We start from the raw sequence: 288,358 nt of genomic DNA on the forward strand, positions 1-288,358 counted from the left end.
GAAAACTAGCCAACCCACATTTTTAAATTGTTCAAATAATGGTTGAGATACCATTGAGATGTATAAAATTTTCATAATATTTGTAATTTTGTTGTTGTTGTTGTTGTTTCCAACATCGCTTTGCACTTTCTTCTTTAGAAAATGGATAAAATCATTCTATGATATCCGTTTAGTAAAGTATGCGCCAGGGGCTATCCCAACTAGATTATCAACTAAGTCGTTTCCGGCGATTCTGTAGTGTTCTGGGATCCTAATGAAATCAGTGGACGTGATTGTCAATGAATTTTGTAATTTCTTGCGCCAAAAAAAATGTATAAGTTTGTTTGAACGCAAGTCAATTCTAAGGCTCTCAAAATATATGAACTATTGGTAGATAACATTTTTTGGGGGGTTGATTAGTGTAAATAGTTAATGTATACATAATTGCAAGGGCTTCTACAGTGAAGTTGCGATTATGGAATGAAATAGAGCCTACCACTATTCCTCCAGGAGTCACAATTCAACTGAGCATCTGTTGTTGGACTTCCATACGATAGTCTCTAAAATTATTTTGATACAATTAAGATTTATATTGTTACAAATCTGTAATTTTGCTACTCGGCACGAACAGTGTCATCGTGGGAAAAACCGTTGTAAGATCTGTCCTGTGCGTGCTGAGCTTGGCGACAAAGATTGGCGACGATAGGAATTGGCAACTATTTAAATAGTTCGTAGCAAAATAAATAGCTCGTTCGGTGAGCACTGTCAATGGCATTACCTTTTTCTGGATGGATTTACAGTTTCCAAGCATTATATGAGGAATCAGTGTGGTGATCTTCTGCTCGCATACTCTCTAATAAAGATACTATAAGTACCTCCCCCCACCCCGCAAAACAATACTGGATCTTGTGCAAGGCCACGAATACCTTGCATTAGCGAATATCAGTTACGAAATATAATATTAGGGTGCCCCGTAAATTTCGTTCCTATTTCTAATGTGAAATGAATACATAATATTTACTGTTTAAGATTTTATTTATTTTCTTATATAAGAACCCTTTTGCTCTATTACCTTCTTCCATCTCTCAGGAAGCCTCATTATGCCTTCTCTTCAAAATTGTTGTGTTTTGGGCAAGAAATAATCCACTAATGCGCTTTTATTTCACCGATGGTTTTAAAGCGTTCATCGTGAAGAGAATTTAATTTTTTAAGGACAAGAAGAAGTAATAATCAGATGGAAAGAGATCTGGAGAGTATGGAGGATGCAGTAAAACATCCCAATCAAACTGTAAGAGCTTCTCTCTTGCGACTAATGCAATAGGTAGTCTCGAGTTGTCATAATGAAAAACAGCGCCTCGTCAGTTCATTCATTCTGACCGTTTCTTTGCTATGGTAGGTTTCAATTGATCCAGTTGATGACAGTATTTCATAGAATTATTGTTTCACCTTGAGGAAGCATCTCGTAGAAAACTACATCTTTCCAATACCATCAAATGGATAAAAGAACTTTTTTGAGGTGTAATAGAGCTCGGGTACGACTGAAACCGATGACATAGAAGGCTAAAAAATAAGCCTGCATATTTGCACAAGCAGAGCCAGATGAGGCCATTCATAGTGCGATGAGAAAGAAACTTTCGGGACGCCCTAATACAGCGATTCTCAACCTGTGGGGCGCGCCCCTCTAGAGGGGCGCGAGCACACTAGAAGGGGGGCACGAGAATATCCAAGAGAAAATATTATTTAAAAGAGAAAAAGAAAATATTATGACTGAAAGGAAAGCACACATACACATAGAAAACAAAATACATTTCGACATATTTAATAACTTATTGAAGTAAAACAACTTACTTAATCAAAACATACTAAATTAAAAACAAATTTAATAACTATTAGTGACTTCCTTGGGCCTGTCTTGCAGAGCAAAGTTTTTCGAAGGAAGGCTTAATATTAGAAATAGCCAGTCTCAGTTCTCGAATATATCGACCAAGTACCTCAATTTCATCACAAATAAACTATCGCGAAAATTCTCGGCCTCCTGTCTGTTTTATTCTTCTAGGGAATGGCGATTTCTTCTCTTAATTCATAAACACGTTTGAAAATTTCCCACGTGATGACCATCTTGCCTCGCAATAAAATAGTAACGTTGAATGTACTGAACCCATGTCTTCACAAAGTGCGGAAAAGATTCTCGATTCCAGGGGTCTCATTTTTATATAATTTACTACGGTTACAACTGTAGTTAACACAATATTCAAACCAGGACTCGTTTCTTTCGAAGCCAAAGTTTCTCTGTAGATCATGCAATGTGTGCATTGAGGCGATTTTTGTTTTAAAAGTGCTTGTATATCTTGGAATATTTCGGACATTGAACGAGCACCATCGGTGCATATTCCGACGCAATTTTTCCATTCTATGTTTGCCTCGTTCATAAAATCATTTAAAATAGCAAATAAAGCGAGTGTTGATGTTTTGAGTTCTATTGGTTTGCAGAAAAGTAGTTTTACTACTGACATATTACCACAAATTCGAACATGGCAATTAAATGAGCATCTTTATTACTATCTGTTGCTTCGTCAAGCTGTATTGAAAACAATTTGTCACGCAAATTGTTATTGCTTGTTATATGATTTTAATTTTAATTCGAAGAATTCTCTGGGTTTGTTGACGTACTCACTATAAAGCGTTTCCGAATGTCGTTTAAGTTTATTAGGTTTCATGCTGTCTGCGGCCAACAATTTTGAGCAAATGATACACAGGGGCCTTTTTTCTTCATTTACTTTAGTACTGGTAAACTCAAAATTTAAGTATTCTTGAGAGTATTTTCTTGATTTTATTTTCGGAACCACGCTCGTCTGTGTACTTGTTGATGCTTGACTATCGTCTAATGCTTGCTTACTTCCGCTTAAAAATTTATTTATGAGTCTGCATAAATCTGCTGCCGTGAATATTTTATATGGTGAATCCAACTAACACAAAAACATATATAACATACAAATTCACAATTGATTCGATAGCGATAAAAGGATCGACTCGAATGAGACTGGCTGCAATTGAAACTTGCGTATCGAATATTTTCCTTCTTCTTATGAGAAAACATTTACTCCGCGCATGCTCGAGACGGCCTCGGTCGTGTGAATTCCCTTGCACAAACATTCCTATTTTTTTTTTTTTTCACTTTCGTTTTGTCATGCTTCTGTTTTATTTCTTTTATTATTCTAAAAAATGTATTCCCCGTTTCTAAATTTAGCTCACCCCGTCTAGGTTAACTTTCATTCACGAATTTTTCTACTTTCATATTCTTTTAACGTTATCTCCCTGTTTGGCTTTCATTTCAAATATAACATTTAAATTTTCTCCGCTTTCATTCGCTTCATCTGTTCACTGTCCGCTTGTCCAAAATGCAAGACGTGGTTTCTCGCCAACGTTGGCTCGCTTTTACTCTTGTTTTGACAGTTAATTAAAAATAATTTAAAAACAGAATCCAAAATACTCAATATACATTATTGTTGTATACATTTTATTGTAAGGAGGGGGGTAGGCGATGAAAGTTATGATTGAAAATTGGGCCACGAATATTGAAAGGTTGAGAAACGCTGCTCCAATAGATATTTGGTGTGAATCTAACCTTTTTATTGAAACTCGTGTGATCTTAGACGAATAATTTCTAACCTGTGGTTACTACACAATTAAGCTCTACAACTACATTGGTCGCGCAGGAATTTTTCAGTATGCTCGCTAATAAATGAATTTGTGCATTGTTAACCTCATGCCATTATCGAACAATAGCTGCGAAAGAGCTTTACACCAAACAATTTGAGGCTACATAGAATTACAATTATGGTCATAAAGTCGCATTTCAAGTTTCATATATTTCAAGGCATTATACGTTTCTTCACTTTCCGCTTAATGCTTGTAAAAGTACAGAACGATAAACAGTCAACCCCTTGAAGAACTTGATTCCAAATTATATATTACGGTTTATAGGGCGCTTTCTTTTTCTCTCCCCATAGAAAGACTTTATCAGAAAATTTAAGAAAATTGTTAATTTTCTAAAAGAATTAACACTGAACTGTAAGAATTTGAAAATGAGAAAAAGTTTTTATTATACGGGATTTCTATTTGGTACCATAGACATTTCACCGAATTAAGACAGTTGAAAATTCTTGATTTTCAGGGGAAGGGGGTTGAAAAAAAAAACTTCTTAGTAAAAACAAAACAAGATGGAAAATGATAAACACAAAAGGAGGGCGAAAATACTTCCATCTATAACAAAAACAGTTTGGAGAGGGGGATACTTAAAGATATAATTCTTCTGTAAGAATTATTGCATTTTCAACAGAAGAAGCTTGCTTGGCAAGAAAATTTTCTGTTTCAATACTTTTGCTATTGCTCTTTTTTTTTTTTTTTTTACATTTGAATTTGCAGTCGCTTGATTTTTTTGCAGAATTAGAAATTAGTATTCTTACATAACAGCTTCTAATAAGAATTGAAAAATTTGCTTTCGTTCATTGAATGCTAATAGAATAAATAAGTTGACGTATCTCTGGTGATGTATTTGTCGGAATGATAAATGGTAAGTTTTGGGTTTTGTGATACTGACATATGAAGATGAATTTCGCGATGTATATTTCAATATTCGATATAAAAATAATAGCAATCTAAAAATTTCACCCTTTTTTCTACTTTGTACATTCAGAAACTGTAGCTTTAAGATTTCCCTTAAATTGACACATTTTATGATATTATTGTGACAATTAAATTATTTTCACTACATTTATTACAAACAGGATATATTTTCTTACGGCTTAACTAGGTAAAAGGGGGAAAAAACAGTTTAAACATTTTTTTTTTTTTTTTTTTTTTTTTTTTTGCGAATTCACCGAACTTGAGAACTTGTTTCCTAAAAGTTCATCATTGTGCATAACATGACTAATGTTTACTTCATTTCCTAACCCCAGGGGGGGGAGCACCTCGAAATGAGGATGAGATGCTTCCGTATGGGGGTTAGATCTCGTCACCTTGGTGGGTACATAAATAGATGGGGGATCTGGCTCCTCCCATCAATGACGAGACGTACTTCCTTCGGGAAGAGTTGTACCGTGGCCGGTGATGACCCTTAGGACTCAACCACAGTTACCACCAATTTTGCTGTTTCGACGGTCCAATCATTCAGTATTCTTTAAACATGTGCCTTCGGGCGGGTCAGTGATATGACTTACTTCATTTCCTAGTTTCAGAATGAAGATCCTGTTTATTCTTTCATATTCTTTGGCAATATCATCAAGAATTTTTGCTTTCTTATTTTATTAAATTTTTTGTGGAACCTACCACAAAGCCCTTTAAAATATTCAGTAATATATTTAAAGATTATACTTGCTAATTTTTTTTTAATTTTTACATTAGCACGTTTTAATCAACCTAATATGCTCTTAATTGTGATCATTTAAAATAAATAAGATACTAAACATCATATTAATGTTGGAATCAACCGTGTATTCTATACGAAAAATAAGATTACATTTGCATGTCAGTATATGGTATAAATCGAATTGACTCCATTCAAAAGTTCTTACACACAATCAGTTTAACAATGTAAAACTGGTACAATAGCACAGCTTAAATGTCTATTCAATTTAATTTTGAAAAGATTTTATTGGAGGAATCGAGAATAACAAAATAAAGTAAATTAAACACAATTATTAATTCCAGTAAACCAGACGATCGGCAAAGGTAGAAATATAGAATAAATTCCACTTTAAGATATTGCCGATAACAGATATGACAAAACAGAATAAAATATTGAAAGACGGTCATTTTTATTTCATTTTCTTTTGTTTAATAAGGTAAAACATAAGATTAGTGACCAGTTTCTCACAAAGCACGACAAAATGTGGCAACTCTTCAAAATTTCAAAATTATGCTATCTTGGATGGTTACAGGATCAAATAACAAAAGGCTTTTAAAATTGTAATAAAAAATTGCTAGGATTGCATTTCACACACACACACACACATAATCAATTTTGGCGAACGGGCCTTAATCTTAATTCGAGCCTTTAATAATTTTCTGAATTTTAAATTGAATAATCTAAATCTTAAGTTTCCATTACTTTCTTTTAATTTATTTCTGTATCATAAAACTTTTAAGAAAGTGACCAACTATTCAGTTACCAGAATATAAACTGCAATATATCCAATTAGTATTATATATTTAAAAATTAATTTCCACTTACTTATTATCTTATATGTCTTCATAAATTTTAATTTTTAAAAATTCATTTTTGAATGTTGGAAATATGATTTAAAGGAAAATTTAAATTTTCTTCAGTGTAGATTTTAGATATCCCAGGTAGCACAGCCTGTTGCACAATATTGTTCGATCTTAATCCATATTTCCCAATATTCCGAATATTGATCAAAATCATACAATATTTGTGTGCTACTAGGGATACATATTTTGAATATGAAAGTCAATTTTGCTGCTCTGGCCTATATACTTAATAAAAACAAAAATGCTACAAATAATTTCAGATATATTGTCTTGTCTTTGCCAGATTTTTTAAAAAATGAAGAGAACAATTCATCATAAACGTCAAGAGTAATTTTTATCTTTTTAAAATGGTTATCTAATTACAGTAAAAAAATCCTTTGGAAATGATATTCTAAAAAATAGCTGCAAAGAAAGATTGTATTGGAAATGAATAATAGATTCATAATACTCACTTAAAACTATTAATTCATCAGAATGGTAAATAAATAGTTTTCTGAATCTTTCTTTAATATATGTTTTAGTTATAAAGATAAATTTTATTTATCTGTTTCAAACAGTGTCAATAAATTATTTATCGGCTAAATTTGATCTTTTCATTAAATATAAAACAACCTGAACTCCAACTTAGCAATGGATATAATTTAAAATGTATAATATAAAGAAATTAACAATAAATAAAAATAATGTTCTACATCTGAACAGAATATATTATAGAAGTTCGGTCTTCCTTTCCATGAGCATAACACAATTCTTTATTTGCTTTCTTTTAAGTTTATAAGTATCAAATAAATTCTGTGATAATATGTTCTAAAATAACATGACAAAGAATAAAAAAAAACATAAAAATTATTATAAAGGCCTTTTAAGTCACTGAAATCAAATGATAAAATTCAAAATTAAAAGCTGCTGACAAATACTAATGATTTTCCCCATTCCCTCTGTTTATGCAATAGTTCTAATAAAAAGTTAACGAAAAGTCTAAAATTCATTTCATTTTTATGCAATTGTTCATAAAAAGTAAAATGATTAGGATGTTTTTTGTAACCATAGTTTGCAAAAATTTGTAAATTATTTGAAATAATATAATTGAAAGCAAAGACAAATAACAGCAAAATTGAAATAATAATACCTAACCATAGTTATCTCCTGTTATTCCCCTTTAACATTTTGAAACTAGTTCAAAATTGACAGAATGACAATAAAAATTCAATAAGGTCAAAAATTTATATTAAGGGGGGGGGGGGGGGAATGCATCTCAAAATGAATACAAAAAGAAAGAATCATAATTTTAAAATTAAAATGACAATATTTTTATATTCAACTTAATTTTCATCAATTAAATTTTCAATAAATTAAAGTTTTAAATATACAATAAATAATTTATAAATAGTGAGTAATAGTGTTTAATATATAAAGTGGTAATAATCATAATTTTTTTTAATTAATAACTTTACACAGAATAATTTTTAAAAAGACATCATTTTAATGAACAAGCAATATACAGCATTCGGAATATAATTGCCTTTACAACTTCAAAAAAGTACAACACACATCTAATTTGCTTATTTTTTTAAGTAAGACATTTTTTATTGCTTTTCCTTCAGGAATACATTGCATTGAAGTAAAGCACAGAAGATAGAATTGCATTGCATAGAATACTTTAAGTGAATTAAGACATTAAAAAGTTGTTCACTTACAATCACTGAGACACAAGGCATTAATATATCTGACTAAGAAAAACAATTATTTATAAAATTTTAAAACAGTTAAAAATTTTTTAGCTTTGACTGATGTACTTTAGCTTGACTACTTAAGCAATATAAAATTGAATTATAATTCGAAAACTAGCAATTTTTTTTTAAAATTTTATATACACTTACAATGAATCTATGTATTAAAAACAATTAATAAAACAAAAGAACCAGTCTTCGAGCCCCAAACACTGGTCTGATTGCATGAATTTTTATTTCATATGACAACTCAAGATGCCTAGATACATTGTTAATGATCATCAACTCCCACCTCACCATCGCCCAGTTTTGCAAATAAAACTTTGTTAGTCTTCAGCTTCAACAATTAGAATGATTTCCCCAATTAACCTCACCACTTCGTAAACATAACTAATCAATCGGAATATGTTTATTGTGCTAGTTTAAAATTATGTATTTTATTGCTGTGATAAAATGTAGCTCTCTCAGATTAATACTATGTACTATGGTGGGTGAACAATTAATAACCAAACCCATATTTGAATTAAAAATGCAAGATATTTCAGTTTTACTATATATATATATAATATGTCATTTAAGACAAGCAAATATGCTAATTCAAGCTGAAACTTAACATGTTTATACATGTCATAAAATTGAGTAACTCCTTTAAAAAATTTATTTTATTTAAAAAATAATTTTCTGCATATTGAAACACGTAAAAAAAATCTTTTGTGTCATAATTATGGCAAAATATATTTCAAAACTCAAACATTTTCTTTGCACTAATTTAAAAAAAAAAAATTAAAGCCACACTGTCTCTAATGAATAGGAAATATTTATAATACAAGTTCTCCCAATTTTGTTGTGCTGTTTTTCTTCTTCTTTAAAGCCTATTTATCATTTTTACTTTCCATTTCCCTTACAGGTAAGTGATCCAGAAACTTTTTGATTCATAAGATTATCTTTTCCCTTTATAGTAAATAGATAATTTGTAACAATGTAAGGAAACAAGGTCTTAAGAATAAATTTCAAGCAAAAATTCGTCAATCAATTATTGATAGCAAACAGGCTTTTAAAAAAAATTTATTTTTAAATAATTAAAATTTGATCTAAAAATGTTTACTTTTAGATTTTAAGCGTATCGAGCCAAATTTGATATTTTTTAAGAACAAATGTGGTTTTATAGAGTACAAACAAAAATGCACACCCAGACTTTTATTATCATTAGAAATAAAATTCTTAGATAGACCAAACTTTTTACAATACAAAAAAAAAAAAAAAAATGAAAACTAAGCTATTCCCCACAATGAAAATTTTCTTTAAAATAAATGTTGTTTCTTTTAGATAGACATAATGTTTTATAATACAGAAAATAAAATGAGAACTAAGCTATTCCCCACAGTGAAAATTTTCTTTAAAATAAATGTAAATATATAAATAAGAATGATAATTAAATTTTAAAAATTGCAGATAATTCCATTCTTCTTTCAAACAAATATAAACTCATAGACATAATGGTCAAAATAATGTAAGAATCATTAAAATAATACTATTCAACATATATTAATCTTGATCTAAGAAATGAGTCTCACTTTTATTTGGTGGGGAATTTTTGGTTAATATATACTTGTAGGAATACTTAAATAACTTGTAGGAATAGTTGCTCAAGATCATTTCAAATTTAATGAGATTTATTTATTTCCTCACCCTGGCTGTTTTAATTAAGAGAAATGGGGGAACAAAGGTACATACATTCAAAATCGGCATCAGAGATCAATTAAGAATAACCATTTATTTATCAATGAGGACAGATGATTCTATTAGGTAGCAAATTAAAGTGACAATGATTATTTAATAGAAAAAGGAACAATTTCTGCACCAAGCATAGCCTTTTAATTACTGAACAATGTCCAAATTTGTTTTTCAGAATCGAGACCAACATTTAGAAATATTTGCACCAATATGATAGTGGCAAGAATCTTTCAATTGTGAAAGAATGTAAATAAATAAAATCATTAACTCAACAGACTTTTGGAAAAACAGATAATATAATAAAATATTTATCTATAACCAACAAACTGTTAGAATTTATTTTTTCAATTAAAACATAGAATTGAAAAATTTTACATCTGAAAGACTCAAGCAAACACAAATTGTAACTTTTTCCCCAAATAAAATTGGAAGTTTTTGATTAAAATGCTTTTTATTAGATAAATCTTAATATTTACTATTAGGAATAATGAATTACAGCTTGCTTTAATAAGTTTTTTTACACCTAAAATGAAAACCTAGCAGAGCAGATGATTTTGGTTTAGAACAGAGGTTTGTTGCTGTAGAGAAGTTTCACTATAGAAAAATACATATTTTGTTTCATTTTCTAAAGTTAATAAAGAAAGTTTCAAGGATTAATTTAAAAAAAAGGTTAAAAGGATTAATTTTGGGAAAAGTTTATAAATTAGATCTTTCAAAAAATATAAAATTCTTATTTCCCATGCAGTCATTCCAAAATATATATATTGTTTATAAAATAAAATTCAACAAGCTGTTCATAAGTTAAATACATTTATATAAATGAAAACAGAGAAAAAAAGCATAGACTGCGAAAAAAATTTTAGCACAGATTTCTTTCTGCTAAACTTATTTCTAATTTTTCTAAAATTGTAGCAATGAACAAAATCTATATTGTATAATAAGCAAATTATAAATTTTGAATCAGAAAACATGTAAATAACATTGCATAATATTTAAACAAACTGTACTTTGTGATTATATTTTAACACTATAATTAAAATTCTTTTTCCATATAATTTAAAAGAATACAATACAGGGAAGAAAGCTTTCCTTTTTAAATAAAACTGTTATAATAAATAGAGTTGCATATACTGGCTTTAGTTATTATTAATCAGTTTTAGTTATATTAAGCAAAAAATTATATTAATAAAGAACTAACTCTAAAAATAAAGCACTAAACACCACACAATACACTAGAATTTATGAGGACTATATTATATATATATATATATATATATATATATATATATATATATATATAAGAAATAATATTACTAAGTCTTATTTTAATAACTGTAAAATAATATCTGCACAATTCTAAATATGAAAAGAAAGGAGGTTACTTTTAAACAAATTATAGAGCCATTATAATGAAATTTATTATCTGAACAGAATAAGGCAGATTCCTGACTAATTGCTTAGGTCCACTGGGCTAGCAGGAAAGAAAATGGGGGGGGGATCAATTTTGTAAAAAAATAATATAATAATATTATGTAGAAATATAGATATTACTCGATCATGAATGACAAATAAAAATGTAGGTTTTCACAAAACTTTAAAAAAAATTAGATTAATAGGTTCATTAAGATAATAATTAGATTCATTAGATTAATAATTAACCATTTTATTAAAAAAAAGAGGTCAAATAATATGCACTGCCTAGGATTGCAAAGTGCCTAAATCCACCACTGGATGCACTACATCACCAAATATTCCACAATGAGAATTAATTTTCCTTCAATCCAAAGTTTAAAATTTCATTCTGAAATGGAAGTGCATATATACAGAGAGAAATTTAAATGCATGATAAACTGAAGCATTTTTATGAATTGAATTGGAGCTAATTTTTAGTTCTTAATAATACAAAAAGTCACATTTACATCTAAATTGTCTTAATTTTTTTCTTATAGAAAATAATTCTATTTAATCAATTGCATAGTACATTTATAAAGATTTTGTTAAAAAAAATATATATATGAAATTAAAACATATTAAACATCGGTAATAAAGAACCAAAGTATAATAACATCCTTTTATTTTATAATTTTTTCCCATCAGTGATATGCATCCATTAGGATGCATCATCTAAAACATTAATATTTTGAAACTTCAAAATTCTTTAATAAATTTTGCACTGCAAAGTGAATGGCAATCATCAAAAGGAATACTATTAGAAATTCAAATGAAATTTTAACAATTGATCATTATTAAAAATCAATATTTCAACTATTGACTTTAATATTTCTCTTTAAGAAACTAAACAAACTTTAAAAGTAACACACTTGATACAAATTTATGATTATATACTATTCCCATAAAAAAAATCAGACTTCTGAGGTTAATCTATTCAAAACATAGAATGCTTCATTACTTGGAGTGAAACTGGTACTTGCATTTCATAACAGCTTTTGAGTTTACTTAACTATTTCCAGATTATTCCTAGCTCCTTTATAACTTTAGCACACAAGTACCTAAAATTGCTCATAGAGCTTTAATAAATTTTGCACGCATAAAAGAAAGTTGCAGAAAATGGAAGTATGTATTAATCAAAAATTCTTCTTGTAAGTTATTAACAACAATAAGACAAACACAGATTGAAACAAAAGCTATAGATTATTCTGAAAAAATAGGTAATTTTTTAAAAAAAAACTTCCCTTTTGGTTTAAATATTATACAGAATAATAGATAGTATGTTTTTGACAATCTGATAGACAAAACTCTCAGCTCAATGAATGAAATATATGAAGATTAAAAACAATGCAACATTGTTATATTAGCTGGAAATTCTCTTTCACTAGCCTTTATACCCAGCTAAGACTTTAAATAAAAGATTTTCTTATAAATAATAAACATTTATATCAATTTCACACAAATAAATCTAACGGAGCTCATGTATAGATTTATTTGAAATCAAAATCTTCAATTTCAATCAGTTATGAAGAATACACATATTTTACCAATCTATTTACAAATTATTGAATAAGGGGGGAAAAATGAAGAAAAAAAACTTGCATATGATTATATAAAAATCTCACAGAAAGTAACTGATATTTTTGAACAGTACAAAATTTTATTCTTAGTCCTCATCTGTATCATAAAAACTTCGCTTGCGATAATTTCTATAATTCTTCTTACCATCTTTAGTTGGACGATAATTTTTTTTTGAAATTGTAGATGAATTAGATGTTTCAGTCCCATTAATATTATTTGTAGAATTAGGTAATTCCACATTGTCTTCATTTTTGGGTAAGTTTGTTTCGGAAATTACAGAATTATTCAAAGTAGTATTCGATACTTCTTGTTTAGCAGGTAAGAATTCAGTAGAGGCTTTATTTTTATCCTCACTCTTAGATTTAACAGAGGCTTTATTTTTATCCTCACTCTTAGATTTAACAGAGGCTTTATTTTTATCCTCACTTTTAGATTTAACATTTTTTGAACATTCACCTTTAACCTCCTTGCTATTTTCATCAGAATCTGAGCCTTTTTGTTTTAGAAGAGTGTCCTTACTCAGTTTGGCACGTTTCTTTCTCAAAACCTTTCTTTTATCAGTTTTGGTTGTTAATGCCGACTTAGAGCCATGACCATTTGCTGCAGTATTATTGCTCGCATTTTCATTTCCTGATATAAGAGGATATTTTTTGCGTTTTTTTAACAGATGAAGACTCTTTTTCCTCAGTTTTTCATACTGTTTGTTCAAATGCTTCTGTAATCTTTCACTAGTTTTTTTAACTTGCTCTCTCCGTTTCTGAGCAATGAGCATTGAGATTCTATCCAAAGATGGATCACGGGCTTCTTCCCCATTATTTGAAGTATTGCCTTTTCCTTCATCAATTAAAGATCTTGCATAAAGAGCAAGAACTGTATTCTTTGCTTCTTCAACATTATTTGGTGATCTAGTCGTATTAGTGCATACTTCACAAGGATTAGTAGTGCCATGTGTATCATCATCATCAGAAGAAGAAGATAAAGAATCACTTGATGATTGGGAATCTGATGATGGCAGAATATATAATGTGTTCATTGCCTCAACACTTGAGTCTGAAGTCCAGCCTTCAATATCCCTTTGTACCAAAGAATCAAAAAATGCCATCATGCGTTGATCTTCTTGCACAGAATGATGACTATAATCATGAGTCATAAATTGGCCATTTTCAAGAACTAAATTAATGTATTCTTCATGAGAATATACTTTTCTTAAGCCGTCTTTGGCAGAAACATATTCACTAATGTCTTCTTTAAAGGTAAGAGGAAAAGAGCTCCAAAGCTTCACTATTTTCTCAACACCTGATGATGCTAGAATACCATAAGTGCTATTATACCTCACTTGATTCACAATGGATCGATGGCCTCTCAGAACTAAATGTGATTTGTTAACCCACACTCCTTTTTTGAAATTGGCAGCATCAGGTATTTTCCAAACATATAATTTGAAATCATCTGAACCAGATAAAATATATTGATCTCTTTCACCAGCAAAGCAACAGCTTTTCATAGTACATGAATTATAGTATTCATGATGATCAAATTCAGCAGCAGGTTGAGGTGAGGAGAGTTCATATAATACAGGAGGAAACCTTCTTCTGAGAGCAAGCAAATGGGTTCCTTGAGAATTAAAACGCACACTCATTGCACTTTGAGACAATAATGTAGGTCCATATTTCATCAAATGTACCTTTGGTTTCCTAATATCCCATAAACAGACGCCATCTTTCGCATTTGCAGTCGCTAAAAATCGAGGTTCCACAGGATTGTACATCACAGCATGATAAGCTGATGCACTACTTGCTAATGTGTAAGGTTCATTGGAAGGCAATCTTATATCCCAAACTAAAACGCGGCCATCATCACATGCACTTGCAAAAATATTTTCATTAACTGGATCAACAGCTAAACCGTAAACAGCTTCATCGTGAAGGAAAGCGTCAAGGATCTCTCCTGTTGATACGTCATGTGCTATAACTTGTTCGTCGTTTCCTGCCGAAAACAATTTACTATGATTAGTACTAAATCCTAAGCAAAAGATATTGCTATTGTGCTCTCCTTTCATAGATTTAGGTGGAAGCGATCCTGTCAAAGTTTGATCAATATTCCAAATAAGGATCCTTTTATCATCTCCACCGGAGACGAGCCATTCGCCATTATTGGAAAACTCGATAGCATTAACGCAACCATAATGGGCAAATAGATCTTTGCTGTAAAGACATTTACTGAAGTCTAATCTTCGATTTATCATTCGCCTATCCCCATGCTCTTTCCCAGTATATTGCAAATGCTCAAGGTAATGTATACCAGTCATATACGATGGTTTCGAACGCAGTGAATTCAAAGACATGGCTGCAAATACTTTAAGATAAAAAAAAAACGTACAAATTTACCTATAAAACGAGAATGATCTCATTACATTAATTTGATTGTTTGTTGTGTATATCTATGCATAAACATACTATAGTATACAATACAACTACACATCTTTCATTTCAGCTCAGCTCATTTCATTTTTAACCCGATCTCATATGTCAGAGATAGATTTCTCAAGAAACAAAACAAGTTCCCTAACTGTTCGACAGACCAGAGCGCCCTCTTTTTGCTTTAATCAATATTCTTTAAATAACTAAATTTTCAATCAAAAATTTCATAGCATGTAATATTATGATATTTTTGCAGTATTAATTTTAAAGGAAAGAAATTTAACATAAAAAAAGAAATGATGCTTAAAATGATGAACATGAAGCTTTACTCCAAAGATCTGATTAGTTCGTTTCTCCTAACTTTTGATTGGTTGAATTGTAGCGGTTAGTTTTCAAAAACGGAATTTAGCTGCAGTGGATTGTTTTGATTGTGTGTTTATGGTGTATTTATATGTATTTCTTCAATCTAAATTGAGATTAATAGTTGAGAAGTGTTAAAATCTAAGTTATTTACTGTCAGTATCTTTATATAACTCTAACCCAAGATGAGTAAAAAAACTGACAGTCAAAAGAATCAACGAATCCAAGTCTTCGCACGTTGCAGGTATTGTGATCGTTTCAAAAAATATTATACCAAACATATTATAACATGAAATATAACTATACAAATTTGTGCGATACTAACTATAAGATATTGTATCGTCTAATATATGTGCATTAAAACCTTAATTAGCTATTAAAAAAGGGAAATTATTAAAACTTTTCATTTCAACTAGAAAGGGGAAAAAAAGGTTTAATGTTTTTATTATATTGATAATTTTCTAAGTTAAGTCCAGTTCATTTAATAATTCACTGATTTAAAAATTTAACAGTTAAAATTTATTTAGTGGTCAAATGCTTAGGAGGTACCAGGAAATTTGTTCAAATGATAGTAAAGAGATAGGTATCTGAAGTTTCTAATGCAATCTTAAACATTTTTTCTGCTTGATTTCTGTATGTGAGATATATCAGGTGTCTTTTCTAACATTATTTTAAAGTATTATATTGATATCTGCTTTTATTTTTAATATTTTTTTTAATTATATTATAAAAAATATTATGCTTCAAAATTTAAATTATATGATTTTTGTTATGTTAAACCAGATAATAAGATTGGTTTTGAATTCATTCGTTTTAAGAACATAAAATCTAATAATTGTACATGTCTCAATTTCTGAGTTTATTTCAATATTATATTTATTATGTTGTCATATATGCATGTAAAGTAAATAAATTATTTAATATATTTGATAATTAATATCTATAAAGAGTAATTTTATTCCAAAATAATGATGCAACTTTAATGAGAAGTAATATTAAATATATACTATAATTATCAAAAACAAATAACAAAATGTCTGTTCTTAAGAAAATTGTTTTAAAAAATTCAGCTTATAAACAAAACTTTACTATTGTTAATAAATTTTGTACTACAGTATATTTTTCAAATTATATTGCAAAATTTGATGCTTATTGGCAATGTACATTTTTTTATTTTTAAAAATTGTTAATAAAAATTTTGCATTTAACTTATTTGATATGCTAAGAATTGTATATATTATTATCTCAAATCACTAAAAGTGTCATATAAACAAATTTTCATTTCCAAATCTTTGAATAAATAATATTTACCTGTCATTTTAAATTTTGTTAAATAAAAATATTTGCTAATTATAATTGCCAAAAAAAAAATACCAACAATTACATTAATTAAAATTTATATTTTCTTTTTATATATTTGCATATGTTATTTGCCTTTAAACATATGTGTTTGAAGTTACAGAAAAGAAACAGATAAAAAAGATTTTTTTTTTATATTGACTTAAAACAATATTTGTTGACAAATTTTTCTTAACTGAAATAGCTTTACCATTTTAATTAATAAATGGATAATGCTTTTGATTTTTTGGTGGAGTAGGAGAGAATAATTTTGTTTTGAAATGTTTTGTTACTTCTAGATTTTCAAATATAGAATTAACATTGTCAGAGGAAAAAATTGTAATAGTTTTTTTATTTAAATTTATGCAAAAACTGTAAGATTATAATTGTCCTTCCTTTAGACTATTAAAATAAGACTTCTCAAATAAATGAATATCATAAAGTCCTTTTCATTATATAAAAAAATCAAGCTTTCCAAAACAGATTATTAAACTGAAGAAAATTTTAATTGATGAACAAACAAAAAGTTATTGATATTTTCTTATATTGACATTTTCAAAGCCTCCCCCACCCTTTTCCAAAGAATTTTATATTTATATGTGTTTAATTTAATTTGAAGATCTAGAAAAAATTAAACACTTTTAAGTCTTAGATATTGATATTATGATATTTTTTTTCATATGCTTTTATTATTAAAATTTTATTTGAATAATTATAATTAAAATTTTATTTAAATAATTGTAAATATCTTTTGATTCAGGCCTTTAAACAATATTGAGAGGAGACAAGGTTCGCCATCTGTGGTAGAAGTTATACCAGATAAAAAAGAAATTTTGATTAAAGATAGGACTTCTAACCGAGAATTCTTTTTTGATAAAGTGTTTCCTCCAGATGCTAAACAGGTTGGTTTGCATTTCATTTCTTTAACACTATTTTAATACAAAAGATTTCATTACTTATCATTAATTACCTATTATCTTCAATTTTTTTAGATCACTGTTTACAAGGCAGTCGTTGGACCTCTCATACAAGAAGTTCTTAATGGATATAATTGCACAGTTTTTGCGTATGTGAATTTGTGTTTTCATATTTATTCTTTCCATTTATTGTTTAATATTTATTTTAAATTCATTCTCATGATGAGAAAACAGATTTATTAATTAAAATTGATAATTATAAATTTTTCACTGATTTCATTTTCAGTTCCTTGATTCCCAATAAAAAGTGTATCAGATTTGTAATATTTTCGCAACATAAGACTGGCAATATCAATTTTAAAAGAACTAGGAATGTATTTTTCTATAAATCCATCTCACATTATTAAAATTGTTTAATTTTTGCTGTATCATTCATAGTGTTTTTCACTTTCACTGAAATTAGTTCTGTTGTAAATCAAATGTTATTAAAAGTTTGTCTTTCATACAATATAATATTATGGTTATAATGAGTTGAATTTTATAAAGTGGTGTAAAAATTTAAACATTCATTTTTTTTTTTTTTTTTTTTTTTTTTGGTAAGCGTACAAATAAACATTAATTGCAAGCAGTAGCCAAATTCCTCTAATTAATTGTAAATTAAAAAGAGCCTTTTAATTTATTGTGCATTTAAAATAATATAATTTTTAACATTAATATTGATAATTCTTTGTTTCTAGACAATTTATTTCACTAGCCCTTTTGTTGTCCTTTCCCTTCCGCGAAAATTTCTGTTTTTCGCCGCATTAGAACAAACAAAAATAAAAACTCAAACAAGTAAACATGTACAAGGCTTTTTAAACATTTAAAAGTTTCAAAATGTAGAACATTTGAAGCGCATTACGGCCGCCCTGCAGAAATTTCACTTGAACATGTTATAGACGCCGAAGAGGTTCAGGCACAATTAGTATTAGGTTTGAAAGAAAGTTTTTAATGCTATTTAATGGAATTCTGTGATCTTTATTACAAATGTTGCAAAAAAAAAAAAAAAAAAAATGTTACTAATGTTGGATGAAAACATTGCAAATATTTTTAGAACAGTACTCATGTTGTACTGAAAAATAAAAGTTGTTATAGTCAAAGAAAAAACCTAACTTCTATCATTTGTAAAAAAAAAAAATCCAAATGTTGACATATTGAAAAAATTGGTTGCTTGTGATAAATTGTTCTGAACCTATTGCCAAAAATTGTCAGAATTACAAGTTCTTATTAATTAAATTAATTGATCAAATTGAAACTTGTCTAAACTTTAATATAAAAAGTATATATGTATTAAATTTAGTACCTCAAATTCCTGTATTTTGTCTCAGACTTGACAGACATAGATAAATAAGACATTATGTGCTTTCAAAATGCTGAAATTTTATAAACTGTAATCATATATATTTGCTGCAAGTTTTTATTTGCCTTCTCCATATTATCAGTTCAATTAATGTATTAATATATTGATCATGATTTTTCTACAGATATGGTCAGACAGGGACGGGAAAAACTTACACAATGGAAGGTGAACGAAGTAATTCAAGCTGTTCTTGGGAAGACGTATGTTTCAATACTTTATTTCCTGTTTCATCAAGAAATAATTTGAATTTTTTTTCTTCTCAATTGGATGTTTTAATTATATAAAAAAATTTAATCTCAAATGCTTATATAAATTAAGATGATAATTATTTCTTTTGATTACCAAATTTTGTTTTAAAAATTGATTTATTTAAGAATTTGTCTTCACAATTCTTCAAAATTATTGTAAATTCCAATAAATTTTCTTTGGCTATCTCCAAATTTGATTTAATGTATCAGAATGTTAATGGAATATGAAGACAATTAAGGAAAGTTATATAAATATTGCTTATTAGTGTTGAGTTACTTTGGATTAAGTTAATTTGAGTTTTTTTAATTAAAAATCTTTGTTTTTCAAATCTTAGATTAATTAATGCATCACTGTAAGTTTTTCTTCAGTAAAATTTTCTTTGGAAAACTTATTCTTTACAATATCTCTTGAATGTCTATGTTCTTCCATTTTATACTTATAAATTTCATTAACATGGTGTCAAATTCATAAAACTAAAGTAGCAATGCATTTCATATAACTATACATTATGTTTTTTCTCTTGCATGATGTAGAGTGAATCTGAGTTTAACGGATTGCAGAATATTCTATTTTTATCCTATAAATAAGAATTGGCTCTATTTTTCAACTTTCAGTAAAACATCTGTGGAATATTCTTTTACAATTTAACTAATTATAAATACTTTTTATTGAGTCATTTCTCCAAAAATCAAATATATTCTTCAAGAGTTCAAAGAAAATTATATTTAAATTATGTTAGTTGAAGTGATGCTCCTATGTGTATTATTGGATAATATATTTTTTTACAGGATCCAGGAGCTGGGATTATCCCTCGTTCATTGCATCAGCTATTTGAAGAGCTGAATAAAGAAGAGAATGTGGAATTCTCTGTCCGGGTTTCTTTTCTGGAACTTTACAACGAAGAACTCTTTGATCTTTTGAGTTCTACTGAACTTTCTAGACTGCGTTTATATGAAGATTCAAATAGAAAGGTTTTGGGTTTTAATTTTTTTAACCTTATTCATTATTTTTAATATTAATTTTTTTCAAGTATTATACATCATTAAGATATGATCACACAAGAGCATTATACTATGTTGTAAATATATTTTACCTTTGATATATAATTAGTCATTAAACAGTTTTTCCCTTAACAAAAATAATTCTGTTTTATATTAATATACTAATGAAGCTACTGTTTTTTAAAATACATTATGTATACAGAAACATATGTGACATCTAACAAATACTGTTAAGACTGCAAAATCTTATATATGCAATTTTTCAAATTTAAAATGTAATCTATTTAATAATCTTATGGGGGGGGGGGGAAAGTTATTGTTGGATTTGAGGTATGATTCTTTCCTGAACAGTGTCTTAAATTTTTCTTTCCAGATTGGAAAGTATTTGTCTGTGAACATAAATAAATCTTTGAAAAACACAAAAAAAAAGTTTTAATTTGAATTAAATAAACTTTTTGAAAAACTTCAATTTAAAAAAAAAACTATGGATTTAATCGCAATAATAAATAAAATTTATTCACAAAACTCTTCAATAAAGGAAAGCAAACATGAAATTGATTTTAAAAAATTTACCTAATTATATAAAATTCCAAAGACATGGGTAACGTGAGAGAACTGAATCATAGATAGCTAAGGAATAAAAGTTCCTCTTAGGATTGGGGGGGGGGGAGCATAAGAGCAAATATAAGTGGTGTAGTTTGTTGAGTCCTAATAAATGCATCAATTTTTTGTAGTTAAATATAGCTGGTGAAGTTTTTGTATTGTGTGTCTGTTTGTTTTAAAACTATGAAAATCCTCTATTTAATGGCATTTCTTTTTACATCTTTCAGATTATCATCTTAAGATTTAGAATTTAATAAATTGAAACATGAAAGGAAAGGCTTTTTAATGATATTATATAATTTATTATTAAAATATCTTTCCTTTTGCATGCTTTATCATGTATGCAAATTGCATTCTTGTTTTAAAAATTGTTTATTTTTATAAAACTAGGGTTCTGTAATCATTCAAGGGTTAGAGGAAATTCTTGTTAATAACAAAGATGAGGTTTATACTATTTTGGAGAAAGGTACATCTAGAAGACAAACTGCTGCAACAATGCTAAATGCATCATCAAGTCGCAGTCACACAGTTTTTTCTGTGACTGTTCATATTAAAGAAAATACTGTGGAAGGGGAAGAACTGCTAAAAACAGGAAAACTGAACTTGGTAAGCTGTCTTTTATATTTATAAAAAAGTATCAATCTAACAACAGAAAATAAAATTATGAAGAATTTTAAAATTCAACCAATATAGAATACAGTATTTAAATATATAACATATTTATAACATAAGGCTTAACATATTTACTGTCAAAATTTCAGCAATATTGAATCTTTATCTCTCTGCAAAAATGTTTAAAAGCTGGTATTTCTTAAATGAAACAGACATTTTTACTAAGAAAGAGCGGATCACATCACAGTCTCTGAAAGAAACCTTTTTACTGGCCAAATAAGGTTTGTCCTTATATAAAGATTGTGTCATCTTTTATTATTATTAATATATGTGTAATATTTTAGGCCGGTAAAAAAAAAAAAACCTTACATGCATATAAATTTAAATTTAGTATAGAATATTTAAAATAATTTGCTTGCATTTTTTTACTCAATTGCATTTTTGCATTGCATTTTTTTCTCAAACTTTTAATTCGAAGTTTAATTAAAAACTAAAATTTTAATGTGTTTTCATCATAACATTAAAGCATATTATTATATAAAAATTACTTTAATATCATTTTAAATGTTAAAAAGAATAGCTTTTGAATAATAAAAATTTTGTTTGGTTGAATATAATTTTCGAAAAATATTTTCTGAGAAATTAGTTTTGGACACAGTTTATAACAAAGATTTTTATTATAATGAAATTCAAAAATTCAGTTGATATTGCTTCTTTATTTTGTTGAATCACATTATTCTGCAGCTGTTAAAATTGTAGCAAACAAGAAAAAAAAATGCTTTCTTTGGTTTTATTTAAATTTTGAAAAAAATTTAAAGCATGTTCATTGAATAAAATTCTTCATTTGATAAGGTTTGTTAAATTTTGAAACAATGCAATATATTGTTTTGCACTGGCTTCGAGAAAGGCTTTTTTAAAAAATGCTTCAATTGGCATTTTTACTTTCTTTTCCTTGAATTTTGAAAGCACCTTTTCGGAAAGTGTCTATCTGCGACAAAAACACTTTGAAATAGATAGATGGTATTTGGTACAAGGTTTCACACCAAACTTGTAGAGATTTTGATCAAATTTTCAGCAACATCCATTTAGAGGAAATTGGTTTGTCTGTCTGACTGTTTGAATGTAAGTTAGCATGATAACTACTAAATGAAGAGAGCTAGATAGTTAAAATTTGGTACACAGATTTAGTATCGAGTGTTTAAACATCTGTCAAATTTTGAAAGTGGGTATCATGTACTGTTACTATGAGCTGGTTTATCATAATTCAACAGAACATATCAAGTTTTACCCATTTGTGGTTAAGTCCATCTATTAGCATTATATTTATTTGCTATAATTTAAACACCCTCCTTTTTTGTAATGTGAAATATATCATTGAATATATGGGAATTGATGCAAAATTATTTATTTGTTATAATTTAAATGCCCTCATTAATTTGTTATAAATTTAAATGCCCACATTACAAAAAATGTGAAATTGGATATATGGGAATAGATGCAAAACTGTACTATCTATTTGGAAAGATATAAATTAAATGCTTATTCACATAATATATTGATTAAATAAATATATTGCATGTGTTCTAATATTTTTATGCATAAAGTTTTTGTGATAAAGGCAATAAGGAAAATGTTTTTAATATGTTACTGAAATATTCAAATAATACATTATTGTAATTGAATTTAAAGATTTATAATTTGATCTTCAGATCTTTTTTTAGGTAAGTATTTTGTTTGTGTCTGAATTAAATTTAAAATAGCTCTAATTAAGAAAACAAAATTATGTGATTTGAAGCTAACTTTTTCCAGGGTGGAGGTAATTGTTTCTTTCAAAATGTGAGAATAGAATAGGTCAGACAAGAGGGAAAGAAATAGAATAACAGACTATATATAGTGGTGGTCAAAATTGTTAACACTTTTGTAAATCTTTGTTTTCTAACTTTGTACGCTTATAGAAAATGTTATGTTTCACAAAATACAAAATCTTACATATCAATTTAAAGAAAATTTAATGCTGATTTCAATACAAAAAGCAAAATTCAAATATTTGCAATACAAAAATGTTATGCTTACTTTTATCTGAAAAATAAACACAATGATGAAGTGGATTGTAATTTCTAACTTTTCTGATAAATCAAATTGTTCTGGGAACCAATCAAATGTTAATAACTGACAATAGAAGCTGACATCATGTTTAAAGTCGGAACAAGTCATTATTGTGCTTTGTTCTGTAAAAGGAAAACTGTTTTTTATACAATCAAATTACAAGTAAGAAATTTTGTTAAACTTTTTAATATTTAGTAGGAATTTTTGTAAATATTGTCAAAGCAATGTCATCAAATAAAATAATAGATTGGACAACTAGAAAGAGACAACTAAGATTACTGTGTAAAAGAATATGGTCTTTCCTATTAAAATTGCAAGATAGATGGGTGGTTCAGTAACTACATCTGGAGTCCAAAAGTTTTGTTTACGATATCAGGAGACAAATTCAATAAAAACCAAAGTAAGAAAGGTGCACCATATCTGTTAATGCCAGAAGAATTAAAAAAAAAAAAAAAACTATGTTTCCAAGGCAGAAGAATGTCATCAGAGGCCATTAGAAATCAATTGAATGATGCTGGTGTTTCTGTCAGCTCCAGAACAATCAGGAGAAGATTACTAGATGCTAAACTAAAAGACAACAGAATTCCTCAAAAAAAAAAAAAAGGCCTTATCTCAATTTACAGCAGTGCATAAAAAGATTGCAGTGGCAAATGAAAACATTAATTGGACAAATGATCAGTGGTCACAAGTAGTTATATAGAGTGATGAAACAAAGATATTGTTATTCAGTAGTGATGGGTGAAAATATGTGAAACGTAGAATAGGAAGTGAATAGCTACATACTGACTGCAATCAGGCAATTATGAATAACTCAGTTAGTGTCATGATTTGGTCATGCATTCAGCGGACGATATTGGTCACCTTCATGTTATCGACAGGACACTAAATGCATTGGCACTATTCTAGAACCAAAACTTACCTTCCATCAGTGATCTCTTTTCCAACAACGTGTCATTTATTTTTCAACTCCTTGTCTCACAGCAAAAATATCGAAAGAGTGGTTTACTACAAAAAGTATTGAAATGGCCAGGAAACAGTTCTGACCTCAATCCTATTGAGAACTTACTGCACCGTTTGAAAATCTTCTACGAATGAGGCATCTATCAAATAATTGAGGCTATAATTGGGTCTATGCATCATGCAAATAATTGAGTCTATAATTATAATATCTAATTGAGGCTATAATTCCTATAGTTCCTGGCATCATGTAATAACAAAGGAAGAACTTAAAACTATTGTCAGCTCAATGAAGCATTTATGTGAAGCTTTAATAAAAAATAGGCTAAATATTTATAACACACTGCAATCATCAGCATCTAATATATCTCGATAATTATTGCTACTCAACTTTTTTGTATTGCAAATGCTTGAATTTTTGTTTTTTTGTATTGAAATCAGCATTATATTCTCCTTAAAATGATATGTAAGTGTTTGCAGTTTATGAAACATAACATTTTCTATAAGCACACAAAATTAGAAAATATACAAATTTTCAAGTATCCACAATTTTGGCCACCACTGTAGATAAAAGAAATTCCTGTATGATTTTGATAATATTTTTAGATTCTATTTATGAAGTGGAATGTTCAACTAACAGATACTTAAAGATCTGGTGAAATTTAGAAATCATCATTATATCCCATCCAACTATCTGGAAAACTCTATTGCAACTTTTGTTGGTGATGATGGGGGTGGGGATGGGAAAGATAGACGCCTGAATCAACAAATTTTTAAGTTTAGTAAGGGTTATTTGGAGACAAGTATTTTAAACATTTCCTGTTGATGATTATTTTTGAGGTAAAGTAATTTCATAAACCATTTTTGAATAATTTTACTAAAAATTCAAAATTTGAAAACAAATGAAATTACTAAATTATATTAATTGTAAGCAAATCTTTAATTATTAGTGTATTTTAATGAAATCTTTTTAACATTTTTTTAAATTCTAATTTTGCCTTTAAATTTTGAAAAATCTATATCAAAAGAATCCTATGGGAATTGTTATAACCTTAAAAAAGGATCTTTATGACTTATAGTTTAAAACCTCTCATTTAAAATGTATTTGGATATTTACTTTAATTATGATCTTCAGAAAAAAATTATTTTGAATGATGTTATAACATTTAATGCTTATATCATTGAAAAGATTCAGATCATGGAATTAATCGAACACTTTTATTATTGTTTTGCAGATTTTTTAGCCTGTTTTCTACTCTGAAATCAATATTATGTTACTGTTTAAATGAGCTATATTTGTTTCTACTATAAAATGACACTCATTAATTTGAGCTAAACAATCTCAAAAGTGTTCTCCAATTTTGACAACAATAAAAAAGTGCTTCAGATTTCAAAATTGTCAGGAATACATCTTTTATTCTCACTTTAAGTTATTTGACTTTATTTTTAAACTCTAAAAATATTAAAGACTTCATTATTAACCTTATATAAATAGCCTGCTAAATTGAAAAGTTATGAAAAATAATTGAAAAACTTTATGGATAAATTTTGTTTTATACCTAGGAAATAAAAATTACAATCCTTTTCTTTGTTTTTTCTTAGTGGTGTTAAAATCATTATTTGTCAAGAATGTAAAATATTTGATAAACTGTTAATAATTTGCCAGAATTTGAAGCTTGTTATCCCATTTCAGCTCTAAGGTAATAGTATTTGTACATTGTCTGAAAATGATGAATAATTTTCTTATTTAATTAGGTGGATCTTGCAGGAAGTGAAAATGTTGGACGATCAGGTGCTATTGATAAAAGAGCTCGAGAAGCAGGTAAAATATTTTACTACCTTTTTTACACCTTGAATTGCTTTTATTTTTTAATATTTTGCAAGAAAGTTATTATTTATATATATTTCATATTTAGGTAACATTAATCAAAGTCTGCTGACATTAGGGAGAGTCATTACTGCTTTGATTGAAAAACAGCCTCACATTCCATACAGGTAACACTCTGAAATGTATACATATTAGCTATTATATAAATATGTTAATCTGAGGAAAAATTAGACATTAAACAAATTCAATGTCCTTTTTATTACTGAAAACCTATGAACTAGTCAGTTCTATGAAAGGAAATCTTATCAAATTTCAGTTTCACAATTATATAATTCTATAATGAAAATGAATCATTATATAATTTTAAATACTCAAATTTCTTTAAACGGAAACTTAAACATTTTTAGTAATTCTTTTGAATGTGTAAATACACTAATTTCAAATATAGCTAGTTTAATTTTAAAAAAAAAACTTTTATTTATTTATTTTGTATTTACTATAATAAATTATTTCTTTTCATATATAATTTCCGCTTAGTCTATATTCTGAAAATTATTTTCGTAATGACTTGAACTTAACTTCAGCTTCATAGTAACTTTAACTTCTGAATTGTGTGGCCTTTCATTTTTCCACAGAAGAAACCAGACATTGGCTAATTCCTTTCTGTAATTATGTACACTCCAAAACTGGACAGTGTATTATGCTTTACTCATCGTGGATTTAAAAAATAAATTTTGTCAAAATTGGACTGTTTCCTTAAAATCATGAATAATAATAATAAACCATTAAAGAACCTCACACCTGCGGGGGGGGGGTTCCCCCAAAGAATGTTTTACATGTGTATATATATATATATATATAATATATAATTTGTATGTGTCTTTTGAGATATACACCTAAACTTTAAATAAAATATATTAATTCTGTTTTTATAATTAATTTATTTTATTTATTTTTAGAGCCTAAGAATAACTGCAAATCAAAAATCAATTTTGGAAATTAAATACACTTTCTATACATATGATTTATTCAAATTTTTAGTATGTAAAGAATACTAAAGATACTCTACTTATTAAGAATATAAACATAATATTTGAGCATGTATTATTTTTAGTATTAAAAAAGTTCAGGACCATTTTTCTGAATTAAATGATAATATACACATATTGTTTATTTCAGAGAAAGTAAACTTACTCGCCTTCTACAAGATTCTCTTGGTGGACATACAAAAACGTCAATTATTGCTACCATATCACCTGCTCTTTGCAATTTTGATGAAACTATTAGCACGCTTGATTATGCAACTAAAGCTAAGAGTATTACTATACGTCCTGAGGTCAATCAGAAGATGACCAAGCGTGCACTTATTCGGGTTAGTTTGTTGTTGTTTTCTCTCTCCTTCAGTATATAGATTAATTTAATTATGTATTTTATGTGAAAAAGTATCTTTAATGTTGATTTTGTATGTACTGATAAGACATGCTAAATTTTAAAATTCCATTACATTTTTGTTATTTAAATAGTTGTAAGGTTGTTAGTAATTATAATACCAAATTAAGTTTTTTAAATTATAAGATGATAAAGTAAATTATTTGCTTTAAAAATTGGAAACATCTTTCAAAATGCCTTAAAATGTTATTACTTGTGAAAATTCCTTTGAAAAAATCAGAGTTTTATGTCTGAAAACAAAATTAAGAATTTAATAAATTGACATTTCTTTTTAATCTGAATCTTTTTAGATGAGAAAAAAAAATTCCCCTGAATTTAGAAATATTTTTTGCTGAAAAATATCAATATATTGTGTAAAATTCTTATGAAATTAAAAATTTTGAAAAATTTAAAGCAAGTTCTATAAAACCAAAAATAAAGATTTTAGCTTTTACTTCAGAAATTTGTACATTGTTCTTTGCTTCATCTGGTATTATAATTAAAATGTTTTAATTTGGAATTCATTACCAAATTTTCCTAAGTATTGGGTAATAAAATGCTTTGTTTTTAATGATATTCTTTAGATATCTATGCTTCTAAAAGTAATTTTTTACAGGAATATACTGAAGAAATTGAGCGTTTACGAAGAGACCTAGCTGCTCTTCGAAATAAAGATGGATTTTTTGTTGATGCAGATAATTATTCGTAAGTTGCTTTAAGTATATCCCCTTATTTGAAATTTTTACTTGGAAAAGACAATTTTTGTGTAATAATTTGCTTTTTAGTACAAATTAGATATATGTTCTGGCTAAGGTAACTTTATTTATTATTTGAAAATTAATTCAGAGTTAGTAATATCTTTTGAGGATTTTTATTTAGTTCTCATTATAAAAATCATTGATTTAGAATATAAATTTCTACTGGTAGTGGTAGCGAGTCCAGTAGCAATGATATTTTAATATTTAATATAATTACAGCACTATTTTTCCATAATAATTAATGTTTTTTGTTTCTTTTAAAGGGGTTAGTGATTCAGAAAAAGAAGTGGGGGGGGGCTAAAATTCTCTGGTTTAAAAGAAAATCTTTTAAAAATTTATTGTTATCTTTTAATTATTCTTATGACTTTATTCAGTTAATTTTGCTTGCATTTTTAATCAAAAATTGGTTTTATAAGTAGTTTAAAAAAATGAATTTTCTTGGGTGCTTTTAAGAATTTTATCTGTTCTAGATTCGTAATGATTTTTCTAAATCAGAATTTTATTTTATCATATCTGTATTTATATGGAAGAAGTATTAGAAGCTATATATCATTAATAGTATATAATTTTAATAACTAAATCATTTATATTAATTTTACATTCAAAACTCTTAATAGGTAAGTTCATTTTGCTTATTTTCATGTCACTTATTTATCTTTCCCTCTTAAATATATCACATTTATTCTTAGCCCTTCCTCTTTTAATAGAATCCTGCATAGCTTAGTATAATTTAAGTATATTGGCATCTATTTTGCAGTGCTTTATTGAATTCAATAACTGAAAAAGAAAATATAATGAAAGAACTTGAAGAAAAAATAGAAATATTGAAAGAAGAAAATAAAAAGGTATGTTATTTAAGTATCATTGGGTACAAAAATTGGATTATATGCTGAATATGTTTTAGAGCAGTTGGTAAATAAATCTGAAAAAGGAAAAATGCTCTTTTTTTCCTGGGGTTTCAATTTTTAAATGCTTTTTAGTAGTTGCTATCCTACATTCTTGGATAGATTTTATTACCAAAATAGTGCCTATACAAATTACTTAAGCAACTTTTGATAAAATCTTGACCATTCCTGTTTTACTTACCATTTATTAATAATTAATGCAATAATTTTCATTAAAATTTAGAAACTACATAGTTTTAACTATTTGGTGTGGCAATGGAGAATGTATAAAATTACATTATTTCATATGAAAAAAAAAAAATACAACCTTAGTCAAGGGAACTAAAGATTGGGAAAAATCATCTTGGATAATTTTTTTTTTTTTTTTTTTTTTTTTTCCCAGTTTAAATAATAGGCATCTACTATCATTTTTTTTTTTTTTAAATCTAAATCTGAAATGTTTGTAGGTTACATTTATACATCAATTTATATTTAATAATAATTTATAGCTTAGGAATTTATCATTAAAAAAAACTCAGTAATTTTTTTTCTTGCATTCCTCACAATCTTTTCATTAGAAGATCCTCGGTGTTGACTCACTGCATTTTTCAACAAATCTTAGGATAACCTAAATAATAACACATGTATTGTAGTTGTAGCGTTAGAAGAAAAAGTATTGATATACAATACAGTATATAATAAACTATTGCTGGTATAACAGCAAGCTCCATTTTCACATTTAAAAAAGGGTAAGGTGTTTAAATATTTTAATAGATTATTAAAAAGTTTAACACCTTTAATTTAGGTTTAGCCATAGTACATAGTATCCATGATTTCTTATGATTTGTCCATGACAACCCATTCATTCACCTTTCATGTCTTCATATCTAGTCCCCTTCCTCATGCAATATAGTACTTTCTTTTTAAATTTCAGAGAAAATATGGATAACTTGGGTTTTATTGTTTTTGAATAAGATGCTTTAGAATTAGTTCATCCATTAAAATCTTTCTGTCATTAAAAGGGAGATATAACTGAATGTGCATGTGTATTTTTCTCAGGTTTTTCTACATTAGAAGAATATTTTTTTCTTTATTTTTATTCAATGTATATGAAATCACATACACTCATATTATCATAATAAAGGCATTTTTTTGCAATTTATACCAGTTTCCACCTTCTATTTTTCCATAGTTATTTTACCAAAATAATTTCTTTTACAATTTTGGCTACCTAATACAAATGGAGATTTCTACTGTTACATATAATTGAATAAAACTATCAGATAACAGCAAATGTGAAAGAAAAGACACATTTTCTGTAAAAAGTACTTTTCCATGCATTCAACGTCATATTCTTCATGATATTTTATATTTCAAGATTTAAGATCAAAGAGAGAATATTATGTAACAAATAAATTATTCATACTGATTTATCTCAACTGTCATAACAGACAAAATGTTTATTTTGAAAAAAGTTTCTTATAAATTGGTTCCCTGCACATCAGTATTTTCTACCTAATATATTCTGTCATGTAAAAAAAATCATACAGACTGCATCCTTTGAATTTAATGTATTTCTCAGTTGTTTCTAGCATTAGTTAAATTTGTCTTTGATATTTTTCACCCTTCCTCACATTACTTTTTTTTTTTTTTTTTTTTTTTTTGAAGGGGAGGCTTGCTGTCATTGTTTCCAAATTGAATTATTTTATTCACTATCACTATCACTTTACACCATTTTTAACACTCAAATTCCAGATTTATTTTACAATTGAGAAATAAAAACATCAGTATAAAAATCCAATGCATGCTGCTTTTGGATTTTTATACTGATGTCTTTAGAATTTAAAGTTTCTTAAAATATTACTTCTCATTTTCACCTGACTGCCACAACTTATAAACAAGAAAATGAACAATTAATTAATAATAATAAAAGGTACAGACTGTATTTTTGAATTCAAAATTTTTAATAAGTTAAAAAATATGATATGTTACAATATAATATCAGATAATTTTATGTTGATTACAAGACTATTTACATTTTTTTTTTTTTTTTTTTTTTCTGAATTCAGCATATATATTCTTCTTTCTGTAAATATGTCATTTGCTATGTAATGGCCTTTATATTTCTTGTTCAAATTGAAAATTATTGTTGTGTTTAAGAATTAGATTTAAAACCCTTGTGATATTTTCTTTGCATCTTGAATTACAACTTTTATTTTAAAAACAATTGTAACATATTGACTGAATAAATTTGTGATATTTTTATTGTCAAATATTTTATTGGTTTATAACTTGCAGTGATTATCTTTTAGATTGAAGAAATGTTTGTCTTAACAAAAGAAGAATTGGAAAAAACATCTGAGCAGTTGCATGAAACAGCACAAAAGTATCAAGAAACTGCTTCAGAGCTTTCCAATACAACAAATGCTTTATGTTATACTCAACAAGTAAATGTTTATCTAATAAGATCCATCCACTTGCTTTTTTTTAAATTGAGATTTGTTTTGATTTTAACCATAATTATGAATATTTATTGATTTAAAACATTTCTTATCAATAAAATTTTTTCAGGTGTTGTCTAAGACAGCTTTAGATAGAGATGAAAAGGAATATTTAATTAATGTCCAAAAGAAAACTGAAAACAAGTTGTCTCAGCAGGCGCATATGGTATCATATACTTAATAAATTTATAATTTGTATTTCATATTCAACTTATTTCTGTCAATGTGCTTAATGTTCATTTTTTGCAGTTACTTGAAGTTGCCAAAGAAACTACAAATGACGTGAATCAGCTTCATGAAAAAATTGATCGCAAAAAGCATGTAGAAAAAATAAATGAAAGTAGTTGCCAGAACTTCAGAAAATTGCATCAATGGCAATGTGCCAAACTAGATGATATTATTACAGAAGATAAAGAGAAAGAAATGTATTTCCTTCAAAGTATGAAAGGAGATTTAGGTAAGAACTTTTTTTTTTTTTTTTTTTTTTTTTTTTTTTTTTTTTTTTCATATTAAAAGTTTTTTACATAGAATCTTTGTTTTATCAAAAATCTAGCATGTAAATGCTAGATTCCACTAAACATCTACCATGTATGAAGGACTGATGTTTGTTAAATCAAAGTTGATTTCCTTATGATATTTTAATGTAGAATATTGAACATAGGGCTGGCATCCCTGATATCTTCTTACAATTCAAAATTATTAACTTATCCAAAAGTTCCAGTGCAGTTTAAAATGACTTTGAAGAATTGTTTAAAATAAGACTTGTTTTAAAATAAATCAAGCTTTAAAAAAATTTTAATAAACATTTTTTCATTATTTTTAAGATAAAATAAAATTTACTTCAAAAGTTCTCTCTTTCATGTTTATAAGTTCTCTTTGTAAATTCCATCTACTAAAGTGATGTTGAGTGCTGATGTAATACTGCATATGTGTAAAGGGAGCATATAAAAATGGACTTAACTGTATCATTACAGAATTGTCTCTATAGCCTTTCTTTTTATTAACAGTATTTGAAAAAATAAATTTAAAAAAAAAGCAAATTTAGATTTCTGAAGGGCGGGGGGATACAAGTATTTTTATACTGATGAAGAGGTCTGAGATGGAATCAAAATTCTCTTTCTTCTCAAAATGTCCTTATTTCTTCCTACTTCAAAATGAATTGTTATAGAATGCATGATATGATTAATTTAAGCCTGATAATTAATGAAACAAATTATTTAAACTTGAATCTGACTGTCATAAAATTGTAATTATTTTACTTTCTAATCTTAAAAATATCATGTATTGCTATCCCTTGTAATTATCTATGGCTATTTTTTCCTAAAGTTTTTAGTGATCTGATAGTGTTACAGTAGCATTTTTAATATCTTTATCTTCAAACATTCCTTCATTTTCCTCCATTTTATGGTAAGAAGTTGTGGAAGAGATAAAAATTGAAATGACAACCCCAACATCTAGCTACATTTCAAAATTAAACGATCTAATCTAATGTGATTTTTGTATAGTTCAAATATGGGACATTAATATAATTAAACTAATCAAACTTTACATGCAAAAGGTTTTTTTAATAGGGGAAATTATTAAATTTTGAACAACAAATTTATTTAAAAATATCTAGTGACCTTAAGTAATATTAATACTTGTTTAATCAAAACTGAAAATATATAAATTTGAAGCTTGTAGTTTCTTAAAAAATCTCCCAATGTATATTGCATGTATAATAAATATGGTTCCTGTATGTAAAGTCCACCCTCCCTTTTAGTTAGTTAATACAACATTTTTTAAAAAATGTTTCTTTGTTGGTGTTCTCTGCTTTTAATTTATATTGATTCTTTCTCATATACTAAGAGAGAGTACTGTAATCATCAGAAAAAGTAGAAATCAAAATTTTGACAGATTTCCATATTTCAGACTCCCGACTCCAAAGCAAATTCTTTTGGAATCATATCCATCATTTGTGAACATAGTAATTCATAAATGCTCTGAAATGAATTGATGAAATTTGGTTTTTTTGTACCAAATTTGCAGAATTTATTAAATTTTGAATAACATCCATTCATACAAAGTTTAGTTGCCTGAATATAAATTTACACCCTAACTATAAAATGCTCAGAGTTCTATAAATAAAATGTGGCAGTTTTAACATTGAAAATATGGATCAATATCGAATTTTAAACATAATCTATCAATGGATTTATCAGTTTGTATGTAAATGTAGTATTCAAAACTACAGCAACTGAGATAAATGAAATTTGGTGCATAGAATCTAAATTGTATATCTTAATCAGATTTCAAACCAAATCTGCCAAAAAATTATCCATCTCTGAGCTTGAATTTTCACATGTATATAAATATGATAATTTAAAAATGTAGTAACTTCAATAAAATTTGATATGTAATGCTGTTACTTGAAACTGCAGATATGTATGAAATTTTGGTTTCAGCCAGGCAATAAAAATTCGTCCAAAAATCCATATTCAGTTTTCTTTAAATAAATAAAGTATGCTATACTACAAAGTAGTCTTGTGTGTGAGACTCTGCGAATAAAAATCTGAGGTGGTATTCACAACTGTGAATACCATGAATCTTCAGGCAATATATCCACCTTAAGGTGCACAATTTTAACACTTTTGTTAAAAATATACAAAAAAATTGGGGGATTCTGCTTTTTTATTATTATTAATAATAATAATTTTTTTAAAACAAATTCTCTCTATTTGCAGACAAGATTATGAATGGTTTTATAGAATGTCAACAGAAGTTATCCTCATGCTTGCATGATTTATCCAATCATTCTAGTTCCAGTCTACAAGATTTTTTGTTTTCTTTAAATAAAGAAACTTCTAATCAAAGAGAATGGGCTACAACAATGTCTCAATCTATAGATTCAATGAAGGTGATCAGAATTTTTAGCAATTTTTAGTTATAGTTATTTAGAATAATAAAGTATGATAAGGAATCAGTTCTTATTTTTACTTCAAATATAACTTCCATCTAACCTTTATGTAACTGCAATTTCATTTAAGAACAAGAAAATATATAATTTATAGAATATTTTAAATTTCTATATTTGTTTATTTGATCTATCAAATTATGGATGAAACAACTGCAGCTGGGTTTAATGAAAGAAAAAGTTCTTAATGATTTTTCTTTAATAGTAAAATGGTTATAAGATTTATAAAATGTAAATTGAATCTCGCTTTATTAATTTTTGTATTTATTCTCTTAAAGAAACATTAAATGTATTGATGTTTTATTTTCTAGCTGCATTTATATTATTCTTTCTAAAATGCTGAGATATATAACCACAAATTTTATGATATTAAATCGTTCTTATTTCTGATTACATTTATGGTTAACAGATAAAAAAATACATTAGATTTTTATTATTATTTAGGATTAATGCTACAGTTGTTTGTTTTTGTCTTCTAGGTTGAGCAAAATACCAAAAAAGAAACATTTTTAAATGAAAATCTGTCATCACTCTTTACTCAACTTGCTGTTGTAAATTCAGAAATGTTTAGTTTGTTCCAAGATAATCACAGCAAACTTTGTCAAAAGGTATGTCTTGTTTGGCATTTTTGCTTTCTGAATAGAATTTATATCCATGTTTTTGATTTTAGCACTTTTCTCATGTTATATATATTTTTACAGATAAATGAACATAAGAATGCTGTTGAGGCTCAGATCACAAAAGAAAAAGAAATGCTTTGTGAAATGAACAACACATTAGATTTATTTTTTGAAAAACACAATACTATTGTTGAAGACTTAATGAAACATTCTAAATCAGCTTTGCAATCCAAAAAAGAAAGAGAAGAGGTAAGCAAAAATTTTCAAACTTGTATTTTTACCTATCTTTCTAGAAATCGATTTTCGAGTTTAATAAATGTATGATAATTATAACAGTAAATTTAGTTTCAATTTCATAGTTTGGTAGCCCTGAACCATTTAATTTTTTTTAACTGACAATATCTAAAAAATGCCACTTTCTATTATTACATTTACATATACAATTTTACTTCTGAAAAATTTTTAAACTCGTATATGTTTCTTTACTTATTAGAAATCTGATTATGTGTGATGGGCTTGAAAAAAACTGTTTCTTCCTTTAAAAAAATTTTTTGGATATTAGTGCAAAATATTTATGAAGCATGCAAACTCTACTAGCTCACATGGTATGTGGATAACGCAAACAAAGAAAATGGTTATGGATTAATCAAACATATAAACATTCTTTCCTAATTGAAATGTATTGATAATTATTATTTTTATTGTTTCATCCTGCCTTATGATATGATATTATGATTTACATACTGGATTTAGCAATGAAACAGGATATCTGCTGTTTATTTCTGAAAATAAGCTATAATTTCAAACAATAAATAACCTACATTTTGCTATGACGATGGTGTAAAAAATAACAGGTGATAATATAGATGTTAATTGATGTTATTGTACATTTTTATCCTATGCATATTCATTCAATTCTTTAATTTCTTGCTTTTAAAATGTAGGTATCTAAATTTATTTAAATAACTAATATTTTAAGAATGAATGTTAAAAGTTGGTAGGGTGAGGGGAATTATGCACAATAAAGATTCTTCTAAAACTGCATATAGACATGAATTGCAATTTTGTATATTTGAGATGTAAAGAAAATATTTCATGTAAGTTTTTGGTACATCCATACAAAATTCAGATAATCAACCAAATTAATTTGTGAGTGAATTGACAATGACTAAGCTTTTATTAGAAATTTAGTATAGATTTTAAAAAAATCTTAACCTTGTCAATAATTGTTTATGATCAATAAGACCAATTTTTAACTTTGTGAAAAAATCATCAAATATAGGTCCCAATTTTGTAATAATTTAGAAACATGAAATATATGTGGTAAGAAAGGAAGAATGTAAAAGTTTATAAATTCAAGTAACTGAACATTTTACTTTGTTACACATGAGTGAGTAATTGTTGGAGCCTTATAAGAATTCACCACAAATTAAAAGTGAGTTTTCATTTTATATATATCTCATGAGGTTGTGGAAAATATTTCTTTTTATTATTTTTAAATCTCTCTCTCTCTCTCTCTCTCTCTCTCTCTCTCTCTCTTTGTATGTGTGTGCACAGCTGTATATAAAAACAATTATATCATAAAAATATTGTGATATATATACTGGAAATTTTACTTTAATATTACCAATTTTAAATTACTAGCGTTTTGAAAGGTTAATATCAAACTAAAGCCCTAATTATGTTTGAATAATTGTTCTTATTAAATGTGCACCCTGTTTTTATAGGCTACATATACTTTTTTTAAAGTTCTTTTGTTTTAATAAAGAATTAATATAAATTTTTAAGTATGACTTAGTTTTAAAAAAATTTAAAATATGCTTTTCTTTTATGCCATATCTCTGAAAGATGAAATACTCAATGCTGTATTTTGCTAAATTAAAAGTTTTTTTAATTGGTTTCTGCTTTTAGTTACAAATTCAATAACATGAATAAGCTATATTAGACATTGATATATTTTTTTATATAGTAATTCATATTTTAGATCTGCTTAAAAGATTGGTAAAATTTAACTTATTTAAATCTTAAGCAACTTTTATATAAGTTTTCTTTATTGGTGTGAAAGTATTGCATTGAAACATTTTTCTGTTTCCTCCTCTCTTCTCCCCCCCCCCCCCCACTCAGGCATTCCAAGAAAGATAATGGCAGATTTTAAACATATTTCTAGAATATTTCCAAAAAATTATTAGATTGAATTATTTGTAACTAATTGAAACTAAATTTAAAACAACATGGTAATTTTCATAATTAATACATTATCTATAAAAGTTATGAAGAGTAAAGGAATATCGACATTAAAAAATGCTATTAATAGTCATCTACAGTTCGCTTCAGTATCCTGAGACAGCCACTTTTCAGCGATTCTATCTCATATGGTAGGATGATTGCATTTCCATAATTCACCTTTGACCTTAAATTCCCCCCCTCCCCTCCCCATTAGATATTTTTTTGTCCAATTATTATTATTTTCACATATATGCAAGTATTGTGTTGTTTCTGATCGCATTTTGTTTTAACTCAAAATTGCGTGTTATATGTCTAGTTTAAGTGGAAAAAAGCTTTCCAAAGTGGCATGAAGAAAAATTTACTAATTACTTCATGTAATATATTTAAAAATAAAATATTCTTAAGTAGAAAATCATTAATAATATTTTTTTTAAATATCAAAATATATAAAATATTATGTGTTAAAAATAATATATTTAAGACATTCTATATTTACAGCAGCTCCTTAAATAAAATGTTTTAAATAGAATAAACTCATGTTTTTTTTTATTGTTGTTAATCTTAAAATATTGTAAAAAAATTCAATAAAATATAAAAAAGATCATTAGTATTTTGTGAAAAAGTGATTGCCAAATTTTAAGAACAGAGTTTTTCATTTATTCTTCATAATTTTATGTTTATGCCCCTTAAATTAAATAAAAATTGCTCTGAAATATTTTACTGTGCATTAGTACCTTTTTTTGTCAGTATCACTAATTATCTGCAATGTTTACATCTCATAAACCCACATATAATTCGAGTTTACTTTATTGTTAAATTTAAACATCTCCTGTTTTCATCTTTCCTCTCACCCCTATTTCGGTAAATTAAACCACTCCTAGCACATGCGCAAAAGTACGGAGGGTTTCAGAATCCGTTGTCAAAACATTATATTATTTGAAAATGCCTCAATAATTTATTTTTAGTATTAGCATTTTAATGAATGTTAACATTTTTAATGATTTTAAAGGTAATATTTTAGATAAGAAATTATTCGTTTAGAAGTATTCTATTTTACTCTACCCCCTCCCAATAAATTTTATATAATTGAGAAATCTACTAGTTTTTCTTCTTGTAACAAGAAAATATTCATTTAGTTAATGATAAAATAATTTGCACTGTTTTATTTACTATATTTCAATGCATTTGTCTCTTTATTTTAGAAAGTTAAAAAAGTTGCTGCAGATTTAGCTAAAAGTCTTGCTGAATTGAATAATTATGTCGAGATGGAAGCAGAAGGAGAAAAACACTTGCTTCAAGTAAGTTTATATTTATGTGTACTTATTTTATTACTGTTACCATACAAAGTGAGTGTATATCAAGATTTTGGGTTTCTGTAGAATTCAATTGTAGTATCATTTTTGGGAATTTCACAATTATTCAACTAATTATTGAAATATATTTTAATATTAATCTTGTTTTAAATTGCATCATCAAAAAACATACCTATCATTAAATGAGTGGTTTTATATGAATTTTGTAAATATTGTGCTTGAAAGCATATGAATCGATATTTTCTAAATTTGAAATATTAGATACTATTTTCAATGATAACAATCCATGTTATAGCATAGTTTTAGAAAAATGAGATAGCTTAGCATAGAAATTGAACTGCCATAGTGAATTATTTTTACCACTGACTACCAGCTATTAACAACTAATCAAAAAGATAGAAAAGAGAACTTAAACTAGCTGGAGATAAATCATTCACAACTGCTTCATTATATATATATATATATGTGTGTAAGGATAATTTTTTAAGCAGAGTCTTGACCGAAGACATGAAAACACTTTGAATTTTTAACTTTGTTTTATTACATCTCAGGAGGCATAATTTATGTACAAGCAGCACGGACAAAAGATATCTGCTCACAGTGTGGAACAAGAGCAGAAGAGAGCTATGAGATTTTGATACGAGAATATACTATGAGATTTTGATATTGATTTCTTTACACATGTTGATTTAGGTAGGGGAAGTTAAGTATCTTTTAAATTCACTTAACTAGATAATTTTTTATCCCTTAACTTGGAGTGTGGGAACCAATAACTTAAGCATTTTTACAAAGCTTCTGTTGTATTAATTAAATAGAAAAAGAGGAATGGGGTCAGAAAATAAGAGAATATTTTAGAATGTAGTTAGTATGGGCTAAATTAAGCTAAAAATTAGGTAATTTAAATTAATTTAATATATATATCAACTTGTAAATCAAAAGTAAATATAAAGCAAAACAAATTAAAATACTTAAAGTAAATTGGAACAGTGTGTGCACAATAAAAAGTATATATATATTAGAATTTAAATGTGTAAATATAATATGTTTGCACATAAATATATTTGCTCATGAATGCTGGGTTGTTGTTATTGCTATTTTTGATATTTTGGGGCAAAATCAATTCCCTTTTCCTTTGAAATTTCAGTTGATGAGGGCTCCCCCCCCCAATAGCATGTATTAGAGGACTGCAGAATTGACTTAAAGCAAATTAGCCAATTTCAACAAAATGTTTTTTCTTAGGGAAATATTTATTTGTTATTTTTAATTGTAAAAGAAGAAAATTGACTTTATTTCTTTGACAGAACTAATATCTATGTATTAAAGCTCTATTTCATACTTCTACTCTTAAATGGATACTGCTGGGGATTTGACAAGTGGGTATGTGGTGATACAAAATGAACCGACATATCACAATAATAAGTCTACTCTACTAATAATAAAGATGTATATATGTGTTGGCTCTCTAGAGACCTGACTATTCGACTTACAACTACCAAATTTGGCATATATATATGTAATGATATTTTAAAATCTATTTTATATTCTAGTTAATTCCTATTTTTATCTTAAATCAGCCCATGATAATTTATTCTAAAATTCTCTCCTATTTCCTGATTGATATCTCACTTTTCATTTAATTATTTCTAACCACTTGCTCTATAAAATTGGAGAAAAGCACTTTATGTTCTTAAGCTTCAAGTGAGGGGATCCCTCATAGCTACAAAGATAGATTTTCTTTTCTAAACTGACACATATTAAAGAAGTCTTTATCAGAATCTCATAATAAAAACTCTAAGGGAAAACTTTCAAACACTTTGCTCTTGTACTGTGATCTAAACAGATGCATCATTTATCCTTCTGTGGAAAAATAAATTCCAAATATGTCTTCTTTTTGGTCATGTTTCTATAAGGTTATGTTTTTTTATTTATTAGAAACATAATGTGCTGTAAAAATTATATATATTTCTTTTTTATAAATTAGTAGTTGAAATATTCATTTATTCGTTAGATTTTCTTAGAAATTAATAACCCAAGTTATAAGTAGAAAAGCATTGTAAACTATGCCTATGTATTTCTAAAGAATGCACTGTAGTCCTAAGATAAAAGACAATGATTTAATTTTGGTCGTTTGAAACATATATATTTTTGATGGTATTATACTTTAATTTCATGTCTGTCAAAATATTTGAAGGTTTTCCAAAAATATTTGAAATGGCTTCTTTGCTTGTTTTTCTTTGGCTTGTATTGAGTTATTTACTCATTCATAGACATAATAATACATTATATAATATAATAAAGAGTTATTTTTTAATTAGAATTATTGTTTCAGTTTGAAGAATACAAACAAAAGCTAAACGGTGCTGTTGATGACATTCGGCCTGTGAAAGAGTAAGTCTCTATAATCAGACTTTATTCATTTCTTAAAAGTATATGCATATACTATAAAATATTATACATCAAGCAAATGATTTTATAAGTAGAACTTGTTATGTACATCAGAAGCTCATGCACTTGATAACATTTACAATGTTACGGATAAAAAAAACAAGATAAACTTAAAAGTACTAAATGTAGTAACTATGTTGAAAATCAATGCATTATTTAACTTATGAATTAAATAAAGATTTACTTTGATAGAATTCTGGGTGAATAATGACCAGAACACAGAATGTGTACTTGCCAAATCTTTATTTCTCTCTCAGTGGATTTCTTTTTGTGGGAATACCTGAATTGAAAAGTCAATAAATCATGACCATCTGCAATTGACAAAGTGTCTTGGTGGTTAAAGTCTTGGCTTTGGAATTGGGGAGTCTCATAATAGAAATCCAATTTCATCAAAAGATCCAAAATACCTTGGTTTATTTAGACCTAGTGTATGTTTAAACTAATTTCAGTGAGTCAGATAAAAATTTCTCCTGCTGATGTGATAAAAAATTTTAAAGAAGAGTTATTAGTTTGGGTCATGGACATGGTTGAAAATTACAATATCTATCCTAAAATATTAATATAATTGAGCTGAAGTATAGATGGCAAGTTGAGAATAAATGTTAAAATAAGATGCTTGAGATACCCATCAATTGGTATGCTTTACAATTCCATAACAAGCATATGCTGTGTCTATAGACAGGTATTTCCCCTTTGATAAATGAAAAGATTCTACTTTTACATTATTATTAAATTGATATTCATTAGTTTTTTAATACAAATATTATTGCAAACACGAATATATTCTTGGGATATCCTGTGTACTCTTAATATTCACATTATTAACAGGGCATTCTGTATGATAATTTGCATAAGTCTCATTTGAGAATACTCATGAGAAAGATTTCTTTAATTTATTTAGTAATACACATGAAAGTTTTATTTTATTGTGAGAAAATATGAAATTTTCTAATTATAGTAGTATTGTTTATTTTCTCAATGCTAGTGATTATTAGCATAATAATTGGAATGAGAATAAGAAAAAGAATAATTGAAAAATAAAAATGTATCAAGATTGCATGCAAAACTGGGATACTTCTATTTCAAAAATCTTCTTTAAAATATACTTTTATTGTGAAAATAGCGATCTGAATAGGAGTAATTTTCCTTTAATTTTCTCCAGTATTTCAACATTAAGATGCATTTGTGGTTTAGCTTCATTATATAATGTAGAGAGTCGAGTATGCATTATGGGAAAGTACCTCTTTCTATTTACCAGTTCGCTTTCAAATATTATGCTCAAGCACAAGGATAAACAAATAATGTTTGATTTAATTTAATCAAAAATTTGATACAACTTTTGGGATTCTGTTGATAAAACCTTGTGTCAAAATATCTTGTGAATTTTGCATTAGCATGATGACATATAAATATACAGTGTAAACTTTGTGACAGAGATAATATTAAATTTCATTTATCTAACTTATTGTTATAACATTATTTACAGACCAATAGAAATATTTCTTTTGTGTGTATATGTGCACGTGCATGTACAGTCAGGATGTTTAAAAGGAAAATTCATCAAAATCCTGAAGTATTAATTTTTTAAGAATTATAATATTTTCTCTTATGTGAATATAAGAGTGTATTTTAAGTTGTTGATATACACTTTATTCATTGTCTAACTTTATTTCAGTAATTGCCATTTGAGAAAATATAATCTTTAAGTTAATTTTCTATTTCAGTAAGTATTATTTATTTAATTTATAAATTTTCATTAAAATTATTTTTATTAATTATAATTTTTATAGAACTGTAAATATATTGCAAAAAGTGAAAGAGGAAGAAGATTTGTCAGAGTTTAATGATCTAATCAATGCCACCAACATCAAAGAAGTAAGTATAAATCTTTTAACTATACTTTTTCCTTCCAAAGGTTGTGCTAGAAATAAATTTTATATTCCTATTATATGTGTATATTAAAATGTTATATTTAATCATAAATATTATACATAAAATAAAAACAATCTTAGATTTTACATTTGAATATGATTTATCCCATTTTGAGTTTATTCATAATGTACTAGCAACTTTCCTTTCTTTCATTTTGCTCTTCTGTTTCATAGATTTCACTGAAGAACGATGAAATCATGAAAAGTCAGAAATCTGTTTCATCTGAAATTGCTGCCCTTCTGGAAACATCAACAAAGGTATTTGTTTATTTGGCAATGTATTGAAACAGGCTGTTAATTGTTCAATTTTGTTGCTTCATACGTGTAATTTTTAAAAAAATCTTTTGTTTCAGAATCAAATCGATTATTTTGATGAACTAAAAAAATCAATTCAAGGCTTTGATTCTACAATACTGGAAGCTCAAAAATTCAATCAAGAAAATATTAATGTTTGTATTTAAAAAATATTTTTGAATATTTCTTTTGAAATCAGGTTTTGAAAATTCTGGTTTGATGTTATATAATTTCTGAATCTTCTACTTCACAGGTTATTATTACATCATTAGAGGGAAATGTTAATTCAACCAAGCATCATATTGAAGAGTGTCGCTCATTACTGAAAAACACCTATTCTGAAACAATGAACAAAATCTCAGAATCTGAGCAAAAGAGAAACATTACAAAATCACAGATAAAAGAAGAAATTCGAAATTTAGATTTTGCTATGGAAAAGTTTATTGCTGAAGATTTAGTTAAAGATATACCTACAGGTAAAGTCAATTTTATATTCTGTATTTCTTATTAAAGCCAGTGTTTTTGCTTTAATAACTTGGCATCTGTTGGCAAGATTATTTTTAAACTAAGAAGATTTTCAGAAAGAATATTCATTGTATATTATTTATTAATTTACTATTTCTTTTCACGCATATTGCCACTGTATTTGTTTTATTTTATCTGTAAAAAATGTGCCATTTGCAGATTTTCTTTTATTTATAATAACCCTTTTATCACAATTAATGAAATTCTTTAGAAAATGGCTTTTATTTATTTCTCTTTTGTTTTTAAGAAAAGAAATTTGTTACAGTTTGAACTTAATAACAAAAATTAAGATAAAAGATATGCTTAGCTATATCGATAAAGCTTTAAAAAAAAAAAAAGTGGAGGAGGAAAAGTTTGTTGAGGAATTACAATACAGCAAAAGGATGATTTATCCTCTCATATGACCTTTCCACTTTTTTTTCCCCTCATCGTGCTAATTATGCTCCTGTTTTGTTTCTGAGATTATTCAATATAATAAATTTTATAATTTGCATTTTCAGGTAAAACACCCCAACGTAAAACTTTCACATATCCTAAGAATCTAGTGGCTACTTCTCCTTTAGATCGTGTTTTGCAAAGATTCCGTTCACAGCGAGCAATGGATACAGATTTAGCTGTTCATTTGCCTTTGGAAAACAGTTTCAATGTAATTCAAACATTCTTTATTGTTACTTTTAAAATATTCTAATTTAAAGTACTGGGGGGGTCTGTTTTTATATGCTTAATTTTGGCTGTCTGCCTAATTGCATGTATTATGTTTCTCGTATGCATTTATCATTATTAAAGGTCTCTACAATTGTTAGATGGACTTTCAATGTTTTGCAGTTTTAATAATATTTACAAACATATTAATTATTATTTATGTAAATACTACTGGAGAACATTAAAGAAAAAATTCTCTGCATTACTGAATTTTTGCTTATGTAATATTTTTTCATATAACCCGATAATATTTTGTCTTATTCTTCCTAAATTAATACAAATACTTATTGTTATTTTTGAGAAAAAAAAATTTTTAATAATATTTTATCAATGAGAAGGGGTAACTACAGCAAAATTTTGCTGCTTTGTTTGGTAATTTTATTTCTTGTCTTTGTAATTACTTCTTTCACTTTAATTAAATTCGAAGAAATTTTTATTAATCATTAAAATCATTTACATTTTTAACAACATATTAATATCTAAAAGTTAATCCTCCAAGTGCCTAATTATTCATTAGTAAATTTTCTGAAATATAGCTTACTTTATTTCTAAGAAAATATATTTTAGTTAGAAGAATATTGGAAACATCTATAAAGAGATTTTATAGTTTTTGAAAACAAATATAAGAATTTAAAATTTTGAGTCAATATATAAATTTAAACTGAGGAATTCTTTCTGTATCATAGTACAATTATTTCTTGTAATAAAAATGAATATCAGTTTCTCATTTCTTTATGATTTGTTAAAGGGCATTCAGTTTACTTGAAAATAATTAAGAGTTTTGTATAAATAATAATTTATTTTAAAACTATTATTTTGTTTATGAAGATTTGAAAAATTTGTCCATCTTAATAACCAGAAAATGCCTTTTGATTTAAGATTTTGTAAGTTTTAAAGAAGTATTCCCATTTACTCATTTTTGAAATAATGGATTAATTGTCATTCAAGTAAATGCTTTCTACCCAACCAACAATCCATCAATTTGTTAAGCATGTTATTATTTGAGAGAAAGAATATGCCAGAAAAGCATAAGATAGCAAATTTTGAAATATAAAACCCCACATGGAGCATGATCCTAATATTAGCATAGATGAATTAAAGAACAAAAAATTCTCATTCTACCACTTGGAAGACTAAACTTTTGAATTAGATGTAAATTTTTTATATATCTTTTTCCCGTCATTCTTTGAATAAATTTCTTACTAAACTAACCCATTTTTCTAAAGGAAAGTGAAGAATCAAAAGTTACCACTCCAGAAGGTATTGGAAGTGAGGTCAATTCACACAATGCATCCCTCACAAGTGATGATTATGATTCAACTGGATGCGAAACTGATTCAAATGCATCCTCCGTGGTTTGTGTTTTAATTTTCTCTTTACAAACTCTAAAACTTTTATCACTGATATTTGCATAATTCATATAATTTTATTAACACCTTTAAAGCATTAAGTTGAATATTATTATTGATTGTCATTGCAAATATCGTTTTTTAATGGTTTTTAGAAGAATGTTGCTTTGTTATATTAAATCCCTTGTATTATGTCATGTCTTATACTGATTCAGTCTTTAAGTATGAAACAAAGTATTTAAAATTAAATTATGGAGATCTATAAACTGATTGTAAATCATAAATTGCTAAAAAGAACAAGCAAAAAAAATCATCTGTAGATAAGGGCATAAGACATGAAAAACGGTTTTTGTTTATAACTCAGCAATTATTGACTTTGGTTAATATTGCTCAGCACTAAAATAATTTACACCAAATTTCCTTTAATTAATCAATACCTTTTTTTTATTTATTTAAGTATAATAATTATCTGAATCTAAACTATTAAAGAAGCTTGAACAATACCTAAAATTATTTGCCTTTTAATAAATTTTAATAGACAGGGTTTAGTAATAAGTATAAAGTACTAAGAGGGAATAAATATAATTGTTAAATTAGGAATAAAATTATTTGACTACTTTAAAAGGTTGAAGTTGATAGACATGTTCGGCCATTTTCACAAAGGCAATTTTATACTTTACTGCATTCTATCTGCATCAAATGTAGGTAATGGAAATAAAGTTTGTTATATAATTATTTTGTGATGATGATTCACTAGATAAGAGTTGTATTGACGATAGGAATAGTTTCATTGTGCATCTTGATTGCCCTGCTCTTTAGATTCAGTGTTTACATTCAGTCTTTTTGTATTTGTCAGCATGAAAATTATCTTCAATTCTTATATTAATATCAAGAATACTTCCCTTCTTTACCTGTTTGAATCTTATATTATACTCCTGTTTACCGAAAATCAGATACAAATTTTCTGAGAAAATGCAAAAAAAAAAAAAAAAAAAGTGCATGGGAAATTGCTGTCATATGAAAGGCACATTGTTTTGTTTATTGTAGGGAAATCTGCAATTATTAATAATAATGTTGCTTTAATGATCATCTTTTATTTGAATGCTCACTTTTTTTTTTTTTTTTTTTTTTTAATGCTGGATTGTAGCAAAAATTAATAAGCCAAGCTCTGTTGATTCATAATGTTCTTTCTTCAGTTGGAAATTGTTATTAATTTGCTTTCATCGTCATTTTTATTTGGTATTTCATTTCAGTGGAAATGCAGATCTCAGCATTTTTGGCAGTGAATTTTATTATTTTTTTAGATTGATTAATTTTTTTATCTAATTATTCTACAATATCTTTAATATCTCAAGCATGTTTGTATAAATTTATTCATTTTATTGTTAATTTAACCCTACACTCAGTGCTTATATTTCGTAGAATTCATTGTTTTATGAAGTTCAGCTTTTTTTTCAAAGCAACAAATTTTTAATGTTTCAGATGTTGAAGAATTTATTTAAGTTATGCCTAGGTACCTTTTATTTATTTTTGAAGAATCTGCAGATTGGTCTGATCAATGAATAACAAAAATACAGCAGGATGAATTTTGTGCGCCAAGGAGATATATCAAACATCATAAAAGCTGCTGTAAAAACATTTGCAAAGTCTCTTTAGTACATTACTCATTCAATAATCATTATCTTTAATTTTCTGTTTAGGAGCAATCCCTTGAATGACTTATTAGATTGATTTGAATGTACTATATTGCAATGTGTAATTATCTTAGTCCTTCATTTCATCATTTTAAAGTTTTTTGTTTTGTTTTTTTTAACTTTATTATTATACCAATCTTGTTTCAATGAATGCATTTCCCCCGCCCCTTCAGTTTTAATAATCTTTGAAAAATTAGTTTTGGACATAATTTATAACAATGATTTTTATTATAGTGAAATTCAAAACAATGTCATTGATTTATTGAGTTAAAGTATTTTACTGATGTTTAAATCATGATAAAAGGGGAATTAATGCTTTCTTTTCTTTAATTTAAACTTAATTAAAATTTTCAAGCAATTCATTGAATAATTTTATTCAATTTTATATTCAAAACTTTTATTTTTAAAGGTCCAGGTTCTGTCATTCTAAAATGATTATTGCTTTGTTTTTTTCTTTTTATAACTCTTATAGAAATTTTGTTCCCAAAAAAAATCTCTCTTTACATATAAAGATTTGTCCATATTGACAGAGCAATGCACAGCATTAAATACATGAAGTTATTTTTGGGATATTAGAGGCTGACTAAATGTGCATTTTTTAAAATTTTAATTTAAAAAATAATAACATAATTTTAACGTATTTTCATCATAACATCAAAGCATATCATCACACAATAATGTTTTAACGCCATTTTAAAAATTTAAAAAATAGCTTTTGAGTAATAAAAATTTTATTTGAATGAATGCATTTTTTTCTTTTGTTTTAGTAATTAAAAAAAATTAGTTTTGGATACAATTTTAAGTAATGATTTTTATCATGAAGAAATTCAGAACAAGGCCATTGCTTCTTCAAATCGTCATGTCGTATTATTTTCCTGCAGTTAGAGCCATGATAAAGAGGGGGGAAAAAATACTTCATTTGCTTTAATGTTTTTTAAAAATTTAAAGCAGTGTATTGAATAAGATTCTTAATTTTATAACTTGTTAAATTTTGAAGCAATGCAATATATTGTTTCATGTTGACTTCAAAAAATACTATTAAAAAAAGCTTCAACTAACATTTTATTACATTTTTGGAATATAAAAGCGCTTGAAAAAGAAATCTTCAACTAAACTTCAGAAATAAGAAGTGTTGAAACAATTTTTTAATCCTGACCATTTCTGAATGCTTTTATTCTTTTCTATTAAAAAATGTTTTAAGAAATTTGTTTAAAGCAGGTCATTGTACTATCGTCAAGTTCAGGGCAGTTTTACTAATCTTATGATGGTAGCCATTCTGAAATGCTTATCTCTTAGCTTTATAAGACTGCAACTAAAATTTCTAAATACAGCAAGTTAGGATAGGAGAAAATTTACACTTTCCATCTCAGCTACATCGAACCTTATTTGTTGTTACATATATAAAAATCAAATACAAACTGTTTGATCATGCTATACTTCAACATTATTGTTCACATATTCAGAAATGATGTATCCATCTAAATAAACTAATGGTTTGTTAATTTTAAGAAATACTGAAAAAAAAAAAATCACAGATTTTTATTGTTAATCTTATAAAAGTTGATGTGTGTGTGTGTGTTTTTTTCTTGTCAAAAACCAAAAAGATATTATTTGTTTTACAAAAGAAGATGTGCAAATAATGCACAAATATAGAAATAAATATTAAAATTTGAAATTATTTTTTTAAAAAAATCAATGAAAACTATGCAGTATTATAAAACAGAAAGTATCATATGCTTAGAAAATATGCAAGTTTCCATATGTGCACCTGTAGAAAGGTAATTAATTTTTATGGCAATTTCTCACTATGACCCTGGTTGTTGCAATTTCTACCTTAACTCCTTTCCCTTTATGTGTATGATACAGAAATTACTACTTCTTTCACATGTATAGTTATTCATTGCATAATGATTTATGCTACCTTTTAAAGAGTTTTAAAACATTTTGTATACTTTTGATATGTTACTGCTAGGGCACGTAGACTCATATTTTTATGAATAAACTAATTTACCTACAGATTTTAAGTATAGTACTCTCCCTACCATATGGCTTTCATATTATCTGGCCTAGTTTTCTTTTATCGTAATTAAATGAGGAAGGCAAGGCATTGCTGAAAAAGTAATCTATTAAGAACTTTCTCAAAAACTAAAAATTTTAAATTTTGGCTCTTATCTTAGTGTTATATTTTCCTTTCTGTGTAATCATTTATTTATTAGTGAAAAATAAAATCAATTTGAGCCAATTTTTTTAAGAACTAGACCTACAATTTATTTTAACATTTTGATTGTTTCCTGCATTAGGCACTACAGAATTTATGTTAAAATGTGAATAGCTTATATTCTTTATATATTTTCTCTCTAATAAATTCTTGAAATGTGTAATGAAGTATATAAACAATAACTAACAAATAAAACTTAGTTCTCAATAAGAAGTGAGAAAATATGTATTATGTAATATGTTTCGTATAAAAACTTTGTCTTCTGGTATTGGTGAGCAAAGTGACCTTCCGCCACATTAGGCCGGATACTGGGAGTGTACTGTAGTTAATGATATTGACATTTGTGAACTTTATAGAGCATATGAATTTTTCTTTGCCCATACATGTTGCAAAATTTAAAATACTTAATAATGACTTTTTTTCTTTTTCTTTAGTCTGATATTAGTGAAAATGGAAAAAATAAGGAGAATTGCAGAGTTAAAAAGACTTCTCGTCTTCCCAAAAAGCTTCCAAAATTCAAAGGATTTGCCAAGCCAACTTTGCCTCCAAGAAAACCACTCCTTTCTACAAATTCTGATTTGGACTCTTCAGCTTTCTAAACTCGTTTCTGGCATTATATGAATCATATTTTTGATACTCATTATATTTTACATTCGAATATGCATAATGTATATATTTTAGTGGGATTTTTTACTGTAGCCATATTTATGTTTTGCGATACACTGTAAAAGTGTAAATTATTCTGAAGTGATTATCATTCTCTCTGCACATTATTTAAAACTATTGTAAAATTGCCCGAGAATTAACAATGAATATTGGAATACCTACTGTTTGTCGACGTGGTACTATTTTGTATCATTTGCGTGATCACAAGTAATTGTATTGTGTGTTTATTTAAAATAAATGATGTCCATATAACATACTATGCTATATTCTCAAACTTGTTTTGCAAAAATGTTTTCCTTGTTTTAAAAGAATTTGTTACATGCTTAGTCTATAAAAAGATTATTCTTGGCTTTTCTAGTTTTATAAAAATTTATTGTTTAAAATACTGTACATTATTTAGTTACTGTACATCTGAGATTTGTCTTTTTAAATAATTTGTAGATGACATCATCAAATTTCTTCATTTAAGAATATATTTAGAACTTACTTACAAGTTTTCTAAATATATATATATTTTTAATGTATAGGACATATTAAATTCCTTGCAATGGTATTGCTTCATGTATAAATTTATACGTATTTTATATTTAGCAAATGTAAGCAGTAAATTGAGAAATACAAAGCATATAAAAGAAATTTATGAATTCTCATTGTATTTTATGCTTTATTTTTAAAAAAAAGTGTATATTACTATTGCACAAGATAATAGTAGGGAGCTTGTGAATTTTAAAAAGAATGAAATAGGAAAAAAACAGAATTTAAAATTTTATAATTTTTTTGGAAAGCACATCTTTTATTAAAGAAAAAAGCTTATTTTCAAAGAATAAATTTCCTTTGAATTTCCCTGTATATTACAGAAGGCTTGTTGCAAATATATTTTATTTACACATTTTACAGTTTTCTTAAGAAGGAGCTATTAATTTCAGATACCTGAACCATTGTAACTATATTACAAAGTAGTAGAACTATTTCCCCCCCCTTTTGTTTGCTGTTCAAACAAAACAGAAGGTTTAAAATTACCAAAAGGTTTTATGGTAATTTATTTTGAAAGTCAATTTTCTTTGCAGAGATGTAGAGTAAAAACTCTTCCTTTGAGTGTTACCCGAGAAAAATAACAGAATATTATCTCTTGCATCTGCAATTTTACAATTCATAATTTTCTTTTAAAATTATTTCAGTGAAATTATGGGATTATGAAATTAAAATGATGTTAATTTCTATACGAAGAAAAAGGCAGTGGATAAATTACACACTTAATAAATGTTGTTTTAACACTCTTAAAAGGGGGGGGGGGAGCTTCCGAAATGCATAATCTGTTTTCTTCTCTATGCTCTGATGAATGATATGCTAGATTCTAATATTATAAAACTGAATGCTTGTGATATTTGCAGTCTTAACCAGTCCAAATTTTTTATGCAGTAGGGGAGGAGGTTAAACCCCTTTATTAAGGAGTATGCAAGAAAGTTTTGAAGGAAGAAAACTATCAATTTTTTTAAGATTTCATTATTTGAGCTTAGAGGGAAAAAAGCACATTTAATGTTTTTGTTCTATGGAAATTCAGTAAAGATTACTCTATTAAACTAATACTTGTTCTAAATAAATTTCTTACACATTGGTTTAAATGAAAATCAAATTAATGCAATAAAGATAATATATTGTTACGAAACTTCTATTCGACTAAGTCTGTAAAGTCACCGGATTCACTTGTAGTGGTGTATGGTGTGAAAACAATCAACCTGCCACAATAACAAACGATGATGACTTTTATTAAACACGAAAGCTGCGAATACAAAGACAACGAATATACAGCAGCTCACTTCAACAAGTAGTAATAACAACCACAACAGAGAAAAAGCGGACAGACAGAATTCAGGAGGAGGAGGAAATCTACGTATCTTCACTCTACAATCTCTTTAAATGTGAGCAAATCTCCAATGTCTCCTCGCTTTAACTGTATCCAACTACCGACACACTACTACAAGACCGGCTACTCCTCACAGGACTCGATGCTGCTTCCACAATAAACACCAGGACTCAGCACACATCTCAATTCAGAATCGCTTGAGCTCCACACAACGCTTGTTCTTCGCTGGACTATTCCTCCGTCACTTCGTTATCCTCTCGATACTTGACTGCGGCTTGAAACAGCCGACCTTTTATATTTTCCAGAAGTTGGCAGAAAAGGTTCTGGAACAATCAGACATATCTCAGCTCCTATTGGCTGAACCGCTAAAATTCTGGAAGTTTCCAGTATTGTCTATTTTGTCGCCAAGCTCCGGGATCACTGACTCGGCATTCAACAGAGCTGATCGTAAAACGATATTTCCAGTGATTGAGCTAACTGTGCTGGAAAGCAACATTACAGATTTGTAACAATATCTTATATAATACTAGTGTAAGAAGTTTGCTTTTTATTAAATACGGCAAATAAGTTGCTGATTAAAACAGTAGTGTAATAAAAATAAATACAGTGAAAACTCTAAACAGCCACTCCTCCGTTACGAGAAAATTTGGCCGCCTTGAATGGTTATTCAGGGGTGTTTGTGCTCCGGGGAAACCCCGGAATTCCGGGGATTTTGAACTTCGATACCCGGAAATTCCGGGGATCGTCGTTCAAAAGGAAGTAGGAATAATAATGAATTATTTATTTTGATCTGGGTAATTTTGTTTGCTTTGAAAGCAGAAAACGCAAGGTCAGTGTGTGTGGTGAAAACTTTTCCTTTCTTTCTCCAAAGGCAGTGATAATGCGTGAAAAGGGGGAAAAAACTTCTTTTTTGTTCTTTCCTTATTGCGAGTTATGACTCATTCCCCCGGTTCTCGGACATTCTCTTCTGGATTCTTTCGGCGCGGCAGAAAAAAAAGGGAGAGACTTCGTTCGACCAGATGTGCGATCACGTGACCTGGGTTCAAAGGTCTTAATTTTGCAAAAAAAGTAATTCATTGAACTTTTATAATTAGGTCATTCAATACTTCATAATCGTAATTTTTCATTCCCCCCCCCTCTTCTCGAAACTCCAAAATGTCGGTAGTAAGTCCGTAAAAGTTTCAGGGGATTTTTTGGGGTCCCACAAACACCCCTGGGTTATTACAATTGAAAATAATTGCTATAATATAAACACGTTTGAGACATATCTAATGAGAAAATAGTGCCTTATTTAATGTTTCTTTTACATTTCACTGTACAAAATATATAATTTGACTCTGTTTTAAACTTGTATGCTTCTTAGAAACAATCATTTTTTGAAATTGTCTTTTAGTTTAAAATGTAAATCTTTAACCATAAAAAACGCTTACTGTCGATAGACTCGTCAACTAAAAGGCGTTACTCCCTATTAGAACATTTATCAAAGCACTCCACTGCTGCTTCTTGCCAGAAGGATTCGGGATCGTATTCTGTTCCAGCAAGTTTCAAGAGTTCTGTTAACTGTTCTTCCCCCGTCGAATATATCTTAATTGTCTTTCGATGATTCATATGCTACTGATTCCACAACTAAGGAAACATTTAGTGGTCACTTCTTTTCAGGAGGTTTTAATCTGGACAAGCCCTTCTCCAGTAAAATTTTAATGTTCTCTTGCTATTTTGCATCCATCCATATGTGAAATTACGTGTCGCAGAGCACATAATCCGTATTCCATCTCCATTTAGTTTAATTATATTAACGTCTTGTTTTAAAGCAACATTAGGACTAATTTGGAACAGACCTCGTGATTTTGAACCACGGTCAGATAACGAGGATGGCATCTGAGCTGGCACTGCTTCCTCCAAACTTCCACACCACAGCATCTGGAGGACGTTTAGCCCAGACGGATTTAACGTGCACCAGACTCGCTTACACAACGGTTCTTCGGTTGAATCGGGTTTCGAACCTGAAACACTTTGGTTCCGAAGCCGGGACCTTGCCACCGCGACACGTGTTCCATTTTGGAACAAAAATCTTCAATGTTTGCAAATTTCTTTTAACGATACCTAAATTCCCCTTTCCTAAGGCTACACGTCAAAGAAATCCCTATCAAAATCACATTATAAAACCATCAAAGGGGAAAACTTTGGTCTCTTTTAAAATGTTACAGGCATTAAGGATTTTTTATCCCTTCACTTAAAGCGTGGGAAAATGCTGAAGGGAGCAGTTTTATTGTGTGTTCAATTAAATAAAATGAGAATTGGGTCAGGAAATAATAGACAAAATGAAGTTAATATGGGCTAAATTATGAAGAAAATAAGATTTAAATTAGATTTTAAAATATCATCATCATCATATATATAATATTTACAATTATCTTCCTTAAAGCGGAAATCTTTCCTCAAGCGGTCATTACTTTCAAATCTAAGTGAAGGAGAATGCCTGCAATATTAGATCTCATGATATTCCTGTAGTAAATCTAGCAGCTGATGATTGGGTGGAACTACAAGTAAAGCATTCCTTGTAATAATTTAAAAATTAGAATTAGATCATCAAGATGTATCCTAATCACCAGAATTATTATTAATGAATGAAATATCTTAATGTTTCTGGGTTGTTTTAACAGAAAAAAGTCTACTACTTACTTTACTTTTAAAAAATAATAATATGCAAAACTCAAATCTATAAAATTTGATATATTTCATCTACTTCCACGAAGAGAAAACTTTGCGATTTAATTGTGTGAAAATGTATTCCTGTTTGGGAAATATAATAGCTGTCTTAATAAAATAGTTTATTTGATGAAATTTTATAACCACAATACTGTAACCAATGAACTAATAAAATGTGGCAATTTATTACTGCATAATATTTATCAGAAAATATACTACTAAATTGCTGCCTTGTAATTACATAAGCTTATTGAATTGCAGAAAGCATATAAAATAATATAAGTATCATAAAAATTTGAAAAATGTTTAATAGTGGAGTTCAATACTATTTATTAAATAAAATGTAGAATTCAAATCTGCTTTATATATCAATTTACATTTAATTTGAAAGTAATATTTTATTTTTTTTTGGTTTCTAAAACATTAATATCTAAAAATTCATATTCAAAATAAAGTTTAACAGTCTATGTCAATGTACTAATTTTACTTTCTCATATACAAAATATTAAAAAAAAAAAAAAAAAAAAACTTGTAATCGTGGAAAAATTCAAACTCAAGGTTTTAAAGACTTCCCCAAGTCCAAAAAAATACATTTTGGGAAAATTTCCATCTGTGACAAAAATAATTAAAAAACACTTTGAACTGAATGAATGAAATTTGATATAAGTTCTTTACACCAAATTTGTATATTTCTACTAAATTTTGGGTAAAATCTATTCAGAGGAAGTCTATCTGGTTTTTTGAATTTAAGTTAACACAATAACTACAAAATAAATAGAACTAAATGGATAAAATTAAGTATACAGATAGGATATTGAAAACATCTGTCAAATTTTTAGATAAATTCAGCAAGGAGTTGAATGTCTGTACTTTCAGAAGCATAACCCAAAAAATCCCAAGACTTAAATATGGTATGTGATTTAGTAACTGTAACTAACAGTAATTCCGCCATTAAAATAAAGTATTGAATCCATGAAGTACATTTTCTTTTATGGCATTATATATTTAAAATTTTGTTGAGAAAGTATCCTTTCTTTAATATCTTTACCATGGTTTTAAAGTAAAAAGAATTTGAAATCAATGTTTACTTAAATTTGGATAGTATTAATAACTATAGTTTGATGAAAATAAATTTTAATATGTTCATTATGCAGCTTTACAGTAGTTTTCTATATTTTTCAATTCCTTTTGCTTTTATTTATGAAATTTCTTTTTTTAAAATCATTATCGTTTTTAAAAGAGAAAAACTATGCCAGAAATTCAGCATTGGAGGGCAGTTTAAATCGTATGACACTGTCCTAGGTCGAGCAAAAATAATAAACTAACATTAGAACTTAATAAATAATTTATAAACAGGCATAATTATAACTTTTTAAGACATTATGTATCAATTATGTGTTTTTTATCATATTCAATACGCTTGAAGTATTTCAAAAATTGAAATGCAATTATTGAGAATTGATATATCAACCCAATTTTTCTTGAGTCATTTTAGCTACTACTATATTTATTTTCTTGAAAAATAAATAAGATTAATTTTCACAACTTTTTTACCATTAAAATAATACTGGAGCGAATGAATTTATCTATTTGTAGGCTTCCAATTGTAGTTATGCTACTGAAATTTCAAATCAGATGAATAAATATTGTGGTTTTTAATGTTTTAAAAAAATATCATCTACATTTAAAAGAATTTGATGGTTCACACAGAAATTCTAAAATGCTAACAGAAATTTCAGAGTTCGACTATGCATTTTAGTAATATTAACATAATTTTGTTGAATTCTGCATTTTTGATAAACACACTAATAAGAATTATCCAGTCCCACATACTTGTTGTATTATGAAATATTAGATACTTCTAAATGACGAATCTATAATTAGAACAGACATTTAGCTATAGAGTACTCAGTAGAAAAGTTTTACTGGTTATTATACTTAAATCCATTCCTCTGATTTTTTTTTTTTTTTTTTTTTTTTTGCCAAATAGGGTGTAAAAGACTATGCTTCTTCATAAGAATAAAATGCAAAATAAATGTATGAATACATCAATTATATTGCTATAAATATTCAATATTAAACATCTCATTTTCAATTATCATTCATACCTTATTATATTCCTGCATTCGGAAATAAATTAATTCCCCTTTCTTATTGGATGATTATTGACTGTTGTATATGAAACAAGAGTTATTTATTAAGTGATAGTAAACGAATGGAATTTTGTTAAGAAAAAGTCAAATATAATTTTTTTACATAATGAATTGTTAAGTTCTGTCCATAATATTTACGTATATATATTTAAAATATGAGGATAAAACTGCTGCATTGAGAGCATCTTAATTCTAACAAAAGCATAAAAGATAAATATTAAAAGTTGCAATTATTGTAATCAGAAATACAGTAATTATTATTAAAAATATGTGGACATAATTTACGTCTGACAAGATAAAATGTATAACGACACAGATATTATGAAATGCAGCGATTGGATTTGTTTCCAAACAAATCACTATTCCTATCAATCCAATTAATTATCATTATCAGGATAAGGTATCGTATGTAATAATAATTTCATAGAATTAAGCATTCAATCATACTAATTTTTTTCCTGCAGTCGCAAAGATATAAGAAAAAAAAATTACAAAGTGAATCTAAACAATATAAATTATTTTTCACATAAAAACAATACGATATTTCCCCAAATGTTTCTGGAATTATTGATTTCAAATTTTATTAGTATAAATATACATAAGTAAATATTCTGAAGTAAATTTTGCGTTAAAACTGAAGATATTGCGAAATTTAACAATTTAACTGTTACTGTCACTATTTATTTTCAGATTGTTCAAAAATTGTTTTGGTTTCTAAATCCGCTATGTAAATAATTTAAAAAACTGTTTATATGCTATTAACTTAAAGCGAATCATAATTTATGATATATAATGGCTAGTTCAAGTTCATCATCGTTGTCTGCGTTCACTGTAGGTTTAAAATACCGACTTATACGTAAAATAGGAAGTGGTTCATTTGGTGATATTTATTTGGCAATTAACATAAGTAATGGTGAAGTATGTTTTTTTTTCTTTTTTTTTGTATTTATTAAAATATTCTGTATTCTTTTTACATAATGTAATGTAATTTCATAATGTAAAGTTATAAAATGTGATTTGATTTTACGGGGAAAATTATATATATCTTAATATTTCCTTTGATTCTTCATAATAAACAAATAAGTGAACTTTTTAAAAAAATATATATAATTCTCAAATGGTGAAAATAAAAAGTATGTACTGATGTTATCACATATGTTGACGTTTACTGAAAGTGCATTTTAAGTGACTATTTGGCTTATACGAAAATCCCTGTATAGTAATTTGCTTGAATATTAGTTCATCATTTTCATGAGATTTACTGTAATTATTTTGATACATTTAAATATTTTGCGTTGTATTGTAAATAGGTAACTAAACCAGAAATTAAAATATTTATTTCTAAAAAAATATGTGAATTGTCACTTGAAAATTATAAGTAAAAATAAATATTGAAGTACATGAAATAATTTTTATTGTAGATATATAATGATATACATGTGAATTTGAAAATTCCTTTACACAAACATATCAAAATTTATGTTCCTTTACTATTTAAATGAGGCATTTTGAAAACAATGAATTTGTCACACAGTAGCAAAAGGGTTTAAACTTTTAAAACTAAAATTTAAAAAATTTACACCAAAAGCAAATGTTGCTCAGCTCCCTTTCCTCTCCTTTTTTTTTTTTTTTTTTTTTTTTTTTTTAACTTTGACATTAAATAGGTTTTATTAATCCTATATAGATTATTAGAACCTTTAAAAGATTGTTAATATTTCTAATAAAAGGGAGAAAAGTGTTTTCTGACATAAAATTTTAAAAATGTATGATTAAAATAATATCACTATTAAATATGTAATCATACTTTATCAATTGCATTTATAGCCAATAAATGCTGCATGAAAAGAAAAATTTATAAGATGCTCTGCATTATATTTGAGGAGAGAGGAAGAATAAAAAAAAAAAAAAAAAAAAAAAAATTAAAGAAACCCTTCAAAACTGAAAATGTAGGAAGATTTTCTTCATAGGCACTGCATCCTCTCCTCTTTGAAGAAAGGAGAAGAGATTTTAAAAAAAACTGATGATGTAGAAAGATTTTCTTTATTGGTGCTGTAATTTCTTTTATCATAGTTCTTAAGCAAATGAAATATGTTCATTTTTTTTACAATGTCATAAATTTTTTTATTTTGTTTATATGGTTTTTTCTCCTTCTTTCACAAGGAGGTTGCTGTTAAATTGGAATCGATCAATGCTCGACACTCGCAACTTTCAGATGAGAGTAAATTGTATGAAATTCTACAAGGTGGAATTGGAATACCTCATACCAGGTGAGGTATATTTAACTGTCAAATTTATTTAAATTAGTTTATTGCTTAGTCTATAGAAATCATCATTAGAAGCTATTTTAAACATTACAACATCCGTGTTTTGATAATTACTGTTATGTAATTACATATTATGTTATTCAGGATTATTGATAATATCCCACTGTAACTCGATTAATAAGTAGTTTACCTAACATGGATTTTATGTAACAATTCCATTTCATTTGCATAGCTAAACCAAACACATTCCATTATGATTTTAAAGCTTTGCATTAAAAAAAAATCAGATTGATTTCTATAATTCTTAAGTAATTTTCAGTTGTATATAATACTTATTAACCAGATTTTTGAAGTCAAGATGTTATCATTTTGATTTTGCTTTATTTTCTATGTAATGGAAGGAATTCAGAAACAGTCTTGGTTTTCTGAAATTTTGCTGTACTTTAAAGGTCTTTAATAAAAGTCTTAATTTTTTTTAAATAATTTTTCTTAAATTTCTCATAAAAACTAGCAGCAAAGGAATAATTTTTAAATCAAGGGTTAATTTTACTTCATTGTTGTCTTAATTTTGGTGTATTTAAAATAATTTGGAATTGATATACTTTAATCTGTATTGTAAATTTTGATTTAATAGGTTAAGTTTATACCTATATTTTATCTTTTGAATATAAACTTATTTATGCAGAGTATACATTGACATGACATTAATGTTTTTTCAAATAATATCTGCTTATGATGAATAATATGGTTGCTAAAATCAGCTAACAACATCCAGAATTGAAGAACTAAAATAAAATAATTGAAGGATTAAATAAATTATACTACTTATCATTTGTAAATTTTAAATATTCATTCTATTCAATTTTTTTGCTTTGTCCAAATGTGAACAATTTTGTAATATTGGTTATTTTTAACCCTTGATTGCTTAACTTTGCCCACATTTGACTATAAATATCCACAAATAATTGCTATCTTTAATTAAAATGATAGAATGGAAATCTTTTCTTACATATCAGAAAATAATGTTGCATTTGACTTTTACCCCTCTGCCCCCCCCCCCCGATATTTAAAAAATATTATAATGTTTGCTTTCAAAAATTTTGTTGCATTCTAATTTTGATAAGTTGAGAAGTGCAATACTTGATGTTTAAAAAAAAAGTCTAATTTGAGTTTTAAAGAAAAATCCATTCTGTCACAATTCTTCTCTCATTCTATCTCTATTATGTCAAATAATTGAAACATGGATTTGTAAACTTAATAAAGAGTAATTCTTTATTACATTTTGAGAATTTTACTCAAATTGGTTTAAAAGTTACATTATTCATGAAACTAGATTTTGATTTTCAGTATTGTTAATACATTTTTACCATTTGTGCATAAAAATAGAATTTTATTATTTATTTACTGTTAAAAATATGTTATATTTATATGGTATATTTAGATACATAATTATTATATAAGGGAAGAATTAAAAAAATTGTTTCGAAAAACAGCAAAAAAAAAATTGTTTTTTTTATTAAATAGACTTTTTCAAAAGCATTATATTTGAAGATTTATCTATTTTTGCTTATATAATATGTCCATTAAACTTTTTTTCTTTCTTTTTTTGCTTCATAATTAATAATCTAATATCTTCATCTAATGACTTGATTTAAAGGCTGTATTGTCACGAGCTAACTATCATTTTGCTGCAATAAAAACAAATTATAATCTTAAATTATAATCTTCCCTTAATTTTTTTAAACAATGGGAAATGTGCAAAATCAACTATATCAAAAGCATTGGATCTTCTGATTAAATAACTTTTATATTCAATTTGAATTTCATTATTAAACTTTTCTGTCTTCTCCTTCACTTTTCCCATGCCTTTTTCTCATTTTTGAAAAAGAAATAAAATGTAGAACTTTTATTAGCAGAACAGTTTTCTAAAATGTGTTTTTGGAAAATGCTTATATGAAAAAGTTACAATGAATTCAAGGTTATTCACCTAGATAAAAACTTCAATATTGATACTTTCAACACATGGTACTTAATGAAAAGAAATTATTTTCACTTCATTGATTCTATTGCTGTAAATTTTTTAGTTGCCTTGATGAATAAATTAAAATAAAATTATGCACCATGTGTTTATGATAAGAAAAAAAAAAAAGTGTTTTTATGTTTAAAAAGAGCTGTTGTAAATAGTTGAAAATTTAAACAAAAATATTTATGGTGATGCATGATTATTTGCTCATTTTTGTTTAAATGTATGTTTGATTCTTCATATTAGATTTGAGGTGATGTTAATTATTTAAAAGATTAGATAATTTGTTAAAAGCAGCATTTATGAAAATGAACTGTGTCAACAAAAATTAAAAACATTTTCTCATTGATTATATATATATATATATTTACATTCATGCTTACTTTTACTGTTATGTTATTATATTTTTAGGAATTTTTTTTCTTTGGTTTGTATCTTAATTGTACTTGTAGTGAATTGACTGATTGAAAACATTAAAATCAAGTATCTACTGTTAAGAATTCAATTAACCACGTGGTCTTCCTGGGCAGAGCTAGCTGCCAGTCATGTAAATATCACATGGTCTCACTGTTGTTGTTAGTATTTTTTTTTTTCGACCAGAAGTGAACTTGACTCCTGTACTAGGGGGAATGTGATCTCGGCTCTCTCCCAAGAAATTTTATGCATAGCTTTCTAGGCCTACTACACTATGGCATAATCATGTGCCATTTGTTGTTGATATTACCAATAAAACCCAAAAAAGACAACCTATGTCTTCAAGTCATTTCAACCAGACAACAATCTTCACTATCAAATAAATTATTGTGTAATCAAGAAAAGCAACAATAATTCAATTTTTTTCATCTACCAACAAAAAATAATTAGCAGAATAATTTTTTTTAATAATATCTTCCACTATATTACTTTCTCACTCATTTAAAATGATAGGTTTTGAAGTGTAGTGGATAATATGTATAGCATTAATACATCGTCACAATTTATTTTTTAAATAATCATCCTTGTGCTTAAAAAGGGGGGGGGTATTTAACTCTTTTGCCATCGCAAATAAAAGAATGTTTCCTTTTTCCTTCCTGATAAACAATTGAATATTTTTAACTGTTATTCATACAAGTATATTTTATAAGAGAAAATTTATTTTTTTAAAAAGTATATAAGTTTAGAAGAGGATTCTAATTGCAATTTCATAAATATTTAATTGATCATTATTTATTACAATAACATTTCATTTTAATATTTGTCACAAAGAAGCTTTAAAAGAATATTGTAAAAGAGAGAGAATATCTGCTTTTACATCTATTGAAGTCTATTTTTTAGAATGCTATAGAAATTTATAGAGTTTCAGCTCTAAAGGCATTCTTAATCCGTATTCATTCAAAAATATGACAGGTATCCAAAAATAATTTTGACACAGCTTGAAAAAGAAAGATTGACCTATTTAAACTATGCTAAACTCATTAAAATAACTATTTGGTCACTTTTTTTCTTTCATATATGCTGTTAACAATATGTTTTTGTATGGCACCTGCAATATAATTGCTGAATGCCTTTTTGTTTAAAATATAATTTTTCCTTCCAACCAAGCCTAAATTTTTATTAATTAATTATTGTTATGAAAATGTCTATGAAATTTATTGTAGGTGGTATGGCGTGGAGAAGGATTATAGAATTTTAGTTATGGATTTACTTGGCCCTAGCTTAGAGGATTTATTTAATTTTTGCTCAAGACGATTCACAATGAAAACGGTGTTGATGCTTGCTGATCAGGTAGTAAAATTAATAGTAATTATACATTCTCTTGTGAGGTACTACCAGTCAGATTTATTTCTAAATTATCTCTTTTATTTGCAGATGATTGCTCGAGTGCAATATGTCCACACTAAAAATTTCATTCACAGAGATATAAAACCGGATAATTTTCTTATGGGTATAGGTCGTCACTGTAATAAAGTAAGTTATAAAAAATATCTAATTTCCTTTGATTAATTCATTGCCTGTCTTTGTAATTTTTAAACTCCCCAAATATTTGAAACAATGTTTTCCTATTTTGTTCAGAAACAAAATAATTAATTCATATGTCTCTGTTTCCTTAATTCTCCATAATAAAAAGAAAGAAAAACAGATTACAAAAACTTAATTAATATATTTTCTAATCGCATCTATCTATTTTCCAAATCTCATTTTATCATATAAGTAAATTGTGCAATGAAGGTGGGTTTTTTTCTTCCATACTAATGTGTTTTGCTAAAAATTCAATTAGTAAATAATTCTGTTGTTTAACAGTAATTATGTAAAAAAAAAAAGAGAAAGAAATGCATATTTTAAGTTATTTTAACAATTTCTTACATGAGAAAAATAAAAATATTATATTTATCAATTTATTTCCTAGTTTGTTTTTAAATATAATTTCTACAAATGATTCTCAAAAAAATATTTTGCAGTTATTTTTAATTGATTACGGATTGGCCAAAAAATACAGATATAGAACTGGTTACCACATTCGATTTAAAAGAAACAAGAATTTAATTGGAACTGCTCGATATGCTAGTGTCAATGCACACTTGGGAATTGAACAGAGGTAAATTCAGTAATCAAATATTTTATTATGTGTTCTACTTCTTTTTTCTTTGGTTAAGTAAAAGAAATGAATCATTCTTTTCTTATCTCTAAAATTATAAACACTGAAGATTATTGAAAAATCTCTTTTGTTATCAATATTAATCATTTAAAAATATTTAAATAATGGATGCAGAACTATGATTAACATTCAGAATTTGAAATGAAGTGTACTTCAGTCTCCTTGTCTATTTTTTTCTTCTCTGTCTCTCTCTCTATATATATAAGACGACTTTCACATTAACTTTTATTATAGTAAATTTATAAAAACTATAAGTAGTGTAGAAAGAATTTGATTGTTTTGTTTCAGTAATGGACGTTTCTTCTTTCTTTTGCAAATAAAATAACTTTCTTAATGCCAAACAGCACTATCCACAAAATGTTTTTCAAAATTATGCTTTTTATTTGTAAAAACTTATGGCTTAGTGATATAACATAGTTATAACAATTTTTTTAATTGTGTGACAAATAATAATTCTTAGAAATAAAAATACAATTTAATATTGTGAAATCTTTCGTTTTTTAAATAGTACATTACCTCAAAAAGATTTTTTAAAAAAATAAACTATCCTTTAAGAATTGTTTAATGTAAAAAATGAAGAAAAAAAGCAATCTAACCATATATGATTGTTCTGTCTCAAATATCTATTCATAATACGCACCTAATATAAGTGATTCATAATCCAATTATTTAAGTATTATTCAATAGATGCTTTTGAAGTTATTATCAATATAGATAAAATACTATATGAATGTAATCAGAAAAAAGAAGTCTTGAAATATGATCCAAGTTCCCTTTTAATATTAGAATTTATATTTATTTTCATATAAATGCAGATATTTAATCTTTAATGATGCTAAAGAATAATTGCTAAACTATCTTTTAATTATATATCAATTTCAACTATTTTAATTTTTATACTATTGCTATAATGTATTATTATATAGTTACTATTAAATGTTAGTTAAGACTTCTCTTTGTTTAATTTTTTTATTTTTTTTTATTTCAGTCGAAGAGATGATATGGAAGCTTTGGGTTATGTCTTAATGTACTTCAACAAAGGAAGTTTACCTTGGCAAGGTCTCAAAGCTATTACAAAAAAACAAAAGTATGAAAAGATAAGTGAAAAGAAAATTTCTACAAGTGTAGAAACACTATGTAAAGTAAGTTTATTTTTTTAATATCATTTTCTATTTTTTAATTTGCTAAAAAATAAACAATGCTTTGAAATCTTTTATCTTGCACAAGCAATTTTAATTTTTCTATTTTGAATTAGTCTAATTGATTAATTCTATAGTCATTTTATATACTTCATCTTTCGTTAGGTACGGGCATTAAGAAAATATAAAAATAATTTTTTTATTGCATATGAGTATAAGTAATAAAGAAATATCATTTTGTAAGATTGAAATCTTTCAGGTGTGTGAAAAAAGCATGCAGTTGCTCAAAGGAAAACTGTTACTGCAACTTCTAAAAATATTCCTTAAATGTCAAAAAGAAGTCAGTTTTAGTCTTCTGGTATTTGGATGTTTTATAAATTAAAAAAAAAAAAAAGATGAAGAAAATTTTAACTTTTTTAAAGTCACATCCAATCAACTGGGAATGGTTCAGCACTTCATAATCAGAGCCGCTGTTAAGAATTATGAAAATGTTATTTTTACTATGTTAAAGATTTTTATGTGGCATTTTACATGTGTATTATATGCAGTGCGCTTTACCTTTGCAATAATATTACTTTTTAAAACATATTTACTTGTTTTCAGTAAAAAATTAAGAAACTTTATAGCTGATAGGATTATCTAGAGCTAAAGTTGCATATTTAGAAGAAAGGTAGACTTCTTAGGATTCTCTTAAATTTCTCTTGAAGATAAGAATTTCAAAAATAACTATCTTTTATTTTGAGTTAATAATATACAATTGCATAATCAGAAAAAAATCTATCTTTCTTTTTGGTTATATTAGGGCATCTCAAAAGTTTCTTCCTCATCGTACTATAAATGGCCTTATCTGGCTCTGCTTGTGCAAACATGCAGGCTTATCTTTTAGCTGTCTGTGTCATTGGTTTCAGTCATACCAGACCTCTATTACACCCCAAGCCTAGACTACATCCCAAAAAAGTTTTTTTGCCCATTTGGTAGGATTGGGAAAGCATAATTTTCTACAAGCTCCTTCTCCAAAGGTGAAACAATAAATTCTATGAAATACTGTCATCAACTGGATCAATTGAAAACTGCCATAGAACAAAATCGATGAGACGTTGTTTTTCATCATGACAACCTGAGACCACATATTGCATTAGTCATAAGAGAGAAGCTCTTGCATTTTGATTGGGATGTTTTACCGCATCCTGCATACTCTTCAGATCTTGCTCCATCTGATTATTAATTCTTTCTGTCATTAAAAAAATTCTCTTCAAGATAAGCGCTTTAAATCCATCAGCGAAATAAAAGCACACTTCAAGGCTTATTTCTTGTCCAAAACACACCGTTTTTGGAAAGAAGGCATAATGAGGCTTCCTGAGAGATGGAAGAAGGTAATAAAGTTAAAGGGTTCTTATACAACAAAATAAATAATGTCTTAAACAGTAAATATTGTGTATTCTTTTCATGTTAGAAATAGGAAAGAAACTTATGGGACACCCTAATATATATTGTACTAGCTATTACTCACGACTTCGCGTGGGAATTTTGATATATATGTATGAGAACTGAACTAGGCATCTTGCGCCTCAATCAATACCTAAGCTCCGTTAATGATTAGGTCATTGTGAGTGCCATCCAGCCTATGCACGATATCTTCTGATAAAGGGTCCTGTATTTATCCCACAGCTGGTGGGAGTTTGATAGTCCTCAAGTGCGCACTAAAATTATAAACAGATCATTGTGAGCAAAACGACAACGCCGCCTATCACCGCCTAGTTGCCGAGGGTGTCCTGCAGGCTGCGTTCGCCGTTAATGCATGCTTGTGTGACATTGTGCGCTCGTCCCATACTATTAACTTGCACTGCTGCAAAAGGACTCCCCGGAAGCTGTTCTTGGTGATGTTACATGTTGGGGTATCTTTGCTTGCAAGATTAAGCGGCAATTTGAAAACGGAATGTGCCGTCCGGCCACCGTTAAGCAAAGTTGCAGCAATGCCCGAGGAAGCTACAGCCAGAGCTATATTGCGGTCCTTGCGGAGTTGGGCTAGCAGAAGATTCAAATCAAGTCCGTATTTTTTTTTTTTTTTTTAAATCATGTCTATTTTATTTATCGATTGAGATTGAGATAGCTACAACAGTATAATACAAATAATTTTTAAACTTTTAATTAAAATGAAAAAACAGTTGTCAACAGTAACAAGAAACTGCGCATGCATGAATTTTCAACGTCAATTGGAGTAACGCAAATGGGTGAATTTTTTACACCAGAATTTTCTACACCAGTTTTAATTTCTTTTATTCTGTTTTATTTTAATTTAAAAATACTTCAGAATGAATTCGAAAGATCGATTAATTAACAATGTTTAATTTTAAATGCAGCAAACACTAAGAAAATAAACAAAATCGTTTGAAATAATCGGTTGAAAACATGTTAAGCCTAACCTCGTTAGCGTGGGAGAGATAGAAGCCTTGCTTATTTGGCGGTGGGGAAATAAAAAGATTTTTGGCAGGAAATTCAGTTTTTAATTAATAAAAAAAATAACCACTCAGTTAACCGAAATAAATAATAGCCTATGTCCTATTCCAGACTATAATCTATCTCTGTGCTAAATTTCATTAAAATTCCGTTCAGCCGTTTCGGCGTGATTGACTAACAAACAGAGGTAAACAAAGAAATGTATCGCTTATGCATACGATAGCTCTTGCTATTTGCGAGTGCGCAATTTGCAGTTTTCGCACATGCGCGGATAAGTGTTTTACGCATGCACGAATCGTAGTGGGAAGTAATTAAAATCGCAATTATAAAACTCCTTTTTTTCATTTTGACATGATTTCAATATATTAAACCTTCTCCAATAAATGCCGTACAAAATGGTCCAAATATCTTCAATATCAGTTAAATTTTTTCGTGTTCAAACATACAGACGCTTTCAAGAGACTTCGTTTTATACTGTGTACACATGATTGTTGCAGCAAATTTTAAATGCTATTTTTAAAATTAGGTTGTGTTATAGTGGTTTTTCTTAATTGGTTTTTTAAATTATGCTTTTTTTTAACAGGGATTTCCAGTAGAATTTACAATGTATCTAAATTATTGTCGTAATCTGCGTTTCGAAGATGATCCTGACTATGCCTATCTAAAACAACTCTTCAGTTCTTTGTTTAGAACCCTAAACCATCAATTTGACTTTATATATGATTGGACTATGCTTAAACAGAAATCAGCAGCTTCTGCCCCTGTTCCTAGCACATCAGAGGCCTTGGCTTCAGGTTAGTTATAACATGCTATTGATCCATTTTTCATCAATTTTCTGTTATTAAAATTTATTAATGATCTTGGAAAATCACCTGGATTTTTCCTCTAGATTTTTTTTCCCCATGATCCAAAGTTTCAATGCAGAGAAAAATTTATTTGGGTTTTATTATTTGTATGAATATAATTATCTAGTGGCCTTTTATTATAAAAACTCTGTCATTAGTCAGTATCTTAAACCAATGATAGTACAAAATTTGAATATAATCCTCTTTCCCTCAAAACATTTATTTCTTACACACATTATTATTTTGGGTTAATTTATGGAATAATTGAACATTTCTCCAAATTTTTTGAAATTTGTTATATATTTTCTTTTTTCTAGCTGTTTATTGTCCGTGCCTGTTTATCTTCTTGTCTCATGTTTTAATCTAATTCTTGAATACTTAAGCAAAAGTGTAATGGTTAAGCTTATTTTTCAGCTCAATTGAGCTTTCTTTTTGACACATTTTTCATCATGATATCCTTTACATCTTCTTTCTTTTGATTGAATAGAAGTTGCTGTAATCTAGCAAAACTTCTTTTGAGCATTTTAACAATATTTTGTATCTCCACTGATTAACTAAGTGAAATGTATTAAATGCAGCTGTAAAAACATTTGACGAAGTTAAAACATTCATATAGTGTTTTGGTTACCTTTGTCTTATGTCATTTTCCAATAAGTAATTAGAATGGTATATTTAAGTTCTCAGGAAAATTCAAATGTACTTTGATTTCTTTATTATTTAATATTATTTTTTTCTTCATCATAACAATTCAACTTACCTAAAATTCAAACAAATGCATTCTATAGAAGTTAAATGCTATTCAAGTATGACTGATATCAGATGTTTATCATACTTTAATAATGTCTTTTCTTTTTGCTGATATTCTATTATGTCTGATTGTATCTAATCTAATTAGTGAAAAGATTTAAGACAAATTTAGTTATTAACACTTTTAATGGTACCGACAAGATATCTCGTCTTTCAGATACTTCCAATTACAGGTTTCTGTGGGCTGAAATTTGTCTCTTATTCCACTTTAGATAGGTTCAATTTTCTAATACATATCTATCAACGTTGAAAGTGTTAAAATTTTTGGAAATTATTTTTAATGTTTTAAGCTGCATTTTATCTATTTGAAGCTATAAAATTCTTTTTCATATATGAATTACAAATTTTTTAAAAAAATTACCTCTTATAGAAACATTATTTCTCTTCATTGGGGTTACTGTGTTGAATGAATTACAATTATTTGGCAATGTATAATTGCAGTTTTGATTAAACTAGTCAAGAGCTGAAATATTTATATCTAAAATGGGATTATATGTGTTATGAATTATTTTTAGTTAACCTAGTATTTACACATGGGTTAAATTACCTGCAATTCATACTTACTCTCTAATTAGACAACTTCTTTTCTACTACAGTTAAGGGATAGCCCAAAAAAAAAATGAATAATCTAATTAGATTGTCTGAATCTAATTAGTTGTGGCAACAAATTTGATAATATTTATATAAATGGTACAGTCATAAAGTTGTGCTTTAATACTCAAAATAAATATATCTGATATAAATAAAAGTTTTTCAATAATAATGTTTGTATTCTTTAGCTTACTATGCATTAATGTTTGAATCTTTTCTGTAATCAAAATTCATCCGATTTTTAAAATCTAAGTTTTTAATTAATTATTTATTTATTCTAAAAAAGTTGTAAATCTGCAATATGCTCTTTCAATAATTATGTACTTGAGTGTCAGAATGATTACTTATTAAAGCACAATACAACACCAAAATACTCAATTCTGTAGAAAATTAAATTTCAATTAATTGATATATTTAGTTGCTTTGCTGCTTTATCACTTTGGTATTGAAATACTGAGTAAAAACAAAAAAGCTAACCAAAGCTTTTTGTGTTTGAAAAATATGAGATGAATGGAATTAATCCGGTTATACCATAAATTTAAACAAGTATTCATATTCTTAGTTTCTATGATAGATATATATCGGTTATTTTCATTTGTAATATTACTTTTAATGTCTTTCTGTGGCTTTAGTATTAATAAATTCTAAAGTGTTTATTAATGTCATTATGTTCAGAATGTTAAGAATTTATAAAAACATTTTCTTTTGAAATAAATATAATTGCATTTTATTTTTTTCTTTTACAGGTGGTCGCTAATGGTGATTTTTCCCAACGTTTTTGCAATAAGTAGACCCTTCCAAGTTCATTGGATACCTCTAAAACGTTCTTCATTTGAACAAACTTAACAAAATGCTACAGCTTAATATTTATATAAGTAGATATAATCAACAAACAGAAAATAAGTGAAAAGACTGTATTTAAATTGCTTTGTATATATATGTGTATAGCAATTGAAAATGCAATGTGTGCTTATATGCATACAAATATATTTGTACATTGGCATTTTGAAAGTATTCTGAATAAGTTTTTATAAAAAAAATCAGTAATTAAAAAAAATTATTTATTTGAAATATTTATTTTTTTACAATGTAATTAAATATATATATATATTTTGTTATTGTTGTTTTAGTAATTTTAAAGTGTAGGTCCTTGCATCTAATATTTAAATGATTACTATTTATTATTCTTTGCATGAATTTTTTTTCCCCTCCTTTGTGTTTAAACTAATCTTGGGTAAAAAAAATATTATTTAAAAGCTGATAATGTTTTTGAATTTATGCAAATTTGCTTCAAAATTTCGAAAAATAGTCATAGATTTTTCATTGTCATTGTACAGTTATTTCATTATCGTCACATTCATTGTTGGTGTTTTCCATTTTAGTATTTTTTTTTTTTTTTTTTTTTTTTTTTTGCATACTGAAGAAAATTTTGATGTGTGTATTTATATATATACATATACTGTTTGACAACAAATGTAAAAGCCTCCGCGCTTTTGAGCATGCATTAGGAAGGGTTTAATTCGACAAAATAGTGGTGAGGAAAGATAACACGAGAAGATATTTACATTTAACAATGAAGACTCGTGGTTTTATGAGACGTAAACATTACAGATAATTAGTGATACAGAAGGAAAAAGGTACTAATGCACAGTAAAACACAGTAAAATATTTCGGAACAATTTTTATTTAATGTAAGGGGCATAAACATTAAATTATGAAGAATAAATGAAAAATTTCTGTTCTTAAAATTTGGTAATTATTTTTTTTTACAAAAGAATAACTATCTTTTTTATATTAAAATTCTTCTTTTTTATATGTTATTGAATTTTTTTCGGCAATATTTTAATTTCCCATTTTCTGCTTCTTGGTCAGAATATTTAATGACATTATCTAAAATTTTCTTTGTACCACTCCTGAAAGCTTTTTAACCACTTGAACTAGCCATATCAATCCGAAATTTTGAGTTAAAATAAAATGCAGTCAGAAATAACACAACACTATATACACGTGAAACAAAATTGAACTTAAAAGTATATAATGGGGAAATCCAAGGTCAAAGGTGAATAACGGAAATGTGCTCATCGTTCCACATCTCGCCCCTAATGAGATGGAATCGTCGAAATGTGGTCGTCTCGGAATCCGTTGACGAACAGTATAATTAACATTTTTAATGTAAACACATTACTATTTTTAATTCTTGATGCAAATTATAAAACAAAGATCTCGCATTTAAATCAACATTTTGAAGTTCATAAGATAAAAGCTTCAGTCAGTTTTGTAAAACCAAAACTATAAATATTCTTAAAATGCAAAATTTTTGTAGATTAGCAATAAAATGTATATGTTAAATAACTTAATAATATCATTTGCATTATTCATATATCATTTTCATTAGTTATATATGCATTTCTTCATATTGTAAACAATTATTCATATATCATTTTTTGTGGAATTCGGTAGTGGTGCATGTGCCTGTTAATGAAAATTAACGGCCCTTTTTTTATACATATATTTTATTATAGTTTTATATTTAGCCTTGTTGTTCTGCATGTTGTCATGTGAATTTATCAGAGCTTGGAGATCATAGTTATGTGATGATTAAAGAAAAAATAAATATAATTTGCATACTAAGTATGTGTTAAAACTGAATTTTTTTACTATAAAAAGCTGTTTTAAATATAGTTATAAATAAAGAATGTGCTATACTTTATGGTTAATTATTCTTTCACTTTATTCACTTCTTTTATTTGTAAAATAGTTTTTGTCTTTTGAAAATTATGCTGTATTGGCTTTATCACAAACATCTGGTAAAAGGCTTCACGTTCTATTGAAAAGAATTATCTATTCAGTGAGTTTTCCAGAATCTGAATTAAATCTTTAACATCAATTATCATTTTATCTTTTTTTTTTTCCAAATTTTTTGTTAGATTAACATATTAATGTGTTGATGCTTAGGAGTTTCTTCACAAACTAAAGGATTCTCAACTTTCAAGGCTTTGCAGTGAACTTGAATTGCATCAGAATAATTTTTGTAGAGACGAAAACTATTTTGAAATTATATTGCTAAAAAAACTGTTAAGAAAAATAGAGTTGTAACATTAAATACAGTTCAAATTAATAATCAAATTAAACGTATATCTTTCAATTATTATTTGATATGTTGTTTTAGAAGATTCAACCAGACATATTCAAATCCACTGAGCTGGATTTTTTTTTTACTTCAGTCAAATTATTAAGTTTTTATAATTAATCCTAAGATAAATTGCCATTTTCAAATAGCTAATATCAAAATTAATTTACTACTATTCGAGATAATTTTCTGTCTTTATTCCCCATTTAATTTCCAAAGGTATATGTTTTTACTGCTTTTGTAGTGTTTTTGATGGCATATGGTCAATGTCTTCAACATAAAGGTTTAACATCTTAATGGGGCTTTGAAAGAGCTTATTTTGTAGAATACGAATTAATCAAAATATAAATAATGATATCAGAGATAGGTAGCAACATAAATGGTTGAGGACACATAAATATTTAAACATTCATATATGTGATTGTTTATTGAACAGTAACAGTATTATCTCTATGAATATTGTAAATAAATTATTGTTGGATTGAGTTGAAAGATTTTCTTAAGTATACTATTTATATGTTGAAGGAATTTACAAGTATCTGTAGATTGAGAAAAAGAATAATTGACTATTGCAAATAATATGTAAGCACATACATATATACCCTGATAATAAAATTGAATGTGTGTGTGTATTGGCTCTCTACAAGCTAGACCGTTTGACCAACAGCTACAAAATTTGGCATGTGTATATCTAATTTCATGAATCTCCAAAATTTAGGCCTGCACGAGTTCAAAAAACACATTTTTGGCATTATGTCTGTGACAAAAAAAACAAAAAAATCTTGTGCTAGACAGACATAATTTGGTATACAGTTTTTACACCAAATTTGTGGATTTCTGATTTTGAGCAAAATTTATTCAGAAGTCTGTCTGTTCAGCTGTTTGAACATAAGTTTATATTACAAAACATAGGGAGTTAAGTAGATAAAATTCTGCATTCAGATTTAACATCTATAATGTAGACACCTATGAAATTTTGAGCTAAATGTAACAAGGCATTGATTGTATTCAGTCTGCACTTTCAAAAGCATGTAAATGCGATAACTCAAAAATACAATGAAATATTTCAAATTACATATGAAATTTTATGACTGCAAATAAAGTTTTGTGTCAAATTTTTGTTTTAATCAGTTGGGGAAAAACTTGTCTGAAACACAAATTTGATTTTTGGGTACTATTAGCCACATGCAACACAACAAATGCTAACCATTGCTATGTTAGGCCTTCTCTGCCTTACCCAAAGTCCACAATTTTTTGCTGGGTTTGGGGATAATACCTTTATTGGAGAGTATGTAAAAAGTTTGAGAGATTACTCCCAATGGTTTCAAATTTTAGCACATTTTTACTCTTTTTCTGCAATAACTTCTGAAAATATTACAACACTTTTGAATAAACTTCACTCGGTTTCAATTTTTTTTAAACTGTCTCTTTAGCACAACTGGTTATTAAACTGGTATCATTAATTTTAGATTTTTTTTTTCTAATTTCCAACAATAGATTACATTGTTATTCTTAAATTCAAACTGTTTTCATTGTTTCATTCAATATTTTCTTTCACTGTTGAAAGCTAAAGAAGAATTCTACTTAATATCTGTTAGTTTTCAAGATGAATTAAAAAAAAAACTACTATATGCGAAATTCAGAAGATTGGTGAACTGAATATCTACATTTTTAATAGCACAATGATATATGTAAGAGACTCGCTACATGCAGCTAGCCTGCATATCCTGTTACTCTTTGTTAAGAAAGAGAAAACTCCAGAGCTCTGAGACATACATGTTTAGTGCACAAGGTGTTTATAGATGTGGGCAATGTGCAAGAAAGAGTATGTAATATATACAAATGAAAGTGAATGCACACAGTTCAAGCTATCCTTTAGATAATGTGATTCGTAACACCCTGGCCCCCGATGACCAGGTCATTGAATACAATATAAATCACAATCTCAGTTTAAAAATGAAAGTAGATAAAGAAAATCTTGATTTTCAATAAAAACACTAAAATTGCAAATTCAAAAATATCAAATATATCGTAAATTGAAAAATATCAAACTAACATTTATTCACTAGTAAACTGATTTCACTAAAGGAAATTAAACTTATAAAAATTGAAATGATGAAATTTAATCAATTAACTCAAATAATGCATGCAAAAAAGGGGGAATTTAAATTCCACATGCATTTTGAAATTCAAGATTATACTTACTATAATAACAGAACAACTCATAGGCACTAATTCGTAACAATGTGGAACTGCTCTTCAGTATAAAGATTCATTTATATGATACAGAGAAGTTTAGCAAGATTATTAAAACTACAAGGCCTTAATGTCTGATAGTTTGTTACAATTATATTCATGAAATTATATCTAAACTTAAATAACACTAAGCAATAACTACGCCAAACCAGCTAATCGTGAAAAGCGACTAATATTTAATATCATTTAATTGAATTTCTGCATTTTTGCTGTCGTCTGTTCCATTATAACGCAAATGTTTGCAGCACAGATTTACCAAAGAAAATAAACTACAATTTTTTGTCATTAGTTTTTTTTTTTGTTTTTTTTTAAATATTCATAAAATATGCTAAAATTTATTCAGTTCTGCTGAAGAATTGACCCGTCAGACAACCATTTGCCCCGTTGGAGGCATGTGATCTTCCTGAGGCCTTCTATTGCGCGTAATAGTTGACCTCGTGTGAACGCTGCTTTAGAATGTATTGTACATTTGTGTATTATGACATCATCTAGTCATGGTTCAAAACTGAGATGACAGTCTATTTATATAGCTTTGAAAAGGGATTTTTTTTTTCAGATATGATATAAATAAAAAAAAAAAAAATGGAAACATTTCCACAAAACCGGGTGCATAATTTTTGTGAACACCAGCATTTTTAAGTAACTAATATAGCGGCATGCAAATATTAAGTAAAATATTTATAATATTTGAAATACACAGCATTGATATACTCAAAATCAACTCTGGGGAGACGTAACACTTCATGATTCTCAAGATCCTTAAAATTTCTTAGAATTTTATTTTACCCGGAGCCCGGAAAAGTATATGGGTTTTCGTTCGTGTCCTTGAAAAATAGGCAAAATGTATGCCCATTAATTTTTGGGAAAGAAGAGGCAACCAATTTGTGATTTGATTTTTCCTTGAGTATTCCTTCGATGAAACTATCGAGAGTGACTCGAAACTTTGTCGCATACCATCCAGTAAAGGTCATATCCCTCTTCATCAGCATAAGTTTGGGAACCTTGGATAAGGCGGCAAATACAATGCATGGCATCGGTAAACGATAGCTACAAAATATAGATCTTTGGCAAGAATTGTGGTGAATTAGTTAACCATGGCCAGTTAACAGCTCTTCTACCCTAACAATTGTTTTGGTATAATGGTTATGTTACTGGACTGCTAACCACAAGGACCCAGGTTCTATCCTAGCATATCACATATCGCTTCATTGGTGACCTCGGATGATGAACCTTCAACCTTCGTACAGCTGTTGTGGCGCCATCTACCCACAGCAAACAAAAGTCGCCAGACTCACTTGGCGCATCAGCAACCACAAAAACGCTCGCCATAACGCTTGGCTCTATTCAACTCTGTACCGGCCCATTAGATAACAGCTCAATACATTACCACTCAACAGCCATATCGTTCATCTCACTGGAGGGAGAGTCTGTGGTGAATAACACATAAGCCAGTTAACAGCTCTTCTAACCAAACAGTTGTTTTGTTATAATGGTTATGTTACTGGACTGCGAACCACAAGGTACTAGGTTTTATCCTCGCACATCACATATCACTAAAGAATCTTGCACTTTTTCTAACTCTTTCGCGAGAATATGTATTTTGAATATCTCTTTGCTAGTCGATTGTCACAAAAATTTATCCATTTATCAATCACTGTTGTAATAATAATAAAAAAAAAACATACTGAATTTTATTGATTTAAATCATTGCGTTTACGTGCATGAGAAAATATGGACCGACTGTTGATCAACCGTTTAACGGATTTGGTTCAAAATTTGATATTTTAGATGCTAAACCTGTGTATCAAATTTTATCTACCTGTCTTTTTGAGTTTTTTACTCTTCAAATTTACTAGTCTTTGAACTGCCAGACGGAGGAAACTTCCAAAGTTTTTCTGAGAATGGATTTCGTTCAAAATTGGTTAGAAATCTACGAATTTTGGGGTATTTTCACATACCAAATTTCATCAGTCTACTCAAAGCGGCTTTGAATGATCGTGTTTTCAAATAGGCAAAAATAATGTCAGAAATAGTTCTTTGTATTCAAGGAGGTCTGAAACGTGAGGATTCATCAAAATCTCAAATCAAATGGATATCGAATTTTTTGACGATTACAATACTTTCTCTATATTTCGTATACCAGAAAGTAAAAACAGTAATGATAGTCGAAACAATATTTTCTTTCTGTGTAATTTGGAAGCAGGGGGGAGGAATCAGAATTGTTGTCACAACTTACAAGAAATCTTTAACATCTATAACAGCTGAAGATAGTACTATTATGCCATTATTTCTGTCTTCACAGTGCTTGGTTGCAAAATTAAAGGGATCTTTGAAATATATTCTATTATTCTTATAACTGTTCCAAAGGAATTTCAAAATTTTGCTGTCCAGACATGCTCTTAGACAACAAAGTTGCCCAAAAGTTTGTCTATGAGCCAATAAAGTGCTATTCATAACCCTTTAAGTCACAGAACATGAAACTACTGAATTTCAAGTGGAAATTTATTAAATTAAACCAAATACACAATAAAGAAATGAAAATGACAATTTATTAATTTTTTTATACGTTTGAATACAAGTTACAGGTTGGTTTCATTTGAAGCCATATGTGGCAAATCTTAGCGACATACACGGTTGAGAAAAAAATAAAAGGCTAAGTGGACTCAAACAAAGTGGACTCAAACAAAGTGTCTCAAAGTGTTAAATTTATCTAGCATTGCTCCATACATTGGTTTTTTTATTAATTTTTTTTATTCAATGTTTTATTCAAATATTTGATTAATTTCAATGTATATAATCTAATGTTTGACTAAATATTCAACATATTTTTGCAAACATTTACATGCTTGGTTTGAAAATGAAAAAAAAAAAAAAAAAAACAAACAAAAAAAAACATAGAATGCTAAAACCAAATACATGGCTTGAAATTCGTAGGCTATTCCACAGCCAAAGATATTTTACAAGAATTTCGCTCTTTTTACAGAAGAATTGGTTTTTAATAATATTTGATCTATCTCGATTTATATTGTATCAGTAAATTTGAAGTGTTTCTGACTTATTGAATGATAAAATACATAAATAATCTCCAACACTGTTTTAATACACTTAAGTATATATATATATATATATATATATATATATATATATATATATATATATATATATATATATATATAGAGAGAGAGAGAGAGAGAGAGAGAGAGAGAGAAAGAGAGAGAGAGAGATGAGTGACAAAATAATACGAAAACCCATGAAAAAGGCATGGCCCATTTCAAAGAAGCAGAATGCGCGTGTCATTTTGCACTCAGATCTGCCACCTAGTGATTATGAAAAGTAAGATATTAATCGCCCAATATTAGTCACAGCTGTTGGATGCGTCTACTATAGTCTCTAAAGCATTCAATAATGAGTGACATGAGTTCTAAAAGGAATGATTGTTGGAACGCGATGTGCTGATTGCTCGTCAACGATCAATCAACCAATTATTTGGGGCATGCAACAAATACTGTATTACAGCCGTTACAACAGCGAACACAAAATGCGGTAATGTAGCATCTTCGAAGCACAACGGTAGGCGAAAAAAGAAGCTTACAGAGAGGAGTAAAAGAATGTTGACTCACATAGTGAAAGTGCAAGCAGTTTTTATCCCACATGACGTCTGAGAAAACAGTCATCTCCGGAAACCCATTTCAACAAAAACTGCCCAAAGGGAACTTTATGCTTCAAATGTCTATGGACGAGTTGCAATTCATAAACATTAGTAATATTATACGATGTTTTTCAGCGACTCCAATGTATAAAACACAAAAACGTATACGGTACTTGCATACAAAGCATTACATAAGCATTTGTATGCTTATTTTATAAATTATTAATATGCTATAAATTTACATTTGAAATAGCTCTTTTCCACAAAACTTAACCTGTGACCTTGAAATCTTAAACAAATTACCTTCAAAAATTCTTTGCTCGAATTTCCTTCCTTTGAGCTAATATCTTCCTAGTTTTGAGGGTTTCAAATTCCGCCAGTATATTCAATATATATTGGTTACTTGAGTTAGAAGGGGCATATGAAATTCATATATCATATTATTTTCATCTTTGTGAATTTTAATACTACAAATTTATGCGCATTTACTCAAAAAGTTTTTCAAATCATTTCTTACTTTACATTAGGTCAGAAGAAAATCTTCATTTATTTAATTCGTCCATAAATATAAGTTTACTTTTTCTGAAAATATTCAAACTATAGCCAAAGTCAAATTCATTTTGAATCAGCCCAATTTATAAGTTACAAACATAAATGTATGGATCAATATTCATTAATACTTTGAACTCGTTTTTATGTATTGAAGAGATAAATCTTCAGAAAATTGATGAAGTAATTCTATACTTTTTGAATTTTTATGACAAAAAAAAATCCATAATGATTTAGATTTTTGAAAAATCCTATATAGACAGAATGCAATTTTAATGAGAACAACTCAATGCTTTTCAAATATCAGAAACTTTTGATGTAAAGAGTATCCAACTCACAAATCGATGAATTTTTGGAGAAAGTAGACTATGATTGGGAAGCATGCAATTATTACAACATTAAAGAGCTGAACATTGTTTATCAAGAATTCAAATTTATTAAAAGGTCTTGATACTAACAGAAGCATGAAATTTTAACGACGCATGATTTAATAATGGGAAAGTGCATGAAACATTTTGAATTTCTCATATTCGAAATATAGAAAAATATTGTAAACGTCAAAAAATTCCAACTCGGGATTTCAACGAATCTCTGCTCTCTGGACATCCCGGAGTTTGAAAAAACATGTTTTTGACATTATCTCTGCCTGTGTATGAACAAGATAATTCAAAAACACTTTGAATTGGATGGACGGAATGTGATACATGAAACTTAGACGAAATTTGTAGATTCCAATCAAATTTTGGACGAATCATTGAGAAGAAATCTATTTGTCTTAGTACGTAAAGAAATAGGTAGATAAAAGTTATTGCACTAACGGTTCAATAAAATTTGGTATTATTTAAGCCGTAGATTCTTATAAGATTTTGAACTAAATCCGTCAAAAGGTTGGCTATCCAACTGTCCGCACTTCCATATGCATGTAAATGCTATTACCCTTAAACGCTATAACTTAAAACAATGAAATTCAGTATACGACCTTTTAATTACAAGTGTAGTTAAAAAACAAATTTTGGTTTCAATCAATCAGAAAATGATGTCAAATATATATTCTCAGAATAGATTCAGTAAAAATTACTTGATTCATGTCATAGATCCATATTTCGAGCTGTTGTGCGTCAATTCATGCAAGGAATTGGCGGCCTTATTCAAGGTCCACAATTTCATACTGGAGGACGTGGGAAATAAATTGTAAAGTATGTGATAAAGTTTTAGGAAGACCATTCCAGCTCATTTGTGAATCTATACATAGTATAAAGTGAAGTCTCCTGAAAGCGTCTGTATGTTTGAACTAAAAAAATTCGAGAAATACTTAACTGATATTGGAGATATTTGCACCATTTTGTAGGGTATACATTAGGGAAGGTTTTAGTACATTGAGGTCATATCAAAATAAAAAAAAAGAAGTTTTATAATTGCGATTTTAATTATTTTCCTACTACGATTCGCGCATGCGTTAAAACAGCAGTATTTGTGCGTTGCACTTATCCGCACATGCGCAAATAGCAAGAGCTGTGGTATGCATATGCGGTACATTTCTTTGCATATGTCTGATTTTAAACAGCGATTCAAAACTAATTATGAACCAAAAAATTAACTGATATTAGAGATATTTGTACCATTTTGTAGGGCATTTATTGGGGAAGATTTTAGTATTTAATGGATAAATTTATGTGGCTCTTTCAAGAATTATATCAAATCAAAACCTTTTTGTCTTTGCACCAGGAGGAAAAACATCCATTATAGTTTACAAAGAAATATTATGAAGCAAGCTTAGTTTTATTTTCATATCAGATTATACAGAGTTGATAAACAAGTGTGGAACAATGGGTACAAGGACTCATTTGTATATTTTTAAATTTTAAAATAGCTTTTCTGTTGTATATTTTTAGTGAATTTGGAACAGCTTTGATATACAGTCCTTTTAGCTAAAAAAAATAGTTTATGACCAAATTTTAGCGAAGTGGCCAAATGTGACGCGAACAGCGGCAATAGTGTAACGGTAGCAAAAGCGTCACCGAAAAATTGCCACCCTCGCAAGGCGCCAAATAACTTCATATCAAAGTTAAGCTAAAAAAAAATTTTGTAGTTATTTTTGATGATTTCTAAATATATTTTTATGTTTGTTTGATGTTCATAACATTCCCATGTCATATCGGGTGGAGGCTAAACTTAAGTTTAAAGCTAATTTTTCCCTCTTGGATGTTATGCCACGGACAACGCTGTGTGAATATTGCTAGTAATTTATAAAACGAATGAAAGTGCAATTTTTGGAATGGCACTTTATGAGTAATTAAAAGTGGATCCAATAAAATAACATTGGAACAAAATTATGGAACATGAAAGAAATGTCAAAAGTTTTCCATCAAGCCAGTAAAAAAGATGTAGAGGGAAACTGAAAAAAATACATACATCTGATTTCAAATTGAATGAAAAATTTTGATATCTGCTTTCAATTCATTAAATATATCTTATTGAAATCCTTCCTTTCAATAAAGAGTCCGATATGTTTTGGGTGTATGTCAGGATCAGATGTCGTTGTCGTTATTTGCTTAAATTGCGGCCAGTACAAAGATAAACCTTTTGTTGCTTTTAAAAGTAGTATTGTTCTAATTAGAGCAAACAACATTTCTGAGAATTTCCATAAATATTATCAGATTCCCAGGTAATATTCATTTTTTACGACACTAAAAGAGTTTTTACTGGTGCAGACTGCATATATTTCATAAACTAAGAAACATAATGATTCCATGCTAATTAGATAGCTTCTATGATCTCCTTCAAAAAATAAAAATGTGATAAGACAAACTATACAGTTATCAAGGACAGGACATTTATTTTAGGAAGTTTAGAAATGAAGAGGAGAAATGACTCAAGAATTATAAATAATTATCTGCTTGGTATTTCCAGCTTAACAAAGCAAATTACAAACAATTAAAAATAAAATATTTTTTCATTTGTACAGTTTCATTTTTTTAAAAATTGATAACCTCTTTGACTAATGCCAAACATCTATTTTGCTTTTCCCACAACACATCCTCCAATTTTTTACATTGTTTTGAATAAAATATTTCTGGGCACGGATTCTGCCCGAAAACAACTAATAAAAGGATTTTAGGTTTTAAGGAGCATTTCAGGTTTTAAGCATGCTATGTAGTAGATTGCTAAGAAATTCACAGTAACTAACAATACAGAAAAACTCTAAGACAGCACTTGTCAGGCACTCATGAAATATTCTTTAATTAGCTCTAAATATTGGGCTGATTTTAAAAATAAATATATTTAGAACTTATATATTTTAATATATCAAGAATTTATATCTTTCCTTTTATACGAGTGTAAATTTGAGTCAAAAGATTGAATAATTGCCCTTGAACAGCATTTTCAAATTAGTTTCGATTCTTATAAAGAAAAATGTTGGATCTTTATTTTTGACAATTTTTTTATCTATTAGATTTTTATGCGATTAATTTAAAAGAATATCAACTTATAATATTCTGATTCCAGCTGAAAAAATGTAATGAAATATTAACTTACATTTATGCATAACTAAAAAAAAAAGAAAGAGATGATATATCAATTGAAACAGTTTTTTCATATATATATATATAGTTAAAATTCCAAATCGTAAAAAAAAAAAATTAATTTCTACAATTTTTTAAAAAATAGTTTAAAAATATAGAAATAAAAATCAAACTTCAATTTTATTAGTATCTTCGAATGTAAAACTGAAAAGCTAATTATCTTTCTTGTTGAAAGACAAAACCGGAAACGACATTAGTATACCGGATATTTGATTCTCAAGCATGTGAACAAAAATTATTATCTTAAACACAATTCATATGCTGCTTTATTAAAAGCTTTTATAGATTCTAAAAAATATTATTTAAATAAAAAATATTTTTTCTTTACATACCGTATTAAACTGAGAACCATTTACTTTGTGCCCTTAATTTTTGTGGGCCGATTTGATTTTGTAACGAACTGTCAACCGTTTCATAGTTTTCGTTTTTATGTAATCTCTATCCTTGTTACTATCTATCTGCTCTGCAGCTTGCCCAAAATTTTCTTGACGTCACTTTGCAAAATGTTGGAGAAGTATGCGTAGGTCGCGAATGCCTACGATTTGTAACATCAAAGTTTATAAATTGTGATTTGAAAACGGTATAATTAGTCCAGTTAATTAATATTAGTACATAATGGCAAGCGCAAGTAGCTCTTCGAGATCTGAGTTTATTGTGGGTGTGAAATATCGATTAGTGCGTAAAATAGGAAGTGGGTCCTTCGGAGATATATATTTAGGAATCAACATCACAAGTGGCGAGGTAATTTTATTTGTTGCATCTACTTCTTAGTAAAAATGTAAAAAATTTTCTTTATAAAATTCGTTAGTTGCATGCTGCTTTAAGTTGCTTCTTACGGTGTACTGTATAGTAAACAAAGAAGCCCTTCACCGTAATCCGTTTCTATGTTGCTGCAGCATTTTTTTTTTTTTTTTCCTTGTTTCATTTCATCACCAGTTTTACTAATTTTTTTTATATCACCTGCAGGAGAATTTTTTTTTTTCAAAAGAAGTTTTTTGGTTATATAAATAAAAGTTCCACTTTAAAATCTTTGTAAAAATATACGAATTCTTTGTTTACTGGTACAACGAAGTATTCGTTCCATTGTGTGCTATGTGAATATCAGTTGTTACTTGGGTATTTTGACTCATCGTGAATGACTAATATGCATGCTGAATTTCAGAATATAAATATCCATTTGGCATATTATTGTTGTTTCAAAATTTATCATCTTCATTCTTTTAGTTGGAAGTTTGAATCACAATTATTTAATAATGTTTTATTTTGTTAAAGTTTTATCCGATTTCCTGGAATCAATTCAATATGATTTTTATTTAAATGACAGCATTTTGAAATTACTTGTATATTGCATGTATATGATAAAGTTAGGAATAATTACCTTCAGTGACTATACAAATTCGTATGCTTATCAGTATTTCCCCTGCTAAATTATCTAAAATCCATTTAAATTTATTGAATATATACTGCATCATGTATTCAAAATAGTTTGGATCTTACAACCCATTTAGTAAGTCAACATTCAATTTTTTCTACATAATTATGTGAAAATTTTAAAGTATATTGAATTAATATTTTTCTTTTAGTTTATAATTTCATGAAATTCTAAATACTTTTCTGAAGTGTTTATTGTTTTCACTTTCATTTCATTTTGTGGAATCATTTTTTTCTGATATTTTTTCAATAAAGCTGATATTATTTAAAATAAAATTAATAATGATTAGATATTTATCTGCTTGAATAAACATGGTAGGAAAGTTGTAACATCTAGGGATTATTTTTAAAATACAATTCTTCCAATTACAAAAGGGAGTTGCGTATTTTTATATTTAGTATTTTCTGTAATTAATATCAGTTACATGAATTAATATGATTGAATAAATATTAATTGTGAATGAAAGGCAATTTTAATATTAAATATCTTTCAAATTTCATAAATAATTTTTTTTCTGTTGAATTTGAAGGCATGAATGAAGGAATTTTCAGTTGAACAGATTTGATCATTCCTTTCTGTAATGGGGGAAAAAAAATTAAATAACTTTAAAAAAATCATGAATTATAAAATAATTTATAAGGTAAAAGAAGTTGATATGCTGCTTAGTTTTTCAATGTTTTTGAGGTTTATTTGAGAGTCCTGGGTTTTTATTTTGAAATTTTGAGTGCAAATATCAGATAGGATCCCTTCCAACAAATATATAAAGAGGATACGTAAATATTTTTGATACAAGAATGGAATACATACTACAATTATTTTAATGAAAATGAATAATGATAATAATACATAATAAAATTTAATGTATTAGACATTAATATTTATAATGTTCATTATCTGCCAATAAACAAAATTTATTGCACATATTTAACAATGATTAAACTTATAATAAATTCATTATGTTCCTATTAAAAGATGATCCATCAGCATTAACAATTGGAAGAGTTAAAAATGATATAAGGAATAATGACTTCTTTCCATGTTAAAACTATTCTGATCACTAAGCTGATTCTAAATCTATTCTGATCACATTTTTAATATTGAGGACCATGATTTTTTTTTTGTAAGAAGTTTCTATTGATTAAAAACTCTTGGAAATAAAACTTCATTTCATTATATTAGTTTCTGATTTTATTATTAGATAGTTTAATGCTGGGTATCCATTAATACCTCGTTTGTCAGACCTTGCAAAAGCTATTGTCAAAATCAGAAACTAATTTATAAGTTCACTTCATTAGTGTGCAATATTTGTTAAAAGCAATTGATTTTTATTTCTTGTAAAGGATATTGTGACTATCAGTTTCATAGGTATTAGAAATTAGTTCATCATCAGATAGCAAACTGTGCCCTTAAGTGTGTAGAAAATTATTAGGATGATGTAAACAGCCTTCTTTAAAATTTCCCAAAATTTGTAATTATATATATAGAATAACATTATTATTTTACAATAAATAATAAATCTATTATAAAATATTTTATCAACATATGATAAATAGCTGTTTTTCATTAAATTTCTTTGCAATTGAAATTACCATAATTTTATTATTTTCTAATTGTGAGATGTAAAAAAGTTATTAACCAGAGATAGATCATATATAAAGAATGAAAAATCATAGATACAAGAGAAAGTAAATGATATTTTTTGTGATTAGAGTAAAAAGGTAACTATGAAAGCAGTACTTTTATATGTAGCTAAAATTATATGTTCAAAACTTTATTATTTTTACATTTACCTAAATGTGGATTCACATGTATCTGAATTGTTCTGTATCATACAGATTTTTTTTTCTTTCATTGTATCAGTTTTTTTTTTGAAAAAAAAAAAATATTCTCTCTTTGAAAGAATCTTATTGTCAAAATCATTTTAATTTTCAATAACAGGCAATCTTCAGCTTTCAATCTGACCTCTAGGAATGCAAGTCTGTTATTTTAATGTATATGCATCTTTATTATGGTATTTACGATATAAATGGAAGATATTTTTATGTAATGGATATAAAGACAATGTTATCATTAAAATATAAATGCAACTTCAGTAGAAAAAAAGTTATATTTTAAAGTACAGTTTAATTTTTCATAATAATGCATAATTTAGAAGTTTTTTAAATTTATAAATTTAATTCTATTCTGATCGTTTTCTCTGTTACATGTTTATTTAAAATTCATTCTAAAGTAGCTCATATGAAATGTTAAAAAAAAAAAAAAAACTATGCTTATCGTAATTCTGCAGATTTTGTAATTTGCACTTCCCCTTAAATATACTATTCTTGTTAATCAGATAAAACCAGTAAATTTAAATATCATTATCTTACAAAAATGTTTCTTATATAATGGTATTTTGAGGTTTAATGTTTTCCAATCATATTGGGAATTTATAAGATTCTTATTATGATGGAAAGTATTTAGCCATTCTGAAATTTAAAATGATTAGAAAGATCAGATCATAAAAATTTACATTTGGTTATTGAATTCTTCTTGGAACATAATAATTCAAATATATAATATTTTTTTTTCTTTCCCTGTCCCTCTTATTCATAAATATTGTTTATAAACCAAGTTAAGGCCAATTTTTAATTACAGATTTATAAGGCTATATATTCTGAATATTATTAAAATATATTCTTTGCACAAATTTCATTATAATTTGTGGAAAGTTATAGCTTGTAACATTTTGAATGAGAATATTAATAATTTATACTAATACATGAATCTGTTAATACTAAGGTAAAATGATATCCTTAAAGTAAGTAATATGAGAAGTAAATTGGATATAATAAATTTCATGGTATTAATAAGTTTTTAAAAATTCTTGCCGGATAATTAAACCTATTTCAGTTTACTTAAAAAAATATGAAGTAATGAAAAAGACTTAAAGAAAAACTTTGGTAAATTTTCATTACTGTTTTTTTAATAAATTTTAATTACATTCTCATGCATATCAATTTGGGGAAACTTAAAAAAAACCCAAAAAAACAACGTAGTTTTCAATAAATTCTATAGATAGTAAATAATACATTTGTGAATTTCTGTAGGAATGGAATGAAGATGGGGTTTGTATACATTCTTCAGGGTTATATTATATATTGGATTTGTAGTTATTTAAATTATCATCTTTTCTGAAATATTAATCCCTCTCCCTTATTTATTTAATAAAAGAAAAAAATTAGAAAACAATGTATATTTAATGCATATCTGTGGTAAAGAATTAAAAATTTTGTTTTCCTGGTTAATCAGGAATATCTTGTTTTTGGTTTATAAACTTGGCTTATGTTTGTCTGAAAAATCTGAAAAAAACATTAATTTATTTCATTACTTAAAATATAAAGATTAAAACAAGGACAAGAAAACTGATTTAAAAATATTACTGATTAATAAGCAGAAATGTAGGTAATTGTAAGAGGAAATATCTTAACAATTTTCCTGTTATATAAGTTTAAATTTCGTAGTAGCTTTATTCTGGGCAAATAGTTTTTGACTAGTTCTGCAGCTCCAACAAGAACATAATTTAAAATTATGTTGCAAATTTTAAATTATTTTGTTGAGTCATTTAGCATTGTGCAATTTTTTTAATGTAATTGTTACTGTTTTTGAGATATTAGGAAAATTGATTACTTTTAGTGAAATCCATTATTATCATTATCCATTATTATGATCTAAAGGAACAAATTTTAAAATTCAAGTAATATAATCTTTTAAAAAATGAAGAAGTAATTGACAGATTATGAATATGTTGCGATATTGCTGTAAATTGCGACAGTGCATATAATAATTCTTCTTTTAATAAATTCAACCTGGAAAAAAGAATTTAAAATTTGATGATAGTTTAGATTGCTTTTAAAGTATGGATTCATTTGTATAATAAACTTTGTTTTTAAAGTGTGGATTCTTTTCTATAATAAACTTGAAAGATATAGCAATTGGAAACATTAAATATTATAGAATTGATTTTAATATTTCCATTGAGATTTCAGATAGCTAAGTGAAATAAGAATTAAAGAAAATTATTTTTTCTAATTGTTAGAAAAGACACAGACACTGCAGAATTACTGCATACAAAATACTTCTCACTGTCTAAATTAATGGTTAAATTTATTTAATGTATGTAATATTTAAATTCATCAACTGCCAGTGCAATTTTCCTGTTATAGTTTTTATTCTTCAAAGAAAATGTGAACAAAAAGTGTACCTTTTTTTTCAGACAGTCGGAACTATTTTTGAAAGGTAGTATTTTTCCTTAGTGATGATTATTCTCTGCTTTACATATTCAATGTTATGAATTTTTTTTTTCATTTCAATTTAAAGAGAATTGAATAGTAAATACTATTTAATTTTTTAATAGTAAATACTATTAAAAAATGCAGTTTGAGATATATTAAAAAGAGACTAAAAACTTCTCTGTTATGAAGTCCAAAATTTTAAATAAGAAAATAATCTATAACCTATACTGAATGAAAATTAATTTTTTGTATAGATAATTGTTAAATTAATTTCTTTAAGTCTATATTTATTTTAACCTAGCATCTTGATTTAAATCTAGTAATTACAACATCTCCTTGGTTACATTATGCAATTGTTATAATATTAGAATATTTTCAATTCCTTGTTAATTTATGGAATGCTTTGTTTACTTTATCCACCTTTCATTTCAACTGTGTAACTTGTAAACTAAAGTTGTAAAATGATATGTGTATTTTTTTCCCCCCTTCCCATTTGATTACCAGAAAAACCTAATGTAACTTGAGTGGAAGGTTGCTGTTGGTCATTGGATAATCAATTTTTCACCATTTGAATGATTTAATTTTATATAGAAAAGTATAATTTTTTTTTTCTTTTCTTTTTTTTTGCTATATCTTTTCTTGAAAACTAGTTGATTGTTATTTGAAGAATTTGGATTTCAATATGCTTTGAATTAATTTGCTTTCCCCAATGTTTAAAAATTTCTTGTAATTTGCCCTTTTAAGTCTAAAAGAAAGAAAAAGTTTTAAATTGATATTCCATATTTTCTCATTTATGTTAAACAAGCTTGTCTGTAATCTGAATAAATTTAAATTTTATAAGTAATTATAATGCGTTCTAATTTTTTTAATTGTCATTTTATAAAAGAATGCTTGCAACAGGGGTGCAGTAAAAGAATTTATCTGAATTACTTCAAAACTGCATTATAATACTAATTCTTGCTCTTAACTGTTATGTAATATTGTTATTAATATATAATAGGTTTTGAAGTTTCTTTTGGGTATTCTTCCTTGTGAAAGTTGTATTTTTTAAAAATTTGTTCTTGAATATTCTTAAGCTCCTTTTTGATTGAAATGTCATTTGATAGTTAAAGAAATAAAGATACCTTGGTTGATATTTATTTATTAGGGATTTGATTAATTTTAAAACCAATTTAAATTTTATAATTAATGAAATTTTTTATTTTTTATAATTAGTTGGATAATAAATTTGAAGGTGTCTTATATTTAGCATAAAATTAAAATACAGAAACATTTTATTATCTGTGTATAATTTTTAATTTTTTACATATATTAATTTACATGAAGTAAATTTTATTTTTAGGAGGTTGCTGTGAAATTAGAATCAACTAAAGCTCGACATCCACAACTTCTGTATGAAAGCAAATTATATAAAATTCTCCAAGGTGGTGTTGGAATACCTCATGTCAGGTATAGTCAAATTAAAAATTTCAATTTAATTTTTTTTGTTTTATCAGATTTGATAAAAGTTCGTAAAATATAATTGTAAATAACAAATACAAGGCAAAACTTTCAGTAAAGATAATTTGCTTATTTATATAGACATAGGAAATTTTATTTGAGGGAAATTTATAATAATTAATTATTAATGAAAATGTGTTTAATAAATGCATTCAACTTATATTTTTTGCATAAAATTTAAAATTTTGCTTTCATGTTTTGATTAAAAATTGAAAAGAAATAATTAGTTATAAAAGTATTTAGTTAAAAAAAAATCGAAAAGATTGATATTTTCAATATCCCAAGTTCATATGTTTTTTATTACTAATTATTTTCATTCTATAAATTATTTTTCATACCATAAACTAAAATTTAATAACTTAGATGGAAAAAAATTATGAACTACCTTAATTTTCTATATTGTTAGATATCTGTCAATATAGAATATCTTTCATAGATATTCAGTATTATCTAATGTTAAAAATTCATATGTTAGTAGATGCAATACTTTTTTTTATATAAAATAATTTAATTGAATAATACTTATATAGTAGGAAAAGGAAATATATATTTCTTAAAAAAAATTAAAGGATAGTTTTCATTTATAAAAAGAAATATTTTTAAATTTTATTTGGATATATGGTTAAAATAATGCTTTCTGAGTTAAAGCATTCCTCATGATGTAAAATAATTTCTCTTTAAATAATCCCTCACCATTGGTATAACTACAGGAATTTAAAAATCCTGTGTTGCTTAATAATTTTATTTTGGGAGTTATTTCAAGATTTGCTGTATAAACAAATACTGCTTGTTATTAAGACAGGTCATTCCAACAGGGTTACCATGCCATTGGAAGAAGGTGGAGAAACGGGAATTTAAAAATTGACCAAACTCGGAAAATGCAGGGAAATTTGGAATTTTTCTTAGAAACTGCAAAAATGCAGAGAATTTTGATTTACTTAAGTCATTTTTTTTCCTGTCTGAAAAATCGTAGTCCTTCCCCCCCCCCCCACCAAATCGCGATTGTGTAATGCGGAAACTCTCGCCTTTTTCAACTGTATCCCCCTGTTTTTTGTATAGATCTGTCCAATATCGATTTCTGAGAAAGTTTTTCTTTTTTCGATAGAATCTCGGATTGCAACAAATGAGCATGCATGAAACTTCTGCAATTGCATGAAATAATAGAAAAAAAAAAAAAAAAATTCTCTGGTGGAAATTCAGTTTGCGGGGAAACTGCGCGATGGTGTTTAGACTACCATACTTGAGTTTATTGAATGATTTGTTAATCATTTGAGAAATTGTGAGCTTATTCAGAGTCAATTAGGTAATTTTTTAAAAAAATAAAAACAATCTAAAATAAATCCGCATTTAATACAAATTAAACGGGCAAAAAAAATTGATTTTGTTGAAAGGGTTTGAGAAATCCCACAAAATCTATTTGTTGCGTACTGCTCGCTTTGTAAGAAAATAATAAGCCTATGTAATATGGGAAAATTGGCACTTATTAGTCATGCCAAAAAAAAGAGAAACAAAATTGTTTGTTAGTTAAAAGAAAAAGAAAAAAGGCATAGTTAATATTCGACTTTGTATCTAAAGGAATGATGGAGAAGGTGATATGTCGAGTCTGAAAACCTCGAATTTAATGACCGAAAATAACCATTTTTAAACTTCTTAGATCGAAAACAGTCATTTAAAGCTGAATTTACATGGGCAAATTCAGCCGAAATTGATGCCCAAGTACAAAATTGATAAAAATAAATAAATAAAAAATATAATTGATTTGAAATGTTTTCCTTTGTTAAGTAATCATTAAATGATTGGTATCATGATAATAAAAAAAAAGTTTGTTTTATTTCACCTGAGTCCTTAATTTTGTGTAACTTACAATTAAAGAGCGTAAGCGGTAATATATCCCATCCCCCTTAATATATATAAATTTTGGCTTGTTCAATTCTACATAATAAATAAAGAGAATTATTTAATGTAAATCACAAAATTCATTTTATATTAGATTATTTCAAATAATGTTAAATTTTTGTTTCATTACCTTGCATTTTCCATTCCTTAAAAATCATATTGCATTATAATTAGCACATGAGTGCTATTTTGCGTTTCCTTGTATCTTGAATATGCGAACAAGGAAAAACGGGGAATTTCTTTTTCGAGATTTGAGTGGCAACACTGTTCCAAGAAACGGTTATATTGCTTCATCTGTAAACTTGTTTGGAAAGAAAACAATAACTTGTTTAATGAAGTTCATACCTACCTAATAAAGTTCATTTCGTTTTTGATATTGGTTTATGACTTTTTTGAAACCTATGATTCTTTTTTACGAGAAAAACGATTTCAGATCTCAGAAGTGCAAGCCTTAATTATTTAATTACGTTTCTTTCTTTTTGAAGGAGTTTTAATGTTATAGTCAGTTTCCACTTCGAACTTTTTGATTAATATAACCTAATGTGATCCTAATACGTTCAGACATAATTTATATATTGAAACAAAAGTAAGTTTTAAGATATTTATATAATAAAACCCTATTGAAAACGAAAATCGTTTCACGCCTCCCCCCACTTCTATCGCTTTAAGATTCGTTAAAACACGGATAATGTCATTAAACAATTCTTTTACCACTTGCAACTTTATGCATATTACAATTTTGAATTACCATTGGCTGAACTTTAAAATTAAATACAACTTTCATTGTCCTCATGTAAGCATTTATAAATATTGTATACTTACAGGAATATCTTATCCTTCCCATCATATTTTATCGCTTCCCAACAGATTCTAAAGCCCTCCATGCTTTTGCGCATGCGTTAGGATGGGTTTAATTTGGCAATATAGAAGTAAGAGGAAAGGAAGAGATGTTTACATTTAACAATAAATTACGAAAATGACGTACATCCTTCCGTGTGTCACCCCTTAGTGAGATAGAACCGTCGAAAAGTGGTCGTCTCAGAATACTAAAATGAACAGTAAACTATTTCTCAGTTTCATTACAACGTAATGCCTTTTTTCTGATTCGGATGCCAGTTTTCATTTTGCATTTATAGTATTAAAAAACAAACTTAAGGTCGCTTTTGCTTGCTTTTTTTGGGTGAAAAGTTCTTTATTTACTGGTAATTTTTTTAATTTCCCAATAGATGATGTTGAAAGGAAAATAATATCTTCATAACTTAGTAGGAAAAAGTGTACTATAGCACATCTCTTCAACACTTCGATCACAAGCATTTAAAAAACTGTGTGGTAATAGATGGCAATGTTTTTATTACTGCTGTTTTTTATTGAAACTTAATTCATTAGTTTTAATTGAATGCTTATTTATTGATTTTTACATAGTAATAATAAATGCATTAATTATGTCAGGAATTCTTATAAAAGATTTGTTATCGATTAACCGTGGCGTTACCGTTCATTATTATAATTTGTAGTTCCTCGGACTGATTTATTTCATGAATATCAACTGTAGAATATCTCTATTTAAATCTTTAATTCTGCGTTGTAATGAATATTCTTTGGCCATTTCTTATTTTTTTGAGGTACTACGTAATTTGGTTTTTTATTTCGTAAGACATGTTTCCGAAAAAGCTGTTACTGGACTCAGTGAGAGGCTTGGTGGTGGGAAAACAGACAATGGAGGCCAACAACCTGTTCCGGATGGCTAGATTCCTGCAGCGCACATAGGGAAAATTCTTTTTCCGAGTTGGTCGCCCACCGCCAACTCTCCCAGGCGCCACTGGAAATGAAAGTGGAAGTCCCCCTCTACCATGGTGCTATTTCGCTATCTCATTAGAGCATTTCGAAATTTCGAATTTTATAAATAGATCAGGGTTAACGAAGTGCAATTAATGATTGAAGATAGGCTCTAGATTCTGTAATATAGAAGGGAATTGGGAATGTATATATCGAATAAAATATGTTTAAGGGGACGTTGGACTATTAGGAATTTTTCCGAATTATTTACTTAGAGTTATGAAATTTTTTATGCATATGTATTAAGATATAAATACGTCAAATTTCTTTTTAAAAAACTTTTATAAACGAAATATTTAAAAAAATTAAGATATATAAATTTTTATAATTTCAATATATTCCAGACCACTCATTGTTTAATTTTTTATATTATTTTTTCCTTATTACACAGTATAAATTTATTTAGAATAAAACTGTATGATTTTGTAATTCGAATTAAATGCCAATTTTTTAGAAATATTTTTATGCACATTTACTGAATTTTCTTAAGAATTTTGTTTTTCAGAACTAAAATTTACTCTTAAGTATCTAAGAAAATTCGTAATATAAAATGCATACTCTATTTTATTTTAATGTTTAACCGGAATCTTTATTTTCATTTCTATTAAGTTTTCTTAAAAAATTAAGACACCTGGAGCATTTCAAAGATATTTAAATCTAATTACTAAATCATCTTGAGGAAAGTAATTTAAATGTGCATTTTTTTCTATAGGCCTTAGAAATATTCATTTTATTTAACAATATATCTTATAATACTATTTTAGTTAAATATAAACCTATATTTTGGTGAAGAAACGATGAAAATAAAATGTAATGTTTCTATCCATTTTTGCTTATTTCAAAATCCACTGTTCTCTTAACTGCAGAATCTGAGTGAATAAATCAACACCCCATTCTTCCGTAATTAAAATTCTTTGAATGTTCCCTAATTATGATTAGTTTTTTTTAATTATAATAGATAAAAACACGTTATAGTCCCAATTCAATTATTTTATCTATAGCTCCCAAATCTTAGGCGCGCCGATCACAAATCCAAACACACACAAAAATATTGTGCAATAATTCTGAAGTTATCTTGATTTTTTTTTTGTTAAATTTCTGTTAAGTTATTTAGAAACAAATTTTTAATTTATTACAATTTGTTTGAATTCTTCAAATATTTTAGAAGGAAGTATCGATGCCATTTTTTGGGTTATAGGACGTCGCGAAGAAATCCCACTCTGCTTGCGAATACATGCCAGTGATGTTCAAACTTCAATAGGGTTCGCGAAAAGATTATATAATTCTTGGGTTGTCGTGAATCTAAAAAGTTAGAAAATCAAATACGTAGACAAGAAAATATGAGGGGAAAAAAAAGTTATACTTTTTGACCTTAACTCTTGACTTTTTTTCAATTCCTACTATTAGTTCACACTCTCCCTATATATGTTTATATATCTTGTTCCAATTTTCAATCATTAATAAAATACTTCTTATTCATCCACTCAAGTTCAAATACATTTTTTAAAACTTGTAGTGGATGACACTTGATGTTAATACAGTTTTTTCAACTATTAATTCATTAATTATTAAATTTAATTAATTTTTAATACTTTAAATAGAGTTTTAGCAGTTTGTAATGAAAATTGAAATCAACAGGCAGTAGCTCAATCGGTAAAATGCGAGGATTTCAGTATTTTTCACGTGAAGATGAAGAAGGCGAGTTCAGTTCTTACGAAAGTAGAAATTGATTTCAAATTTTTTTATATTACTTTTTTTTTTTTTTTTTTACTTTTTTACAGCTGAAAAATACATTTGCTTTATGCTCGTATGTTTTATTTCTTTCATATATTTTGTATATATAATATATTAATATAAAGTTTTAGGTAATGTTTATAAATTGACCAATAATCACTTGTTTTGGTAAGATAAAAATATAATTTTTAATTATGCCGAGTTTATTTTAAATCGCAAAAATCGTAACGAAATGACATAATGGCTCTAATCTAATATTGCATTCTTTCTGTCTTGATTTCTTAACCTGTTAACCGGGTAATTAACTTATATTCAATTCGTTCTGCATTGGAATATTTCGTCATACCCGGTTAACCATTTAATAACAAATGCCGAAGTAAATTTGATTAAATTTATAATTCGCAAGGAGATAGTTGAAATGATTGTTAATAATATTAAATCTAGAAATCATTTTGTAACAGTTCTAAATGTTTTTTTTCTTCCCGCACAGTGTATTTAAACGGGCCGTATTCTTATATGAAACGTACGATTTCATTTTGCTGCCGTCAGTACTCGAATTTCATCATTCGGAATTAAATACTGGTTTTAAAAGTCGCTTTCAGGTGTATGAATAGATACCGCTGTCCACATGCTTATTGTTTTTACCCAATGCAGCATCTACCTTCAGTTTATTCAAAGCCGGAAGTAGTTCCCGTTGACCTGTAATGTAAATGCCCGCATTTAGGAGCGAAATCGATACATGACTTTTCTCCTCCCCCCCCCCTACTACTTTGCTCAGCTTTTACAGAATAGCCTCGCTTTTTGAAAACTAACAACTCCTGCATGCGATCAAATGTTAATACTTAAAGATTTCCTTTCAGCTGCCTACACCTGTGGGAATTCAGTTGGCGGCTTGACCTCTTTTAACGGACTCTTTATTACCAAGTTGATAAAAGGAAAACTTCTGCCTTTTAGTAATGCATATCGTATGCCAAATTTAAGTAGTAGATGGTCCACAAAGGAAATCTTCCAAAATTTTAATTAGATTTTCAATCACATGATCGTCGCGCCCGTGTCATACTGGCATCGTATATAGCTGAATTAAATCATTCGTAGATGCTATAATTCGATAAAAAAAAAAAAAAAAGATTTAGCACAATCCACGAATGCTTCATGTATTCTAAAGACTCTTATTTAAAGCAGTATAACACCATTTTTTTTAAATGAAAGGTACCACTTAAATAAATAAATAAATAAAATTGCAAAGAAATTAGGAGGTTAATTTAAAAGTAAGTAATTTTTTTATCATTAATTTGGAGCATGTAAAAACACATAAAATTTTTACACCATTTTAAAATTTAAAATAAATGCTTATCAGTCAATATTTATCATTACATTCCTGTACATTTTTTTTTCTGTAACTTTAATAAATTTTTCAAAATATTTTTTAAGTATATTTCATCCCAATAATTTTTATTGTTTTAGTAATTGCGCATACATCCGTACCTAACGGCGATATTAAATACATTTTCTGTTATTAGTCACATTATTATTGCTATATATGGAAGAATAAATTTTAAATTGAAATAAAGATATATTTTTGAAGCAGAAGTCGTCATAATGTGATGTTTTGGACTTCGGTGTTCGAATCAATATTGGGTTTTTGATTTATAATATGAGCTTTCAATCGATGAGCTCATTACTTCATTGCTTTTAAGTAATTATAATTTCAAATTATTCTGAATCGGTTTTGAAAGCTTTATTAAAGCATTTAGATTAATGCAATTGTGTTTCATCCTTCGTTTCGGATTAATTCTTAACCATCGTCACTAACATTTTCAGTGACGCGTTATATATCTTCATGGGATCTGAACAAATTCTAATTTAAAGATTATAATAATTCTAATTGAGAGATTATAATAAGTATACTGCTTTTTAAAGCAGAGTTTCTGGGAATTGTTTTCAGAATTCAAAATATTATACCATGCGCTGCTCTAATTTAAACTATTTTGGCGAACTAATCGCTGAATTTGCTCTCGGAACCAGAAAGTCGTTAACTTCGAGATCCAAATAATTCGTGGCATACTGGGGCCTGTTGAATTAAAAAAATTTTTAGAATAAAAAAAATGTTTCATTCTGTGTAGTGGGTATTATCCTGTTTTACAGATTTATATGGTTAGTTTTTATTGATATAAAAGAAAGATGGATACTTTTTTTAAATGATTATTTCTCCTTAGCTTTTGTTTGAAAAAAAAAAGAGAAAATAAAGAAAATTATTAACTCTTAATTATTAATGTTTAAAAATAAATTAAGCGAGTTAATTATTGTAGAATCTACTGCTGTGATTAAATAGTGTCCAGAATGCTCCATCTAAAATAAATCTATAATAGATATGGCCTTCAAACTGTTATCAAATATTTTTACGACTTCAGTAAACATATGGCAATAATTTGGAATTTATTTCATCATCAGTCATTCCACTTTTTTTTTTTTATCGTCTGAAAATACATTTTTTCAATAAGAAACTTTTATCGTTAGTTGTATATTGGTATCGATTATATCGTCTGAAAATACATTTTTTTCAATAAGAAACTGTTATCGTTAGTTGTATATTGGTATCGATTATATCGTCTGAAAATACATTTTTTTCAATAAGAAACTTTTATCGTTAGTTGTGTATTGGTATCGATTATAATCAAATTGATATCACTGAATATTATTCTTTTGACTTTTCAAAATGGCGAATGTAATTGAATAAAGAATATGCATTAAAATTAGAGTGCCCAAAGAAATTCTTGCTACAAAAATATTTAAAATTGCTTAAAACTTCTAAAGACAACTGTTTATAAAATACAAGAACGAATTTTTAAAATTAAGCTTGGTTTACACTTGATTTGGTCAGTTATAAGACGGCCAGTAAGCAGCGCATGCATAGAAAAGGACGAATTGATATTTGCCACAATTTCATGAGTTAGGCTTTTCATACTTGCCGTTTATAAATTGCCGTTTTAGTGTTCACTGAATTTTTCTTTTTCACTGCGTATCGTAGTAAAATGATGGCTATTTACACACAAAAAAACATGGTAAAATTTAAAAAAAAGCTCAATATACCTAAATTTGGAAAGCTATAGAAAAGAAATGACAAATAAAATCACACAACATGCACACAGCCTCGCAACAAAGAGCAAAAAATGTCGGAATTGATCTATGATAAATAATCAATTTTTTCACGCCCCCCCCCCCCAAAAAAAAAGAAGAAGAAGAAAAAAACGTTAAGTTTTACAAACGCATGCGCAGTAAGGGGGAAAAAAATAGTACAGCGGCATGTTGTCTCGTCGGAAAACGAATAGCATTTTTCAGCCTTTCTACGCATGCACTGCTACTGGCCGAGTATAAACCCAGCATCAGTTATAAAATATTTCTTTTGTTTTCACGTGATTATGCTTATATTCAGCTATCCAAAAATGTTATTGTAAATGAAATCGTAATGTACATTTTGGCTTGGTGTTATTATTTTAGCTGCGTATTATCCAAAAAGTTGATGTAGTATTTATTCCATCCAAATGACTTTCAAGTTGGAAAATTTTACTTTTGTATCCATATCATAATACTTTTAACACCGTCGTCTTAATTTCCCGACCTTAACGCACGAGAGCAAGTGGGTTACTACACTTGGAAACGATTCAAACTTGTCAGTTTTAATCCACTCACAAACCTTGTCCTTGTCGTACCGGAATTCTTTTCACTGAAATTAAACGCTGCATGATGCGTAAGCAACCTTATTTGCTTAAATGATTTCTTATTTTGTTGTTTCAAATGTTATTCAAGTGGTTGGGAGTGGGGGTGGGGTAGGGAAATTGCTGGGAAGGGAGTGAGGAAGAGACCTTTAAAGTTAGTAGATCGGAAAAAATGCTAGGATTGAAAATATATGCAAATGAAATTTATCGCCTGAAAATTTTTTTTTTAGAGGTTAAAGTCGTATAGAAGCTTGATTTTTAGAAATATGACTCGAATCCCCCTCCTCTTTCTCTCATTTCGAAAATCAAAGTTTCAACGAAACGATGCAGTTATTCTTTAACAAATTGTGAGAAGTGATGGGACTTGTTTTATCCTATTGGCATTGCAAAGACACATAATATGTAGTATTTGGTTGAAACCTGCAACCATGTTCATCAACAGATTTAAATTATGAATCTAGACTAACCGTATTTCATACCTTATTTATAATAAAACCTGTGGGGGTATGAAGTTCATTATGATCCGTGCAATGGAAGCAAGCGAACCCGTGTTTTCGGGAACATTTCTTTAATGATCGAATTTCGCACAAAGCATGAAGACAAGACATTAACGTGTGCACCTTTTTCAGAACAGCATCACATCTCCTTATAATTACAATCGCAATGCACTATGGGATGCGTATCTAATCAGGCATCGCCATCTGTTATCCAAAAGAGAAGATAGAGTAATGCATCTGTTACAAACCATATTATTTTTGAAGATATAGCTTTGTGTCCAGTGATTTGCACTGTTACTGTTTTGTGCAATATATGCTTAAGATTTTCTAATCTTCCTACACAATTTGTGGGCAAGTTGAGGCCCTCCCTACCTCGAATTGCTAAACCTGTGCAAACCTATCACGACAAACATTTACTGGTAAGAGTGATTGAGCATATTCTTTTCAAGCTCTTGAGTCACTGCTTCTAACCATCATATGCTTCTTATGGCTTTGGTTTATTTAAGAGCTTTACTTATCAGGCGACTGTTTAGCAAGCATATTTCATAGTTTCACTTTTCAATTCAAATGATTTGTCATTTGCTATCTAATCCATTGTAGATTGAATACAATTTTTGAACTAAACCTTATTCCTAATAATGATAGTCCAAAGCGTATCGAATCGTATTTGCCCTGATATGATTTCTCTCGTGATTGCAATAAATATATTGCGCGTTATTTCAATTCTTTTGATTTCGCTTGGTTTCTGATTAATACGCAATTAACTGAAATCTTCATTATAATTATTAAATACTATTTCTCACACGGAAATTACCTGCAGGGCAGCCTTCCCTCCTGGGTGGCACGATGATGGCGTTTTTTTTGTTTTGTTTCAGAAGTTGAAAACGCATACTAGGAAAGCATGTTCACCAAATTTAATTGTGGTATGATGAATAATTTTTTTTCAGTGAAACTTCCATATACATCTTATCTCTAATTTTGAACATTTTTCGAAATATTTTCATGAACATTTACTCAACTGAGCATATTTCGAAGAGATGTTTTCCTCTTTTAGTTGAAATGACATTGGATTTTATTCTGTTTCAATTTTATATTTTTGACAGAGAAAGTACCTCGATTTCCTCTTTTGTGTTTAAGTACATTTTATTCGTGCTTTCTGTATCTTTCAAATCGCTTTATGTCACGACTGAGTTTCAATGTAAAAATAACAGAACCGTGTCTTGTATGTGCCATGACTTTTATATGTTTATCATTTATCAAAAGTCGTCGCATTGCAGTTTTTATCACTTTTTATAGCAATGTTCTAGTTTGTTGTCCCCGATAAATAATAACGCGGAGAGCTTTGCTCAGGCTGAAAATAATGATAGTAAAATGTTCATTATATAGAGTTTGAGTCGAAATGGTTCCATTTCCCATACTTTATTGAAAATATAAGCATGCCACAGAGGTTATTTGGGAAATGTATTTGTGGATGGAAATTGATTTTGATATTTGAATCTGTATTTTGTGTTATAACTCGCTACTTTTAACCATTTCGGTTGATTAGTTAAAATGTGAAGGAATCGTGTGTACCAACTTCACAACAAAAGAATTAAAATACAAGAAGTGTATGCGTTTCATTTTGAACTGTGCTATTATAGGACTGTTTTAGTGATTGTAGTAAGACTAAAGAGATATAGTAGTCCATTATTTGCTCTGCAATTACCATTTTCCTCTGAAAATACAACTAAAAATATTGTTTGCCAACGGATTCTAAAACCCGCCACGCTTTTGCGCATGCGTTAGGATGGATTTAATTCGGCAAAATAGGGGTGAGAGGAAAGAGAAAAGGAGATGTTTACATTTAACAATAAATTAAATTCCGGAAATGGCGCACATCCTTCCGTGTGTCACCCCTTAGTGAGATTAGAACCGCCGAAAAGTAGTCGTCTCGGAATACTGAAACGAACAGTACATGGAATAGCATATCTTTCCAGTCCATCTTGAAATTAGAATGATGGAAATGTAGGATGATACCATTTGTTAAAAATTCAAAATAAATATTTTTATCCAAATTGAGCTTTAACACTTCTGGAATTAGAGATAAGGTCATGTTTCTTATGGATATTAGATTACGAAATTCACATCAGACAAATACGGTGATTGAGGGCAATTTATCTTTCAGCTAGTTGTATCCTAGCGTTTCATTGTTTGAATACTTCTAACACATGTTATATAAGAGTAAGCGAATCTCTTTGATAAACATGGCATTTTTGAGAACGATTGATAAGAATTTCGAAAAGGGTTAGTATGTTGATGGCGTCATTCTGATGACTTTATTTGCGTTTTAGTTTGGCAATAGTAATTTTGATTTCTAATCGTATCATGATGCGCGTTCTTCAACAGAGTTAACGAAAGAAAAGGGAGTTGTATTAGCTCTCAACCAATGGAAATTAACGAGATCTCTAATCGCATGCATTTTCCCATTTATTACGATTGTGATGATGTGCAATCGCGCATTATCTATTTCCAAATAAATATTTCGATTGCGTAATTTTCATCTGATATCTGAAATCTAAATTTACACTGAATATTCTGCTTTTCTGTGCTGTATAATTGTTTAGCATAAATCATTGCAATGCTAAAGAACTCATCAATCAACGGATACTTACTTCTCTGAGTCATCAAGCTTTAATGATCTAGCCCATTGTTTAAAACTGAAATGTTTTCTGCTGTTTAAAGTAACGTGTTTTTATATCCTGATATAGCAAACAAAATAAATCGAATTTTATAAGCCTTTCATGGTTGATTATAAATTTGTGTTTGGATACTTAGAATTAATAATCTAGTATGGAATGAATATCATTAACTGGTTTAAGTTGGGAATTCCGTGATCACCATAGAAACTAAATGTTTAAGTATGTTTGGGAGTGTCGGTACCAAATTACTAGTTTCTGCGGAGTTCGTTACTCTTTTGGAATGGAACGCCTTTCAACGTTTTTCTCGCGAATTTCAAAGGATTAAAATAGAAAAAAAAGCATTAGAAGATTTTTTTTTTTTGGACAGACCATCCTGTTTTTACATTATTTAGTTTTATTTTGAAATATACAACAATTTAAGGTTTGCTGTTCTTTACAGTCTAATGAATAGTTGGATTTGAAATGAACGGTTTCAAGATTTTTATTTAATCGGGAAATAATGAAAGCAAAGAAATATATCTTTCTCGACAGATGCAAATTACAGTGCTAGTAAATATATAAATATTGGCTTATTTCGAAAAGGCAGGTTATAATGAGTAATATGATACTTTTTATTTTATTATATAAAAAAAGTAACCGAAAAAAATCTTTTTTTTTTGTTGTTGTTGTCGTTTTAATTGGATTGTTTCGACGTTATTTAAAATTATAAAGTTATATTTGGTAACATAAATTATCGAACGGATACCATTGAGAAATAACAAGTAGGAGATATCTTTAACTACAATATCAGATGTAATTCCTCAATCTTAGAATAATTATAACCAGTCTGCGTTAAAATTCTGCTATGTCGAACATTGCTTGTAGATAATAATATAGTTTTAATAATAATAATAAAAAAAAATAGTAGCAAATTATTGTAAAATTCGGTTGAACCGAATTGGCTAACACCGGCACTTCTTATTTGTATTTCAATTGTTTATGTCAGTGAAACATTTCAGAAAATCATAACGTTTAAATAAATTTGATTTATTTTGGTTTCGAAATGAGGTGAAACCTTCAAAAATGATATAGTATTTTAACTTTTCGTAAACTTGAAGCAGCGTACTATTCATTGAAATATTAAATGGTGGCTATTCTTCCATTAGACGTGTACACATGTTAATAATCTGTGTAACGTACTTGAATTATGTTATGTTGTATTTAAGGACTGGATTCTAAATATTTTGGCACTTTTCTGTAATCCAAGCGGATTACTGCTTCTGTTAGTTTAATTTTAATACATGCATTGTGCTAATATTTCACTGCTAACCTTTTGGCATTTTCAACACATCGGTCATTATAGTAAGTAATGTTTGTAAAAAATGTTGATTTCAGTCGAATTCTATATGCCAGTTTCCACTAGACATTTTCTTCTAAAATTTGGTCTAGTTTAGAGGCTAAATTTTCATTAATATATTAACGTATTTTCCCATCTTATATAAGAGCGGTAAAATTAATAAAAATTATTCGATCACTTAGTGTTTTTTTTTCTCCCATGAAGAGACATTTGGCCTTACGCTTCCTATCGTTATGTTGATGCATATTTAGTACTCAATAAAACACATGAAGCAACAAACAAAATACTCTAATGTCTGTTCTGTATTCGTGATATCCATCACTAATCACTAGCTGTGGAATATATTTAATGTACCTTTTATCACACAACCAGTGGTTGCAGTACCAAGTCGATTTCCAGTTCTGCGATGGTCTGGATGAACGCGCAGGTTGATGCATGAGTGCTTTTGACCTTGCTTCCCCCTCGAATCAACCTTCCAGACTGCTCCATACGCGTTAACCTCATCTTTGCTTGCCTCCTTTATACTTGTTTTGATAGCCCTTTTTCTTTATTTCTTTTCCCTTAACCTCACTTTCATTTCTTGCCTTCGTTTCCGCACGTTTACTGATGCCAGCTATGCTTCTCGAACTTGTTTTGGACTTATTCCCAACCCATTAGATTGTTTGATTTGAAAGAAGCATGAAAAACATTTGATATTAGTTATTAGAATTGTATTTGTTTATTTTTTTTTGTCTGTATGAATGCTAGGATTATTTTTTAGCTTTATATTACTTGCTTGAATATTTACTTTGATGACGAGTGCGTTGAAATGGCCCTTCTCTTGCTTGTCTTTAGTACAAATGTATATACTATAGACATTGAGTAATGCTACAGATATCAAATGTAAAGATTACCGAATTAAAGAAGGTGCGTTAAAATTGTATTTTAGTACTCGAACCGATTTATTGCCCACTATATAAGATTATATAGAAAACTAAATTATTTATAATTATAAATCTTAGCCGCAGCCTATTGTTTATGTTCCGTCAAGGAGTGACATTCGCATAATGTGATTTGGTTTTTCATTAATTCTACGCACTCATCCTACGGATTTTATTAGGAAAGTAAGGTGTGTGTGGGTTACAGAGAATCTATTGTATTTTTTCAGTGCTTTCATTTCAACTTTAATTGCCATTTCACTTATCCAAAAATAAATATTTCCAGCCAAGGTTTCATATTAATTTCATTATAAGAAATTTGATCTTTTCACTAAAATAAGAATTGGAATTAGATGCATAATTTTTCATGTGGATATAAGGATTCATCTTAGTATCTCAAGGCTTGAAAAATAAAAACATTATATAAGGATATTTTTGCCAAAAAATGAATAAACAATTTCTTGTAATTCTATGATTTTTTATGTCTCTCGAAATTAAGCAATCTCAAAATGATACGCTGTCTGAAAGGTCTGAGAGGCATCATGCCAGATGTAAAGAATTAAGTTGGGAATTTCTAGTAAAAGTATAATTGTAGAAATATCCGACATAAGATTGGCAATTTATCAATCAACTTTCTACTTGAGGGGGGGAAAAAAGTGTTAAATTACTAGGTGAGAATGGAATGGAACAACAACAACAACAATAATTATAAGAGGAATATTCTTTCTCACGAATAACTTAATTCAACGAACTTGGTCAAACCAGCCATCTTTATTTACTATTGGATAGCAAACGGCATCTTAGCCACTGCAATGACTGGGCGAACTTCGACCCACCTGTACCTTTATTCACCCATTATCTACCCGTTCTCTGCAGCCCGTTGGCTTAAGAAATTTCGCAAGGAAGGAAATCGGTCTGCACTTTAAACAATCGGGTTTTGAATATGTGGTGAACTCATTCGCCATGTTCCGGTTTAGTTTCTGGTTTTTCTCTCTGAGCAATTGTCGCTTCATCCCTCTGTCGGTCTGTTCGGTTTCCAATCTTTTTGTTTTTTTCCCCTCTGTCCTTCTCTATGAAAAAAAAAAAAAAAAAAAAAAAAAAAAAGGGCGCTGAACGGTATACTACAGAATTGAATATATCGAAGGGAACTAACAAGTGTTCGTTGTCACGATTTCGCGCACTGCTGATCACCGAAAATCGATAACGCCAGTCGGTATAACGGCGATCTGTAGACCCCTCCCCCTCCCATTCAAAACACGATCCACATATCTTCCCTCCAGAAGTTGTTTTTTTTTCTACTTGAGTTATATATTTAAACATTTGCATGTTTTTTAAAAATGTAATTCTCCTACCGATTATTTATATGAACAGCAGCATTTTGTTTGTATTGCGAAAAGTATATTAAAAATATAAAAATGATAAAAATTACTCCAAAGTATAAATGATTTCTTTTTTTTACCAACCGTGGTATGAGAAACCACGATTCTCTTATACATTTTGTTTTAGTTGTTCGCAGGTATATAATTATATAATATATAAATTTGAAATTTTGAACCTGATTAAAAAAATTTGCGGTGTTCATCAAATATTGTCCAATATTATTTTCGTATGTGTTTTTTGCATAATGTATGAATGATTTGTACCTCCTGTATGATAGACATGCAGTCGGAAAGTATGTGCGAAAGAGTTCCATTCTTTATGGAATTAATCGTCATAATCCATCCTAACTAATACGACTATTAAAGCGAGAAATTATTGATCTCTCGATTTCATACACATGCAAATAAATCTTCATCATTTTTTGTTTAAGATAAATCTTTTAAAGTAGTTTGCAGTTCAATCTCCCGCAATATCCATCTAACTCGATATATCTATTTTAAAACTCGTTGAAAAACAGTCGTCACTGCCGAGTGAAGTTACTGTGTACTTAGATGATGTGGACAGTTAACATTTAGCAAGTGATTGTGATGCCGCTTGAATCGATTTTGTTAAGAATCGGAGAGAGAATGATTATATTTATGACAAATTTAGGGGTTTAATCAAATGTCAGTTTTGCTTATGCAAAGCATTTAAATGGACTACTTCATTATCATTTTTATAAAATGTAGGAACAATTCAGGTTAGCTGTATTTAAGATGTGTTATCCATGACTTATGTGTGACTCTTGACTGCCCCACATAAGATGTGTTATCCATGACTTATGTGTGACTCTTGACTGCCCCACATAAGATGTGTTATCCATGACTTATGTGTGACTCTTGACTGCCCCACATAAGATGTGTTATCCATGACTTATGTGTGACACTTTGATGTTCCTGCAAAATTCTGTTTATTAATCAGATAGCGGTTTCGACCTCTTCGGAAAATACTTATCTAAATTGTCATAAACATATATATATTATATAAATATAATAATTAATTATAAATATACTAATTAAACTATTATATAAATATAATAATTGTCATTAAATAAACACATCATAACGCAAGATGTACTTTTTCCATTAATAGTATACTAGTCAAAAACAGTTAACGGGTTAAAGAATGATTAGATTCGTTAACATTGAAAGTCTCTCCATTCATTTCAGAAAGAAATGTTTAAGCAATATCATAATATTCTATAGTCATATAAAAATGAATATCATATAAAAATAAACAACATCACAGATGTTCCCTATTTAAATATTACAATCATTTAATTCCATTTTAATGTGATTAACAGATCGCTTAAGTTAGCAAATCTGCTATCAAGAATCAAAATAATTCTTTGCTTCATTGAAAATCCAAGCCGAAATGTTTCCAGTGTTTGAAAATGGTGTGCTCATTTCTGGTAAACTTTTACTGTCAGTTTTCTTCGGTCTGAATCTTCTGTATTTTCTTATTTGGTCGGCAATTGTTTGCACTTTCACGACGTCCGTGTTGTCCCACGAAAATGCAGTAGGCAAGAAAGACATGCTTTTGCCGTCCTTGGCCCAAATCACCGTTCCTTCACGATTGCCTGTCTCACTTTTCAGAAATCCTACTTTCATTTACGTTTTTGCATAAATCATTTTTTTTATTACACGTTTCACCCGCTTTTCTTTTATTTTTTTTTCACACCTGCTACACTGAGATTTTTACAGTTTCTATTTGCTTCAAGTGCTACGGCGATATTTTCAAGCAACAAAGGCTTTTTTTTCACTTCTTTTTGCATCATTCGACTTAGTTACTTACGAAAGTTGCATTGCCAGCTCTTCTGTGTAACGCTATTAATATGATACGGAGTTATTTTTATAGATTTTTAGTGATGTTTGGGAGTAACAGGTGATGCTTGATCATGATTCCTGTTGGCTGCGAGGTCATTCAGCCCTGCAGTCAAGGTTAATTATTAAGAGTTCAAAGCATAGATGGGGGAGATTTTTTCCACGTCATATGTTCTTTTGTGATATTTGAAAGTTTTCTTTTCTACCTCGTGATGTTTTCGAAGGTTTAAAGTCGAACGGCCTTCAGGGTTGAAATGCCCTGCACTCATGACGTGTCTGAGCGGTTATGAAGTATAGTAACTATTAACGCGCATGCCTACACATTTGTTTGAACGCCTAGTCGTATTATATGTTAAATATGCAAGTAATGTAAGGTAATTGGATGTGTGGGTTTTATCAAAATATAGGTTGAACATAGAAAATTGTTTTCTTTATTTTGTAAGAAAAGACGTAAAAAAAAAATGCTTGCATTTTGTCGATTTTAAAATCAATCGGCTGCCACCTCAGGTGTCGTTCTCGTCATGTAACCTCTGCTTAAAATTACATGATATGTCCTAAAATAATTGTTGCTTTAAAATAGGATGTTCATATAATAGAACTTTGATTGTGATTATTGACATAACAATTTTTATTGCCTGATATTCTATGTACTAATGCAAAAATCATCCAAAGCGTTCTGTAGGACAGACCGTTTGACTTAATACTACCAAATTTGGTAAATAGTTATTTCTTGGTTTGACTAGCAAAGAGTCTTTTCAAAATTCTAGTAGAATATTAATGAATATGATTGTTAACATTTTCTTTCAATAATTTCGAAATATATTATTACACACAAAATGCTAAATTTATAACCCTTTAAAATTAAAAAAAAACAACATATTTTTTGGTTATATCAATTTTATTTTCGAACAATTCTTCCCTCAAATTTTAATAATCAATATTTTTAAATGTATTCTATAGGAATATTTTCATTATTTAAGTTACTGTGTTTATAATCGTGCGCATTGTGACGATATTTTGTATACTTAAATACTGGTATATCATTAAAATAAATAAAATTCCGTTTGACGAATCCCGCATAAAGCACTATCACGTCATCAAACATCATGAATTAGATTAGTTATCACTAGCATTCAGCGTTTCAAAAATATGCGCTCTATGAAGAATTCTAATTTCCATTAATTAACATATTCAAATTTATGATTTCAGTTACATTAATAACAAGGTTTAATTAATTCTTAAATTGCGGAGCAAAGTAGATTCAGAATGTATTCATATGATTGAAATATAGATTGAAAATTGCCAATATTGATATTAAATATATAATTAATTCGTGGTGTTTTTACTTCGTTTCAACATATATTTAATTCCATACATAAAATTTTTAAGACATTCGCATTCCTTTTTTAAGTTTTAAAGCATTTTATCAACCAATAACCTTACTCACTCTGTCAAAACAACTAAAAATTCTAATAAAAAGTCTTTCAATTGTATCATTCTCCTTCTTGAAAACGAGAAAGAAACCACTGGCAAGTTCCATATATCTTTTATTTTTTTTTTAAACTCCACTCCAACTTTCAGCCATTCTTAATTTCTAAGAAAACTCATCGACATTTCTCAGAAAAAAAAGGGGTTATTTCCCAAAACCCTGTAATCATCGGAGCAAATTTGACGGGGGATGTGCGGCTCGCGGTTTATTGCACCGGCCTATCGTGCAAACGTTTCGTCACTAAATCTTTTTCTTTTCTTTATTTTCAAGTGAATGCCCCTAGCACCTTGCATTTACTATTCGAACCAGTTTCTGATGGCGAGTTAGTTTTGGAAAGGGGGAATCGTAATAACTTTCTTTCCCCTTGCAATTCTCCTGCCCGAAGGATGTGGTTTGGAACCTTGTTCTTTGCCGAAGTTTGGCTGGACTGTATAATAATGACACTGTGCAACGGTACGATTATCTCTTAAGTTTCTAGCAGTGTTTATTCATCCTTTCCCCCACTTCGTAGGAAACTATATCAGATGGATGAGAGGGTTGAATACGATGCTCTGTGGTTGCTGGTTTTAGCTGACTGGTCATGAACTAATCTGTTTCACTGCTTCACGATTTTTCTTTTACAGATAGTGGAAAAATAGTTGCTAGTTTTTTCTAATATAGGAAAGGAGTGTCAAAAATAGATAAATAAATAAAGCAATGCTTTGAAAAACAAAGAATTAATTTTTTATTTGTGCAATTGGTAATTATGGAAACCGTGCCATGTTGCGTCTAAAGTTTTGTTCATTAATGGAATGCCTACTGATAGTGGAAATGTAATTATTAATATGAAAAATTAAGAAGTCATTCTTTTTTATAACCACAACTGTTAGTTGTAGCTGTGATATTGTGCCTAAAGTTAAGGTTTTGTTGATGAATGGAATGCCGATAATGAAAATGACATTATTTTAATATCTTGAAAATTCAGAACTAAAAATGCAGGTCAGAATCAGATAAAATCCTATGTGGTCAAGAGCGGTGATGCCCATGTTATGTGGTTACATCTATTTTTACTTTCTCAGTTAAAAAGTATACAGTAGAAAATATTGTAATCGCCAAAAGAATTCGAACTCGAGATTTTGACGAATGTCCTCGCCTAACTTCTCTGAATCCGAAAAATGCATTTTTAGTATTATATCTGTCTGTTGCTCCATCTGTCTATCAGCAAAATCCATAACTGTTAGCTGAGTTTTGAGCTAGATAAATGAAATTTATTTATAACCTTTACACCAAATTTGTGGATTCCTCAAATTTTGATCGAAATCCATTCAGAGGAAGTCTTTCTGTCCGATTCTTCGAGTACAAGTTAACACCCTAACTACTAAAAGGAGAGCTGGAGAATAAAATTTGATACACATTCGCATCAAAAGTATAGTTAGTATCAAATTTGGAACCAAATCTATTTAGAAATTAATGCCTGTCGGTTTGTTCTTTTGCATTCATATAAACACGCTAATTCAAGAACGTAGGTAAATGAAATTTTATTGTTTTAGCATCTTAAGTAAGATCTTCATAAAATTCTGAACCACATCTATCTAAATGTTGATAGGCTGTCTTCTCTCATGCGTATAAGCGTGCTAATTCAAAAGCGCAACAGTTCTTAAATATATGAAATTTGACTTATGGCCAATTGTGACTTCGGTTGTAATTCTGGATCAAACTTTGATTTCAGTCGGTCATAAAAAAAAAAAAAAAAGGCGTCCAAAATATGTATATCCAGTTTTCAAGTATTTGTGTATGAATTGCATCTGAGCGATTAATTGTCAAAAATTTCATGTTGTTAGGCCCTTTTGTAAATATTGTTTCTCAGTACCTTGCATTAACAATACACAAATATATTTATTCGAGAATACGCAGGAAGGTTGCAGGGAGACCACTTACTTTGGTTCTAGAAGAAGTTCCTTCTTTTTATAAATTTTATCATGATACTATAAATAGTATGTTAATAAATAGCATATTAGAATACAATTCAAGCTGTGTTGAAACAATTTTCCTTTTTAAATGATTTTTGTAAACATTTCTTTTGCTTAATTTAGCATGCGGCATTGCAAACCTGTAATTCTAGTGTTTGATTGAATCTTTTAATCAAATTATAAACTATATTGATATTTTTAAATTGAATTCTGCTGAAATGCGGCATCAAATCACTGTGAACTTCGTAAATCTGGACGGACAACTCTTTAATTTAAATCGGATGATTGATTCTTTCAGTATGTTGTAACCACTTTTTCTTCGTACTGGAAATTTGTTTTTGTTTGAATATGTATTGAGACAAAATAATAATATACATCAAACGAGATAGAAAAAAAAAAAAAAAAAAGCAAAACATTTCCTTTCTTAATTTGTCTGGAAATGAACCGTATTGTATTTCTATGATTTGGAGACACGTGGCAAGGTTAACGTTTCAGAATACATTCATCTCCAGGAGATAAAAATAATCTGCAGTCTTTCCTAATCAAAATATATGATGTAAATGATACATATCCCTAGAACACTTAAAAAAAACAACAGCACTTGTAGATGACAGTTGTGTTTCTACTTTTTCTAGTGATTCATTTTCAAATCCTTCTATATGTTATAATCATTTGATTTCGTTTATTGTATGATACTCAAATACGGAATTATTGTTATTGTATTATTGTTTATAATTTTTAACCTTTCCTTTTTCAGATTAGAATAAAATTAGAAAGGAAAGAGGTTATAATTTTTTTTAAAGCGTAATGATGTAAGCAATTTTGAAATTATCATTAAAAATGTAATAGCAATAAAATCTATAAATACTTTAATGATTTAAAAATTTTTTTTATTGCAAACTATTTTTATTTTTTGCTGAATCGGAAAATAATTCTTGTATTTGTGCGTTGATATTTTTAAATAATTGCTCACTATTTGATTTTTTTAATTCTTTAATTAATTTTTTTTAAAGTCTTTTGATAAGCGTTTCATGGCATATACTCAGTTTTTTACTACTTTTCAACTTTTACAATCTTGTTTTTTTTATTTGTAATGAGTTAATTACTAATTAAATCTATCCTAGTAATGCGAGTCGTTTTTTTCACATTCTCTGCATTTTGATTAGTTAGCTTTGTTAAAAAATGAGGACGTTCCATTGCCTCTCTTTTAAATATATGTCCTTGTAGTGAAATCTGAATACTAAATAAGTTTGATAACAAAATGGATCAATCAAAGCAATTATGATCTCTCGTATACAAACAATCTTTACAGTTTAATGCTTTGCATATTCTGTTGTTTAGCTCGCATCCTGTATCAAATATATGCTGAAATGAACTCGTTCGGGGAAAGTGATAAGATTTAAAATATTCGACGTTGCACTACCACTATTAAGATTCCTTGCTATGTATCATCAAGTTCCAGTTGAATAAACAGAAGCGTGTCCTTTTTCCATTGTCGTTGTCGGAACTGTACCACTTTTAATGAGTGGAGATCTTGATTGAAAATGGGCCAAGTAAGTGGCAGAGAATCATCTGACCTGTTTCAGATGATGGAACGTTGTTTTCAGTATTGGTTTTCTCCATCTGGTTGCACGCTGTATTTACATCTTGTTACAAGGCTTCCCGTCCGTCACGCCATTTCCTTTCAGTCATTATTCCGCAAGTTAGATTTGCCTCGAAGCTCGAAAAGAATGGGCATTTTTCTGGAATTTAAATTTAGATTCGGACATCCTTCGTTAAATGCCGCGGCTGTTTCTCTTGAGTTTCGTAAAAAATCCTTTGAATGGTGTTGGAAGAATTGTGTATCAATCCATGTTTTTTCATATTCGTACTTAGAATTTTATTTCATGTACCTACCTATTCTTTGAAGGTGTGTTTACAATAAGGCAGTATCGTTAATTCGGTAAGATCAAGTTTGCACAGAAAAGCCGGATGATAGCAAGCAAGTACGTAATCCGACAGGACAAATTCATATTGTTATGCAGTTTCTGCTTAGGCGTCATCTTACTGGATTAGCAGTAGCAGTATTGGCTTAATGCAAACAGTGCTTAAGTGCCGTAGACGGGGAAAATGCATCAGTTTAACCTCAATAACGCTTATGTTTACATTAGACACAAAAGTTCAGTCGAAGTAGTTCTTGGAGGGTAGAAAAGTTGTAAAAAAGGTTGATGAAAGAAAAGTTCTTAAAAAATAAAAAGTTTGAATCAGTTTTTTTTTTTTTGTATTCCTGTGGTTAGTGTTTGGCCTTTGAATTAATATTGTATAAAGATTTTGTTGAGACAATGATTTGTTAACTATCCTTCTGAAATTAGCAGATAGAGGGACACGTCAACAATAAACTAATAATTACCTCTAGAAAATGAGCTGCTTGACCTGACAAATTCCTCACTAGGAGGCGATCCTTCTGCAAATAATTTGATTTACGTAAACATTGGTATTTTCTCCTTGTTTTAGCTTACTTTTACTTATTGGTAAAGGGTTTACTTATGCAATACAATTCTGTCTGTTAAGATGAGTGTTGGAGAACGGATTTTGCATGTTAGAGATATTTTGCCTTTTCTGATCGTTAGTAGCCCACCTTTTAATTGATATATTTCTAAAGTGGGTAATTTCGGAAAATTAAGTCTTATTCAAGGGAATGAATAATTTTCTTATTACTTGATGAACCATATTTTGTGGATGGTTCTGCATGAGTCTCTAATTTGCAAGCACAGTAGAATTTCAGTCACAAGAGCTTTAGCTCTCTGGATTGTTTTAAAGAAAAAAGGGAACCAAGAAACAAAATGTTGTCGAAAATAGCGAGATGAGGCACCCAAACAACCGATTTTGATTAATGCAAGGAGTGATATTTTAATAAAGTAGGTAAAATACAAGATGTAAATATTTTTTTATAATCAATTAATTTTTTATGAGTTAACTCATTTCCTCTCCCTCCCTCCAAGAAAAAAAATTGTTTTCATTAGTTATACTGCTATTCTGGTATTCGATTATTCGAATAGGACCTAGTATCAATTAATCTGGGTAATTGGAGTTCTGCTGTATTTCAATCCTTTCCGATTAAAGTCCTTATTTCAAAAACTACATTTACATAATCTATTAAATGATCATCTTTGTTTTTAACATACAAAAATAATAATCAAAAACACCATTTGTTAATCTTATAATTTTTAATTTTCCAGAAGGTCTTTAAGTTATCATAGAATTCGTTAGTGCGTGCCCACAGCATATATATAAATTAGAGAATGTGATGCTGTAAGTATTCCTGTTAATGTTGCATCAGGAGGGCAAAATTTAAATTGTTAAATTGAACTAGGAGGAGGAGAAACGAATGGGAAATCTAAATGCGTTTTATTTTATTTGTTTACAGGAATTGCTTAGAAAACGGAGGTTAAAATCTTGCACACAATTGTGTAACCCAAGATTTCTATTTTAACATCGTAACAGTTGAGTTAAGCTGAGTGTAAGTCTACAAACCTCAAAACAAAACAAAACAACAACAACTTGCAATTATGTAAGTTTTTTAGGAAGGTAAATGATCGAGGGACATAGTTCCCGTATTTATGTCTGAAAAAATTAAAACTTAAGCTGCTTCAAAGCATGCATCCAAAGCAGATTTTTTTCTTTCTTTCTGCGATTAACGATTCCTACTATTAGATTTACCATTCTGTTGACCAGCAAAATTTATTTTTAGAATAGTTCTTTTTTTTGTTGTTGTTGTTTCTAGAAGGATAAATAAATCCGGAAGACATAAAAGTGCTAATCTTCTTACTCAGGTAATAGCACCATTCATGGCACCGCTGCAATATGTTAAGATAAGTAGTAGTGGGAGATATTAGATTGCCTTATATTGTAAACCAACCACTTAATCAAGTTCATAAATGATTTTCTATGATTGTTTACATCTATAAATTTAGAATACTGTTAAATGTTCACCAAAATTGAAAATTGGATTTTAAATGCAATTATTTCAATATTTTGTTAGCATTCAAATTGGCGAATGCTGCTTTAATAATATTTTTTAACATAGTGATTATAAGTGGTATGCTATATGTATATTGCAAGAATTGCATGATAAAAAGTCTTGCAAAATACGCTCTACAAGAAAACGCTGGTTGAATCTAGAGCTTAAGAATTTCATTGTAATGTTTATTAAGAAGCTTTTTCAAATTTTAGTTCGATTAATTTTCAATTTAAAAAAATTAAATTTTAATATTTTTTTCGTTAAAAACTTCTTTGAATTTTATTTTTGTAAAAATCATTTTTACACCATTTTAAAATTTAAAAAGTTATTGTTCCACTCATTTCAGTATTTTTTTAAAAATTTTAATGAATTTTAAAAATTATTGTAAGGTATATTTTACAGCTTAATTTTCATTGTTTTAGCAACTGCGTTTTATATGTACGCACATTTGTGACAGTATTAAATACATTTTCTGTGTACTCGCTATCGTTTCTATGTAATTAAGAGTAAATTTTAAAAACGTAAGTAGACGAATCATTTTCAAAACATTATCAAGATGTTTCGGTCTTCTAGACCGATTTTTTTTTTATGTTGATCTAATCACTATCAGTTAAAAAAAAAAAAAAAAAATCGGAATTTCACAACAAAATGAAGGATGAAGTCATTGAACACAAAAGTGCTGCAAATCTTTTCTAGGGGGAAAAATAGTCAACTCCCCATCTAAGCAAGTTTTGGTACCATGAAATTTAAACTAAAATTGTATTTGTTAAATATAGTGAAGGACAATAATTCGCTCTCATAACATTTTTATACTGAGCAGTGGCAAAAAAGTTCTTTTTAAATTTTTTTTTTTCTATCTCTTGTTATTTTCAATATAATCGCAGAAACTTTATAGTTCTGATATTGCGTTTGCATAGTTATTCGCACCAATAGAGTTTCGCCTAAGGCAGCGTTATGTTTCTACGTTTGAACATTTAAAAATAAGTCTCTCTAATCTTTGATCTGTCACGGAAACATCTGTACGTGATCGAAGTACAGTGTTAAATTCAACTAAATTACAGGCTAAAAAATAACAACCGGATTGTTATCGAATCTCAACAAGCATTCTACCATTTAACCGTTTCAAATTATTCTTGCCTTCTCTACAACTTTCCTTTTCATCTTGACAATTTTATGCAACATTCTGAAAACTTGTCATTCTTTTTTTTGCGAGATGGTAGATAACAAGGAAGATATATTTTAAGAATCGCACCAGAATTCTCCTAGTTCCTTCTGCCAAATAGAAGGAATAAGACGAAATTCTACATTTGAAGTGCAAATCACGTTCGTTGATTACTCTTTTATTCCATTTTGCCTCAAACCGAGGATACCCCGCTTTGCCGCTTCACCGTTGGTTGGCCATTACGAAATTTGACTGTGTAGTTTTCCGTGAGCTCTTGGGAACGAATGCTCGCTTCCCTCGTTTTTCCCTTTGCCAGCGAACATTTTCTTTTTCCTTGTTGCTGCGGATGGGTAGGCAATGGAATACTGCGGGGGGGGGGGGGATAGAAGAGAACATAAACTAAAATCGACGCAGAAAGAAGGCAGGAAGTTTTTCTTCTTCCCTATCTTGCTCTGCAAGAGTTCGAAACCTGTTTGATAGTAGCAGTAATCCCAGTTCGGCTAATGAAACAAACCGCTTTGAACAATGTGCTTTTTCTTGCAAGTCGAGTTGTGGAACATTTTTTTTTGAAAACCTGTTATTTTTCTTTCATGTTATAACTATTTTTGGATTAGAATATGTAGAATTATTATATGTTTTTTTAAGCTGGTTTATTTGGGCGTGCTATCCATATTTTTATGAAAAATTTACTGAGAAACTCATCGATTTCCTCCCCCCTCCTACTGATTTTATAAAGGATATGTAGAATTATTAGAAGATATATGTAGATGGATTTGAATATGTAGAATTATTGGGAGATTTTTTTTTTAAGCTGGTTTATTTTGGCGTACTATTCATGTTTTTGTGAAAAATTTGCTGAGGAACTCGTCGATTTTTTTCCCCCTCTTATTGGTTTTATAAAATGGAGGCGATCTTTCTAGTGAAATCCTTATGATGATTTGCCACCTCTGTGTTTCACGGCGTAGAATTTCAACTGAAAATAAATTTTACTCTCCCCTCTCTTACAAGAAATCTTTTCAAACTGCTATAATCTACCAAACCCTAACCTGATTGCCTGAACTATCTCCAACTTTGCATAAGAACAACTTTCAATCAAGAAAGTTTAGTTGTTAAACATAGAATTTAGTCCTGGTGAAGAATCCCTTTCACTAAGTAATTTTTAAGTCTGCAAACTTGAAAAATCAACTAGCGTCAAGTGAATGAAAAGACAAATATTCTCTATATTGAAAGAATAGAAATGACCCCCTTCCCCCTACTTTCTCACACTCGAAATGTGTAAGGAGAAAATAATGTATTAGTCAAAAAATTCAACATCGAAATTTCGTCAAATCTCCACATGTCAGATTTCAGACCGCCAGGAGTGGAAAACAATTTTTGACATGCTTTGTCTCTGCCCCTCCCCCATTTTAGACGATATTTTGTAGTCTGGGAAGATTGCTTCCACAAAGTTGATCACTTTTGAGCAGTTTATCTGACTGTGTATGATCATTGATTAAAAAAAAAATAATCCCAGCCGATTTGTCGCTTTTTATAGATTCCCAGACCCCTCTAGAAAATTTCCTTAGTCAAGACTATATTATTGGTCATGATCCCCTCCCCCCCCAAAAAAAAACAACTTTAAGAATCTTTGAACTAGATTTTACCATATCTTGATTTATCGAGCAAAAGTGAGGATACATACTTCTTTTTCTAACCGAAAGAGTAAACTATGACATAATGACCATTGTTAGAAAACACTTTAAATTTTGAAAGTTAAAAAAAAAAGAATCCTTATTTTATAATAATATTTGTCTAATATATTAAATTGAATATGTCAGTACAAAAATCTGTCATGCATTATGTCATGAGCTACAGGCAAAAGATGCATATTTAGCCATTTATAAATATCAGTGTTTCATGTAACACTTTATTATAGCTTTAAATAGTAATGGTACAAAAGAGTTTTTTTTAATACCTATTTGCTAGTATTTCAATATTCCGAATCATTTTTACATTGTATATACAAGTTAACTTTTTGCAGAAATTATTAATCATAAAAGCAGTGTAAAGTGTTAAATGTGTTTATTACTTTGTACGATCATTTAACTATAACGAAAGTTAACCGCATTGCGGATATTTTAACGCGATTGCCCTTCATCAGTTATGTTGAAGTGACGGTTGGATTTCTTTTTTGGATCGATATATGTTATAAATCTGATTTTGAACCCTGAATACTGTTCATCAAAATAATGGCTTTCGTCACCTTTACAAAGCTCTTGAGATAAAATGTTTCATTTTTTAGTGTTATCATTTTAACGCGAATTTCGCTTAGTTTTATGTTATTTTTTTTTTATAATTAATTCTGAGTGTCCCAATAACATTAGTTGGTAAGATATATATTGAGTATAAGTCGTGTCCTTTGATAGAAGCATTTTTTTAAAAATTTAATGTATGCGTAGAATTCTATTTTTGACTGTTTATAATTGTTTACTTTTGATTTCTTTTTTTTGCTTGTCATTGTTTTTCTTCTACGCAATGTCTTTGTTGCGTGTTCTTTGTTTTCAAGTTCTCGACATAAGATTATGGTGAATCATTTAACTATATCGCGAAGCAAGAATTAAGGCGCCTGTGGTTGCATTTTGGTTTTTCGGTTTAAGTTTGCTAATATTTCATCTGAATACGTTCGTGGTTTTGCAGAGTTTTGAGAGAAATTAACAAATAAAGTGATAATAGTTCGATAAGTTTTATTTTATTAGCAATATCCATCTAGAATCTATTGTTTGTTCTATGAGCTGAAAAACAAAGTGCAACTTTTACGAGCATTAATTTTGAACTCCATTAATGTTTCTTGATTGATCATACAAAAATGCTTTCGGTAATCAAATTATATAATATTTGAACTTTTTTGAATTTCATATGGGTTTTTTTTTAAAATTCTTTTCATATTTACAAACTGCATCCTCGAAACTGATGTTTAGGTAGTATATTATTAGAATCAATATGTTTTCAAAACAAGTACTTAAAATTTATTTTTAGGTATACTTGAGAATTCTTGGCTGCTCAGCTGGTAGAAAGTTTGCTGCCCTAAAAATATAACCAAATAATTTGAAGTTTTTGGCAGAAGGCGGTATTTACTTGTAATGATAAAATTTGTTCCTCTGATTTCTGTGCATAATTATTCATTTGGAGTTTACAGATGATAGTTTATATGCCATTACACATTATTATTATTAGAGTGGATATCGGCATATATGTGAAATTGCATACCAGAAATCCTTGCCATATATGTCAGTGTTTCATCAATTTCAAGAAGTGGTAGACTGATTAATCATCTTCCCCCACAAACTGTTATTATATCTGATTATTATGGCTGGATTATATATTCTCCGATAAAATTATTTGGTTATTTAACTTCATTGAAATTATTTTTAATGTTCTGTTGTGATATTTAAACATTTTATTAGTTTAGAATTAATCTGAACTAGAAGATTAATTATTACATCAAAGTTGCTTTGCTTATAATATTTATACTGTAACATGTTATTTCCTTTTATATTCTTGGTAAATTGTTTTAAATTAAAAATATGCTACATAAAAACTAATATTGTCGAAGAGTAAATAAAATTAATAAATTAAAACTTACCCCATAAATGTGAGGGAAACACTCGTTGGATTTCAATAGTAGAAATTGTTTTTTTTTTATATTATTTTTTATTATATAATACGATTAACAATAGTACAAAAAAATCAGCTATTACTTCTGAGGGAGCGATATTTTTTTTGCTTCATTATAATAAATGATTACTAAATGTCTTAGATTAATTAAAAGAACATAAAGAGCTTAAAATAATTTAAGATTTTTTAAAAAGATAAATGCTTGCATTTTGATATTTGTGTTAATTAAAACAAAAATCAGCCATTTAGAGGAAAGTACAGCATCATGACCCCAATACTACCTTCAAGAACGATGGCGCCAACTTTGACAGCTTTCTGGTTTTGCTTGAAGGTATTTCGTCCTATTGTTCTTGGAAAACATGTTTCAAATAATCTATGTCTATTATTTGATATTTCTTAAGGCTTCCTTTTGGAGCATGGCCTACAGTTTTTCAATGGCCGCTGAGTATTTGTGGGATTGAACCAGAGTTGCTATTATTCATGTTGAAAGTCCAATTGCATTTTTATCGGTGGAATATTTCCTTGGAATTTGTGTTTCTACAATAGCCTGTTTAATTTTATTGGTTCGAAAAACAATGAAGCAATGCTTAGCAAACATGAGATTAAATTTGTGGGAAGTTCTTTTTATTGTGGATTGGCAATGTTTTAAGAAAAATAAGATTTTATTTTCAATCTTTATCGCTTAGTAAATATTTTGTTTGTTCTGATTGCTTTATTTTATGCTTTTGACCGACAAATTTCTTGAGGGGAAAATGTTTTGGCTATTTTTACTAATTATTTTTTATTTATAGGGCAGATGTAATCACAGTTAAAAGTATACCATGTGGTGCTGATAGATTGATTTAGAATTGATGCTTCTTACATAAGTTTTTTTAACCCTTTGCACACAGAAAAGTAATTCGATGGATGACTATTCACCTAATATGAAGATTAGTTTATTGCTCTGAAAAAAATAAACAAAATGGTTTTAAGTCGAACTTTTTTGAAAAATTAATCTACACTTTTTTTATCATTCTGTAGGCGTTTTTAACAATCAAATTTGGAAAATAAACAAACATCAAAATGATGTACTGTTTTGAATGGAGAGCGAGAGTCACCATTCAAGTGCAAAGCGTTATTAATGCTAGGGAATATCGCAGAAAAATAAAATAGACAAGTTTCTCGTGTGTAAGAAACGGCACTTTTTCTGTTAAGTGTTTCTGAATCTAACTAAAAAGACGTCTTTGTCTAATTATTGCATTCGTTTTCTCTTTTGGAAGCTTATATTTGATTTTGTAATTTCTCAATTTGTCAGAACTTTGTCTTGCCAAGACAGGATTCGAATTCTTTCGAGTAATGGATCGTTTGTTACTGTCTGCTGCAGGAACTTTTTTTTCTTCTTTGGATTCGTTGAAGAATCTCTAGAGTGGACTTGTTTACCGCCATGGTAACGAATTACCTCTGCCAAGGTTTACGTAGCCTTGTGGACTGTTGCCAGTAGCTTTCATCGATTGAAATACAACTATAAATTCCTTCCTTTTGAAAGAATGATTTGACGTGCATTATTTTTAGACATGAATGTTTGTCAGTATCTTCATTTGTTTTGGAAGGCATCCCTAACGCGTTGTAGTATTCTTTAGACAGCTTCCTTAATTTTAAACTGTCTATCCCCCTCTCCTCACCTCTTTCAGGGTCGTTGCCTATGTTTTGCGTTTGTATTTTATCGTGTTACATAGTAGCAATATTTGGAATTAGTGTTACTTGTTTAAAACGCATTTTGTTGACGAAATTCGGCGATCCTTCTAAAATGTTTGTAAAAAATTCTGGTGGAATGAAGAACATTATGATCCGTGCAATGGAAGAAAGAGGATGTATGTTTTCGGGAACGTTTCTTTAATGGTCACATTTCACACAAAATAAACACAAAACACGAAAGACAAGAGAAAACATTAACGCGCGTATGCCTTAGAACAGCATATTACCTCATTATAATTACAATCGCAATGCACTATGGGATGCATACCTAATCAGACATCGCCATCTATTATCTAAAAGAGAAGATAGAGTAATGCAATTGCTACAAAGTATTAATTTTGGTATCCAATCCTTTAAATTCTTGATTAAAACTTGCTTTTTTTTTTTATTTCGGAGATTTTAGGTATGTAAGCCCGTAACTCATTAACCTAACATATTTCATTTATTTATCTTGACTAAAAATAGTAGAGTGCATCTTTGTGAAATATATTCATTTGAAAGAAATAATAGGAGGGAAAAAAAACTTACTTCTTAATGATAATTATAATAAATAACAATATCCTAATGCTTTTATGCTTGTGCATCTGCCGCAAATAAAATTGCTGGGATTTTATATGAAAGCACTGGCATGAAGTAATGTTGATAAAATCATCGCGTTTTCTTTTCTTTCTTTCTTTTCTTTTTTCTTTCTTTTAGGATTTATTTCCTTTTAAGGATGTGTTTTTATAAAAGTACGTTTTTCTGTTCTCCCTTTTCTCAAAGATAGCTACGTTTGTCTAAATAGTTATTTCCTGCCCGTTCAAATACCATTAATGTTTTCAACTATACCATATCTTAATTCTTTAAAACTGTTGTAATATTTAAAGGAATGACCAATGTTTAAAGGAAAAGAAATATTGGAGTAGAAAACTCAATGCAATTAACGTTTAAAAATTAATGTTTTTCTTTATCTCTAACTTCAATTTGATTAACCAGAGCTTGGTGCTGAATATTGTTTCCTTATGTGGTTTTTTTTCCTCATCTTAGTGAGCTTTCATTTAAGATTTTGAGAACTTTAATGTAATACATAATCCATATACAAATGAAACAACCAAAACATGAGCAGCGAGTAGAAAAAGAAAACAATACGATCATAAAAAGAGAAACTTGATTGAATTACAATGTTATTTACCGTTCTTTTCCTTTTTTGCTTTCTTGAGATTTTACGGTCTGATGGTGCTTGCCCATTAAAAGATTTTTTTTTTTCCCCTTGAGTCCTTATTTGCTTTGGTTGCAACGCAAGCTAGTGGTTTAGATTATTCTTATGCTTATTGCTGTTAAAAATATGAGCTGACGGTTCGACACGCAATAATAAGTATTTTGTAGCAATGCAAGAAAATATTGTACGCGGCTTTTTCTGAATATCTAAATAATCAAACTTGATACTTTGGAAAATCGCGACAGTTTTTTTTTCTTCGTCTTTTTCCCCCTTTATTGTGAAATAGAAATGAGATTGCTGTTTTGAAATGATATTTTTTAAACGAAAATTGCCCCCCCCCATCGTTTATGTGTTTTAAGACAAATTTCTTCAGGTATACAGTTTTACCTAAGTTTTCATGTTGTTTATTTGTATAGGTATAGATTTTCGATTGGAATGATTCTAGAGCTACAAAAGTGATAAATTTCTTCCTGTCTGTTATGCACATTTTCCTTGTATTGAATGAGAAAACCTAAGATGTGATGACTTATTCAATCAAAATTGGCATAAAAAATTTTCTAACCTGTAACAACTGTTCTTTTATTTGGATATAGATTCCATTCTTTCCTGTTATGTCTGTGTCTGTTGGAATATCTAATGACCGATTTTCCCTTAAGCTTTTAGAATTTTTTGCATACGAGCTTCTCAGTAATATATTAAAAAAATAAATATAATAAATTATAAAATAAATAAGGTGTGGGTTTATATTTTCATATGCAACAATTTTTCTTTTTGCTGTATTTTCACACAAAAGCTTTTTTTTTTTTTTTTTTACCACTATTAAACTTATTGCATATAGTTTTTTCATTTCTTTATTATACGCACTGAAAATGTCTTTTAATTTCCTATACATATCCGAACTCCACTTCTTATCTCTTAAAAATTCAAATATATACTCAAGAATATCTTCTAAAACTTATTTACATTATATTTAAAAGTATTATAAAAGACCTTTCATTGAAAATGCAGTGTTTTGATATTTATGAGTTTATTTATTTTTTTTAGAAAAAACACTTTAAACGATTTATTGATTCCATACTGTATCAATATATGGATTGGATTGAAAATAATCTGAATTTTTGAATTCCTGCCTTGGACATTCTTACTATTATTATATGAAGGTCAGACAGCCGACAATAAGTCGAAAACTGGGTTTGTTTCGAACGCTTCGTTGCATTATCTGTAACATTAATTGTAAACAAACCTATAGATAAAATTTAATATCCAAAGAACATTTTGAGTTTGTACTAAAAAAGTAAAAAAAAAAAAAAATGATAAGGGGAATTCAGCAGAAGCTAATTTTTTAATAATCAGTTGTTTTTATTTTTTAACCCGTCTTTGCTTGATGATGGAAATTTCTATCATAACATTAGGAGAATAAAAATTTGTAGTCAAAATGTGAACTGTAAATTGGTTATAGCTGGCAATATTTTTACACGACTATTGCGCAATAAGGAACTTAAGAGTAAAAAAAAAAAAAAAAAAAAAAGTCACAATCATTGGTTTGAACTTGTCATTCCGCAGTTTGTTGTGCTTGAAAGAAAATGTGCGATTTCTTGAATATTTTTTATAACTATTTTTGCTAATAAAAGTGATAACGATAATGAGTGGAGAAATTTAGAAGAGAGGGACAAATAAAGATTTTGTACTGAGCTTAACATGTAAATTTGCACGACGGTGGATATTTCCATCATACTATTTTTTATTTTCTATTATATATTTATGCTAGGATTTTTTTAAAAACATTTACCCTTTAATCTAGAGCATGACTTATCCCACCCTGATTTATTTCATAAGAAAAGTAAAAAAAAGCATGCAAAAAAGGGTTAAAAATTGCTAATAATTATACATTTAAAAAAATGATTTGGAGAGAGCTAAAACTCGTGACATTCCTGGCTAATCAGAAACATTCGGTATTTAAATCTCACTAAAATGTTATCATAGACAGTTTATTTCCGTTCCACCGACATCTGGCAATTTTACATCCCGGATTCTTCCGAAACGAGCGTGTAAAACCCTTTATAGCGTGTGCACTTGAATTATATTTTCATAATGAGTGTCTAAACTGTATGAGCGTCTTATAAAGTAACAACACGGGGGAGAAATCCTGTCTTGTTTGGACTGGTTGCGGAAGTGGTGCTTTCCTCACGTTTTTATCTTCTTGAAACCTTTGATGCATAGCGAATTGCCTTTTCAGGCTTCCTATCTGGACGGCCTCTTTTATTCTCTCCAGAAGATCCTATCGACCTTTGTTATCTGGAAAGGGTTAATGTCGCAGGGAGATTTCAGCGTCGCTGTTAAGAATGGCGGCGTTAATTGTTAGAAGAGTTCTAAATCATTCCTGGTGTGGGATTTCCTCATTCTACTTTGCATGTACTGTAATATCACTGGAATGAGCTGTGGGTTTGCAAATCGGAAAAATTCCAAATGTTTAAACAACCTTCTGCTCTTCATTAAACCGTTCCGAATTGAAATACTAATAATGAAACTGTTGTCAAAATTGTGGTTTGATCTAATTTTCGATGTCAAAATTTTTTCCGTGCGTCCAGAAATTGTAAAGCAGCCTTCTTAATATTTAACTTAAATGTGTACAAATAAGAATTTGGAAGGTAAAATTAAGGATGCACATCTATTAATACATAAGAAATTATTTATAATTATTAAAGTTATAAAGTTGCATCGTTTTGACGTTTTATTTAATTTTGATTGTTAAAAATACCTGCAGAGTAATAAGAAGATGCAAATTAAATTGGAGAATTCAACTTAAAAAAAATTATATATATAGTTTGGAGCAATAAACAAATTTTTGTATTAGGTGAATAATTATGCATAGAATTACTTTTCGTGTGGAAAGGGCTAAATTAGGGATTGCAATACCGGGATACCGAATACCGGTATTTTGAGCCTTTTGTACAATTTTGTAATACCTGTATTCACAAGTTTAAATACCGTTCTTTCGGTATTTACTAGACATTTTTTAAATTGTCTCCACTATATGTTCAGGGATCGCCAACATAGCAAAATAGTATACGTTTTGGTTTTTATGTCTTCCTAAAGGGCGAAATTAATTAGACTGTGATTTTTTTGAACGATTTTTTAAACTGAGAAATCCAATCCAAAAAGCAATAATCGACATAAACCTGGAAATAAATTTTTCAGATAGTGAATTCGACTTAATATCCAAAACTGTATCAGTTCTACTTCCAATAAAACGGGCTATTGGGGCATTATATCGGAGAGATTCTAATTTATTAACAGCTAATGAAACCATAAATTTCATGTTGCAGTCACTGAAAGAACAGCACACGTCACTATCTGAAGAATTATATATTACATTGAAAAATCGCACAGAAGAAAGGTATATCGAAATAGAAAATATCTTACGGTATTTACATAATTATAATGATTTTAAAAATGGAAAAAGAAGAAAAGAGACTAACCAATATGATCAAGTTTATAGCAAATCTTCTTAAAATTTTTTACCCACAAGCCTATCCACTTTCAGAAGAATTCGGTACAGTTATCGCAGATTATGATGACACTAATGTCGCTTGTGAAAGGAATTGTCTCTTAAACAAAAATTAGAATGAGCGATAAATAAAAAAATATCAACAAACCAAAATACAATACAGAAATCAGCTATATCCAAAACCATCCGATGAGAAATCGATTTATTTGAAGATGAAGGATTTAGAGGAAAATACTTGGAAAAAGTATATTGCGCATTGCTAACAGTACCACCAACTAGAGTAGATGCCGAAAGAGCGTTTTCAACAGCTGGTAATTTTTGCACAAAATTACGTTCCAGGCTTCATGGCAGTACAATTGATGCATTATGTTTTTTAAGATCGCATTTCAAAAATTTGTAATAGTACCACAGACTGAATAGTGATATTTACACTTTTTTGTGATTTAAATAAATAAGATGTTCCTTTATTTTTTTGTCATTCTTTATATACTGTTATAATTTATAAGTTACAAATTGTTCTTTATGATATTTACACTCTCTAATAAAACAAAGAAACACCTGTGTTTTCTTTCTTTTTCTAAAATTTCTACTACAGGTATTAAAACAGGTATCCCGTTATTAAGATCTAAAAAATACTGAATACCGGTATTGAACTTTTGGTCCGATATTGCAATCCCTTGGCTAAATAATAACATCTAGTATCTCCTGTAATAACATCTAGGCATCAAATAATTTTAGAAATTACAATGAAGATTTGTTTTGGAAAATTCAATAATGGTGCATAGTAAAAATAAATGGCATAGTTACTATTAAATTTGAAAATGTTCTCTCCGGTTCTTGAATCAATATATTTTTCTTTGTGGTTGAATTAGCATCAACTATAGTATTAGTAAACGGAACATCCTGATTAATAATCTATTATTGTGTGATTATATCTACGAAAAATGTATATTGTTTTGAAGAAGATATCACTACAATACAAAAAAAGGGGAAAAATAAGCAGCAGTAAAGTTTGCAATACTTTTTAAATTTTTAAGCAATTTACATAAACTGTTAAGCCTTATCTGTTTTAAATCTTTCACCAATTTACTTCTATGTCGGCTTTGAATTATCTGTATGTTTGAATATATTATTTTTCAGCGAAAATGTTATTTTTATAAAAGTAATTTCTCTTGCCGTACATACCGTACGAAATTTCTTTTGTTACTTACAATCATTCATTAAAAATAAACGGGATTTCAGTGAAAGATATTCCATGCAATGTTTGTTGATTTATGGTGTGAACAATATCACTGGATCTCGCGAAGCGTTAGCGATAGGCCAATTTAGAACGCTTTAAACGCTTTCCAGGTCAAACATGGTCTTCAGAGTGATTTCACGATCCGGCTAGTCGAGTAAAGTGACTGGAGGGGGGGGGGAGAAAAAAACACCACCTCTAGTCATTTTTCGTTTTTTTTTTTTTTTTTTCTTTCCAGCCAGATATCTGTCGATGTATTGCGCATGATACCGACCGAGGTCACGCAAGAGTCAGAATCAACTGAGAAAAGGAGGTAGAGATCCATACGTTGTATAGCTTGACAATCGCTCACAATAACGAAACTAACCAGTACGCACTTTTCTTACGTAATGGATAAGAGTCGGCGTTATGCCGGAACCAGTTAGGAAATGCTGGATCTGGTACTCGTCCATGCGTGGAAATGAAGCTCTTTCTTACCATTTCTTTTTCCTTCTCTCGCTCCCTCGTTCTTTTTATTTTTCATGCCATTTTCTTTTTTGCAAGTTCTTGTACCTGATCGTTCTCAAGCTTAATGCTTTAGTAGGTCGCAACGCCCATACTCTTTCTCTTGCATTGTTCTTCCTGCAGTCGACATGCACGTTTCTGGCCATGTTCATGTGTGTCTCCATATTTTATTCAGATGGTGGCATCTGGAGGTTTGGGCCTTTCTTTGTCAGATGGGTAACTGGCATCTGCCACAGTTCTTCAGCCAGATGTACTTTATTCATGCTACTGTTGTCCCCTTTGTTTTGGCGCAGGGCATTAAGAAACAATGCGGGTTTCTTGTTTGGGTTTTCGTCACATCGTTACGGATATGTGGAAATGTTATGAAACAAAATTTTATGCCTTTACAAAGATTTCGCATACATTAACTTAATGAACGTCTTGCTGATATGATACGCATTTCTCTGACAACTTACGTTTGCCAAACTGTATACAAAAAAAAAAAAAAAAAAAAAAAAAAAAACTCTACGGTGGCAAGTCTCGTCGACTTATGGGCACTTACTTATGCGTTAAAATAATATATTTAAAGCAAAGAGAATGTTCAGTTGACTGGACATCTGTTGATTCCATTTATGGTAATGCTACGAATTTGTTTATCATGTTAAAAATTATAACTGCAGCAATAAGATAAATAATTCTCACGATAAGTTAATACCCTGTTGATACCTTACGGCCTTTAATGCATTGAAATAAATATAACTCTGACCCCATTAAGCGTACATCAGTAATTACAGGAGTGGAGCGGCGTCATGATTTTGCTAAACAAAACTTAAGAACCAGTTCATTTATTAAGAGGAAATCGTAGATTTTCTGCTCGGTTTTTTAAATACATTTAATGGGTCGCTAAGAAAAATAAATTTGAACTGAATCAGAAATAAATTCGAGGATAAATAAAGCTGTGGTAATAGTAGCTGTTTTCTTGGTACTTAGTAACCTAATTTAAAACCTAATTTCTGATGTATTGGTTGAGTTCTACTTAATTACGAAGAACTATTGACTTAATTTCAGATATGTTTACGTTAGCATAATTAATCTGTTTTTATTTTAAGCTGAATTAGGAAATTCATCCACTCCCTACATATGACGGGTGTATTAAATTTTCGTTAAAAACTGCATTGTATTTTTTAAATCGTAAACAGTATAATTATTGATAAATCTCCTGTAAAATTGGGAATAGAATGCACGACCCAAGAAAAGTTTAGGAAGAATTCTATTATTCGAAATTGTAGTAGAATTTTGCGATTTATTTATCTTTCATATTAGCGCTGTAAGATGTTTTTTATTAAAATCATTTTAGCTTTTCTTTTATCATGTGTAATTTAGGTGTGAGCTTTTAATTGGTTATTGTTAAATATCATTTCTAATAGTAGCTGTTAGTTAAGTAATAATTTACCGCTTACAAAATTGGAGATTTAATACTCATCCAGAGGAATTGTTCGAAACGACTAACTGAAATTAGCAATTTGAGAAAAATTCCATAAATATTTCTTACAATCCAGATAATGTTTTGTAATTTAAAAACTGATTTTTAAAAATAACGATAATGCTTGTGAAATTACTATTAAAGTTAACGATCTCTTATATTCAAATGTACAAGTGACAAAAAAAAAAAAAAAAAAAACGTTTGCTATTGGAAGAATAATTGAGAAAATTATATTTGTGAGAGAAATGATTTCCTCTTTTTTGCTGATTATCCTATTTAATAATCTATTCTTTTTAAGATTTAAAACTAAGTTTAATTTTTAAGATTTAAGAAAAATACTTCAACTTTCAGTACATGTAAAAAGTCATCGTGCTGTTTGTTGATTGAAAAGTATAAATCGTCAGATAAAACATATTAAAAAATTGTTTTCTTCGAAATAAAGTTATTGATAAGGCATAATAATGTGCATAAATTATATCATTTCGATATCTTAGCTATGTTACTATGGTTAAAATCAGTCATATGATTGACTTGGGCGTTGCTTACTATTTTTTCTGTATAAAACGTGTTTAAAATAAATATTTATAGCGATTATAAATAAATTATATGTAATTAATATATGTATGTAAGTAATATTTATGTCAATAAAAACAAGTATGTATTTTATGTATCTTTGATTAAATATCAGCAATGATTTAATATCTGTTGAGATCAAGCAACCGTTATAAATAACTTGTGTGAATTGACTATTTTATTGCATCTTTTTTAACACGTGATGATGAAATTCTCTCGTTCGCATGTAGGTAGGCGTAACTTCTCGCTTCTTCTCTGTTCAAATTGCGGAAAAGAAAGTGTATAATTATACGGCTGAAAATACCTTGGTTGCGATGCGAAACCTGTGATGGTGCCCCTAACTTTCCCTTGAACTGGCAAATGATAAGTTCAAGTGCTTTCGCAACATCCCCACAGGGGAACTGCAGTTGTTTTCACTGCAGGGATGCTGCTCGCTCATTTTCCAGTTTGGTCGGATCTGACCTTCCGCTTGCAGCTGGTCTCTTCTTTTTGCAGCGTTTTTACCCTCTTTCTGTTCGCCATTATACTATCCTTCGTATTTTTGTGCCGATTTTCTTTGTTGCAGCGCAGTAGGGCGCGGTCTGTGGATGATATTGAAATTTCAACCAGATTAACTTCTTGGAAGCTTTAGGAAGTCCCCTCTTTTTACTTTCTCTGTGATTTAAAAGTGATATTTAGTTTCAGTGATGGTTAGCGGAAAAAGATTTTGTATTTAGTCTTACCGTATTACGGAGGCAGATGACGGTGAAGAGGGAGAGGGGGAGGGGAGGGTCAGTCGATAACATCGATCGGGAGAAAGTGAGCTCAGATCTGAGAATTTTTGATATCCTTATACGGTATTTAGCATATGATTTCATCTATTATATGTCCGAAAGTAAAAAAAGAAATATGGAATAAATGCCTTTTCCTGCAATATTAGCATACCGATTTTGGCGCTGAAAAGTAATAGCTAATTAGTATGAAATATCATTTTTCTATTGACCTTTCATTTGTACTTTTACGTATATATTTTTAAACGGAAATTACACTGAACATTACTGAGAGGCTTCATTTATATAATACAATAGGCTAATTGAAACGATCTTCAATGGATCGAAACAAAGGATTAGAAGCATTTATTTTATCTGTGGTAGCTGATTTGAAAGATTGAAAATTATTTTCTATGCTATATGATGGGTATATATTATTATATATTCAAGTACTGTATATACAGTTGTATGAATGCATCCAGGTAAATTCAAAAATTGTCGAAATTTAATGAAATGAAAAATTGAATAACTCTAGATTAACTTTGAAAATGGCACTTTTCAATAAGATTTTATTATTTTGATGAGTATGTGGTATGTATTTTTACTATTATGCATAATCATCTTCTGGTTGCAAAAGGAAGTATTATTTCAAAATGCTACTTTTTTTAATGCATTTAAATTGGCATCTTATTAAGGGGGGGGGAACTTTCGCGATCTTAATCAGTTTCTTAAACAGGCACACCACTTAGTACCATAGTATAAAAGTATATATATATATATTTGAAATACATTTACTATATATATTTGAAATGTATATACTAAAATACATCATAAATGCTTTTTGAAGAGTTATTTCTGGGATGTGCTTGGAAATAGATAACAGTGACGATTTTAACATTTTGATTTCATCATGAAGCTCTATGCAGTGTTACCAAACAAAGAAGGGGAAAAAAAACAAAAAAAACAGGAATTATATTTCTCTTGCTTATCCATGATGCTACTAGCCTTCAATACTATTTATTTACCGTCGCATATCGGTCACCCTAATTAATGCAACAGTTTGATTGGAGGAATGCAGCTTCTTTGTTGGTCACGCGCTGTATCTTCCACGTGACTCGTGTCACCACCACTGTGGGAATTATGGTTTATTTGAAACTGCTCATGTTTGTGGTGTGTGATGCGTATCAGCGGATGATAAGAGCTTCTTTGCTAAGTTCTCGCAGCTAGTCGCAGTGACCTTCACTTCAACACAGTTAACTGACGCAACTTGTTACCAATTGCCATTTTAAAAGAAGCTTTCTGCGACTAAGTAAACCGAGTTGGCCAAATAAACACGGTTCTTTCTCTATAGCGCAGTTCAGCCGACTTTCATCGCGCTGTATTTGTTTTGGCGTTGATGGTTTCTGAATATTATCTTGTGTACGAATAATAATATTGTTTTTAGACATACGTTTCTACAAATGAGAAAATGATACCATTGAAGATAAAAGTATATATTTTATCATGGAAAATCATAGTAATATTAATAATGAGGAATCCCATTTTATTAAGAGCAAATATTTAAATTAAGGATTTGAATTTTAGTTAAAAAATGGAATGCAATGCGACTGATATTTTTGATGCGCTTCATTTGTGAGTTATTTCACCATAAATTTCTTAAAATAATCAGCATGTTTGGAGAAATTTTTAAACAAAAGCGCGACTATTTATACTATCAACCATTTGTTGAGTTAAAAAAAAAAGAAATTTATTTTTTATATGAAAGTAAAAATAAATATATTTTCCATATCTTATGAGTTTTTATTAGCTTTTTAAACCATTGAAAAAGGGAGATGACAAAACTGATATTTGTCAATTTTAAAAAAACTAGAAACAGTTCGAAAACAGCTTTAACCGCTTAACTGGTTTGCCCGAGTTGCCATACGTGCATCGATTTATCGAATTTCGATAGTTGTAAGTAAAAAATAAACCATTCACAACGATTATAATTCAATATTAAAATTACTTCGAATACATAGATAAGTATTAATGGATTTCCATTTGAATCAAAATAAGAAAATATTCCCAAAATAGGAGGTGTCACCGTATTAGATAGTAAAGAGGAGTGGTTAAGAGGAATTGTCTTTGTAATCGAAGCTACATTGGTGTAAAACAGTTCGAAAGTATGTAGTGGAAGTTCCGGAATTAATGTGTAATTAACGACCTGCCCCTGCATGCATCTACTTTAAACAATAAAATAAGTAAAATAGTGTATCAGTCGAGAATAATTGAAACTTTTATCATATTTTTTATAAAGTTACGTACATTTTCCAACTTTATAAATGCACCCCGGTTTTAAATTTTTATTGAATTTTCATATTAAATTACATTTTATATATATAGCCATTGTTTTTATTAATATCAAAATATTGGAATTATTTGAGAAAGATAAAAACTATCATGGATCAAAAGGGCGAATTTCAATTTGTCATATGAAAGAAATTGTGATGCTTATTTAGTACTAGCCGCCTTTGACGACCAGCCGGTTCGCCAATCTTAATGTTCGTTAAAATTTTAATAATTAAATATTTTATGCAATTTCTACTTTAATAGCTTCTTCATCAAAATATTTTAAAACTTCAAATTTTGATTATCATATAATTCATTCATAATATTATAAAGGCCTTCAGTCATAACGTAATATGTATCTCTCTCATTTTCTGTTAGCACCCGTAGAATTTATGCTTTAAATTAAAGTGGAAAGAATTTATCTTCAATTAATATAATAATATTTTTTACTGAAACAAAGCATTTTTTTATAATCTGATTACTGAAAATAGAGTCACTCAGCGTTTACACTTTATGGGCACTAAAGAATATCTTTTTTAATTTATGTAATATCTCAAGAGTTGGTCAACAAAATTTTCTTAGATTCATTATGAGCAGATCGATTAATTAACAATGTTTAAATTTAAATGCATCAAACACTAAGAAAATAAAACGAATCGTTTAAAATAAATGGTTGAAAACAGGTTTTAAAAAACGATGTACTTAAAACTATAAGCATATACAAAAAATATATAACTAACATAAATACAATTTACTTACAAAAGCATGCAACTAACCCAAAAATAATTTAAATCATCCATTGATAACGTTGTCATGGCAACAATCAGAACAGAATGCGCATGCGTGAATTTTCTTCGCCGGTTACGTAACGCAAATACGTGATTTTTTTCTACGCCAGTTGGGGTAACGCTATGCGGATTAGAAATTTTTAATTTCCTTTATTCTGTTTTATTTTAATTCAAAAGTACTTCAGAATGAATCTGAAAGATTGATTCATTAACAATGTTTAATTTTAAATGCATCAAACATTAAGAAAATAAACAGAACCGATTGAAATAATCCGCCGAAAAATTTTAACCCTAGCCTCATTACTGTTGGGAGAAAAAAAAACTAAAGCCTTTCTCGTTTGGCGCTGGGGATAATGGAAGATTTTTTTGGCGGAAAAGTTGGCAGTGGTGAAAATGGAAGATTTTTTTGGCGGGAAAGTTAGTTTTTAATTAATAATTAAAATTCTAATTAAAAATTCGAAAAAAGAAACCCCAGGTGCACATTCCCAACCTCCAAGGTATACATGTACCAAATTTGGTAGCTGTATGTCAAACGGTCTGGCCTGTAGAGCGCCAACACATACACACACACACACACACACACACACACACACACACACACACACACACACACACACATTGAGCTTTATTATAAGTATAGATTTTTATTTTATCATGGAAAAGAAAGACTCTTTGTTAATATTTTAATGGACGAAATAGTTCACAAAATCTAGCTTGACCTAAATAATTAACTGCAACTCATCAAACAATAGAAGATTCAGTTTTACATCATTTTCCCGAATGGAATTCTTTATTTCTCTTATTTGGATGTCGGAAACGAAGATTAACTTCAGCCAACTGTTGAGATGAACTGACGCCATGCCTCCCATTTTGAGATTTTCTATACTTATTGATTTCAGCCTTTCAACATCAATAGTATTGACGTCAACTGTGAAGACGTAGTAGATTAAACACACACGTACTTTTTCTTTTATCAGGAATCCTTTGAGTAGATAGCAGATCACTCTGAAAAGATGTGTAATAATGAAATAAATATTGCGGTTGAAAATGCCAGTATTGCTTCATGTTGGGATTTGACGAGAATCAGAAATATTTCGATAATAATTACTTCTAAGAGATTTTTATTTGGTCATTTATGTGTATCATCTTCATGTTTCATATGGATGAATTAAATTTTTGGATTGAAAATTTAATCGAATTATATCGTAGAACGTGACTTGTTTAAATGAAGCTGACGAGATTATAATAAGAATTCGAATTAAAAAAAATGGCGTGATGATAATATAAAACGACAAATTTTGAGCTAAAAAATAGCATTAATAATTTATTTTTTAATATTTATTGTTTTTATAAATAAAGCATAATATGTGAATAAATAGTAAATAGTTTTAGTTGAAATTAAAGAAATTATAATTAAAGAAATAGAAGTAAAGAATAAAAATAATTAAAAAAGGAAATGTAGTAATTAAAAATTTAATATTTTAAAAAATTGGAATAAATAAATAATATACATTGCTACATTAGTGTACATTACTTTATATGCTCTGATCGTAAAATGAAATATCAGAATATCTGTACATGTCATTTTAAATGCATTAATATTTTTTTAAAACGTCAATTTTTTATTGCCTTTTGACAGCTGCAAAGTCGTCAAATAAGTGTAGGACATTGAAAAAAGCAAATATATATTCATCGAGGTTGTAAAGCATAGACGTACGAGGGAAGGGAGAAAAAAAAATTAAAAAAATCCAATACTTAAAACAATTTCTTGTTGTTTTTAGTTTTGATTTTGAAATGAGTAAATTAAATTGCATTGTAGTCGATATGTTAACATTTTTTCGATTAGGAAATTTAATGAATCGAAGGGGTGGGGTAAAGTGTCACGCTCGAATTAAAAAAAAAGTTTCACAATATATTTAAAAGTTGAACTGAATGTAGTAAGATTTTTTAATAAGATTTTTAAAAATAAATTTTATTTCGAAAACTTGTTAATGATGCTATCTTTTAATATTCCCATTTTACAATAATCATCGCTTGCATGTCATATCAAAATCAAAATGCTACTTCGTGACTTATTTTACTTTAGAAGCAGATTGCTAAATGACCTTGATATGTTGAAACATAGATTCGTTATTTAAAGATAGTGCAGATGTCAAATTGTGACTTAGCCATGCCATTGCTTTGTGACCTAGCCATGACCTTGCTTTGTGACCTTTGCGTGATTTCTTTGTAACGCGACATGGATGGTTATTATACAGTGGCATCCTAAATTGTGTTAAAAATCTTTTCATTATATGACAAAAAAACATGATACCTACAAAAGTATGCTTAGATATTTTCAGAATTCATAAATGAATGGATTTAATAAATAGTTCCGCGTTGTTTTACTTTAATTGGAAATCAAAGTAGGCGTTTACGATTTGTGAACAAATGGAGTCGCATTTTATCACAAAAAAAGCATTTCTTACTTTTTGAATAATGTCTTTCATGTCGTATTGCTATGTTAAACCTTGTGATTTATTATCGTTGTATGTCTATTAAATTTATTTTTCTTTGAAGAATTGAAACATCTCGTCTTTCGTAACATCAAGCATATGCTCAATATTTAGAATAATAAAATGTGAATTTGAGCGAAATGATTGCTGCTTCGAATGCATATCTACAAGGTTTGGCAAATACATTTTAATTAAGATATTTTGAAGTAAGCCATTAATTTAATATTGCCGATTTTTTTAAAGCTCTGGCTTAAGATATTAAACTACATAAGACAACCAATACGGATGACCTATATATTTATTTCGGTTGACGCTGACTTACTGTTGCCACCTGGACCAGGCGGATCTCCAGGTGATGAAATCCCCCCCCCCCTTCTTTCATACCGAATAGCAGGGGTGGGGGGAATATCGTATTTTCCAATAACTTCTGTTGGTTGCTATGGTTGCCTACGATATTTAATTTCACATGTAGGATCGTTGTACTTTTTTCCTGATATTTTATGTGTTAAAATCTGAAACTATTCGCTATCATTTTTTAGCAACTTTTCAAAGTAAATGACGGTTATTGATTGATATTGACTAAATATAGACGAAAAAAGTAATAATGCGATTTTTTTAAACGATTTTGCTCTTCTTAACCGCTTTATTTAATGGAATATTGATTAATGGATTTGGGAACAATTCATGTTTAAAGGCATCTAATGCAGAAGTTGTTTATCTTAGGATGAAAAAAAAAATATTTTTATTATGATTCTAAGTAATTGAATGATCAGCGTATGAATTTTCTTTCACGATCGCTATATTTCAAACGAAGGAAGTAAGTAAATAATACTTTTTTTTTTATGTGGATGATCAATGACCTATTCAGTGATCCATAAAGAGGATTATTATTTCTGGCCGTAAATGATGGGAATCGTTAATTTTTTTTTTTTAAATTGGTATTTTTACCAATTTGGAATATAGAAGTACTGAAAGTACTGAAAAGCAGGATATTGAATAAAAGGAAATTGCATTGTTCTAAAAATATTTTTATTCTGCGCTATGCATCAATTGACACATTTCCAATCTTATGTTAAAGCTGGACAAGTTTATCTTGGTTCATTTTTTTTTTCACATTCTGAAACTGTAACCTGCTTTATTTGTTGTAATAAAAGCAACATTAGAATCCTATTCAAAGTAACTATTGTTCATCACATTTTCAGTGCAGTACTATTTGTAATATATTGACAAAAATGCTTATTGTTTCTGAACCTCAACTTTTTTAGCTCTTTAAATTCTAGAGATTTTTTTTAGTTTTTTAAATATAATTTTTTTTAATTAATTTTTTTAGCTATATTTTATTTTCAGTTAATTGAAAAATGAAATCGATAAAATAATGATCTTTCAAATATTTATGCAGTAATCTTAATCTCATGATTGTTTGACTATTATTTATTATGTAACACATTCTTTATCCTATGTTTTGCATAAAGGAAATATTTGACTGAATTTTTTAAATCGGCTTCTTTTGGAAAACCACTTTTTTTGTACAGGCATTCACACACTACATATATAATAATTTCCTTAACCCTGCCCTGTAAAAAGATAAAAATATATATGTATGAATTTGAGCATATTTGTTTTCATTTTTTTTTTGAGGTTACAATTTTTGTACATTTGAATTAAGACTTTTAACTGTCTATTCTTCTTCAATGGATCGTAAGAAATCATGTGGAATTGTGATTTTTTTTAATAATAAAAGCCAGACATTTTCCTAGTTTATTCACATAACGACAAACATTATTATGCTTTGATAAAAAAATAATTGTCATTATCTTTGAAAGTTTTATTAATTATGGCATTGTCTTTGGTTATGACATACTTTTCTCCCATTGTTTAAGTTTTTTCTTTTGTTCTACTTTTGAGCAATCAAATATATGCATAAATGCTAATGAATTTAAATTTTCTGAACTTAAAATTTTTCACAAAAAAAAAAAAGAAGAGAAAAGAAAATTGGATTTTTTTTTTGGTACTTTTGACCATTTGTGAAAATTAATTTTAAATATTATGCAATTCTCTTTCTCAGCTTATTAAATGAAGGATTTCCTTTTAGATGTTTTCTTTTTCTTTTCTTTTTATATTTGAGTTTTAAGCAGGTGTTTCTTCCTCCTCCCTCCTTAAGTATTAAACTTTAATTGATAGACTAATTTATTCTGTAGAGACAACAACTGACTTGTAGGATATTTTTGCAAGAGAAATTATGTATGTTGTAATTTAATGTTGCATTAAAATGCTTATTTAATTTTTTTTAATGAGTATATACTTTTATGTTAATATATTCAAGATTTTTACTTCAGAATAGCATCTGTGTTTTAAAAGCAAGACTTAATTATACAAATCAAGTCAGTTTTTATAAGAAATAGACAAAAACTGCAATTTTTGATTAGATGATTCTTTTATGGTAACAGCAGTCAAAAGAGTGAAATTAAATATATTTTAAGGATGTTGGAAATTATTTTGAATTTTAAGGATCTTAAAAAAAATTGTTTTTATGTTGAATTGTTAAATTTTGTATATTGATTTAAGATTTGTTAAAACTTGAAATTAAAGGACCCTCAAATAAATTGTATTGAGCTAGATGTTAAATGATAAAATGCATATAAAAACACGCTAGAAAAGAGAATTTTATTTATATTATTTTTGGGGAGGAGAGAATATATTGTTTGAATTCTCTACATTCTCCGAATGTTTTTGCAAAATGCGAATGTGGATGAAATCTTATTCTTTCTTCTTTTTTTCGTTGCAGGTGGTTTGGACAAGAAAGAGACTACAATGTCTTGGTTATGGATCTGTTAGGACCTAGCTTAGAGGATTTATTTAATTTTTGTTCAAGGCGATTTACTATGAAAACTGTTTTGATGCTAGCTGATCAGGTAGGTATTGTTTTCTTTTTAACACTAAAACAGTTCCTACTATGTCATGATTAATCGTGACTACTATATAGTTCATTAAAATTTTTTTTTCGCTCTATATTTATGAGTTTTATCTTTTTCCAGATGATTGGACGAATTGAGTATGTTCACAATAAAAATTTTATCCATAGAGATATAAAACCTGACAATTTTCTAATGGGTATAGGACGACATTGTAATAAGGTAAGCATTTTCTCTCCTTGTTTACTTATGCTCTTATTTTATTTTTAGAAATGTTTGTTTTATTGCTAATATTTTCATATACATGCATTTTATAATTTATAAAAAATTCATTTTTAACATGGTCTATTTCTGTTTTATTTATTTTATTTGCTTGAAATCAGAGTATGTGTAAAATAATACTTTAGATTTTCTTTCTTCTAGACTTTTAATTAAATAAATGCATTTTTACAGTAGTAATTTAGTATGCTTAATTATTTTAAATGTAAATGGTAAAAAAGTATTTTTAGAAAATAACTTATTTATTTTTCATGTAAATTTATGTATTATTAATTTTATTATTCATGTCTATTTGCTTGTATTAATATTAGAAATATTTGCTATATCTCCTTCATTTAACCATTGTTTTTGATGGCTTAAAAAATATTAAAGTCGCAATGAATTTAAATTTTCTTTTATATCTTACTTCATATATTTTGTTTTTTTAATTCATTTTTCCCTAGTCTGATAAAATTAAATTTCTTTTTCATAGCTATTCTTGATTGATTTTGGATTAGCCAAAAAATATCGAGATAATAGAACTCGCCAACACATTCCTTATCGTGAAGATAAAAATTTAACTGGAACTGCTCGTTATGCTAGTATTAATGCTCACCTGGGTATAGAGCAAAGGTAAGTTTATCATTTTAATTTTTACTAATTTTACAGCAAACTATCATAAGTACATAAACTATTGGAGAATTTTGTGTGAATAAAACAGATGCCTCAAAATGGTATGAAAAAAGCATTTGAATTTATACATTTAAAAAAATTATAATTAGTCTTGATGAAGTATTTTGCAAAATAATTGCATTCTATTGTATCTTTAATAAATAATTTTGTGGGTTTACTGAAGTAATATTGTTAGTCATTATATTCATTCATTTATATAATTCTCCTTGGATGAATAGGCATTTTTTAGTCTGTCAAACAATACTATTATATTTTTAGATAATGTACTATATTTATTTGATAAGCAAATGATTGTATGATATCAAACAGTTTGTTACTCTAATAATTAGGTTTGATTCATATTATAGAAATAGAATTAAAATTGTTTTATATTAAGAAGCCATTTCTTCTTTAGTAAATATAGAGTGTTACTTAAAAATTGAGGTGTTATAATTTAAGTTATAGTGGTTCACATTATTTATAACGAATCATTCGGAACTATTTTTCTGATGATATAATATTTCTAATGTTTTTCATTTCATAATAACGGTAAGATTTGGATATGGATCATAATATTTATGTGAGAATTTGATGTTTAATGCAAATTTATTTTGGAAATTGGGACTGAATGTTTAAAATATAAAATAATAATGTAGGCTTTCATTGAACAGCTAAACTAATAAAAGGTTTATATTTCTGAATTGTTTAAAAAGTGATTAGTTATATTTAGAATTTTCATGATATCAATATTTCAAGTTTGATAGGGCAATATAATTTTCTTTTTATTCCTATGATAGAAAAATTGCAGGAATGCTTAATCACAAAGCCGTGCCATTCATGTATTAATGTAGTACTCAATGCAGTTTACTTTACTTCTTTCTCATTTATTTCTTGTATTTATTATTGCTAAAACTACTTTGATTTGAAAATTCAGCAATTCTCATGGAATTTAGATAATGGATTTACGTATTTTGAATAGTCCATTGTTTTTATATACTAAGGGAATAGAAAATATCAATGCTTTAATGAAAATAACCATTATGGATTAAGCAGTCAGTTATTATTGAACAGTTTTTATGAAGGCTGTTAATTTAAGTCAAATATAGAAATATTTTAATTTGTTTTACGGAATTTCTTATAAATACAAATCTATTCAAAAAATACTTTTCTGGCAACAGATAAAAGATTATTATGATTATTAGATGAGTAAAAAAATGTGTGTATGAGTATAAAATTTTTAATACAAATTTCTTAAAAATTAGGAAGAATTAGAATTTAAAAATTTTGTGATACTATCTGATAGTGTCATTTTATTTATTATTAGTAGCAGCAAACTATTTCATTTAAAGTATTTGGATATTATAGAAAATCAATTGAATGATTTTTCAGTTAATATGGATTTGTAACTCCCCCTCCCCATCTTACTGACGAAAATATCAAATTGTGCTGTGTGATATTAAATTACTTTATAGTTTCATTTTAAAATGAATTATCTTTTTTTATGCATGTATTAATTTAGTCTTTTTTTATATTGATGAACTTTTAATTAATTTAGGGCTTCTTATTTTTATTCAAAATATTTTTACACAATATATATGCATTTATATGTGTAAAAACTTAAAAGGATAGTTAGAAATAAAGAGCTAATAATATGCCAAATCAGAATATACTTCACTTAATACATAGAAAAAAAAGGTGTAAATTACTTGGAGTTCGAAAAATGCAATAAATTATCTGTTTGATGTTCAATAAATTATGAATGCCTGAACTTTATCCATACCTGTAAATTATATTTATGTAATATGATTATAATTTTAAATATTTTAAATCATACTGTGTCTTTATTTAATGGTATTTTAAGAATGTGACAGAAGCTATATTAAATTCTAAATCTATCTAATATTAAATATAAAAATATTTTTGTCTCCCAAATTCTTTTATAAATTGAAGTTAAGACAATGTTTCAGAAGCCCTGAATTATTTCATAGTGTATAATATTATGTTTTTATGTTAGTATTTTATATATGAAACAACTTGTACTAATATAGTCATTCATTATGATTATCATTACCAAAACTTTGTGGAAATCACCATCTGGAAAGGTCACGATTGTCTTTCAGTTGTGGACTGAAATACTTTCTTAAGTCTTTGGTAATGTTTATTCTCAGTTTTTCTTATTATTTAGCTGTTATGTAGGTGAGTGATTACTGCATTTTTATGCTAATTTGTCCATTTTTTTTGTAAATTTTTAATTCTTTTATTTGATATAATTTTAAATTTATATTTGTACATATGTACATTGCAGGTTAAAGTGTCACTGGATTTATTATGTTGCATTTTCATGCATTTTGATGGATTCCAGCTGACCCTACAATTTTACCTGTCAATAATAACTATTCATATTGGGAGAATGCTTTTATACCATAAAATTTTCAGCCAAGAGTTAATAATGTACTAATATTTAGATTGATTTTATTCATACACTTCTTTAAATTATCTTGGGACCTTGATGAGCTCATTTGTACACACAGTTCAGATTATAGGGATCAAAATATAATGTAATAGATTTCTAAAACTAAAATTATGAAAGTTTTAAATTGCTTTAGTACTTTTTTTTAAAGAGCATTTTTCAGAAATCTTGTATTGAATATATAAGAAGAATACTATTATCTATTTGTTAAACTTTAGAAAATGCTCCTATTGTAAATTTTATAACGATATTAGTAGCAAGAGGATTAGAGCTTACATTCTTATTCAAAAGATTCCACTATTCGTTAGTGAAAAGATTTTTTAAAATCTGAAAATATCAAAACAATAGAATATACACACATTTACAAAGGAAACTAATAGTAAATCAATTCTAGTGTATAAGAGTGTTTTTGATAATATATAGTAAACTTAACAAAATCAAAAATTTTCTATTTTTCACTACTTAATAAGTTAAGAGTAAATAATTTTTCCTTTTTCTTTTGAAATACATATTAAAAACACTGAAATAGTTCTGGTATGACATGTACGTATCAAGGACAATTAACTGATGATCAATATAGTAGTAATTTTTTATGTTTTTAAAATTATTTCTTTATTCATTGAACAAAATTAATTTTTCATTGTTATTTAATTTCTTATAATTTTTTATGCAGTCGGAGAGATGATATGGAGTCCTTGGGATATGTTCTAATGTATTTCAACAAGGGAAGTCTGCCATGGCAAGGTCTCAAGGCTGCTACGAAAAAGCAAAAATATGAAAAGATCAGTGAAAAGAAAATGTCCACAAATGTAGAAGTGCTATGTAAGGTAAGGGAAGGCTTTTATTAAATTTATGCGAGAATTGGGTTTTATTTTCAATAAACCTGGATGCTTTAAGATTTGATTTTGAAGTTAAGTAGATTATAAAACCTTTTGGAGACAAGTTTGTAAAATTGCAATGTTAAATATATGAGGAGGAAAGTATTTTCTAATAATTGCAAAAGAAAATTATCACTTGCATATAAACTGTTAATAAATGCTAATTTTTTTATCCATTCGTTTCATATAATATTTTAAATTAAATATTTGCACAGTTGCCTGTACTGAGTATAGTGTTTTCACGAAAAGTTTTGTCTGTTGATTTGAATGTTGTTGTTTTATTCAATTTTTTTATTTCTTTTACAGGATTTTTTAAAAATTGTAAATTGAATTAATTGGATATAAACAGAGAAGTTTCAGACATATAATCATCTTTAGTTTTATTTTATTTCTTCTTTTTATCAATAGAATATGATTTATTGGCATACAATTATATATGTATGTTATTTGTAAACATATGTTATATGACAATATGATTTATTAACATTATAGTTGTTTTTTCTGAGAATTCCCTATGTAGGATCAGAAAGCAATTTCACTCATTTATGATATAAGGAATTTTTGTTACTTTTATAACAGAATTAATGGAGTGTTTTTATATATTTTATTTAAATCATATTATAATTTATTTTTCCCATTTTTTCCTTTCTTTAGTTACCAATTGTGAAATAATGTATTATAGCTTCACATATTGAAATATATTTTACCAATTTATTAGAGATCTTAAAAATATTTATGTTTACTATTTCATTGAGTTTAATTAGTCTAATTTTTTGACTATTGAGTATTAACATTTTGAACCCATTGGGCAAACTTTGAAACTGGATGCATGTTTTAATTCTAAATCATAAAATTTTTAACAGTTTTCTTCTCTCTGAAAGCACTATGATGAAATATTATAAAGATGTCACTTCCATTGTTGTGAAGATAAACAGTAATTGGAATGCAATAGTTTATTAAAATTAGTTGAAAAAATGTAAAAAATCATATTGCAGAGCAAGATTTTTCCCTCATTTTATTTTAGACAAATAGAACAAATAAAATAAATTGTTTTTTTTTTTGTTTTTTTTTGCTTTTGTAGGGTTACCCTGCTGAATTTGCAATGTACCTTAACTATTGCCGAGGACTCCGCTTTGAAGAAGCTCCCGACTACATGTACCTTCGCCAGCTTTTCAGAATCTTGTTCCGAACTCTAAATCATCAGTACGATTACACCTTTGATTGGACCATGCTTAAACAAAAGGCAGCAGCCTCTGCCCCTGCTGTTGGTGCTACATCACAAGTTGTCACTACTACGGGTGCGTGATCTTTTTGCTACTTTCAGTCATTCATATGCAGTGAGGTAACAGAACTGCTTTTCTCTTTTATTAAGCTGCTGTGAAACTGTAGTGAAATGTTCTATTTTGCATATTGACCTTTCTGAGTATCATTGATTAATAAATGGATTAGTTGTGTCGTCAATTGTAAATGTTAAAATTATTGTATAACTTATTAATTTAATATCACAGATAAAGTTTTATTATAAATCAGTTTTTAATTTTTTTGACATAAATTAGTATTATAAGAAATATTTACCTCAAAATAAACTTTTTAACAAGTTAATGCTGTTGAATAATTAATGTCTTTTAATTTATAAAAGTTGAACATAAATTATTTTTTTTTATAATATGTTAAATTTTATGATATATATTTTACAGAGATTGCATATTTCCTCAATTTAATAATTTGAAAATGTACTAATTTACTATTTATTCTTTTTAATATTTAAGTTTATTGTAACAGTTTTTAAGCTTATTAATACTAATGCAAAGAAAAGTATTTATTGAGTTGCTGTGATTTTTGTGTATAATTTAATTGTGGATTAATTCTCTATGTTTGTGTATGGGGTTGGTGGTGGAGTGGATTGTATGTTGTAATGAAATATGTGTATATACAACTTACAAATATTTCATCTGAATTTGATGGCTGTGTTTAACTTTATGAAGTTTCTTGATATAACATAAGTGTGCTCTCTAATATACTTTATGAATACCCTAAATACTTTTATGAATACTCTAAATACTTTATATGAGTACTATATACATATTATAGTAATATGATAAATTCTATATGGAATATTATTATACTATTATAATATGAAAATCTGTAAATATATATTTTTGTTTCACATGTTAAAATTTTGATTGCATACATACTAAACAAAAATCGGTCTCTAAGATAAAGTATTTAATTATATTAAATTGACTAAAAATATAAACTGAAAGGTATTAAAAGGTTAAACTCTAAAAAATATATTCTATGAAAATATCAATACAACATAGTTGAGAAACATTCCCCCTCCCCCTTTCATGTAGCGGAATTTGGCCATAAAAATTCTATTTTTTTAATAGGTATATTTTTTTATTTAATTCCTTTCACACTAGACATTTTTATTTTTGTTCATTGTTTATTTGATGATTAAGAAATAAGCTTATTCATTTTTGCTTATTTTTAGTAAAAAAAAAACTATAAAAAATAATTTAAACCTTAATGCTCATTATTTCTATTTTTTCATTGAGACTTTTCTTTCTTTCCAGCCGGTCGCTAACTTGGTGGCCTTCCCAGACTGTGCGCTGGGAAACAGGAACAACCTTGATAGCCACTTGATTATGGAAATAGCCTGTACCATGTCATTTAAACTGGGGAGAGGTGGAGGTGAAAAATGAAAAAAAAAAAAAAAAAAAAAGTTAAAAAAAATTATATGTATAAACATATATATAAATATATATAATGACTTCAAGAAACTGAATGCAGTTGTTAGTTTGAAGAACTCAGAATGCAGAGGACCTGCTTCATGGAGTGATTCTATCTCTGCAATCAAAGTCCTTCATTTTGTGAACTGTTGATTTTTTTTTCATCAGAAACGTTTACCTCTCCCACCTCATCTCTAAGCTACAAAGATTAATAAGAGTTGTGACCACTTTATCTCTTCAGTTTTTGTATATGACCAGTGTTGCAGTTTGCAAATTCATTCGTCCTTGAATATCCAATTATGTCTTGCCCTTTGCATCCAGCATTAAAATGGGGGGACAGTTTTTACATTTTGGCAAGATTTTTTCATTCTACATATTTTCTGCGCTTGTCGGAATACTCTGTCAAGGAGTAAGCACAGGTAATCTTGAGCGCATCTTGTCACATTTTTGAATTCTAATTTGAGTTTTTTTTTCAACGATCTCAGTTTTTGATCCTCCACTGAATGCGCAAGAGGTTATCGCCATAGTTATATGCCTGAATGACTTTGCAATGCATTGTTATGCTAATTATGATGAATGAACTATATTGGAGAAGACAGTTTCATATTATATTTAATTCTACAATTTCCATTAACAAATGAACTTTGCTTTAGATGTTCTGCATTTCTGTAAAAAAAAAGTAACAAAAAAAATTGTGCTGTGTGTATCTGGTTTATTCAATTAATTCCTTATGTATCTTTAGCAGTGGTCTTAGTCATTTATTTTATGTATGTGCTGCGTGTGCAGTACAATCTGTTTGTCTGTTGTCCAGATGTATGTCATTCATGTTACTGCCACAGAATGTTCATCTAGTTGAGGGAGCTGATAACCTGATTCTATGTATAAAGTCCATATTGCTGTTTGTATAGTTAGGCATTTTCTTTTCTTTCTTCCTTTATTTTTTTTTTTTTAATATTGCTTGTTGCCGCCCTGTTACTTACTGTATTAATGGTGTGAATTTTGTTTTCTTTTTGTATGTGTAGTGTTTGAAGATAAGAGGTACATATTGATAAAAGTAATTTAATGTAATATAACTTGTGTGGTAGCAACATATTAAAAACCACCTTTTAGGTACTTTTAAAAAAAGCTGTTTTAAGCAAATGTAAAAAAATAAAATTGCCTGAATAAAGAATTTGCTGGTTTATTTTATGTCTTTAACTTTGTATTCATTATTGCATGTCCTTGCATAAATTCATGTATCAATAAGGCCTGGATTCCTTTCGTCATAAAGACACATAATATACTGTGCAAATAAATTTATATTAAAAAAGAAAAGCCTATTTCAGTAACTATACATGTATATAAATTGATAAAACATATATTATTATGAAATATACTTCCCTCCCTTTAGAAAATTCACCTGTGTTTTGGCATTGACTTCACTAGTTTAGTGCACATATTTATTTCCTCATTCAACACTGTTTTTATAGCCCTATTTAATGTAAATTTTTTTGTGTTTTGGTTTAAATTACCTAAATATTTCTAAAATATTCCTCAAGTTTTGTTATTGAATTTATATCTGATGAATTTTTTAACCAATCAGATAAATTAATTTCACTTTTCACTGTGAGTCTTCACAGGGGTCATAAGATCAAGTTGCTTTAAAATTTTGCTGGAAGAAAATAATTCTGTGTTTAAAATTTCTTAAGTACATGGTTGAATCCATCAAGAATGGAACAGAAACTAAGTTATGAACCCATCCCTCCAAAGTATCCTTCTCGGAGAGAGCTTTACAGTATGCTGGATGTGCTCAGATCTCAATAGTTCAAGGTTGCTTCATCCAATGACATTTTTTTTTTTGTAACCCTGCTGAAATAAATTTTTTCATGATTGAAAATCACTTTTACTAGTCTACAATATATATATATATATATATATATATATATATATATATATATATATATATATATATATATATATATATATATATATATATATATAGGCCTTGTTAAACATTTCATCAGCCAAATATAATTTTTCTATGATTTTATTATTAAAATCATAGAAGCAGTAAATAGTAATAGTCATCAGTAAAACTATGGCTCACAGGTGAACCACAAATATCAAAACCACTAGCCAATAATTGTTTTTGTAAGTCTGTGCATGTTTTTTAAAACTAATTTTATTATTTCTGGTTTGGATTTTTTCGTATTATAGAGTTATTCATCAAAATTATATTTTAGAAACAAAGATTCTGATAGTGTTTTATAAGAATTCTTAATTTGTTTATATCATCTGCAGGTATGATTATGAGATATAATAACTGTCTTGTAGGATAATGAAGTGGTCTCCATTATCATAGAAGTGTAAGATTAATTACGTTTTGCATGCTTCCTTAGCTTGATATCTGTTTTTAAATAAATGAAAGCAACATGTATCTATATCAACATAAAAATCAAGAACTAATTTCCATCTTTCACCCATAAAAATTTACAACTGAAGCTGAAATGATTTTTCCAGTTTATACTAGGTAATTCACATTCTAATTGTCAAAATCTAACAGTTGTGTCACCTGAAGTCATCAAAGAATTGGCATTCAAATTATTATTGTAAGAAAAAAAAGTTTGACCCAGTTAATTTGTGCAATATAGTTTATAAAACGTATTTAATCTAATTGTGACCCAATAACCAATTTTTTAACTTTTAAAGATAAATATATGCTTCCAATCGGAAATATGCTTTAAAAAACATACAGTATTATATTTTATGTTGTTTGAAGCAGTAAATGTATGGTTGAATTTTTATACAGTTTCCTTTGACTGAATGAATGCTGTCAGTCATATTTAGGAGTCAGTCATATTATTCTTGGCATAAATTTTAATCAAGACAAGTTCCACTTTTCTGCACTCAATACTAAGTTATGAAGTTTTCTATTGCAGTATTTTAGTCAATGACTGGTATAAGTCATGTAGTAATTGACAGACTGTAATTAGTCATTGGCGATTGTTGAGATTCATTATTGAAAATTATATATATTTAAGAATTTTAAAAAATTAATTTATTATGTTGCAGTCTTGAGATTAGTAATGAAAATCTCCCTGTGTATAATAATGATCTAATGAAATAAATCATTCTAAAAATTAAAAATCACTACATGAATGTTTAAAAGGTAATCTTAAATAGCCACAATGATTTATCATCAACATCTTTTCAACAAATAGGCTGAATTCAACTAAACAGTGCATACTTATTAAGACAAGAGAAACAATATTGGCAATTTTTCAAAGTGCAAAGTTACTTATGTTTTCAGTTAGAAATTATCAAATTTGCCACTTTTCCACAATCACTTAGGAGTAAATTATCCCCAAACAAATATTTTTACATTGTCTTGAATTCAAAATTTTGTGTTTTCAACGACGCCAGTTTTTAATGATAGATACAGATAGATGTAGATGATTCTGAAATTTTTGAAGTTGCTTAGTTGCTAGTCAATGAATATACCTTTGTTTTCTGATCTTCTTAATGAGTATATCAGCTAATTAAAATGGAAAGGTCATGTTTTCTATTGGATTGTTAAAATAATTTCTTATTTTCTTGAATAAAATTATCAAAAACTCTGAATTCGAGATTTTGGCGAATCTCCAAGGTTTTAGATAACCCTTAGTTCGAAAAACACTTAAGAAATGTTTATCTCTGACAAAGAAAACGTTTTGAGTTAAAAGATGAAAATTTTGGCATTCGGTCTTAACACTAAATTTAGATTTCTATGTAATTTTGAGAAAGACCCATCCAGTATTACTGTTTGAAGATAGATGAAATTCGGTATCCATATATAACATTCACAGTGTAAACTCTTGTCAAATTTTGAGCCAAATCCAACAAACGTCTGCCTATTTGTGCTTTCAGAAATATGTAAATGTGATATATTTAAATCGGTAAGTTTTTTGAGTATGTGATTTTATGATTTGTTTTCAGTTTAGTTAAAAGAAACATGTCTTAAACACAAATTCAACTTTTGGATTCTATTAACGGTATGCAAGAGATCACATGATAGATTCAGAATAGTAACCTTTAGCGAGATTTTTGTAACTATTATTCGCCGATGTCATACAAGGCATTCTCTGGCATAATTTTACTACAGAGTATACAAGAAAGTTTTGGGGAACTACTCACACTGGTTTTTCATTTACAGAGACAGTGGGCTTTGAAAACAGCAAAAATGGACAATATGAAGTTTTATCATTTCCTCACCAAAATAAATGTTTATCTTATAAAACTATTTTTATTGAAATATATTGTTCAATAGAATGAATATTTCAAAGACCTAGAGAAAATATTTAATTGCTTCGCTCAAAATGATATTGTAATTAGATTTAAATATCTTTAAAATGTTCCAGGTATCTTAATTTTTGAAGAAATTAAATAAAATAGATAATAAAGATTTTGGTTAAACATTGAAAGAAAATAGGGTATGCATTTTATATTTCGCGTTTTTTTTAGATAGTTAAAAGTCAATTTTAGTTCCAAAAAAACCATAAAATTCTTATGAAAATTCAATAAGTGTGTATAAAAATATTTCTAAAAAATCAGCATTTAATTGGAATTATAAAATATTTTTTTCAAATATATTTAAATAAAAAAAAATTTATGTACCTTTTAATTTTTAAAAAAATAATTTGACCTATTTATATTTTAATACATATGCATAAAAAATTTAATAACTCTTAAGTGAATAATTTGCAAAAATGCCTAATGGTCCACTGTCCCCTTATTGCGTAAATGAATAAACCAGTCAAGTAACTAAATGATAATAAAAGAAACTGTATAACTAAAAAGTATTAAATTTATTACTGTTTGGCAAAATATGAGTCAGGAAACATTCATCACTTCATTTCAGATCTAAATTATTTTTAAAAATCACACTGGAAAATGTCTGCAATAAAATATTTTATAAGCTCTTAATGTACAATTCTAGATTATTTCTTTTTATTCCTTCTTGTCTGAACTTTTGAAAATTTTTTTGACCTCAATGGATTAAAAGGGCTTTGACTTTCTTCTAAAGATTGTTCCCATTCTTTCTGGAGTGTCCTTAACATTTCAGGAGTTAGTAGACCTTGGCTTAAAAGTTCTTGAGTTAATCGACCTTTACTGAAACTGTTACTGTTTTTTCCAAATTTCATGATATCGTCTGGATCGAAGTCATCTGCACTATCAAGTGAACCTGCGGAAAAAAGAAAATTGCTTCAATAAAGGTACTGAAATTGCAAACAGCATTTTTCAATTTCATACCAAACTGCATTTAACATATGAAGAAAATTTTTAATTGGTGGTTTTGGAAAATATATTTGCTAATTTTTACTGGCTACGGATTAACTTGGCTATTTTCAAATTACATCAAGGTCACCAAGCTCTATTATAAATAAGATTTAATAATTGGCCGCAATTTGTATTTTTTGTGATGATTTATCACAGGCCCCATAAAAATAAACAAATGCATATATTTTTATAGAAACTAATATTGTCGTGATGGTCAAGTGGTGCAATCATCATGTTCTAGATTTAATTAAGCTTTGCAAACATAAGGTGCCCAATAATTAATTTCCAACTCGTTTGAGATATACATATATTTTCAATTGAAAAAAATGCTCTTAAATATGTTGTTTAAGTGCAGAAGTGTTGGAACTTCATTTAAAATTTTACTAATTAAAAAATATACTGCTATATATGACTGAAAGGGCCGGAGAACTATTTAAAAATTTAGATTTCGTAATCTTTTCAGCAGTACATTTATTTATTCAAATAATATATACTTGTTTAATATCATTTATCGCATTAAATAGAAGAATAAAGTCCATCTCTAACAGTTTAGAAATAGGTTATAAGTTTAAAAGGACACTCACTATATATTATTTGAATAAATAAATGAATACATTTTTGCACCATTTCATTTGCAATAGATTTATTCTTTCAACCTTCACAAGAAGATGTTCCCTGAAGGCTTTTTAACATATTTGAAGTTTTTTGTTCTTCAGGCTTTGGTACAAATGTCATCTGTTTTATTACAGTGCATGCACCCCCTTTATTTTAATGTTGATTAATTGTTTGATAATTTTTTCTGTAATTCCACTTACAGTGATGTGGTTCCACATACAGTTTTCTGTAATTCCAGATCAGTGACCTATTAATTAATTGAAACAGAAAGAAAGGGGGTGGGAGACTCAACAAGATATTATATTATTTTTATTTATTATGAATGATAATTGCTTGAATAAAATAATAAAAATTGTTAATCTATAAAATTTATACAGACAGTAAAATTATTTCTTTTTCAAATTTTATCATGACTAATTTTTGAAATGTAATGAAAGAAAGCATGACATCATAATCAACATGAGCTCAATAAGAAAGCAAGGTGTTTTCTGAGTAAAATGAAATAATTTTCACTAAACTTGCAACACAAATGAAATTTGTTTTCTATTCTGACAGTCATAATACTGCAGATCCCTGCAATATTAAAAATAAATTTTATTTTAAAGATGTATCCCTAAAGCTTTTTAAATTAGAATCAATTCAATATAACAATGATATATCAAAATCTAGATTCTGTTTATTTTTTTTCTACTATCTGCTTAAATTTGAGGAATAAATTTCTTAAGTTGGTTATTCATGGATTAATTGAAAATGTCCTTAGATAATGATGGAGACATCATGCATATTTTTCAATATATCTTCAATAATATGTGATTTATAGAGCCTTCTTCGATACCACACTGACAAGTCAAACTTTTGTCAAAGAAAATACACTGTGTCAAGTATATATTTGGTTAAGATAAAAAATCATCTTCAATTCGTTTAATATCATCAATGATAGAACAAAAATAATGTTATTTTTTTCCTATTTGTATAGTTTTTATAGCTTGTATTTTAATCTTTAATCTGTGAAGTATTATAATAACAGAACTTCGTAATTTTTACTTATGGCACAACCCTTTTTCCAAACTTACAAAAAAACCATCCATAAGTTTATCAAATATTAGGTACTAACATCTGCTATCTAATAACAAATTTAGTTATCACTTAAGGGAAGCAAGGTTTGACAGTTGTATCATCAAACTAAGACTAACCATACTTTTTATTCCTAATTATATTTGTTTCTTGGATGAAGAAAATGTGATTTAACTCTTTTGAATACATATCAATATATACTCATTTAAATTTGGTTTAAAAATGAATATTGAAATGCTTTTTACAAAATAAAAATAAAAATTACTTTTATATCTACGATTGGAAGTTTTATATTCTACATGGTCTTCAACATCATCTGCTGCTTCTTCAGCTTTCAGGAGATGAGTAATATTAAATACACCTTGCTGGATAATTTCATCTAATTGACGCTGAATTTTGCGCACTGCCTGCACATCTGGAAACAGGTCTGGAAACCGATAGCTGAAAAAGAATTTAAATTGTTATTAAATTAAACACAAATATAATATGCATAACATTATAATAGAATTTACTATGATCAAAATACAGAGTGTCATACTAAAGGCATCCAAAAATACTGAGCTTGCCTTACATGATTATTTATGAATTTCAGTCGCATTAATAAGTACAACTATTCTTGATTCTTTTCAGATAAAATTAAATTTAATGTGAATACAAACTAATGGGTTTACAGATTTTCAAAGGGTAATCTAATTTTCTTTTATCAATCAATTCAAATCAGTTGTTGCAGACATACATGATTTCAAAGTCATTTACAGAATTATGTCTGGGAATCTGGAAGACTTAATAATGATGTCTATAAAATAAGTGAAAATAAGCTTGTCTGCTATAAAGAGCAGCTCAAAACAGCTGTAGATAATGCGCATATATGATTTTGATTTAAAAAAAAGAAAAAACAAAAACAGGATCAATTTTTTACTGAAGGTGCAAAACTTCCCATGGTTGATCTTACTATTTAAATTTATTTTTGGATAATTTTCATTTTAATTTGGAAATAGTCCATAAAATTAACAATTAAAAATAGTGTCAATATTCATTTCATCTCCTTCAAAGTAATTCTTTCAAACTGTAGTGTACTAAAAACAAATTATTTCATTCCTCAGAAAGCATTTAATGATCATTTTATTGACCCTATTTATGATTTACAGTGAATTCTCTTATATTGGATTAAAAACTGTAATCAGAAAGGAAATTGTACAGATGGAAATGAGACAAAATCACATCTATATTGTTAGGTAAATCTGCAGAATATGGTGCCATATTTTTGAAACCATATTCAGGAACAATAATAGCTCTGTGAGAAGGCACAAAGTAATAGAATTACATATATCTCAACATAGGTTGTCTTTATTTTACATAAACTATTTCAGAGAATCGATGCAAAATATTTCTATAATATTTCTTGTTAGTAATTTAATCTAAAGGTATAAATGCTCAATGCATAGTAATGAAGAATCCTTTCTGAAACGCTAACTAATTTTGTTGCCATTTATGGTCTGTGTATTTTCAATAGGCGGTTCAAGATAACATTTTCTACCTTGTTATTGGTTGTCTGACCTTGAACCGCCTATAAAAAATACACAACTATAAAGCCTTTTCACATGTAAATTTAGAATAAGAAAATATTATTGATAGGTATTAAAGTGTATTTGTAGCAGTCATATGTAATAGACAATATTTTAAATGAACAATTTAAAATACTGTTTGGTCACAGGAACATTACAGAATTAAGTAATTTGATTTCATAGAAAAACATACCTTAACCAAAGATATAAATCCAGAACGTCAAATACAGCTTCTTGGTGCACCAATTGTACAATATTTTGTGGAGGTGAAAAGGGCCAGCCAATTATTTTACACAGCTTAGTGGATGTCATAGGTTCATTTAAACTGTATTGCTTGGCAAACTGTTTGACAAGAAAATATTTTATGTATTTATTAAAATGGAATTACAACATTTAATACAAAATAAAGCAAAACTCGCATTTAAAAAGATATAATTTTGTTATAGTTAAGTTATTAAAATAAATATTACAATCATATAACTAAAATCTTTTAAACTGTTATTGTTAAAAATTATATACTCTAGAGGCACTTCATTCTGAAAAAAAAATAAGGCAATTAATGTAAATGAAAAGAAAAAAGAAAGAAAAAAGAAAGAAAGAAACATGTTTTACATAATTCAGGATTGAATAGAAAAAAACTCCACAAACTTCAATACAGTACCCTAAATATTACACAAGAGCAGACAATATGATGGATTATGACTTCCGAGGTTAAATCTTGACATCGGTTTACTTTATTAATGATGAGTTACTTTACACATTAAATTTAATCATTTTTAAAAAGGGAAAATAATTTTCAATATGGATTCACTAAAATAGGATGACAATTCTACATGTAGTAAAAATTATTCGCTAAAATTTTCATCTTCCTTTACATTTTTATTAAATCAAATAAATACAAATTTAAAAAAAATTTAATATGGATTATTTTATTGCTATTAAAAAGGAAATTGTTATAATTCTGACCAATTTACTGTTAATCAGGACTGTTGTAATGAATTGAAAATAACTGGTCACTTTAAACATATGGTCAAAGTTGGTAAGGGGTAATGATGCCCCTATACCAAAACAAACCAAAAAATTAATTGCAGCTTACTAATTTAATTTAATATATTTTCAAGTAAATTTAAGAATACAAATATTTATCTTAAAAAATAATGATTACCTAGGATTAAAAAAATAGTATTTAAATTGGATTAAAATATTTTTCATTAAATTTTCTTTAATTATTGATGTATAAAATATAATTCCTGAATTTCTTTTATTTTTAACACATTTGCAATTATAATTAAATAATGATGAAATTTTATATTTGTTGTGAGAGAAGGAAGTCTGAAGAGCAGAGGGCAATTTTATGCAATAGACAAGTGCTCTAGTGCTGTGGCATCTTGAGGTGGTTGCTTTGCAACGAAACAAACCCTGCATGTGGATTCTATCCATTTCAAAACAATATGGAAGATTAAAGAATAATTATCAATTCCAAAGCCCTGTTATAATGACACAAATTATCAGTTTCTGCATAATTTTTTAATGAAAAAGCATAACATAGAAATAAATTTTTCTTAGATGTTTCCCTCTTTCACAAATAAATAAATCTTATGAAAGGATAATATTTTAAATACAAATATCTGCAAATATTATACACACATTCCTTGCATTACTGAGTACAGTTATTATACAAATGCAATGATAACAAAAAGAAAGAAAGAAAAAAACACACACCCTAGAATGTGTTCATGAGTGAAAATTTTCATTCTAATTTAAATAAATTATTTATGTGACTTTTACATAATTTCTAGGAATTATTGGAAATATTCACGTCAATTATCAAAATTATTTAATTTTTTTTCTAAAATCCTCTATTACTAGATAAAGACACAACAAATATAGCAGGATTACAAATACAACAAGCAAAAAGTAAGAAATACTAATGTAAATAATTGTAACAATGAAATTATATAAGAAATACTGACAATGCTCTTCATGATAATATTTGATAAATTATGCTAACATTTCTAATAATAGATGTTATGATTTATCCATAAATATTTTTACGTTATATAACCGATAAAGCAGATAAATGAATAAAATCTGTAAGCTATATAATGCTGAATACAAAAGTATTCCAATTTCATTAAAATTAATAACAAATGCACAAAAAAGTAAGACATGATAATAAAAAATGAAAACCTTATAAATAACAAATGTCCAAGATTCATTTCATGAACTTTAAATGTACAGAATTTAATAAAAGTTACAAGGCTATTTTAATCTTTTTGTGCATTTTTCTTTCTTTCCTTTTTTTTTTTTTTGAAAAATCTGGCTGTGATTAATTAATAAGATTTTAGAAACAATTAGATAATATTAAATGCTGCTATTTCCATAAACTGAAAATGAAATTAAGTTTGAGAAAAATTGTTTTAAGAAATTTTATGTTGGATTTATCAATCTAAACAAACGTTTCCCAAAACAGAGTACAACTGAAATACGAGCTAAATTATTGCTATTAATATAGTCATAATATTTTTATATCAATTTCAAACAAGAATTAAAAAAAGTAAGAAATTAAATAATTGCATAAGAAAAGTTATGAAAAATATTTACCTTTGTAAACATTGAGCAAACAAAAGGCTGTCGCTTATTGATGGGGGCACAACAAAATACATAACGTGCCCTTAAAGGCAACGAAATATGCTGAATCATGTCAGCAAGGAACTTAAATCCTTCTGTATCACACATGAAATATGACGATGTATCCATTATACACAAACTTATAAAGATATCCTGCATGCAAAAGAACAATCCTCATTTAGATAAAAGGCATAATATTAATAAAAGAAACATAGTATATTTTTAAATTTACAATTTCAGAATAACAAAAGCAATTTCTTTTTATTCCATTTTACTTAACAAAATTATAAGCTCTCGACACCATTTCTATTACTAAAAAAGTAAACTGAAAAGTTTCACAATGTATTTCAATTTATTATGAAAAAATAAAAGCAGTATAGAATTAGTGTTACAATTTTAAAAAAAAAGAAACTTTTTTAAATCTAAAAAATGTTTAATAATATATCAATGGTGTATGCATATATTGTACATAAAGTACATGTTCAGAAAAAATTTGAAAAAATTGTTTAAAAGCTAAAAATCTGCAGTGCAATCTCACTTAAAGAGTTATACTAATGCCAGATTAGAAAGAATAGTTTTGTTAAAGTTAATAGGCTTAATGAAAATATTTTACAGGGTTATAATAATATATAAATAATTTATTAATTTGAAAATGAAAGTTATAAATTTACAAATTACAAATTCATAATGCAACAACAACATCAACAACAACAACAACAAAAAAAAACATTGATGTCTCTAATGTATTTGTCAACAGTTTAAAATCAAACGATGTTAGTAGTTTTCATGCTACATCAATATTTGCAATTCTACTGATTTTTAATAGAATTTAATTTTTAAGAACTATCAAAGATGTTTAACATTAATTTTTAAAATTTCTATACATTTCATTAACTTTACAATTTTTACAAGATACGAATAATAAAACTATAAGTATTCATTTCCCATAGAAAGGAATAACATTCATTGGTGATTGCAACCTTCCTCAAAAATTACCTCAGACCAAAAAAAAAAAAAAAAAAAAAATCTAAATATTTATACAGGTTTATACAAGCATATACGAATAATGATGAAATTTGTAGTGATCACATAACATGCATGTATATATATATAATTAAAAATAGATTTATGTAATTATTTGAGGATCATTGCTTTAACATAAAAAAATTATAAATGAGCTTACTTTTTTGGAAAAGAGGATTGGAAATTGTCTATATATTACTAGAAATTGAAATTGTAGGAAGATAGGTGAGAAATTCTAATATGTACAACTTTCAAGTATTATCTATAGGAAATGGAGACCAAGAAAAAAAAAGTTGCTAGCAAGGAGAGAATTGTTGAATATTTTTATTCAAAAAATTGTTTAATTGTTCAAAACATCAAAATTTCTAATAATCATTACCAGTATAATCTTAAGTTTCCAAAATTGAAAAACATCAATGTTTCAGAATAGTTTACATTCTGTTATATTGCTCATGTTAATTTATTTGATCAAGGATTATGTCCCGAATTAAATTTCAGCATAATAAACCATTCATATACTAATCCCAAAATCCAAGAGGGAGTGGTCTTCCCAAAACTTTCTCGCACATACTCTAATAAACTTGACATGCCCGAGAGCATAATACAAGCGACAATACAGAAAGTGCAATAGTTGCAAAATATTTTTTGGTGTGAATTTAGCATTTTTACTGAATCTTAGGGGAGTTATTTTGCGATCAATCTCTGACATGCATTAATAATACACTAAAGTTGAATTGTGCTTTGTACATTGTTTTCAGAAGAGATTGGAGCAAACACTTGATACAAAACTGCCAATGTAATCACAAAATCCCATATCAAATTTGATATATTTATGTCATTGCATTTTTGAATCGTGTTGAGTTTGTAATAGCATTTGCATATTTCTGAAAGTACAGATTGACAGACAATCAACTCATAGTTGGACTTGGATCAACATTTGTCAGGTAAATGATAAACCTGTGTATGTACCCAATTTTATCTATCTAGCTCTCTATGTTATGTAATTATCGTGTTAACTTATATTCGAATCGCCGGACCAAAGGATTTCCTCTGAACAGATCTTACTCAAAATTTGATAGAAATCTGAAAATTTGGTGTAATGACTGTAAACCAAATTTCAACCATTTTTGTCATAGACAATGAGACCGATGGACATTTTCTAGAAATGTGTTTTCTGAACTTGGGTAGGTCTAAAATGTGGAAATTGATCAAAATATCGAGTTCCAGTTTTTTGACAATTACTTTCTCTCTGTAGTATGCATATGAGAAAGTAATAAGGAATGGATGTTAAATTTGAAAAAGTCAGGCTACATTCTACTTTTTTTTTTTTATCTCAACCACAATCACCATTGAATATTATAGGTACGAAATAAATAACAAACTCACTATGAGATTGGAAAGAGTTGCGTGGGGTAAATGATAAGCAAACAACTCCACTTGATCTGCAGTGGGATGCAATCCAGCCTTTTCTAACGTCTCAACATCTTTAGACATGATGCTCTTCAAAATGGCGAGGTCTTCATTACGAAACGTTGTAACGAAACCTTCCGAAAACTGAGTATTGAAACGACCAGCTCGGCCTCCGATCTGGAGAGCTTGAGATGGAGATATCGTATCGATTTCTTTCTCACCCTTTTCGTTTATGACTGGCTTCATGAGAGAGTAGAAAATTATTCGACGGATGCTCCTAGAAAAAGAATAAAATACAAGAAAGTCATTAAAAAAACATCATAATCATACTTCCTTAAGGAAATTTAATGCAGTAATATTTCAGATAAACCTTTTTTTGGTGAAAATAACTCACTATAAGCCTTCCTGTTCATCTGAATAATCTATATCTATACTTATAATAAAGCTCAATGTGTGTGTGTGTGTGTTAGCGCTCTACAGGCCAGGTCATTTGACATACAGCTATCAAATTTGGTACATGTATACCTTAGAGGTCGGGAATGTGCATCTCTGGACCCTTTTTTTGAAATTTTAATTATTAATTAAAAACTAACTTTCCCGCCAAAAAAATCTTCCATTTTCCCCACCGCCAACTTTTCCGCCAAAAAAAAAAAATCTTCCATTTTCCCCACCGCCAAATGAGTAAAGCTTCAGTTTCTTTTTTCTCCCAACAGTAATGAGGCTAGGGTTAACATTTTTCGGCGGATTATTTTAAACGATTCTGTTTATTTTCTTAATGTTTTATGCATTTAAAATTAAACATTGTTAATTAATCCATTTTTCATATTCATTCTGAAGTACTTTTGAATTAAAATAACACAGAATAAAGGAAATTAAAAATGTATAATCTGCATAGCGTTACCCCAACTGGCGTAGAAAAATTCACGCATTTGCGTTACCTAACTGGCGAAGAAAATTCACGCATGCGCATTGTTCTGATTGTTGTCATGACATCCACTTTCAACGGATGATTTAAATTATTTTTAGGTTAGTTGCATGCTTTTGTAATTAAATTGTATTTATGTTAGTTATATATTTTTTTGTATATGCTTATAGTTTTAAGTACATCGTTTTTAAAGTAGTTTTTTTAAACCTGTTTTAGACCGATTATTTTAAACGATTCATTTTATTTTCTTAGTGTTTAATGCATTTAAAATGAAACATTGTTCATTAATCGATCTGTTCATGATGAATCTGAGAAAATTTTGTTGACAAATTCTTGAGATATTACATAAATTAAGAAAGATATTCTTTAGTGCCCATAAAGTTTAAACGCTCAGTGACTCTATTATCAGTAATCATATTATTAAAAAAATGCTTTGTTTCAGTACAAAATATTATTATATTAATTGCAGATTAATCATTTACACTTTAATTTAAAGTATAAATTCTACGAGGGGTAACAGAAAATTAGAGAGATACATATCACGTTATGACTGAAGGCCTTTATAATATTATGAGTGAATTATATGACTATCAAAATGTGAAGTTTTAAAATATTTTGCTGAAGAATCTATTAAAGTTGGAATTGCATAAAATATTTAATTATTAAAATTTTAACGAACATTAAGATTGGCGAACCGGCTGGTCGCCAAAGGCGGCTAGTAAATAATAAAATAAAATTTTAAAAGGGAAATACCAGAAGTAAAAACGTTTGATATTTTTTTGGGGAAAAAAACACTAAAAAAGAATTGATAAACAAAATCCAGAAACTGCTAGCTTATAAGTATGAATGTCCATCGCATATATTTCTCCAAATTCAGAAGTAAACTCTTTGCCACACATGCTAGTTTATTAATATTCTTGGTTTTTTTTTTAAATTTTTATTTATCGTTATTTGGTTTTTCAAAACTTTACTTGTATCTTATTTTATTCAAAATTTATAGTTTTGTGTAACATGTGATGGAGGCTGTGTTACTTATGTTCCATTACCATTTTCTTTTTTCTTTCTCTTTTTTTAAATTCTCTTCTCTATCTTCTTATCTATCATATCAACACATGTCTTTATATCTTTTAGGGGAAAAAATGTTTCTTTACCACTAAATTCTAAATCTGTTATCAGTGTTAAATGAGTTTATTCTGATTAATGCTGTTGTTGGCACATGCTATACAATCAATAAAATACTATTAGAGATATGCATCATATATTGAGAATTCCTATTTTACAATTAAAAATGAAATTCCCTAGCTTATCCCCTCTTTATAACATACTAACTTCAAAGCCAATAATGCAATATTTATATACTTATATAAGAAACTAAATACAAATCCATCATATATAAAGTTTTCAAAATTTTTTAGAAACTTACACACATTAAGACAAATTTTCTTAAAATATATAAAATATAGTGGTAAAAGTATGTATTCTAATGCTACTGCTTCAAATATGCAAGCAATTCTACGAAGCATTTCATATTTTAAGATTAACAACTCTTTTTTCATAGATAAACATATTAATGCAGCAAATTTAGCACAAAGATGGAATATGATAGAGATTATTTAATGAACTTACAAATTCAAGCCCATTCCAATAGCATCTGTAGCAACTAAAATTTTGCATGGATGGTTAGGATCATTAAATTTTTTTGCTTGTGCAAGTTTAGTACCTAAATGAAAATGAAAATTATGCTTATGTGGTTAAAAATATTACAAATTATTCACAATATAAAGGAAGTTATTCCAAAGCAGATCAAATAATTTGAACTGGTTATAAAAATATTTTAAATTATTATGTCATTATATATTTTAGAACAATTATATCTATTATTTGTTGATTAAAAGCATTCAATTACACAAGAAAGAATAAGTAGCATTTGTAAAATAAGAAATGTACTAAAACTTATTAAATTAGAAATGTAATAAATATCATTAGTTCAATTATACTTAAAAACCCTTCCTTAAGTAATTACTTTAAATAATTAATTTAAGGCACTTTAATTAGCAATAACTCTTTACTAGATTTTAAAATATATTTTCATGATAATTATTATTAATTTTGAGTACAAAATATTTCAAATCCAAAAATTAAATTATTTCATTAATTTAAGTATAATTTATTTCAATATTGTTATCACATTCAGAGAAAGAATCTATGTTAGATACTTTTTTTTTGTATCATTTATTCTACAGGTATTATTTTCTCTAAAATTAACATTTTTCTGTTTATAACACTGCATCATTTATAGTTACATTGCACCTTGACAATTTCATCTGTATACATTAATGATATCACAAGTGTTTTCAATCTTGAAATTTGTACTGATTTAGAAATTTTGACACTATATAATCTAAGTTACATAAACTCTGAGAATGTTAAAGAATAACTACTTTGGCTATAAATTAATAGGAAATTATCTTCAATTAACTAATAATTAATAAGCCACTTTGAAACATATTCAGTAAGTAGGCTGTTCAGATAAATTACATTGAAAATAATATGCATTTCATCAAAAAGAAGAAAAACAAATTCCTCCAAAGTTACTGAATAAAAACCAGTTATTTTAAATCAATAACTTTTAACAGAAAGATTTTGAAATGGATAAATTATTATTTTTTTACAAGGTGCGGCAAAAAAAAAAAAATAAAAAAAAAAAATCGGGCAAAATTATTATATCATAGAATAGAAGTTAATTTATTTCTTTTTTATTTTTTTTTTGTCTACCATTTCCATTATAACATATTTCATAACACATCTTTTAGTTTACATATTTTTTTTTTTTTTGGCTTTTTTACAATGCTAATGCTATTTTAGAGTTGTTTAAGCAAGGAAAACGATAGTATGAAGTCGTTCATTTGCTTACTGTGCCTTGGCAAACAGTGTCTGATGCAATCTATCGTTTCAAAGAGCTTGGCAATAATGGTCTAAGTCCAGTAAGTGTATACCGTGTGGTGAATAGGGAGTTCAATGAAATTCGAGGGTTTCCAAGAGAAAGATCGCTCGTGAACTGGGAATAAGAGACCGATCAGTGCAATGAATGGCAAAAACAGAGCTTGGACTAAAGCCTTATAAGTTCCCAAAAGTTCAGCTTCTCACTAAAGAAAACAAACTCATGCGGCTCCAAAAACTTCTGAGAAGAGTCGCAAGTCAGCGCTGGGAGAGATTTCTTTGCATTAATGAGAAGCTCTTTAACGTCCAAAAACTCATAACTGCTAGAACTACAGGATCTAATCTGTAGACGCTCTAAGCATTTCAGCAATTGTTGAACATCGCAAAAATCCAAAGTCGGTCATGGTCTAGGACGGAATTTGCGCAAGCGGTAAAACATCTCTGGTTCTTGTGTAAGGAGCGTTAAAATAAATTAAAAATTGTACCAACGGGATAATTCTAGAAGCTGTTATATTTCCGTGGGCCAAAACGCACTTTGGCAATGTAAAGTGGGAGTTTCAACAAGACTCCGCACCAGCTAAAAAGGCTAAAAAGACAAAAGAGTGGTGCAAGACGCATTTCCCTGACGTGGTATTTATCTGGAGAAGGGCACAGTACTCGCCGAATCTCAATCTCATGATTACAGTGTATGGACCATTTTGAGTCAAGGGCTTACACTAAAGACATAAAAACTTGGACTCTCTAAAGCAATGGCTTCGGCCGGAATGGAATAGATTAAAGGTAGAAGACTTGCGGCCCATTGCTGAAATTTTCAATAAGCGTTTGCGCCTCTGCACCGTTTCAAAAGGCGGCCACTTTGGAACAAATGAAATTTATTTATTAGTAAAAGTCTACTCTTATTATTATTTGTTATATTTTTTAAATTTATTTATTTTTAATCAAGTTATATTAAAAATTTTTTGTCCGGGTTTTTCTGCCGCACCCTGTATATACAAATGAATTTTTGAAATCAAGAATATTTTAATTATGGAACTTACTTTAGTGATTAGATAGATTATTATCTGAAAAAAAATTATCACAGAAATGTGATAATTTTTTCAATGAAAGTCTCTATTAATAGATTATTTAGCAGATTAAAATGATAGAAACTAATTTTTATCAATAATGAATCAAAACTTTAATAACTACAATGCATATTCATAGTTAAGTTCACACAATAATTTTACCTGGAGGTAATCCACCATAAATTACAGCACATTCAAAGCCTCTCTTTTCAAGTTCTAAACTTACAGTAAATATGTCATTTTTACTGAAGCAAACTATACAATCGCCAGGTTGAATATTACTCAAATCCACTGCAAATTAAAAAGAAAGAAAGGGAAATTTAAGTACAAATAAAAAAATACAGAACCAAATTCAATCCATAAGAAATCTATCAAAAGGATTTCTGATTAAGAAAATAAGAATATAAAATCAAAGTACAGGATACAGTGAAAAATATTTTCAAGTGTTGCTTGATGACAGTTGCAGCTCCCACTTTACTATAAAATTTTAAAATTATGCCAAATTCCGATTATGATTTCATTTGTGGGCAATTTTAGCTGGAAATATTTTCAATTTTTGGCAAATTATCATGGGATATTTAAATATCAACTAATACTTTAAAAATGTTGGTATATATGAAGAAACAAGTTAGCAGATATTCTATTTTGTGATCTAATAAATTAGAACTTTTCAAAATTCTATTTTCTTTTAACAAATTCTATTTTGTGACATAACAAACAATTTAACACTATATCAAATAGTTCAAAAAGACTTTGGGTCAGAAAGTGATTAAATATTAGTTTGTAATAAAATGTTGTTAAATTATGATATTTTAAAAAATATAAGCTGTATACAAATTTAGAAATTTTTTAAATTGATCATATTGGCATTATAACTTACTTAATGCATTGTTTTCTATGGTTAAAGAAGTCAACCTCTCATATTTTCTGACCTGTAAAGGATTTATTAATATAACAAATTATTCAGTTGAAGTTTAGAGCAGCTTTTACATTTAAGAAATATTAAAAGTAAATAGAGTAATCAGTGAAATAAAACAAAAATCAGATTTAAAAACTATTTTTTAATATAGTTTCCCAACCAGGTCTGTCACATTCTTTTGGCATCTAGCCAGCTTTTGTTTTATATCAGCATGAATAATAATTAGTTTTTTATTATGTAAGCTTTTCCTTTTATCTCCAATTGTTTAACAAGTTGCATATGGATAGTATTGGGTTATTTCCTTTTTCTATTCAGCAACTTTTCTTCTTTCTTCTTTGGCAAGCGTTTTTCTCCTTCCTCTTACCAGATCAGTACTTCTTTCAATCCAGTTTTAATGATTTGTTGGAAGTTATTGCTAACTTTCTTTCAACATTATTATTATTTTGTATTTACCATTGCATTTTTCTGGAAGTGCGGATTGCAGTGTTTTCAGAGTCAAATTTTATCAATCTTATGAACAATTATTCTACAGTATTTCTAATATCACTTGCCCTTTTTGTATTAATTTAGTCATTTGATTGTTCATGTAATCATATTTATTTCTCAGTATTTATGTTTGACAAATTTCATTATTTTATGGTTCAATTTTTTGTTTCAAACCAGTGTAATGATTGGTTTCTTCCTTTTAAACTTATTTTAATATTTAGTTTTGAGTGTTCAGGAACATTATGAATAGAAAAGATCTTACTGTAAGGAAACAAAATTATTAACGTTATTAAATATTTACACCTAAAGTATACTATAAATAACAACTTTTTTTTAAAAAAAATTCTTAAGCACTTTGACAAAGAGCATGTGATTTTCACCTACAAATTTCGTTAGTTAATCTATGACAATCATATCTAAGCCTGTCTAGACCAGCACATTTTCTAGTAATTAAATAACCATTTTAACAAAAAAAAAAAAAAAAAAAAGCTATTTTTCATCTTTTTTTTTTTTTTTTTTTTTTTAAACTTTGTTGATGAAACATGAAAATAAACTGCTAAGGAAGGAATTAAAATATAAATATAGTTAAATTTCTCCAAACACATACTTTGAATCATCAATTCTATGACTGACTTCTTTTAAAATTTGCCATTTGAATTTTATTCAACTTCTTAAGCCACAGAATCACAACAAACTGTATTTTTGACAAACTCAGAAATTTTAAAGAGAACCTTGACATAGCTGCCTTTTAATATTACTTATATAGCCTTTTCTTTTTGTAAAGGTGTTTAAACACACTCTTGTGTTGTTATACACACTCTTTAACTTACTGTACATCCACTAACATGTCTTTATTCTTGTAAATTGAAAATAGATCTCATAATAATACATTTAACTATTATAAAAATATGAAAAAAGGATCAAACCATATTGTGACAGTGAAAAAAATGAAGCATTTCTAGTTGAGAAAACAAATATTTTTAAACACAGCAGAAAGTATTTAAAATTTCCTATTTATTTTAATAACTTGTAAATTTTATTTGGAAATTCATTAATAAAAATTTTTGTATAGTAACCATATTTCTAATATTAATATTCTTTGCAATTTAATTGAACAAAGGACTGAGTTTATCTCCATTCACATTCATTAAATTCATAGCAAGTCATATTACTTGCATACTAATTTCAAGAATATCTTTACTTTTCAAAAAATTTATTATTTTTTTCTTCCATTTGTCAATTTTTTCAAAAAATAACAACAGAATTATATTTTGCAGCTGTAATACAAAGGAAAAATACTTAATGTTTAGAACAAATGTATAGATAATTAATGAAATAAAAGTTTAATTAGCAACTATTATTAAATCTCTTATTAACAGAAAAATCCAGTTCTTATATTTTTTAAGTTTATGATTTTATTATAGAAATACTGAAACATGTATTTTCTCAGAGAGATTTGTAAAATTCTTGTACAATATGAGCAAATATAAATAAATAAAGAGAATTATTTAATTCTAATAAAAAGACAAGGCATATATTTGAAACATCCTTCAAAATGTAATTGTAATTTAGGAATAGCAAAAATTTATGACATTATATTTTTACTAACCTCAAGCTCTTCCCCACAAGAGTTAGCAATTTCTCTTACAAGATCAATAGCTGCAGCTTCCCCACATATATGTATCTCATCGGCACAAAGTCCTAGAAGAGCCCTTGTCCAAGCCCAACCTCTTCCAGGATCTTTAATCATTTGGATTTCATCTATCACAGCTACTTCATCTAAAAAGGGAATTATAATAATAATAATAATAAATAGATTCTAGGTTCAATTTTTAAATGAGGAACTGTAAAAACATAAAAAATATATTCTCATTTATAGGGTTTGTTGAAACAAGAATTTTTCATAACCCTTTGAAACATAATAAGTTTTTTTTTTAAAATCAAAGTATTTGTTTCAGCATGACAGTACTAATTATTAAAAGTTAATGTAGATTTAAGCAAGCATTTAATACAATAAAACAATCATTTTCAAACAAAAGATAATTACAAGATTTGTATAAAAAAATTGTGTTTTTATTTGTTTATTAAAGGAAAAGATGTTTATATCTTAAAATAAAAAACATGAAAAAAAAAGCTATTCAACTGCAGCCAATTTTCTTTTATCAAAGAAATGGAAAATGTATCGCACTACTAAAATTAATTAAAAGGCACAAATTTCTTCCTTAATTATAATTATTTATACTTATCCATGAAATTTTGAAAATTTGTAGATATAAATTGAAATTATCTAAAAACGGATTATTATATTCATTGCATTACAAAAATTTTTGTGCATTTTGTTCATAATTTAAAACTTTTTTCAAAATTAATTCAATATAAAGAAACAATTTCTAATCAAATATAAAATAAAATAAACATAGTAATAAATAAAATATTGAATAATAAATACTTTGATGGAATTTTTCACAAAAATATTGTACCAAGATTTATGAATAAGGTTTTATTTGTGCAAAAAGTCAAATAAAATACTTAAAAGGGTTAGCATGAGACATAGTTTCTCAAATAAACTTATAAATAAGCTTAAATATTAAAAAAAAATGTTATTTAAATAAGCCTTTTAGATAGCCTGAAATGCTATTTAAAAAACATTGATGAAGATGACAGATTTAAATGTTTTCATTTAATATGATGAACAAAATATTGAATATAAATAAAGAAGTTTTATTCAAAATGTTTCAATAATAAATATAAAATGTAAATGCAATTCTAAAACAAGAAAAATTATCAAAATTTTTTTTAGTTCCTAATAGCCATTGTTCAAATCATACTGCAATTTGTTACAAAATTCTGTATTTTCAAGTATAATTTGACCCCCCCCCTTTTTTTTGTATGTTGATGAATATCAAATCATAAAACAGTTATACAACACCTTTTTTTTTTGTCAAATGCAGCTATATGCACTTAATTTCTCTTTTAAAATTTATTTGTATGAAACTATCTTTTAGCTTTTATAATTTTATTTAAAATTCTTCCAAAGTCAAACAAATGATTTATCCAAAATTTCACAATTTTATTATCCTTACATTTAGCAAACAAATTAACTTGTGCATTTTAACAATTTAAAAATGATTATCATATATTCTAAAATATTGAATTATATGTCAAACAATATTGTTTATCATATTTTAGACAAAACAGCACCAAATCTAGTTTTAACAAAAAATTGGTTCTGGAAAGAGATCTGTAACAGAAATGTTTCTACTATTTTTATATTCCATCAGACAATATTCAATCCGAATATTTTTGCTATAATGAAAAAAATATTAAAGAATTATATTTTCTATTGTCTCCTATCACAAAATGTAAAATAAGTTTTAAAATTTTTTTTGTACATAACATAAATCTACATAAAACTGCACAAAAACATTTTTAAAAAAATTAAGCAAACATACATTTGTTTTCGACTGATACCATCTCAATAGTGCAAGCTACATGATTTGCTGGGGTATTATCTGGCAAAACTATTTGTCTTTCTTCACCAGTAACTAAATCACATGGTGTACCCTAAATAGTGTCAAAGAATCATAATTAAAAAATATATATAGTTTTAAACTAACAAACAAATGATCCAAAAAAAAATATTTAAAATTTAACATAGTTATTGGAAAATAAGAATAAACACAAAAGTTTCGATTTCAAAAGAATTCTATATTGTTTTCACTATAACATATATATCTTTCTTTCTCTCTCTCTCTCTCTACATATATAGATAGATAGACAGAAAGAGAATAAGGGAAACAGAAAGATTAAATAGTAGTAAAACTTATAATAATTTAATATCAGTTTTATTTAAGTCAGCAGGCAGAAGAGTTGGAAGGGAGCATATAGCTCATATATATAATAAAATACCTTTATATTATTCTTTTTTATGACTATATATTTGTATAACTTACATCTTATTAATATCAAATAAATTTGTTTAAAGTTGAAAATAGATGCAATTTTATAAAATGAAATAAAAATATTTTAATAATAGAATATCAATATATACTAACCTTTTCATTTGTTTTATTAAAAACCTCTACTGATAAAAGTTTCAAAGGACCACAGTAAACTCCACTCTTAGAAGTCATAAATCTTTCTAAAGCTCTATATGTTTTTCCACTATTTGTAGGACCAGCATGAAATACTAATTTTCTATTGATTGTACGGGCATTTGGATACCTGGAAAGATTTATTAAGCTTATTCTACATACAAATAATATATAACATGCAAGCTACTTACTGCAATAGTATACATTCTCGAAATTAATCTAAAATCCAAATCAAAAGGTAGGAATGATGAAATTAAGCTAAATATGCTAAACAGACTGTTTTTATTTCAAAAATTAAAAATTTAATTCAATTAAAAATTTAATTTCAAAATTTAAATTTTATTTCAAAATTTAAATTTTATTTCAAAATAAATGCACATGGATATTGTCCATAATAATCAATTCAATAACTGGTGTAAAAAATAACACTTTTATTTAAAGGAAACACTAAGAAGAAGTTTTTGCAAGTAATGGAATACATATATAAATCTCGGAAAAAGAAAGAAGATACAGTTGGCTTGTGCATCGCATGATTAATTCGTTTGCACACGCACACAGCTTAAACTGCGACATCATCTTGATGAAAGATGGAATTAATTGCAGGGTGCAATTAAAGATGCATTAAAAGTACTGTAAATTAATACAATAAAAAGAAAAATATAAATAATATTGTTACCAATTAGAAGGTTGTCGTAGATCACTAATTTTCTTCAATTCTTCCATGCATTCTAAATGAGGAAAAATTTGCTTGGCATGATCGAGAAAATATGGCAGAATGTCTGTGACATGACCTAAAACATTAAAAATTAAATATTATAATAAAATCAAACTAACTTTATTATTTTATTTCAAAATTACTCATAGAAATTAAATCTTGTAAAAAATCATGAAAATAATTCAAATATATTTTTAAAAAATTCCCTAAGACTTGAATAAATTCGTCAATATATCAGTACTCTAACACTCATTATTATTTTTTTTTTTTTAAATTTTGGCTTTATTTTATTTTTCATCTCCATATATTTTTCTTTTTTAAACACAAAGTAAATTCATTTTTGGTATCTGGTTGTCTTCACAAATAATTTAATGAAAACTTTAATAAATTAAATGCATAGCCTTGAAAAAGATGGCTTTTTCTTCCGAGATGGAAGGGAGCATGAAGTGAAATAATTAGGGTATTCTTTTGATAACACAATAACAAATTTGTGAGTTTAAAAAATAAGGTAGTCTTTCATAATTTAATGATCAAGTTATAAATAGTGAATTTAGTTTTGATTGAATAATTTATAAATGAATCAAGAACAAGATTTCCCCAGCTATATTTAGTTCAAAATAATTTATCACACCTATATTTGGGATTTACCTCTCAAATTATTCTTGACAGAGTATTAACAGCTTTTATTCATCTATTTTCATTTAAAACTGGACTTTCAGAATAGGATAATGTTTTCTTATTAAAATGCAAATACATATTCAGCATTTGAATAATATAATACTGGAAATGAAAGAATAGTATAATTTGTACTCTTTTCCATTTTATTTTAATGATTCTTTCTTTGACAGTCTAATTTTGCATATATGAATATTCATATCCTTAATTAATTAATATGAAACAAAAAGTCAGATACACATAATTTAAATACAATGTCTTATCTCAAAATCAATCTCTTCAGCATTTTAGCCCATTAGTTTAGAAAATTCTGAAGGATCTGAGAGTTTTCAGTTTTTAATAACCCAAAATTCTTTTAACCAACTTTATTTAGAATTGTGATTTACAATTAAGATCAAAGAAAGCACAATTCATTTATTAGTAGTATTAATTTATCACCAAGATTTTAAAATTATGATATAGGCAATAAATTCATAAAAATTAATAACTATTTTTAATAATTTATTATGTTTGTTTTAGCTTCATGAGCTCCAAGGATTAAGATTAAAAAAGTAAGAGAAAGATGCTTTAAGTAAATGATTTTTTAAAAAATTGTAATGTTAATATATGATTACATATCAATGAATCCATGCTATTTTTTTAAATAAAAATGAAATAAAAAACTAAAGGTAGCATGGTAAAAAAATGAAACATGATTCCCTAATAATAAAAAAATAATACCTGCTCCCTGCAAAATATCACTTAAAGCTATATGCAGATCCACAGGTAAATGCTCTGACTCCATACAAAAATTCCTAAAACTAATAGCTGCTCTATGAAACAATTTAGCTGCAAATAAATGAAAACATTCATTACACATATAATGAATGAAAATATATATATTGGAAACATATAAATTTATTAAAAAAAAACTATGATGTAAATTTATAAATCATGCACAACTTACAATCTAATCCATTCTCAGCAGCTACTATAGTGACTTCAGGCTGTTTATAAAACTTATTTATAAGTTTTAAAATGTCATCTGAAATGAAGCAAGTTAAAAATGGTTTAAAAAATTAATGCATCTAATGAGCATATTTTTTTTTTATAGTAAGAGAAAATATAATTCATACAATGCATTATTAGCTGCAACTTCCATTTTAGGCTGAAACATTGCCACCTTAACTTGCACTTTAATTTTGCCTTAGTTATTTTGCTTTGAAATATAATTTGCAATATTTCTCACCAATATTCAAATATGCTTTTAATATTGCTTTTTAATAAAAAGGATATAAATAGAGGAAAATATTTTAGTTTTAATAAATACATAATTCTGTAAACAATAAAAACCCAACTTCCATTTATTTTTCAAAATTAAAAAAAAAAAAAAATCTGTATACATGGCAAAGAGTTTAAGGTAAGATTTGATACTATATAATGGTCAATAGAGAAGATTAAAGATTTGTAATATAATACAATAAAGACATTATGCACATGTTTTTAAATTAAAATATCAACATTAACAACATTTTTTAAAATTAAAATATCTCAGTTCCCAATTTAAAACTAAAACAAATACAAAATTCTATACATAATAAACAAATACATAAAAGAAAATTATCAGCAGACTTGAATCATATGTAAGAGTCATTAATTTGGCAATAGTACTGTTTAAAATTTCATGGTCTATAGTTAATTATGTCTTATTTCAAATAATCATTCCTGGAATTCAAACATAAAAGACACTAATAAAAAAAAATCAATCTACATAAGTTAATATGTGATAAATATTAGTTATATTTTATTCAAATTTGATATTTTGAAATTTTATTATTACTATTGCATGCAATGAACATACAAATTGATGTAGCAGCACAATTTTGATTTAAAAAATTATGTAGTTTATTTTCAATAAAAAAAATTGTGTTTTATTGAAAATACCTAAAAGTGAATAATAATAAAACATTTTCAAATACAGTTCAATATTTAAATTATTTGATTTCATTCCATTTCCCATTTTTATGTTTGGTATATAATGCAAGTTTTCAAATAAACTAAATTTATTAGGTACACAAAATGCCTTGATAGTGCATTACAGCAAGAATTTTTGACAAACTGAGGGCCTCAGCTAAGAGATCTATTACTTTGGGTCTTAGTAGAATGAAGACATATTTTAGCTGTCATGGATGGATCTTGACACATATAATTTCAAATTAGAGAAATTACAAATTCAAGAAAGAGGATAAAAATAAATAAAGTATGTAAAAATAAATAAAATATGTATGATTTTGAATTAGCACTTTGTGATATAAGTAAAATTTCATGAAATATTCATGTCCAAATAGAAACACTATCCAGTAACAAATATAATGCACACCAAAAGCTTGACATAAGGAAATATTACAAATGATTCTTTTGTTCAAATAATATATAATAATATAAATGAAAAATACTGGAATAAATTTAAAAATATTATTAAAGTTATTTCTTCATGAAAAAAGAGCAAATACTTTTTATTTTAACTCGTTGGATAAAAGTAGCTATATTCCTTTATTCTTATCAATAAATTATTAATCTTAAATTTATTCTAATAAAATTAATTGATTTAAACCACCTTGGATAAAGAAATTTAAAAAAAAAATAAAATACCATGCAGTTTATTAATAGAAATAATCGATGTATTCTAGTCATTATTTCTTAGGATTAGAATCACAATGCCTTTTTCTTTGATCTTGATTATATATATCACTAGTTTTCTCCCACAAATAATCAATTTTACTCAACGATATTTACTCTCTTCTTCTTCTTTTTATTTAAAACACAACCCCTGAGCATAAGTGTCCATATATTTTCAAATTAAAGGAAAACAGAATAAAAAAAATTAATGTATAACCATATTCCTTAAATAATATAACTGCTATTTTTTTTAAGGTGCTAGCAAAACAACTATAGAAATAAATAAGAGAATAATGTAATAAATAAAGCTGTTTAATTTGAAAATTTAAATAACTGGAAAATGAGCATTTATATCCAATGTCAAATTGAACAGTTTAATTGATGTCAAAAGAACTGTTTTATCAATTTAATTCAGTCTAATAAGTATACCATTGCATAAAATTATTTTATTTTGAAGACACTTCATGGAATTGAGTGATAAATTATTAAACTAAATTACTTGAATTCATGATTAGCAAAACTTTTTTGTTATCAAATGGCAAAAACAGTACATATCATTTGAAATTGTAGGCATCCTTTCTAATATGCTCCTTTTTTTCATATCTGTGTTACGAACTCATTTGTATTCAGCTAACAAAATCCCCCCATAATTTTACGCAAATACAACATGGTAAAACGAATATATAAAAGTTTATATATTTATCTGAAAAAAAGAATCCAAAAGTATATGTACCAGAAATTATTTTAATGTGCATCACAGAAAATGACAAATAAAGTAATTAATTCTTTGACATAACAAAATCACCTTTATTAATTTTTGTGGATAGTTCTTCACCGACATTTATGTCGTCGACACTATTAGCTGGTGTAAGAGGAACAGGAATTACAATAGAAGATATATCATCTTTCCCTGATTTCCAGCGTAATTGATGTGTGTTTGAAATCGGTGAGATGATACCACAGAATTTACTACTCAACAGTTTATTGGAAATATTAGTTCGAAGATTAGGTTGTTGTGTACTTAGACGTGTAATACATTTCATGTATGAACGATAGCCTGAAGTTCGCATATTGAATAATTTTAGATATCTGATTATTAATTCTCAATGTGGCTTGAACTTAACTTTTCGCATTACCCACGGCACAAAAATCGCATGCTTATTAGTAAACAAATGGACGAGTGTCTTTTGTTGCCATTCAGATGGAAGTAATTTTCTGAAATAGAAAAAAATATATATAATGAGCTTAGTGAGTAACATAAAAAAATTAAAGATAACAAATTTATATATTTATTTCAAAAAGCATTTTCACTCCAAATTTATAGTTATGAACATGAAACTTAATCTCTAAACGTCTAATTTCTATATAATTAGCTGGTTTTATTTCATGCACAATTATCAAAACTTGACGAGTGTGGATTACCTACAATCAATAGATTGGAATCTATCTGAAGACGGAAACCTAAAAAATAAATACAACTTTCAGAACATTAGAGCGTAGAAAACTATATGAAGTACTATTTGTTTCAGGATCATGAGACTATCACTTTTCAGTGACTATACTTCATTAAGGGATGGTGAAAAGAATGATGAAGAGAATTCATCCTGTTACTAAATATAAACCTCTTTTCCTTTCATTTTCCCTCTAATTCCTTTTTCGACTAAATAAATGCCGTCAAACGCATACGAAAAATCGCAGAGAGTTTTCGAATAAGAGAATGAGCAGTAATTAATTTAATTTTTTAATAAAATAAATCTACTGATTTTTCTACTAGATGTTCTGTTTTAAAATTAGGCAAAGATAACTGAGGAGGGATTGCATCATTTGAACCCTGATCAGATGCCAAAATCCCTCTCCAAATTTCAAAACCCTTGTAACGTAAGGCTTTTTATTTTTAAGGGATTTATGCAAAACCTACTTGCAAGAATTTACCTTTAAATGGGACATTAAACTAGTAATTTTTAAACTGAAAGTGCTCTCAGAATTCGAGCCAAAAATGCCATCATTGTCACATTTAGAAAGACAAACAAGATTACAGAACTAGCCGATATCAGATTCTGGTTTGTCATTGTCAAAAAAAAAAAAAAAAAAAAAAAAAAATGATGATCTTTTTGGTCAAAAGCTTATGGTTCAGAAAAAAAAATTTCACCTGTTGAAATTCAGGCGTTTAAGAAACGCTCTACTCCATATTACTATAGAAATATTTATTTTAGTTCCCAATCTTTAATAGTTTATGAATAGATTGTTTAGTATTAGCGTCTGAAATAATATTAATAAATATAAATAATATCTGAAATATAAATTAATAAAATCAATTTTCTTAAAATTTGGTTATTTTATGATTACGTATAGAAAAAAAAAACATTATATATCATTTTTTACTGATTTCTCGGATCAAGCTTATTTTGGAAAAAGTATTTTATTGCAAAATTATCTGTAATTTAATCATTGTCCTCTGGGTCTCTGAAGGATATTGTCGAATGTTTGACATTATTTCTTAAAAACATTTTTCAGAAAGAAAACTTTAAAAAAAAAATTCGTTTAAAAATGAATTGTAATATTATTCAGATATGAATTTTTAAATGATTGTTCGATTTGTTTCAATGGATTTGTATCTTTTTATTAACGTTATAAGAATTCTTTTAGTAATTGTGAGAAGTATTCGAATAATGATATTGGTAGATTTTATATAGTTCCAATGAAACAACGTTTGAATCGAGACCTTTATGCTGTTCGAAGCCTGCATTCATGGATGATTTTTTGATGGAAGCGGAGTTGAATCGCAGTCTCCCGATTTTCCAGTGATACAAAGATGCTACACAATATTATATGACATTGAACAGTATTTACAATATCATATAATACTGTACGGTATAATATTGTAAGACATAGTAGAATATTGTATAGTGTGCTATGCAGTCAAGATCATGGAATATAGACAATTCATTATACTGATCCAAACATTCGTTTAAACTACGTGGATATAAGTTTAAACAATTTCAGACCAATGTAAGCATTCACAATGAAAATAAATTGTTGAATACAGCTAATGAAAAAAATTAAGATGCAATGTTATATCAATAAAAGAAATTCATTACAAGATTTTAAACTGTTCGAAAAATAATGTCACTCGAACAGCATATTTATGATATGAATAAGCCCCAACAGCATTATAAAAATAGCAAGTAACTTTTTCATAATTTTTTATGCAATACAATTAATTATTTGAGAGATGTAGTTTAATCGGAGCAGGGATAACAAATTCTCAGGTTCAATTCATAGTTTGGATAATTCTTTAATATACTGAAAGTAGTACATCGCTCACTTGGAAAAGATTGCCATTGTATAAAAAATTGCAATTTTACAAGAGAAATGTTTGAAAGTTCATTTAGAGGCATTTCCAGACAAGAAACAAGTTTTGGATATATTGTAAAACTGCCTCGATTATTCTCTTCAGCTTTAAATAGTAAAACTGAAATTGTGAGTTAATTCTTTAAGAAATATTCATAATTTGGAATCTTGTAGCAAAAAATGCATTTTTTTTCTAAGTAAATGATTTATTTATATTGAAATGTCCTCCATCGGGGGGGGGGCATTTCAGAAATGAAGATGAGAAGTTTCCGGTTAATGGTAGGTTTCTGGTAATCCTGGTGGGTACAGAAATGAAGAAGGCCGGCTATCTCCTATCAATGACGAGTCGTGCTTCTTACTGGAATGATAGTACCGTGACCGGTTATGACCCTTAGAACTCAAACTTAGTTCCACCTAGAATGGCTGTCGCGGTGGTCTGTCAATCGGATTTAACCCAAAAATCTTAATTAGGCGGTATGGAGTAGCCAGTGTGATTATGCTGAAATGTTAATGCTATATTTTTATTGCTGTATAAACCATAATGTTTAGCTTTTCCCTCTATAAGTATTAGACGAGATTTTGTTTGTTTATAGATTAAGAGGAATTGTTAATAAGAGTAAGATAATTTTTATTGAATTTAGATGCAAGAAAATTTAAACGATAGGAAGAATATGAGCGATGCAAAAAGTTAATGAAAAGATAGAATGTGCGTTGCTTGTGTCCTTGATCATAATAGAAAAGTGATTTGCACGTAATTAGCAATCCTTGCAGGGAAGAACTAAATTGCTCAATGATTAGTGCGGTGTGTCATATAGACGAGAAGGAGTTAACTCGAATTTTTGATAAAAGTTGACAAATCTTCGTTTTTCGTTTGGGCTCTGTTTTAATTCTTTAATTACCATACTTATATATCACAAATCACAATATACTTATCACATTATATATCACAAATCACAATATACTTATCACATTATATATCACAAATCACAATATACTTATAAGATTATATATCAGAAATCACAATATACTTATCACATTATATATCACAAATATACTTATATATCACTTCTCAATATTAGATGCTATTAAAATCGTCCAAAGACTATGGCTTGTTACAAATAACATCTCCAATATAAATATCTAAAGTATTTTATGGATTCTTAACTAAAGCAGTAATACTTCATATTTTAGAAACGGAAAGTTGCATGAAATTATAAAATGCGAAACAATTAAGAGGTAGTTATTCATCATCTGTGCATTAGCCATTTCTCTTAGCCAAAATTTTTTGAAAAATATTACAACAATCATGCTTTTTAAATTCCATTATTAAAGCCACATGTTTATTTATTTATTTTTATTCTATAATGGTGCATATCCATGCATGAAAGCCATGTGTATAAGAGAAGGGATGGGTCTGCGCATGCCCAGAATCTCTAACCAAACTGAGACTTTAATTTGCACAATTTCTTTATTTAGGAATTTTTTTTAAATAATATATTGAAATCTTTGTAAATTCCGGTCAAAATTTTACTACTTGAAAAGAAAAATAATAATTTTCTCTATACTGAAAATTAAAAAAATAAATAAATAATATGAAGAAAAGTGAAAATAAAAAGTAATCCGATGGCGCGGATCGAACCTGCGTCAACTAGTTTGCAGGCCGACACTCGGACCACAAAGCAGCATACGACTTATTGAAGAACGAATTTAAAGCCACATGTTTATTTATTTATTTTTATTCCATAAGGGTGCATATCCATGCATGAAAGCCATGTGTATAAGAGAAGGGATGGGTCTGCGCATGCCCAGAATCTCTAAGCAAACTGATACATTTATTTGCACAATTACTTTATTTAGGAATTTTTTTTAAAATAATATATTGAAATCTTTGTAAATTCCGGTCAAAATTTTACTACTTGAAAAGAAAAATAATAATTTTCTCTATACTGAAAATTAAAAAAAAAAAATAATATGGAGAAAAGTGAAAATAAAAAGTATTAAGATAGCGCGGATCGAACCTGCGTTAACTAGTTTGCAGGCCGACACTCGGACCACAAGGCAGCATCGGACTTGTTAAACCGAATTTAAAGCCACATGTTTATTTATTTATTTTTATTCTATAATGGTGCATATCCATGAATGAAAGCCATGTTTATAAGAGAAGGGATAGGTCTGCGCATGCCCAGAATCACTAAGCAAACTGAGACTTTTATTTGCACAATTTCTTTATTTTGGAAGTTTTTTTTAAATAATATACTGAAATCTTTGTAAATTCCGGTCAAAATTTTACTACTTGAAAAGAAAATTAATAATTTTCTCTATACTGAAAAAAAAAATAATAATAATATGAAGAGAAGTGAAAATAAAAAGTAATCCGATAGCGCGGATCGAACCTGCGTCAACTAGTTTGCAGGCCGACACTCGGACCACAAAGCAGCATACGACATATTGAAGAACTAATTTAAAGCCACATGTTTATTTATTTATTTTTATTCCATAATGGTGCATATCCATGCATGAAAGCCATGTGTATAAGAGAAGGGATGGGTCTGCGAATGCCCAGAATCTCTAAGCAAACTGATACATTTATTTGCACAATTACTTTATTTAGGAATTTTTTTTAAATAATATATTGAAATCTTTGTAAATTCCGGTCAAAATTTTACTACTTGAAAAGAAAAATAATAATTTTCTCTATACTGAAAATTAAAAAAAAAAAAAATAATATGAAGAAAAGTGAAAATGAAAAGTATTAAGATAGCGCGGATCGAACCTGCGTCAACTAGTTTGCAGGCCGACACTCGGAGCAGAAGGCAGCATACGACTTGTTGAAGACCGAATTTAAAGCCACATGTTTATTCATTTATTTTTATTCTATAATGGTGCATATCCATGCATGAAAGCCATGTGTATAAGAGAAGGGATAGGTCTGCGCATGCCCAGAATCTCTAACCAAACTGAGACTTTTATTTGCACAATTTCTTTATTTAGGAATTTTTTTTTAAATAATATATTGAAATATTTGTAAATTCCGGTAAAAATTTTACTACTTGAAAAGAAAAATAATAATTTTCTCTATACTGAAAATTAAAAAAATAAATAAATAATATGAAGAAAAGTGAAAATAAAAAGGAATCCGATGGCGCGGATCGAACCTGCGTCAACTAGTTTGCAGGCCGACACTCGGACCACAAAGCAGCATACGACTTATTGAAGAACGAATTTAAAGCCACATGTTTATTTATTTATTTTTATTCCATAATGGTGCATATCCATGCATGAAAGCCATGTGTATAAGAGAAGGGATGGGTCTGCGCATGCCCAGAATCTCTAAGCAAACTGATACATTTATTTGCACAATTACTTTATTTAGGAATTTTTTTTAAATAATACATTGAAATCTTTGTAAATTCCGGTCAAAATTTTACTACTTGAAAAGAAAAATAATAATTTTCTCTATACTGAAAATTAAAAAAAAAAATAATATGAAGAAAAGTGAAAATAAAAAGTATAAAGATAGCGCGGATCGAACCTGCGTCAACTAGTTTGCAGGCCGACACTCGGAGCAGAAGGCAGCATACGACTTGTTGAAGACCGAATTTAAAGCCACATGTTTATTCATTTATTTTTATTCTATAATGGTGCATATCCATGCATGAAAGCCATGTGTATAAGAGAAGGGATAGGTCTGCGCATGCCCAGAATCTCGAACCAAACGGAGACTTTTATTTGCACAATTTCTTTATTTTGGAAGTTTTTTTAAATAATATACTGAAATTTTTGTAAATTCTGGTCAAAATTTTGCTACTTGAAATAAAAATTAATAATTTTATCTATGCTGAAAAAAAAAAAAATGAAGAGAAGTGAAAATAAAAACTAATCCGATCGCGCGGATCGAACCTGAGTCAACTAGTTTGCAGGCCGACACTCGGACCACAAGGCAGCATACGACTTGTTACCGAATTTAAAGCCACATGTTTATTTATTTATTTTTATTCTATAATGGTGCATATCCATGCATGAAAGCCATGTGTATAAGAGAAGGGATGGGTCTGCGCATGCCCAGAATCTCTAACCAAACTGAGACATTTATTTGCACATTTTCTTTATTTTGGAAGTTTTTTTAAATAATATACTGAAATTTTTGTAAATTCCGGTCAAAATTTTACTACTTGAAAAGAAAAATAATAATTTTCTCTATACTGAAAATTAAAAAAATAAATAAATAATATGAAGAAAAGTGAAAATAAAAAGTAATCCGATAGCGCGGATCGAACCTGCGTCAACTAGTTTGCAGGCCGACACTCGGACCACAAGGCAGCATACGACTTGTTGAAGACCGAATTTAAAGCCACATGTTTATTTATTTATTTTTATTCTATAATGGTGCATATCCATGCATGAAAGCCATGTGTATAAGAGAAGGGATAGGTCTGCGCATGCCCAGAATCTCTAACCAAACTGAGACTTTTATTTGCACAATTTCTTTATTTTGGAAGTTTTTTTAAGTAATATACTGAAATCTTTGTAAATTCTGGTCAAAATTTTACTACTTGAAAAGAAAATTAATAATATTCTCTATACTAAAAAAAAAAAAAAAAAAAAAAAAAAAAACAATATGAAGAGAAGTGAAAATAAAAAGCAATCCGATTGCGCGGATCGAACCTGCGTCAACTAGTTTGCAGGCCGACACTCGGACCACAAGGCAGCAAACGACTTGTTGAAGACCGAATTTAAAGCCACATGTTTATTTATTTATTTTTATTCTATAATGGTGCATATCCATGCATGAAAGCCATGTGTATAAGAGAAGGGATGGGTTTACACATGCCCAGAATCTCTAACCAAACTGAGACATTTATTTGCACAATTTCTTTATTTTGGAAGTTTTTTTAAATAATATACTGAAATCTTTGTAAATTCTGGTCAAAATTTTACTACTTGAAAAGAAAATTAATAATATTCTCTATACTAAAAAAAAAAAAAAATAATATGAAGAGAAGTGAAATTAAAAAGTAATCCGATTGCGCGGATCGAACCTGCGTCAACTAGTTTGCAGGCCGACACTCGGACCACAAGGCAGCATACGACTTGTTGAAGACCGAATTTAAAGCGACATGTTTATTTATTTATTTTTATTCTAAAATGGTGCATATCCATGCATGAAAGCCATGTGTATAAGAGAAGGGATAGGTCTGCGCATGCCCAGAATCTCTAACCAAACTGAGACTTTTATTTGCACAATTTCGTTATTTTGGAAGTTTTTTTAAATAATATACTGAAATCTTTGTAAATTCTGGTCAAAATTTTACTACTTGAAAAGAAAATTAATAATTTTCTCTATACTGAAAAAAAAAAAAATAATATGAAGAGAAGTGAAAATAAAAAGTAATCCGCTGGCGCGGATCGAACCTGCGTCAACTAGTTCGCAGGCCGACACTCGGACCACAAGGTGGCATACGACTTGTTAAAGACCGAATTTAAAGCCACATGTTTATTTATTTATTTTTATTCTATAATGGTGCATATCCATGCATGAAAGCCATGTGTATAAGAGAAGGGATAGGTCTGCGCATGCCCAGAATCTCTAACCAAACTGAGACTTTTATTTGCACAATTTCTTTATTTTTTAAGTTTTTTTAAATAATATACTGAAATCCTTGTAAATTCCGGTCAAAATTTTACTACTTGAAAAGAAAAATAATAATTTTCTCTATACTGAAAATTAAAAAAATAAATAAATAATATGAAGAAAAGTGAAAATAAAAAGTGATCCAATGGCGCGGATCGAACATGCGTCAACTAGTTTGCAGGCCGACACTCGGACCACAAAGCAGCATACGACTTGTTGAAGACCGAATTTAAAGCCACATGTTTATTTATTTATTTTTATTCTATAATGGTGCATATCCATGCATGAAAGCCATGTGTATAAGAGAAGGGATAGGTCTGCGCATGCCCAGAATCTCGAACCAAACTGAGGCTTTTATTTGCACAATTTCTTTATTTAGTAATTTTTTTAAAATAATATATTGAAATCTTTGTAAATTCCGGTCAAAATTTTACTACTTGAAAAGAAAAATAATAATTTTCTCTATACTGAAAATTAAAAAAAAAAAAAAAATAATATGGAGAAAAGTGAAAATAAAAAGTATTAAGATAGCGCAGATCGAACCTGCGTCAACTAGTTTGCAGGCCGACACTCGGACCACAAGGCAGCATACGACTTATTGAAGAACGAATTTAAAGCGACATGTTTATTTATTTATTTTTATTCTAAAATGGTGCATATCCATGCATGAAAGCCATGTGTATAAGAGAAGGGATGGGTTTACACATGCCCAGAATCTCTAACCAAACTGAGACATTTATTTGCACAATTTCTTTATTTTGGAAGTTTTTTTAAATAATATACTGAAATCTTTGTAAATTCTGGTCAAAATTTTACTACTTGAAAAGAAAATTAATAATATTCTCTATACTAAAAAAAAAAAAAAATAATATGAAGAGAAGTGAAATTAAAAAGTAATCCGATTGCGCGGATCGAACCTGCGTCAACTAGTTTGCAGGCCGACACTCGGACCACAAGGCAGCATACGACTTGTTGAAGACCGAATTTAAAGCGACATGTTTATTTATTTATTTTTATTCTAAAATGGTGCATATCCATGCATGAAAGCCATGTGTATAAGAGAAGGGATAGGTCTGCGCATGCCCAGAATCTCTAACCAAACTGAGACTTTTATTTGCACAATTTCGTTATTTTGGAAGTTTTTTTAAATAATATACTGAAATCTTTGTAAATTCTGGTCAACATTTTACTACTTGAAAAGAAAATTAATAATTTTCTCTATACTGAAAAAAAAAAATAATATGAAGAGAAGTGAAAATAAAAAGTAATCCGCTGGCGCGGATCGAACCTGCGTCAACTAGTTCGCAGGCCGACACTCGGACCACAAGGCAGCATACGACTTGTTAAAGACCGAATTTAAAGCCACATGTTTATTTATTTATTTTTATTCTATAATGGTGCATATCCATGCATGAAAGCTATGTGTATAAGAGAAGGGATAGGTCTGCGCATGCCCAGAATCTCTAACCAAACTGAGACTTTTATTTGCACAATTTCTTTATTTTTTAAGTTTTTTTAAATAATATACTGAAATCCTTGTAAATTCCGGTCAAAATTTTACTACTTGAAAAGAAAAATAATAATTTTCTCTATACTGAAAATTAAAAAAATAAATAAATAATATGAAGAAAAGTGAAAATAAAAAGTGATCCAATGGCGCGGATCGAACATGCGTCAACTAGTTTGCAGGCCGACACTCGGACCACAAAGCAGCATACGACTTGTTGAAGACCGAATTTAAAGCCACATGTTTATTTATTTATTTTTATTCTATAATGGTGCATATCCATGCATGAAAGCCATGTGTATAAGAGAAGGGATAGGTCTGCGCATGCCCAGAATCTCGAACCAAACTGAGGCTTTTATTTGCACAATTTCTTTATTTAGTAATTTTTTTAAAATAATATATTGAAATCTTTGTAAATTCCGGTCAAAATTTTACTACTTGAAAAGAAAAATAATAATTTTCTCTATACTGAAAATTAAAAAAAAAAAAAAAATAATATGGAGAAAAGTGAAAATAAAAAGTATTAAGATAGCGCAGATCGAACCTGCGTCAACTAGTTTGCAGGCCGACACTCGGACCACAAGGCAGCATACGACTTATTGAAGAACGAATTTAAAGCCACATGTTTATTTATTTATTTTTATTCTATAATGGTGCATATCCATGCATGAAAGCCATGTGTATAAGAGAAGGGATGGGTCTGCGCATGCCCAGAATCTCTAACCAAACTGAGACTTTAATTTGCACAATTTCTTTATTTAGGAATTTTTTTTAAATAATATATTGAAATCTTTGTAAATTCCGGTCAAAATTTTACTACTTGAAAAGAAAAATAATAATTTTCTCTATACTGAAAATTAAAAAAATAAATAAATAATATGAAGAAAAGTGAAAATAAAAAGGAATCCGATGGCGCGGATCGAACCTGCGTCAACTAGTTTGCAGGCCGACACTCGGACCACAAAGCAGCATACGACTTATTGAAGAACGAATTTAAAGCCACATGTTTATTTATTTATTTTTATTCCATAATGGTGCATATCCATGCATGAAAGCCATGTGTATAAGAGAAGGGATGGGCATGCGCATGCCCAGAATCTCTAAGCAAACTGATACATTTATTTGCACAATTACTTTATTTAGGAATTTTTTTTTAATAATATATTGAAATCTTTGTAAATTCCGGTCACAATTTTACTACTTGAAAAGAAAAATAATAATTTTCTCTATACTGAAAATTAAAAAAAAAAAAAATAATATGAAGAAAAGTGAAAATAAAAAGTATTAAGATAGCGCGGATCGAACCTGCGTCAACTAGTTTGCAGGCCGACACTCGGAGCAGAAGGCAGCATACGACTTGTTGAAGACCGAATTTAAAGCCACATGTTTATTCATTTATTTTTATTCTATAATGGTGCATATCCATGCATGAAAGCCATGTGTATAAGAGAAGGGATAGGTCTGCGCATGCCCAGAATCTCTAACCAAACTGAGACTTTTATATGCACAATTTCTTTATTTTGGAAGTTTTTTTAAATAATATACTGAAATTTTTGTAAATTCTGGTCAAAATTTTACTACTTGAAATGAAAATTAATAATTTTCTCTATGCTGAAAAAAAAAAAAAAAATAAAGAGAAGTGAAAATAAAAACTAATCCGATCGCGCGGATCGAACCTGAGTCAACTAGTTTGCAGGCCGACACTCGGACCACAAGGCAGCATACGACTTGTTGAAGACCGAATTTAAAGCCACATGTTTATTTATTTATTTTTATTCTATAATGGTGCATATCCATGCATGAAAGCCATGTGTATAAGAGAAGGGATAGGTCTGCGCATGCCCAGAATCTCTAACCAAACTGAGACTTTTATTTGCACAATTTCTTTATTTTGGAAGTTTTTTTAAGTAATATACTGAAATCTTTGTAAATTCTGGTCAAAATTTTACTACTTGAAAAGAAAATTAATAATATTCTCTATACTAAAAAAAAAAAAAAAAAAAAAAAAAAAAACAATATGAAGAGAAGTGAAAATAAAAAGCAATCTGATTGCGCGGATCAAACCTGCGTCAACTAGCTTGCAGGCCGACACTCGGACCACAAGGCAGCAAACGACTGGTTGAAAACCGAATTTAAAGCCACATGTTTATTTATTTATTTTTATTCTATAATGGTGCATATCCATGCATGAAAGCCATGTGTATAAGAGAAGGGATGGGTTTACACATGCCCAGAATCTCTAACCAAACTGAGACATTTATTTGCACAATTTCTTTATTTTGGAAGTTTTTTTAAATAATATTCTGAAATCTTTGTAAATTCTGGTCAAAATTTTACTACTTGAAAAGAAAATTAATAATATTCTCTATACTAAAAAAAAAAAAAAATAATATGAAGAGAAGTGAAATTAAAAAGTAATCCGATTGCGCGGATCGAACCTGCGTCAACTAGTTTGCAGGCCGACACTCGGACCACAAGGCAGCATACGACTTGTTGAAGGCCGAATTTAAAGCGACATGTTTATTTATTTATTTTTATTCTAAAATGGTGCATATCCATGCATGAAAGCCATGTGTATAAGAGAAGGGATAGGTCTGCGCATGCCCAGAATCTCTAACCAAACTGAGACTTTTATTTGCACAATTTCGTTATTTTGGAAGTTTTTTTAAATAATATACTGAAATCTTTGTAAATTCTGGTCAACATTTTACTACTTGAAAAGAAAATTAATAATTTTCTCTATACTGAAAAAAAAAAATAATATGAAGAGAAGTGAAAATAAAAAGTAATCCGCTGGCGCGGATCGAACCTGCGTCAACTAGTTCGCAGGCCGACACTCGGACCACAAGGCAGCATACGACTTGTTAAAGACCGAATTTAAAGCCACATGTTTATTTATTTATTTTTATTCTATAATGGTGCATATCCATGCATGAAAGCCATGTGTATAAGAGAAGGGATAGGTCTGCGCATGCCCAGAATCTCTAACCAAACTGAGACTTTTATTTGCACAATTTCTTTATTTTTTAGGTTTTTTTAAATAATATACTGAAATCCTTGTAAATTCCGGTCAAAATTTTACTACTTGAAAAGAAAAATAATAATTTTCTCTATACTGAAAATTAAAAAAATAAATAAATAATATGAAGAGAAGTGAAAATAAAAAGTGATCCAATGGCGCGGATCGAACATGCGTCAACTAGTTTGCAGGCCGACACTCGGACCACAAAGCAGCATACGACTTGTTGAAGACCGAATTTAAAGCAACATGTTTATTTATTTATTTTTATTCTATAATGGTGCATATCCATGCATGAAAGCCATGTGTATAAGAGAAGGGATAGGTCTGCGCATGCCCAGAATCTCGAACCAAACTGAGGCTTTTATTTGCACAATTTCTTTATTTAGTAATTTTTTTAAAATAATATATTGAAATCTTTGTAAATTCCGGTCAAAATTTTACTACTTGAAAAGAAAAATAATAATTTTCTCTATACTGAAAATTAAAAAAAAAAAAAATAATATGGAGAAAAGTGAAAATAAAAAGTATTAAGATAGCGCAGATCGAACCTGCGTCAACTAGTTTGCAGGCCGACACTCGGACCACAAGGCAGCATACGACTTATTGAAGAACGAATTTAAAGCCACATGTTTATTTATTTATTTTTATTCTATAATGGTGCATATCCATGCATGAAAGCCATGTGTATAAGAGAAGGGATGGGTCTGCGCATGCCCAGAATCTCTAACCAAACTGAGACTTTAATTTGCACAATTTCTTTATTTAGGAATTTTTTTTAAATAATATATTGAAATCTTTGTAAATTCCGGTCAAAATTTTACTACTTGAAAAGAAAAATAATAATTTTCTCTATACTGAAAATTAAAAAAATAAATAAATAATATGAAGAAAAGTGAAAATAAAAAGGAATCCGATGGCGCGGATCGAACCTGCGTCAACTAGTTTGCAGGCCGACACTCGGACCACAAAGCAGCATACGACTTATTGAAGAACGAATTTAAAGCCACATGTTTATTTATTTATTTTTATTCCATAATGGTGCATATCCATGCATGAAAGCCATGTGTATAAGAGAAGGGATGGGCATGCGCATGCCCAGAATCTCTAAGCAAACTGATACATTTATTTGCACAATTACTTTATTTAGGAATTTTTTTTTAATAATATATTGAAATCTTTGTAAATTCCGGTCACAATTTTACTACTTGAAAAGAAAAATAATAATTTTCTCTATACTGAAAATTAAAAAAAAAAAAATAATATGAAGAAAAGTGAAAATAAAAAGTATTAAGATAGCGCGGATCGAACCTGCGTCAACTAGTTTGCAGGCCGACACTCGGAGCAGAAGGCAGCATACGACTTGTTGAAGACCGAATTTAAAGCCACATGTTTATTCATTTATTTTTATTCTATAATGGTGCATATCCATGCATGAAAGCCATGTGTATAAGAGAAGGGATAGGTCTGCGCATGCCCAGAATCTCTAACCAAACTGAGACTTTTATTTGCACAATTTCTTTATTTTGGAAGTTTTTTTAAATAATATACTGAAATTTTTGTAAATTCTGGTCAAAATTTTACTACTTGAAATGAAAATTAATAATTTTCTCTATGCTGAAAAAAAAAAAAAAAAATGAAGAGAAGTGAAAATAAAAACTAATCCGATCGCGCGGATCGAACCTGAGTCAACTAGTTTGCAGGCCGACACTCGGACCACAAGGCAGCATACGACTTGTTGAAGACCGAATTTAAAGCCACATGTTTATTTATTTATTTTTATTCTATAATGGTGCATATCCATGCATGAAAGCCATGTGTATAAGAGAAGGGATAGGTCTGCGCATGCCCAGAATCTCTAACCAAACTGAGACTTTTATTTGCACAATTTCTTTATTTTGGAAGTTTTTTTAAGTAATATACTGAAATCTTTGTAAATTCTGGTCAAAATTTTACTACTTGAAAAGAAAATTAATAATATTCTCTATACTAAAAAAAAAAAAAAAAAAAAAAAAAAAACAATATGAAGAGAAGTGAAAATAAAAAGCAATCTGATTGCGCGGATCAAACCTGCGTCAACTAGCTTGCAGGCCGACACTCGGACCACAAGGCAGCAAACGACTGGTTGAAAACCGAATTTAAAGCCACATGTTTATTTATTTATTTTTATTCTATAATGGTGCATATCCATGCATGAAAGCCATGTGTATAAGAGAAGGGATGGGTTTACACATGCCCAGAATCTCTAACCAAACTGAGACATTTATTTGCACAATTTCTTTATTTTGGAAGTTTTTTTAAATAATATTCTGAAATCTTTGTAAATTCTGGTCAAAATTTTACTACTTGAAAAGAAAATTAATAATATTCTCTATACTAAAAAAAAAAAAAATAATATGAAGAGAAGTGAAATTAAAAAGTAATCCGATTGCGCGGATCGAACCTGCGTCAACTAGTTTGCAGGCCGACACTCGGACCACAAGGCAGCATACGACTTGTTGAAGGCCGAATTTAAAGCGACATGTTTATTTATTTATTTTTATTCTAAAATGGTGCATATCCATGCATGAAAGCCATGTGTATAAGAGAAGGGATAGGTCTGCGCATGCCCAGAATCTCTAACCAAACTGAGACTTTTATTTGCACAATTTCGTTATTTTGGAAGTTTTTTTAAATAATATACTGAAATCTTTGTAAATTCTGGTCAACATTTTACTACTTGAAAAGAAAATTAATAATTTTCTCTATACTGAAAAAAAAAAAATAATATGAAGAGAAGTGAAAATAAAAAGTAATCCGCTGGCGCGGATCGAACCTGCGTCAACTAGTTCGCAGGCCGACACTCGGACCACAAGGCAGCATACGACTTGTTAAAGACCGAATTTAAAGCCACATGTTTATTTATTTATTTTTATTCTATAATGGTGCATATCCATGCATGAAAGCCATGTGTATAAGAGAAGGGATAGGTCTGCGCATGCCCAGAATCTCTAACCAAACTGAGACTTTTATTTGCACAATTTCTTTATTTTTTAAGTTTTTTTAAATAATATACTGAAATCCTTGTAAATTCCGGTCAAAATTTTACTACTTGAAAAGAAAAATAATAATTTTCTCTATACTGAAAATTAAAAAAATAAATAAATAATATGAAGAGAAGTGAAAATAAAAAGTGATCCAATGGCGCGGATCGAACATGCGTCAACTAGTTTGCAGGCCGACACTCGGACCACAAAGCAGCATACGACTTGTTGAAGACCGAATTTAAAGCAACATGTTTATTTATTTATTTTTATTCTATAATGGTGCATATCCATGCATGAAAGCCATGTGTATAAGAGAAGGGATAGGTCTGCGCATGCCCAGAATCTCGAACCAAACTGAGGCTTTTATTTGCACAATTTCTTTATTTAGTAATTTTTTTAAAATAATATATTGAAATCTTTGTAAATTCCGGTCAAAATTTTACTACTTGAAAAGAAAAATAATAATTTTCTCTATACTGAAAATTAAAAAAAAAAAAAAAATAATATGGAGAAAAGTGAAAATAAAAAGTATTAAGATAGCGCAGATCGAACCTGCGTCAACTAGTTTGCAGGCCGACACTCGGACCACAAGGCAGCATACGACTTATTGAAGAACGAATTTAAAGCCACATGTTTATTTATTTATTTTTATTCTATAATGGTGCATATCCATGCATGAAAGCCATGTGTATAAGAGAAGGGATGGGTCTGCGCATGCCCAGAATCTCTAACCAAACTGAGACTTTAATTTGCACAATTTCTTTATTTAGGAATTTTTTTTAAATAATATATTGAAATCTTTGTAAATTCCGGTCAAAATTTTACTACTTGAAAAGAAAAATAATAATTTTCTCTATACTGAAAATTAAAAAAATAAATAAATAATATGAAGAAAAGTGAAAATAAAAAGGAATCCGATGGCGCGGATCGAACCTGCGTCAACTAGTTTGCAGGCCGACACTCGGACCACAAAGCAGCATACGACTTATTGAAGAACGAATTTAAAGCCACATGTTTATTTATTTATTTTTATTCCATAATGGTGCATATCCATGCATGAAAGCCATGTGTATAAGAGAAGGGATGGGCATGCGCATGCCCAGAATCTCTAAGCAAACTGATACATTTATTTGCACAATTACTTTATTTAGGAATTTTTTTTTAATAATATATTGAAATCTTTGTAAATTCCGGTCACAATTTTACTACTTGAAAAGAAAAATAATAATTTTCTCTATACTGAAAATTAAAAAAAAAAAAATAATATGAAGAAAAGTGAAAATAAAAAGTATTAAGATAGCGCGGATCGAACCTGCGTCAACTAGTTTGCAGGCCGACACTCGGAGCAGAAGGCAGCATACGACTTGTTGAAGACCGAATTTAAAGCCACATGTTTATTCATTTATTTTTATTCTATAATGGTGCATATCCATGCATGAAAGCCATGTGTATAAGAGAAGGGATAGGTCTGCGCATGCCCAGAATCTCTAACCAAACTGAGACTTTTATTTGCACAATTTCTTTATTTTGGAAGTTTTTTTAAATAATATACTGAAATTTTTGTAAATTCTGGTCAAAATTTTACTACTTGAAATGAAAATTAATAATTTTCTCTATGCTGAAAAAAAAAAAAAAATGAAGAGAAGTGAAAATAAAAACTAATCCGATCGCGCGGATCGAACCTGAGTCAACTAGTTTGCAGGCCGACACTCGGACCACAAGGCAGCATACGACTTGTTGAAGACCGAATTTAAAGCCACATGTTTATTTATTTATTTTTATTCTATAATGGTGCATATCCATGCATGAAAGCCATGTGTATAAGAGAAGGGATAGGTCTGCGCATGCCCAGAATCTCTAACCAAACTGAGACTTTTATTTGCACAATTTCTTTATTTTGGAAGTTTTTTTAAGTAATATACTGAAATCTTTGTAAATTCTGGTCAAAATTTTACTACTTGAAAAGAAAATTAATAATATTCTCTATACTAAAAAAAAAAAAAAAAAAAAAAAAACAATATGAAGAGAAGTGAAAATAAAAAGCAATCTGATTGCGCGGATCAAACCTGCGTCAACTAGCTTGCAGGCCGACACTCGGACCACAAGGCAGCAAACGACTGGTTGAAAACCGAATTTAAAGCCACATGTTTATTTATTTATTTTTATTCTATAATGGTGCATATCCATGCATGAAAGCCATGTGTATAAGAGAAGGGATGGGTTTACACATGCCCAGAATCTCTAACCAAACTGAGACATTTATTTGCACAATTTCTTTATTTTGGAAGTTTTTTTAAATAATATACTGAAATCTTTGTAAATTCTGGTCAAAATTTTACTACTTGAAAAGAAAATTAATAATATTCTCTATACTAAAAAAAAAAAATAATATGAAGAGAAGTGAAATTAAAAAGTAATCCGATTGCGCGGATCGAACCTGCGTCAACTAGTTTACAGGCCGAAACTCGGACCACAAGGCAGCATACGACTTGTTGAAGGCCGAATTTAAAGCGACATGTTTATTTATTTATTTTTATTCTAAAATGGTGCATATCCATGCATGAAAGCCATGTGTATAAGAGAAGGGATAGGTCTGCGCATGCCCAGAATCTCTAACCAAACTGAGACTTTTATTTGCACAATTTCGTTATTTTGGAAGTTTTTTTAAATAATATACTGAAATCTTTGTAAATTCTGGTCAAAATTTTACTACTTGAAAAGAAAATTAATAATTTTCTCTATACTGAAAAAAAAAATAATATGAAGAGAAGTGAAAATAAAAAGTAATCCGCTGGCGCGGATCGAACCTGCGTCAACTAGTTTGCAGACCGACACTCGGACCACAAGGCAGCATACGACTTGTTGAAGACCGAATTTAAAGCCACATGTTTATTTATTTATTTTTATTCTATAATGGTGCATATCCATGCATGAAAGCCATGTGTATAAGAGAAGGGATGGGTCTGCGCATGCCCAGAATCTCTAACCAAACTGAGACTTTTATTTGCACAATTTCTTTATTTAGTAATTTTTTTTAAATAATATATTGAAATCTTTGTAAATTCCGGTCAAAATTTTACTACTTGAAAAGAAAAATAATAATTTTCTCTATACTGAAAATTAAAAAAATAAATAAATAATATGAAGAAAAGTGAAAATAAAAAGTAATCCGATATCGCGGATCGAACCTGCGTCAACTAGTTTGCAGACCGACACTCGGACCACAAGGCAGCATACGACTTATGAAGACCGAATTTAAAGCCAAACGTTTATTTATTTATTTTTATTCTATAAAGGTGCATATCCATGCATGAAAGGCATGTGTATAAGAGAAGGGATAGGTCTGCGCATGCCCAGAATCTCTAACCAAACTGAGACTTTTATTTGCACAATTTCTTTATTTTGGAAGTTTTTTTAAATAATATACTGAAATCTTTGTAAATTCCGGTCAAAATTTGACAACTTGAAAAGAAAAATAATAATTTTCTCTATACTGAAAATTAAAAAAATAAATAAATAATATGAAGAAAAGTGAAAATAAAAAGTAATCCGATAGCGCGGATCGAACCTGCGTCAACTAGTTTGCAGGCCGACACTCGGACCACAAAGCAGCATACGACTTATTGAAGAACGAATTTAAAGCCATATGTTGATTTATTTATTTTTATTCTATAATGGTGCATATCCATGCATGAAAGCCATGTGTATAAGAGAAGGGATGGGTCTGCGCATGCCCAGAATCTCTAACCAAACTGAGACTTTTATTTGCACAATTTCTTTATTTAGGAATTTTTTTTAAAAAATATATTGAAATCTTTGTAAATTATGGTCAAAATTTTACTACTTGAAAAGAAAAAGTAATAATTTTCTCTATACTGAAAATTAAAAAAATAAATAAATAATATAAAGAAAAGTGAAAATAAAAAGTAATCCGATAGCGCGGATCGAACCTGCGTCAACTAGTTTGCAGGCCGACACTCTAACCACAAGGCAGCATACGACTTGTTGAAGGCCGAATTTAAAGCCACATGTTTATTTATGTATTTTTATTCTATAATGGTGCATATCCATGCATGAAAGCCATGTGTATAAGAGAAGGGATAGGTCTGCGCATGCCCGGAATCTCTAACCAAACTGAGACTTTTATTTGCACAATTTCTTTATTAAGGAATTTTTTTTAAATAATATATTGAAATCTTTGTAAATTATGGTCAAAATTTTACTACTTGAAAAGAAAAATAATAATTTTCTCTATACTGAAAATTAAAAAAAATATATAAATAATATGAAGAAAAGTGAAAATAAAAAATAATCCGATAGCGCGGATCGAACCTGCGTCAACTAGTTTGCAGGCCGACACTCGGACCACAAGGCAGCATACGACTTGTTGAAGGCCGAATTTAAAGCCACATGTTTATTTATGTATTTTTATTCTATAATGGTGCATATCCATGCATGAAAGCCATGTGTATAAGAGAAGGGATAGGTCTGCGCATGCCCAGAATCTCTAACCAAACTGAGACTTTTATTTGCACAATTTCGTTATTTTGGAAGTTTTTTTAAATAATATACTGAAATCTTTGTAAATTCTGGTCAAAATTTTACTACTTGAAAAGAAAATTAATAATTTTCTCTATACTGAAAAAAAAAAATAATATGAAGAGAAGTGAAAATAAAAAGTAATCCGCTGGCGCGGATCGAACCTGCGTCAACTAGTTCGCAGGCCGACACTCGGACCACAAGGCAGCATACGACTTGTTAAAGACCGAATTTAAAGCCACATGTTTATTTATTTATTTTTATTCTATAATGGTGCATATCCATGCATGAAAGCCATGTGTATAAGAGAAGGGATAGGTCTGCGCATGCCCAGAATCTCTAACCAAACTGAGACTTTTATTTGCACAATTTCTTTATTTTTTAAGTTTTTTTAAATAATATACTGAAATCCTTGTAAATTCCGGTCAAAATTTTACTACTTGAAAAGAAAAATAATAATTTTCTCTATACTGAAAATTAAAAAAATAAATAAATAATATGAAGAAAAGTGAAAATAAAAAGTGATCCGATGGCGCGGATCGAACATGCGTCAACTAGTTTGCAGGCCGACACTCGGACCACAAAGCAGCATACGACTTGTTGAAAACCGAATTTAAAGCCACATGTTTATTTATTTATTTTTATTCTATAATGGTGCATATCCATGCATGAAAGCCATGTGTATAAGAGAAGGGATAGGTCTGCGCATGCCCAGAATCTCGAACCAAACTGAGACTTTTATTTGCACAATTTCTTTATTTAGTAATTTTTTTTAAATAATATATTGAAATCTTTGTAAATTCCGGTCAAAATTTTACTACTTGAAAAGAAAAATAATAATTTTCTCTATACTGAAAATTAAAAAAATAAATAAATAATATGAAGAAAAGTGAAAATAAAAAGTAATCCGATATCGCGGATCGAACCTGCGTCAACTAGTTTGCAGACCGACACTCGGACCACAAGGCAGCATACGACTTGTTGAAGACCGAATTTAAAGCCACATGTTTATTTATTTATTTTTATTCTATAATGGTGCATATCCATGCATGAAAGCCATGTGTATAAGAGAAGGGATGGGTCTGCGCATGCCCAGAATCTCTAACCAAACTGAGACTTTTATTTGCACAATTTCTTTATTTAGTAATTTTTTTTAAATAATATATTGAAATCTTTGTAAATTCCGGTCAAAATTTTACTACTTGAAAAGAAAAATAATAATTTTCTCTATACTGAAAATTAAAAAAATAAATAATATGAAGAAAAGTGAAAATAAAAAGTAATCCGATATCGCGGATCGAACCTGCGTCAACTAGTTTGCAGACCGACACTCGGACCACAAGGCAGCATACGACTTATGAAGACCGAATTTAAAGCCAAACGTTTATTTATTTATTTTTATTCTATAAAGGTGCATATCCATGCATGAAAGGCATGTGTATAAGAGAAGGGATAGGTCTGCGCATGCCCAGAATCTCTAACCAAACTGAGACTTTTATTTGCACAATTTCTTTATTTTGGAAGTTTTTTTAAATAATATACTGAAATCTTTGTAAATTCCGGTCAAAATTTTACTACTTGAAAAGAAAAATAATAATTTTCTCTATACTGAAAATTAAAAAAATAAATAAATAATATGAAGAAAAGTGAAAATAAAAAGTAATCCGATAGCGCGGATCGAACCTGCGTCAACTAGTTTGCAGGCCGACACTCGGACCACAAAGCAGCATACGACTTATTGAAGAACGAATTTAAAGCCATATGTTGATTTTTTTATTTTTATTCTATATTGGTGCATATCCATGCATGAAAGCCATGTGTATAAGAGAAGGGATGGGTCTGCGCATGCCCAGAATCTCTAACCAAACTGAGACTTTTATTTGCACAATTTCTTTATTTAGGAATTTTTTTTAAAAAATATATTGAAATCTTTGTAAATTATGGTCAAAATTTTACTACTTGAAAAGAAAAATAATAATTTTCTCTATACTGAAAATTAAAAAAATAAATAAATAATATAAAGAAAAGTGAAAATAAAAAGTAATCCGATAGCGCGGATCGAACCTGCGTCAACTAGTTTGCAGGCCGACACTCGGACCACAAGGCAGCATACGACTTGTTGAAGGCCGAATTTAAAGCCACATGTTTATTTATGTATTTTTATTCTATAATGGTGCATATCCATGCATGAAAGCCATGTGTATAAGAGAAGGGATAGGTCTGCGCATGCCCGGAATCTCTAACCAAACTGAGACTTTTATTTGCACAATTTCTTTATTAAGGAATTTTTTTTAAATAATATATTGAAATCTTTGTAAATTATGGTCAAAATTTTACTACTTGAAAAGAAAAATAATAATTTTCTCTATACTGAAAATTAAAAAAAATATATAAATAATATGAAGAAAAGTGAAAATAAAAAGTAATCCGATAGCGCGGATCGAACCTGCGTCAACTAGTTTGCAGGCCGACACTCGGACCACAAGGCAGCATACGACTTGTTGAAGGCCGAATTTAAAGCCACATGTTTATTTATGTATTTTTATTCTATAATGGTGCATATCCATGCATGAAAGCCATGTGTATAAGAGAAGGGATAGGTCTGCGCATGCCCAGAATCTCTAACCAAACTGAGATTTTTATTTGCACAATTTCTTTATTTTGGAAGTTTTTTTAAATAATATACTGAAATCTTTGTAAATTCCGGTCAAAATTTTACTACTTGAAAAGAAAATTAATAATTTTCTCTATACTGAAAAAAAAAAAAAATATGAAGAGAAATGAAAATAAAAAGTGATCCGATGGCGCGGGCCGAACCTGCGTCAACTAGTTTGCAGGCCGACACTCGGACCACAAGGCAGCATACGTCTTATTGAATAACGAATTTAAGGCCACATGTTTAAATATTTATTTTTATTCTATAATGGTGCATATCCATGCATGAAAGCCAAGTGTATAAGAGAAGGGATGGGTCTGCGCATGCCCAGAATCTCTAACCAAACTGAGACTTTTATTTGCACAATTTCTTTATTTAGGAATTTTTTTTAAATAATATATTGAAATCTTTGTAAATTCCGGTCAAAATTTTACTACTTGAAAAGAAAAATAATAATTTACTCTACACTGAAAATTAAAAAAAATAAATAAATAATATGAAGAAAAGTGAAAATAAAAAGTAATCTGATAGCGCGGATCGAACCTGCGTCAACTAGTTTGCCGGCCGACACTCGGACCACAAGACAGCATACGACTTGTTGAAGACCGAATTTAAAGCCACATGTTTATTTATTTATTTTTATTCCATAATGGTGCATATCCATGCATGAAAGCCATGTGTATAAGAGAAGGGATGGGTCTGCGCATGCCCAGAATCTCTAACCAAACTCAGACATTTATTTGCACAATTACTTTATTTAGGAATTTTTTTTAAATAATATATTGAAATCTTTGTAAATTCCACTCAAAAATTTACTTTTTGAAAAGAAAAATAATAATTTTCTCTATACTGAAAATTAAAAAAATAAATAAATAATATGAAGAAAACTGAAAATAAAAAGTAATCCGATAGCGCTGATCGAACCTGCACCAACTAGTTTGCAGGCCGACACTCGGACCACATGGAATCATACGACTTGTTGAAGACCGAATTTAAAGCCACATGTTTATTTATTTATTTTTATTCTATAATGGTGCATATCCATGCATGAAAGCCATGTGTATAAGAGATGGGATAGGTCTGCGCATGCCCAGAATCTCTAACCAAACTGAGACTTTTATTTGCACAATTTCTTTATTTTGGAAGTTTTTTTAAATAATATACTGAAATCTTTGTAAATTCCGGTCAAAATTTTACTACTTGAAAAGAAAAATAATAATTTTCTCTATACTGAAAATTAAAAAAATAAATAAATAATATGAAGAAAAGTGAAAATAAAAAGTAATCCGATAGCGCGGATCGAACCTGCGTCAACTAGTTTGCAGGCCGACACTCGGACCACAAAGCAGCATACGACTTATTGAAGAACGAATTTAAAGCCATATGTTGATTTTTTTATTTTTATTCTATATTGGTGCATATCCATGCATGAAAGCCATGTGTATAAGAGAAGGGATGGGTCTGCGCATGCCCAGAATCTCTAACCAAACTGAGACTTTTATTTGCACAATTTCTTTATTTAGGAATTTTTTTTAAAAAATATATTGAAATCTTTGTAAATTATGGTCAAAATTTTACTACTTGAAAAGAAAAATAATAATTTTCTCTATACTGAAAATTAAAAAAATAAATAAATAATATAAAGAAAAGTGAAAATAAAAAGTAATCCGATAGCGCGGATCGAACCTGCGTCAACTAGTTTGCAGGCCGACACTCGGACCACAAGGCAGCATACGACTTGTTGAAGGCCGAATTTAAAGCCACATGTTTATTTATGTATTTTTATTCTATAATGGTGCATATCCATGCATGAAAGCCATGTGTATAAGAGAAGGGATAGGTCTGCGCATGCCCGGAATCTCTAACCAAACTGAGACTTTTATTTGCACAATTTCTTTATTAAGGAATTTTTTTTAAATAATATATTGAAATCTTTGTAAATTATGGTCAAAATTTTACTACTTGAAAAGAAAAATAATAATTTTCTCTATACTGAAAATTAAAAAAAATATATAAATAATATGAAGAAAAGTGAAAATAAAAAGTAATCCGATAGCGCGGATCGAACCTGCGTCAACTAGTTTGCAGGCCGACACTCGGACCACAAGGCAGCATACGACTTGTTGAAGGCCGAATTTAAAGCCACATGTTTATTTATGTATTTTTATTCTATAATGGTGCATATCCATGCATGAAAGCCATGTGTATAAGAGAAGGGATAGGTCTGCGCATGCCCAGAATCTCTAACCAAACTGAGATTTTTATTTGCACAATTTCTTTATTTTGGAAGTTTTTTTAAATAATATACTGAAATCTTTGTAAATTCCGGTCAAAATTTTACTACTTGAAAAGAAAATTAATAATTTTCTCTATACTGAAAAAAAAAAAAAATATGAAGAGAAATGAAAATAAAAAGTGATCCGATGGCGCGGGCCGAACCTGCGTCAACTAGTTTGCAGGCCGACACTCGGACCACAAGGCAGCATACGTCTTATTGAATAACGAATTTAAGGCCACATGTTTAAATATTTATTTTTATTCTATAATGGTGCATATCCATGCATGAAAGCCAAGTGTATAAGAGAAGGGATGGGTCTGCGCATGCCCAGAATCTCTAACCAAACTGAGACTTTTATTTGCACAATTTCTTTATTTAGGAATTTTTTTTAAATAATATATTGAAATCTTTGTAAATTCCGGTCAAAATTTTACTACTTGAAAAGAAAAATAATAATTTACTCTACACTGAAAATTAAAAAAAATAAATAAATAATATGAAGAAAAGTGAAAATAAAAAGTAATCTGATAGCGCGGATCGAACCTGCGTCAACTAGTTTGCCGGCCGACACTCGGACCACAAGACAGCATACGACTTGTTGAAGACCGAATTTAAAGCCACATGTTTATTTATTTATTTTTATTCCATAATGGTGCATATCCATGCATGAAAGCCATGTGTATAAGAGAAGGGATGGGTCTGCGCATGCCCAGAATCTCTAACCAAACTCAGACATTTATTTGCACAATTACTTTATTTAGGAATTTTTTTTAAATAATATATTGAAATCTTTGTAAATTCCACTCAAAAATTTACTTTTTGAAAAGAAAAATAATAATTTTCTCTATACTGAAAATTAAAAAAATAAATAAATAATATGAAGAAAACTGAAAATAAAAAGTAATCCGATAGCGCTGATCGAACCTGCACCAACTAGTTTGCAGGCCGACACTCGGACCACATGGAATCATACGACTTGTTGAAGACCGAATTTAAAGCCACATGTTTATTTATTTATTTTTATTCTATAATGGTGCATATCCATGCATGAAAGCCATGTGTATAAGAGATGGGATAGGTCTGCGCATGCCCAGAATCTCTAACCAAACTGAGACTTTTATTTGCACAATTTCTTTATTTTGGAAGTTTTTTTAAATAATATACTGAAATCTTTGTAAATTCTGGTCAAAATTTTACTACTTGAAAAGAAAATTAATAATATTCTCTATACTGAAAAAAAAAAAAAAAATATGAAGAGAAGTGAAAATAAAAAGTAATCCGATCGCGCGGATCGAACCTGAGTCAACTAGTTTGCAGGCCGACACTCGGACCACAAGGCAGCATACGACTTGTTAAAAACCGAATTTAAAGCCACATGTTTATTTATTTATTTTTATTATATAATGGTGCATATCCATTCATGAAAGCCATGTGTATAAGAGAAGGGATGGGTCTGCGCATGCCCAGAATCTCTAACCAAACTGAGACATTTATTTGCACAATTTCTTTATTTAGGAATTTTTTTTAAATAATATAGTGAAATCTTTGTAAATTATGGTCAAAATTTTACTACTTGAAAAGAAAAATAATAATTTTCTCTACACTGAAAATTAAAAAAAAAAAAATAAATAATATGAAGAAAAGTGAAAATAAAAAGTAATCTGATAGCGCGGATCGAACCTGCGTCAACTAGTTTGCCGGCCGACACTCGGACCACAAGACAGCATACGACTTGTTGAAGACCGAATTTAAAGCCACATGTTTATTTATTTATTTTTATTCCATAATGGTGCATATCCATGCATGAAAGCCATGTGTATAAGAGAAGGGATGGGTCTGCGCATGCCCAGAATCTCTAACCAAACTCAGACATTTATTTGCACAATTACTTTATTTAGGAATTTTTTTTAAATAATATATTGAAATCTTTGTAAATTCCACTCAAAATTTTACTACTTGAAAAGAAAAATAATAATTTTCTCTATACTGAAAATTAAAAAAATAAATAAATAATATGAAGAAAACTGAAAATAAAAAGTAATCCGATAGCGCTGATCGAACCTGCACCAACTAGTTTGCAGGCCGACACTCGGACCACAAGGAATCATACGACTTGTTGAAGACCGAATTTAAAGCCACATGTTTATTTATTTATTTTTATTCTATAATGGTGCATATCCATGCATGAAAGCCATGTGTATAAGAGATGGGATAGGTCTGCGCATGCCCAGAATCTCTAACCAAACTGAGACTTTTATTTGCACAATTTCTTTATTTTGGAAGTTTTTTTAAATAATATACTGAAATCTTTGTAAATTCTGGTCAAAATTTTACTACTTGAAAAGAAAATTAATAATATTCTCTATACTTAAAAAAAAAAAAAAATTTGAAGAGAAGTGAAAATAAAAAGTAATCCGATCGCGCGGATCGAACCTGAGTCAACTAGTTTGCAGGCCGACACTCGGACCACAAGGCAGCATACGACTTGTTAAAAACCGAATTTAAAGCCACATGTTTATTTATTTATTTTTATTACATAATGGTGCATATCCATTCATGAAAGCCATGTGTATAAGAGAAGGGATGGGTCTGCGCATGCCCAGAATCTCTAACCAAACTGAGACATTTATTTGCACAATTTCTTTATTTAGGAATTTTTTTTAAATAATATAGTGAAATCTTTGTAAATTATGGTCAAAATTTTACTACTTGAAAAGAAAAATAATAATTTTCTCTATACTGAAAATTAAAAAAATAAATTAATAATATGAAGAAAAGTGAAAATAAAAAGTAATCCGATAGCGCGGATCGAACCTGCGTCAACCAGTTTGCAGGCCGACACTCGGACCACAAGGCAGCATACGACTTGTTGAAGACCGAATTTAAAGCCACATGTTTATTTATTTATTTTTATTACATAATGGTGCATATCCATTCATGAAAGCCATGTGTATAAGATAAGGGATGGGTCTGCGCATGCCCAGAATCTCTAACCAAACTGAGACATTTATTTGCACAATTTCTTTATTTAGGAATTTTTTTTAAATAATATAGTGAAATCTTTGTAAATTATGGTCAAAATTTTACTACTTGAAAAGAAAAATAATAATTTTCTCTATACTGAAAATTAAAAAAATAAATTAATAATATGAAGAAAAGTGAAAATAAAAAGTAATCCGATAGCGCGGATCGAACCTGCGTCAACTAGTTTGCAGGCCGACACTCGGACCACAAGGCAGCATACGACTTGTTGAAGACCGAATTTAAAGCCACATGTTTATTTATTTATTTTTATTCTATAATGGTGCATATCCATGCATGAAAGCCATGTGTATAAGAGAAGGGATAGGTCTGGGCATGCCCAGAATCTCTAACCAAACTGAGACTTTTATTTGCACAATTTCTTTATTTTTTAAGTTTTTTTAAATAATATACTGAAATCTTTGTAAATTCCGATCAAAATTTTACTACTTGAAAAGAAAAATAATAATTTTCTCTATACTGAAAATTGAAAAAAATAAATAAATAATATGAAGAAAAGTGAAAATAAAAAGTGATCCGATGGCGCGGATCGAACCTGCGTCAACTAGTTTGCAGGCCGACACTCGGACCACAAGGCAGCATACGACTTGTTGAAGACCGAATTTAAAGCCACATGTTTATTTATTTATTTTTATTCTATAATGGTGCATATCCATGCATGAAAGCCATGTGTATAAGAGATGGTATAGGTCTGCGCACGCCCAGAATCTCTAACCAAACTGAGACTTTTATTTGCACAATTTCTTTATTTTGGAAGTTTTTTTAAATGATATACTGAAATCTTTGTAAATTCCGGTCAAACTTTTACTACTTGAAAAGAAAAATAATAATTTTCTCTATACTGGAAATTAAAAAAATAAATAAATAATATAGTAAAGTGAAAATAAAAAGTGATCCGATGGCGCGGATCGAACCTGCGTCAACTAGTTTGCAGGCCGACACTCGGACCACAAAGCAGCATACGACTTATTGAAGAACGAATTTAAGGCCACATGTTTATTTGTTTATTTTTATTCTATAATGGTGCATATCCATGCATGACAGCCATGTGTATAAGAGAAGGGATGGGTCTGCGCATGCCCAGGATCTCTAACCAAACTGAGACTTTTATTTGCACAATTTCTTTATTTTGGAAGTTTTTTTAAATAATATACTGAAATCTTTGTAAATTCCGGCCAAAATTTTACTACTTGAAAAGAAAAATAATAATTTTCTCTATACTGAAAATTAAAAAAATAAATAAATAATATGAAGAAAAGTGAAAATAAAAAGTGATCCGATGTCGCGGATCGAACCTGCGTCAACTAGTTTGCAGGCCGACACTCGGACCACAAAGCAGCAAACGACTTATTGACGAACGAATTTAAAGCCACATGTTTATTTATTTATTTTTATTCCATAATGGTGTATTTCCATGCATGAAAGCCATGTGTATAAGAGAAGGGATGGGTCTGCGCATGCCCAGAATCTCGAACCAAACTGATACATTTATTTGCACAATTACTTTATTTAGGAATTTTTTTTTAAATAATATATTGAAATCTTTGTAAATTCCGGTCAAAATTTTACTACTTGAAAAGAAAAATAATAATTTTCTCTATACTGAAAATTAAAAAAAAATAAATAATATGAAAAAAAGTGAAAATAAAAAGTGATCCGATAGCGCGGATTTAACCTGCTTAAACTAGTTTGCAGGCCGACACTCGGACCAGAAGGCATCATACGACTTGTTGAAAACCGAATTTAAAGCCACATGTTTATTTATTTATTTTTATTCTATAATGGTGCATATCCATGCATGAAAGGCATGTGTATAAGAGAAGGGATAGGTCTGCGCATGCCCAGAATCTCTAACCAAACTGAGACTTTTATTTGCACAATTTCTTTATTTTGGAAGTTTTTTTAAATAATATACTGAAATCTTTGTAAATTCTGGTCAAAATTTTACTACTTGAAAAGAAAATTAATAATTTTCTCTATAATGAAAAAAAAAAAAAAAAATATGAAGAGAAGTGAAAATAAGAAGTAATCTGATTGCGCGGATCGAACCTACGTCAACTAGTTTGCAGGCCGACACTCGGACCACAAGGCAGCATACGACTTGTTTAAGACCGAATTTAAAGCCACATGTTTATTTATTTATTTTTATTCTATAATGGTGCATATCCATGCACGAAAGCCATGTGTATAAGAGAAGGGATAGGTCTGCGCATGCCCAGAATCTCGAACCAAACTGAGACTTTTATTTGCACAATTTCTTTATTTTGGAAGTTTTTTTAAATAATATATTGAAATCTTTGTAAATTATGGTCAAAATTTTACTACTTGAAAAGAAAAATAATAATTTTCTCTATACTGGAAATTAAAAAAATAAATAAATAATATAGTAAAGTGAAAATAAAAAGTGATCCGATGGCGTGGATCGAACCTGCGTCAACTAGTTTGCAGGCCGACACTCGGACCACAAAGCAGCATACGACTTATTGAAGAACGAATTTAAGGCCACATGTTTATTTGTTTATTTTTATTCTATAATGGTGCATATCCATGCATGACAGCCATGTGTATAAGAGAAGGGATGGGTCTGCGCATGCCCAGAATCTCTAACCAAACTGAGACTTTTATTTGCACAATTTCTTTATTTAGGAATTTTTTTTAAATAATATATTGAAATCTTTGTAAATTATGGTCAAAATTTTACTACTTGAAAAGAAAAATAATAATTTTCTCTATACTGAAAATTAAAAAAATAAAAAATAATATGAAGAAAAGTGAAAATAAAAAGTAATCCGATAGCGCGGATCGAACCTGCGTCAACTAGTTTGCAGGCCCACACTCGGACCACAAGGCAGCATACGACTTGTTGAACACCGAATTTAAATCCACATGTTTATTTATTTATTTTTATTCTATAATGGTGCATATCCATGCATGAAAGCCATGTGTATAAGAGAAGTGATAGGTCTGGGCATGCCCAGAATCTCTAACCAAACTGAGACTTTTATTTGCACAATTTCTTTATTTTTTAAGTTTTTTTTAAATAATATACTGAAATCTTTGTAAATTCCGAACAAAATTTTACTACTTGAAAAGAAAAATAATAATTTTCTCTATACTGAAAATTAAAAAAATAAATAAATAATATGAAGAAAAGTGAAAATAAAAAGTGATCCGATTGCGCGGATCGAACCTGCGTCAACTAGTTTGCAGGCCGACACTCGGACCACAAGGAAGCATACGACTTGTTGAAGACCGAATTTAAAGCCACATGTTTATTTATTTATTTTTTTTCTATAATGGTGCATATCCATGCATGAAAGCCATGTGTATAAGATAAGGGATAGGTCTGCGCATGCCCAGAATCTCTAACCAAACTGAGACTTTTATTTGCTCAATTTCTTTATTTTGGAAGTTTTTTTAAATAATATATTGAAATCTTTGTAAATTCTGGTCAAACTTTTACTACTTGAAAAGAAAAGTAATAAATTTCTCTATACTGAAAATAAATAATAATTAAAAAAAATAATATGAAGAAAAGTGAAAATAAAAAGTAATCCGATGGCGCGGATCGAACCTACGTCAACTAGTTTGCAGGCCGACACTCGGACCACAAGGCAGCATACGACTTGTTGAAGACCGAATTTAAAGCCACATGTTTATTTATTTATTTTTATTCTATAATGGTGCATATCCATGCATGAAAGCCATGTGTATAAGAGAAGGGATAGGTCTGCGCAAGCCCAGAATCTCTAACCAAACTGAGACTTTTATTTGCACAATTTCTTTATTTTGGAAGTTTTTTTAAATAATATACTGAAATCTTTGTAAATTCTGGTCAAAATTTTACTACTTGAAAAGAAAATTAATAATTTTCTCTATACTGAAATTAAAAAAAAAATAATATGAAGAAAAGTGAAAATAAAGAGTAATCCGATGGCGCGGATCGAACCTGCGTCAACTAGTTTGCAGGCCGACACTCGGACCACAAGGCAGCATACGACTTGTTGAAGACCGAATTTAAAGCCACATGTTTATTTATTTATTTTTATTCTATAATGGTGCATATCCATGCATGAAAGGCATGTGTATAAGAGAAGGGATAGGTCTGCGCATGCCCAGAATCTCTAACCAAACTGAGACTTTTATTTGCACAATTTCTTTATTTTGGAAGTTTTTTTAAATAATATACTGAAATCTTTGTAAATTCTGGTCAAAATTTTACTACTTGAAAAGAAAATTAATAATTTTCTCTATAATGAAAAAAAAAAAAAATATGAAGAGAAGTGAAAATAAGAAGTAATCTGATTGCGCGGATCGAACCTACGTCAACTAGTTTGCAGGCCGACACTCGGACCACAAGGCAGCATACGAATTGTTTAAGACCGAATTTAAAGCCACATGTTTATTTATTTATTTTTATTCTATAATGGTGCATATCCATGCATGAAAGCCATGTGTATAAGAGAAGGGATAGGTCTGCGCATGCCCAGAATCTCTAACCAAACTGAGACTTTTATTTGCACAATTTCTTTATTTTGGAAGTTTTTTTAAATAATATATTGAAATCTTTGTAAATTATGGTCAAAATTTTACTACTTGAAAAGAAAAATAAAAATTTTCTCTATACTGAAAATTAAAAAAATATATAAATAATATGAAGAAAAGTGAAAATAAAAAGTAATCCGATAGCGCGGATCGAACCTGCGTCAACTAGTTTGCAGGCCGACACTCGGACCACAAGGCAGCATACGACTTGTTGAAGACCGAATTTAAAGTCACATGTTTATTTATTTATTTTTATTCTATACTGGTGCATATCCAAGCATGAAAGACATGTGTATAAGAGAAGGGATAGGTCTGCGCATGCCCAGAATCTCTAACCAAACTGAGACTTTTATTTGCACAATTTCTTTATTTTGGAAGTTTTTTTAAATAATATACTGAAATCTTTGTAAATTCTCGTCAAAATTTTACTACTTGAAAAGAAAATTAATAATTTTCTCTATACTTAAAATAAATAATAATAAAAAAAAAAATAATATGAAGAAAAGTGAAAATAAAAAGTAATCCGATAGCGCGGATCGAACCTGCGTCAACTAGTTTGCAGGCCGACACTCGGACCACAAGGCAGCATACGACTTGTTGAAGACCGAATTTAAAGCCACATCTTTATTTATTTATTTTTATTCTATAATGGTGCATATCCATGCATGAAAGCCATGTGTATAAGAGAAGGGATAGGTCTGCGCATGCCCAGAATCTCTAACCAAACTGAGACTTTTATTTGCACAATTTCTTTATTTAGTAATTTTTTTTAAATAATATATTGAAATCTTTGTAGATTCCGGTCAAAATTTTACTACTTGAAAAGAAAAATAATAATTTTCTCTATACTGAAAATTAAAAAAAAAATAAATAATATGAAGAAAAGTGAAAATAAAAAGTGATCCGATAGCGCGGATCGAACCTGCGTCAACTAGTTTGCAGGCCGACACTCGGACCAGAAGGCATCATACGACTTGTTGAAGACCGAATTTAAAGTCACATGTTTATTTATTTATTTTTATTCTATAATGGTGCATATCCATGCATGAAAAGCATGTGTATAAGAGAAGGGATGGGTCTGCGCATGCCCAGAATCTCTAACCAAACTGAGACTTTTATTTGCACAATTTCTTTATTTTGGAAGTTTTTTTAAATAATATACTGAAATCTTTGTAAATTCTGGTCAAAATTTTACTACTTGAAAAGAAAATTAATAATTTTCTCTATAATGAAAAAAAAAAAAAAAATATGAAGAGAAGTGAAAATAAGAAGTAATCTGATTGCGTGGATCGAACCTACGTCAACTAGTTTGCAGGCCGACACTCGGACCACAAGGCAGCATACGACTCGTTTAAGACCGAATTTAAAGCCACATGTTTATTTATTTATTTTTATTCTATAATGGTGCATATCCATGCATGAAAGCCATGTGTATAAGAGAAGGGATAGGTCTGCGCATGCCCAGAATCTCTAACCAAACTGAGACTTTTATTTGCACAATTTCTTTATTTTGGAAGTTTTTTTAAATAATATATTGAAATCTTTGTAAATTCTGGTCAAAATTTTACTACTTGAAAAGAAAATTAATAATTATCTCTATGCTGAAAATAAAAAAAAAATTAAAAAAAAAATATGAAGAGAAGTGAAAATAAAAAGTAATCCGATGGCGCGGATCGAACATGCGTCAACTAGTTTGCAGGCCGACATTTGGACCACAAGGCAGCATACGACTTGTTGAAAACCGAATTTAAAGCCACATGTTTATTTATTTATTTTTATTCTATAATGGTGCATATCCATGCATGAAAGCCATGTGTATAAGAGAAGGGATAGGTCTGCGCATGCCCAGAATCTCTAACCAAACTGAGACTTTTATTTGCACAATTTCTTTATTTTGGAAGTTTTTTTAAATAATATACTGAAATCTTTGTAAATTCTGGTCAAAATTTTACTACTTGAAAAGAAAATTAATAATTTTCTCTATAATGAAAAAAAAAATATGAAGAGAAGTGAAAATAAGAAGTAATTTGATTGCGCGGATCGAACCTACGTCAACTAGTTTGCAGGCCGACACTCGGACCACAAGGCAGCATACGACTTGTTTAAGACCGAATTTAAACCCACATGTTTATTTATTTATTTTTATTCTATAATGGTGCATATCCATGCATGAAAGCCATGTGTATAAGAGAAGGGATAGGTCTGCGCATGCCCAGAATCTCTAACCAAACTGAGACTTTTATTTGCACAATTTCTTTATTTTGGAAGTTTTTTTAAATAATATATTGAAATCTTTGTAAATTATGGTCAAAATTTTACTACTTGAAAAGAAAAATAATAATTTTCTCTGTACTGAAAATTAAAAAAATATATAAATAATATGAAAAAAAGTGAAAATAAAAAGTAATCCGATAGCGCGGATCGAACCTGCGTCAACTAGTTTGCAGGCCGACACTCGGACCACAAGGCAGCATACGACTTGTTGAAGACCGAATTTAAAGTCACATGTTTATTTATTTATTTTTATTCTATAATGGTGCATATCCATGCATGAAAGACATGTGTATAAGAGAAGGGATAGGTCTGCGCATGCCCAGAATCTCTAACCAAACTGAGACTTTTATTTGCACAATTTCTTTATTTTGGAAGTTTTTTTAAATAATATACTGAAATCTTTGTAAATTCTGGTCAAAATTTTACTACTTGAAAAGAAAATTAATAATTTTCTCTATAATGAAAAAAAAAAAAAAAATATGAAGAGAAGTGAAAATAAGAAGTAATCTGATTGCGTGGATCGAACCTACGTCAACTAGTTTGCAGGCCGACACTCGGACCACAAGGCAGCATACGACTCGTTTAAGACCGAATTTAAAGCCCCATGTTTATTTATTTATTTTTATTCTATAATGGTGCATATCCATGCATGAAAGCCATGTGTATAAGAGAAGGGATAGGTCTGCGCATGCCCAGAATCTCTAACCAAACTGAGACTTTTATTTGCACAATTTCTTTATTTTGGAAGTTTTTTTAAATAATATATTGAAATCTTTGTAAATTCTGGTCAAAATTTTACAACTTGAAAAGAAAAATAATAATTTTCTCTATATTGAAAATTAAAAAAAAAAAATAAATAATATGAAGAAAAGTGAAAATAAAAAGTGATCCGATAGCGCGGATCGAACCTGCGTAAACTAGTTTGCAGGCCGAAACTCGGACCAGAAGGCATCATACGACTTGTCGAAGACCGAATTTAAAGCCACATGTTTATTTATTTATTTTTATTCTATAATGGTGCATATCCATGCATGAAAGGCATGTGTATAAGAGAAGGGATAGGTCTGCGCATGCCCAGAATCTCTAACCAAACTGAGACTTTTATTTGCACAATTTCTTTATTTTGGAAGTTTTTTTAAATAATATACTGAAATCTTTGTAAATTCTGGTCAAAATTTTACTACTTGAAAAGACAATTAATAACTTTCTCTATAATGAAAAAAAAAAAAAAAATATGAAGAGAAGTGAAAATAAGAAGTAATCCGATTGCGCGGATCGAACCTACGTCAACTAGTTTGCAGGCCGACACTCGGACCACAGGGCAGCATACGACTTGTTGAAGACCGAATTTAAAGCCACATGTTTATTTATTTATTTTTATTCTATAATGGTGCATATCCATGCATGAAAGCCATGTGTATAAGAGAAGGGATAGGTCTGCGCATGCCCAGAATCTCTAACCAAACTGAGACTTTTATTTGCACAATTTCTTTATTTTGGAAGTTTTTTTAAATAATATATTGAAATCTTTGTAAATTCTGGTCAAAATTTTACTACTTGAAAAGAAAATTTATAATTTTCTCTATGCTGAAAATAAATAAAAAAAAAAAAAAATATGAAGAGAAGTGAAAATAAAAAGTAATCCGATGGCGCGGATCGAACATGCGTCAACTAGTTTGCAGGCCGACATTTGGACCACAAGGCAGCATACGACTTGTTGAAAACCGAATTTAAAGCCACATGTTTATTTATTTATTTTTATTCTATAATGAAGCATATCCATGCATGAAAGCCATGTGTATAAGAGAAGGGATAGGTCTGCGCATGGCCAGAATCTCTAACCAAACTGAGACTTTTATTTGCACAATTTCTTTATTTTGGAAGTTTTTTTAAATAATATACTGAAATCTTTGTAAATTCTGGTCAAAATTTTACTACTTGAAAAGAAAATTAATAATTTTCTCTATAATGAAAAAAAAAAAAAATATGAAGAGAAGTGAAAATAAGAAGTAATCTGATTGCGCGGATCGAACCTACGTCAACTAGTTTGCAGGCCGACACTCGGACCACAAGGCAGCATACGACTTGTTTAAGACCGAATTTAAAGCCACATGTTTATTTATTTATTTTTATTCTATAATGGTGCATATCCATGCATGAAAGCCATGTGTATAAGAGAAGGGATAGGTCTGCGCATGCCCAGAATCTCTAACCAAACTGAGACTTTTATTTGCACAATTTCTTTATTTTGGAAGTTTTTTTAAATAATATATTGAAATCTTTGTAAATTATGGTCAAAATTTTACTACTTGAAAAGAAAAATAATAATTTTCTCTATACTGAAAATTAAAAAAATATATAAATAATATGAAGAAAAGTGAAAATAAAAAGTAATCCGATAGCGCGGATCGAACCTGCGTCAACTAGTTTGCAGGCCGACACTCGGACCACAAGGCAGCATACGACTTGTTGAAGACCGAATTTAAAGTCACATGTTTATTTATTTATTTTTATTCTATAATGGTGCATATCCATGCATGAAAGACATGTGTATAAGAGAAGGGATAGGTCTGCCCATGCCCAGAATCTCTAACCAAACTGAGACTTTTATTTGCACAATTTCTTTATTTTGGAAGTTTTTTTAAATAATATACTGAAATCTTTGTAAATTCTCGTCAAAATTTTACTACTTGAAAAGAAAAATAATAATTTTCTCTATACTGAAAATAAATAATAATAAAAAAAAATAATATGAAGAAAAGTGAAAATAAAAAGTAATCCGATAGCGCGGATCGAACCTGCGTCAACTAGTTTGCAGGCCGACACTCGGACCACAAGGCAGCATACGACTTGTTGAAGACCGAATTTAAAGCCACATCTTTATTTATTTATTTTTATTCTATAATGGTGCATATCCATGCATGAAAGCCATGTGTATAAGAGAAGGGATAGGTCTGCGCATGCCCAGAATCTCTAACCAAACTGAGACTTTTATTTGCACAATTTCTTTATTTAGTAATTTTTTTTAAATAATATATTGAAATCTTTGTAAATTCCGGTCAAAATTTTACTACTTGAAAAGAAAAATAATAATTTTCTCTATACTGAAAATTAAAAAAAAAATAAATAATATGAAGAAAAGTGAAAATAAAAAGTGATCCGATAGCGCGGATCGAACCTGCGTCAACTAGTTTGCAGGCCGACACTCGGACCAGAAGGCATCATACGACTTGTTGAAGACCGAATTTAAAGTCACATTTTTATTTATTTATTTTTATTCAATAATGGTGCATATCCATGCATGAAAGGCATGTGTATAAGAGAAGGGATGGGTCTGCGCATGCCCAGAATCTCTAACCAAACTGAGACTTTTATTTGCACAATTTCTTTATTTTGGAAGTTTTTTTAAATAATATACTGAAATCTTTGTAAATTCTGGTCAAAATTTTACTACTTGAAAAGAAAAATAATAATTTTCTCTATAATGAAAAAAAAAAAAATATGAAGAGAAGTGAAAATAAGAAGTAATCTGATTGCGTGGATCGAACCTACGTCAACTAGTTTGCAGGCCGACACTCGGACCACAAGGCAGCATACGACTCGTTTAAGACCGAATTTAAAGCCACATGTTTATTTATTTATTTTTATTCTATAATGGTGCATATCCATGCATGAAAGCCATGTGTATAAGAGAAGGGATAGGTCTGCGCATGCCCAGAATCTCTAACCAAACTGAGACTTTTATTTGCACAATTTCTTTATTTTGGAAGTTTTTTTAAATAATATATTGAAATCTTTGTAAATTCTGGTCAAAATTTTACAACTTGAAAAGAAAAATAATAATTTTCTCTATATTGAAAATTAAAAAAAAATAAATAAATAATATGAAGAAAAGTGAAAATAAAAAGTGATCCGATAGCGCGGATCGAACATGCGTCAACTAGTTTGCAGGCCGACATTTGGACCACAAGGCAGCATACGACTTGTTGAAAACCGAATTTAAAGCCACATGTTTATTTATTTATTTTTATTCTATAATGGTGCATATCCATGCATGAAAGCCATGTGTATAAGAGAAGGGATAGGTCTGCGCATGCCCAGAATCTCTAACCAAACTGAGACTTTTATTTGCACAATTTCTTTATTTGTGAAGTTTTTTTAAATGATATATTGAAATCTTTGTAAATTATGGTCAAAATTTTACTACTTGAAAAGAAAAATAATAATTTTCTCTATACTGAAAATTAAAAAAATATATAAATAATATGAAGAAAAGTGAAAATAAAAAGTAATCCGATAGCGCGGATCGAACCTGCGTCAACTAGTTTGCAGGCCGACACTCGGACCACAAGGCAGCATACGACTTGTTGAAGACCGAATTTAAAGTCACATGTTTATTTATTTATTTTTATTCTATACTGGTGCATATCCATGCATGAAAGACATGTGTATAAGAGAAGGGATAGGTCTGCGCATGCACAGAATCTCTAACCAAACTGAGACTTTTATTTGCACAATTTCTTTATTTTGGAAGTTTTTTTAAATAATATACTGAAATCTCTGTAAATTCTCGTCAAAATTTTACTACTTGAAAAGAAAATTAATAATTTTCTCTATACTGAAAATAAATAATAATAAAAAAAAATAATATGAAGAAAAGTGAAAATAAAAAGTAATCCGATAGCGCGTATCGAACCTGCGTCAACTAGTTTGCAGGCCGACACTCGGACCACAAGGCAGCATACGACTTGTTGAAGACCGAATTTAAAGCCACATGTTTATTTATTTATTTTTATTCTATAATGGTGCATATCCATGCATGAAAGCCATGTGTATAAGAGAAGGGATAGGTCTGCGCATGCCCAGAATCTCTAACCAAACTGAGACTTTTATTTGCACAATTTCTTTATTTAGTAATTTTTTTTAAATAATATATTGAAATCTTTGTAAATTCCGGTCAAAATTTTACTACTTGAAAAGAGAAATAATAATTTTCTCTATACTGAAAATTAAAAAAATAAATAAATAATATGAAGAAAAGTGAAAATAAAAAGTAATCCGATATCGCGGATCAAACCTGCGTCAACTAGTTTGCAGGCCGACACTTGGACCACAAGGCAGCATACGACTTGTTGAAGACCGAATTTAAAGCCACATGTTTATTTATTTATTTTTATTCTATAATGGTGCATATCCATGCATGAAAGCCATGTGTATAAGAGAAGGGATAGGTCTGCGCATGCCCAGAATCTCGAACCAAACTGAGACTTTTATTTGCACAATTTCTTTATTTAGTAATTTTTTTTAAATAATATATTGAAATCTTTGTAAATTCCGGTCAAAATTTTACTACTTGAAAAGAAAAATAATAATTTTCTCTATACTGAAAATTAAAAAAATAAATAAATAATATAAGTAAAGTGAATATAAAAAGTAAATCGATAGCGCGGATCGAACCTGCGTCAACTAGTTTGCAGGGCGACACTCGGACCACAAGGCAGCATACGACTTGTTGAAGACCGAATTTAAAGCCACATGTTTATTTATTTATTTTTATTCTATAATGGTGCATATCCATGCATGAAAGCCATGTGTATAAGAGATGGGATAGGTCTGCGCATGCCCAGAATCTCTAACCAAACTGAGACTTTTATTTGCACAATTTCTTTATTTAGGAATTTTTTTTAAATAATATATTGAAATCTTTGTAAATTATGGTCAAAATTTTACTACTTGAAAAGAAAAATAATAATTTTCTCTATACTGAAAATTAAAAAAATAAATAAATAATATAAGTAAAGTGAATTTAAAAAGTAAATCGATAGCGCGGATCGAACCTGCGTCAACTAGTTTGCAGGCCGACACTCGGACCACAAGGCAGCATACGACTTGTTGAAGACCGATTTTAAAGCCACATGTTTATTTATTTATTTTTATTCTATAATGGTGCATATCCATGCATGAAAGCCATGTGTATAAGAGAAGGGATAGGTCTGCGCATGCCCAGAATCTCTAACCAAACTGAGACTTTTATTTACACAATTTCTTTATTTAGGAAGTTTTTTTTAAATAATATACTGAAATCTTTGTAAATTCTTGTCAAAATTTTACTACTTGAAAAGAAAATTAATTATTTTCTCTATACTGAAAATAAAAAAATAAAAAATAATATGAAAAAAAGTGAAAACAAAAAGTAATCCGATGGCGCGGATCGAACCTGCTTCAACTAGTTTGCAGGCCGACACTCGGACCACAAGGCAGCATACGACTTGTTGAAGACCGAATTTAAAGCCACATGTTTATTTATTTATTTTTATTCTATAATGGTGCATATCCATGCATGAAAGCCATGTGTATAAGAGAAGGGATAGGTCTGCGCATGCCCAGAATCTCTAACCAAACTGAGACTTTTATTTGCACAATTTCTTTATTTAGTAATTTTTTTTAAATAATATATTGAAATCTTTGTAAATTCCGGTCAAAATTTTACTACTTGAAAAGAAAAATAATAATTTTCTCTATACTGAAAATTAAAAAAATAAATAAATAATATAAGTAAAGTGAATATAAAAAGTAAATCGATAGCGCGGATCGAACCTGCGTCAACTAGTTTGCAGGGCGACACTCGGACCACAAGGCAGCATACGACTTGTTGAAGACCGAATTTAAAGCCACATGTTTATTTATTTATTTTTATTCTATAATGGTGCATATCCATGCATGAAAGCCATGTGTATAAGAGATGGGATAGGTCTGCGCATGCCCAGAATCTCTAACCAAACTGAGACTTTTATTTGCACAATTTCTTTATTTAGGAATTTTTTTTAAATAATATATTGAAATCTTTGTAAATTATGGTCAAAATTTTACTACTTGAAAAGAAAAATAATAATTTTCTCTATACTGAAAATTAAAAAAATAAATAAATAATATAAGTAAAGTGAATATAAAAAGTAAATCGATAGCGCGGATCGAACCTGCGTCAACTAGTTTGCAGGCCGACACTCGGACCACAAGGCAGCATACGACTTGTTGAAGACCGAATTTAAAGCCACATGTTTATTTATTTATTTTTATTCTATAATGGTGCATATCCATGCATGAAAGCCATGTGTATAAGAGAAGGGATTGGTCTGCGCATGCCCAGAATCTCTAACCAAACTGAGACTTTTATTTACACAATTTCTTTATTTAGGAAGTTTTTTTAAATAATATACTGAAATCTTTGTAAATTCTTGTCAAAATTTTACTACTTGAAAAGAAAATTAATTATTTTCTCTATACTGAAAATAAAAAAATAAAAAATAGTATGAAAAAAAGTGAAAACAAAAAGTAATCCGATGGCGCGGATCGAACCTGCTTCAACTAGTTTGCAGGCCGACACTCGGACCACAAGGCAGCATACGACTTGTTGAAGACCGAATTTAAAGCCACATGTTTATTTATTTATTTTTATTCTATAATGGTGCATATCCATGCATGAAAGCCATGTGTATAAGAGAAGGGATAGGTCTGCGCATGCCCAGAATCTCTAACCAAACTGAGACTTTTATTTGCACAATTTCTTTATTTAGTAATTTTTTTTAAATAATATATTGAAATCTTTGTAAATTCCGGTCAAAATTTTACTACTTGAAAAGAAAAATAATAATTTTCTCTATACTGAAAATTAAAAAAATAAATAAATAATATAAGTAAAGTGAATATAAAAAGTAAATCGATAGCGCGGATCGAACCTGCGTCAACTAGTTTGCAGGGCGACACTCGGACCACAAGGCAGCATACGACTTGTTGAGGACCGAATTTAAAGCCACATGTTTATTTATTTATTTTTATTCTATAATGGTGCATATCCATGCATGAAAGCCATGTGTATAAGAGATGGGATAGGTCTGCGCATGCCCAGAATCTCTAACCAAACTGAGACTTTTATTTGCACAATTTCTTTATTTAGGAATTTTTTTTAAATAATATATTGAAATCTTTGTAAATTATGGTCAAAATTTTACTACTTGAAAAGAAAAATAATAATTTTCTCTATACTGAAAATTAAAAAAATAAATAAATAATATAAGTAAAGTGAATATAAAAAGTAAATCGATAGCGCGGATCGAACCTGCGTCAACTAGTTTGCAGGCCGACACTCGGACCACAAGGCAGCATACGACTTGTTGAAGACCGAATTTAAAGCCACATGTTTATTTATTTATTTTTATTCTATAATGGTGCATATCCATGCATGAAAGCCATGTGTATAAGAGAAGGGATAGGTCTGCGCATGCCCAGAATCTCTAACCAAACTGAGACTTTTATTTACACAATTTCTTTATTTTGGAAGTTTTTTTAAAAAATATACTGAAATCTTTGTAAATTCTTGTCAAAATTTTACTACTTGAAAAGAAAATTAATTATTTTCTCTATACTGAAAATAAAAAAATAAAAAATAATATGAAAAAAAGTGAAAATAAAAAGTAATCCGATGGCGCGGATCGAACCTGCGTCAACTAGTTTGCAGGCCGACACTCGGACCACAAGGCAGCATACGACTTGTTGAAGACCGAATTTAAAGCCACATGTTTATTTATTTATTTTTATTCTATAATGGTGCATATCCATGCATGAAAGCCATGTGTATAAGAGAAGGGATAGGTCTGCGCAAGCCCAGAATCTCTAACCAAACTGAGACTTTTAGTTGCACAATTTCTTTATTTAGGAATTTTTTTTAAATAATATATTGAAATCTTTGTAAATTATGGTCAAAATTTTACTACTTGAAAAGAAAAATAATAATTTTCTCTATACTGAAAATTAAAAAAATAAATAAATAATATAAGTAAAGTGAATATAAAAAGTAAATCGATAGCGCGGATCGAACCTGCGTCAACTAGTTTGCAGGCCGACACTCGGACCACAAGGCAGCATACGACTTGTTGAAGACCGAATTTAAAGCCACATGTTTATTTATTTATTTTTATTCTATAATGGTGCATATCCATGCATGAAAGCCATGTGTATAAGAGAAGGGATAGGTCTGCGCATGCCCAGAATCTCTAACCAAACTGAGACTTTTATTTACACAATTTCTTTATTTTGGAAGTTTTTTTAAATAATATACTGAAATCTTTGTAAATTCTTGTCAAACTTTTACTACTTGAAAAGAAAATTAATTATTTTCTCTATACTGAAAATAAAAAAATAAAAAATAATATGAAAAAAAGTGAAAATAAAAAGTAATCCGATGGCGCGGATCGAACCTGCGTCAACTAGTTTGCAGGCCGACACTCGGACCACAAGGCAGCATACGACTTGTTGAAGACCGAATTTAAAGCCACATGTTTATTTATTTATTTTTATTCTATAATGGTGCATATCCATGCATGAAAGCCATGTGTATAAGAGAAGGGATAGGTCTGCGCATGCCCAGAATCTCTAACCAAACTGAGACTTTTATTTACACAATTTCTTTATTTTGGAAGTTTTTTTAAATAATATACTGAAATCTTTGTAAATTCTTGTCAAAATTTTACTACTTGAAAAGAAAATTAATTATTTTCTCTATACTGAAAATAAAAAAAAAAAAATAATATGAAAAAAAGTGAAAATAAAAAGTAATCCGATGGCGCGGATCGAACCTGCGTCAACTAGTTTGCAGGCCGACACTCGGACCACAAGGCAGCATACGACTTGTTGAAGAACGAATTTAAAGCCACATGTTTATTTATTTATTTTTATTCTATAATGGTGCATATCCATGCATGAAAGCCATGTGTATAAGAGAAGGGATAGGTCTGCGCATGCCCAGAATCTCTAACCAAACTGAGACTTTTATTTGCACAATTTCTTTATTTAGGAATTTTTTTTAAATAATATATTGAAATCTTTGTAAATTATGGTCAAAATTTTACTACTTGAAAAGAAAAATAATAATTTTCTCTATACTGAAAATTAAAAAAATAAATAAATAATATAAGTAAAGTGAATATAAAAAGTAAATCGATAGCGCGGATCGAACCTGCGTCAACTAGTTTGCAGGCCGACACTCGGACCACAAGGCAGCATACGACTTGTTGAAGACCGAATTTAAAGCCACATGTTTATTTATTTATTTTTATTCTATAATGGTGCATATCCATGCATGAAAGCCATGTGTATAAGAGAAGGGATAGGTCTGCGCATGCCCAGAATCTCTAACCAAACTGAGACTTTTATTTGCACAATTTCTTTATTTAGGAATTTTTTTTAAATAATATATTGAAATCTTTGTAAATTATGGTCAAAATTTTACTACTTGAAAAGAAAAATAATAATTTTCTCTATACTGAAAATTAAAAAAATAAATAAATAATATAAGTAAAGTGAATATAAAAAGTAAATCGATAGCGCGGATCGAACCTGCGTCAACTAATTTGCAGGCCGACACTCGGACCACAAGGCAGCATACGACTTGTTGAAGACCGAATTTAAAGCCACATGTTTATTTATTTATTTTTATTCTATAATGGTGCATATCCATGCATGAAAGCCATGTGTATAAGAGAAGGGATAGGTCTGCGCATGCCCAGAATCTCTAACCAAACTGAGACTTTTATTTACACAATTTCTTTATTTTGGAAGTTTTTTTAAATAATATACTGAAATCTTTGTAAATTCTTGTCAAAATTTTACTACTTGAAAAGAAAAATAATAATTTTCTCTATACTGAAAATTAAAAAAATAAATAAATAATATGAAGAAAAGTGAAAATAAAAAGTAATCCGATATCGCGGATCAAACCTGCGTCAACTAGTTTGCAGGCCGACACTCGGACCACAAGGCAGCATACGACTTGTTGAAGACCGAATTTAAAGCCACATGTTTATTTATTTATTTTTATTCTATAATGGTGCATATCCATGCATGAAAGCCATGTGTATAAGAGAAGGGATAGGTCTGCGCATGCCCAGAATCTCAAACCAAACTGAGACTTTTATTTGCACAATTTCTTTATTTTGGAAGTTTTTTTAAATAATATACTAAAATCTTTGTAAATTCTTGTCAAAATTTTACTACTTGAAAAGAAAATTAATTATTTTCTCTATACTGAAAATAAAAAAATAAAAAATAATATGAAAAAAAGTGAAAATAAAAAGTAATCCGATGGCGCGGATCGAACCTGCGTCAACTAGTTTGCAGGCCGACACTCGGACCACAAGGCAGCATACGACTTGTTGAAGACCGAATTTAAAGCCACATGTTTATTTATTTATTTTTATTCTATAATGGTGCATATCCATGCATGAAAGCCATGTGTATAAGAGAAGGGATAGGTCTGCGCATGCCCAGAATCTCTAACCAAACTGAGACTTTTATTTGCACAATTTCTTTATTTAGTAATTTTTTTTAAATAATATATTGAAATCTTTGTAAATTCCGGTCAAAATTTTACTACTTGAAAAGAAAAATAATAATTTTCTCTATACTGAAAATTAAAAAAATAAATAAATAATATGAAGAAAAGTGAAAATAAAAAGTAATCCGATATCGCGGATCAAACCTGCGTCAACTAGTTTGCAGGCCGACACTCGGACCACAAGGCAGCATACGACTTGTTGAAGACCGAATTTAAAGCCACATGTTTATTTATTTATTTTTATTCTATAATGGTGCATATCCATGCATGAAAGCCATGTGTATAAGAGAAGGGATAGGTCTGCGCATGCCCAGAATCTCTAACCAAACTGAGACTTTTATTTGCACAATTTCTTTATTCTGGAAGTTTTTTTTAATAATATACTGAAATCTTTGTAAATTCTTGTCAAAATTTTACTACTTGAAAAGAAAATTAATTATTTTCTCTATACTGAAAATAAAAAAATAAAAAATAATATGAAAAAAAGTGAAAATAAAAAGTAATCCGATGGCGCGGATCGAACCTGCGTCAACTAGTTTGCAGGCCGACACTGGGACCACAAAGCAGCATACGACTTGTTGAAGACCGAATTTAAAGCCACATGTTTATTTATTTATTTTTATTCTATAATGGTGCATATCCATGCATGAAAGCCATGTGTATAAGAGATGGGATAGGTCTGCGCATGCCCAGAATCTCTAACCAAACTGAGACTTTTATTTGCAGAATTTCTTTATTTAGGAATTTTTTTTAAATAATATATTGAAATCTTTGTAAATTATGGTCAAAATTTTACTACTTGAAAAGAAAAATAATAATTTTCTCTATACTGAAAATTAAAAAAATAAATAAATAATATAAGTAAAGTGAATATAAAAAGTAAATCGATAGCGCGGATCGAACCTGCGTCAACTAGTTTGCAGGCCGACACTCGGACCACAAGGCAGCATACGACTTGTTGAAGACCGAATTTAAAGCCACATGTTTATTTATTTATTTTTATTCTATAATGGTGCATATCCATGCATGAAAGCCATGTGTATAAGAGAAGGGATAGGTCTGCGCATGCCCAGAATCTCTAACCAAACTGAGACTTTTATTTACACAATTTCTTTATTTTGGAAGTTTTTTTAAAAAATATACTGAAATCTTTGTAAATTCTTGTCAAAATTTTACTACTTGAAAAGAAAAATAATAATTTTCTCTATACTGAAAATTAAAAAAATAAATAAATAATATAAGTAAAGTGAATATAAAAAGTAAATCGATAGCGCGGATCGAACCTGCGTCAACTAGTTTGCAGGCCGGCACTCGGACCACAAGGCAGCATACGACTTGTTGAAGACCGAATTTAAAGCCACATGTTTATTTATTTATTTTTATTCTATAATGGTGCATATCCATGCATGAAAGCCATGTGTATAAGAGAAGGGATAGGTCTGCGCATGCCCAGAATCTCTAACCAAACTGAGACTTTTATTTACACAATTTCTTTATTTTGGAAGTTTTTTTAAATAATATACTGAAATCTTTGTAAATTCTTGTCAAACTTTTACTACTTGAAAAGAAAATTAATTATTTTCTCTATACTGAAAATAAAAAAATAAAAAATAATATGAAAAAAAGTGAAAATAAAAAGTAATCCGATGGCGCGGATCGAACCTGCGTCAACTAGTTTGCAGGCCGACACTCGGACCACAAGGCAGCATACGACTTGTTGAAGACCGAATTTAAAGCCACATGTTTATTTATTTATTTTTATTCTATAATGGTGCATATCCATGCATGAAAGCCATGTGTATAAGAGAAGGGATAGGTCTGCGCATGCCCAGAATCTCTAACCAAACTGAGACTTTTATTTACACAATTTCTTTATTTTGGAAGTTTTTTTAAATAATATACTGAAATCTTTGTAAATTCTTGTCAAAATTTTACTACTTGAAAAGAAAATTAATTATTTTCTCTATACTGAAAATAAAAAAAAAAAAATAATATGAAAAAAAGTGAAAATAAAAAGTAATCCGATGGCGCGGATCGAACCTGCGTCAACTAGTTTGCAGGCCGACACTCGGACCACAAGGCAGCATACGACTTGTTGAAGAACGAATTTAAAGCCACATGTTTATTTATTTATTTTTATTCTATAATGGTGCATATCCATGCATGAAAGCCATGTGTATAAGAGAAGGGATAGGTCTGCGCATGCCCAGAATCTCTAACCAAACTGAGACTTTTATTTGCACAATTTCTTTATTTAGGAATTTTTTTTAAATAATATATTGAAATCTTTGTAAATTATGGTCAAAATTTTACTACTTGAAAAGAAAAATAATAATTTTCTCTATACTGAAAATTAAAAAAATAAATAAATAATATAAGTAAAGTGAATATAAAAAGTAAATCGATAGCGCGGATCGAACCTGCGTCAACTAGTTTGCAGGCCGACACTCGGACCACAAGGCAGCATACGACTTGTTGAAGACCGAATTTAAAGCCACATGTTTATTTATTTATTTTTATTCTATAATGGTGCATATCCATGCATGAAAGCCATGTGTATAAGAGAAGGGATAGGTCTGCGCATGCCCAGAATCTCTAACCAAACTGAGACTTTTATTTGCACAATTTCTTTATTTAGGAATTTTTTTTAAATAATATATTGAAATCTTTGTAAATTATGGTCAAAATTTTACTACTTGAAAAGAAAAATAATAATTTTCTCTATACTGAAAATTAAAAAAATAAATAAATAATATAAGTAAAGTGAATATAAAAAGTAAATCGATAGCGCGGATCGAACCTGCGTCAACTAGTTTGCAGGCCGACACTCGGACCACAAGGCAGCATACGACTTGTTGAAGACCGAATTTAAAGCCACATGTTTATTTATTTATTTTTATTCTATAATGGTGCATATCCATGCATGAAAGCCATGTGTATAAGAGAAGGGATAGGTCTGCGCATGCCCAGAATCTCTAACCAAACTGAGACTTTTATTTGCACAATTTCTTTATTTAGGAATTTTTTTTAAATAATATTTTGAAATCTTTGTAAATTATGGTCAAAATTTTACTACTTGAAAAGAAAAATAATAATTTTCTCTATACTGAAAATTAAAAAAATAAATAAATAATATAAGTAAAGTGAATATAAAAAGTAAATCGATAGCGCGGATCGAACCTGCGTCAACTAATTTGCAGGCCGACACTCGGACCACAAGGCAGCATACGACTTGTTAAACCGAATTTAAAGCCACATGTTTATTTATTTATTTTTATTCCATAATGGTGCATATCCATGCATGAAAGCCATGTGTATAAGAGAAGGGATAGGTCTGCGCATGCCCAGAATCTCTAACCAAACTGAGACTTTTATTTGCACAATTTCTTTATTTATTAATTTTTTTTAAATAATATATTGAAATCTTTGTAAATTATGGTCAAAATTTTACTACTTGAAAAGAAAAATAATAGTTTTCTCTATACTGAAAATTAAAAAAATAAATAAATAATATAAGTAAAGTGAATATAAAAAGTAATCCGATGGCGCGGATCGAACCTGCGTCAACTAGTTTGCAGGCCGACACTCGGACCACAAGGCAGCATACGACTTGTTGAAGACCGAATTTAAAGCCACATGTTTATTTATTTATTTTTATTCTATAATGGTGCATATCCATGCATGAAAGCCATGTGTATAAGAGAAGGGATAGGTCTGCGCATGCCCAGAATCTCTAACCAAACTGAGACTTTTATTTACACAATTTCTTTATTTTGGAAGTTTTTTTAAATAATATACTGAAATCTTTGTAAATTCTTGTCAAAATTTTACTACTTGAAAAGAAAATTAATTATTTTCTCTATACTGAAAATAAAAAAATAAAAAACAATATGAAAAAAAGTGAAAATAAAAAGTAATCCGATGGCGCGGATCGAACCTGCGTCAACTAGTTTGCAGGCCGACACTCGGACCACAAGGCAGCATACGACTTGTTGAAGACCGAATTTAAAGCCACATGTTTATTTATTTATTTTTATTCTATAATAGTGCATATCCATGCATGAAAGCCATGTGTATAAGAGAAGGGATAGGTCTGCGCATGCCCAGAATCTCTAACCAAACTGAGACTTTTATTTGCACAATTTCTTTATTTAGTAATTTTTTTTAAATAATATATTGAAATCTTTGTAAATTCCGGTGAAAATTTTACTACTTGAAAAGAAAAATAATAATTTTCTCTATACTGAAAATTAAAAAAATAAATAAATAATATGAAGAAAAGTGAAAATAAAAAGTAATCCGATATCGCGGATCAAACCTGCGTCAACTAGTTTGCAGGCCGACACTCGGACCACAAGGCAGCATACGACTTGTTGAAGACCGAATTTAAAGCCACATGTTTATTTATTTATTTTTATTCTATAATGGTGCATATCCATGCATGAAAGCCATGTGTATAAGAGAAGGGATAGGTCTGCGCATGCCCAGAATCTCTAACCAAACTGAGACTTTTATTTGCACAATTTCTTTATTTTGGAAGTTTTTTTAAATAATATACTGAAATCTTTGTAAATTCTTGTCAAAATTTTACTACTTGAAAAGAAAATTAATTATTTTCTCTATACTGAAAATAAAAAAATAAAAAATAATATGAAAAAAAGTGAAAATAAAAAGTAATCCGATGGCGCGGATCGAACCTGCGTCAACTAGTTTGCAGGCCGACACTCGGACCACAAGGCAGCATACGACTTGTTGAAGACCGAATTTAAAGCCACATGTTTATTTATTTATTTTTATTCTATAATGGTGCATATCCATGCATGAAAGCCATGTGTATAAGAGAAGGGATAGGTCTGCGCATGCCCAGAATCTCTAACCAAACTGAGACTTTTATTTGCACAATTTCTTTATTTAGTAATTTTTTTTAAATAATATATTGAAATCTTTGTAAATTCCGGTCAAAATTTTACTACTTGAAAAGAAAAATAATAATTTTCTCTATACTGAAAATTAAAAAAATAAATAAATAATATGAAGAAAAGTGAAAATAAAAAGTAATCCGATATCGCGGATCAAACCTGCGTCAACTAGTTTGCAGGCCGACACTCGGACCACAAGGCAGCATACGACTTGTTGAAGACCGAATTTAAAGCCACATGTTTATTTATTTATTTTTATTCTATAATGGTGCATATCCATGCATGAAAGCCATGTGTATAAGAGAAGGGATAGGTCTGCGCATGCCCAGAATCTCTAACCAAACTGAGACTTTTATTTGCACAATTTCTTTATTTTGGAAGTTTTTTTCAATAATATACTGAAATCTTTGTAAATTCTTGTCAAAATTTTACTACTTGAAAAGAAAATTAATTATTTTCTCTATACTGAAAATAAAAAAATAAAAAATAATATGAAAAAAAGTGAAAATAAAAAGTAATCCGATGGCGCGGATCGAACCTGCGTCAACTAGTTTGCAGGCCGACACTGGGACCACAAAGCAGCATACGACTTGTTGAAGACCGAATTTAAAGCCACATGTTTATTTATTTATTTTTATTCTATAATGGTGCATATCCATGCATGAAAGCCATGTGTATAAGAGATGGGATAGGTCTGCGCATGCCCAGAATCTCTAACCAAACTGAGACTTTTATTTGCAGAATTTCTTTATTTAGGAATTTTTTTTAAATAATATATTGAAATCTTTGTAAATTATGGTCAAAATTTTACTACTTGAAAAGAAAAATAATAATTTTCTCTATACTGAAAATTAAAAAAATAAATAAATAATATAAGTAAAGTGAATATAAAAAGTAAATCGATAGCGCGGATCGAACCTGCGTCAACTAGTTTGCAGGCCGACACTCGGACCACAAGGCAGCATACGACTTGTTGAAGACCGAATTTAAAGCCACATGTTTATTTATTTATTTTTATTCTATAATGGTGCATATCCATGCATGAAAGCCATGTGTATAAGAGAAGGGATAGGTCTGCGCATGCCCAGAATCTCTAACCAAACTGAGACTTTTATTTGCACAATTTCTTTATTTAGGAATTTTTTTTAAATAATATATTGAAATCTTTGTAAATTATGGTCAAAATTTTACTACTTGAAAAGAAAAATAATAATTTTCTCTATACTGAAAATTAAAAAAATAAATAAATAATATAAGTAAAGTGAATATAAAAAGTAAATCGATAGCGCGGATCGAACCTGCGTCAACTAGTTTGCAGGCCGACACTCGGACCACAAGGCAGCATACGACTTGTTGAAGACCGAATTTAAAGCCACATGTTTATTTATTTATTTTTATTCTATAATGGTGCATATCCATGCATGAAAGCCATGTGTATAAGAGATGGGATAGGTCTGCGCATGCCCAGAATCTCTAACCAAACTGAGACTTTTATTTGCAGAATTTCTTTATTTAGGAATTTTTTTTAAATAATATATTGAAATCTTTGTAAATTATGGTCAAAATTTTACTACTTGAAAAGAAAAATAATAATTTTCTCTATACTGAAAATTAAAAAAATAAATAAATAATATAAGTAAAGTGAATATAAAAAGTAAATCGATAGCGCGGATCGAACCTGCGTCAACTAGTTTGCAGGCCGACACTCGGACCACAAGGCAGCATACGACTTGTTGAAGACCGAATTTAAAGCCACATGTTTATTTATTTATTTTTATTCTATAATGGTGCATATCCATGCATGAAAGCCATGTGTATAAGAGAAGGGATAGGTCTGCGCATGCCCAGAATCTCTAACCAAACTGAGACTTTTATTTGCACAATTTCTTTATTTAGGAATTTTTTTTAAATAATATATTGAAATCTTTGTAAATTATGGTCAAAATTTTACTACTTGAAAAGAAAAATAATAATTTTCTCTATACTGAAAATTAAAAAAATAAATAAATAATATAAGTAAAGTGAATATAAAAAGTAATCCGATGGCGCGGATCGAACCTGCGTCAACTAGTTTGCAGGCCGACACTCGGACCACAAGGCAGCATACGACTTGTTGAAGACCGAATTTAAAGCCACATGTTTATTTATTTATTTTTATTCTATAATGGTGCATATCCATGCATGAAAGCCATGTGTATAAGAGAAGGGATAGGTCTGCGCATGCCCAGAATCTCTAACCAAACTGAGACTTTTATTTACACAATTTCTTTATTTTGGAAGTTTTTTTAAATAATATACTGAAATCTTTGTAAATTCTTGTCAAAATTTTAATACTTGAAAAGAAAATTAATTATTTTCTCTATACTGAAAATAAAAAAATAAAAAATAATATGAAAAAAAGTGAAAATAAAAAGTAATCCGATGGCGCGGATCGAACCTGCGTCAACTAGTTTGCAGGCCGACACTCGGACCACAAGGCAGCATACGACTTGTTGAAGACCGAATTTAAAGCCACATGTTTATTTATTTATTTTTATTCTATAATGGTGCATATCCATGCATGAAAGCCATGTGTATAAGAGAAGGGATAGGTCTGCGCATGCCCAGAATCTCTAACCAAACTGAGACTTTTATTTGCACAATTTCTTTATTTAGTAATTTTTTTTAAATAATATATTGAAATCTTTGTAAATTCCGGTCAAAATTTTACTACTTGAAAAGAAAAATAATAATTTTCTCTATACTGAAAATTAAAAAAATAAATAAATAATATGAAGAAAAGTGAAAATAAAAAGTAATCCGATATCGCGGATCAAACCTGCGTCAACTAGTTTGCAGGCCGACACTCGGACCACAAGGCAGCATACGACTTGCTGAAGACCAAATTTAAAGCCACATGTTTATTTATTTATTTTTATTCTATAATGGTGCATATCCATGCATGAAAGCCATGTGTATAAGAGAAGGGATAGGTCTGCGCATGCCCAGAATCTCTAACCAAACTGAGACTTTTATTTGCACAATTTCTTTATTTAGTAATTTTTTTTAAATAATATATTGAAATCTTTGTAAATTCCGGTCAAAATTTTACTACTTGAAAAGAAAAATAATAATTTTCTCTATACTGAAAATTAAAAAAATAAATAAATAATATGAAGAAAAGTGAAAATAAAAAGTAATCCGATATCGCGGATCAAACCTGCGTCAACTAGTTTGCAGGCCGACACTCGGACCACAAGGCAGCATACGACTTGTTGAAGACCGAATTTAAAGCCACATGTTTATTTATTTATTTTTATTCTATAATGGTGCATATCCATGCATGAAAGCCATGTGTATAAGAGAAGGGATAGGTCTGCGCATGCCCAGAATCTCTAACCAAACTGAGACTTTTATTTGCACAATTTCTTTATTTTGGAAGTTTTTTTCAATAATATACTGAAATCTTTGTAAATTCTTGTCAAAATTTTACTACTTGAAAAGAAAATTAATTATTTTCTCTATACTGAAAATAAAAAAATAAAAAATAATATGAAAAAAAGTGAAAATAAAAAGTAATCCGATGGCGCGGATCGAACCTGCGTCAACTAGTTTGCAGGCCGACACTGGGACCACAAAGCAGCATACGACTTGTTGAAGACCGAATTTAAAGCCACATGTTTATTTATTTATTTTTATTCTATAATGGTGCATATCCATGCATGAAAGCCATGTGTATAAGAGATGGGATAGGTCTGCGCATGCCCAGAATCTCTAACCAAACTGAGACTTTTATTTGCAGAATTTCTTTATTTAGGAATTTTTTTTTAAATAATATATTGAAATCTTTGTAAATTATGGTCAAAATTTTACTACTTGAAAAGAAAAATAATAATTTTCTCTATACTGAAAATTAAAAAAATAAATAAATAATATAAGTAAAGTGAATATAAAAAGTAAATCGATAGCGCGGATCGAACCTGCGTCAACTAGTTTGCAGGCCGACACTCGGACCACAAGGCAGCATACGACTTGTTGAAGACCGAATTTAAAGCCACATGTTTATTTATTTATTTTTATTCTATAATGGTGCATATCCATGCATGAAAGCCATGTGTATAAGAGAAGGGATAGGTCTGCGCATGCCCAGAATCTCTAACCAAACTGAGACTTTTATTTACACAATTTCTTTATTTTGGAAGTTTTTTTAAATAATATACTGAAATCTTTGTAAATTCTTGTCAAAATTTTACTACTTGAAAAGAAAATTAATTATTTTCTCTATACTGAAAATAAAAAAATAAAAAATATGAAAAAAAGTGAAAATAAAAAGTAATCCGATGGCGCGGATCGAACCTGCGTCAACTAGTTTGCAGGCCGACACTGGGACCACAAAGCAGCATACGACTTGTTGAAGACCGAATTTAAAGCCACATGTTTATTTATTTATTTTTATTCTATAATGGTGCATATCCATGCATGAAAGCCATGTGTATAAGAGATGGGATAGGTCTGCGCATGCCCAGAATCTCTAACCAAACTGAGACTTTTATTTGCACAATTTCTTTATTTAGGAATTTTTTTTAAATAATATATTGAAATCTTTGTAAATTATGGTCAAAATTTTACTACTTGAAAAGAAAAATAATAATTTTCTCTATACTGAAAATTAAAAAAATAAATAAATAATATAAGTAAAGTGAATATAAAAAGTAAATCGATAGCGCGGATCGAACCTGCGTCAACTAGTTTGCAGGCCGACACTCGGACCACAAGGCAGCATACGACTTGTTGAAGACCGAATTTAAAGCCACATGTTTATTTATTTATTTTTATTCTATAATGGTGCATATCCATGCATGAAAGCCATGTGTATAAGAGAAGGGATAGGTCTGCGCATGCCCAGAATCTCTAACCAAACTGAGACTTTTATTTGCACAATTTCTTTATTTTGGAAGTTTTTTTAAATAATATACTGAAATCTTTGTAAATTCTCGTCAAAATTTTACTACTTGAAAAGAAAATTAATAATTTTCTGTATACTAAAAATAAATAATAATATAAAAATATAATATAAAGAAAAGTGAAAATAAAAAGAAATCCGATGGCGCGGATCGAACCTGCGTCAACTAGTTTGCAGGCCGACACTCGGACCACAAGGCAGCATACGACTTGTTGAAGGCCGAATTTAAAGCCACATGTTTATTTATTTATTTTTATTCTATAATTTTGCATATCCATGCATGAAAGCCATGTGTATAAGAGAAGGGATAGGTCTGCGCATGCCCAGAATCTCTAACCAAACTGAGACTTTTATTTGCAGAATTTCTTTATTTTGGAAGTTTTTTTAAATAATATACTGAAATCTTTGTAAATTCCGGTCAAACTTTTACTACTTGAAAAGAAAAATAATAATTTTCTCTATACTGGAAATTAAAAAAATAAATAAATAATATAGTAAAGTGAAAATAAAAAGTGATCCGATGGCGCGGATCGAACCTGCGTCAACTAGTTTGCAGGCCGACACTCGGACCACAAGGCAGCATACGACTTATTGAAGAACGAATTTAAAGCCACATGTTTATTTGTTTATTTTTATTCTACAATGGTGCATATCCATGCATGACAGCCATGTGTATAAGAGAAGGGATGGGTCTGCGCATGCCCAGAATCTCTAACCAAACTGAGACTTTTATTTGCACAATTTCTTTATTTAGGAATTTTTTTTAAATAATATAGTGAAATCTTTGTAAATTATGGTCAAACTTTTACTACTTGAAAAGAAAAATAATAATTTTCTCTATACTGAAAATTAAAAAAATAAATTAATAATATGAAGAAAAGTGAAAATAAAAAGTAATCAGATAGCGCGGATCGAACCTGCGTCAACTAGTTTGCAGGCCGACACTCGGACCACAAGGCAGCATACGACTTGTTGAAGACCGAATTTAAAGCCACATGTTTATTTATTTATTTTTATTCTATAATGGTGCATATCCATGCATGAAAGCCATGTGTATAAGAGAAGGGATAGGTCTGTGCATGCCCAGAATCTCTAACCAAACTGAGACTTTTATTTGCACAATTTCTTTATTTTGGAAGTTTTTTTAAATAATATACTGAAATCTTTGTAAATTCCGGTCAAACTTTTACTACTTGAAAAGAAAAATAATAATTTTCTCTATACTGGAAATTAAAAAAATAAATAAATAATATAGTAAAGTGAAAATAAAAAGTGATCCGATGGCGCGGATCGAACCTGCGTCAACTAGTTTGCAGGCCGACACTCGGACCACAAAGCAGCATACGACTTATTGAAGAACGAATTTAAAGCCACATGTTTATTTGTTTATTTTTATTCTATAATGGTGCATATCCATGCATGCAGCCATGTGTAGAAGAGAAGGGATGGGTCTGCGCATGCCCAGAATCTCTAACCAAGCTGAGACTTTTATTTGCACAATTTCTTTATTTAGGAATTTTTTTTTAAATAATATATTGAAATCTTTGTAAATTATGGTCAAAATTTTACTACTTGAAAAGAAAAATAATAATTTTCTCTATACTGAAAATTAAAAAAATAAATAAATAATATGAAGAAAAGTGAAAATAAAAAGTAATCCGATAGCGCGGATCGAACCTGCGTCAACTAGTTTGCAGGCCGACACTCGGACCACAAGGCAGCATACGACTTGTTGAAGACCGAATTTAAAGCCACATGTTTATTTATTTATTTTTATTCTATAATGGTGCATATCCATGCATGAAAGCCATGTGTATAAGAGAAGGGATAGGTCTGCGCATGCCCAGAATCTCTAACCAAACTGAGACTTTTATTTACACAATTTCTTTATTTTGGAAGTTTTTTTAAATAATATACTGAAATCTTTGTAAATTCTTGTCAAAATTTTACTACTTGAAAAGAAAATTAATTATTTTCTCTATACTGAAAATAAAAAAATAAAAAATAATATGAAAAAAAGTGAAAATAAAAAGTAATCCGATGGCGCGGATCGAACCTGCGTCAACTAGTTTGCAGGCCGACACTGGGACCACAAAGCAGCATACGACTTGTTGAAGACCGAATTTAAAGCCACATGTTTATTTATTTATTTTTATTCTATAATGGTGCATATCCATGCATGAAAGCCATGTGTATAAGAGATGGGATAGGTCTGCGCATGCCCAGAATCTCTAACCAAACTGAGACTTTTATTTGCACAATTTCTTTATTTAGGAATTTTTTTTAAATAATATATTGAAATCTTTGTAAATTATGGTCAAAATTTTACTACTTGAAAAGAAAAATAATAATTTTCTCTATACTGAAAATTAAAAAAATAAATAAATAATATAAGTAAAGTGAATATAAAAAGTAAATCGATAGCGCGGATCGAACCTGCGTCAACTAGTTTGCAGGCCGACACTCGGACCACAAGGCAGCATACGACTTGTTGAAGACCGAATTTAAAGCCACATGTTTATTTATTTATTTTTATTCTATAATGGTGCATATCCATGCATGAAAGCCATGTGTATAAGAGAAGGGATAGGTCTGCGCATGCCCAGAATCTCTAACCAAACTGAGACTTTTATTTGCACAATTTCTTTATTTTGGAAGTTTTTTTAAATAATATACTGAAATCTTTGTAAATTCTCGTCAAAATTTTACTACTTGAAAAGAAAATTAATAATTTTCTGTATACTAAAAATAAATAATAATATAAAAATATAATATAAAGAAAAGTGAAAATAAAAAGAAATCCGATGGCGCGGATCGAACCTGCGTCAACTAGTTTGCAGGCCGACACTCGGACCACAAGGCAGCATACGACTTGTTGAAGGCCGAATTTAAAGCCACATGTTTATTTATTTATTTTTATTCTATAATGGTGCATATCCATGCATGAAAGCCATGTGTATAAGAGAAGGGATAGGTCTGCGCATGCCCAGAATCTCTAACCAAACTGAGACTTTTATTTGCAGAATTTCTTTATTTTGGAAGTTTTTTTAAATAATATACTGAAATCTTTGTAAATTCCGGTCAAACTTTTACTACTTGAAAAGAAAAATAATAATTTTCTCTATACTGGAAATTAAAAAAATAAATAAATAATATAGTAAAGTGAAAATAAAAAGTGATCCGATGGCGCGGATCGAACCTGCGTCAACTAGTTTGCAGGCCGACACTCGGACCACAAGGCAGCATACGACTTATTGAAGAACGAATTTAAAGCCACATGTTTATTTGTTTATTTTTATTCTACAATGGTGCATATCCATGCATGACAGCCATGTGTATAAGAGAAGGGATGGGTCTGCGCATGCCCAGAATCTCTAACCAAACTGAGACTTTTATTTGCACAATTTCTTTATTTAGGAATTTTTTTTAAATAATATAGTGAAATCTTTGTAAATTATGGTCAAACTTTTACTACTTGAAAAGAAAAATAATAATTTTCTCTATACTGAAAATTAAAAAAATAAATTAATAATATGAAGAAAAGTGAAAATAAAAAGTAATCAGATAGCGCGGATCGAACCTGCGTCAACTAGTTTGCAGGCCGACACTCGGACCACAAGGCAGCATACGACTTGTTGAAGACCGAATTTAAAGCCACATGTTTATTTATTTATTTTTATTCTATAATGGTGCATATCCATGCATGAAAGCCATGTGTATAAGAGAAGGGATAGGTCTGTGCATGCCCAGAATCTCTAACCAAACTGAGACTTTTATTTGCACAATTTCTTTATTTTGGAAGTTTTTTTAAATAATATACTGAAATCTTTGTAAATTCCGGTCAAACTTTTACTACTTGAAAAGAAAAATAATAATTTTCTCTATACTGGAAATTAAAAAAATAAATAAATAATATAGTAAAGTGAAAATAAAAAGTGATCCGATGGCGCGGATCGAACCTGCGTCAACTAGTTTGCAGGCCGACACTCGGACCACAAAGCAGCATACGACTTATTGAAGAACGAATTTAAAGCCACATGTTTATTTGTTTATTTTTATTCTATAATGGTGCATATCCATGCATGCAGCCATGTGTAGAAGAGAAGGGATGGGTCTGCGCATGCCCAGAATCTCTAACCAAGCTGAGACTTTTATTTGCACAATTTCTTTATTTAGGAATTTTTTTTTAAATAATATATTGAAATCTTTGTAAATTATGGTCAAAATTTTACTACTTGAAAAGAAAAATAATAATTTTCTCTATACTGAAAATTAAAAAAATAAATAAATAATATGAAGAAAAGTGAAAATAAAAAGTAATCCGATAGCGCGGATCGAACCTGCGTCAACTAGTTTGCAGGCCGACACTCGGACCACAAGGCAGCATACGACTTGTTGAAGACCGAATTTAAAGCCACATGTTTATTTATTTATTTTTATTCTATAATGGTGCATATCCATGCATGAAAGCCATGTGTATAAGAGAAGGGATAGGTCTGGGCATGCCCAGAATCTCTAACCAAACTGAGACTTTTATTTGCACAATTTCTTTATTTTTTAAGTTTTTTTAAATAATATACTGAAATCTTTGTAAATTCCGGTCAAAATTTTACTACTTAAAAAAAAAAATAATAATTTTCTCTATACTGAAAATTAAAAAAATAAATAAATAATATGAAGAAAAGTGAAAATAAAAAGTGATCCGATGGCGCGGATCGAACCTGCGTCAACTAGTTTGCAGGCCGACACTCGGACCACAAAGCAGCATACGACATATGGAAGAACGAATTTAAAGCCACATGTTTATTTATTTATTTTTATTCTATAATGGTGCATATCCATGCATGAAAGCCATGTGTATAAGAGAAGGGATGGGTCTGCGCATGCCCAGAATCTCTAACCAAACTGAGACTTTTATTTGCACAATTTCTTTATTTTGGAAATTTTTTTAAATAATATACTGAAATCTTTGTAAATTCTGGTCAAAATTTTACTACTTGAAAAGAAAATTAATAATTTTCTCTATACTGAAAATAAAAAAAAAAAGAAAAATATGAAGAGAAGTGAAAATAAAAAGTAATCCGATTGCGCGGATCGAACCTGCGTCAACTAGTTTGCAGGCCGACACTCGGACCACAAGGCAGCATACGACTTGTTGAAGACCGAATTTAAAGCCACATGTTTATTTATTTATTTTTATTCTATAATGGTGCATATCCATGCATGAAAGCCATGTGTATAAGAGAAGGGATAGGTCTGCGCATGCCCAGAATCTCTAACCAAACTGAGACTTTTATTTGCACAATTTCTTTATTTTTTAAGTTTTTTTAAATAATATACTGAAATCTTTGTAAATTCCGGTCAAAATTTTACTACTTGAAAAGAAAAATAATAATTTTCTCTATACTGAAAATTAAAAAAATAAATAAATAATATGAAGAAAAGTGAAAATAAAAACTGATCCGATGGCGCGGATCGAACCTGCGTCAACTAGTTTGCAGGCCGACACTCGGACCACAAGGCAGCATACGACTTGTTGAAAACCGAATTTAAAGCCACATGTTTATTTATTTATTTTTATTCTATAATGGTGCATATCCATGCATGAAAGCCATGTGTATAAGATAAGGGATAGGTCTGCGCATGCCCAGAATCTCGAACCAAACTGAGACTTTTATTTGCACAATTTCTTTATTTTGGAAGTTTTTTTAAATAATATACTGAAATCTTTGTAAATTCTGGTCAAACTTTTACTACTTGAAAAGAAAATTAATAAATTTCTCTATACTGAAAATAAATAATAATTAAAAAAAATAATATGAAGAAAAGTGAAAATAAAAAGTAATCCGATGGCGCGGATCGAACCTACGTCAACTAGTTTGCAGGCCGACACTCGGACCACAAGGCAGCATACGACTTGTTGAAGACCGAATTTAAAGCCACATGTTTTTTTATTTATTTTTATTCTATAATGGTGCATATCCATGCATGAAAGCCATGTGTATAAGAGAAGGGATAGGTCTGCGCATGCCCAGAATCTCTAACCAAACTGAGACTTTTATTTGCACAATTTCTTTATTTTGGAAATTTTTTTAAATAATATACTGAAATCTTTGTAAATTCTGGTCAAAATTTTACTACTTGAAAAGAAAATTAATAATTTTCTCTATACTGAAATTAAAAAAAAAAAATAATATGAAGAAAAGTGAAATTAAAAAGTAATCCGATGGCGCGGATCGAACCTGCGTCAACTAGTTTGCAGGCCGACACTCGGACCACAAGGCAGCATACGACTTGTTGAAGACCGAATTTAAAGCCACATGTTTATTTATTTATTTTTATTCTATAATGGTGCATATCCATGCATGAAAGCCATGTGTATAAGAGATGGGATAGGTCTGCGCATGCCCAGAATCTCTAACCAAACTGAGACTTTTATTTGCACAATTTCTTTATTTTTTAAGTTTTTTTAAATAATATACTGAAATCTTTGTAAATTCCGGTCAAAATTTTACTACTTGAAAAGAAAAATAATAATTTTCTCTATACTGAAAATTAAAAAAATAAATAAATAATATGAAGAAAAGTGAAAATAAAAAGTGATCCGATGGCGGGGATCGAACCTGCGTCAACTAGTTTGCAGGCCGACACTCGGACCACAAAGCAGCATACGACATATTGAAGAACGAATTTAAAGCCACATGTTTATTTATTTATTTTTATTCTATAATGGTGCATATCCATGCATGAAAGCCATGTGTATAAGAGAAGGGATAGGTCTGCGCGTGCCCAGAATCTCTAACCAAACTGAGACTTTTATTTGCACAATTTCTTTATTTTGGAAGTTTTTTTAAATAATATACTGAAATCTTTGTAAATTCCGGTCAAAATTTTACAACTTGAAAAGAAAAATAATAATTTTCTCTATACTGAAAATTAAAAAAATAAATAAATAATATGAAGAAAAGTGAAAATAAAAAGTGATCCGATGGCGCGGATCGAACCTGCGTCAACTAGTTTGCAGGCCGACACTCGGACCACAAAGCAGCATACGACATATTGAAGAACGAATTTAAAGCCACATGTTTATTTATTTATTTTTATTCTATAATGGTGCATATCCATGCATGAAAGCCATGTGTATAAGAGAAGGGATGGGTCTGCGCATGCCCAGAATCTCTAACCAAACTGAGACTTTTATTTGCACAATTTCTTTATTTTGGAAGTTTTTTTAAATAATATACTGAAATCTTTGTAAATTCTCGTCAAAATTTTACTACTTGAAAAGAAAATTAATAATTTTCTCCATACTGAAAATAAATAATAATAAAAAAAAAATATGAAGAAAAGTGAAAATAAAAAGTAATCCGATGGCGCGGATCGAACCTGCGTCAACTAGTTTGCAGGCCGACACTCGGACCACAAGGCAGCATACGACTTGTTGAAGACCGAATTTAAAGCCACATGTTTATTTATTTATTTTTATTCTATAATGGTGCATATCCATGCATGAAAGCCATGTGTATAAGATAAGGGATAGGTCTGCGCATGCCCAGAATCTCGAACCAAACTGAGACTTTTATTTGCACAATTTCTTTATTTTGGAAGTTTTTTTAAATAATATACTGAAATCATTGTAAATTCTGGTCAAACTTTTACTACTTGAAAAGAAAATTAATAAATTTCTCTATACTGAAAATAAATAATAATTAAAAAAAATAATATGAAGAAAAGTGAAAATAAAAAGTAATCCGATGGCGCGGATCGAACCTACGTCAACTAGTTTGCAGGCCGACACTCGGACCACAAGGCAGCATACGACTTGTTGAAGACCGAATTTAAAGCCACATGTTTTTTTATTTATTTTTATTCTATAATGGTGCATATCCATGCATGAAAGCCATGTGTATAAGAGAAGGGATAGGTCTGCGCATGCCCAGAATCTCTAACCAAACTGAGACTTTTATTTGCACAATTTCTTTATTTTGGAAGTTTTTTTAAATAATATATTGAAATCTTTGTAAATTCTGGTCAAAATTTTACTACTTGAAAAGAAAATTAATAATTTTCTCTATACTGAAATTAAAAAAAAAATATTATGAAGAAAAGTGAAATTAAAAAGTAATCCGATGGCGCGGATCGCACCTGCGTCAACTAGTTTGCAGGCCGACACTTGGACCACAAGGCAGCATACGACTTGTTGAAGACCGAATTTAAAGCCACATGTTTATTTATTTATTTTTATTCTATAATGGTGCATATCCATGCATGAAAGCCATGTGTATAAGAGATGGGATAGGTCTGCGCATGCCCAGAATCTCTAACCAAACTGAGACTTTTATTTGCACAATTTCTTTATTTTTTAAGTTTTTTTAAATAATATACTGAAATCTTTGTAAATTCCGGTCAAAATTTTACTACTTGAAAAGAAAAATAATAATTTTCTCTATACTGAAAATTAAAAAAATAAATAAATAATATGAAGAAAAGTGAAAATAAAAACTGATCCGATGGCGCGGATCGAACCTGCGTCAACTAGTTTGCAGGCCGACACTCGGACCACAAGGCAGCATACGACTTGTTGAAAACCGAATTTAAAGCCACATGTTTATTTATTTATTTTTATTCTATAATGGTGCATATCCATGCATGAAAGCCATGTGTATAAGATAAGGGATAGGTCTGCGCATGCCCAGAATCTCGAACCAAACTGAGACTTTTATTTGCACAATTTCTTTATTTTGGAAGTTTTTTTAAATAATATACTGAAATCTTTGTAAATTCTGGTCAAACTTTTACTACTTGAAAAGAAAATTAATAAATTTCTCTATACTGAAAATAAATAATAATTAAAAAAAATAATATGAAGAAAAGTGAAAATAAAAAGTAATCCGATGGCGCGGATCGAACCTACGTCAACTAGTTTGCAGGCCGACACTCGGACCACAAGGCAGCATACGACTTGTTGAAGACCGAATTTAAAGCCACATGTTTTTTTATTTATTTTTATTCTATAATGGTGCATATCCATGCATGAAAGCCATGTGTATAAGAGAAGGGATAGGTCTGCGCATGCCCAGAATCTCTAACCAAACTGAGACTTTTATTTGCACAATTTCTTTATTTTGGAAATTTTTTTAAATAATATACTGAAATCTTTGTAAATTCTGGTCAAAATTTTACTACTTGAAAAGAAAATTAATAATTTTCTCTATACTGAAATTAAAAAAAAAAAATAATATGAAGAAAAGTGAAATTAAAAAGTAATCCGATGGCGCGGATCGAACCTGCGTCAACTAGTTTGCAGGCCGACACTCGGACCACAAGGCAGCATACGACTTGTTGAAGACCGAATTTAAAGCCACATGTTTATTTATTTATTTTTATTCTATAATGGTGCATATCCATGCATGAAAGCCATGTGTATAAGAGATGGGATAGGTCTGCGCATGCCCAGAATCTCTAACCAAACTGAGACTTTTATTTGCACAATTTCTTTATTTTTTAAGTTTTTTTAAATAATATACTGAAATCTTTGTAAATTCCGGTCAAAATTTTACTACTTGAAAAGAAAAATAATAATTTTCTCTATACTGAAAATTAAAAAAATAAATAAATAATATGAAGAAAAGTGAAAAAAAAAGTAATAAGATGGCGCGGATCGAACCTGCGTCAACTAGTTTGCAGGCCGACACTCGGACCACAAGGCAGCATACGACTTGTTGAAGACCGAATTTAAAGCCACATGTTTATTTATTTATTTTTATTCTATAATGGTGCATATCCATGCATGAAAGCCATGTGTATAAGAGAAGGGATGGGTCTGCGCATGCCCAGAATCTCTAACCAAACTGAGACTTTTATTTGCACAATTTCTTTATTTTGGAAGTTTTTTTAAATAATATACTGAAATCCTTGTAAATTCCGGTCAAAATTTTACTACTTGAAAAGAAAATTAATAATTTTCTCTATACTGAAAATAAATAATAAAAAAAAAATTAATATGAAGAAAAGTGAAAATAAAAAGTAATCCGATGGCGCGGATCGAACCTGTGTCAACTAGTTTGCAGGCCGACACTCGGACCACAAGGCAGCATACGACTTGTTGAAGACCGAATTTAAAGCCACATGTTTATTTATTTATTTTTATTCTATAATGGTGCATATCCATGCATGAAAGCCATGTGTATAAGAGATGGGATAGGTCTGCGCATGCCCAGAATCTCTAACCAAACTGAGACTTTTATTTGCACAATTTCTTTATTTTGGAAGTTTTTTTAAATATTATACTGAAATCTTTGTAAATTCTCGTCAAAATTTTACTACTTGTAAAGAAAATTAATAATTTTCTCTATACTGAAAATAAATAATAAAAAAAAATAATATGAAGAAAAGTGAAAATAAAAAGTAATCCGATGGCGCGGATCGAACCTACGTCAACTAGTTTGCAGGCCGACACTCGGACCACAGGGCAGCATACGACTTGTTGAAGACCGAATTTAAAGCCACATGTTTATTTATTTATTTTTATTCTATAATGGTGCATATCCATGCATGAAAGCCATGTGTATAAGAGAAGGGATAGGTCTGCGCATGCCCAGAATCTCTAACCAAACTGAGACTTTTATTTGCACAATTTCTTTATTTTGGAAGTTTTTTTAAATATTATACTGAAATCTTTGTAAATTCTCGTCAAAATTTTACTACTTGTAAAGAAAATTAATAATTTTCTCTATACTGAAAATAAATAATAAAAAAAAAATAATATGAAGAAAAGTGAAAATAAAAAGTAATCCGATGGCGCGGATCGAACCTGCGTCAACTAGTTTGCAGGCCGACACTCGGACCACAAGGCAGCATACGACTTGTTGAAGACCGAATTTAAAGCCACATGTTTATTTATTTATTTTTATTCTATAATGGTGCATATCCATGCATGAAAGCCATGTGTATAAGAGATGGGATAGGTCTGCGCATGCCCAGAATCTCTAACCAAACTGAGACTTTTATTTGCACAATTTCTTTATTTTTTAAGTTTTTTTAAATAATATACTGAAATCCTTGTAAATTCCGGTCAAAATTTTACTACTTGAAAAGAAAATTAATAATTTTCTCTATACTGAAAATAAATAATAAAAAATAAATAATATGAAGAAAAGTGAAAATAAAAAGTAATCCGGTGGCGCGGATCGAACCTGCGCCAACTAGTTTGCAGGCCGACATTCGGACCACAAGGCAGCATACGACTTGTTGAAGACCGAATTTAAAGCCACATGTTTATTTATTTATTTTTATTCTATAATGGTGCATATCCATGCATGAAAGCCATGTGTATAAGAGATGGGATAGGTCTGCGCATGCCCAGAATCTCTAACCAAACTGAGACTTTTATTTGCACAATTTCTTTATTTTGGAAGTTTTTTTAAATAATATACTGAAATCTTTGTAAATTCCGGTCAAACTTTTACTACTTGAAAAGAAAAATAATAATTTTCTCTTTACTGGAAATTAAAAAAATAAATAAATAATATAGTAAAGTGAAAATAAAAAGTGATCCGATGGCGCGGATCGAACCTGCGTCAACTAGTTTGCAGGCCTACACTCGGACCACAAAGCAGCATACGACTTATTGAAGAACGAATTTAAAGCCAGATGTTTATTTGTTTATTTTTATTCTATAATGGTGCATATCCATGCATGACAGCCATGTGTATAAGAGAAGGGATGGGTCTGCGCATGCCCAGAATCTCTAACCAAACTGAGACTTTTATTTGCACAATTTCTTTATTTTTTAAGTTTTTTTAAATAATATACTGAAATCTTTGTAAATTCCGGTCAAAATTTTACAACTTGAAAAGAAAAATAATAATTTTCTCTATACTGAAAATTAAAAAAATAAATAAATAATATGAAGAAAAGTGAAAATAAAAAGTGATCCGATGGCGCGGATCGAACCTGCGTCAACTAGTTTGCAGGCCGACACTCGGACCACAAGGCAGCATACGACATATTGAAGAACGAATTTAAAGCCACATGTTTATTTATTTATTTTTATTCTATAATGGTGCATATCCATGCATGAAAGCCATGTGTATAAGAGAAGGGATGGGTCTGCGCATGCCCAGAATCTCTAACCAAACTGAGACTTTTATTTGCACAATTTCTTTATTTTGGAAGTTTTTTTAAATAATATACTGAAATCTTTGTAAATTCTGGTCAAAATTTTACTACTTGAAAAGAAAATTAATAATTTTCTCTATGCTGAAAATAAAAAATAAAAAAATAATTTGAAGAGAAGTGAAAATAAAAAGTAATCCGATGGCGCGCATCGAACCTGCGTCAACTAGTTTGCAGGCCGACACTCGGACCACAAAGCAGCATACGACTTATTGAAGAATGAATTTAAAGCCACATGTTTATTTATTTATTTTTATTCTATAATGGTGCATATCCATGCATGAAAGGCATGTGTATAAGAGAAGGGATAGGTCTGCGCATGCCCAGAATCTCTAACCAAACTGAGACTTTTATTTGCACAATTTCTTTATTTTGGAAGTTTTTTTAAATAATATACTGAAATCCTTGTAAATTCCGGTCAAAATTTTACTACTTGAAAAGAAAATTAATAATTTTCTCTATACTGAAAATAAATAATAAAAAATAAATAATATGAAGAAAAGTGAAAATAAAAAGTAATCCGATGGCGCGGATCGAACCTGCGCCAACTAGTTTGCAGGCCGACATTCGGACCACAAGGCAGCATACGACTTGTTGAAGACCGAATTTAAAGCCACATGTTTATTTATTTATTTTTATTCTATAATGGTGCATATCCATGCATGAAAGCCATGTGTATAAGAGATGGGATAGGTCTGCGCATGCCCAGAATCTCTAACCAAACTGAGACTTTTATTTGCACAATTTCTTTATTTTGGAAGTTTTTTTAAATAATATACTGAAATCTTTGTAAATTCCGGTCAAACTTTTACTACTTGAAAAGAAAAATAATAATTTTCTCTATACTGGAAATTAAAAAAATAAATAAATAATATAGTAAAGTGAAAATAAAAAGTGATCCGATGGCGCGGATCGAACCTGCGTCAACTAGTTTGCAGGCCTACACTCGGACCACAAAGCAGCATACGACTTATTGAAGAACGAATTTAAAGCCAGATGTTTATTTGTTTATTTTTATTCTATAATGGTGCATATCCATGCATGACAGCCATGTGTATAAGAGAAGGGATGGGTCTGCGCATGCCCAGAATCTCTAACCAAACTGAGACTTTTATTTGCACAATTTCTTTATTTTTTAAGTTTTTTTAAATAATATACTGAAATCTTTGTAAATTCCGGTCAAAATTTTACTACTTGAAAAGAAAAATAATAATTTTCTCTATACTGAAAATTAAAAAAATAAATAAATAATATGAAGAAAAGTGAAAATAAAAAGTGATCCGATGGCGCGGATCGAACCTGCGTCAACTAGTTTGCAGGCCGACACTCGGACCACAAGGCAGCATACGACATATTGAAGAACGAATTTAAAGCCACATGTTTATTTATTTATTTTTATTCTATAATGGTGCATATCCATGCATGAAAGCCATGTGTATAAGAGAAGGGATGGGTCTGCGCATGCCCAGAATCTCTAACCAAACTGAGACTTTTATTTGCACAATTTCTTTATTTTGGAAGTTTTTTTAAATAATATACTGAAATCTTTGTAAATTCTGGTCAAAATTTTACTACTTGAAAAGAAAATTAATAATTTTCTCTATGCTGAAAATAAAAAATAAAAAAATAATTTGAAGAGAAGTGAAAATAAAAAGTAATCCGATGGCGCGGATCGAACCTGCGTCAACTAGTTTGCAGGCCGACACTCGGACCACAAAGCAGCATACGACTTATTGAAGAACGAATTTAAAGCCACATGTTTATTTATTTATTTTTATTCTATAATGGTGCATATCCATGCATGAAAGGCATGTGTATAAGAGAAGGGATAGGTCTGCGCATGCCCAGAATCTCGAACCAAACTGAGACTTTTATTTGCACAATTTCTTTATTTTGGAAGTTTTTTTAAATAATATTCTGAAATCCTTGTAAATTCCGGTCAAAATTTTACTACTTGAAAAGAAAATTAATAATTTTCTCTATACTGAAAATAAATAATAAAAAAAAATAATATGAAGAAAAGTGAAAATAAAAAGTAATCCGATGGCGCGGATCGAACCTGCGTCAACTAGTTTGCAGGCCTACACTCGGACCACAAAGCAGCATACGACTTATTGAAGAACGAATTTAAAGCCAGATGTTTATTTGTTTATTTTTATTCTATAATGGTGCATATCCATGCATGACAGCCATGTGTATAAGAGAAGGGATGGGTCTGCGCATGCCCAGAATCTCTAACCTAACTGAGACTTTTATTTGCACAATTTCTTTATTTAGGAATTTTTTTTAAATAATATATTGAAATCTTTGTAAATTATGGTCAAAATTTTACTACTTGAAAAGAAAAATAATAATTTTCTCTATACTGAAAATTAAAAAAATAAATAAATAATATGGAGAAAAGTGAAAATAAAAAGTAATCCGATAGCGCGGATCGAACCTGCGTCAATGAGTTTGCAGGACGACACTCGGACCACAAGGCAGCATACGACTTGTTGAAGACCGAATTTAAAGCCACATGTTTATTTATTTATTTTTATTCTATAATGGTGCATATCCATGCATGAAAGCCATGTGTATAAGAGAAGGGATAGGTCTGGGCATGCCCAGAATCTCTAACCAAACTGAGACTTTTATTTGCACAATTTCTTTATTTTTTAAGTTTTTTTAAATAATATACTGAAATCTTTGTAAATCCCGGTCAAAATTTTACTACTTGAAAAGAAAAATAATAATTTTCTCTATACTGAAATTTAAATAAATAAATAAATAATATGAAGAAAAGTGAAAATAAAAAGTGATCCGATGGCGCGGATCGAACCTGCGTCAACTAGTTTGCAGGCCGACACTCGGACCACAAAGCAGCATACGACATATTGAAGAACGAATTTAAAGCCACATGTTTATTTATTTATTTTTATTCTATAATGGTGCATATCCATGCATGAAAGCCATGTGTATAAGAGAAGGGATAGGTCTGCGCATGCCCAGAATCTCGAACCAAACTGAGACTTTTATTTGCACAATTTCTTTATTTTGGAAGTTTTTTTAAATATTATACTGAAATCTTTGTAAATTCTCGTCAAAATTTTACTACTTGAAAAGAAAATTAATAATTTTCTCTATACTGAAAATAAATAATAAAAAAAAAATAATATGAAGAAAAGTGAAAATAAAAAGTAATCCGATGGCGCGGTTCGAACCTGCGTCAACTAGTTTGCAGGCCGACACTCGGACCACAAGGCAGCATACGACTCGTTGAAGACCGAATTTAAAGCCACATGTTTATTTATTTATTTTTATTCTATAATGGTGCATATCCATGCATGAAAGCCATGTGTATAAGATAAGGGATAGGTCTGCGCATGCCCAGAATCTCTAACCAAACTGAGACTTTTATTTGCACAATTTCTTTATTTTGGAAGTTTTTTTAAATAATATACTGAAATCTTTGTAAATTCTGGTGAAAATTTTACTACTTGAAAAGAAAATTAATAATTTTCTCTATACTGAAAATAAAAAAAAATAAAAAAAATATGAAGAAAAGTGAAAATAAAAAGTGATCCGATAGCGCGGATCGAACCTACGTCAACTAGTTTGCAGGCCGATACTCGGACCACAAGGCAGCATACGACTTGTTTAAGACCGAATTTAAAGCCACATGTTTATTTATTTATTTTTATTCTATAATGGTGCATATCCATGCATGAAAGCCATGTGTATAAGAGAAGGGATAGGTCTGCGCATGCCCAGAATCTCGAACCAAACTGAGACTTTTATTTGCACAATTTCTTTATTTTGGAAGTTTTTTTAAATAATATACTGAAATCTTTGTAAATTCCGGTCAAAATTTCACTACTTGAAAAGAAAAATAATAATTTTCTCTATAGTGAAAATTAAAAAAATAAATAAACAATATGAAGAAAAGTGAAAATAAAATGTGATCCGATGTCGCGGATCGAACCTGCGTCAACTAGTTTGCAGGCCGACACTCGGACCACAAAGCAGCATACGACTTATTGAAGAACAAATTTAAAGCCACATGTTTATTTATTTATTTTTATTCCATAATGGTGCATATCCATGCATGAAAGCCATGTGTATAAGAGAAGGGATAGGTCTGCGCATGCCCAGAATCTCTAACCAAACTGAGTTTTTTATTTGCACAATTTCTTTATTTTGGAAGTTTTTTTAAATAATATACTGAAATCTTTGTAAATTCTGGTCAAAATTTTACTACTTGAAAAGAAAATTAATAATTTTCTCTATGCTGAAAATAAAAAAAAAAATAAATAATAATTTGAAGAGAAGTGAAAATAAAAAGTAATCCGATGGCGCGGATCGAACCTGCGTCAACTAGTTTGCAGGCCGACACTCGGACCACAAAGCAGCATACGACTTATTGAAGAACGAATTTAAAGCCACATGTTTATTTATTTATTTTTATTCTATAATGGTGCATATCCATGCATGAAAGGCATGTGTATAAGAGAAGGGATAGGTCTGCGCATGCCCAGAATCTCTAACCAAACTGAGACTTTTATTTGCACAATTTCTTTATTTTGGAAGTTTTTTTAAATAATATACTGAAATCTTTGTAAATTCTCGTCAAAATTTTACTACTTGAAAAGAAAATTAATAATATTCTCTATACTGTAAATAAAAAAAAAATAAAAAAAATGAAGAGAGGTGAAAATAAAAAGTGATCCGATAGCGCGGATCGAACCTGCGTCAACTAGTTTGCAGGCCTACACTCGGACCACAAAGCAGCATACGACTTATTGAAGAACGAATTTAAAGCCAGATGTTTATTTGTTTATTTTTATTCTATAATGGTGCATATCCATGCATGACAGCCATGTGTATAAGAGAAGGGATGGGTCTGCGCATGCCCAGAATCTCTAACCTAACTGAGACTTTTATTTGCACAATTTCTTTATTTAGGAATTTTTTTTAAATAATATATTGAAATCTTTGTAAATTATGGTCAAAATTTTACTACTTGAAAAGAAAAATAATAATTTTCTCTATACTGAAAATTAAAAAAATAAATAAATAATATGGAGAAAAGTGAAAATAAAAAGTAATCCGATAGCGCGGATCGAACCTGCGTCAATGAGTTTGCAGGACGACACTCGGACCACAAGGCAGCATACGACTTGTTAAAACCGAATTTAAAGCCACATGTTTATTTATTTATTTTTATTCTATAATGGTGCATATCCATGCATGAAAGCCATGTGTATAAGAGAAGGGATAGGTCTGGGCATGCCCAGAATCTCTAACCAAACTGAGACTTTTATTTGCACAATTTCTTTATTTTTTAAGTTTTTTTAAATAATATACTGAAATCTTTGTAAATCCCGGTCAAAATTTTACTACTTGAAAAGAAAAATAATAATTTTCTCTATACTGAAATTTAAATAAATAAATAAATAATATGAAGAAAAGTGAAAATAAAAAGTGATCCGATGGCGCGGATCGAACCTGCGTCAACTAGTTTGCAGGCCGACACTCGGACCACAAAGCAGCATACGACATATTGAAGAACGAATTTAAAGCCACATGTTTATTTATTTATTTTTATTCTATAATGGTGCATATCCATGCATGAAAGCCATGTGTATAAGAGAAGGGATAGGTCTGCGCATGCCCAGAATCTCGAACCAAACTGAGACTTTTATTTGCACAATTTCTTTATTTTGGAAGTTTTTTTAAATATTATACTGAAATCTTTGTAAATTCTCGTCAAAATTTTACTACTTGAAAAGAAAATTAATAATTTTCTCTATACTGAAAATAAATAATAAAAAAAAATAATATGAAGAAAAGTGAAAATAAAAAGTAATCCGATGGCGCGGATCGAACCTGCGTCGACTAGTTTGCAGGCCGACACTCGGACCACAAGGCAGCATACGACTCGTTGAAGACCGAATTTAAAGCCACATGTTTATTTATTTATTTTTATTCTATAATGGTGCATATCCATGCATGAAAGCCATGTGTATAAGAGAAGGGATAGGTCTGCGCATGCCCAGAATCTCTAACCAAACTGAGACTTTTATTTGCACAATTTCTTTATTTTTGAAGTTTTTTTAAATAATATACTGAAATCTTAGTAAATTCTGGTCAAAATTTTACTACTTGAAAAGAAAATTAATAATTTTCTCTATAATGAAAAAAAAAAAAATATATGAAGAGAAGTGAAAATAAGAAGTAATCCGATTGCGCGGATCGAACCTACGTCAACTAGTTTGCAGGCCGATACTCGGACCACAAGGCAGCATACGACTTGTTTAAGACCGAATTTAAAGCCACATGTTTATTTATTTATTTTTATTCTATAATGGTGCATATCCATGCATGAAAGCCATGTGTATAAGAGAAGGGATAGGTCTGCGCATGCCCAGAATCTCGAACCAAACTGAGACTTTTATTTGCACAATTTCTTTATTTTGGAAGTTTTTTTAAATAATATACTGAAATCTTTGTAAATTCCGGTCAAAATTTCACTACTTGAAAAGAAAAATAATAATTTTCTCTATAGTGAAAATTAAAAAAATAAATAAACAATATGAAGAAAAGTGAAAATAAAATGTGATCCGATGTCGCGGATCGAACCTGCGTCAACTAGTTTGCAGGCCGACACTCGGACCACAAAGCAGCATACGACTTATTGAAGAACAAATTTAAAGCCACATGTTTATTTATTTATTTTTATTCCATAATGGTGCATATCCATGTATGAAAGCCATGTGTATAAGAGAAGGGATAGGTCTGCGCATGCCCAGAATCTCTAACCAAACTGAGACTTTTATTTGCACAATTTCTTTATTTTGGAAGTTTTTTTAAATAATATACTGAAATCTTTGTAAATTCTGGTCAAAATTTTACTACTTGAAAAGAAAATTAATAATTTTCTCTATGCTGAAAATAAAAAAAAAAAAAAATGAAGAGAGGTGAAAATAAAAAGTAATCAGATGGCGCGGATCGAACCTGCGTCAACTAGTTTGCAGGCCGACACTCTTACCACAAGGCAGCATATGACTTGTTGAAGACCGAATTTAAAGCCACATGTTTATTTATTTATTTTTATTCTATACTGGTGCATATCCATGCATAAAAGCCATGTGTATAAGAGAAGGGATGGGTCTGCGCATGCCCAGAATCTCTAACCAAACTGAGACTTTTATTTGCACAATTTCTTTATTTTGGAAGTTTTTTTAAATAATATACTGAAATCTTTGTAAATTCTCGTCAAAATTTTACTACTTGAAAAGAAAATAATAATATTCTCTATACTGAAAATTAAAAAAAAAAAAATGAAGAGAAGTGAAAATAAAAAGTAATCCGATGGCGCGGATCGAACCTGCGTCAACTAGTTTGCCGGCCGACACTCGGACCACAAGACAGCATACGACTTGTTGAAGACCGAATTTAAAGCCACATGTTTATTTATTTATTTTTATTCTATAATGGTGCATATCCATGCATGAAAGCCATGTGTATAAGAGAAGGGATAGGTCTGAGCATGCCCAGAATCTCTAACCAAACTGAGACTTTTATTTGCACAATTTCTTTATTTTGGAAGTTTTTTTAAATAATATACTGAAATCTTTGTAAATTCCGGTCAAAATTTTACTACTTGAAAAGAAAAATAATAATTTTCACTATACTGAAAATTAAAAAAAAAAAAAAAAATATGAAGAGAAGTGAAAATAGAAAGTAATCCGATTGCGCGGATCGAACCTGCGTCAACTAGTTTGCAGGCCGACACTCGGACCACAAGGCAGCATATGACTTGTTGAAGACCGAATTTAAAGCCACATGTTTATTTATTTATTTTTATTCTATACTGGTGCATATCCATGCATGAAAGCCATGTGTATAAGAGAAGGGATGGGTCTGCGCATGCCCAGGATCTCTAACCAAACTGAGACTTTTATTTGCACAATTTCTTTATTTTGGAAGTTTTTTTAAATAATATACTGAAATCTTTGTAAATTCTCGTCAAAATTTTACTACTTGAAAAGAAAATTAATAATATTCTCTATACTGTAAATAAAAAAAAATAAAAAAAATATGAAGAGAAGTGAAAATAAAAAGTAATCCGATGGCGCGGATCGAACCTGCGTCAACTAGTTTGCAGGACGACACTCGGACCACAAGGCAGCATACGACTTGTTGAAAACCGAATTTAAAGCCACATGTTTATTTATTTATTTTTATTCTATACTGGTGCATATCCATGCATAAAAGCCATGTGTATAAGAGAAGGGATGGGTCTGCGCATGCCCAGAATCTCTAACCAAACTGAGACTTTTATTTGCACAATTTCTTTATTTTGGAAGTTTTTTTAAATAATATACTGAAATCTTTGTAAATTCTCGTCAAAATTTTACTACTTGAAAAGAAAATAATAATATTCTCTATACTGAAAATTAAAAAAAAAAAAAATGAAGAGAAGTGAAAATAAAAAGTAATCCGATGGCGCGGATCGAACCTGCGTCAACTAGTTTGCCGGCCGACACTCGGACCACAAGACAGCATACGACTTGTTGAAGACCGAATTTAAAGCCACATGTTTATTTATTTATTTTTATTCTATAATGGTGCATATCCATGCATGAAAGCCATGTGTATAAGAGAAGGGATAGGTCTGAGCATGCCCAGAATCTCTAACCAAACTGAGACTTTTATTTGCACAATTTCTTTATTTTGGAAGTTTTTTTAAATAATATACTGAAATCTTTGTAAATTCCGGTCAAAATTTTACTACTTGAAAAGAAAAATAATAATTTTCACTATACTGAAAATTAAAAAAAAAAAAAAAATATGAAGAGAAGTGAAAATAGAAAGTAATCCGATTGCGCGGATCGAACCTGCGTCAACTAGTTTGCAGGCCGACACTCGGACCACAAGGCAGCATACGACTTGTTGAAGACCGAATTTAAAGCCACATGTTTATTTATTTATTTTTATTCTATAATGGTGCATATCCATGCATGAAAGCCATGTGTATAAGAGAAGGGATGGGTCTGCGCATGCCCAGAATCTCTAACCAAACTGAGACATTTATTTGCACAATTTCTTTATTTTGGAAGTTTTTTTAAATAATATACTGAAATCTTTGTAAATTCTCGTCAAAATTTTACTACTTGAAAAGAAAATTAATAATTTTCTCCATACTGAAAATAAATAATAATAAAAAAAAATAATATGAAGAAAAGTGAAAATAAAAAGTAATCCGATGGCGCGGATCGAACCTGCGTCAACTAGTTTGCCGGCCGACACTCGGACCACAAGACAGCATACGACTTGTTGAAGACCGAATTTAAAGCCACATGTTTATTTATTTATTTTTATTCTATAATGGTGCATATCCATGCATGAAAGCCATGTGTATAAGAGAAGGGATAGGTCTGAGCATGCCCAGAATCTCTAACCAAACTGAGACTTTTATTTGCACAATTTCTTTATTTTGGAAGTTTTTTTAAATAATATACTGAAATCTTTGTAAATTCCGGTTAAAATTTTACTACTTGAAAAGAAAAATAATAATTTTCACTATACTGAAAATTAAAAAAAAAAAAAAAAATATGAAGAGAAGTGAAAATAAAAAGTAATCCGATTGCGCGGATCGAACCTGCGTCAACTAGTTTGCAGGCCGACACTCGGACCACAAGGCAGCATACGACTTGTTGAAGACCGAATTTAAAGCCACATGTTTATTTATTTATTTTTATTCTATAATGGTGCATATCCATGCATGAAAGCCATGTGTATAAGAGAAGGGATGGGTCTGCGCATGCCCAGAATCTCTAACCAAACTGAGACATTTATTTGCACAATTTCTTTATTTTGGAAGTTTTTTTAAATAATATACTGAAATCTTTGTAAATTCCGGTCAAAATTTTACTACTTGAAAAGAAAAATAATAATTTTCTCTATACTAAAAATTAAAAAAATAAAATAAATAAATAATATGAAGAAAAGTGAAAATAAAAAGTAATCCGATAGCGCGGATCGAACCTGCGTCAACTAGTTTGCAGGCCGACACTCGGACCACAAGGCAGCATACGACTTATTGAAGAACGAATTTAAAGCCACATGTTTATTTATTTATTTTTATTCTATAATGGTGCATATCCATGCATGAAAGCCATGTGTATAAGAGAAGGGATGGGTCTGCGCATGCCCAGAATCTCTAACCAAACTGAGACTTTTATTTGCACAATTTCTTTATTTAGGAATTTTTTTTAAATAATATATTGAAATCTTTGTAAATTCCGGTCAAAATTTTACTACTTGAAAAGAAAAATAATAATTTTCTCGATACTGAAAATTAAAAAAATAAATAAATAATATGAAGAAAAGTGAAAATAAAAAGTAATCCGATGGCGCGGATCGAACCTGCGTCAACTAGTTTGCAGGCCGACACTCGGACCACAAGGAAGCATACGACTTGTTGGAGACCGAATTTAAAGCCACATGTTTATTTATTTATTTTTATTCTATAATGGTGCATATCCATGCATGAAAGCCATGTGTATAAGAGAAGGGATAGGTCTGCGCATGCCCAGAATCTCTAACCAAACTGAGACTTTTATTTGCACAATTTCTTTATTTTGGAAATTTTTTTAAATAATATACTGAAATCTTTGTAAATTCTGGTCAAAATTTTACTACTTGAAAAGAAAATTAATAATTTTCTCTATACTGAAAATAAAAATAAAAAAAAATAATATGAAGAGAAGTGAAAATAAAAAGCAATCCGATGGCGCGGATCGAACCTGCGTCAACTAGTTTGCAGGCCGACACTCGGACCACAAGACAGCATACGACTTGTTGAAGACCGAATTTAAAGCCACATGTTTATTTATTTATTTTTATTCTATAATGGTGCATATCCATGCATGAAAGCCATGTGTATAAGAGAAGGGATAGGTCTGAGCATGCCCAGAATCTCTAACCAAACTGAGACTTTTATTTGCACAATTTCTTTATTTTGGAAGTTTTTTTAAATAATATACTGAAATCTTTGTAAATTTCGGTCAAAATTTTACTACTTGAAAAGAAAAATAATAATTTTCACTATACTGAAAATTAAAAAAAAAAAAAAAAAAAAATATGAAGAGAAGTGAAAATAGAAAGTAATCCGATTGCGCGGATCGAACCTGCGTCAACTAGTTTGCAGGCCGACACTCGGACCACAAGGCAGCATACGACTTGTTGAAGCAAGAATTTAAAGCCACATGTTTATTTATTTATTTTTATTCTATAATGGTGCATATCCATGCATGAAAGCCATGTGTATAAGAGAAGGGATGGGTCTGCGCATGCCCAGAATCTCTAACCAAACTGAGACATTTATTTGCACAATTTCTTTATTTTGGAAGTTTTTTTAAATAATATACTGAAATCTTTGTAAATTCTCGTCAAAATTTTACTACTTGAAAAGAAAATTAATAATTTTCTCCATACTGAAAATAAATAATAATAAAAAAAAAATAATATGAAGAAAAGTGAAAATAAAAAGTAATCCGATGGCGCGGATCGAACCTGCGTCAACTAGTTTGCCGGCCGACACTCGGACCACAAGACAGCATACGACTTGTTGAAGACCGAATTTAAAGCCACATGTTTATTTATTTATTTTTATTCTATAATGGTGCATATCCATGCATGAAAGCCATGTGTATAAGAGAAGGGATAGGTCTGAGCATGCCCAGAATCTCTAACCAAACTGAGACTTTTATTTGCACAATTTCTTTATTTTGGAAGTTTTTTTAAATAATATACTGAAATCTTTGTAAATTCCGGTTAAAATTTTACTACTTGAAAAGAAAAATAATAATTTTCACTATACTGAAAATTAAAAAAAAAAAAAAAATATGAAGAGAAGTGAAAATAAAAAGTAATCCGATTGCGCGGATCGAACCTGCGTCAACTAGTTTGCAGGCCGACACTCGGACCACAAGGCAGCATACGACTTGTTGAAGACCGAATTTAAAGCCACATGTTTATTTATTTATTTTTATTCTATAATGGTGCATATCCATGCATGAAAGCCATGTGTATAAGAAAAGGGATGGGTCTGCGCATGCGCAGAATCTCTAACCAAACTGAGACATTTATTTGCACAATTTCTTTATTTTGGAAGTTTTTTTAAATAATATACTGAAATCTTTGTAAATTCCGGTCAAAATTTTACTACTTGAAAAGAAAAATAATAATTTTCTCTATACTAAAAATTAAAAAAATAAAATAAATAAATAATATGAAGAAAAGTGAAAATAAAAAGTAATCCGATAGCGCGGATCGAACCTGCGTCAACTAGTTTGCAGGCCGACACTCGGACCACAAGGCAGCATACGACTTATTGAAGAACGAATTTAAAGCCACATGTTTATTTATTTATTTTTATTCTATAATGGTGCATATCCATGCATGAAAGCCATGTGTATAAGAGAAGGGATGGGTCTGCGCATGCCCAGAATCTCTAACCAAACTGAGACTTTTATTTGCACAATTTGTTTATTTAGGAATTTTTTTTAAATAATATATTGAAATCTTTGTAAATTCCGGTCAAAATTTTACTACTTGAAAAGAAAAATAATAATTTTCTCGATACTGAAAATTAAAAAAATAAATAAATAATATGAAGAAAAGTGAAAATAAAAAGTAATCCGATGGCGCGGATCGAACCTGCGTCAACTAGTTTGCAGGCCGACACTCGGACCACAAGGAAGCATACGACTTGTTGAAGACCGAATTTAAAGCCACATGTTTATTTATTTATTTTTATTCTATAATTGTGCATATCCATGCATGAAAGCCATGTGTATAAGAGAAGGGATAGGTCTGCGCATGCCCAGAATCTCTAACCAAACTGAGACTTTTATTTGCACAATTTCTTTATTTTGGAAATTTTTTTAAATAATATACTGAAATCTTTGTAAATTCTGGTCAAAATTTTACTACTTGAAAAGAAAATTAATAATTTTCTCTATACTGAAAATAAAAATAAAAAAAAATAATATGAAGAGAAGTGAAAATAAAAAGTAATCCGATGGCGCGAATCGAACCTGCGTCAACTAGTTTGCAGGCCGACACTCGGACCACAAGGCAGCATACGACTTGGTGAAGACCGAATTTAAAGCCACATGTTTATTTATTTATTTTTATTCTATAATGGTGCATATCCATGCATGAAAGCCATGTGTATAAGAGAAGGGATGGGTCTGCGCATGCCCAGAATCTCTAACCAAACTGAGACTTTTATTTGCGCAATTACTTTATTTAGGAATTTTTTTTAAAATAATATATTGAAATCTTTGTAAATTCCGGTCAAAATTTTACTACTTGAAAAGAAAAATAATAATTTTCTCTATACTGAAAATTAAAAAAATAAATAAATAATATGAAGAAAAGTGAAAATAAAAAGATATCGGATAGCGCGGATCGAACCTGCGTCAACTAGTTTGCAGGCCGACACTCGGACCACAAGGCAGCATACGACTCGTTGAAGACCGAATTTAAAGCCACATGTTTATTTATTTATTTTTATTCTATAATGGTGCATATCCATGCATGAAAGCCATGTGTATAAGAGAAGGGATGGGTCTGCGCATGCCCAGAATCTCTAACCAAACTGAGACTTTTATTTGCACAATTTCTTTATTTAGGAATTTTTTTTAAATAATATATTGAAATCTATCTAAATTCCGGTCAAAATTTTACTACTTGAAAAGAAAAATAATAATTTTCTCTATACTGGAAATTAAAAAAATAAATAAATAATATAGTAAAGTGAAAATAAAAAGTGATCCGATGGCGCGGATCGAACCTGCGTCAACTAGTTTGCAGGCCTACACTCGGACCACAAAGCAGCATACGACTTATTGAAGAACGAATTTAAAGCCAGATGTTTATTTGTTTATTTTTATTCTATAATGGTGCATATCCATGCATGACAGCCATGTGTATAAGAGAAGTAATGGGTCTGCGCATGCCCAGAATCTCTAACCAAACTGAGACTTTTATTTGCACAATTTCTTTATTTTTTAAGTTTTTTTAAATAATATACTGAAATCTTTGTAAATACCGGTCAAAATTTTACTACTTGAAAAGAAAAATAATAATTTTCTCTATACTGAAAATTAAATAAATAAATAAATAATATGAAGAAAAGTGAAAATAAAAAGTGATCCGATGGCGCGGATCGAACCTGCGTCAACTAGTTTGCAGGCCGACACTCGGACCACAAAGCAACATACGACATATTGAAGAACGAATTTAAAGCCACATGTTTATTTATTTATTTTTATTCTATAATGGTGCATATCCATGCATGAAAGCCATGTCTATAAGAGAAGGGATAGGTCTGCGCTTGCCCAGAATCTCGACCCAAACTGAGACTTTTATTTGCACAATTTCTTTATTTTGGAAGTTTTTTTAAATATTATACTGAAATGTTTGTAAATTCTCGTCAAAATTTTACTACTTGAAAAGAAAATTAATAATTTTCTCTATACTGAAAATAAATAATAAAAAAAAATAATATGAAGAAAAGTGAAAATAAAAAGTAATCCGATGGCGCGGATCGAACCTGCGTCAACTAGTTTGCAGGCCGACACTCGGACCACAAGGCAGCATACGACTCGTTGAAGACCGAATTTAAAGCCACATGTTTATTTATTTATTTTTATTCTATAATGTTGCATATCCATGCATGAAAGCCATGTGTATAAGATAAGGGATAGGTCTGCGCATGCCCAGAATCTCTAACCAAACTGAGACTTTTATTTGCACAATTTCTTTATTTTGGAAGTTTTTTTAAATAATATACTGAAATCTTTGTAAATTCTGGTCAAACTTTTACTACTTGAAAAGAAAATTAATAAATTTCTCCATACTGAAAATAAATAATAATAAAAAAAAAATAATATGAAGAAAAGTGAAAATAAAAAGTAATCCGATGGCGCGGATCGAACCTGCGTCAACTAGTTTGCCGGCCGACACTCGGACCACAAGACAGCATACGACTTGTTGAAGACCGAATTTAAAGCCACATGTTTATTTATTTATTTTTATTCTATAATGGTGCATATCCATGCATGAAAGCCATGTGTATAAGAGAAGGGATAGGTCTGAGCATGCCCAGAATCTCTAACCAAACTGAGACTTTTATTTGCACAATTTCTTTATTTTGGAAGTTTTTTTAAATAATATACTGAAATCTTTGTAAATTCCGGTTAAAATTTTACTACTTGAAAAGAAAAATAATAATTTTCACTATACTGAAAATTAAAAAAAAAAAAAAAAAAATATGAAGAGAAGTGAAAATAAAAAGTAATCCGATTGCGCGGATCGAACCTGCGTCAACTAGTTTGCAGGCCGACACTCGGACCACAAGGCAGCATACGACTTGTTGAAGACCGAATTTAAAGCCACATGTTTATTTATTTATTTTTATTCTATAATGGTGCATATCCATGCATGAAAGCCATGTGTATAAGAGAAGGGATGGGTCTGCGCATGCCCAGAATCTCTAACCAAACTGAGACATTTATTTGCACAATTTCTTTATTTTGGAAGTTTTTTTAAATAATATACTGAAATCTTTGTAAATTCCGGTCAAAATTTTACTACTTGAAAAGAAAAATAATAATTTTCTCTATACTAAAAATTAAAAAAATAAAATAAATAAATAATATGAAGAAAAGTGAAAATAAAAAGTAATCCGATAGCGCGGATCGAACCTGCGTCAACTAGTTTGCAGGCCGACACTCGGACCACAAGGCAGCATACGACTTATTGAAGAACGAATTTAAAGCCACATGTTTATTTATTTATTTTTATTCTATAATGGTGCATATCCATGCATGAAAGCCATGTGTATAAGAGAAGGGATGGGTCTGCGCATGCCCAGAATCTCTAACCAAACTGAGACTTTTATTTGCACAATTTCTTTATTTAGGAATTTTTTTTAAATAATATATTGAAATCTTTGTAAATTATGGTCAAAATTTTACTACTTGAAAAGAAAAATAATAATTTGAATAATAATTTCTATACTGAAAATTAAAAAAATAAATAAATAATATTTAGAAAAGTGAAAATAAAAAGTAATCCGATAGCGCGGATCGAACCTGCGTCAATGAGTTTGCAGGACGACACTCGGACCACAAGGCAGCATACGACTTGTTGAAGACCGAATTTAAAGCCACATGTTTATTTATTTATTTTTATTCTATAATGGTGCATATCCATGCATGAAAGCCATGTGTATAAGAGAAGGGATAGGTCTGGGCATGCCCAGAATCTCTAACCAAACTGAGACTTTTATTTGCACAATTTCTTTATTTTTTAAGTTTTTTTAAATAATATACTGAAATCTTTGTAAATACCGGTCAAAATTTTACTACTTGAAAAGAAAAATAATAATTTTCTCTATACTGAAAATTAAATAAATAAATAAATAATATGAAGAAAAGTGAAAATAAAAAGTGATCCGATGGCGCGGATCGAACCTGCGTCAACTAGTTTGCAGGCCGACACTCGGACCACAAAGCAGCATACGACATATTGAAGAACAAATTTAAAGCCACATGTTTATTTATTTATTTTTATTCTATAATGGTGCATATCCATGCATGAAAGCCATGTGTATAAGAGAAGGGATAGGTCTGCGCATGCCCAGAATCTCGACCCAAACTGAGACTTTTATTTGCACAATTTCTTTATTTTGGAAGTTTTTTTAAATATTATACTGAAATGTTTGTAAATTCTCGTCAAAATTTTACTACTTGAAAAGAAAATTAATAATTTTCTCTATACTGAAAATAAATAATAAAAAAAAATAATATGAAGAAAAGTGAAAATAAAGAGTAATCCGATGGCGCGGATCGAACCTGCGTCAACTAGTTTGCAGGCCGACACTCGGACCACAAGGCAGCATACGACTCGTTGAAGACCGAATTTAAAGCCACATGTTTATTTATTTATTTTTATTCTATAATGGTGCATATCCATGCATGAAAGCCATGTGTATAAGAGAAGGGATGGGTCTGCGCATGCCCAGAATCTCTAACCAAACTGAGACATTTATTTGCACAATTTCTTTATTTTGGAAGTTTTTTTAAATAATATACTGAAATCTTTGTAAATTCCGGTCAAAATTTTACTACTTGAAAAGAAAAATAATAATTTTCTCTATACTAAAAATTAAAAAAATAAAATAAATAAATAATATGAAGAAAAGTGAAAATAAAAAGTAATCCGATAGCGCGGATCGAACCTGCGTCAACTAGTTTGCAGGCCGACACTCGGACCACAAGGCAGCATACGACTTGTTGAAGACCGAATTTAAAGCCACATGTTTATTTATTTATTTTTATTCTATAATGGTGCATATCCATGCATGAAAGGCATGTGTATAAGAGAAGGGATAGGTCTGCGCATGCCCAGAATCTCTAACCAAACTGAGACTTTTATTTGCACAATTTCTTTATTTTGGAAGTTTTTTTAAATAATATACTGAAATCTTTGTAAATTCTGGTCAAAATTTTACTACTTGAAAAGAAAATTAATAATTTTCTCTATAATGAAAAAAAAAAAAATATATGAAGAGAAGTGAAAATAAGAAGTAATCCGATTGCGCGGATCGAACCTACGTCAACTAGTTTGCAGGCCGATACTCGGACCACAAGGCAGCATACGACTTGTTTAAGACCGAATTTAAAGCCACATGTTTATTTATTTATTTTTATTCTATAATGGTGCATATCCATGCATGAAAGCCATGTGTATAAGAGAAGGGATAGGTCTGCGCATGCCCAGAATCTCGAACCAAACTGAGACTTTTATTTGCACAATTTCTTTATTTTGGAAATTTTTTTAAATAATATACTGAAATCTTTGTAAATTCTGGTCAAAATTTTACTACTTGAAAAGAAAATTAATAATTTTCTCTATACTGAAAATAAAAATAAAAAAAAATAATATGAAGAGAAGTGAAAATAAAAAGTAATCCGATGGCGCGGATCGAACCTGCGTCAACTAGTTTGCAGGCCTACACTCGGACCACAAAGCAGCATACGACTTATTGAAGAACGAATTTAAAGCCAGATGTTTATTTGTTTATTTTTATTCTATAATGGTGCATATCCATGCATGACAGCCATGTGTATAAGAGAAGTAATGGGTCTGCGCATGCCCAGAATCTCGAACCAAACTGAGACTTTTATTTGCACAATTTCTTTATTTAGGAATTTTTTTTAAATAATATATTGAAATCTTTGTAAATTATGGTCAAAATTTTACTACTTGAAAAGAAAAATAATAATTTTCTCTATACTGAAAATTAAAAAAATAAATAAATAATATGGAGAAAAGTGAAAATAAAAAGTAATCCGCTAGCGCGGATCGAACCTGCGTCAATGAGTTTGCAGGACGACACTCGGACCACAAGGCAGCATACGACTTGTTGAAGACCGAATTTAAAGCCACATGTTTATTTATTTATTTTTATTCTATAATGGTGCATATCCATGCATGAAAGCCATGTGTATAAGAGAAGGGATAGGTCTGGGCATGCCCAGAATCTCTAACCAAACTGAGACTTTTATTTGCACAATTTCTTTATTTTTTAAGTTTTTTTAAATAATATACTGAAATCTTTGCAAATACCGGTCAAACTTTTACTACTTGAAAAGAAAAATAATAATTTTCTCTATACTGAAAATTAAATAAATAAATAAATAATATGAAGAAAAGTGAAAATAAAAAGCGATCCGATGGCGCGGATCGAACCTGCGTCAACTAGTTTGCAGGCCGACACTCGGACCACAAAGCAGCATACGATATAATGAAGAACGAATTTAAAGCCACATGTTTATTTATTTATTTTTATTCTATACTGGTGCATATCCATGCATGAAAGCCATGTGTATAAGAGAAGGGATAGGTCTGCGCATGCCCAGAATCTCGAACCAAACTGAGACTTTTATTTGCACAATTTCTTTATTTTGGAAGTTTTTTTAAATATTATACTGAAATCTTTGTAAATTCTCGTCAAAATTTTACTACTTGAAAAGAAAATTAATAATTTTCTCTCTACTGAAAATAAATAATAAAAAAAAATAATATGAAGAAAAGTGAAAATAAAAAGTAATCCGATGGCGCGGATCGAACCTGCGTCAACTAGTTTGCAGGCCGACACTCGGACCACAAGGCAGCATACGACTCGTTGAAGACCGAATTTAAAGCCACATGTTTATTTATTTATTTTTATTCTATAATGGTGCATATCCATGCATGAAAGCCATGTGTATAAGATAAGGGATAGGTCTGCGCATGCCCAGAATCTCTAACCAAACTGAGACTTTTATTTGCACAATTTCTTTATTTTGGAAGTTTTTTTAAATAATATACTGAAATCTTTGTAAATTCTGGTCAAACTTTTACTACTTGAAAAGAAAATTAATAAATTTCTCTATACTGAAAATAAATAATAATTAAAAAAAATAATATGAAGAAAAGTGAAAATAAAAAGTAATCCGATGGCGCGGATCGAACCTACGTCAACTAGTTTGCAGGCCGACACTCGGACCACAAGGCAGCATACGACTTGTTGAAGACCGAATTTAAAGCCACATGTTTATTTATTTATTTTTATTCTATAATGGTGCATATCCATGCATGAAAGCCATGTGTATAAGAGAAGGGATGGGTCTGCGCATGCCCAGAATCTCGAACCAAACTGATACATTTATTTGCACAATTACTTTATTTAGGAATTTTTTTTAAATAATATATTGAAATCTTTGTAAATTCCGGTCAAAATTTTACTACTTGAAAAGATAAATAATAATTTTCTCTATACTGAAAATTAAAAAAAATATAAATAATATGAAGAAAAGTGAAAATAAAAAGTGATCCGATAGCGCGGATCGAACCTGCGTAAACTAGTTTGCAGGCCGACACTCGGACCAGAAGGCATCATACGACTTGTTGAAGACCGAATTTAAAGCCACATGTTTATTTATTTATTTTTATTCTATAATGGTGCATATCCATGCATGAAAGGCATGTGTATAAGAGAAGGGATAGGTCTGCGCATGCCCAGAATCTCTAACCAAACTGAGACTTTTATTTGCACAATTTCTTTATTTTGGAAGTTTTTTTAAATAATATACTGAAATCTTTGTAAATTCTGGTCAAAATTTTACTACTTGAAAAGAAAATTAATAATTTTCTCTATAATGAAAAAAAAAAAAAAAATATATGAAGAGAAGTGAAAATAAGAAGTTATCCGATTGCGCGGATCGAACCTACGTCAACTAGTTTGCAGGCCGATACTCGGACCACAAGGCAGCATACGACTTGTTTAAGACCGAATTTAATGCCACATGTTTATTTATTTATTTTTATTCTATAATGGTGCATATCCATGCATGAAAGCCATGTGTATAAGAGAAGGGATGGGTCTGCGCATGCCCAGAATCTCGAACCAAACTGAGACTTTTATTTGCACAATTTCTTTATTTTGGAAGTTTTTTTAAATAATATACTGAAATCTTTGTAAATTCCGGTCAAAATTTCACTACTTGAAAAGAAAAATAATAATTTTCTCTATAGTGAAAATTAAAAAAATAAATAAACAATATGAAGAAAAGTGAAAATAAAATGTGATCCGATGTCGCGGATCGAACCTGCGTCAACTAGTTTGCAGGCCGACACTCGGACCACAAAGCAGCATACGACTTATTAAAGAACAAATTTAAAGCCACATGTTTATTTATTTATTTTTATTCCATAATGGTGCATATCCATGCATGAAAGCCATGTGTATAAGAGAAGGGATAGGTCTGCGCATGCCCAGAATCTCGAACCAAACTGAGACTTTTATTTGCACAATTTCTTTATTTTGGAAATTTTTTTAAATAATATACTGAAATCTTTGTAAATTCTGGTCAAAATTTTACTACTTGAAAAGAAAATTAATAATTTTCTCTATACTGAAAATAAAAATAAAAAAAAATAATATGAAGAGAAGTGAAAATAAAAAGTAATCCGATGGCGCGGATCGAACCTGCGTCAACTAGTTTGCAGGCCTACACTCGGACCACAAAGCAGCATACGACTTATTGAAGAACGAATTTAAAGCCAGATGTTTATTTGTTTATTTTTATTCTATAATGGTGCATATCCATGCATGACAGCCATGTGTATAAGAGAAGTAATGGGTCTGCGCATGCCCAGAATCTCGAACCAAACTGAGACTTTTATTTGCACAATAACTTTATTTAGGAATTTTTTTTAAATAATATATTGAAATCTTTGTAAATTATGGTCAAAATTTTACTACTTGAAAAGAAAAATAATAATTTTCTCTATACTGAAAATTAAAAAAATAAATAAATAATATGGAGAAAAGTGAAAATAAAAAGTAATCCGCTAGCGCGGATCGAACCTGCGTCAATGAGTTTGCAGGACGACACTCGGACCACAAGGCAGCATACGACTTGTTGAAGACCGAATTTAAAGCCACATGTTTATTTATTTATTTTTATTCTATAATGGTGCATATCCATGCATGAAAGCCATGTGTATAAGAGAAGGGATAGGTCTGGGCATGCCCAGAATCTCTAACCAAACTGAGACTTTTATTTGCACAATTTCTTTATTTTTTAAGTTTTTTTAAATAATATACTGAAATCTTTGCAAATACCGGTCAAACTTTTACTACTTGAAAAGAAAAATAATAATTTTCTCTATACTGAAAATTAAATAAATAAATAAATAATATGAAGAAAAGTGAAAATAAAAAGCGATCCGATGGCGCGGATCGAACCTGCGTCAACTAGTTTGCAGGCCGACACTCGGACCACAAAGCAGCATACGACATAATGAAGAACGAATTTAAAGCCACATGTTTATTTATTTATTTTTATTCTATAATGGTGCATATCCATGCATGAAAGCCATGTGTATAAGAGAAGGGATAGGTCTGCGCATGCCCAGAATCTCGAACCAAACTGAGACTTTTATTTGCACAATTTCTTTATTTTGGAAGTTTTTTTAAATATTATACTGAAATCTTTGTAAATTCTCGTCAAAATTTTACTACTTGAAAAGAAAATTAATAATTTTCTCTCTACTGAAAATAAATAATAAAAAAAAATAATATGAAGAAAAGTGAAAATAAAAAGTAATCCGATGGCGCGGATCGAACCTGCGTCAACTAGTTTGCAGGCCGACACTCGGACCACAAAGCAGCATACGACTTATTGAAGAACGAATTTAAAGCCACATGTTTATTTATTTATTTTTATTCTATAATGGTGCATATCCATGCATGAAAGGCATGTGTATAAGAGAAGGGATAGGTCTGCGCATGCCCAGAATCTCTAACCAAACTGAGACTTTTATTTGCACAATTTCTTTATTTTGGAAGTTTTTTTAAATAATATACTGAAATCTTTGTAAATTCTCGTCAAAATTTTACTACTTGAAAAGAAAATTAATAATATTCTCTATACTGTAAATAAAAAAAAAAATGAAGAGAAGTGAAAATAAAAAGTAATCCGATGGCGCGGATCGAACCTGTGTCAACTAGTTTGCAGGCCGACACTCGGACCACAAGGCAGCATACGACTTGTTGAAAACCGAATTTAAAGCCACATGTTTATTTATTTATTTTTATTCTATACTGGTGCATATCCATGCATGAAAGCCATGTGTATAAGAGAAGGGATGGGTCTACGCATGCCCAGAATCTATAATCAAACTGAGACTTTTATTTGCACAATTTCTTTATTTTGGAAGTTTTTTTAAATAATATACTGAAATCTTTGTAAATTCTCGTCAAAATTTTACTACTTGAAAAGAAAATTAATAATATTCTCTATACTGAAAATTAAAAAAAAAAAATGAAGAGAAGTGAAAATAAAAAGTAATCCGATGGCGCGGATCGAACCTGCGTCAACTAGTTTGCAGGCCGACACTCTTACCACAAGGCAGCATACGACTTGTTGAAGACCGAATTTAAAGCCACATGCTTATTTATTTATTTTTATTCTATACTGGTGCATATCCATGCATGAAAGCCATGTGTATAAGAGAAGGGATGGGTCTGCGCATGCCCAGGATCTCTAACCAAACTGAGACTTTTATTTGCACAATTTCTTTATTTTGGAAGTTTTTTTAAATAATATACTGAAATCTTTGTAAATTCTCGTCAAAATTTTACTACTTGAAAAGAAAATTAATAATATTCTCTATACTGTAAATAAAAAAAAAAAAAATTATGAAGAGAAGTGAAAATAAAAAGTAATCCGATGGCGCGGATCGAACCTGCGTCAACTAGTTTGCAGGACGACACTCGGACCACAAGGCAGCATACGACTTGTTGAAAACCGAATTTAAAGCCACATGTTTATTTATTTATTTTTATTCTATACTGGTGCATATCCATGCATGAAAGCCATGTGTATAAGAGAAGGGATGGGTCTGCGCATGCCCAGAATCTCTAACCAAACTGAGACTTTTATTTGCACAATTTCTTTATTTTGGAATTTTTTTAAATAATATACTGAAATCTTTGTAAATTCTCGTCAAAATTTTACTACTTGAAAAGAAAATTAATAATATTCTCTATACTGAAAATTAAAAAAAAAAAAAAATGAAGAGAAGTGAAAATAAAAAGTAATCCGATGGCGTGGATCGAACCTGCGTCAACTAGTTTGCAGGCCGACACTCTTACCACAAGGCAGCATACGAGTTTTTGAAGACCGAATTTAAAGCCACATGTTTATTTATTTATTTTTATTCTATAATGGTGCATATCCATGCATGAAAGCCATGTGTATAAGAGAAGGGATAGGTCTGAGCATGCTCAGAATCTCTAACCAAACTGAGACTTTTATTTGCACAATTTCTTTATTTTGGAAGTTTTTTTAAATAATATACTGAAATCTTTGTAAATTCCGGTCAAAATTTTACTACTTGAAAAGAAAAATAATAATTTTCACTATACTGAAAATTAAAAAAAAAAAAAAAAAAGAGAAGTGAAAATAAAAAGTAATCCGATTGCGAGGATCGAACCTGCGTCAACTAGTTTGCAGGCCGACACTCGGACCACAAGGCAGCATACGACTTGTTGAAGACCGAATTTAAAGCCACATGTTTATTTATTTATTTTTATTCTATAATGGTGCATATCCATGCATGAAAGCCATGTGTATAAGAGAAGGGATGGGTCTGCGCATGCCCAGAATCTCTAACCAAACTGAGACATTTATTTGCACAATTTCTTTATTTTGGAAGTTTTTTTAAATAATATACTGAAATCTTTGTAAATTCTCGTCAAAATTTTACTACTTGAAAAGAAAATTAATAATTTTCTCCATACTGAAAATAAATAATAATAAAAAAAAAATAATATGAAGAAAAGTGAAAATAAAAAGTAATCCGATGGCGCGGATCGAACTTGCGTCAACTAGTTTGCCGGCCGACACTCGGACCACAAGACAGCATACGACTTGTTAAAGACCGAATTTAAAGCCACATGTTTATTTATTTATTTTTATTCTATAATGGTGCATATCCATGCATGAAAGCCATGTGTATAAGAGAAGGGATAGGTCTGAGCATGCCCAGAATCTCTAACCAAACTGAGACTTTTATTTGCACAATTTCTTTATTTTGGAAGTTTTTTTAAATAATATACTGAAATCTTTGTAAATTCCGGTCAAAATTTTACTACTTGAAAAGAAAAATAATAATTTTAACTATACTGAAAATTAAAAAAAAAAAAAAAAAAAAAAAAATATGAAGAGAAGTGAAAATAAAAAGTAATCCGATTGCGCGGATCGAACCTGCGTCAACTAGTTTGCAGGCCGACACTCGGACCACAAGGCAGCATACGACTTGTTGAAGAACGAATTTAAAGCCACATGTTTATTTATTTATTTTTATTCTATAATGGTGCATATCCATGCATGAAAGCCATGTGTATAAGAGAAGGGATTTGTCTGCGCATGCCCAGAATCTCTAACCAAACTGAGACTTTTATTTCCACAATTTCTTTATTTAGGAATTTTTTTTAAATAATATATTGAAATCTTTGTAAATTATGGTCAAAATTTTACTACTTGAAAAGAAAAATAATAATTTTCTCTATATTGAAAATTAAAAAAATAAATAAATAATATGAAGAAAAGTGAAAATAAAAAGTGATCCGATGGCGCGGATCGAACCTGCGGCAACTAGTTTGCAGGCCGACTCTCGGACCACAAAGCAGCATACGACTTATTGAAGAACGAATTTAAAGCCACATGTTTATTTATTTATTTTTATTCTATAATGGTGCATATCCATGCATGAAAGCCATGTGTATAAGAGAAGGGATGGGTCTGCGCATGCCCAGAATCTCTAACCAAACTGAGACTTTTATTTGCACAATTTCTTTATTTAGGAATTTTTTTTTAAATAATATATTGAAATCTATCTAAATTCCGGTCAAAATTTTACTACTTGAAAAGAAAAATAATTATTTTCTCTGTACTGAAAATTAAAAAAATAAATAAATAATATGAAGAAAAGTGAAAATAAAAAGTAATCCGATAGCGCGGATCGAACCTGCGTCAACTAGTTTGCCGGCCGACACTCGGATCACAAGACAGCATACGACTTGTTGAAAACCGAATTTAAAGCCACATGTTTATTTATTTATTTTTATTCTATAATGGTGCATATCCATGCATGAAAGCCATGTGTATAAGAGAAGGGATAGGTCTGAGCATGCCCAGAATCTCTAACCAAACTGAGACTTTTATTTGCACAATTTCTTTATTTTGGAAGTTTTTTTAAATAATATACTGAAATCTTTGTAAATTCCGGTCAAAATTTTACTACTTGAAAAGAAAAATAAAAATTTTCTCTATACTGAAAATTAAAAAAAAAAAAAAAAAATATGAAGAGAAGTGAAAATAAAAAGTAATCCGATTGCGCGGATCGAACCTGCGTCAACTAGTTTGCAGGCCGACACTCGGACCACAAGGCAGTATACGACTTGTTGAAGACCGAATTTAAAGCCACATGTTTATTTATTTATTTTTATTCTATAATGGTGCATATCCATGCATGAAAGCCATGTGTATAAGAGAAGGGATGGGTCTGCGCAGGCCCAGAATCTCTAACCAAACTGAGACATTTATTTGCACAATTTCTTTATTTTGGAAGTTTTTTTAAATAATATGCTGAAATCTTTGTAAATTCTCGTCAAAATTTTACTACTTGAAAAGAAAATTAATAATATTCTCTATACTGAAAATTAAAAAAAAATAAAAATGAAGAGAAGTGAAAATAAAAAGTAATCCGATGGCGCGGATCGAACCTGCGTCAACTAGTTTGCAGGCCGACACTCTTACCACAAGGCAGCATATGACTTGTTGAAGACCGAATTTAAAGCCACATGTTTATTTATTTATTTTTATTCTATACTGGTGCATATCCATGCATGAAAGCCATGTGTATAAGAGAAGGGATGGGTCTGCGCATGCCCAGGATCTCTAACCAAACTGAGACTTTTATTTGCACAATTTCTTTATTTTGGAAGTTTTTTTAAATAATATACTGAAATCTTTGTAAATTCTCGTCAAAATTTTACTACTTGAAAAGAAAATTAATAATATTCTCTATACTGTAAATAAAAAAAAAAAAATATGAAGAGAAGTGAAAATAAAAAGTAATCCGATGGCGCGGATCGAACCTGCGTCAACTAGTTTGCAGGACGACACTCGGACCACAAGGCAGCATACGACTTGTTGAAAACCGAATTTAAAGCCACATGTTTATTTATTTATTTTTATTCTATACTGGTGCATATCCATGCATGAAAGCCATGTGTATAAGAGAAGGGATGGGTCTGCGCATGCCCAGAATCTCTAACCAAACTGAGACTTTTATTTGCACAATTTCTTTATTTTGGAATTTTTTTAAATAATATACTGAAATCTTTGTAAATTCTCGTCAAAATTTTACTACTTGAAAAGAAAATTAATAATATTCTCTATACTGAAAATTAAAAAAAAAAAAATGAAGAGAAGTGAAAATAAAAAGTAATCCGATGGCGTGGATCGAACCTGCGTCAACTAGTTTGCAGGCCGACACTCTTACCACAAGGCAGCATACGACTTGTTGAAGACCGAATTTAAAGCCACATGTTTATTTATTTATTTTTATTCTATAATGGTGCATATCCATGCATGAAAGCCATGTGTATAAGAGAAGGGATGGGTCTGCGCATGCCTAGAATCTCTAACCAAACTGAGACTTTTATTTGCACAATTTCTTTATTTAGGAATTTTTTTTAAATAATATATTGAAATCTTTGTAAATTCCGGTCAAAATTTTACTACTTGAAAAGAAAAATAATTATTTTCTCTGTACTGAAAATTAAAAAAAAAAAATAATAATATGAAGAAAAGTGAAAATAAAAAGTAATCCGATAGCGCGGATCGAACCTGCGTCAACTAGTTTGCCGGCCGACACTCGGACCACAAGACAGCATACGACTTGTTGAAGACCGAATTTAAAGCCACATGTTTATTTATTTATTTTTATTCTATAATGGTGCATATCCATGCATGAAAGCCTTGTGTATAAGAGAAGGGATAGGTCTGAGCATGCTCAGAATCTCTAACCAAACTGAGACTTTTATTTGCACAATTTCTTTATTTTGGAAGTTTTTTTAAATAATATACTGAAATCTTTGTAAATTCCGGTCAAAATTTTACTACTTGAAAAGAAAAATAATAATTTTCACTATACTGAAAATTAAAAAAAAAAAAAAAAAAGAGAAGTGAAAATAAAAAGTAATCCGATTGCGAGGATCGAACCTGCGTCAACTAGTTTGCAGGCCGACACTCGGACCACAAGGCAGCATACGACTTGTTGAAGACCGAATTTAAAGCCACATGTTTATTTATTTATTTTTATTCTATAATGGTGCCTATCCATGCATGAAAGCCATGTGTATAAGAGAAGGGATGGGTCTGCGCATGCCCAGAATCTCTAACCAAACTGAGACTTTTATTTCCACAATTTCTTTATTTAGGAATTTTTTTTAAATAATATATTGAAATCTTTGTAAATTATGGTCAAAATTTTACTACTTGAAAAGAAAAATAATAATTTTCTCTATATTGAAAATTAAAAAAATAAATAAATAATATGAAGAAAAGTGAAAATAAAAAGTGATCCGATGGCGCGGATCGAACCTGCGGCAACTAGTTTGCAGGCCGACACTCGGACCACAAAGCAGCATACGACTTATTGAAGAACGAATTTAAAGCCACATGTTTATTTATTTATTTTTATTCTATAATGGTGCATATCCATGCATGAAAGCCATGTGTATAAGAGAAGGGATGGGTCTGCGCATGCCCAGAATCTCTAACCAAACTGAGACTTTTATTTGCACAATTTCTTTATTTAGGAATTTTTTTTTAAATAATATATTGAAATCTATCTAAATTCCGGTCAAAATTTTACTACTTGAAAAGAAAAATAATTATTTTCTCTGTACTGAAAATTAAAAAAATAAATAAATAATATGAAGAAAAGGGAAAATAAAAAGTAATCCGATAGCGCGGATCGAACCTGCGTCAACTAGTTTACCGGCCGACACTCGGATCACAAGACAGCATACGACTTGTTGAAAACCGAATTTAAAGCCACATGTTTATTTATTTATTTTTATTCTATAATGGTGCATATCCATGCATGAAAGCCATGTGTATAAGAGAAGGGATAGGTCTGAGCATGCCCAGAATCTCTAACCAAACTGAGACTTTTATTTGCACAATTTCTTTATTTTGGAAGTTTTTTTAAATAATATACTGAAATCTTTGTAAATTCCGGTCAAAATTTTACTACTTGAAAAGAAAAATAAAAATTTTCTCTATACTGAAAATTAAAAAAAAAAAAAAAAAATATGAAGAGAAGTGAAAATAAAAAGTAATCCGATTGCGCGGATCGAACCTGCGTCAACTAGTTTGCAGGCCGACACTCGGACCACAAGGCAGTATACGACTTGTTGAAGACCGAATTTAAAGCCACATGTTTATTTATTTATTTTTATTCTATAATGGTGCATATCCATGCATGAAAGCCATGTGTATAAGAGAAGGGATAGGTCTGCGCAGGCCCAGAATCTCTAACCAAACTGAGACATTTATTTGCACAATTTCTTTATTTTGGAAGTTTTTTTAAATAATATGCTGAAATCTTTGTAAATTCTCTTCAAAATTTTACTACTTGAAAAGAAAATTAATAATTTTCTCTATACTGAAAATAAATAATAATAAAAAAAATAATATGAAGAAAAGTGAAAATAAAAAGTAATCCGATGGCGCGGATCGAACCTGCGTCAACTAGTTTGCAGGCCGACACTCGGACCACAAGGCAGCATACGACTTGTTGAAGACCGAATTTAAAGCCACATGTTTATTTATTTATTTTTATTCTATAATGGTGCATATCCATGCACGAAAGCCATGTGTATAAGAGAAGGGATGGGTCTGCGCATGCCCAGAATCTCTAACCAAACTGAGACTTTTATTTGCACAATTTCTTTATTTAGGAATTTTTTTTAAATAATATATTGAAATCTTTGTAAATTCCGGTCAAAATTTTACTACTTGAAAAGAAAAATAATAATTTTCTCTATAATGAAAATTAAAAAAATAAATAAATAATATGAAGAAAAGTGAAAATAAAAAGTGACCCGATGGCGCGGATCGAACCTGCGTCAACTAGTTTGCAGGCCGACACTCGGACCACAAGGCAGCATACGACTTGTTGAAGACCGAATTTAAAGCCACATGTTTATTTATTTATTTTTATTCTATAATGGTGCATATCCATGCATGAAAGCCATGTCTATAAGAGAAGGGATAGGTCTGCGCATGCCCAGAATCTCTAACCAAACTGAGACTTTTATTTGCACAATTTCTTTATTTTGGAAGTTTTTTTAAATAATATACTGAAATCTTTGTAAATTCTGGTCAAAATTTTACTACTTGAAAAGAAAATTAATAATTTTCTCTATACTGAAAATAAATAAATAAAAAATAATATGAAGAAAAGTGAAAATAAAAAGTAATCCGATGGCGCGGACCGAACCCGCGTCAACTAGTTTGCAGGCCGACACTCGGACCACAAAGCAGCATACGACTTATTAAAGAACGAATTTAAAGCCACATGTTTATTTATTTATTTTTATTCTATAATGGTGCATATCCATGCATGAAAGCCATGTGTATAAGAGAAGGGATGGCTCTGCGCATGCCCAGAATCTCTAACCAAACTGAGACCTTTATTTGCACAATTTCTTTATTTTGGAAGTTTTTTTAAATAATATACTGAAATCTTTGTAAATTCTGGTCAAAATTTTACTACTTGAAAAGAAAATTAATAATTTTCTCTATACTGAAAATAAATAAATAAAAAATAATATGAAGAAAAGTGAAAATAAAAAGTAATCCGATGGCGCGGACCAAACCCGCGTCAACTAGTTTGCAGGCCGACACTCGGACCACAAGGCAGCATACGACTTGTTGAAGACCGAATTTAAAGCCACATGTTTATTTATTTATTTTTATTCTATAATGGTGCATATCAATGCATGAAAGCCATGTGTATAAGAGAAGGGATGGGTCTGCGCATGCCCAGAATCTCTAACCAAACTGAGACTTTTATTTCCACAATTTCTTTATTTAGGAATTTTTTTTAAATAATATATTGAAATCTTTGTAAATTTTGGTGAAAATTTTACTACTTGAAAAGAAAAATAATAATTTTCTCTATACTGAAAATTAAAAAAATAAATAAATAATATGAAGAAAAGTGAAAATAAAAATTAATCCGATTGCGCGGATCGAACCTGCGTCAACTAGTTTGCAGGCCGACACTCGGACCACAAGGCAGTATACGACTTGTTGAAGACCGAATTTAAAGCCACATGTTTATTTATTTATTTTTATTCTATAATGGTGCATATCCATGCATGAAAGCCATGTGTATAAGAGAAGGGATGGGTCTGCGCATGCCCAGAATCTCTAACCAAACTGAGACATTTATTTGCACAATTTCTTTATTTTGGAATTTTTTTTAAATAATATATTGAAATCTTTGTAAATTCCGGTCAAAATTTTACTACTTGAAAAGAAAAATAATAATTTTCTCTATAATGAAAATTAAAAAAATAAATAAATAATATGAAGAAAAGTGAAAATAAAAAGTGACCCGATGGCGCGGATCGAACCTGCGTCAACTAGTTTGCAGGCCGACACTCGGACCACAAGGCAGCATACGACTTGTTGAAGACCGAATTTAAAGCCACATGTTTATTTATTTATTTTTATTCTATAATGGTGCATATCCATGCATGAAAGCCATGTCTATAAGAGAAGGGATAGGTCTGCGCATGCCCAGAATCTCTAACCAAACTGAGACTTTTATTTGCACAATTTCTTTATTTTGGAAGTTTTTTTAAATAATATACTGAAATCTTTGTAAATTCTGGTCAAAATTTTACTACTTGAAAAGAAAATTAATAATTTTCTCTATACTGAAAATAAATAAATAAAAAATAATATGAAGAAAAGTGAAAATAAAAAGTAATCCGATGGCGCGGATCGAACCTGCGTCAACTAGTTTGCAGGCCGACACTCGGACCACAAGGCAGCATACGACTTGTTGAAGACCGAATTTAAAGCCACATGTTTATTTATTTATTTTTATTCTATAATGGTGCATATCCATGCATGAAAGCCATGTCTATAAGAGAAGGGATAGGTCTGCGCATGCCCAGAATCTCTAACCAAACTGAGACTTTTATTTGCACAATTTCTTTATTTTGGAAGTTTTTTTAAATAATATACTGAAATCTTTGTAAATTCTGGTCAAAATTTTACTACTTGAAAAGAAAATTAATAATTTTCTCTATACTGAAAATAAATAAATAAAAAATAATAAGAAGAAAAGTGAAAATAAAAAGTAATCCGATGGCGCGGACCGAACCCGCGTCAACTAGTTTGCAGGCCGACACTCGGACCACAAAGCAGCATACGACTTATTAAAGAACGAATTTAAAGCCACATGTTTATTTATTTATTTTTATTCTATAATGGTGCATATCCATGCATGAAAGCCATGTGTATAAGAGAAGGGATGGCTCTGCGCATGCCCAGAATCTCTAACCAAACTGAGACCTTTCTTTGCACAATTTCTTTATTTTGGAAGTTTTTTTAAATAATATACTGAAATCTTTGGAAATTCTGGTCAAAATTTTACTACTTGAAAAGAAAATTAATAATTTTCTCTATACTGAAAATAAATAAATAAAAAATAATATGAAGAAAAGTGAAAATAAAAAGTAATCCGATGGCGCGGACCAAACCCGCGTCAACTAGTTTGCAGGCCGACACTCGGACCACAAGGCAGCATACGACTTGTTGAAGACCGAATTTAAAGCCACATGTTTATTTATTTATTTTTATTCTATAATGGTGCATATCAATGCATGAAAGCCATGTGTATAAGAGAAGGGATGGGTCTGCGCATGCCCAGAATCTCTAACCAAACTGAGACTTTTATTTCCACAATTTCTTTATTTAGGAATTTTTTTTTAAATAATATATTGAAATCTTTGTAAATTTTGGTGAAAATTTTACTACTTGAAAAGAAAAATAATAATTTTCTCTATACTGAAAATTAAAAAAATAAATAAATAATATGAAGAAAAGTGAAAATAAAAATTAATCCGATTGCGCGGATCGAACCTGCGTCAACTAGTTTGCAGGCCGACACTCGGACCACAAGGCAGTATACGACTTGTTGAAGACCGAATTTAAAGCCACATGTTTATTTATTTATTTTTATTCTATAATGGTGCATATCCATGCATGAAAGCCATGTGTATAAGAGAAGGGATAGGTCTGCGCATGCCCAGAATCTCTAACCAAACTGAGACTTTTATTTGCACAATTTCTTTATTTTGGAATTTTTTTTAAATAATATATTGAAATCTTTGTAAATTCTGGTCAAAATTTTACTACTTGAAAAGAAAAATAATAATTTTCACTATACTGAAAATTAAAAAAAAAAAAAAAAAAAAATGAAGAGAAGTGAAAATAAAAAGTAATCCGATTGCGCGGATCGAACCTGCGTCAACTAGTTTGCAGGCCGACACTCGGACCACAAGGCAGTATACGACTTGTTGAAGACCGAATTTAAAGCCACATGTTTATTTATTTATTTTTATTCTATAATGGTGCATATCCATGCATGAAAGCCATGTGTATAAGAGAAGGGATGGGTCTGCGCAGGCCCAGAATCTCTAACCAAACTGAGACATTTATTTGCACAATTTCTTTATTTTGGAAGTTTTTTTAAATAATATGCTGAAATCTTTGTAAATTCTCTTCAAAATTTTACTACTTGAAAATAAAATTAATAATTTTCTCTATACTGAAAATAAATAATAATAAAAAAAATAATATGAAGAAAAGTGAAAATAAAAAGTAATCCGATGGCGCGGATCGAACCTGCGTCAACTAGTTTGCAGGCCGACACTCGGACCACAAGGCAGCATACGACTTGTTGAAGACCGAATTTAAAGCCACATGTTTATTTATTTATTTTTATTCTATAATGGTGCATATCCATGCACGAAAGCCATGTGTATAAGAGAAGGGATGGGTCTGCGCATGCCCAGAATCTCTAACCAAACTGAGACTTTTATTTGCACAATTTCTTTATTTAGGAAGTTTTTTTAAATAATATACTGAAATCTTTGTAAATTCTGGTCAAAATTTTACTACTTGAAAAGAAAATTAATAATTTTCTCTATACTGAAAATAAATAAATAAAAAATAATATGAAGAAAAGTGAAAATAAAAAGTAATCCGATGGCGCGGACCGAACCCGCGTCAACTAGTTTGCAGGCCGACACTCGGACCACAAAGCAGCATACGACTTATTAAAGAACGAATTTAAAGCCACATGTTTATTTATTTATTTTTATTCTATAATGGTGCATATCCATGCATGAAAGCCATGTGTATAAGAGAAGGGATGGCTCTGCGCATGCCCAGAATCTCTAACCAAACTGAGACCTTTATTTGCACAATTTCTTTATTTTGGAAGTTTTTTTAAATAATATACTGAAATCTTTGTAAATTCTGGTCAAAATTTTACTACTTGAAAAGAAAATTAATAATTTTCTCTATACTGAAAATAAATAAATAAAAAATAATATGAAGAAAAGTGAAAATAAAAAGTAATCCGATGGCGCGGACCAAACCCGCGTCAACTAGTTTGCAGGCCGACACTCGGACCACAAGGCAGCATACGACTTGTTGAAGACCGAATTTAAAGCCACATGTTTATTTATTTATTTTTATTCTATAATGGTGCATATCAATGCATGAAAGCCATGTGTATAAGAGAAGGGATGGGTCTGCGCATGCCCAGAATCTCTAACCAAACTGAGACTTTTATTTCCACAATTTCTTTATTTAGGAATTTTTTTTAAATAATATATTGAAATCTTTGTAAATTTTGGTGAAAATTTTACTACTTGAAAAGAAAAATAATAATTTTCTCTATACTGAAAATTAAAAAAATAAATAAATAATATGAAGAAAAGTGAAAATAAAAATTAATCCGATTGCGCGGATCGAACCTGCGTCAACTAGTTTGCAGGCCGACACTCGGACCACAAGGCAGTATACGACTTGTTGAAGACCGAATTTAAAGCCACATGTTTATTTATTTATTTTTATTCTATAATGGTGCATATCCATGCATGAAAGCCATGTGTATAAGAGAAGGGATGGGTCTGCGCATGCCCAGAATCTCTAACCAAACTGAGACATTTATTTGCACAATTTCTTTATTTTGGAATTTTTTTTAAATAATATATTGAAATCTTTGTAAATTCTGGTCAAAATTTTACTACTTGAAAAGAAAAATAATAATTTTCACTATACTGAAAATTAAAAAAAAAAAAAAAAAAATATGAAGAGAAGTGAAAATAAAAAGTAATCCGATTGCGCGGATCGAACCTGCATCAACTAGTTTGCAGGCCGACACTCGGACCACAAGGCAGCATACGACTTGTTGAAGAACGAATTTAAAGCCACATGTTTATTTATTTATTTTTATTCTATAATGGTGCATATCCATGCATGAAAGCCATGTGTATAAGAGAAGGGATGGGTCTGCGCATGCCCAGAATCTCTAACCAAACTGAGACTTTTATTTGCACAATTTCTTTATTTAGGAATTTTTTTTAAATAATATATTGAAATCTTTGTAAATTCCGGTCAAAATTTTACTACTTGAAAAGAAAAATAATAATTTTCTCTATAATGAAAATTAAAAAAATAAATAAATAATATGAAGAAAAGTGAAAATAAAAAGTGACCCGATGGCGCGGATCGAACCTGCGTCAACTAGTTTGCAGGCCGACACTCGGACCACAAGGCAGCATACGACTTGTTGAAGACCGAATTTAAAGCCACATGTTTATTTATTTATTTTTATTCTATAATGGTGCATATCCATGCATGAAAGCCATGTCTATAAGAGAAGGGATAGGTCTGCGCATGCCCAGAATCTCTAACCAAACTGAGACTTTTATTTGCACAATTTCTTTATTTTGGAAGTTTTTTTAAATAATATACTGAAATCTTTGTAAATTCTGGTCAAAATTTTACTACTTGAAAAGAAAATTAATAATTTTCTCTATACTGAAAATAAATAAATAAAAAATAATATGAAGAAAAGTGAAAATAAAAAGTAATCCGATGGCGCGGATCGAACCTGCGTCAACTAGTTTGCAGGCCGACACTCGGACCACAAGGCAGCATACGACTTGTTGAAGAACGAATTTAAAGCCACATGTTTATTTATTTATTTTTATTCTATAATGGTGCATATCCATGCATGAAAGCCATGTGTATAAGAGAAGGGATTGGTCTGCGCATGCCCAGAATCTTTAACCAAACTGAGACTTTTATTTGCACAATTTCTTTATTTAGGAATTTTTTTTAAATAATATATTGAAATCTTTGTAAATTCCGGTCAAAATTTTACTACTTGAAAAGAAAAATAATAATTTTCTCTATAATGAAAATTAAAAAAATAAATAAATAATATGAAGAAAAGTGAAAATAAAAAGTGACCCGATGGCGCGGATCGAACCTGCGTCAACTAGTTTGCAGGCCGACACTCGGACCACAAGGCAGCATACGACTTGTTGAAGACCGAATTTAAAGCCACATGTTTATTTATTTATTTTTATTCTATAATGGTGCATATCCATGCATGAAAGCCATGTGTATAAGAGAAGGGATGGGTCTGCGCATGCCCAGAATCTCTAACCAAACTGAGACATTTATTTGCACAATTTCTTTATTTTGGAAGTTTTTTTAAATAATATACTGAAATATTTGTAAATTCTCGTCAAAATTTTACTACTTGAAAAGAAAATTAATAATTTTCTCCATACTGAAAATAAATAATAATAAAAAAAAATAATATGAAGAAAAGTGAAAATAAAAAGTAATCCGATGGCGCGGATCGAACCTGCGTCAACTAGTTTGCAGGCCGACACTCGGACCACAAGGCAGCATACGACTTGTTGAAGACCGAATTTAAAGCCACATGTTTATTTATTTATTTTTATTCTATAATGGTGCATATCCATGCATGAAAGCCATGTGTATAAGAGAAGGGATAGGTCTGCGCATGCCCAGAATCTCTAACCAAACTGAGACTTTTATTTGCACAATTTCTTTATTTTGGAATTTTTTTTAAATAATATATTGAAATCTTTGTAAATTCTGGTCAAAATTTTACTACTTGAAAAGAAAAATAATAATTTTCACTATACTGAAAATTAAAAAAAAAAAAAAAAAAAAAAATGAAGAGAAGTGAAAATAAAAAGTAATCCGATTGCGCGGATCGAACCTGCGTCAAATAGTTTGCAGGCCGACACTCGGACCACAAGGCAGCATCCGACTTGTTGAAGAACGAATTTAAAGCCACATGTTTATTTATTTATTTTTATTCTATAATGGTGCATATCCATGCATGAAAGCCATGTGTATAAGAGAAGGGATGGGTCTGCGCATGCCCAGAATCTCTAACCAAACTGAGACATTTATTTGCACAATTTCTTTATTTTGGAAGTTTTTTTAAATAATATACTGAAATCTTTGTAAATTCTCGTCAAAATTTTACTACTTGAAAAGAAAATTAATAATTTTCTCCATACTGAAAATAAATAATAATAAAAAAAAATAATATGAAGAAAAGTGAAAATAAAAAGTAATCCGATGGCGCGGATCGAACCTGCGTCAACTAGTTTGCAGGCCGACACTCGGACCACAAGGCAGCATACGACTTGTTGAAGACCGAATTTAAAGCCACATGTTTATTTATTTATTTTTATTCTATAATGGTGCATATCCATGCATGAAAGCCATGTGTATAAGAGAAGGGATAGGTCTGCGCATGCCCAGAATCTCTAACCAAACTGAGACTTTTATTTGCACAATTTCTTTATTTTGGAAATTTTTTTAAATAATATACTGAAATCTTTGTAAATTCTGGTCAAAATTTTACTACTTGAAAAGAAAATTAATAATTTTCTCTATACTGAAAATAAAAATAAAAAAAAATAATATGAAGAGAAGTGAAAATAAAAAGTAATCCGATGGCGCGGATCGAACCTGCGTCAACTAGTTTGCAGGCCGACACTCGGACCACAAGGCAGCATACGACTTGTTGAAGACCGAATTTAAAGCCACATGTTTATTTATTTATTTTTATTCTATAATGGTGAAAATCCATGCATGAAAGCCATGTGTATAAGAGAAGGGATTTGTCTGCGCATGCCCAGAATCTCTAACCAAACTGAGACTTTTATTTCCACAATTTCTTTATTTAGGAATTTTTTTTAAATAATATATTGAAATCTTTGTAAATTATGGTCAAAATTTTACTACTTGAAAAGAAAAATAATAATTTTCTCTATATTGAAAATTAAAAAAATAAATAAATAATATGAATAAAAGTGAAAATAAAAAGTGATCCGATGGCCCGGATCGAACCTGCGTCAACTAGTTTGCAGGCCGACACTCGGACCACAAAGCAGCATACGACTTATTGAAGAACGAATTTAAAGCCACATGTTTATTTATTTATTTTTATTCTATAATGGTGCATATCCATGCATGAAAGCCATGTGTATAAGAGAAGGGATGGGTCTGCGCATGCCCAGAATCTCTAACCAAACTGAGACTTTTATTTGCGCAATTACTTTATTTAGGAATTTTTTTTTAAATAATATATTGAAATCTTTGTAAATTCCGGTCAAAATTTTACTACTTGAAAAGAAAAATAATAATTTTCTCTAAACTGAAAATTAAAAAAATAAATAAATAATATGAAGAAAAGTGAAAATAAAAAGAAATCGGATAGCGCGGATCGAACCTGCGTCAACTAGTTTGCAGGCCGACACTCGGACCACAAGGCAGCATACGACTTCCTGAAGACCGAATTTAATGCCACATGTTTATTTATTTATTTTTATTCTATAATGGTGCATATCCATGCATGAAAGCCATGTGTATAAGAGAAGGGATGGGTCTGCGCATGCCCAGAATCTCTAACCAAACTGAGACTTTTATTTGCACAATTTCTTTATTTAGGAATTTTTTTTAAATAATATATTGAAATCTTTCTAAATTCCGGTCAAAATTTTACTACTTGAAAAGAAAAATAATTATTTTCTCTATACTGAAAATTAAAAAAAAAAAAAAAAAAAAATATGAAGAGAAGTGAAAATAAAAATTAATCCGATTGCGCGGATCGAACCTGCGTCAACTAGTTTGCAGGCCGACACTCGGACCACAAGGCAGTATACGACTTGTTGAAGAACGAATTTAAAGCCACATGTTTATTTATTTATTTTTATTCTATAATGGTGCATATCCATGCATGAAAGCCATGTGTATAAGAGAAGGGATGGGTCTGCGCATGCCCAGAATCTCTAACCAAACTGAGACATTTATTTGCACAATTTCTTTATTTTGGAAGTTTTTTTAAATAATATACTGAAATCTTTGTAAATTCTCGTCAAAATTTTACTACTTGAAAAGAAAATTAATAATTTTCTCCATACTGAAAATAAATAATAATAAAAAAAAATAATATGAAGAAAAGTGAAAATAAAAAGTAATCCGATGGCGCGGATCGAACCTGCGTCAACTAGTTTGCAGGCCGACACTCGGACCACAAGGCAGCATACGACTTGTTGAAGACCGAATTTAAAGCCACATGTTTATTTATTTTTTTTTTATTCTATAATGGTGCATATCCATGCATGAAAGCCATGTGTATAAGAGAAGGGATAGGTCTGCGCATGCCCAGAATCTCTAACCAAACTGAGACTTTTATTTGCACAATTTCTTTATTTTGGAATTTTTTTTAAATAATATACTGAAATCTTTGTAAATTCTGGTCAAAATTTTACTACTTGAAAAGAAAATTAATAATTTTCTCTATACTGAAAATAAAAATAAAAAAAAATAATATGAAGAGAAGTGAAAATAAAAAGTAATCCGATGGCGCGGATCGAACCTGCGTCAACTAGTTTGCAGGCCGACACTCGGACCACAAGGCAGCATACGACTTATTGAAGACCGAATTTAAAGCCACATGTTTATTTATTTATTTTTATTCTATAATGGTGCATATCCATGCATGAAAGCCATGTGTATAAGAGAAGGGATTTGTCTGCGCATGCCCAGAATCTCTAACCAAACTGAGACTTTTATTTCCACAATTTCTTTATTTAGGAATTTTTTTTAAATAATATATTGAAATCTTTGTAAATTATGGTCAAAATTTTACTACTTGAAAAGAAAAATAATAATTTTCTCTATATTGAAAATTAAAAAAATAAATAAATAATATGAATAAAAGTGAAAATAAAAAGCGATCCGATGGCGCGGATCGAACCTGCGTCAACTAGTTTGCAGGCCGACACTCGGACCACAAAGCAGCATACGACTTATTGAAGAACGAATTTAAAGCCACATGTTTATTTATTTATTTTTATTCTATAATGGTGCATATCCATGCATGAAAGCCATGTGTATAAGAGAAGGGATGGGTCTGCGCATGCCCAGAATCTCTAACCAAACTGAGACTTTTATTTGCGCAATTACTTTATTTAGGAATTTTTTTTTAAATAATATATTGAAATCTTTGTAAATTCCGGTCAAAATTTTACTACTTGAAAAGAAAAATAATAATTTTCTCTATACTGAAAATTAAAAAAATAAATAAATAATATGAAGAAAAGTGAAAATAAAAAGAAATCGGATAGCGCGGATCGAACCTGCGTCAACTAGTTTGCAGGCCGACACTCGGACCACAAGGCAGCATACGACTTGCTGAAAACCGAATTTAAAGCCACATGTTTATTTATTTATTTTTATTCTATAATGGTGCATATCCATGCATGAAAGCCATGTGTATAAGAGAAGGGATGGGTCTGCGCATGCCCAGAATCTCTAACCAAACTGAGACTTTTATTTGCACAATTTCTTTATTTAGGAATTTTTTTTAAATAATATATTGAAATCTTTCTAAATTCCGGTCAAAATTTTACTACTTGAAAAGAAAAATAATTATTTTCTCTATACTGAAAATTAAAAAAAAAAAAAAAAAAATATGAAGAGAAGTGAAAATAAAAATTAATCCGATTGCGCGGATCGAACCTGCGTCAACTAGTTTGCAGGCCGACACTCGGACCACAAGGCAGTATACGACTTATTGAAGACCGAATTTAAAGCCACATGTTTATTTATTTATTTTTATTCTATAATGGTGCATATCCATGCATGAAAGCCATGTGTATAAGAGAAGGGATGGGTCTGCGCATGCCCAGAATCTCTAACCAAACTGAGACATTTATTTGCACAATTTCTTTATTTTGGAAGTTTTTTTAAATAATATACTGAAATCTTTGTAAATTCTCGTCAAAATTTTACTACTTGAAAAGAAAATTAATAATTTTCTCCATACTGAAAATAAATAATAATAAAAAAAAAATAATATGAAGAAAAGTGAAAATAAAAAGTAATCCGATGGCGCGGATCGAACCTGCGTCAACTAGTTTGCAGGCCGACACTCGGACCACAAGGCAGCATACGACTTGTTGAAGACCGAATTTAAAGCCACATGTTTATTTATTTATTTTTATTCTATAATGGTGCATATCCATGCATGAAAGCCATGTGTATAAGAGAAGGGATTTGTCTGCGCATGCCCAGAATCTCTAACCAAACTGAGACTTTTATTTCCACAATTTCTTTATTTAGGAATTTTTTTTAAATAGTATATTGAAATCTTTGTAAATTATGGTCAAAATTTTACTACTTGAAAAGAAAAATAATAATTTTCTCTATATTGAAAATTAAAAAAATAAATAAATAATATGAAGAAAAGTGAAAATAAAAAGTGATCCGATGGCGCGGATCGAACCTGCGTCAACTAGTTTGCAGGCCGACACTCGGACCACAAAGCAGCATACGACTTATTGAAGAACGAATTTAAAGCCACATGTTTATTTATTTATTTTTATTCTATAATGGTGCATATCCATGCATGAAAGCCATGTGTATAAGAGAAGGGATGGGTCTGCGCATGCCCAGAATCTCTAACCAAACTGAGACTTTTATTTGCGCAATTACTTTATTTAGGAATTTTTTTTTAAATAATATATTGAAATCTTTGTAAATTCTGGTCAAAATTTTACTACTTGAAAAGAAAAATAATAATTTTCTCTATACTGAAAATTAAAAAAATAAATTAATAATATGAAGAAAAGTGAAAATAAAAAGAAATCGGATAGCGCGGATCGAACCTGCGTCAACTAGTTTGCAGGCCGACACTCGGACCACAAGGCAGCATACGACTTGCTGAAGACCGAATTTAAAGCCACATGTTTATTTATTTATTTTTATTCTATAATGGTGCATATCCATGCATGAAAGCCATGTGTATAAGAGAAGGGATGGGTCTGCGCATGCCCAGAATCTCTAACCAAACTGAGACTTTTATTTGCACAATTTCTTTATTTAGGATTTTTTTTTAAATAATATATTGAAATCTTTGTAAATTCCGGTCAAAATTTTACTACTTGAAAAGAAAAATAATAATTTTCTCTATAATGAAAATTAAAAAAATAAATAAATAATATGAAGAAAAGTGAAAATAAAAAGTGACCCGATGGCGCGGATCGAACCTGCGTCAACTAGTTTGCAGGCCGACACTCGGACCACAAGGCAGCATACGACTTGTTGAAGACCGAATTTAAAGCCACATGTTTATTTATTTATTTTTATTCTATAATGGTGCATATCCATGCATGAAAGCCATGTGTATAAGAGAAGGGATAGGTCTGCGCATGCCCAGAATCTCTAACCAAACTGAGACTTTTATTTGCACAATTTCTTTATTTTGGAAGTTTTTTTAAATAATATACTGAAATCTTTGTAAATTCTGGTCAAAATTTTACTACTTGAAAAGAAAATTAATAATTTTCTCTATACTGAAAATAAATAAATAAAAAATAATATGAAGAAAAGTGAAAATAAAAAGTAATCCGATGGCGCGGACCAAACCCGCGTCAACTAGTTTGCAGGCCGACACTCGGACCACAAGGCAGCATACGACTTGTTGAAGACCGAATTTAAAGCCACATGTTTATTTATTTATTTTTATTCTATAATGGTGCATATCAATGCATGAAAGCCATGTGTATAAGAGAAGGGATGGGTCTGCGCATGCCCAGAATCTCTAACCAAACTGAGACTTTTATTTGCACAATTTCTTTATTTTGGAAGTTTTTTTAAATAATATACTGAAATGTTTGTAAATTCTGGTCAAAATTTTACTACTTGAAAAGAAAATTAATAATTTTCTCTATACTGAAAATAAATATATAAAAAATAATATGAAGAAAAGTGAAAATAAAAAGTAATCCGATGGCGCGGATCGAACCTGCGTCAACTAGTTTGCAGGCCGACACTCGGACCACAAGGCAGTATACGACTTGTTGAAGACCGAATTTAAAGCCACATGTTTATTTATTTATTTTTATTCTAGAATGGTGCATATCCATGCATGAAAGCCATGTGTATAAGAGAAGGGATGGGTCTGCGCATGCCCAGAATCTCTAACCAAACTGAGACTTTTATTTGCACAATTACTTTATTTAGGAATTTTTTTTAAATAATATATTGAAATCTTTGTAAATTCCGGTCAAAATTTTACTACTTGAAAAGAAAAATAATAATTTTCTCTATACTGA

At 29.3% G+C, this 288,358-nt stretch overlaps 5 protein-coding genes across 6 annotated transcripts; 3 read left to right on the plus strand and 2 right to left on the minus strand.

Moving 5' to 3' along the window:
- Positions 1-12,639: 12,639 nt before the first annotated feature.
- Positions 12,640-15,271, minus strand: LOC129988191 (DDB1- and CUL4-associated factor 5-like). The gene has a single exon (XM_056096347.1). The coding sequence runs from the start codon at positions 15,085-15,087 to the stop codon at positions 12,829-12,831; it is 2,259 nt and encodes a 752-aa protein (XP_055952322.1). The 5' UTR covers positions 15,088-15,271; the 3' UTR covers positions 12,640-12,828.
- Positions 15,272-15,557: 286 nt separating this feature from the next.
- LOC129988190 (kinesin-like protein KIF11-B) lies at positions 15,558-51,428 on the plus strand. The gene is made up of 26 exons (XM_056096346.1): positions 15,558-15,767; positions 17,622-17,763; positions 17,854-17,927; positions 19,302-19,377; positions 20,215-20,397; positions 21,421-21,636; positions 26,461-26,527; positions 26,622-26,700; positions 27,713-27,905; positions 28,578-28,666; positions 29,477-29,564; positions 31,916-32,050; positions 32,175-32,270; positions 32,354-32,561; positions 34,828-35,000; positions 35,537-35,665; positions 35,759-35,926; positions 39,106-39,201; positions 41,546-41,604; positions 43,452-43,536; positions 43,767-43,850; positions 43,946-44,041; positions 44,140-44,362; positions 44,912-45,057; positions 46,340-46,468; positions 50,809-51,428. The coding sequence occupies exons 1-26, from the start codon at positions 15,709-15,711 to the stop codon at positions 50,971-50,973; spliced, it is 3,258 nt and encodes a 1,085-aa protein (XP_055952321.1). The 5' UTR covers positions 15,558-15,708; the 3' UTR covers positions 50,974-51,428.
- Positions 51,429-58,465: 7,037 nt separating this feature from the next.
- LOC129988298 (casein kinase I-like) lies at positions 58,466-73,237 on the plus strand. Of its 2 annotated transcripts, none has more exons than XM_056096490.1 (8): positions 58,466-58,684; positions 59,927-60,033; positions 63,691-63,817; positions 63,902-64,000; positions 64,492-64,628; positions 65,677-65,830; positions 68,868-69,078; positions 71,274-73,237. In XM_056096490.1, exons 1-8 carry the CDS (start codon positions 58,559-58,561, stop codon positions 71,282-71,284), a joined length of 972 nt encoding a protein of 323 aa, XP_055952465.1. In that variant the 5' UTR covers positions 58,466-58,558; the 3' UTR covers positions 71,285-73,237. The 2 variants fall into 2 exon arrangements, with proteins under 2 accessions (XP_055952465.1, XP_055952466.1); XM_056096491.1 differs by having other exon boundaries at positions 58,572-58,679.
- Positions 73,238-84,162: 10,925 nt separating this feature from the next.
- LOC129987857 (casein kinase I) lies at positions 84,163-148,688 on the plus strand. The gene is made up of 8 exons (XM_056095817.1): positions 84,163-84,436; positions 90,744-90,850; positions 140,369-140,495; positions 140,619-140,717; positions 141,247-141,386; positions 144,569-144,722; positions 145,855-146,071; positions 147,350-148,688. The coding sequence occupies exons 1-8, from the start codon at positions 84,311-84,313 to the stop codon at positions 147,358-147,360; spliced, it is 981 nt and encodes a 326-aa protein (XP_055951792.1). The 5' UTR covers positions 84,163-84,310; the 3' UTR covers positions 147,361-148,688.
- A 3,621-nt stretch (positions 148,689-152,309) lies between these two features.
- LOC129988914 (ATP-dependent RNA helicase SUV3 homolog, mitochondrial-like) lies at positions 152,310-176,780 on the minus strand. Its single transcript, XM_056097203.1, has 15 exons — positions 176,400-176,780; positions 173,883-173,960; positions 173,657-173,764; positions 172,223-172,337; positions 171,508-171,676; positions 170,905-171,016; positions 169,062-169,231; positions 166,928-166,979; positions 166,210-166,338; positions 163,670-163,763; positions 161,095-161,395; positions 158,659-158,838; positions 156,248-156,396; positions 154,755-154,930; positions 152,310-152,705 (listed from the first exon to the last, which is right to left on the minus strand). The coding sequence occupies exons 1-15, from the start codon at positions 176,662-176,664 to the stop codon at positions 152,461-152,463; spliced, it is 2,343 nt and encodes a 780-aa protein (XP_055953178.1). The 5' UTR covers positions 176,665-176,780; the 3' UTR covers positions 152,310-152,460.
- Positions 176,781-288,358: the final 111,578 nt, after the last annotated feature.

This window comes from Argiope bruennichi, chromosome 10, assembly GCF_947563725.1.
Source record: "Argiope bruennichi chromosome 10, qqArgBrue1.1, whole genome shotgun sequence".
Taxonomy (NCBI): Eukaryota; Metazoa; Arthropoda; class Arachnida; order Araneae; family Araneidae; genus Argiope; species Argiope bruennichi.

Excerpts from the sequence above, each read along its gene's own strand:
- LOC129988191 (XM_056096347.1), bottom strand. The coding sequence starts at position 15,087 with ATGTCTTTGAATTCACTGCGTTCGAAACCATCGTATATGACTGGTATA.
- LOC129988190 (XM_056096346.1), top strand. The coding sequence starts at position 15,709 with ATGAGTAAAAAAACTGACAGTCAAAAGAATCAACGAATCCAAGTCTTC. Across the intron at positions 32,562-34,827 it reads AAGTATGAAAGGAGATTTAG|ACAAGATTATGAATGGTTTT; the intron begins GTAAGAACTTTT and ends CTCTATTTGCAG. Across the intron at positions 45,058-46,339 it reads CTTTGGAAAACAGTTTCAAT|GAAAGTGAAGAATCAAAAGT; the intron begins GTAATTCAAACA and ends ATTTTTCTAAAG.
- LOC129988298 (XM_056096490.1), top strand. The coding sequence starts at position 58,559 with ATGGCTAGTTCAAGTTCATCATCGTTGTCTGCGTTCACTGTAGGTTTA. Across the intron at positions 60,034-63,690 it reads ATTGGAATACCTCATACCAG|GTGGTATGGCGTGGAGAAGG; the intron begins GTGAGGTATATT and ends AATTTATTGTAG. Across the intron at positions 65,831-68,867 it reads GTGTAGAAACACTATGTAAA|GGATTTCCAGTAGAATTTAC; the intron begins GTAAGTTTATTT and ends TTTTTTTAACAG.
- LOC129987857 (XM_056095817.1), top strand. The coding sequence starts at position 84,311 with ATGGCAAGCGCAAGTAGCTCTTCGAGATCTGAGTTTATTGTGGGTGTG. Across the intron at positions 84,437-90,743 it reads TCAACATCACAAGTGGCGAG|GAGGTTGCTGTGAAATTAGA; the intron begins GTAATTTTATTT and ends TTTTATTTTTAG. Across the intron at positions 90,851-140,368 it reads GTTGGAATACCTCATGTCAG|GTGGTTTGGACAAGAAAGAG; the intron begins GTATAGTCAAAT and ends TTTTCGTTGCAG.
- LOC129988914 (XM_056097203.1), bottom strand. The coding sequence starts at position 176,664 with ATGCGAACTTCAGGCTATCGTTCATACATGAAATGTATTACACGTCTA. Across the intron at positions 171,677-172,222 it reads CTACGACAACCTTCTAATTG|GTATCCAAATGCCCGTACAA; the intron begins GTAACAATATTA and ends AAATCTTTCCAG. Across the intron at positions 158,839-161,094 it reads CAACTCTTTCCAATCTCATA|GATATCTTTATAAGTTTGTG; the intron begins GTGAGTTTGTTA and ends TTTTGCATGCAG.